This window comes from Callorhinchus milii, unplaced genomic scaffold (genome assembly GCF_018977255.1).
Source record: "Callorhinchus milii isolate IMCB2004 unplaced genomic scaffold, IMCB_Cmil_1.0 Scaffold3, whole genome shotgun sequence".
NCBI lineage: Eukaryota > Metazoa > Chordata > Chondrichthyes > Chimaeriformes > Callorhinchidae > Callorhinchus > Callorhinchus milii.
This window is the reverse complement of record NW_024704744.1, coordinates 90,356,815-90,558,719: the sequence shown is the minus strand read 5'-3', so window position 1 is coordinate 90,558,719 and position 201,905 is coordinate 90,356,815. Positions and strand designations below refer to the sequence as shown.

The 201,905-nt window shown below is 44.1% G+C and overlaps 2 protein-coding genes and 2 non-coding genes across 4 annotated transcripts; 1 reads left to right on the top strand and 3 right to left on the bottom strand.

The window, feature by feature from the left end:
* Window positions 1-54,832: 54,832 nt before the first annotated feature.
* zdhhc14 (zinc finger DHHC-type palmitoyltransferase 14) lies at window positions 54,833-109,788 on the top strand. Its single transcript, XM_042333159.1, has 9 exons — window positions 54,833-54,891; window positions 75,262-75,422; window positions 86,722-86,883; window positions 89,463-89,600; window positions 91,040-91,088; window positions 92,604-92,706; window positions 94,227-94,336; window positions 95,793-95,895; window positions 108,546-109,788. The coding sequence occupies exons 1-9, from the start codon at window positions 54,833-54,835 to the stop codon at window positions 108,945-108,947; spliced, it is 1,287 nt and encodes a 428-aa protein (XP_042189093.1). The 3' UTR covers window positions 108,948-109,788.
* An 8,966-nt stretch (window positions 109,789-118,754) lies between these two features.
* Window positions 118,755-118,826, bottom strand: trnae-uuc. The gene has a single exon. It is a non-coding gene; the product is annotated as a tRNA-Glu (tRNA).
* Window positions 118,827-123,459: 4,633 nt separating this feature from the next.
* Window positions 123,460-166,576, bottom strand: parp1 (poly (ADP-ribose) polymerase 1). Its single transcript, XM_042333206.1, has 23 exons — window positions 166,437-166,576; window positions 162,436-162,598; window positions 161,343-161,458; window positions 158,592-158,806; window positions 147,107-147,200; window positions 144,926-145,042; window positions 143,494-143,670; window positions 143,231-143,363; window positions 140,975-141,115; window positions 139,663-139,914; window positions 137,807-137,875; window positions 137,292-137,424; window positions 136,101-136,296; window positions 134,669-134,797; window positions 134,352-134,435; window positions 131,450-131,572; window positions 129,701-129,829; window positions 128,826-128,924; window positions 128,369-128,521; window positions 127,414-127,541; window positions 126,548-126,609; window positions 125,462-125,576; window positions 123,460-124,148 (listed from the first exon to the last, which is right to left on the bottom strand). The coding sequence occupies exons 1-23, from the start codon at window positions 166,548-166,550 to the stop codon at window positions 124,067-124,069; spliced, it is 3,024 nt and encodes a 1,007-aa protein (XP_042189140.1). The 5' UTR covers window positions 166,551-166,576; the 3' UTR covers window positions 123,460-124,066.
* trnat-cgu lies at window positions 138,235-138,308 on the bottom strand. The gene has a single exon. It is a non-coding gene; the product is annotated as a tRNA-Thr (tRNA).
* Window positions 166,577-201,905: the final 35,329 nt, after the last annotated feature.

The following is a 201,905-nucleotide window of genomic DNA, read 5'->3' as shown; positions in this document are numbered from 1 at the left end:
ATAATCCTTGCATGTTATATAGTGCTTTTCACGTTCTAGGTGTCTCAAAGTGCTTCACAGAATAATAATAATCCTTGCATTTGATATAGCGCTTTTCACGTCGGGAGGACGTCCAAAGTGCTTCACAGAATATACTGTAAAGTGAATTGACTGCATATTTGTGGGCGAAACGCGGCAGCAATTGCGCACAGCAATGTTCCACAAACAGTCACAGATAATTCAAAAGCACAAAGGATTTCTGACTGGTAGCTGAGTTTCAAATGTGGGTTCCAAACGTGGCAGAATAGTGTTCTACCAGTGCACCGGTGCTGATTTCCGTGTGGGTGTTCATTTTTATTTTGCTAATTTTCTCTGCTTTTCTCCTGAAAGCATTATCTCTTGCTGTTATTGTATGGATCCATTGGCAGCTCCCCAGTTTCTTGGCCAGATAATCAGCTACTCTCACCAGATATCCAACCCATATACTTCTTTTTAGCAGGGGCTGATGGATAGATCATGAATACAAGCAAAGTGATACTAAGGACAATGGTTGTACCAGCTATTGCTTACTAGTAATAATAATCCTTACATTTGATATAGCGCCTTATATATATGTCTTCAAGATGTCCCAAAGCGCTTCACAGAGTATACTGTAAAGTGAATTAACTGTATATTTTATGGGCGTAAAGCAGCATCCAATTGCGCACAGCAGTGCCCTGCAATCAGTCATAGATTGAGATGAGATCAGTAACATAACACCTACTAGAAATCAAACCTGCAAACTTTTTGGAAGAAAAAAATGTTTATAGTTGTTCATTTACTCAACAAATTGTTTGATGTAATATAATGTATTGTACTAAATCAATGAAGGAACCAATTATCTAGGTTTGGAAAGACACCTTGATAGTTTTGTTACAGTTGTCTAGTAACACAATGAGTTTGTTTACTAACTTTGTTTACTTGCATATTGTGTTGTTGAGTGCCGCAATTTTCCATACTGTGAATCTCTAATCTCAGCCTGAAAAGAGCTAATCAAAGGCACCTTGCCTTTGGGAGGAGGAACAACAACAACAACCACAAAATTACCTTTGTATAGCGCCTGTGGTGGATGAATACTCATCCCAGGCTACTAATAGATTTCCACTTGAACAAGAATAGGTGAGAGAAAATCTGAATCCTCAAGTTTGGTATAATTTGTATTAGTGGTTAAAAGCACTCACCTTGAAAGCAACCTTGGGTTTGATTCCCGGGCAGGGTGAAACATTGGGCAAGTTAACTTACTCCACAATCCTCTGTTTACCTAGCAGTAAGTAGTAACCCGGTTGTTAGTCGATTGGTGAATCGCTAATAATCCCTTCAAAAAGATAAATGAATAAAACAATAATAATTTGTTCACTTAATCCATGACTGTTTGCTGCCTTTTGCCCAGAAAATATAGTCAATTCACTTTAATTTAATTGTGTCCTCTCCCGCACCAATCTCCGTGACCCCATCTCCCCCACTCTCGCCCGACTCCATTGGCTCCCTATCCTTCCGAGGAACCAGTTCAAGATCCTGTCCTCACCTACAAAGCCCACCATGACCTCGCCTCACTCTACCTCTGGGACCTCCTAACCCTCTACAAACCCACCCGTTCCCTCCGCTCAGTCGGCTCTGGCCCTCCACGTCCCCCGACCCACCTGCCCCACCATTGGCGGGAGAGCCTTCAGCCACTCTGCCCCCAACCTCTGGAATTCCATCCCCCAGTCACTCCGCCTCGCCCCCTCCTTAGCCTCCTTCAAGTCCCGCCTCAAGACTCTCCTCTTCGACCATGCCATCGGCCACCCCCCTTCCCCTCCCCTCCCTTCTCCCCCCCTTCTGACTCCGGCTCGGGTCTGAAATGCTGTACACTGTCCAGTGCCTTAGGACATCCTCCCGACGTAAAAGGCGCTATACAAATTTAATCTTGTTGTTGTTTAAAGTATATTCTGTGAAGCGCGTTGAGACGTCTCAAAGACGTGATAACAACCGGGTTCCTATTTACTGCTAGGTAAACAGAGACGTGTGGAGTAAGGAAACTTGCCGAACTTATCGCTCTGCCCGGGAATCAAACCCAATTCTCTCGCTTGCGAGGCGAGCGCTCTAACCACTAAACTACAAGACTCCACTTAGAGTGTACAGAATCAAAAACGTTATCGACTGGTCCCAGTCTTTTTTTAAAAAAATATATAAATAGTACTTCACCATTCCATCTCAGGCTTGAATTTTCTGACACAATCTGCCTCCCCCTCCGCCCTGGGTTTTCTATTTAATATAGTCACTACTCTCCCACAAGGTAATACCTTTGCCCACAAAATATACAGTAACTTCAGCCCCCAGCTCAGGTGTAAACGTTAGACTGTCCAGTGCCTTGGGACTTCCTCCTGATGTGAAAGATGCTATATAAATGCAATTTGTTGTTGTTGTTGAACAATATCTGTATTGTATTTGTTGAACAAAGTCTTGTGCATATTAGTGCATTAAAAGCATTAAAATGTTATGACCGAGGTGAAGTAAAACGAGCAGGCAGCATTTCATTTATGGTTACTTGAAACTTACACAGTTAATTGAGAAATTGGATTTGTTCTATGCATATTGATGTTGCCATTTGTTTGTATACTTCTTGTAGCTGCTGTTATAACACATGGGAAAAGTTCAAGATGTAAATGGATGATGAGTTCTTGCCAATTGAATGTTGCAGAGCAAGTGTTTGTGTGCGCGTGTGTGTTGTGTGCGCGTGTGTGTTTGTGTGTATGTATGTGGATGCGGGGTGGGGAGTGTGGACAAAGAAGTTGTAAAAGTGATTTTAAAAATGTTTTTATTTGCTGAAATAAGTTTCCAAGTAGGTGAAGTTGTGACATCAACCCACTGCACCATCTGTCGACCCTTATGAAAAAATATCTAGAAAGGTATCATGATTTAGTACATATCGCGGCATCTTCCTGACCAGTGTCAGTTTTATGCTTGAGATGAAATTGCATCTATTTTGTGAAGCATTTTAATCAGTTATCCCCAAATCCCCAACCTTTCATACTGTTTACTTTTTGAACATATTGTTGTTTGGTAAATTGTTGGGTGATTTCTTTTTATTGGTTGTACAGTTGATAAACAGTTGTAAACTAGTCAAAAAGTATTGTATCTATTTAAATTTAATGATAAACCTGGCCCTGGAAAAGTAAATAGTTTTAACTATGCACGGCTCATACTGAGGTTTATTTGTTCTGAGATCATGTCCAGGGCAGCATTATATATAATAATAATATTCCTTGCATTTGCTGTAGCGCCGTATCACATCGTTGAGACGTCTCAAAGCGCTTCACAGAACATATTGTAAAGTGAAATGACTGTACATTGTGTGGGCGAAACGCGCCAGCCAATTGCGAACAGCAGTGTCCCCCAAACAGTTGTGGATTGAGTGACCAAATTATTATTATTTTTAGTTTTTTTTAAGGAATTATTCCCCCCAGAAAAGCGATCTGCCAATCGACTAACAACCGCGTTCCTACTACTGCTCGGTAAACAGAGGCGTGTGGAGTAAGGAAAGTTGCCCAATGTTTTACCCTGCCTGGGAATCGAACCCAGGTCCTCTCGCTTGCGAGGCGAGTGCTCTAACTACTAAGCTACAGAATTCCATATTTGTATGGAAGTTCTGACATCTATGCAAATGATAGAGCTGTTCAGGGATTCAAGTAGCTGGGTCCCTTTAAGTCTATTATTGAAGCAGTTTTAGGCAAATGACTTGTTTGATTTCTTACTACATGGGCCATTGCTTCAATCATTTTAAATAGTAAATATGGTTGATTACTTTATAGCGAATTGAGAGCCCTTACCCGTCCTTTGTCAGCAATAAAAGGTTAGATTAACAGGACTAATTACCAGGGTTATTGTATCTCAAAAATCAGATCCATCTGTTATCGCTAAGAGCATTCAGTTCTGCAAGGTCGATGAATCACCCGGTTGATCATACATTGAAGATTCACAAAGATAACATTAGTTGACTCGACCATGTCAATTGTGCAATAAATCCACTGACACCAAATCCTTTATTTTTACATTTTTTGTGAAGTGCTTTCTTTTATTCCTTTTATTCTTCGTGGTTCATGGACCATGGACTTCCCCGAGCTGCACTTGAAGCTGCTTGACAGCAACTCAATGATAACTCTCTCTCTAATTGATTCCTGTCATGACGTGAAGATTCATGCCTCATTTTATTTCCTCTCCCAGCAGAGAAGGGGTTTCAAGCCTCCACCAGCCCCATTGCACTGACAATATATGTTGGTATTCCAATTGATCGTTTTGTAAATCCACTAATTTACTGATGTTTCTTTGGATAAAGGTTTTGTTATGTTTCCCTCATCTCCTTTTGGCCTTTCCATTACAGATCGTTCAAATTGATGTGTGATCTGCTCTCATCCATGTCAATGTTGCTGTTCAGCCACCTGCTCACAGGCACACAACAGTGACCTGGGATGATTTTCCCATTACTCTCCTCCCTCAAGTTCCAGACTTCAGCATAGCACTTCACTAAGATATAGCCGAGCCAAGTTCGAGCACAAGACATGGAGAGAATTGTGAGCAGGCATCTGAGTGCCAGTACTCTATTGTACAGTGAATTGGTGGTTTCAAAAAAAAGAAACTCCCTCACTTGTAAAGTTGGGAAAATGTTTCCTTCCTCCACGCACCTCTGTTTACCTAACAGTAAGTAGCAACCCGATTGTTAGTCAATTGGTGGATTGTTTGCTTTTTAAGGGGTACTAACCCTTAAAAAAAATGTGGTCACTCAATCCACAGCTGTTTGTGGGACACTACTGTGTGCAATTGGCTGCCTTGTTTCACCCATAAAATATACAGTCAATTTACTTTAACACTATATCTTGTGAAGCGCTTTGAAACGTCTCAACGATGTGATAAGGCGGTATATCAAATGCAAGGATTATTATTAGAGTTCACTGCATAGACTAAAATTTCTACCTCAGACCTTCTTGAAAGGATATAATAATATCATTATAATATTATAACAGCACCTTATCATGTCTTCTATAAGATTGCAACGTGGCAGCCAATTGAGCATAGCAGTGTATCACAAACAGTCATGGATTAAGTGACCAAATTGTTATTATTTTTAAAAAATGTTTGAAAGGATTATTGCTCCCAGAAAAGCAATCCGCCAATTGACTAATAACCAGGTTCATACTTACTGCTAGGTAAACAGTGGCGTGTGGGGTAAGGAAACTTACCCAACATTTCAGCCTGTCTGGGAATCGAACCCAGGTCCTCTAGTTTGTGAGGTGAGTGCTTTAACCACTAAGCTACAGCTACTGGTTAGAGCACTCTGTCCAAGGCTGCACATTTAGTGACCTTGGGTGGGATACGTAAGCATTTTCACAGGTACTGCTGTTGTTCTTACAAAATGTGAGACAGAAATAAATGCTGTTGGAATTTGTTTATAGCAACTAATTTAGATGGAGTGCTCTTTGCAGCAACTGAATGTTTAAATTATTCTGGTTATGTGGACCAATGACGAAATGACAAAGCGTGGTTGTGAATGGGGTTACAAAGCAATAGAATTTGCAACGGAAATGATTGAATAATTTGCATTACTCCATATCTCCAATGAGTCCCCTGAGTAGAATTAACAGAGGGAAGAATTTTATGACTTTTATGATTTTGAACATTATTTTTTGACAGTACGCCTGCTCCTTTTTTATGTGATTTTGAGACGAGGTATAGGAAGGAGACCTTGTCAAGATAGACTGTTTTATTTTGAACAGAGAAAAAAATTTCCATATGGATTTCCAGGAGGCTAAAAAAAATCTAAATGTATCCTTTAACATTGAAACCAATGGCAGCCTATATTTTAATTAACACTTAGATTGCCATATGATAAGTTTAAGCACAACTGCAAGTATAACATTGTAATGGCAAAACTGGTAATAAATCTTTCAAAAAATAAATACTAATAATAATTTGGTAAATCAAATTATTACAATTAAAATGACTGTTTGTGGGACACTTCTGTGTACGATTGTCTGCTGCGTTTCTCCCACAAAACATAGTCAATTCACTTTACAGTATATTCTGTGAAGCGCTTTGAGACGTCTTGAAAACGTAATAAACCAGCAACAATTACATTTGTATAGCGTCTTTCACGTCGGGACGACAGACAGGGATTTGGAACCAAAGCAGGGGTAGGGATAAGGAGAATTGGAGAGCAGGGAGGGTAGAGGTAGGAGGGTGGCTGAAAGTACAGTCAAAGGTGAGGGCTTTGAGATGTGCCTTGAAGAAGGCATGGGAGGGAGTGAGGTGAAGGGAATGTGGGATGGAGTTCCAAAGGGTAGGGTCAATGAGGCTGAAGATCCGATTGCCGATGGTGGGTGGGCTGGTTGGGGAACGTGGAGCAGGCCAGAGCCTGCTGAGCGGAAGGAGTGGTCAGGTTGATATGAGGTTAGCAGGTCACAGAGGTGGGAAGGAAGGCCGTGGAGGGCTTTGAAAGCAATGATGAGGATTTTGAACTCTATCCCCTGGGGGATGGGGAGCCAGTGGAGCCGGGTGAGGGTAGGGTGATAAGGTCACTGCAAGACATTACTCTACATGAAATATGCTACATAAATGCATGTTGATGATGTAGATATTATCAAACAAAACTGCTGGTGACACTGCATTTAGCTGCTTAGGTTATTCCAACTAGGTTATTTCCACTATGCTTTGTTTAGAGATGATGGTGTAATTCACAACAGGAAATTCCCCTGCAAGCATTTCCTGTGCTAGACAAAGAAAGATATAACTGTTAATTCTTCTGCTATTTTTAACTTCAATTAAATAATTATTTGTAAAGTATTGAGGCATTTCGAGGTTCTAAGGCGCTGGGGGAATTTTTTTAATATATATATAGCCAATACTTGTATCTCAAGATACTACATTTTGGATAGTTACTCCTNAAAAAAAGTCTTTTCAAAGGAAAATAATGCAGCCTCTAAGCAGAAGCTGAAACAAAGGTATAATTTTCAAAAGCAAGGCTGCAGTCCTGGTTTCAGAACAACTAGGTGTCAACCTGGCTCAGTGGTTGACACTCTCGCCTTTGAGTCAGAAGGATGCCCTATGTCAGGGTCCATCTGCCTTTTCAGGTGAACGTTAAAGTTTGCACTACTCAAAAAGAGAAGTGAGTTTCTCGACCTGGCCATCGAACCTCTGTAATGTCTGCAAAATGCTGAAAATGTCTGGGTGTGGATCCCTGACTGTCCAGCGCCTTGGGACATCCTCCTGACGTGAAAGGCGCTATACAAATGTAATTTGTTGTTGTTTTTCTGTATTTGTGTGTAAAGTAAAAGCTTGCTGCGTGGTAAAATGATAGATGATGAACTACACGCACACATTTTCTGAGCCCAAAGGAACAAGCTTCTGATTTGAGAGTTCAGTTGTCCATGTGGAATGCTCTGGACACATACATATTTGGAATTGATTTAGATTTATGTAGGCTTATTTTAAATTAAAGGATACCACACTTAAATCTAGATCCCCTTAAAGCAATTGTATCGCTTAACAGGTACTGCTGGCTGGTTTGAGAAGGCAAACATTCGCAGGGCAGATATTCTCTTTCAGTGAGCTCTCATATTTTTCATTTTACATGCAAATATTAGTGGAATTTGAACTGTGAATGTTAATGATGCAATGATAAGATTTTTTATGTGTGAGATTTTAGAACTCAACTGTCTTTTGGTAACTGCACTGTATAATGCAGTAAAACCTTAATTCCCCATTTATTAAATAAGGCTGGAAATGATCAAGTTGCCTAGCAACTTTGGACAGGTATGGAGGAGCAGTGGCTAATTTAATATCTAACTAAAATTGTTCAGTTGGCAAATCCTTTCAGTCCCAGGCATACTTGCTCCAAGGACGAATCATTGTATTTGGCAGTAGATGCTCAGTCAGTATATTTGTTTGCAGTATGTTTCAATCTACAAATTGTCAGTCAACTAAAATTAGATAACTTAGTAATTAATTCTGCTGTCGGAGAATTTTTTTTAGTAATCAAATTGGAGCCACAAATAGATGAAAGACTTCCCTTTAGAACAATGTTCATTCACCCCTATTGCTGTCGGTGAAAGGGCTTTGTGTGACTGGAGATTTATAGACACTTAATTAGTACAAAAGGTATATTGTGTAAAAAGTTTAGGCTCAAATGACAAATGATCATTTAATGTTACATGAGTATCTATATATTTGAGAGCTAGCATGGAGCACAATGTCTTGATGTAGGCTTGTGTGCATTCACTCAATTTCTAAACTTAAAATTGACCAGACTGCTGAACGTAGTTATTTGGCCAGTAAATTCCATGACTCTCATTTATACGTGGAATAATAATCATTGATAATAATTCTTATCATGTTGTTGAGATGTCTCAAAGCTCTTCACAGAATATACTGCAACAAAGTGAATTGACTAGATATTTTGTGGGCGAAACCCGACAGCCTTGCGCATAGCAGGATCCCACAAACAGTCTTGGGTTGAGTGACCAAATTATATTTTTAAGGGATTATTACCCTCGGAAACGTGAACCACCAATTGACTAACGTTCGGATTCTGATTTACTGCTAGGTAAACAGAAGTGTGTGGAATAAGGAAACTTTGTGTAAGGTTTCGCCCCGCTCAGGAATCAAACCCAGGTCCTCTTGCTTGCAAGGAGAGTGCTCTAACCAATATGCTACAGGACTTCATGGAACCTGATCTATCAAATGTTAAATATGACTCTAAAGTTCAGAGCAGCTGCTGAAGGAACAATAGGATGTCAGGGAACTAATTCTCAGTGCGTTTTATTTAATTGTACTTTCAGATTTTTATCTTGTGTGATAATGTTTGTGCAAATGACTACTTTGACTTTTAGTTCCATAATAATGAGTAATTTTTGTGTGTGGAGGTTTTAGAGATCTATTGTATCATTACGCAACTGCATTGCAGTTAAAAACTGCTGTGTCTTACTCTGGCCTAGGACTGTGTTATGTCTGCTTTTCCTGTAGTAATTGGTTCTGTTTTGTCATTGAAGTACTGTGTGCCAGTGCCAATCCAGCATTGTAAGTCTGCTTTGGGACGTCCTCCAACAGGAAAGGCACAATATAAATGTATTGTTTGGCTCTATCATTTCCTGATACTTTTGATCCTGACAAGTATCAAATATACTGCTGAGGTAGTGGACACTGAGATAGGGGATACGTTCAAGAATATTTACTTAATGCTATTACTGTTTATCTGAAAGAGGAGAGATGTTGTAAGCAGTGGTCAGGATAGATAATTAGAATTCTTTTAAAAGGTATTTGAAGAAATGGATAACACCAGTCCATTAGATGTAAAATAAGGACTTTGGATCAAGTTCCACAGGGAATTAATTTATTGGCACATTAGTTAATTAGATTAAAACAGCCTTAGCAGAAGCAAGCCAGTGGTAATGGTGAATGGGAAGAAGATCTGTCAGGGAGAGGGGAGTGAGCAGTGGTTTTGTATTTGGTCCACTAATCACACTATGCAAAACTATACATAATGTTCACATTGCCCAGCCTTAATCTTATGAGCCTCAACAAATGTTACCAAACATTTAACACAAAATTACATTTACACAGCGCCTTTCACATCGGGAGGACATCCCAAGGCGCTTGGACAGTCAGGGATTTGGACGCGAGCTGGGGGTTTAGGATCGGGGGGGTGGAGGGCAGGGAGGGTAGGAGGGTGGCCAAAGTCACGGTCAAAGAGCAGGTTCTTGAGACGTGCGTTGAAGAAGGCAAGGCAGAGAGTGAGACGAAAGCACTGTAGCATTGAGTTCCAAAGGGTTGGGGCAGAGAGGTTGAAGGCTCGACCACCGATGGTGGTGCGGGCTGGGCCGGGGACGTGGTTGATATAGCATTAGCAGGTCACAGAGGACAGAAGGAGCAAGGCCATGGAGGCTTTGAAGGCAAGCATTTTGAACTGTATCTTCTGAGGATGGGGAGCTAGTAGAGGGTGGCGTGGGTGTGGGTGATAGGTTCACAGAGCCTGGTGTGGGAGAGGACGTGAGCTGCAGAGTTCTGAATGATCTGCAGCTTGTGGAGGGAAGAGTTGGGAAGGCCGACAAGCAGGGAGTTGGCGTAGTCAAGCCTGGATGAGGGTTGTGTAATAAAATGACTGCATAAAATTCAGTTAACTACTAAACATTCTAAACATTAAATGGACAATGTACTAAATGATGATATAATATTCTTAATCATACTACACAGGACAATCATAAATTGTGAATCATATATATCACACTGTGAAGGTAAAACTTAGTGGTATATTGCATAAGTGTCCGTCTACATTATATATTAAATGAAGCTGATCGTTCATCTTATTTAATTCGACATTGAATGTTCTTTGATGGATTCTTTGAATTTCTTTTTGGTGGTGTCTAAAGGATGTGTCAGTCCATCATCGTACTTAAAAAGCTGGCCTTGGCCACTTGTTAGGAATGCTGTTCTGGTCGGACTTATGCTATCATGTATGCAGGAACATCAAAGCTGTTATATTTTGCAGGTGTAGCCTTGCTCTATATTGTCCACCTCTTTATTAGCTTGTTGCATTGAGCCTCTGTGCGAGTCTTGTAGTAACATAGCTGTGGCATCTTTCTACTTGGAAGCAATGAGTGATAACAACAACAACTTGCATTTATATAGTGCCCTCCCCGCCGGGCCACATCCCAGAGTGATAGTGGTCGCTGCTTGCTTGGTTTCAAGTTGGTTACCAAGGTACTTTCCATTTGTAATAGTTCTGTCATATTCAAGGTTATTGACATTTGTGAACCAGACAGATTTTACAGTGTAATCTCAAATAATAATATAATATTAATCCTTGGATTTGATGTAGGGTCTTATCCATTGTTGAGATACTGTGGATTGACTGTATATTTTGTGGGTAAATGCAGCAGCCAATTGCACAGAGCAGTGTCCCACAAACAGTCGTGGATTGAATGACCAAATTATATTTTTTTGGTATTATTACTAAATTGTATGTTAAAGTTTGTTATTAGGGATTGCTGATTGCTTACTTATTAGTTAAAAAATATTTGAAAACACAATGTGTAACTCCACCCTTTGTTTTAGTTCGATTTGTTTTAGAATGTCTTTTGAAGAATGGACTTTGATAAGCAAACACTGTACTCCAGGCCATTCACACCACAGGCTTTGGCTATGTTCCACACATAATGTAAGCTGAGTGATTCACTGGGTTACTAACAAACTAGTTCAGGTGTACATCGTATTAAATGCTCAATCCGCTTTGATCTTCAATGGTCTCAGAGACAATTAATAATAATAATAATCCTTGCATTTGATATAGCGCCTAATTGACTGCTATGTTTCACTCAAAAAATATTCAGTCAATTCACTTTACAGTATATTCCGTGAAGATCTTTGAGACATCTCAAAGACGTGATAAAGCACTATATCAAATGCAAGGATTATTATTATTATAAACAAATTACTATTTTTTTCTCGGGGGTTGTTGTGGAAGAAATTTGCTACTTTCTTCAAGTAATATCATGAGATCTTTAAGCACTAGCCTGCAAGTCCCTACATGAGAGGTAAACATCTTACCAGGGGTTAGAGTGTGAATAACTGTATCAAGCTGATACAACTACTTATTAAACTATTCCTCACAGCTCTGTTAACGCTTCCTGGTAGGAATTGGAGAACTGGAAGTAACTGTCTTTAAAAATTACATGAAATTCATAAAAAATTCTGAATTACCTACAATTAAAGGAATAATTGGGAAATGCTGTGAAATCAAATACTGCGTACCAAAACATTTTCCACTCCAAACAGTTAGATTTATTTAGCAATATTCACTGCAAAGAAACATCTTATACAGGCATTAAAACTATGCAAGAAATTGAGAAATTCAAAGGAGGTAAAGGCATATTTGTAGAGGAAAAACTTTGGAACCCTAAACTTCTACAAGAAACTCAACATTGTCTCCCTAAGTTACCCTTTCTGAGGATCTGACCATGAGCTCCTTCTCCACGAGGTATGCACTTTGGTCCTGGGTTCACCTACTGTCCCCTATCTTTTACTTTGTTTCTCCATCTCTTATTCTGCTCCCTCTTCAACTTGGATACTCGGTACAGAAAAGCTAGATAGGTTATAATTTTCTTTGCTCTGCTCCACTTGATACAACGACCATCTAAAAGACCACCCTATAGGTGATTTATTATGGATAACGGTTGGGAATTGTTCCAGGTTGCTGAATAGAGGTGGTTGCTTTAGCAAGTTTGACTGTATAATAATTGGTTGAACTTAAGCATTCATCCCCAGATAAGGTTATTAATTGGGATTTAAAAGATATTTGGCTGCAATATTGTCTGCTTGAATATTTCCATATCCCTTCAAAGTCTTCCCACCATATGAACCCAAGAACAAAACAGCAACTTCATTTGACCTTAACCCTTATAAAAAGTGCTTTTGAGGTATTTTGATGTGATATGGCACTATAAAAAGTTCTTCTTTTAAAGTGCAGGATTTGTTTTCTAGCTTCCTTCCTGATGTAATACTTGACAAATAAATAATTTGAATCCTTACGAAACTTCGCTGCATGGTCATAATGAATCACCGGAGATTCATGTCCAAACTCCTGACTGCGGACATGTGGAATGCGTGTTCTCAGGCGTTGCTGTACCATAGGACGACAGTGGATTCTTGTAATTGCCACTTTCAGTTTAGCAGCCAAAATGAATTTATCCTAAGCGAAACATCCAATCAAAAAAGAATACAAATAATTTGGTCACTCAATCCATGACTGTTTGTGGGATTCGCTGCCGCATTTTGCCCACAAAACATAGTCAGTTTACTTTACAATATATTCTGTGAAGCGCTTTGAGACGTCTCGAAGACATGATAAGGCGCTATATTAAATGTAAGGATTATTATTATTTAGATTTATCAATGCCAAGCTGAGCAAGCCACATGGTGCCCACACCTTCCTGCCTCACCAACATCATTGGTAGCATTGGTACATTTGCTAGGAGTCTTGCGGGAGGCTACATGTGGGCCCACGAAACATTTTGGTTTGCGGAATTTAAAAAAAAATTCAGGCCAGGTCAACAAACCAATAAATCCATACTCAGAGGCCACCCTTACATAACAGCCACTTTGGTCGAATCCCATGAGCGGTTGCTGAAAAGAGGTTTGACTGTATTAAGATTTTTGTAGCACAGAATTAACAATAAATACAAATAAATGAAACTACTTTGAAATCGGGGTTTCATTCCAGCCCTTTTATATCGGTTAGCTGGAGCAATGAAATGTGAAATAAATCTTAACCCAGTTCTGAGTGGGTGATTCTACAGCAAAACAAAACTGCCTAGATTTTGCCACTGATAAATCTGCTCAGACACACACAAGTTTCCAAACTAATTTGGGAAGTGGAAAACAGCACACTGATGCTTTAGTTGGTAGTTTTTTGGGAGTCAGCCGGGTGTTTGACACATGCGGAAACCCATCACCATGCTTAAGCGCTCTGAGATGGAGATGGAGATGGAGGGTGCAAGTTCTTATTGTTAAGAATATCCAAACCAAGCTGAGGTTTCCCTGCATCCCACCTACAGATGGAAATCCCAGAGATAGATTGTTGGAATGGAATGTGACTCTCTCTCTGGAGGGACACATCCTGTTTACCTAATTCCAGAGAGTAATAGGCGCAGGTTGGCAAGAGCCAAGGCTTGGGGAGCCCAGATTGTGCGTTGGGGTAACTGCTGTAGTCTAACCAGCTAAACCACATAGCTTGCCATTGATATTGCTGCTGGCAAGGTTTCCCGCTGCTTGTCCAGCTAGGACCACCCTACCCGTTAGGGCTTTGGTTTGCAGGGTTAACTGGAGCTGAGTGGGATGACTCCCTGCCCCCAGTGACTGGTCTGTCCTCCAGGTCCTGCTGATGAGCCGGGCCGGGCTGTGCTGACATCAGCACCTCATGACCCTGGAATACTGCAGACCGCCCAGTTCAGGAACCGGACCGTGACAGAGGCCTGGCTCGATGCTGACATTTCATTGTCAGGCACGTCACCTTGGGGCCAGTTCAGCTGAATTGAAATATCACAATTTACAAGGCTATAACTAAAGAATGTCTGGATGTGAATCCTTTATCCATGTACCCCCCTACCCCCACCCTCCATTTTGGTTAGGCTTGAAGCCAGTCTGCAGATTTCAAGGTTGTCGTTACTAGCAAGGTGTCTCAGTGCTGTTTTGCGAAGTTAAGTACCATCTTAACTCAGATTAGTCAAAACATAAATGGGTAGAAACTCAGCTTGGTTTAGATGTACTCCATTTGTGTAGCATTTTAGTATATCCCAAATTTGACTTTTTTTTAATTCACTCTTAACCTTTCAACCAGTTTTCTGTAAATCTTACGAACTTACAGAAAACCAGCTTCAAAGTTATGGCTTTGTTTAAGAGTTTGCCAAAATCTGGGCTCTTTGAAATGCTGGATAAATAGAGTGAATCTTGACGTAAAAATCTTTTAAATACCATCACAATTTTTGCTCCAATTTGAAAAAAATAATAATTTGGTCACTCAATAATAATAATAATAATCCTTGCATTTGATATAGCGCTTTTCATGTCTTCTAGACATCTCAAAGCGCTTCACAGAATATACTGTAAAGTGAATTGACTGTATATTTGTGGGCGAACGCGGCAGCCAATTGCGCACAGCAATGTCCCACAAACAGCCGTGGATTGAAAATGACCAATTTATTATTGTTTTTTATTATATTTTGTTTTATTATCATTTATTATAAACAATTTATTATAAACAATGCACACTGTTTGTGGGACACTACTGCGCCCAATTGGTTGCCTCTTTTCGCCCACACAATGTACGGCCAATTCATTTTACAGTACATTCTGTGAAGCGCTTCGAGACGTCTCAAAGATGTGATAAGGCGCTATAACAAATGCAAAGATTATTATTATTGATTGCAACATATTTTTACCATTAAAGGCTGGAGTAAATCATGATTGTCATAGACATGATCACTATATGTGGAGTCCTGTAGCTCAGTGGTTAGAGCACTCGCTTTGCAAGCGAGAGACCTGAGTTCAATTCCAGGCAGAGGGCGAAACCTTGGGCAAGTTTCCTTACTCCACACAGAGCCTAATAATAATCCCTCCAAAACCAAAAACAATAATAAATTGGTCATTTTCAATCTACGACTGTTTGTGGGACATTGCTGTGCGCAATTGGCTGCCGCGTTCGCCCACAAATATACAGTCAATTCACTTTACAGTGTGTTCTGTGAAGCGCTTTGGGATGTCCTTCCGACGTGAAAAGCGCTATATCAAATGCAAGGATTATTATTTTTATTGTTATATATTAAAAACAAATCCACTCTCCTTCCAGTCCTTCTGTAGTAGCGTAATTACACAAAATGTGAGAAAGACACAGCATATGAAGCAAAGTCTTCCATTCTATTTCTCTCAGTTCTGATGACTAAGTCACACATGAAACATTTACCCGTCTTTCAGATGGTGCTTGACCTGTTCCTGTGTCCACTTAAACCAGGATTCTCCTACATAATCATAGCTCTTTTTCGATCTTTAATTTCGAATTTGAACATTCATATTATCCTCCACCTCGCATCCAACGCAGCTGAAACCCTCAACCACCCCTTCGGCACCTCCGACTCCAATGGCCTCCTCTCTAATCTCCCCAGACAAAGTCCAATTGATTCAAATCTCCACTGCCCTACACTATACTGTATCAAACTCTGTTCCCCCATTGCCCCAATCCTTGCGAAGCTCCATTGTCACAAAACACATTGATTTTGAGATCCTCACACTCGCCTACAATTCACTTCATACCCCAGTACCTCCCTGACTCTCTAACCTGCTCACCCCCCCACTTTTCTACCTGTCCCTTCACTGGATGGCTTAGGCCTTCTGCACGTTCCTTGTCCCCTCTGATCCACCATCAGTGACCATGTCTTCAGCCACAACGCCACAAACCTCTGGAATTCCCGGCCTCAATCCTTCCGTCTTGCTTCCTGTTTGCCCATTCTTCAGATCGCAGACAATAACACCTATTAACTCCCAACTTTAGCTTTCTGTTTGCATCCTTGATTCCTGCAGCATTCATCTTTCAGTTTAGCTGTCTGTCTGTCAAACATCAAGCTCTGGATGAGCTGTTTCTTCCTTCGGCTGAATGTTCCCTCTGTCCCCTCTTTCAAGCCTACTCATTGCCTCACATAGTGCATGTAAAGCACTTTGGGTGTTATTGACATATATGTTAATCGCATCGAGGGAGACATTGTAGATGATGAAAAGGAGTGAATAGAAATCCCTGAGGTGCCCACAGGTGACCTACGGGAACATTAATGATAATAATTCTTGCATTTGATATAGCGCCTTTGTGGGAGAAATGCGGCAGCTAATTGAGCACAGCAGTGTCCCACAAACAGTCGTGGATTGAGTGACCAAATTATTATTATTTTTTCAGGAATTATTACCCCCGGAAAAGCGATTCGCCAATCGACTAACAACCGGTTTCCTACTTAGTGCTACGTAAACAGAGGGTGTAAGGAAACTTGTCCAACGTTTCGCTCTGCCCTGGAATCGAACCCAGGTCCTCTTGCTTGTGAGGCGAGTGCTCTTACCACTAAGCTACAGGACACCATATGAAGGAGGAGATGTGATGAAGACATGATTTACAATGGGACAAATTAAAATATTTGCACTATATTATAAATGTTTCCGAATCTGCATTTTTCCACGAATCAAAATTTCCGTTATTTAAACATATTTTTGCTTTAGTCTGTTGATCACTTGCTGATATATGAAATTATGGCCGAGATCATCAATCTTTAGATTTCATGTTAATTTTCAATAGAACATTCTTCCTCTGACCTTTGTAAAAGGAAACAGGATATTCAGTATAAAACAAAGTTGCTGATGCTATTTGTTATTACAGTTGGTGTAGCGATAGAATTTGGGAGAAATTATTATTTACATGAATAAAGGTACCCACTGCTCTGATCATAGAATTATACAGCACAGGTGATTCGGTCTATCGTGTCTGTGCCAGCTTTTTTAAAAGGGCTTCCAAATCAATCCCACTTCCCGCTCTCTCTCCATTGTCCTGCAAACTTGTCATCCCAAATAATTATCTGCTTCTTTCTTAAAGGTTGTTATCGAATTGACTTCCACCACCCTTTCAGGGACCCTGATGTTTGAGATCTACTATTTTTGGGTTCGGAGCAGGACACAATGTCCCGAAGATTCTTCTTCCCCAAGTGGTTGGGAGAAACAGTGACTTAATCAACTCAAAGTATTTGTTTTATTAGTTGATGGCGATGGATCTAAAGCAATCCAAATAAAATCAAAAATAAGAACAGAAAATTGGCAATAGGGCAGTAAAAAAACACTGCCTATTATAATAATAATAATTCTTGCATTTGATTTAATAGTAATGCTTGCCGTCGACCACTCTATCCTCATCCACCGTTTCTCCTCTCACCTCTGTCCTTGACTGGTTCAGATCGTACCTCTCACACCGCCTCCACTTCATCTCCACAAACGGCTTCTGCTCTAGCACCCACACAGTCTCGTGCGACGTTCCTCGGTTCTGTCCTCAGTTCCCTCCTCTTCAGTATCTACCTGCTCCCTCTTAGTGACATGGAGTCAATTTCCACATCTATGTGGATGACACCCAACTCTACCTCTTTGCCTCCACCCTTGATTCCAGGGCTACTGCTGTGCTGACAGAACATCTGTCGGACATCAAGTTCTGGATGAGAGCTAACTTTCTTCAGTTGAACGTCAAGACCAAGGCTCTCCTGATTAGCTCCAGTCAGCACCTCCTCACCTCAGGTGCTGACAGCATCACATCCATGGTTGCACACTCCACCTTGCTAAGCTGGTCCGGAACCTTGGGGTCTTGTTTGACCCTTAACTATCCTTTCTACCCCCTATCTGCGCCATGACCCGCTCAGCCTTCTCCCACCTCTGCAACGTTGCCCGGCTCCGACACTGTCTCACACCGCAGGCTTCTGAAACCCTCATACATGCTTTCATTATATCGAGGCTCGACTATGCAATCTCCTTGCTTGTTGGCCTCTCCAGCTCCTCCCTCCATAGGCTGCAGATCATCCAGAGCTCTGCAACCTGTGTCCTCTCCCACACTAGGCTCCACGACCCACCTTTCCCAACTCCACTGGCTTCCTATCACACAGAGGATACATTTGCTCACCTTCAAAGCCCTCCATGATCTTGCTCCCCCCTACCTCTGCAACCTGCTTCACATCCCCCACCTCACTCGCCCCACTATTGGCGGGCGGGCCTTCTGCCACTCTGCACCCACCCTCTGGAACTCCATCCCGCAGTCCCTCGCCACCTTCAAGACGCATCTCAAGACCCTCCTCTTCGACCGTGCTTTCGATCTCTCTGCTTCCCCCCTCTGCCCTCCACCCTCCCGACCCTGAACCCCAGCTTGGGTCCATAAGTTTGTCCAGCACTTCGGGACGTCCTCCCGACGTGAAAGGCACTTTACAAATGCAGTTTTAATGTTGTTGATAAAGCGCCTTATCACGTCTTTGCAACGTCTCAAAGCGCTTCACAGAATATACTGTAAAGTGAATTGACTATATTTTGTTAGGTGAAACACAGCAGCCAATTGCGTACAGCAGTGTCCCACAAATAGTCATGGATTGAGTGACGAAATTTGAAATAAAATTTTATATAGATTGTTATAGATCAATTCTTCAACAAAAACAACAGCAGAACAATGTAAATATTTTAATTGATGAAAAGAATTTCTTTCAAATTTAAATGGAGTCCTGTAGCTCAGTGGTTAGAGCACTCGCTTTGTAAGTGAGAGACCTGAGTTCAATTCCAGGCAGAGGGCGAAACCTTGGGCAAGTTTCCTTACTCCACACAGAGCCTAATAATAATCCCTCCAAAACCAAAAACAATAATAAATTGGTCATTTTCAATCTACGACTGTTTGTGGGACATTGCTGTGCGCAATTGGCTGCCGCGTTTGCCCACAAATATACAGTCAATTCACTTTACAGTGTGTTCTGTGAAGTGCTTTGGGACGTCCTCCCGACGTGAAAAGCGCTATATCAAATGCAAGGATTATTATTATTATTAAATGAATCTCTTGCGAGTAAGGCAAGTTTCCTTGCTCCACATCCCTTTGTTTACCAAGCATAAGTAGGACCCCGGTTGATAGTCAATTGGCAGATTGTTTCTCTGGGAGTAATAATCCCTTCAAATAAATAAATAAAAATAATAATTTGGTCACTCAATCCACGACTGTTTATGGAACACTGCTGTGTACAATTGGCTGGCATGTTTCACCCACAAAATATAGTCAATTCACTTTGCAGTTATATTCTGTGTTAAATTGAAGGTAGTTCAACCAGTGGGTGCTACTTTCGAGAGTATCCAGCACCGACTACCTTTGACAGGCCTTGGAGCAGCTTGCCTGAGTATGCTTTGTGTCGGAAACAGCTTGCAGCTTAGAAAGATCGGTGGAGTAAAATAGTAGCATTCATACTCTTGCAAAACAGCCTGAAGACAACGATCCAGAAATCCATTAGAAAGCTCTGTATTTCTAATTGAAAAATCTCAGTGGAGTCCTGTAGCTCAGTGATTAGAGCACTTGCCTCGCAAGTGAGAAGACCTGGATTCATTCAATTCCTCGTTAGGCAAACGTTAGACAAATTTCCTTTCTCCGCATGCCTCTGTTTACCTAGCAGCAAGTAGGAACCTGATTGTTAATCGATTTGTGGATCGCTCTCCGGGGTTTATAATTCCTTCAAATTTAAAAAAAAATTGGCCTCTCAATCCACGACTGTTTGTGGGACCCTGCTATGTGCAATTGACTGCTGGGTTTTTCCCACAAAATATACAGTCAATTCACTTTACAGTATATCTTGTGAAGTGCTTTGAGACATCTCAAAGAGGTGATGAGGTGCCGCAAACCTACTTTTTGACAACTTTCAATGTGTATAAATAAATTGTGCAGGTCAGCCCATGTGGGCAAACCAGTGTCACTCACAATGCTGAGACACATTCAGCCATTCACATCCTCAGTGTGACGTAAATCTTAATCTTAATGTGGAAGTTGGCTTTCTGTATCTGTATTTGTGGAGTCCTGTAGCTCAGTGGTTAGAGCACTCGCTTTGCAAGTGAGAGACCTGAGTTCAATTCCAGGCAGAGGGCGAAACCTTGGGCAAGTTTCCTTACTCCACACAGAGCCTAATAATAATCCCTCCAAAACCAACAACAATAATAAATTGGTCATTTTCAACCCACGACTGTTTGTGGGACATTGCTGTGCGCAATTGGTTGCCGCGTTCGCCCACAAATATACAGTCAATTCACTTTACAGTGTGTTCTGTGAAGCGCTTTGGGACGTCCTCCCGACGTGAAAAGCGCTATATCAAATGCAAAGATTATTATTATTATTACAACAAATGCAAGGATTATTATTATTATTTTTCCAGTGGCTGCTGTATGTGAACTCAGTGCTCTTTCCTGCATATTTGATAAGGGCTAATTGGAATGGACAACTATCTCAACATTGTTTAAACACCTTTTGGCCCTTCAGAGAATCCAGGAAACCTTGAGGCTTGTTGCAGTTTAGTTTGGATATATCTGCCTTAAAACATCATGTCCAGAGTTCACGTCAATGGTAAATCTCAATAAATTCAAAATAGCACCTGGAAAATGCAAAAGTCTCAAAACACTTCACACATGATCGCTATCAAGTGAGTGACTGTCTATTTGTAGGCAATCTAGGGTCTATGCCAGGATCCATATTTCTGAGTCTGTACATTTTATTGACTTCAATTTTCTCATGTTCAGTGTCCCAGTAACCCAGAAGGTAACTAAGTGAAACGCAAGGGTGTATCTGGCTTTGGGAATAAACTGAGGCCAACGAGTCTGAACAGCTGAATAATGGAATTAAACTAAAGGATTGAAGCAATGTGTGTGGAAAGCATTAGATTAGTGAAGCAGTGTTTAGTAGGAGTCGGTTACAATCTGAGTCTTGGAATATATAAGGTTTATATATTCTTAAGAACATAAGATTCTTTACAAGATTTAAGAATGTTGGCATAGAAGTGGTCTATTTGGACCATCCAAACAATTTTGTTATATTATGGCAGATTCTTTAATCCCATTTCCCTGCCTTTCTTAATTTCCCTTAATGATTTTATTGCCTATTGATCTATTTTAATAATCCCAATTGATTGTGCACTTACAGCAGATGGGGCATGGCATTCCACATTCTTAACATTCACTGTTCACACAGAGTGGTGTCTATGAATAATACCTTCATAAATAAAAAATAATAATGTGGTCACTCAATCCACGACTGTCTGTGGGACACCGCTGTGCGCAATTGGCTGCTGCATTTCATCCACAAAATATACAGTCAATCCACTTTAATGTATTCTTTGAAGCGCTTCGAGACATTTCAACCATGTGATACGGCGCTATATCAAATGCAAGGATTATTATTATTAAAACTATAGAGATCTATGACATCACAGGAGGTCATTCAATCCATTGTGTTACTGTGTGTGGACCTTTTGTGTGGAGAGATGTGTGCCTTTATATTTTCCTATTCAGTTACAAAATAAAATTTTCTGAGACTGCTGTGTATGAATCCCATCCATCACAGGTATAGCTAGATGTCACATCTAAAACTCTCTCAAAATAACACATTGCATTCACACTTTCAATATAAACTGGTGCTCAGATATTTTGACTGAATAAGAAAATGGGAATCTTTAGGAGAACCATTTGCAATGTCAGAGGAGACAGGTTGTGCAGCCCCTTAAGGATTTCACAACACTGAATAGCTCCACAAAATATACAGTTAATTCACTTTACAGTATATTCTGTGAAGCGCTTTGAGACGTCTAGAAGGCATGATAAAGCACTTTATCAAATGCAAGGATTATAATTATAACACATGTGCAAGCCATTATGCAAAAATGCCTTGGCTGTGCGAGATGAATACAATAAAGAATTGCAGCTTTTTTGATTGTGATGTGAGATTTATATTGAGGTTTACTGTGAAGCCCATTTGAATAGACTCAGCTCTGGGAAGTCCTGGGCAGCTGGTGCTGTTGATTTACTATGCTTATTGCAGCAGCATTGCTGGCAACACAAAAACTGTTTTAAAATGGCAAGCTGGAACTTTTTATTTTCTGATACAGAATGCCTCCAATATGCCTCCACATCACAAGCCTGTTGGACACGGGGTGAGCAGCGAACACAAAACTATTCACGTCCCCCGCCTCGTTCACCCCACTATTGGTGGGCCACTCTGCCCCCACCCTCTGGAACTCTGAAGTCCATCCCACAGTCCCTTCGCCTCGCCCCCTCCCTTGCATCCTTCGAGACCCATCTCAAGACCCTCCTCTTCGACTGTGCTTTCGACCCTGCTTCCACCCCACCCGCCCTCCACACTGCCTGATCCCGACCCCCAGCTTGGGTCCGAAAATATGTGTGTCCAGCGCCTTGGAACGTCCTCCCGACATGAAATGCGCTATACACGTTTAATTTTGTTGTTGTTGTATCAGGAAGGGCTATTGAGGCCAGGATGCTCGACATATTATTAAAAAAATGATGAGAGGAACGTAGAGTGAGTGTTCTGGAAGGATACTGCAACTTAGTGGTTACTGTTGCTCAGTGGAGCCCTGTAGCTTAGAGTTTAGAGCACGCACCTCACAAACAAGAGGACCTGGGTTCAATTCCCGGGCAGGGAACGATGGGCAAGTTTCCTTACTCCACACACCTCTGTTTACCTACAATACCAAATTACATTTGTATAGTGCCTTACACGTTGGAAGGATGTCCCAAGGTGCTGGGACTTACCTGGCAGAAAGTAGGAACCTGGTTATTAGTTGATTGGCGGATCACTTTTCCAGGAGTAATAATCCCTCCAAAATAGATAAATAAATAATTGGGTCACTCGATCCACGACTGTTTGTAGGACACTGCTATGCGCAATTGGCTGCTGCTTTTCGCCCACAAAATATACAGTCAATTCACTTCACAATGTACTCTGTGAAGATCTTTGAGACATGTCAAGGCACTATATCAAATGCAACAACAGCAGCAACAAATTACATTTGTAATACAAGGATTATTATTATAAAGAAAAGATCAAATGAGCTTGTAGGGCCTTCTTTATCTGACCCAACTTGTGATAGAGTGACTTGTGATAGTCGTGGATCGAGTGACCCAATTATTTATTTATCTATTTTGGAGGGATTATTACTCCTGGAAAAGTGATCCTCCAATCAACTAATAACCAGGTTCCTACTTTCTGCCAGGTAAGTCCCAGCACCTTGGGACATCCTTCCAACGTGTAAGGCACTATACAAATGTAATTTGGTATTGTAGGTAAACAGAGGTGTGTGGAGTAAGGAAACGTTTGGATGAAAAACATCCTTTGGCCTATCTGATTATTTCAAAATATCCACTCTACTTTCTCCCAATTACAGCATTCAGCTGTCCTTAAATGTGTCTAGTCCTGGCCTCAACAACTTGAAATGTTGCATGTAGCTTCCTGTTTTGTTGTTAAACTTGTCTTAATTGCTGCTAGTTCAATTTACACAATTTTCTGTGGTCAATTTAGTTTTTCCACTGGCAACAGCTTGGCAATGTGATAAATGCAAGTTTCCCTTGGCAAGTGCAGACATTTTATTGTAAAGTCATCATCCCATGTTTCCCGGAATCGATGACAGAGAACTCATATATGTGACACATATTGTGTGATGACATCTTGCATCTTCTGTTGCAAGATTATATAATTAAATAATCATAATAATCTTTGCATTTGATAAAATGCATGACAGAATGTGCAAGGAAATTCTCTAAGGCAAATATAGAGAACTACTTCAACATGTTAGGTATTTCCACTTTTGTGACCCTCTTGAGCACGAATCTGATTCAGATAACTAGTGTTTCCCAATTGTTGCTTCACCATCTCATAGAACATTGCAGCATTACCACAACTTAGCATTAAGTAATCAAATCAAATTGTGGATTTATGTCACTTCCAGCAGTTTTTTTTTAGTTAAAATCAAAAACACAGAAGAGCAAACTGCTTGTTATAAAAACTCACACAAGCGGGAGGACCAGAGTTTGATTCCCGGGCAGCGCGTAACATTGGACAAGTTTCCTTACTCCACACGCCTCTGTTTACCTAGAAGTAGGTAGGGACCTGGTTGTTAGTCGATTGATGGATCGCTTTTCTGGGGGTAATATTTCCTTGAAAAAAATAATAATAATAATTTGATCACTCAATCCATGACAGTTTGTGGGACACTGTAATTGGCTGCCATGTTTTGCCAACAAAATATTCAATTCACTTTACAGTATATCCTGAAGCCCTTTGAGACGTCTCAAAGACATGATAAGGTGCTATATCAAATGCAAGGATTATTATTATTATTAACAACATTCTTGAGGACATTCTTTCTCCAAGGGAGACTCGTAAAGCAGCAATGCATGTTGCCATGAGGGTAGACCATGACACTAGTAAGGGAGGCACTAACCAGGGATTTTCACAGGCACTCAGATCATCCTCTCTCATCATTTAATAGTTGCCTACTGTACAGTTTTAGGTATGGGAGCAGCCTAAAAAACATTGCCTCTGAAAAACACAAGCAAAAGGTTGTTTCTGTTGAGATTTATTATGTAAAGTGTTATTGTGAATAACATAACAACATGTAGGAGCAGGAGTAGGCCATTCAGCCCTTCGAGCCTGCCCCGCCATTCAATCATGGCTGATCTTCTAATCTAACTCCAGCTAATAACCTAACCCTGCCTTATTCCCATATCCCTTAATCCCTTTTGCAATAAGAAATCTATCTATCTCAGTCTTGAATATGTTCAAGGACTGAGCGTCAACAGCCCTTTGGGGTAGTGAGTTCCATACATTCACCACCATTTGAGTGAAGAAGTTCTTCCTCAACTCAGTGTAAAAGGGCTGCCTCTGATTTTAAGGTTGTGACCCCTGGTTTTAGTTTCTCCAACCAGGAAAAACAATCTCCCACTATCTACTCTATCATGCGCTTTGATGATATTATATTGTTGGCAGACTTGTAGTAGAAAAATAACCTTTCAAAGTATAAAATAACCTTTCAAAGTATAATATAGTATTTGTTTAAAATAAACAACGAGAAATACTCCTGTTCACTCAAATCCCCCATGATTGTTATTTTGTAGATACATTGGATTGAAAAGTCTGCTACTTTACAAACCCACTCAAAAACAGTCTGTCCCCATTTCCCAAGCAACACATGGTACAGTGACAAAATACATTAATCTCACTGTATCTGTCACTTGCATTGACCCAAACAAGAAGGAAGGAGGATCAGATTCATAAGGGGATAATCTCTAAATTGTATAAATATAAAATTAGCACTCCCAGAAAGATAGATAAAATTATATCAGTAATAATACTTGAATTTGATAGAGTGCCTTATCATGTTTTCAAGCCGTCTCAAAGCGCTTCACAGAATATACTGTAAAGTGAATTCACCGTATATATTTTTTGTGCGCGAGAATATTTATCTATATTAATAAAGACGAAATGTCTGTGTCTGTCCGCCAAGAACACAATAACTGATTGACGTAGAGAAATGGTTTTTACCTCATTGGAAAAAAGGTCTTGCAAGGAAACAACAACAACAACAACAAGATTACATTTGTACAGTGCTTTTCACGTTGGGAGGACAAAAGTCTCATGGGCATATTTCTTGGGGGGTATCTCCTATATTATAAAATAATACACTATAAAGTATTATAATATAATATAAAATATAAATAATATAAAGTTTAATAATGTAATATAAAGTATAATAATATAATAATAAGCATAATAAAGGTGAAGTGTCTGTATGTGTGTCAGTGTATCTGACAATCACACAATAACCGATTGACGTAGAGACATGACATATCTTATCGGAAAGGTTTGCATCTGCAGTGTCATGGGCATATTCTTTTGTGGGGTATCTCCTATTGTTGATGAGCTACATTAAAAAATTATTGAATTAAACCCCGAGATATTAGGTGTGCATTGTATTCTGCAACTACGTAGCGACAGAGGAAAGCATACACTGTTCAGAAAGATACATCTATATTCAGCAACGAGTGTATGGCACTTTTTTCTGGTTGTCATGGGAGCTAGGGTCCTCCCATGTGGGACAGACAGAGAGGGACTGAGAGAGAGACTGAGTTAGTGAGAGAGACAGACAGAGAGAGAGAGAGACTGATAGCGAGAGAGACTGAGAGAGAGTGAGACAGAGACTGAGAGAAAATATATTAAAGGAGTCCTCCCACTGAGTTCTCCCAAAAGGAGTCCTCCCACAGGAGTCCTCCCAACTGAGTATAGATAAAGGTGAAATGTCTGTGTATCAATCTACATTCCATATTGGATCCTTTGGTTGCAAGTGAAGCTGCATCCGGTACAGCTAGTATTTTATAATTAAAGGATGTAGTTTCTTTACGTAACTTTTTTGTATCAACCTGCTTTAATGGTGATTTGATTTGTTGCAATTTAGTATCATAAGATCACAGAGGTTCAAATAAAGAAGGGTTTTTACTTGATTTAAACCTTCCAGAGTACCAAACTTACCCGCTTCCTGTTACAACATCAAGCTGTTTCTTAAATGACTCCTTGTTTCTGCCATGTTTCCTTATAACTTGCTCCAGTTATCTGTAGTTCAGTGTTTAGAGTAAGCGAGAGGACCTGGGTTTGATTCTGGGCAGGGCAAAACATTGGCCAAGTTTTCTTATTCCACACGCTCTGTTTACTGAGCGGTAAGTAGGAACCCAGTTGTTAGTTAATTGGCGAATCACTTTTCCGGAGGTAATAATTCGCTTAAAAAAAAAGGTTGTCACTCAATCCACGACTGTTTGTGGGACACTGCTGAGTGGGATTAGCTGCTGCATTTTGCTCACAACATATCCAGACAATTCACTTTCCAGTATATTCTGTGAAGCGTTTGAGATGTCTGCAAGATGTGATAAGGCACTATATCAAATGCAAGGATTATTATTATTATCAATTATTTTCCGTGTTAAGACAAAAAACCTGGTGTCTCTCCTGAACCTGTGACCTCTTGTCCTCTGCTGAGGCACAGCTGAAACTATTGTTCTGCATCTACTTTCTCAATCCCACTGAGCACGCAACATCATGTGCTCTATATGAAAGAGTGAGAGTAGCTTCAACCCACCCCAAGTGGATCAAGTTTGTATCGTTTGGTAATCTCATGCAAAACGACCACAAGAATGGGTCTTGTGGGGAATGGGGATTCTGGTGAAGTGTGCAGGTTATGATGCATTTTAAATCAAGGAGCGAATTTTATTGTGCACTTGTGATCATATGACTTGGGAAAAAAAGTAATGCTGTCCGTTAGCACCAGGGACCAAGAAATATTTCATTTCTCTACCCTAATGTGCTCAGATTATTTATCCATGGTTATTTATTCATCATGACTGATAGGTTGGGCCGAACCCAACACCATTCTGACATCTTCTGAAGCCAGGCATTGAGCTTTCATTTGGATTGCAGTCTTAACAGGATTTTGGAGTTTTTGTCCACTAAAAGAGGTAACAATGATAATAATCCTTGTATGCGATATATTGCCTTATATCTGCGAGACGTCTCAAAGCGCTTCACAGACTTTACTGTAAAATGAATTGACTACATATATTTTATGGGCAAAATGCGGCAGCCAATTACGCACAGCAGTGTCCCACAAACAGTCGTGGATTGAGTGACCATATTTGTTATTTATTTATTTTGAAGGGATTATTACCCCTGGAAAAGCGATCTGCCAATTGACTAACAACCAGGTTCCTACTTACTGCTAGGTAAGCAGAGGCGTGTGTGTGGAGTAAGGACACTTGCCTAACGCTTCACCTTGCTCGGGAATCAAACCCAGGTCCTCTTGCTTGTAAGACGAGCGCTCTAACCACTAAGCTACAGGTATCCTGCTAACCTGCATCAGAAAGCTGAAATATTTAAGATGGAAGACCAACACCATATAGGCAGCTTCGCTGTTGATAACGGCCTTGGGGACATACTTCTTCTCCACTCCATGTGATGGAGATCACATGCATTGCTAATTTGACCCCAGTGACTTCCACCTTTGCAGTGGTACTGATTTGAAGGAAGAAGGAAGCACAGTGCTATTGACAGATTTCTCGTGAGCAAATGGTTTCTCCAGAATCAGTATTCCTGAATTAAACCAGGCCAAGAGTTCAGCAAATGTGATTTGGCAGCACATCTAGCTCAGTGCTGTGCATCCATTAGTGAAATGTACTCAACCAACTGAAATCAAAAAAACAATATTCCATTTACCTGACCGCTTAGACAGACAAAGTAGTCTGAAATAAATAAATTGGTTGCATATTAGCACTGGTCACATATGAATACAAATCGGTCATATATTAAAATAGAGTATGTAAAATTCATTTGGTTGCAGTTCTGCCAAAAATATATATAATATGGCATTTCAGTGCATGATTTGTCAGTGTAAAAGTATAAGTATGTTATAGCTGACACGTTATGTGCAATCTCACTGGAGCAATCAGATGTTGAATAGTGTGAAAAATTCTGTCTGAATCGCAATTTATTACAGGTTATCAACAATTCAGGAATGCACTGTACGTAAATGGATTTATTGTGCGTGTCTAAAGGAGACAATCTCAATAAAAATGCTCATTTTAAAACTAGAATTGCTTACAGAAACCAATAGAAAATTCTGTAATGTAATGGATGGGGTGGTGCCATTAAATGTCAAAGAGAATGCAAATTAAACTTTAGGCAGTGGTTAGTGGGTTGGGGAGTAATCAGGTCGGAGAGGTAGGGAGGTGCTCGGGCATGAAGGGATTGAGAGCTGTTTTTTCAGGCAGGGCAGCAGTCGCGGTGCTACAGCCTCAGCAATCCTGGAATGGGAAAGTCAGCCAGAAACCCCTTCTACAAAGTAAATAGTGGATGTTGGATAAAGACCATTGCTCAAATACATCAATTGTAACAGTGTAGTAGCAAACATTGAACAACTCCCAATTGTTCCATCCACAAGCTGCAGATCACCCAGAACTCTGGAGCTTGTGTCCTCTCCCGCATCAGGCTCTGTGACCCCATCACCACCACCCTTGCACGGCTCCACTGGCTCCCCATCCCTCAGAGGATAGAGTTCAAAATCGTCGTCCTCACCTACAAAGCCTCCATGGCCTTGCTCCTTCCTACCTATGTGACCTACTAATCCCATATCAACCTGTCCGCCCCCTCCACTCAGCAGGCTCCGGCCTGCTTCATATCCCCCGCCCGGCCCGCCCCACCATCGACGGTTGGACCTTCACCTCTCTGCCCCTGCCCTTTGGAACTCCATCCCACAATCCCTTCACCTCACTCCCTCCCTTCCTCCTTCAAGGCACATCTCAAGACCCGCTTCTTCGACCATACCTTTGGTCACCCTCCTACCCCTACTCTCTCTGCCCCCAGCTGTCCTGATCCCAATTCCCTGCTCGGGTCTAAATCCCTGACTCTCCAGCACCTTGGGACGTTCTTCTGCCGTGACCCTAATCGTCACCTAGCCTGTTAACACTTGCTGCCAAGTCTTACATAAGAAGATAAGATACGAGAGGCCAGGAAACCCTAACCCATTTGAAGGCATGACTGAGTCTTAACACGTTCAGGAAGGGAGGAGAGCAGAAAAGAAAATTGTAGGAGAAAAAGTAGCAATTAAATTTTTTAAAATAAAGTAACATTTACAAATGAAATGGCACCTGAAGATCTTCCTTTAAGCACTCTGAGACGCCATCCGGCGTGAAGGGCGCTATATAAATGCAGGTTGTTGTTATTTATACATCATTCTATATAAAGTGTTTTAAGTCAAAGTTTCTCAGATTTCAATTCAGGACATCTGATCATACTTTGCTAATTTGTTATGCAGATCCCAACAATAACACAAATCTTCTCTGAAAGAAGCTCATTTTGAGTTTTTGCAGCTTGAGTTTAATTCTAAAATAATAGCTCATATAAATAAAGTAATACTTTAAAACTCTACCACCTCTCAGTAAGTTCTAAAAAATAAATTTTGTTTTTAAAAAAATTCATTGCTCTAACGCACTGATTGTAATTGTCACCTCTAAATAGTAATCCCAAAGCTTTTAAACTGTAAAATCTATAGGTGTCTTTAAAATTGATCTTCCTGTCCAGCTGTGTGAATATTCATAAAAGCTGCAGGGCATCAATGTGTTTAATAAATTGAGTGACTTGTACTTGACATCTGTCTTTACATTGATCAGGAGAGTCCTAATAGAGTCCATAGCTTAGTTGTTAGAGTACTCGCCTCGCAAGCAAGAGGACATGGGTTCGATTTCCAGGCGGAGTGAAACAATGGGCAAGTTTCCTTACTCCCACTGCTCTATTTACCTAGCAGTAAGTAGGAACCTGGTTTTTAGTTGATTGGCAGATTGCTTTTCCGGGGGTAATAATCCCTTTTAAAAAATAATTTGGTCACTCAATCCAGGACTGTGCATGATTGGCTGCCGCATTTCGCCCACNAAAAAAAGTCACTACACTTTACAGTATATTCTGTGAAGCGCTTTGAGATGCCTCGAAAACATGATAAGGCGCTGTATCAATGCAAGGATTATTATTATTTTTGTGGTTGAAGCATATTAACATAAACCAGGAGAGCTTCTAGTCAGAGTACACAAAAATGAAGTTATACAAAAAGCAATGTAATTTATGCTTCAACTGACTGTAGTGAGAAGTGGTGAAGTGGGCTGACTGTTTATTTATATTCGTTAGGTGCAGGTACTCATGTTATTATCTCTCAAAAGCCCAGCCTCTTATCTCACTTGATCATTAAGTCTAACCTTACTGATATACCCCAAATACTATATATATATATTATATATTTGTAATATTATAATGCCACTTCTTTGTGGAATTGTAATTCATATGAATAAAAGATCTGGAAGAAAAATAATTGCGGCAATCACTGAATATGGAATTATGAAGGGGGGAAGCAAGACCGAGGGCTTTGAAGGTGAGAATGAGGGTTTTGTACTTGATTCTCTGCGGGATGGGGAGCCAGTGAAGTCAGGGAAGAACGGGGGTAATTGGATAGTGGAGCCTTGTGCAGGAGAGGACATGAGCTGCAGAGTTCTAAATAATCTGCAGCTTGTAGAGGGAAAAGTTGGGGAGTCCAGTGAGCAGGCAGTTGGTGCGAAGGCAGAACGTGATGAAAGCTTGGATCAAGGTCTCGACCGACTGCGGTGAGAGGCAGTGGCAGAGATGAGCAATGTTGCGGAGGTGGGGAAAAGCGGAATGGGTCAGGGCACGAAAGAACGATAGGTGGTTAAAACAACTGTGAGTTATTAACTAAAACTCCAGCAATATGAACAAAATAGTGCATATTACCAGTGCTCCTGCTTAGTCTATTTATATGTGAAGACATGATTCTTATGGGGGAAGGGGCAGTTTTCATAAACATGAAATTGGTATAGTGTTGAATGAGATGCATTTGTCATTATACCCAACTATAAATAATAATAATATTAGCGCCTTGAGACGTCTCAAAGAACTTCATAGAATATACGGTAAAGTGAGTTAACTGTGTATATTTTGTAGGTGAAATGCGGCAGCTAACTGTTCGTAGCAGTGTCCCACAAACAGTTGTGGATCGAGTGACCACTTTTTTTTTTACTTTGAAGGATTATTACCTCCAGAACACAATCCGCCAATCGACTAACAACCGGGTTTCTACTTAATGCTTTAGTGGAACATGATACAGTGACAATTCTGGAAGCATGAGATTAAATGGATCGAAGGGCTTTATTCATCAAGTCTCCCTTGTGGTCCGATGGGCATTAAAAAGATTACATTCAATGAATTTTATTCCAACGCTCTATGCAGTGCCTGCACTGTGGTTTGACACACAGATTTTTGAACAAAATTGCATTGAACTGCCTGCAGAATGCTAGTGCCAAGCACTTCCTTAATTTCATACTGTATTGTGCTGAGTGATCAGGATTTTCTTGTCAATTGCTGACTATTGTTGCTGACTCCAGTTTCTGCCATCTTTATGGAAGTCTTCAGGCGTGTACAGTATTGTTCATTTGACTGTTGTTTGCAGAAAACTGTCAATCTATGGTTTCTTAATGAGCTTGAAAATCGCAGTCTTGTGTTTTACAGACTACATTGTATTACATTTTCATCCTCAAAATACAGTCACTACACTTTACAGTATGTGCTGTGAAGTGCTTTTGAAATGTATCGACGACGTGATAAGGTGCTGCATCAAATGCAAGGATTATTATTATTATTTTAAAGCTGAAAACCTTTTGAGCAGACGGCAAGGCTGCACTTTGTCACATTATCAAGCTCTGCTAACTTACTTGCTAGCTAGCATTGAGTAAAAGACAGTGGAGAGACTTACTTATTTTAGTTTACATTAAAAATTTCAATCTAATAGCCCAAACATCCACACTCTGTTTACAGATAAATAATAAGTAATAACCCTTGTATTTGATTAGTTCCTTATCACATCTTCGAGACGTATCAAAGCGCTTCACAGAATATGCTGTAAGGTCAATTGACTGTATATTTTGTGGGCGAAACGTGGCACTATTTGCACACAGCAGCGTCCCACACACAGTGGTGGGTTGAGTGACCAATTTTTTTTGATATATTACCACCAGAAAAGCGATCCTCCAATCGACTAACAATGGGGTTCCTACTTACTGCTAGGTAAACAGAGGCATGTGGAGTAAGGAAACTTATCTAGGTTTTGCCCTTGTAACAGCCTTATAACAGGGTTGGCTTGCAATTGAAGTGGGCCTTGAGTCTTTCTAATTATCCATATCTTATGTTGTCAAAAACAAGGGTAGGCCCTTAGAAAACAGAGGATAGCAAAGTGGGCAATGGCATTATATCTGTTTGCTGTTAACTTCACTTAAGAGTTAGACCAAGTCTCATCAAAGGCATTTGACCTGGTTGACTGCCAGTTCCTGGGTGCATTGCACCAGGTGAACACAGATACAGTGTATTAAAACAGCACATGAATTAACTTTCAGTAGGCATTACCAATTGGATTTGGCAGGAACTCAGTAAATGTGGAGTCCTGTAGCTCAGTGGTTAGACACTCGCCTTGCAAGCGAGACACCTGGGTTCAGTTCCCAGCAAGGTGAAACCTTGGGCAAGTTTCCTTACTCCACACGCCTGATAATAATCCCTCTGAAACAAAACAATAACAAATTGGTCATTTTCAACCCATGTCTGTTTGTGGGACACTGCTGTGCGCAATTGGCTGCCGCGTTTTGCCCACAAATATACGGTCAATTCACTTTACAGCATATTCTGTGAAGCTCTTTGAGACGTCTAGAAGACGTGAAAAGCACTGTATCAAATGCAAGGATTATTATTATACTATATTATAACTCCCTTTGGAAAATTCATTCTGTGGCTGTAACCTCTGCTCCTCCAACAGGACTTCCCTCGTGCTTAACTACAATAACAATAATAAGAATCCTTGTATTTATATAGCGCCTTATTACGTCTTCTCAAATATACAGAATATACTGTAAAGTGAATTGACTATATGTTTTTGTGGATGAAACGTGGCAATCAATTGCGCACAGCAACGTCCCACAAACAGTCATGGATTGAGTGACCAAATGATTATTATTTTTTGAAGGGATTATTACCCCCGGAAATGCGATCCACTAATCAACTAACACCCGGGTTTCTACTTACTGCTCGGTAAAAAAAATGTGTGGAGTAAGGAAACTTGTCTAATGTTTCACCTTGCCCGGGAATCCAACCCAGGTCCGGGAATCCAACCCAGGTCCCCTTGCTTGCGAGGCGAGTGCCCTAAGCATTAAACTACAGGATTCCATTTATTATAGTAAATGTCACGTGTTGTTGACTCTCTTGACTATTTGCAGGTCTACTGCAGGGGGAGCAATTCTGGTAAAAATGCTTTAGTTATATGTATGTGCACAATTATTCCTGCACAGCATGACTGTGATTTGGTGGCTAGAGGTAAATGTTTATTCTGCAGTTTGTTACAGCCATTTTTTCACAGGACAAGCCACATTCTGCCCACAATCTGTTGCTGGAAGTGTGGATGTAATGTAAAAGCAGTGAAACTTCAAAATGCAAGACTCCAGGACCACAATATCAAGTGCAAAAGAGAGGACTTGTATTTTATAGCATCTTGTGTATCAGCCCGCCTGTCACCTCTGAGTTACAAGGTTGTGGGTTCAAACCCCCACATTGGGACTTGGAACTTGTATAGTCTTAAGATGACATTCCATTCAGTCCTGGGGGAGCGCTGCATTGTTGGAGGTGCAGTACTTCAAATGAGATGTTAAACCGAGGACCCATTTGCCTGTTTAGGTGGACGTCAAAGACCCAACGGCACTGTTAAAAAAGAGAAGGGAGTTTCTCCCTCCCAGTGTCGTGGCCAACAAAGTGTCCCCCAAACAAATTTGGTCGTCCATTACATGACTGTTTGTAGGACATTGCTGTTTCCCAAATTGGCTGCCCCATTCACCCAAAAAACACATAGTCATTGCACTTTACAGAATATTCTGTGAATTGCTTTGGGATGTCCTTCTGACGTGAAAGGTACCATAAATGTACTCCTTCCTCTCCTGCCACTCCCTTTACAAGCCCTCCAATCGGATTTCCGAGCTACCCTGGTCAAGGTGCAGATGGCATTCTGTCCATCTGTGACCAGGGCTCCCTCTGTCTCCTCATCCTCCTCGACCTCTCTACTGCCTTTGACCTATCTCTCATCTATGTTTCACACCGACTCCACTTTGTCTCCACAAACGTTTTCTCCTCCAACCCCACACAGTCTCGTGCGGTGTTCCTCAGGGCTCTTTCCTTTGTCCACTCTTCTTCAACCTGTACACGCTCCTCCTTGGTGACATCATCCGCAGACATGGAGTCAACATCCACATGGAAACGGTTGACACCCAACTCTATCTCTCCGCTTCCACCCTCGACTGTCAGACATCAAGTCCTGGATGGGAGCTAACTTTCTTCAGTTGAATGTCAGCAAGACTGAGGCTCTCCTGATTCACTGGCACCAGCGCCTCCACACTTCAGGCGCTGGAAGCATCAGCATCCAAGGATGCACACGCCACCTTACCAAGTCAGGAACCTAGGCATCCTGTTCAACTCTTAACTGTCCTTTCTCCCCCACATCCATTCCATGACCCCCTCTACCTTCCCCCATCTCCACAAGATTGCCCGACTCCGCCACTGCCTCACCCTTCACACCGCCGAGAAACCCTCATACATGCCTCCTTACATCCAGGCTCAACTATGCCAACTCCCTGCTTACCAGCAGTCCCAGTTCTTCCTTCCACGAGCTGCAGATCATCCAGAACTCTGCAGCTCATGTCCTCTCCCACAGCAGACCCCATCACCCCCACTCTTACCCAGCTCCACTGGCTTCCCATCCGTCAGAGAATCGAGTTCAAAATCCTCGTCCTCACTTTCAAAGCCCACGATTGCCTTGCCCCCTCCTACCTCGCCGACCTGTTAACCCCTTATCAACCTGTTCCTTCCCTCCGCTCAGCAGGCTCCGGCCTGCTCCATGTACCCTGACTGACTTGCCCCTCCATTGGCGATCAGGGCTTGAGCCTCTGCCCCCACCCACTGGAACTCCATCCCACATACCCTTCGCCTCGCTCCCTACTTTGCCTCCTTCAAGGCACACCTCAAGACCATCCTCTTCAATTGTGCCTTCGTACCCTCTCTGCCCTCCACCCTCCCTGATCCCAACCCTTCCCCAGCTTCCTGCTTGAGTCCTAATCCCTGGCTGTGCAGTGCCTTGGGATGTCTTCCCGATGTGAAAGGCGCTTTACAACTGTAATTTTGTATTGTATTTTGTATTGTATTATTATTATTTATGATGTTGAATTATCTCAAAGTGTTTCACAGGTAATTACTGTCTAGAGTTGTGACTGTTTCTTGTAGACAAACAGTGCAGTCATTTACACCAATAAGTTCCCGAGAGTCATGAGATGTTTAATGTCCACCTGAACAGGCAAATTAATGTAGCTTAGTGGTTAGACCACTCGCCTCACAAGTGAGAGAACCAAGGTTTGATTCCCAGGCAGGGCAAAACGTTGGGCAAGTTCCCTTACTCCACACGCCTCTGTTTACTTAGCAGTAAGTAGGAACACGGTTGCTAGCCAATTGGCGAATTGCTTTTCTGGAGATAATAACTCCTTCAAAACATATATATATTAATAATAATTTGGTCACTCAATCCATGACTGTTTGTGGAACACTGCCGTGTGCAATTGGCTGCTGAATTTCGCCCACAAGATATACAGTCAATTCACTTTGCAGTATATTCTGTGAAGCGCTTTGAGACATTTAGAAGACATGATGAGGCGCTATACCAAATCCAAGTATTATTATTATTATTACTCAAGCTGAAATGAGCCAACGAGGAGAATTTGGCCACATACATGGTTAGAGGACAGAGAGCAAAGGTTTGGGATGAAAGAGAGTCTCACAGATTGGGAAAGATATAGTGAGTAGTGTTTAACGGGTCTGCTTTCAAGTCACTTCTATTTACAATAAATGATAAATGATAAATGATCTGGACTTAGAATTAAGGGAACAATATTGAAATTTGCTGGACATTAAATTGAAGGGCTTGCACATCAGAAGCAGCAAAACTATTTAGTGATTGCTATATAGAATCTCCTTGGTTGGATTCTTCCTTTCTCCCCCTCCACCCCCCCATCCAACCCCCCCCCCCCCCCCCCCCCCCCCCACCACCATACTTAATTTAAGCCATTGGGGAAGAATTTTGCCTATATCCCTTGAAATAACCAACATTCATCACGTTTTTATATAACTTCATACCAGACTTTTGTTATAAATATTTTGACAGTCCTTTACTTCAACTCTAACAATGTTCCTTATGTGTTTACTACATACACATTCCAACTGAGGGTAATAGAAGAATTTTTTTCAAACTTTTCAAACAATTTGTATCATATACCATAATTGTTTAACAGAATATGAATTGTTATTGATTAATTGCCTGCTACAAGAATAACTAACGGTTTCATTTCACTCAATGTGGATAACGGAGACTTGTTACAAGAAACAAAATCTAGTTTATTGATTTCAAGTGTTTTGGGGAGAAACTCCATCTATGACTAGATTTACTCTATGTAGCATTTTAGAGCATTCAGACTTTGGCAAATTTGTAAATACAACCCTAATTTTGAAGCCAGTGTACTGGAAAGGTCATCCACTGCCTCTCCTCTTACCTCAACCTTCACGGCTCTGTCCTTGACTGGTTCAAATCGAACCTCTCTCACCGCCTCCACAAACGGCTTCTCCTCTAGCCCCTGGACCGTCTCGTGTAGCATTCCTCAGTGCTCTGTCCTTTGTCGACTCCTCTTTAATATCTATATGCTCCCTCTTGGTGACATCATCCGCAGACATGGGGTCAACTTCCACATGTATGAGGACGTCACCCAACTCTACCTCTCTGCTTCCACCCTTGACTCCAGGACCACTGCTGTCTTGACAGAATGTCTGTCAGACATCAAGTCTTGGATGAGAGCTAATTTCCTTCAGTTGAACGTCAACAAGACCGAGGCTCTCCTTATTGGCTCCAGTCAGCGCCTCCTCACCTCAGGCGCTGACAGCATCACCATCCATGGATGCACACTCCACCTTACTAAGCTGCTCCGGAACCTTGGGATCTTGTTTGACCCTCAGCTATCCTTTCTACCCCATATCTGCGCCATGACCCACTCAGCCTTCCCCCAACTCCACAACATCGCCCGGCTCCGCCATCTCATACCTCAGGCCACCGAAACCCTCATACGTGATTTCATGACATCAAGGCTTGATTATGCAAACTCCTTGCTCGTTGGCCACCCCAACTCCTCCCTCCATAGGCTGCAGATCATCAGAACTCTGCTGCCCGTGACCCTATCACCCCCATCCTCGCCCAATTCCACTGGCTTCCCATCACATAGAGGATACAGTTCAAGATCATGGTCCTCACCTCCGAAGCTCTCCATGGTCTTGCTCCTCCCTACCTCTGCGACCTCCTAACCCCCTACCATCCTGATTGCTCCCTCTGCTCAGCGGGCTCCAGCCTGCTCCATGCAGACCTCGCTTGCCCCACTATTGGTGGGCAGGCATTCTGCCACTCTGTGCCCACCCTCTGGAACTCCATCCCACAGTCTCTCTGCCTTGCCCCCTCCCTTGCCTCCTTCAAGACCCATCTCAAGACTCTCCTCTTCAATCATGCTTTAGATCTCCCTGATTTCCCTCCCCTGCCCTCCACCCTCCCCGACCCCCACCTTAGGTCCGAAACTCTGGCTGTCCAGCACCTTGGGACGTCCTCCCGACATGAAAGGGGCTTTACAAATGTAATTTTGTTGTTGTTGTTTTAGGAACTACAGAAAAACAAACTTCAAAATTAATAATCCTTGCACTTGATATAGTGCCTTATCACGTCTTTGTGACGTTTTAAAGTGTTTCACAGAATACACTTGTCAAGAGAATTTTTGTGGGCGAAACATGGCAGCCAATTGCGCACAGCAGTGTTCCACAAACATCGAGTGATCAAATCATTTTTTTATTTTTGACTTCAACAATTTATCAAATTCTGCACACTGCTATTTTATAAAAACAGAGTAAATCTAGACCCAGGTAGAATCTCTCCCACTTGGTTCTTGTGAGCATTCAGTTGAATTTATTAGTGTCTTTCCAGGAACCACGAGTCTTGACTTTATACTGGAACACAAGGCTTTTACTACACTTTAACATGATCCTTTATGCAAGGAATGCCCTTTAATACTATCTTTAAGATCGGGACGCCAAATAATTTGCCACAGGCACCAGCTTGTGACCATTCTGAAACACTGCAATGAATGTTCTTGTAAAACTTATGATCGTTGTTTTGTGTTTGTTTTTTTCCGCTGCCCTACAAAGGTTATTGTTAGCATTATCACAGCAATAAGCATGCTTTAGGACACACTTGCTTCAAGCATCAAATGTCCGACTTATTCGCACAGCATCATTCCATTCCTATGCTTTCCACTGCCTTCGCTTCCCACAAAGATGTTTTTAAGATAAGGTACCGGAGTAGATCACTCAGCCTGTTCCAATGACTCCTGTGCTGTGGGCTTCTTAGTGATTGATCGTTTTCTTAGCCTTTGGCTGAGCTGCAACTTAATATCATTGCCCTACACTTTCATCATATCCCTTGATACCACTTCCTATCAAATATTATAAAATAATAATCCTTGAATTTGATATATCATGTCTTCGAGACGTTTCAAAGTGCTTCACAGAATATACTGTAAAGTGAATTGACTGTATTTTGTGGGTGAAATGCGGCAGCCAATTGAGCGCAGCGGTGCTCACACAAACAATTGTAACCAAATTATTGACCTTATTATTTTTTTACCCCAGAAAAGCGATCCACCAATCGACTAACAACTGGGTTCCTACTCACTGCTCGGTAAACAGAGGCGTGTGGAGTAAAGTAACTCCACATGCCTCTGTTCATCTATCTCCCTTTCAAATATTTCAATTGATTTTATTTATTTACAAGGTTTATAGGATTAAAAGATCATCAAGTTTCATCTTTTGTTTCTTCAGCCTGCCTTTTAGATTCTGCCTCTCTCTAATCATTCCAGATTTTGTCACTCATTCCCTCATTAGACACCGCACCCACCAGTGTCTCTCCCACCTGGTCTCTGCGTCTCCCTAGCAGCAAAGGTTTTTCACTAGAACTGAGAAGGTTAATCTGATAGAGGTCTTAAAGATTACGGACGGTTATAATAGAGTAAAAAGTAAAGGATTATTTCTATTAATTGGTGAGTCAGTAATGAGAGGGCAGAGATTTAGCATAATTATAGTAAGAATTAAGGAGGTTAGAAAAAAATGTCTTTACAGGGAGCAGCTGAAATGTGGAATTCTCTGCCACAAACTTCATCCATAACTCGTTTTAAAATTGAATTAATAAATAATAATAATCCTTGCATTTGATATCGAGCTTTAGCACGACTTCTAGACATCTCAAACTGCTTCACAGAATATACTGTAAAGTGAATTGACTGTATATATTGTGGGCAAATTGGATATATACTTGAAGAGGAGGAATATTCAAGGTTATGGGGGGGAGTGAGCAAGAGAGTGGGATTAGACAGGAGAATAACTGCAGGGCCGATTGCTGGGCTGAATAGGTTGTTTTCTATCCTGTAACATTCTGTGATGAACAGAAGGTGTTGAAGGGGAAAGGGGGTTAGTCTTGTCAGCATTGGTGAATGGAATTTCAAGACAAGTTGCAGTATGTGCTAAAAAGATTGCTGTGTTATATTAATTTCCCCTTAGAGCTCAAACCAATCTGTGCTATGGACTGGACAGGATGCCATTTAGTTTTAGGTTCGATTGCACCATTAGTTGTGCAGGAACCTAGAAGTCACTGGGAGCAGACTTTCTGGTTACAAAATTCATTGCTTAAGTCCTTACCCAAAATAACTCTAGCAATCACTTTCCTTTTAATTACTGAGATAGCAATTCAATTGTTGGGTTCTCCTCTTAAGCTGCCTGGCAGCTACGCAGAGCTGTAGGATCAGCAACTGCTGTCATACGAGAAATTGTGTTCGTCCATGTCTGTGTGGGGACTGATTGCTGAAATGTAAGCAGTGAACTTCAAATTTGAACTCTGGAACTACAAAGAATTTAAAGTTTACCTTTGTTTTTCATGCACTGGAAGTTTATTTGTGGAATCCTGTAGCTTTGTGGTTAGAGCACTCGCCTCGCAAGCGAGAGGACCTGGGTTTGATTCCCGGGCAGGGTGAAACTTAGGCAAGTTTCCTTACATCCCACGCCTCTGTTTACATTGCAATAAGTAGGAACCCAGTTGTTAGTCGATTGGCAGATTGCTTTTCCGGGGGTAATAATCCCTTAAAAAAGATTTGGTCACTCAATCCACAACTGTTTGTGGGACACTGCTTTGCACAATTGGCTGTTTTTCACCCACAAAATATACAGTCAATTCACTTGACAGTATATTGTGTGAAGCGCTTTGAGACGACTCAAAGACTTGATAAGGTGCTATATCAAATGCAAGGATTATTAAGGATTATTGTAATTTGATGTTTACCTTTGGTTTTGTTCTATATAAATAGTGGTATTTATACAAACTTCATTTATAACTCTGATGTTCTTTAACATTGGTAAGCTAATCAGCGTTTACATACTCTCTCTTTCGCTTCCAAACTATCCTGATCAGGTTTCTGTGTTGCAATCATGAGTTCTGTGGCACACACCAGCTCGCTTCCTGTCGCTCACCATTACATTTGTATGGTGCCTTTCACATTGGGAGGACGTCCCAAGGAGCTGGACAGTCAGTATTTCAGACCCGAGCTGCATGTCGGGATCAGGAAGGGGGAGAGCGGGGGGAAAGGAGAGTGAAGGCACGGTTGAAGAGGAGGGTCTTCAAGGAGGCAAGGGAGGGGGCGAAGCCGAGGGACTGCGGGATGGAGTTCCAGAGGGTGGGGGCAGAGTGGTAGAAGGCCCGCCCGCCAATGGTGGGGCGGGCGATGTGAAGCAGGCTGGAGCCCGCTGAGCTGAGGGAGCAGGCAGGTTGATAGGGGGTTAGGAGGTTGCTGAGGTAGGGGGGAGGAAGGCCATAGAGGGCTTTGAAGGTGAGGACCAGGATCTTGAACTGTAACTTCTGTGTAATGGGAAGCCAGTGGATTTGGGGTGGTGATAGGGTCGCGGAGCCTAGTGTAGGAGAGGACTTCGTCTGGAGTATTCACAAGGCACGAGGCTGTATGTATAGCGACTGCTCCCCTATTACCTCTGCTAGTGACCAGCTCCATATATTATTCCCGGTTACAATAATCATTAACCATATCGGGGGCCCCCTCACACTTCAGGGCTCTAAACCATGGCTTAGTTGAGTTATTGGATATTCTGGCCCTGCTGAGTAGTTCTAAATTTGATTAAGATCTGGTCAAAGGATCAACTTAATAACTTCCCTAGGCTTCCGTTAACCAGGTGAAGTGTAGGAGTTGCCTGGAGTGGAGCTGCAACACAAACAAACTTTCACAGTCCTGCCACCATAATGTTTTTGTTTGCTCAGCCCCGGGTGTCTGATACACACGGAAACCCATCACCATGCTCAACAGTCTCCAAACCAAGCTGAGAATTCCCTGCATCCCACCTACACATGGAAATCCCAGAGGTAGATTGTTGGAATGGAATGTGCCCCCTCTCCCTGGAGGGACGCATCCTGTTTACCTAATTCCATAGTATATTAGGTGCAGGTTGGCAAGAGTTATGGCTTGGGTACACCAGAGCAATGTTCTTTCCAGTTCTAAACATTCCTAGGATTGTGTACAACTAAGAACTGACAAATCTTATCCAGTGAAGGCAGGTGAGTTCAAATCACACCCCCCAAGCTACAAATAAACTTCCAATAAACTGGAATAGGAATCCAACTCTCATCTGTGAGAACTACTGGACTGTCTGAAGAGGATATCAGTGTGCGTTGGGATAAATGCTGCAGTCTATTCAGCTAAAACCGCAAAGCTTGCCATTGATATTGCTGTCCGTCAAGCTTTCCTGATGCTTGTCCAGCTGAGACCATCCTACATGTTAGGGCTTTGGCTGTAGGATTAACAGGAGCTGAGTAGGATGATTTCCTGTCCCCAGTGACTGGTCTGCCCTTCCAGGTCCTGCAGATGAGCCAGGCTGGTCTGTCCTGTCATTAGCAGTGCCCTGGAATACTGCGGACCCACCTGGCTCAGGAACCGCACTGGAGACCATCACAGAGGGCTGGCTCGATTCCGACATTCCAGTTCAGCTCCAAGGAGACCCCATTTACCTCCCCCACAGAACAATTGTCCTTAGTTGGTCATTCAACATCCAACAAGCATGGGTTTGAGCCTCACTAGGTACCAGGAACTCCCTGCGAGCTTCTCGATGGGCAACACAGCGCAGCATGAACTGCTTGAGTAGAGCGTACAGAGTACAGCAGCTGGCAATGCACGGACTGCATTGCCAGCTGCTGTACTGCAGATGCAGAAAATGTGTTATTTCATATCAAAAATATTCGGTACTTGTACCTCCCCAATTCATATGAATCTGATTTATTTAACATTTTCTCCTTTGCCCTCTCTGGTAAGTGGTAACATTGTTCGGATGGCAGTTCCATAGATGCTGACAGTACTTTGGTACCTTTCCCAAGCAGCTCATAGCTGAAACTAATCAGTGAATGGTGACAAGCTGTATGACTTTGGAGTACATTACAGTGATGTAATCTGCGGGTGCATGTACAATGGTCAACAAATGACATTTACACAGAGCCTTTCACGTCGGGAGGATATCCCAAGGCGCTGGACTGCCAGGGATTTGGACCCAAGCTGGGGGTTGGGATCAGGAGGGGTGGAGGGCAGGGAAGGTGGAGGTAGGAGGGTGGCCAAAGATGCGGTTGAAGAGAAGGGTCTTGAGATGTGCCTTGAAGGAGGCAAGGGAGGGAACGAGGTGGAAGGATGTGGGGTGGAGTTCCAGAGTATGGGGGCAGAGAGGCTAGAGGCCCGACTGCTGATAATGGGGAGGGACGGGGTGGGGACATAGAACAGGCCGGAGCTTGCTGAGCAGAGGGAGTGGGCAGATTGATATGGCCATTAAGTTAAACTCCATAATCTGCGTCAATTCTTTTTAAGCACTTTATTATAACAAAATCTTATACAATCTCTCTTACAATTTGCGAATCCTAATACCTTGTAAGAAATTTCTGACAAGCAAATATTCTAACTGAAAGGGGACCCTGAGGATTAATTCTCCCAACAAGCACTGTACATCTACAGCAGAGAGCTGATTATCTGCACTAATTGAACCTGGCTCCATTGTTGATAAGTAAACTGTGGTCATCATCACACAGGTTGCAAAACAGCTACATTGCTAACAACAAAAAACGTCTTCAGTCAGGAGTTGTTGATGCTGTATCAGCACGCTGTGCTCTTCCTCCCCACCCTCCACTATCATTTTCTCACTCTCTGACTCGTCTACAAAACAACAGTGACAACATTTCACAGTAAAAAAATTGTGATGGGCTTTGAGATGTCTTCCAGGGTGAAAAGTGCAATATTAAACAAAAGGATTATTGTTTATTAGATCTCTTCCGAAGAATCTTCCTGCTTGTGCAAGTGGGCTTTAGAGCAGCCTGTTATAATGTGTGTGCAATGAAGTCCAGCCGTTTAGAATCCATTCTGTATAGAATATGAGGAGGGAATGGCAAGACGGAGGGATTGAGGGAGAGATTTCCACAGTTTCGGGGCACAGTGGCTGAAGGCCCAGCCACCAATGGAGGGCACGAGAGGCAAACAGGAGGCCAGAGCCAGCCGAGTGGAGGCAGCAGGTGGTGAAGTGGGGGGTAAGCAGGTTGGAGAGGTAGGAGGTGACAGGGCATGAAGGGATTTGAAAACAAGTGAGGATCTTGAAATCAAAAGTCGATGGGTTTTATCATAGTGAGGCACCTTGATTACATGAGCATTTTGCTTTAAGATGATAGTTTTATTAGAATTATCCAATATCTTTTACTGTACATGAATGAATGAACCACTTTTATATGTTGCTACCTACTGCTGTTTGATTCAGCTCTGCATTGTACCCTTGACCCTCTTTTGGCCTAAGGCTTATTTTGGGTCAACTGTATAGATTTACTAATGCATTTTTTCATTCCTTTGTTTCACACGTTGTTTTCATGATGTTGTATGTTCTGATCTCACTGGAGGTTGAGCAAACAGTTCAAGTGGTTGCGATGTCATGAAGTTGATGACATGTAATAACACTGCGCTGTGCCGTGGAGGAGCATGTTGGCATGAACAGGAAGGATATATTGGCTCTGGAGGGTGTGTAGCGCAGATTCACAGAATTATACCAGGACTTAAAGGGTTAAATTACGAGGACAGGTTTTATAAACTTGGTCTCTATTCCCTTGACCTTAGAAGGTTCGGGGTGATTTGGTTGAGGGTTTTAAAATAAGAAAGGGATTTGATAGGGTAGCTACAGAAAAACTATTTCCTTTGGTGGGGAATACAGAACAAGGGGCATCATCTTAAAATTAGAGCCAGACCAGGGGCAGTTTTTCACCCAAAGGCTAGTGGAAATCTGGAACTCTCCCCCCAAAAGGCTGTAGATGCTGGATCCATTCAAATGTGGATAGATATTTGTTAGGTCAGGGTATCAAGGGATATGGGGCAAGGGTGGATAATTGGAGTTGAAGTACAGATCAGCCATGATCTTATAGAATTGCGGAACAGGCTCGAGGAGCTGAATGGCCTCCTCCTGTTTCTATGTTTCTATGTTTTTAACAGGTTGTTTTCAGGAGCAATTTGATTTTTCTGAGCCATATTAGGTCTACCACCCCCGAGCTATTGCTAGGGTTCAAAAGCTTGTTGCAGCTCTTAACAGGTTGTTTACTCATCTATATCTGGGTTTTGATAAATTCATGTTGATGGTACTTTGTGCACATTGCCTAGCCTTCCATGCCATGCTTAAACATCCACACAGTCTCCAGTGTTTTCCACATATGGCTACTGAAATTTGAAACCTCTATTATATAATAATGTAGAGTCCTGTAGCTCAGTGGTTAGAGCACTCGCTTTGCAAGTGAGAGACCTGAGTTCAATTCCAGGCAGAGGGCGAAACCTTGGGCAAGTTTCCTTACTCCACACACCTAATAATAATCCCTCCAAAACAAAACAATAATAAATTGGTCATTTTCAATCTACGACTGTTTGTGGGACATTGCTGTGCGCAATTGGCTGCCACGTTCGCCCACAAATATACAGTCAATTCACTTTACAGTGTGTTCTGTGAAGCGCTTTGGGACGTCCTCCCGACGTGAAAAGCGCTATATCAAATGCAAGGATTATTATTATTATTATTATTATTATTATTATAATGTAAGAATTTTCTGGCAAAAGAAGACAAAGATCCATGTGGTCCATATTTTTTGGGGGGGATTATTACCCCCAGAAAGAGATCTACAATTGACTAACAACTGGGTTCCTACTTACTGCTAGGTAAACAGAGGCGTGTATTATTGTTTTGTTTTAGAGGGATTATTATCACGCATGTGGAGTAAGAAAACTTGCCCAATGTTTTGCCCTGCCGGGAATCAAACCTACGTCCTCTCGTTTGTGAGGCAGGTGCTCTAACCACTAAGCTGCAGGACTCCATTAAGCTTCCTCTTAAATATATTGACTTTTTTTGCTTCAACCACAGCTTCTTCAACCGAAATTGATCTGTGCACTTTTAATGACAATCTATTGCTGCACATTTTAAATTGCTTGGAGGTTCACTGTGCAGAATCTCATATGCTATACTTATATAATGTGTCTGAAACTGATATTTCCCTTAATTAACTTCTTTTAGCAAAACCTTATTTTGCCGGTCATGCAAGGACAAATTTCAGTTTTCAATTTAAAATTGCTCCAATAACTGTCATCTTAATAACATACTATGATAATATCCATCACAATACTTAAACTGACATTCCAGTGTTTAATATGAGTTACATTTTAATATCCTCTTTCATTGAAACCACAGAGCAGTTCAAACAAACAACATTTTATTTCATTCCGTCAGATTTGATTACTTATCCAGTTCATCACCTTGACCAACGGTGTGTGCTTTTAGTTGAATTAAGATTGTCCTGATGGTAGTATTTCCATGATATACCATCATATTAGTACTATAGTTGCCCTTCTCCCACCATGCGGAGGCTTTGGCTACAATTTTTCAATCTTCGTTGGGCACAGGGGTGGTGCCAGAGGACTGGAGAGTGGTCAATGTGACTCCCCTGTACAAAAAGGCACAGAAGGACAAACCTGGGAACTACAGGCCAGTCAGCCTAACATCAGTAGTGGGGAAACTCCTGGAGACTATAATCCGGGACAGAATAAATCTTCACTTTGAAGAATATGGGTTAATTAGGGACAGCCAACATGGATTTGTTAAAGGCAAATCTTGTCTAACAAATCTAATAGAATTTTTCGATGAGGTAACTGAGAGGGTGGATAAAGGTAGTGCAGTTGATGTAGTTTATATGGACTTTCAAAAGGCATTTGACAAAGTGCCACATGAAAGACTTGTAAGAAAGATAGAAGCCCATGGTATAAAAGGGACAGTGGCAGTATGGATCCAGAACTGGCTGGGAGACAGAAAGCAGAGAGTTGTGGTGAACGGCTGCTTTTCTGACTGGAGGGAAGTGTACAGTGGTGTCCCCAGGGATCGGTATTAGGACCACTGCTCTTCTTAATATACATAAATGATCTGGACTTGGGTATAGCAAGTACCATTTCCAAGTTTGCGGATGACACAAAGTTAGGTCGGGTAGTAAACAGTGAGAAGGATAGCAGCCAACTGCAGGAAGACATAGAGAGAATGGTAAAATGGGCGACACATGGCAGATGAGTTTCAATGTGGAGAAATGTGAGGTAATGCATTTTGGAAGAAAGAATGAGGGGAGGAAATATAGGCCGGTAATACAGTCTTATGGGGGGCAAAAGAACAGAGAGACCTGGGGGTGCAGGTGGCAGGACAGGTAGATAAAGCTGTAAAAAGGGCATATGGGATACTAGGCTTTATAAATAGGGGCATAGAGTACAAGAGTCAGGAGGTTATGATTAACCTCTATAAAACACTGGTTAGGCCTCAGTTAGAATACTGCGCCCAGTTCTGGTCACCACACTATAGGAAGGATGTTAAGGCATTGGAAACGGTGCAGAGGAGATTTACGAGGATGGTACCAGGAATGAGGGACCTTGATTATGAGGAAAGGCTCGAGAGGTGAGGATTATTCTCATTGGAGCAGAGAAGGTTACGAGGAGACCTAATAGAGGTCTTCAAATCATGAGGGGATTTGATAGGTTAGAAAGGGAAAAACTATTTCCACTGGTGGGTGTGTCGGTGACCCGAGGCGGATTCGATAACTACTTTTAAAAATACGGTGGACAGGTATTTGAGGAGGATTATGGGGAAAAGGCTGGGGAGTGGGATTGACATTAATTGCTCTATTCAAAGAGCCGGCACAGACTCGATGGCTGAATGGCCTCTTTTTGTGCTGTACACAAAAAGATGATTCTATGATTCTTTGTGATGACCCATTATCTGCACTATTTCCTTATCCACACTGCAATCATTTGACAAGACCTTTATGTCTGCTCCTCTACTGTCATCGACTCATTATTTTCAATAAAAACGTTTCAGCCAACAACATGAATGAAAACTGGCTTTGAGTTCTCCATGCAAGTAACTGACTAGGTATAGATGCCTATGTAATGGAAAGCATTTTAAATGAGCTAAATATTTACTGGCTGACTTACGCCGAGCAGCACATGTCCAAACCATTGCTTGAACCATTAACCAATGCATTAAAAACATTCAAAACTGCTGGAGCTCCTGCTTTGAACCCCAGCAAATATGGGGCATAGCGTACTGTACTTTGTGTCATCTTGAATGGAATCATAATAATAATAATCCTTGCATTTGATATAGCGCCTTATCACACCATCGAGACGTCTCAAAGCACTTCATGGAATATACTGTAATGTGAATTGACTGTATATTATGCGAAACGCAGCAGCCAATTGCGCACAGCAGTTTTGTGTCCCACAAACAGTCATTTGTTTGTTTGTTTGTTTGTTTGTTTGGGCTAAGTGCCTATGTCTGGGATCTCACTAGGCGGCACTACTCCAGGGGGCCTTGCTTCCCAGGAGGGCTTTGATGAGGGTTCATCATACTTTCAATGACGTTCTTCCACATGGAGCCTTCGAGAGAACAGCGAGCGAGAAGCTAGTGGGTGGCAATCCTCTCGTAAAACAGTTGCTGCAGGGAGCACAATAGATTGTGCCAGATTAGTGTAACCGTAAGTACTTTTGTACTTGGCTACTTTGGCCAAGGAAGATTAGCAGAATCCCAGATACCCATCGATGCAAAGTGACAGTAGGGATGCAAGAGAGTTGGTGTGACTGCAGCACACTGTCAATGTAAGGCCAGTGCATTGGAATTCATTGAACTAAAAGCTGCAAAGATTAGCCTTTGACAGGGTGAATGATTCCGAGTGGAATGTCCTTCACTTGCTGCATGTAAGTGAGCTTTACACTTGTCTTATTTCATAACACACTGAATTTGCTAAAGAACCTTGACCCTGCAGCCCCAATACTTCTGCATTTGCCCTCAAAATACAAAGACACTATGCTTTACAGTATACACTCAATTCACTTTACAGTATTCTGTGAAGCGCTGAGCTGCAGGACTACACATCATCGACTTTGGTTTGACATTGCAGATCTGTTCTAATCAATGTGCCTGCTTAACTAATCAAAATCTGTACAGTTGATACAGTTTCACGTTAGGTCAAAACACTTCACAGGATTTTAGGATGACAGTGACAGTGAATTGATGCCCACAAGATATCCAGTCAATTTATAGTATATTCCGTGAAGGGCTTTGTGACGTCTCAAAGATATGATAAGGCACTATATCAAATGCAATTATTATTATTATTATAACTGAACATGGCAGCCAATTTGCGCACAATAATGTCGCACAAACAGCCATTATGCAATTTTATCTGAGAAATTGTTGGCCAGGACAGCGGGAGAGAGAAACACCCTTCTCTTCTGAACAACAACAACAATCAGGTGACAAATGATGTCGTAATCACTGTAACTTTCTTAAGAAGCAATTTTGCGTATTCTAAAGGCGTATTCGTTCAAAATGTAGCTTTGCTGTAACCACACGCCAAAATGTGCAGCTCCAGCATTTGCACTTATTTGCGCAGACGACTGTGATTGTAAAATAGGACATCTGACCAATCTATAGCACCTGTGCATATTGTTTTATAAATATTTCCAAACACTTATAGCTACCTACAGAGCCAAATCCACTTTCTCTACAGCTTGTAAGCCTCACCATTGTTTCAGTGCAATTCACAAAACATACACCATTGGTCCATAGTTGCTTTGTGTGTGTGGTTCTGTACTATACACCAGACTCGAAATGTTACCTTAGTTATCGCAGCCCACAAATGTTTGTGACCCTCCCACATTTTTCACACGGCCTCCATAAGTTATAATGGAGGCCTGTAGTTCAGTCAGTGGTTAGAGCACTCGTCTCGCAAGTTAGAAGACCTGGATTTGATTCCCAGGCAGGACCAAACATTAGTCAAGTTTACTTACTCCACACGCCTCCGGTTGCGGCCTTCCCAACTCTTCCCTTCACAAGCTGCAGATCATCCAAAACTCTGCAGCTCGTGTACTCCCACACCAGGCTCCGTGATCCCATCACTCCCACCCTCGCCTGACTCCACTGGCACCCCATTCCCCAGAGGATCGAATTCAAGATCCTCGTCCTCACTTTCAAGGCCATCCATGGCCTTCCCCCTCCTACCTCTCTGACCTGCTGAATTCCTACAAACCTGCCCGCTCCCTCCGTTCAGCGGGCTCCAGCCTGCTCCATGTCTCCCGCCCGACCTGCCCTACCATCGGTGGCCGGGCTTTCAGCCTCTGTGCCCCCACACTCTGGAACTCCATCCCATAGTCCCTTCACCTCACTCCCTCTCTTGCCTCCTTCAAGGCCGGTCTCAAGACCCTCCTCTTCGATCGTGCCTTCAGTCATCCTCCCACCTCTCTGCCTTCCCACACCCCTACCCCACCCGTGATAAGGTGTAATATCAAACGCAGGGATTATTATTATATGGCTTTGGATTATTTTCTTTAGCAATAAGTTTATTTAAGCCATTTTAAAGTGATTTCTGACAAATCTGCTCAGAATAATCGAAGGTTTAACAAAGAGATATAGAAAGAAACTTTTCACTGGAGATCTGACAAGTCCCACAAATTTTGTAATTTTGTTCACAATTGCATCATGTTTATTTGGGAATTGAGAGTAAAGTCGGCAATGTTTTGGTTTGCTAAACAACGAGCAATCAATTTTTTTAATCGACCTGGTTGAAGAGGTCGAAATATTAAATATTTTCAAAGTTAATAGTTTTCTGGTGATTGAATTGAACAAAGAAAATATTTAATATTTCTACTCTTGCCACCAAATCAATTGAAAAACGTTTGTACTTTGGTTAGTAAATAGAATCTTTGCCAACTGTATTTTCAGTTTGCAAAAGTAAACTTTAGGCACTTTCAAAACAAAGACAAGTTGGGCCGGAATGGTCTGTTTCTCCGCTGTACATTACGTGATTCTATGTGAAAAAAATCCTCACAGATCGCAAAAAGCTGTGAAAATCTCTTGTTCTTTAAAGTTTTGTTTTTGTCTGGATTGATTGCAAATAGGATTGTTGGAAAAGCTTTCAACTCCGTCCTTCAGACTAGGGAGTTTCTCTCTCCTGGTGGCCTGGCCAACAGTCCCCAAATAAAATTGCTCATTCATTTCATGGCTGCTTGTGGGAGATTGCTGTGTGTAATTGGGATGCCAGTCATTTTCCTACAAAATACAGTACAAATCCTGTGAAGCGCTTTGATACATCCTTCCGACGTGAAAGATGCTATATTAACGCAAGGATTATTGCTTTTAACATACTCCAGTTATCTAGGCAATCTTATCTTTATGAAATCAGTTTTTGTTTTAGTAGTTGCTGTACATTCTCTTGCACTTGTTGGTAAAATAACTCATCAGCTGTGTCGTTTGTAGTAGTTTGCAGTGGCGATTTTACATATACTGTTTGAGGTGCCGGGAATTAACAGATCTGTAAATTGAAGCTAGTTAAATATGGGTCAGTATGGGTAGAGGTATGTAACAACAAGGGGCAGAAAACTCTAGTGGGAGTAGTTTATAGACCCCCCAACAGCAGTCACAGTATCTCTGAAGGTATAAATCAGGAAATTAGCTGAGCATGTAGTAAAGGAAAAACATTAATTGTGGGTGATTTTAATCTGCACATACATTGGGACAACCAAATTGGGAAAAGTATGATAGAGGAAGAGTTTATAGAATGTATTAGGGATAATTATCTAGATCAGTATGCTGAGGAGCTGACCAGGGAACAGGCCATATTAGACCTTGTTTTGTGTACTGAAGCAGAGCTGATCAGCAAACTGGAAATTAAGGCTCCTCTAGGGCAAAGTGATCATAATATGATGGAATTTAGCATTAAGTTAGAGAGAGAAGTAGTTAAGTCCGAAGCAAAGGTATTAAATTTAAGTAGAGCCAATTTTGCTGGTATGACAGAGGATTTAGCCAAAATAAACTGGGAAATTAGACTTAAGGATTTGACAGTAGACCAACAATGGCAGATGTTTAAGGAGATAGTGCAAAATTCCCAGCGAGCACGTATTCCTTTGAGGAATAAGAATGCCACGGGAAAGGTGGCCCAACCGTGGCTAACTAGAGCAGTTAGGGAAAGTATAAAGTTAAAGGAAGAAGCATTTGACAAAGTGCCACACAAAAGGCTATTGTACAAGGTCAAGGCCCACGGGATTAATGGGAACATATTAGCGTGGATTGAAGAATGGCTAACGGGTAGAAAACAGAGAGTAGGGATAAACGGGTCATTCTCGAATTGGCAGATGTGACTAGTGGAGTGCCACAAGGATCAGTGCTTGGGCCTCAGCTATTTACAATTTACATCAATGATCTGGACGAGGACATTGAATGTAACGTATCTAAATTTGTGGATGACACTAAACTTGGTGGGAGAGTAAGCTCTGAGGATGATGCATAAAGATTGCAATTGGATATAGATAGGCGAGGGGAGTGGGCGAGTAGGTGGCAGATGGAATTTAATGTGGGGAAGTGTGAAGTTATTCACCTAGGTAGAAAACATAGAAAAACTGATTATTTTCTAGAGGGGGAGAGATTAGATAGTGTTAGTGTTCAGAGGGATTTGGGTGTCCTTGTACACCAATCTCAAAAAGTTAGTTTGCAGGTGCAGCAGCAACTAAGAAGGCGAACGGCATGTTAGCGTTCATTGCAAAAGGTTTAGAGTACAAGAGTAAGGAAGTCTTTCTGCAACTGTATAGGGCCTCGGTGAGACCACACCTAGAGTATTGTGTGCAGTTTTGGTCTTCTTATTTAAAAAAGGACATACTTGCCCTCGAGGAGGTGCAGCGTAGATTCACTCGGTTAGTTCCTGGGATGAGGGGACTGACCTATGAGTCATAGCTGACTGAATAAACTAGGGCTATATTCTAGAGTACAGAAGAATTAGGGGAGATCTTATTGAAACATATAAGATTCTTAAAGGGTTGGATAAAGTAGACACTGAGGGACTGTTTCCCCGGTAGGAGAATCTATAACCAGGGGTCACAGTAAAATTAAGGGTCAGCCTTTTAAAACATAGTTGAGGAAACATTTCTTCACTCAGAGGGTAGTGAATTTATGGAATTCACTACCCCAGAAGGCTGTAGATGCTCAGTTCTTGAACATTTTCTAGGCTGAGACTGATAGATTTTTTTNAAAAAATAGAGGGACTAGGGGATATGGGGATAGGGCGAATAACTAGAGTTAGCTCAGAAGATCAGCTATGATCTTATCGAATGGCGGGGCAGGCTCGAGAGGCCGAATGGCCTACTCCTGCTCCTAATTCTTATGTTCTTATGTTCTTAAACAAACAGAATAATGTTGTACAGATTATGCAAACTTCTCTTGTACCATTTTCTTTGCTTTTTGTAAATTGTGCATAATAACAACAACAAATGACACTCGTATAGCACCCTTCATGTCGAAAAGACGTCCCAGGGCGCTGGACAATCAGGGGTTTTGGACACGAGCTGGGAGTTGGGGTAAGCAGGGGTGGAGGGCAGTGGGGGAGGGGGTGGGAGGGTATTCGAAGGCTCGATCGAAGAGGAACGTCTTCAGACGGGACTTGAAGGAGGCAAGAGAGGGGGTGAGGCAGAGGAATTGCGGGATAGAGTTTCAGATATGGGAGCTGAGATGTTGAATGCCCAACCACCAATGGTGGGGTGGGAAGTGAGGGGGACCTGAAGCAGGCTGGTGTCCGCCGAGCGGAGGGAGCGGAGAATTGATATAAGGTTATGGGATCAGAGAGGTAGGGGGGAGCAAGGCCATGGAGGGCCTTGAAGGTAAGAAGAAGGGCTTTGTACTTGATTCTCTGAGAAATGGGGAGCCAGCGAAACCGGGCAAGTTCGGGGTTGATAGGCTCCTGGAGCCTGGTATGGGAGAAGCTAGAAGTTGCAGAGTTCTGAATAATCTGCAGCTTGTGGCGTGAAGTGTTGGGAAGTGAGCAGGCAGTTGGTGTAGTCAAGCCGGAATGTGATGAAAGCGTGGATCAGGGTCTCGATGGCCCGCGGTGAGAGGTAGTGGCGAAGGAGGGCAATGTTGCGGAGGTGTGGAAAGGTGGAACGGGTCAAGGCACGAATGTGGAATTTGAAGGATAGCTGAGGGTCAAAAAGGTTTCGGATTGGCTCGGTGAGGTGAAGAGTGCAGCCATGGATGGTGATAGTGTCAGCGGCTGAGGTGAGGAGGTGCTGCCCGGAGCTAAGCAGGAGGGCCTCTGTGTTGCCAACATTGAGTTGGAGAATATTAGCTCTCAACCAGAACTTGATGTCAGACAGACAATTAGCGAGGACATCAACGGTCCTGGAGTTGAGGGAGGAGACTACGAGATAGAGTTGGGTATCATCCACATACATGTGGAAATCGACCATATGCCTGTGGTTGACATCATTGAGCGGTAGCATGTATAGATTGAAGAGGAAGGGACCAAGGACAGAGCCCTGAGGGACGCAGTACATGATGGTGCGGGGGCTGGAGGATAAGCCGTTGGTGGCCACGAAGTGCAGACGGAGGGAAAGGTAGGATTGGAACCAGGAGTGGACAGAACCATTGATGGGGAGGTGAGAGGAGAGATGGTGGAGAAGAATAAAATGATCAACAGTATCAAAATAAATAGTGGAGTCCTGTAGTTTAATGGTTAGAGTGCTTGCCTCTGTTTACGAGGCAGTAAGTAGGAAGCCGGTTATTAGTCAATTGGCCACTTAATCCATGGCTGTTTGTGGGTCACTGCTGTGCGCAATTGGCTGCTGTGTTTCGCCCACAAGATATACAGTCAATTCACTTTACAGTATATTCTGTGAAGGGCTTTGAGACGTCTCGAGAACGTGATAAGGCGCGATATCAAATGCAAGGATTATTATTATTATTTTTCAAATGTGTCCATCTGGTCCAGTTGATAGCACGTTTGCCTCTTGAGTCAGAAAGTTATGAGTTGTGACCATGTTGGGGCTTTTGAGCTCATCATCTCAGCTGACACTTCAACAACAACAACAACAACACAAAATTACATTTGTATAGCGTCTTTCACGTCGGGAGGACGTCCAAAGGCACTGGACAGTCAGAGTTGAAATGGGTCTTGAAGGTGGCAAGGGAGGGGGTGAGGCAGAGGAACTGCGGGATGGAGTTCCAGCAGGTAGGGGCCGAGTGGCAGAAGGACCGACCGTCAATAGTGGGTCAAGCAAAGTGGGGAACATGAAGCAGGCCGGAACCTGCTGAGCGGAGGGCGCAAGCAGGATGGTAGGAGGTTCAATGCATTGTATGCTTTCCTATGGATGAGATGTTGGACCGAGGTCTGTTTGCCTGATCAGGTGGACGTTAAAGATCCCATGACACTGGTTACAACAACAACTCGCATGTATATAGCGCAACCCCTCACCCAGGGTAGCATCCCAGAGCGCTTGACAGTGGCGAAGCACGATGCCGAGCCGGGGGGAGGGGAAAGTGACTGTAGGCACGGTCGAAGAGGAAGGTCTTCAGGTGCGACCTGAAGATGAGGAAGGAAGGGGCAAGGCAGAGGGATAGAGTAAGAATGTTCCAGAGTTTCAGGACATTGTGGCTAAAGGTGCGGCCACCTATGTTGGAACGGAGGGCACGAGCCAGTCGAGTGGAAGCAGTGGGTAGTGGTTAGAGAGGTAGGGAGGTGCCAGTGCAGGAAAGAGAGGGGAGTTTCTCCTGGTGTCCTGGCCAACAATCCGCCAGATAAAATTAGTTGTTCACTTCGTGTTTGTGTGACGTTGCCTTGTGCAAATTGGCTGCTATGTTTGCTTACAAATTCACAGTCGTTACAGTGTTTTACAGTAAATCCTGTGAAGAGCTTTTAGATGTTTCGATGATAAGGTGCTATTTTAAGTACAATGCAATCTTCAACATGAATACACAATATTTAGAAAATTGCAAGGTCATCAGTAGGATTTATATGGATGGATTCTTCTTTGGAATAGGAAAGGGTTCTATCATACCATCGCTAACACCATCGTTGTTAAAATAAAGATTTATTCTTGGAGGTACTTTCTTTTCACGTGGGAATTTTAATGGGAGCATTACATTCCTGATCGTGGTCTCAGGCAATTTTCCAGCACTGGAATGTTTCAACTAAACACAGCCCTTCACATTCACATTGATGAAATCGCATTGCTGTTCCCTTCAAGCATTCCATATTGAGTATGTGAAGCAAATTGAGTGAAGGGCCAGGATTAACTAAGAAAATTATTTGCTTCAATTGAAAGCTAATCAGACTACTGTACACCAAACATGAACAGATTAAATTGCTTAAATCAAAGAGCTGTGTCAATGATAAAAATTCTTGCATTCAATATAGCTCCTTGTCTCTTCACAGCACCACTGTTTGTGGGACACTGCTGTGCGCAATTGGGTGCCGCGTTTTGCCCACAAAATACAGTCAAAATCCACTGTACAGTATATTCTGTGAAGCGCTTTGAAACCTCTCGAAAATGTGATAAGGCGCTATATGAAATGCAAGGATTATTATTATTGTAAATTTCCTTACTCCACACGCCTCTGTTTACCTAGTAAGTAGGAACCCAGTTCTTAGTCAATTGGAGGATCGCTGTTCCCAGAGGTAATAATCCCTTAAAAAAAACAAATTAAAAAAATGATAATATGGTCACTCAACGCACGACCGTTTGTGGGACACTGCTGTGCACAATTGGCTGCCACGGTTCGCCCATTTACAGTTACTTTACAGTATATTTTGTGAAGCGCTTTGAGACACCTCGAAGACGTGATAAGACACCATATCAAATGCAACATTATGTTATATATATATATATCTTGTAAAGAATTTAAATCAAGCTTTAAAGTAAGTATTGTTTCTTTCAGTTTGCTATGGGAAAAGTAAGTTTTCAGTTTCACAGGTTTATCACACCACTTGCTAACATCAGTGGTGTTTTTGTTCAATGTTTGTAATAGGAAATCCTATGACAAACTTAAAAAGAAAGATTACTAGGATTTGGTGATTGGTGGATGACGGATCCCACAGACTCTCGAATTTCTTTACTTTCAATTGAAGACAGCTTTGTATTTTAAGCTTCAGAAATGGAAATTGGAAATGAGCACATAAACACTGTGAATCTGATCCCAAAACTCCACCGCCCGTGTACAACAGCAACAACAACAAAATTACATTTATAGAGGGCCTTTCATGTCGGGAGGACTTCCCAAAGCGCTGAATAGTCAGGTGTCAGGGCCCGCGCATGGGGGAGAGGTGGTGGAGGGGTGAGGGAAGGCAGAGAGGTGGGAGGGAGACCAAAGGCACGATGGTCTTGAGACCGACCTTGAAGGAGGCAAGGGAGGAAGCGAGGAGAAGGGACCGTGGGATGGAGTTCCAGAGTGTGGGGGCAGAGAGGCTGAAAGCCCGGCCACCGACGGTAGGGCGGGTCGGGCTGGAGACATGGAGCAGACCGAAGCCCGCGGAACGCAGGGAGCGGGCAGGTTGGTAGGGAGTCAGCAGGTCAGAGAGTTAGGAAGGGGCAAGTCCATGGATGGCCTTGAAAGTGAGGACGAGCTTGATCTTCTGGGGGAATGGGGAGCCAGTGGAGTCGGGCGAGGGTGGGAGTGATGGGGTCACGGAGCCTGGTGCGCGAGAGTACGCAAGCTTCCGAGTTATGGATGATCTGCAGCTTGTGAAGGGAAGAGTTGGGAAGGCTGATGAGGAGGGAGTTTCCATAATCGAGCCTTGATGTGACAAATGCGTGGATGAGGGTTTCGGCAGCCTGAGGGGGGAGGCAGTGGCGGAGTCTGGCAATGTTGCGGAGGTGGTGGTAGGCAGTGCTGGTCATGGCGCAGATGTGGGGGAGAAAGGACATTTCAGGGTCAAACAAAATACCCAGGTTCCTGACTGGCTTAGTGAGGTTGAATGTGCAGCCATGGATGTTGATGCTGCCAGCGCCCAAGGTGCGGAGGCGCTGGCACGAGCCAATCAGGAGGGCCTCGGTCTTGCTGATTTTGAGTTGAAGAAAGTTGTCCCTCGTCCAGGACTTGATGTCGGAAAGGCAGTCGGTCAGGACTCCAGTAGTCCTGGAGTTGAGGGTGGAGGCAGAGAGATACAGTTAGATGTCATCCGCATACATGTGGCAGTTGAGCGGATTTCCTCGATTTTGGATTCGAGTAAGACCAGCGTTTTCATGTAGTGAGAGTCAGAGGAAAGAATCTGCGAGGCGTGGAGTGGAGGGCGGAGGAGCCGGTTGGTGGTGGAGAACAGGAGGCTGGCGTTGCCCTTCGCCTCCAGGATTAACCTGGAATAGAAGAATGATTTGTATACTCACCTGTACTAAACTCTGTACCCCCACCCCACCAGTCCTAGCCAGGCTCCACTGGCTCCCTATAGCCGAACAGATTGATTTCAAGATCCTCACACTAGTTTTCAAATCTCTTCATGCCCTGGCACCTCCCTTACTCTACGACTTGCTTACTCCCCAACCTTCTGATGTCCCTCTTGGTGACAACATCCCCAGACGTCCACATGTCAACGTCCACATGTATGCAGATGACACCCAACTCTATCTCTCTGCCTCCACCCTTGACTCCAGGACCACTGCTGCCCTGAGAAGAATGTCTATCAGACATCAAGTCCTGGATGAGAGCTAACTACTTCAGTTGAACGTCAAGACCAAGGCTCTCCTGATTGGCTCCCGTCAGCGCCTCCTCACCTCAGGCGCTGTATAAATCTGACGTAACTGTGTTTCCACAGTGCTGTAAGATGTTCCCATTATAAACCAGTAGGCGACATAGTTGGAATGTTTATCTCCCTCAAGCTTTTGGTAACATAATAAAAAAAAGTACAGATAATAAATTTAATTTTCCGTACAGCATCCTTTGAGGTCAGCACTTTAAAAAAAATTAGGAGTTCGAAATAAATAAAAATTCAGTACTTCAAATAAATCCAAATGATTTATACTGTGGATCACAGCTGGAAAGAAGTCTTCCAAAGCACTTCGTCCACCAAGTTTAAAAGTTTGGCTTCTTCAATCAACATCTGTAGTATTTCTGCTGTAGCTCACTATGTGGTCATTTGGTGGATCTAAATATCTTGTCAGATTGTCCAGCAATGTGGTGACCAGCTGAACCACGGGGTTGCTCCACAGGGAGCTTTCTATTGGGCCTGTAAATCATAATAATAATAATAATCCTTGCATTTGATATAGCGCTTTCCCGTCTTCTCAAAGCGCTTCACAGAATATGCTGTAAAGTGAATTGACCGTATATTTGTGGGCGAAACACAGCAGCCAATTGCGCACAGCAGTGTCCCACAAACAGTCGTGGATTGAAAATGGCCAATTTTATTATTTTGTTTGAGGGGATGGAGTTTAGCCCATGTAGAAGCTGTGACCTTACGACACATGAGAGCTCTTTATTCTGGGAATGCAGACAAGTAGGATCCGAGCCCTGCTCTCTTCTGGGCTATAATAATAATAATAATAATCCTTGCATTTGATATAGAGCCTTATCACGTCTTCAAGGCGTCTCAAAGCACTTCACAGAATATATTGTAAAGTGACTTAACTGTATGTTTTGTGGGCGAAACGCGGCAGCCAATTTCACACAGCAGTGTCCCACAAACAGTCACGGGTTGAATGACCAAATTATTACCCCCGGAGAAGCGATCCGCCAATCGATGAACCGTGTTCCTGCTTATTGCTAGGTAAACAGAGGTGTGTGGAGTAAGGAAACTTGCCCAACGTTTCGCCCTGCCTGGGAATCAAACCCAGGTCCTCTCACTTGTGAGGCGAGTGCTCTAACCACTGAGCTACACAGGGTTGTTGTAGAGAGACCTGTGATTTAATGGCTGAACAGATTGCTAACTGAGTGAGGTCTGATTTCTAAGAGGGTTTACCCAAATAACACATTGAACCCCAGGTGCCTGCAGCCCGGCAGATCTGCTAGAGGAAGTGAATCGTGTCTGTCTCTCATGGGCTGCTGGAGGCCGCTGAAGTTTTCCTGTGTCGATAAACCCCTTGATTCATAAACCAAATCTGCCTGTGTGTGCTCAGTATATGCCTGGTGGGCATGTGCATTACAATGGCCGGCTCCGCTCTGGCCTCCCATTTGTCCCTTGTCCCCTCCGTTCCACCATCGGTGGCTGTGCCCCGAAACTCTGGAACTCTCTCCCTCAATCCCTCTGTCTTGCCCCCTCCCTCCCCACCTTCTAAACCCACCTAAAGACCTTTTTGATTGTGCTTACAGTCACCTCCCACCTCCCTCTCCCCCTGGCTCGGGGTCAGACTCTGTCACTGTCAAGCGTTCCGGGATGCTACCCAGTGTGATGTGCGCTGTATAAATGAAAGTTGTTGTTATCAACACTGGTACAATTCCAGCATACATGGAGAAGCAATCTAGGGTGGATTATACGAATGTTTGGTTTTAAAAATACTGCAGTTAATTTAATTTTAATTTGTAATTTATAAAATAATTTAACTTGCATTCTTATACTACCTCTGCCCTGTCTCTGTCTTTCACCTCTACTAACACATGTCCCACGCAAACAGGAAGAAGTTCTGCACTGCTTGCAGCACTTTCTGTATCCTGTTCCACCACCAAACTGCTGTGTTTACCCAAAGGTTATTAAATGTATTACAAGAAAAAGACCTATAGCAACAACAAAGGACAATGGCAAAACAAGAGACTGGGAGGAATACAGAAAGCAACAAAAGGAGACTGAGAAAATACAAAGGACAAAAAGGGAATATGGAAAGTAACTTATAGAGACAAACAGAAAACTGACACTCATTCACATAGAAAGTAAGGTTATGCTCATCGCCAACAGCTCACTCAATAACAACAACAAGATTTCATTTATAGAGCACCTTTCACGTCGGGAGGACATCCCAAGACGCTGGACATTTGAGTTGGGACCTGAGCAGGGGGGAAATGGTCAGGGTGAGGGGAGGGATGGGAGGGAGCGAGGAGGGGGTAGAGAGTCGAGAGGGGAGCTGAAGGCACGGTCGAAGAGAAAGGTCTTGAGATCGGCCTTGATGGAGGAAAGGGAGAAAGCGGCGAAGGCACTGGGGGATAGAGTTCCAGAGACTCGGGGCTGAGAGGCTGAAGGCCCGGCCACCGATGGTAGGGCGGTTGGGGCGGGGGATGCGGAGCAGACCAGAGCCAGAGGAACGGACCTTTCATCTCCCGCAATCCCTCCTACAAACCTTTCATCTCCCGCAATCCCTCCTCCCTGTTGCTTGTCCTGTGGTCAGCCACTTTTCTAGTACCACATAATATGGCTTCCCACAATCATACCTGTCATGGAAACATAATAATAGTCCTTGAATTTCCCACAGCGCCTTAGCACTTTGTTGAACTGACTCAAAAAGCTTTGCAGGATACACTGCAAAGTGCAGTAATTCTGTAATTTGTGGGTGAACACGGCAGCCAATTTGCTGCCTCACCCCTCAACCTTCTAAAATCACTAGAGCATGGGTTCACTTTCAACATGGGTACCCCATAGACCCGCAGTGTGGAAGCTTAGTATGCTTTGTCACGGACTGGTAGAGACTGTTCCTACACGGACCAAAGTGTCAGCTAATCTGTGTCAGCACAGTCCTGCAATGAGATGAATAACTAGTATGTGCCGAGAGATAAAGTGCACTAATAGTTACTTGGTGCACTAACTGTAAATGATGGATTCTGCTTTATTTTTACATTCAGTGGCAACTTTCCAGAATGTCTTAACTCATTATGTCATGTCATTCTGTGTGATGTGGAGTCCTGTAGCGTGGTGGTTAGAGCCCTCGCCTCGCAAGTGAGAGGACTTGAGTTTGATTCCTGGGCAGGGCAAAACCTTTGGCAAGTTTCCACATGATTCTGTTTACCTAGCAGTAAGTAGGAACTCGGTTGTTAGTCAATTGGTGAGGATAATAAATCCATTCAATTTTATATTAAAAAAATAATTTGGTCACTGAATCCACGACTGTTTGTGGGACACTGCTGTGTGCAATTGGCTGCCGGGTCTCGCCCACAAAATGCACAGTCACTACAGTCACTTTACAGTATATCCTGTGAAGCGTTTTTAGACATCTCAAAGACTTGTTAAGGCACTATATCAAATGCAGGATTATTATTAGTCTCAGCATTCTGCTGCCTTTCGGTTGATTAAGTGGATCAAGACAAACTGGCGTGCTGAGAATGATGAACCAAGCAACATTGAAGATATTAGGATATGATTGGATGTCATAAAAATCAACAGAGAGGAGGTACTAAAAAGGCAGTTGGTGCTCAACATAAATAATTCACCTGGTCCGGATGGGATGCATCCTACATTACTGAGGGAAGCAAGGGTGGAAATAGCAGAGGCTCTGGCCACAATCTTTCAATCCTCTTTGGACACTGGAGTAGTGTCAGAGGACTGGAAGGTTGCAAATGTTACTCCGCTGTACAAAAAGGGGCAGAAGAAAAACCTGAGAACTGCAGGCCAGTCAGCCTAACATCAGTAGTAGGGAAACTTCTGGAGACTATAATCCGAGACAATATAAATTCTCACTTAGAAAAATATGGTATAATAAAGGACAGTCAACACGGATTTATTAAAGGCAGATCGTGTCTGACAAACCTAATAGATGTTTTTGATGAAGTGACTGAGAGGATGGATGAAGGTAGAGCAGTAGATGTAGTTTATCTAGATTTTCAAAAGGCATTTGACAAAGTGACACCTAAGAGACTTATGAACAAAATAGAAGCCCACGGTATTAAAGGGACTGTGGCAGATTGGACCCAGGACTGTCTGGGAGACAGAAAGCAGAGAGTGGTAGTAAACGGTTGCTTTTCTGACTGGAGGGAGGTGTGTAGTGGTGTCCCTCAGGGGTCGGTATTGGGACCACTGCTCTTTCTGATCTATATTAATGATTTGGACCTGGATATAGGAGCACAATTTCCAAATTTGCAGATGATACTAAGCTAGGAAAAGTAGTTAATGGTCAGGAGGATAGCACCAGACACCGAGAGGACTTAGATAAATTGGTAAAATGGGCAGAAACGCGGCAGATGAGATTTAATGTGGAGAAATGGGAAGTGTTGCATTTTGGTAGGATGAATGAGGAGAGGCAGTATAAACTGATGGTACAGTCCTAAAGGGGGCAAATGAACAGAGAGACCTGGGGGTCCACATAAGCAAATCTCTGAAGGTGGCAGGACAGGTAGATAAAGCTGTTAAAAAAGCATACGGGATACCAGGTTTTATAGATAGGGGAATAGAATTCAAAAGTCAGGAGGTTACTTTGAATATTTATAAAATGCTGGTTAGGCCTCAGTTGGAGACTGCGTTCAGTTCTGGGCACCGCATTTTAGGAAAGATGTTAGGGTATTGGAGAGGTTGCAAAGGAGATTTACCAGGATGGTACCAGGAATGAAGGACCTTAGTTATGAGAAGAGGTTAACGAAACTAGGATTATTCTCCCTAGAGCAGAAAAGATTAAGAGGGGATTTAATAGAGGTTTTCAAGATCATGAGAGGATTTGATAGGTTGAACCTGGAAAAATGTATTCGTCACATTCATGACAGTGTGTCACTTAAACAGATTCTTTAAGCTTCAATAAACCTTCCATGCCAAATGGTTTAAGTTAGTGCCATTACGAAACCAGCAAACAACGAGTCACTGAATGTTCTATAAAATATCTTGACAAAAACCTTTCAATGTTTTGAAGGTATCCATTACAATTCATGAAAAGAGGCAGATGTGTTGTACAAAACACGCGGGCTCCAAAATGTTTATTTTGAATTGAGAAATCATCTTTGATTTCAATTGATTCATCTGCTGAAATTTTCAGTAAGGACCAGTTGATGCATATGATTGAACTGTTATTGACCAAAGTTTAGAGCACATCTAATTCAACTCTGCATGTTTGTTTACAATTATGAATACTGTATTCTGTATTGGATATTTCCTACTGCTTTTATGTTTTAAGTCTTCATCTCACCTTCTTGCTTAGTCCTTTATGGCTATCTATTTTATTGATAGACTTATAGTCCAATATCTGAGAATACCATTGGGGACAATGGGTATAGTGCGCTGGGAGGTGGCTGCTTGGTGTATGACATCATGTGTGAAGTTTGGATGGAGTGATGTTACTCTATATTTGTGTTATAATAATAATAATAATCCTTGCATTTGATATAGCGCTTTTCACGTCTTTTCGATGCTTCACAGAATAGACTGTAAAGTGAATCGACTGTATATTTGTGGGTGAGACGTGGCAGCCAATTGCGCACAGCAGTGTCCCACAGACAGTCATGGATTGAAGTGACCAATTTATTATTGTTTTTTGTTTTGGAGGGATTATTATTAGGCATGTGGAGTAAGGAAACGTGCCCAAAGTTTCGCCCTCTGCCTGGAATTCAACCCAGGTGTCAGTGCTCTAACCACTGAGCTACAGGACTCCATATGTTATAATTGAATTCCACAAATTTGACTCCCTTATCCTAAACCCCCTGTCTAATTAACATTGATGATACCGTTCCTCCTGTTTCTTGCTGATTTACTGAATGTTAATTATACTGCAGTGTAAGGAAAACTTTAAGGCATATTTCAAATTTCACCCCAACATTACTGAAAGACCAGGGTGAATTTGCTTTCTTTAATGAATGAACACGGTCAGAAATACTTTAACCAAAGCTTCTTTAAACACTTCCTGGTTTCCCATCTCAGATCCCAAAAAAATCTGCCATTGCTTCCAATGAAAGAGACCAGCTTGGCTTAAACTTCAGTGCAGAATTGGGGGAGAGATGCCTTGTTTTAGAGGCCATCCTTCAGATTCAAACCCAGGTCCCATATGCCTGTTCTGGTGGACATTAAAGAATTAGAGAATTCAAAAAGAATTGGGAGTTCTCCCAGCATCCTGGCCACAAGTCCTCCTAAATAAATTGATCATTCACCTTGTGACTGGGATGTTACTGTACCCATATTTGCCTACAGAATACAACAACTTGGGTTTATATAGTGTACGGTGTCTCTGAGCACTTAAGTACTCCACTTAATAGTAATTACTGTAAAGTGCTTTGCGAAGTTGTAGGTCCTATATCAGAAGCAAGGATTATTATTTGTATTATAAAATTTGTTTCCAAGCATAACAGCATTGGGACCTTGGTCCTGACAAGTCTGTCACTGAAGCTTTAATGGCTGATTGATTCTGACATTTCACAGTGTTTGCAATTTCTTGGCCTGGCCTGGGGTGTTTGAGCAATGTGCTGAATGGGCATCTTGTGTCCTCCTTGTATAATCTAGTAGATGCCAGGGATGAGTGACTTTAGTTTTGTGGAGAGACTAGAGAAGCTGGGATTGTTCTCCTTAGGGGAGATTTGATAGTAATATTCAAAATTATGAGGGGTTTTGATAGAGTAGATAGGGAGAAACTGTTTCCACTGGCGGGTGGGTTGGTAACCAGGGGACATAGATTTAAGATAATTGCCGAAAGAACCAGAAGGGAGACGAGGAGACATTTTTTCATACAGTTGTTACTGTCTGGAATGCACTGTCTGAAAGGAAGATGGGAACAGATTCAATGACAACTTTCAAAAGGGAATTAGATAGGGACTCGAAAAGGAAAAATTTGCAAGGCTATGGGGAAAGAGCAGGGGAGTGGGACTGATTGGGCAGCTCTTCCAAAGGGCCGGCACAGCCACAATGGGCCGAAGGCCTCCTTCTGTGCTGTTACATTCTATGATTCTATGATAACTTGGATGGTGCTTAATCTTTTCATTAAATATTTGCATTGTTCATTTGACAACATTTTGAAGATTGTGATTATTATCATAATTGTGGTAAACAAACTAGCATAATAATATTAGTCCTTGCATTTTAATCTTTAATTCTTTTATGTTAGAGGCTGTCTCAAAGCGCTTCACAGATTTATTATAAAGTGTAGTGAATGCGTATTTTGTAGACAAATATAGCAGCCAATTAATGCACAGCAATCCATATACAGCCATAAGGTAAATTACCAATTTTATCCTACAAATTCTTGGCTAAAATACTTAGAGAAACTCCCTAATAATAATAATTGTTGCATTTGATATAGCGCCTTATCACATCTAGACGTCTCAAAACAATTCACAGAATATAACGTAAAGTGAATTGACTGTATATTTTGTAGACAAAACGCGGCAGCCAATTGCACACAGCAGTGTCTCACAAACAGTTGTAGATTAAGTGACCAAATTATATTTCTTTTATTTTAAGGGATTATTATCCCTGGAAAAGCTAACTGCCAATCGACTAATAACCGGCTCCCTACTTACTACTGGGTAAACAGGAATGTGGAGTAAGGAAACTTGCCCAACATTTTGCCCTGCCCAGGAACTGAACCCAGTTCCTCTTGCTTGCGAGGCAAGTGCTTTAAGCACGAAGCAATAACTCTTCTGACATGACTTAAAGCCCAAGACTGCACGGATTGATCAGTTGAGTGTGCAATGGCAATGTTGTTGTCACGTTGAAGAACATGGCTAATTTAAGCATTTTTCAAAGCACCTAAATGGCCAAACACACCACAAAACCTCATCAGCCTTATCCAGTCTGAGACACTGCTTTAAATACTGTAATTAGATATGCCAGCGGAGCTATTTGTTACAGGGGGATGAATTTATTAAGGGAAAGTGGTATCTTGCTGTGAACCAGTGGTCCTGCAGTTAATAATTGGCAGTTATTTGACTATTTAAGGATGTTCAATCTTTATTCAGAATTAAAAGTGTTTACCTTAAAATTGTTACTGTGAGATATAGATCTTTAACAACTCAGATAGAAACACCCTGCACATGACTGACAGCAACTCTAACTTTAGCAGAGCTGAACATCAGTGACTTTACTGTATTTGTACAGAATTATATCAATGGATTCAATGGTGTATCATTATTTTAAAAAACCTCCCTATTTCTATTTAATATCGGAATTTGTACAACAACAAGTTCCGCCTTTCACGTTGGGAGGACATCCCAAGTTGCTGGACAGTCAGAGATTTGTACTGTATATAAACTAAGAATCTAGAAGTCAGTGAGTGGTATTTTTTTTATCAAATTACATATTCAAATTCGATGATACAGTAGAGTCCAATATCTGCACTAATTTAAATCAAACCCATTGTGGATACGGAAACCGTGCAATAAAGAACTCATTATCGATTTCCATACTTATCACCTTGTCAACTGATTTTCCCCAATTGTAGGAAATAGTTTTTGCTTCATCAGCTCTAAGTTGATTCTAGATTTAAAAACAGTAAGCTCCCTAGTACATGGTTATACATGCAGAGAAATTATCACTACAAATTGTAAACTTTTAATATATTGGCTCCAATTTGATCTAAAGGTTGAAGACAATTTTGGCTGAAGCACTCCTAGCCCAAAAGAGACCAGCAAACTCAGCACGGACTTGTATTCAAACCAACGAGTCTTGGTCTATAAGCTGCAACTCATAGAATCATAGAATATTACAGCACAAAAGGAGGCCATTCGGTTCATCATGCCTGTGCCGGCTCTTTGGAAGAGCTACCCAATCAGTCCCACTCCCCCACTCTTTCCCCACATCCTTGGAAATGTTTTCCTTGTCAAGTCCCTATTGTTTTCACCTCCCTTCAGGCAGTCATTCCAGACCGTAACAACCCTACCCGCTACACCATTGGAGCTGCCCCACACTTGCAGGATTCACCAGTTACAATTTTTTTTGTGAATTTTACAATTAGACCCACTGTCCCGTTAATTGCAATGTATCTCTTGCTCATAAATTCAATCAGATCTGTGCATTCAGTGTTTTACAGCATTCTAACTGATGAACATCTTTTGGGCCGGATGGTTGTTTCAGTAACTGATAATGTTGTTGGAAAATAATTGCTTGTTTAATTGGCATTAGGTCCTCATTTCCTAATCTAATTTAAAGTTGCTCAACAAAGTCAGTATAATACAATAAATCCTCATAGAGATTGGATTAAGATGCTTTAAAAGCCACTTACGTAATGTTCACCAGTTTCTGCCTCTGTCAATGATTTAGTATTTAACAAAGCATAAAATATGTCTATTCTATGCTTTAACATAGAAGAAGAACAACAAATGAGGACGTCCCAAGGCGCTGGACAGTCACGGCCTTGGACCTGAGCAGGGGGAGCGATCGGGAGGGGTGGAGGGTAGGGGTAGGAGGGTGACCAAAGGTGTTATCGAAGAGGAGGGTCTTGAGACGTGGCTTGAAGGAGGCAAGGGAGGGAGCGAGGCGAAGTGACTGTGCGATGGAATTCCAAAGGGTGGGGCAGAGAGGCTGAAGGCTCGATCACTGATGGTGGGGTGGGTCAGGCGGGGGACGTGGAGAAGGGGACATAGAGGACACTCAGTGTTTGGACGGGTGACTGGGAAGCGTGTTAGAGGCCAAGACTCTGGACTTACAGAAGCAGCTTGATGGTCTATAGAGAAGAAGATAGAGTAGATATTCTGGAAGAATGAGATCAAATCTTCAAAAATCAGCTGTAATTTACTGTAAAGCACTATGAGATGTTTTGGTCTATAATAAGATGCCATAATTATGCAAGTTTTTCATTCTCGTTTGCTTTCTTGCCTTTATCTGTACTTCCCTTGCAAATACAAACTTACAGAGCGAGAATCCAGACTGATTTCGTCACATTTGGGATTTTCCCTCCAGTCTCAAGCAGATTGTGTAGAAGGAGGGAACAACAACAACAACAAGATTCCATTTATAAAGCGCCTTTCACGTCAGGAGGACGTCCCAAGGCGCTGCACAGTTGGGTCATGACCCGAGCAGGGGGGAAATGGTCAGGGTGAGGGGAGGGAAGGGAGGGAGCGAGGAGGGGGGAAATGGTCAGGGTGAAGGGAGGGAAGGGAGGGAGCGAGGAGGGGAAGAGAGTCGAGAGGGGAGCTGAAGGCTCGGTCAAAGAGAAAGGTTTTGAGACCGGCCTTGAAGGAGGAGAGGGAGGAAGCGGCGAAGGCACTGGGGGATGGAGTTCCAGAGCCTGGGGGCTGAGAGGCTGAAGGCCCGACCACCGATGGTAGGGCGGTTGGGGCGGGGGACGTGGAGCAGGCCGGAGCCAGAGGAACGGAGGGTACGGGCAGGTAGGTAGGGGGATAGTAGGTCGGAGAGGTAGGAGGGAGCAAGGCCGTGAATGGCCTTGTAGGTGAGGATGAGGATCTTGAAATCAATCCTCTGGGGGATGGGGAGCCAGTGGAGGGGAGCGAGGGTGGGAGTGATGTGGTCGCAGTGTCTGGTGCGGGACAGTACACGAGCTGCAGAGTTCTGAATGACCTGCAGTGTGGAGGGAGGTGGCGGGAAGGCCGGCGAGGAGAGAGTTCCCATAGTCCAGCCTTGAGGTGACAAAGGCGTGGACCAGAGTTTCAGCCGCGTGAGGGGTGAGGTAATGCCGTAGTCTGGCGATATTCCGGAGGTGATGGAAGGCGGTGCCAGTTGTGGTGCGGATGTGAGGGAGAAAGGACAGCTCAGGGTCGAACAAAACGCCGAGGTTCCTGACTGGCTTTGAGAGGTGGAGAGTGCAGCCTTGGATGCTGATGGTGTCAGCGCCTGAGGTGCGGAGGCGCTGACGTGAGCCAATCAGGAGGGCCTCGGTTTTTCGCACGTTGAGCTGAAGAAAGTTGTCTCTCGTCCAGGACTCGATGTCGGACAGGCAGCTGTCAGGACATCGGTGGTCGTGGAGTTGAGAGTAGAGGAGGAAAGGTAGAGTTGGGTGTCATCCGCATACATGTGGAAGTTAACTCCATGTCTGCGGATGATGTCACCGAGGGGGAGCATATAGAGGGTGAAGAGGAGGGGACCGAGGACAGAGCCCTGAGGGACACCACATGAGACAGTACGGGGGGTGGAGGAGAAGCCATTCGTCGAGACGAAATGAAGACGGTGAGAAAGGTACGACCTGAACCATTCAAGGACAGTGCCTTGAAGGTTGAGGTGGGAGGACAAGCGGTGGAGTAGGATAGGATAGCGTGGAAGGAACTATATAACAATAATAATCCTTACATTTGATACAGTGCCTTGTCACGTCTTCAAGACGTCTCAAAGCACTTCACAGAATATACTGAAAGTGAATTGACTATATATTTTGTGGGTGAAATGCAGCAGCCAATTATGTACAGCAGCGTCCCACAAACAGTGACCAACTGATTATTATTATATTTATTTTGAAGGCATTATTATCCTTGCAAAAGTGATCTTCCAATCAACTAACAACTGGGTTCCTACTTACTGCTATTTAAACAGAGGCGTGTGAAGTAAGGAAACTTGCCTAACGTTTCGCCCTGCCCGGGAATTGAACCCAGGTCCTCTTGCTTGCAAGGCGAGTGCTCTAACCACTAAACTACAGGACTCCACAAATGTCGTTTGCTACCTGGTGCTGTCCTGACAGATTGCCTAGTTACAAATCTTGTTGGGATTTTCACAAATCAGACACCAATGTCTTATTAATTGCAATGTTTTGCAATCAGATTCACAAGGGAACAGCCCGGAGTGCACCCTTCATATCCCAGGTACGCTCCGATCTTTCTGAATCTCATTGTCAGGGGTAGAATGGTGGGAGGTGAGGTCAGAGCCTGATAGTCCCCATCCTGCAGCTCCAAACCCCATTATCCACCTCAGTCTTGAAAATGTGAATGGATCCAGGATCCACAGCCTTCTGGGGGAGGGAGTTCCAGATTTGAGTGAAAAACTGCCTCCTGATTTCTTGTTGCCCAACTGCAGGCAGAACACCATCCCCAAACGAGTAAGAATACATTTGGGGCCATAACCCCCCCCCCACCACCTCCCCCCACAGGAAATGTGTTATTAACAGGAGTTATAATAATATGGAAATAATCAGATATTTTTTTAAAAAAGCAATTAGTTTCACACTCTCTCCATGAGGTTATTTTGTGGCCTCGGTTTTGTCTCTGCTGAATTGTGTTTGTGCAGTTTACAGTTCTTAATTCATCGCAATGATGGACCAGCAGGTGCAATGAGCCACTGTAGACGTATCTGACATAGAGTTTTGTTTCCTCTCCTCTCCTCTCTCGTGCTCCGTTCACCGTGACCTACCATCATCTTGCAAGCTTTGACCCATCCTTCTTAATTGCCGCTCTGTCAAAGTTTTTACCTGAAGGTAGCAATTTAAAATAAAAAAACAAAATGCAGACAGCCAGCTGAGAGGTCAAAACTGCAAATGGGGAGAGAGATGTTGCTTTGTGTTTGGTTGGTGAACGTTATGCTAAGAAGAATGTCTCAGGCCTTTTCTGCTCACATTAGGTTTTAAGCTTCAGAATGCCATCATTGGATGCTGTTCACTAACGTTATGATGAGAATAGCAAAGCCTTGAGATAGGGTTTGTCTTGTGCTCATTCGGGTGTCTGACACATGCGGAAACCCATCACGGTGCTTAAGAGTCTCCAAACCAAGCTGAGGTTTCCATGCATCCCACCTGCACGTGGAAATCCCAGAGATACGTTGTTGGAATGGAATGCGCACTCTCTCCTGTTTACCTAATTCCGGAAAGTATTAGGCGCAGGTTGGCAAGAGCCAAGGCTTGGGGACCCCAGAGTGTGTGTTGGGTTAACTGCTGGAGGCTAACCAGCTAAAACCACATAGCTTACCATTGATATCGTTGTCTGGCAAGCTTTCCTGCTGCTTGTCAAGCTAAGACCACCCTACCCGTTAGTGGTTTGACTTGCAGGGTTAACAGGAACTGAGTGGGATGATAATGCGACAGCATTACTCAATTGTCACAATTCTTTGTCTGATTTCACTTTTCAATGATCAATGCCCTTCTCAGTTGCCCTGAATATCGGATGAGTTTGTGCTCAGCTTTTTCTGTAAGTGCAGTTTGTGTATGCATCGTTGCTATTCTGTGTAGGCATGAAACATCACTGCACCTATTTGGGGTCTAGTAGCTCAGTGCACCGAGAGGACCTGGGTTCGAGTCTCGGGCAGGGCAAAACCTTGGCAAGTTTCCTTACAACAGACCCCTCTGTTTACCTAGTAGTAAGTAGGAACCCAGTTGTTAGTCGATTGGTGGATTAATTTTCTGGGGTTAATGATCCCTTCAAAAAAATATACATTAATAAATAAAATAAATAATAATGATTTGCTCACTCAATCCACGACTGTTTGTGGGACACTGTTGTGCCCAATTGTCTGGTGCGTTTTGACCACAAAATATACAATCAATAACAACAACTTGGATTTATATAGCGCCCGGACGGCGTCTCAGAGCGCTTTACAGTAACGGATCCCGGGACCGAGCCGGGGGAGGGGGAGGAAGGTGACCAAAGGCGCGATCGAAAAGAAAGGTCTTCAGCAGAGACCTGAAATGGGAAGGGAGGAAGCGAGACAAAGGGAGTGAGGAAGGCAGTTCCAGAGCCTCGGGGGATTGTGGCTGAAGACACGGCCGCTGAGGGTGGAGCGGAGGACTCGGCGGACGAGGAGGAGGCCAGACTCGGAGGAACCTTACACTTTACACTACAGTATATTCTGTGACGGATTTTCGGTCTCGGATGTGATAAGGCACTATATCAAATTCAAGCTTGCACCAAGACACTAGGACAAGAGGTTTTGAATTTCAAAGGGCAAGCCCTTTTGTTTGTAGTTAATAAATGTACTATATATACTCTACTCTAAGTTCTGTATCGAATAACAAGGATATATCAGGTGAAAAAAGCCCTTCAGCACATTTGACCTCATTCTTCCAACCAGAATACTTTACATATTGTTTTCTAATTATAGCATCAAGAAATGTGTTCATTGTCCTGGTCTCAATCACCTTTCCTTGGAACTAGTTCTGGGTTGGTTCTCCTGTGTAAAGAAACGCATCCTGCTATTTGTCCTAAGCTTCCACGACACAACCACTACTGTGCTGCTGCCTTGGGGTGTATGAAACAAAGTAACACATTGTTTTTAAGCTTATTATATACATGAATGCTTCATTCACATGTACCTCTGCTACCCAATACCTGACCATCTATTTTAAATATCCTTATTGATTTCACCTCCTCAGCTTTCTGGGGCAGAGTGTTCTACATCTTCACTACCCTCTGTGTGAAGACATTTTTCTTGACCTCAGTTCTATCTATCTTAGTTCTGATTTTAAAGCTATGCCCCCTTACAGGACTTGTGGAGCTTAGTGGTTAGAGCACTCGCCTCAAGAGCGAGAGGACCTGGGTTTGATTCCCGGGCAGGGCGAAACGTTCAGCATGTTTCCTTATTTCACACTCCTCTGTTTACCTCGCACTAAGTAGGAACCCAGCCATTAGCTGTTTTGGCAGATCGCTTTTCCGGGGTTAATAATCCCTTCAAAAAAATGATAATAGTAATTTGGTCACTCAGTCCACAACTGTTTGTGGGACACTGCTGTGCGCCATTGGCTACAGGGTTTCATTCGCAAAATATACATTCAATTCACTTCAATTCACTGTGAAGCGCTTTGAAACCTTGGCTGCAGTACGCTGATTTGAGACAGTAGCACAAGATCTACTCTATTCATTTTCAAATCCTGCACAAAGGGCCTCATTAAAGTAATTTTAAAAAAAGCATTGTAAAATATTGTGCGCTCATCACTTTTTGCCTTGTTATGTTTGTATCTCCACCAGCTTGGCTTTAATTGATAGCTCTCCACCTATATCAATATTGATCTTTTGCTCAATAACGCTTTCTACAATGGATAAAGCTGTCATGTAATCATGGTTGAATTGATACCCAGAAATGATATTTGTTTGCCTTTGGAGCCTGAGATCATTGCAGCCTGAAATTCCTGAAGGAATGCCCATCATTCAGTGTAAATGTACATAGCAATGGATTGCATTTTACAGATGCTATACGGTTTACAAGGTGAAGGTTGATCGATTTGCCAATCTGGGGCCAGTGGTAGTGACACCTTAATCCTTGCATTTTTTTTGTTAATCCTTGAATTTGATATAACCCTGTATCATGTCTGTGAGACGTCTCAAAGCGCTTCACAGAATATACTATAAAGTATACTGAATTGACTATATATCTTGTGGGAGAAATGTGGAGCCAATTACGCACAGCAGTGCCTTACAGTTGTGGATCGAGTGAACAAGTTATTATTATTATATTCCTTTTTGAAGGGATTATTACCCCCAGAAAACCTATCTGCGAATTGACTTAACAACTGGATTCCTACTTACTGCTAGATAAACAGAGGTGTGCGGAGTAAGGAAACTTGTCCAACATTTCACCCTGCCTGGGAATCAAACACAGGTCTCTTGCTTACAAGGCGAGTGCCCTAACCACTAGCTACAGGACACTACTTTGTGTGATTACACTTTGCAGTGGATTTTGTGAAATGCCTCAGCCGTGTGATTGTGTTAGGATTCATGTAACAAAACTTCCCACTGACCTGATATACGGGGTAGTAATTGTTCCCATCATTGCTCTTTAGTGATGAAACCTTAGGCAAGTTTCCTTACTCCACACACCACTGTTTACCTAGCAGTAAGTAGAAACTCAGTTGTCAGTCGATTGGCTGATCACTTTTCCAGGGTAATAGTCCTATCAAAATAAATATATAAATAATAATAATTTGGTCACTCAACCCACAACTGTTTGTGGGCCACTGTTGTGCGCAGTTTGCTGCCGTTTTTCACCCACAAAACACAGGCACTACACCATACAGTATCTTCTGTGAAGCTTTGAGACGTCTCGACGATATGATAAGGCGCTATATCAAATGAAAGGATTATTATTTATTATTTTATTATTTAGTGGAATGTAAACTCTTCTGTAGCAACATTCTGACAGCTCTCTGGTGGCATCCAATATTTGAATCAATGCATTTCGCTGAGTCCTTTGCCATAAAGAGGAGATTTTGATCGCTGCCCCTTAAAATGTACACTGTGTCGTGTGCCTCCACTGGAATCAGTTTTAATTTATTTTGTTTTTTTTGTATTTATTTTTTTAACAGCTGTCCGTACCTAGCAGTAAACATCACACCCGCGATCCCAGTGATAGCAGCGATTTTGTTCTTTTTTGTGATGGGGACGTTGCTACGTACAAGCTTCAGTGATCCAGGAGTTCTGCCTCGTGCCACGCAAGATGAAGCAACAGACCTGGAAAGACAGATAGGTAACAGCGAAGATCTGTCTCTCTGTCTTTCCCCTCTCCCATTTCCTCTCATCCTTTTCAACCAAAGTTTATCCTTTTGCTGTTTGAGTGTTCTGTTAGAAGCACCTGATGAACCCCAGAGTTTGTTGACCCACGGTATGTTACACCGATTGGTATGCGTTTCTGGCTGTTAAGTTCCATATTTAAGATTCACTACAAGTCACATTGCACGCTGATATAATCCATACTTTGAAAATATTCCATGCTAAACGGCAGCTCACCTGCCCCACCCTCCCTCTTCTCCCTAAAAAAACATTGGGTTGAAATAGCAGCAGCAACATGGATTCCTGTAGCTCAATGGTTAGAGCGCTCGCCTCGCAAGCAAAAGGACCTGGGTTTGATTCTCAGGTAGGACGAAAGATTACTCCACACGCACGCCTCTGTTTATCTAGCAGTAAGTAGGAACCTGGTTGTTCATCAATTGGCAGATTACTTTTCTGAGGGTAATAATTCCTTCAAAATAAATATAATAATAATAATTTGGTCACTCAATTCACGACTGTTTGTGGGACACTGCTGTGCGCAATTGGCTGCCATGTTTCACCCACAAAAAATACAGTCAATTCACTTGACTGTATGTTCTGTGAAGCGTTTTGGGTCATCTCAACGATGTGATAAGGCGCTATATCAAATGCAAGGATTTGATATAGCGCCTTATCACATCTTCAACTTAACATTGACTATATTTTGTGGGTGAAACGTAGCCAATTGAGCACAAGAGTGTCTGACAAACAGTTGTGGATTGAAGTGATGAATTTTTAAATTTTTTAATTATTTTTTTGAAGGGATTACTACCACTGGAAAAGCGACCCGCCAATCGACTAACAACCGGTTCCTACTTACTGGTAGATAAACAGAGTTGTGTGGAGTAAGGAAGCCTTGCTCAGTGTTTCGCTCTGCTGGGAATCGAATCCAGGTCTCTTGCTTGCAGGGAGGTGCTCTAGCCACTGAGCTACAGGACTCCACAAAATGCGTTACCTTGGGACGCTGAGAACAATTTGCATTTATTTATAACATCTACCTTATGATCAATCAGAACCTTACACTTCTGTACATATTGCCTGGTGCAATTTGCTGCATTTTGCTTACACAAAAATACACGTTTACAGTATATTGCTGTGAAGTGCTTTGAGACATCTCCTCAAGGTGAAAGCTGCTATAGCGAATATTATTATTATGTTGTCTACATTAGGAAGAGCATACACTTTGCCTACAAAAAGTCACTGTAACTGAGAGGAATTACTATAAAGCACCTTGAAGTGCTTCAATGTTATAGCTACTCCTTCTTTCTCTCTTACACAATTCTTGTGCACCCACCATGGTTTTAATTGAAGCTGATTGAACAAACATTTTCCTGTCAAGTACAATATCTAGTGTGTCGAATTTCTTTAGGTTTTTGTTAGCACGAGAAGCTTCAATGACAACTCTTCTTTAGGTGAAGACAAAGAGATGATATTCACAGATGTGATGCTGAATGCTGTGTAAAATTCTATCAACGTTTGAGGAAACAAGTGCTCATGTGGCCTGCCTTGCTCTAACAGATACTGCAATGTTGTCAGTTTTGGTTTCATAGTTTTCATTTCAAGATCTTTACACTGCTCTGCCCCCCCAGCTCGGTGTCAGACTCCGCCAATATCAAGTGATCCGGGACTCTACCCTGTGTGAAGGGCACTATATAAATGCAAGGTGTTGTTTTTTGCATTGCTAGTGTGTTTGCTACAGAGTTGAGTCAATTCAAGATTCAATAAGGAAGAAAGCTGACTTTTCCAGCTTACCATTTGATTCTGAAAGATACCTTGACAGCTCTGAGACACTACCCCAAGTGGAGGGCGCTATATAAGTGCAAGTTGTTGTTGCTGAGAGAGCCTCCAACTATAATAATAATAATCCTTGCATTTGATATAGTGCTTTATCACGTCTTTGATACATCTCAAAGTGCTTCACAGAATATACTGTGAAGTGAATTGAATGTATATTTTGTGGGCAAAACATGGCAGCAGTGTCCCACAAACAGTCGTAGATTAAATGGCTGAATTATTGTTATTTTTTATTTATTTGCCATGGAACTGCATCCCAGCAAATAATTGGACACTTTTTAAAAAATATATATTTAATACAGAATTATTTAATAATTGATGTTCATTCTTGCCAGCAAATCTGCCAGTTCTGAATGTGGGCTAGAAAGATAAGAAATAAAACTTCTGGAAGTGATATTCCACTGAGTTCCTTTCAAATCAGCATGAAAACTGCAAAAATGGTTTGAAGAGCTTCTCTCTGTTATGGGCACAATTTTCTCCTCCGCAGCACTTTGCATGTGTTTTATTTTTAGCTCCTTCACATTCTATGTTATTCTACATTGGCCAGCATTCATATTGGAATGCACAGGGTTTGGCCTTTGTAAAGGGCTCGCAAAAAGAATTTGTCTGGGATCTGATCTGATGGACATTTGTGGATTTCCCAGCATGGAAGGTAGGAATATGATATACAGTCAACTGCTAAACCCGATGTTTCACAAACTTAAACATTGACCCTGTTAAGTAATACAACGGGAGCAAAATGTAACAATGCAACAAATGTAGATTTGAAGCTTGTTATAATATGCTACGTGATAATTCGGTTTGCTTTTACAGTTGCTGATTCTAAAAACGGCCATCATAATACTAATAATCCTTACATTTGATATAGTGCTTTTCACGTCTTCTCGACGTCTCAAAGTGCTTCACAAAATAAACTGTTAAGTGAATTGACCGTATATTTGTGGGCAAAACGTGGCAGCCAATTGAGCACAGCAATGTCCCACAAACAGTCGTAGATTGAAAATGACCAATTTATTATTGTTTTGTTTTGGAGGGATTATTATTAGGCTCTGTGTGGAGTAAGGAAACTTGCCCAAGGTTTCGCCCTCTGCCTGGAATTGAACCGAGGTGGCTCGCTTGCAAGGCGAGTGCTTTAACCACAGAGCTACAGGACTCCACTCCTATCCCTGAAGAAACGCTCCCTGAATCCAGCACTGCTCTCAAACTACCGCGCTATCTCCAACTTCCCTTTCCTCTCCAAGGTCCTGGAACTAGTCATTGCTTCCCAGCTTCGCTCCTTCCTCTCCCGCCACTCCCTTCACAAACCCCTCCCCCCCACAGCTTTGGTCAAAGTGACAAATGACATTTTGTCCATCTGCGACCAGGGCTCCCTCTGCCTCCTTGTCCTCCTTGACCTCGCTGCTGCCTTCGACACCATTGATCACTCTATCCTCCTCCCTCCCTCTCCTCTCACCTCAACCTTCATAGTTCTGTCCTTGACTGATTCAGATCGTACTCTAACACGGTCTCCACTTCATCTCCACAAACGGCTTCTCCTCAAGCCCCTACACCGTCTCATGTGACGTTCCTCAGGGCTCTGTCCTTGGTCCCCTCCACTTCAATATCTATTTACTCCCTATTGGTGACATCATCCGCAGACATGGGGTCAATTTCCACATGTATGCAGATGAATCATAGAATCGTACAGCACAAAAAGAGGCCATTTGGCCCATCGAGTTTGTGCCGGCTGTTTGAATAGACCAATTAATGTCAATCCCACTCCCCAGCCCTTTCCCCATAACCTGCAAACCCGTCCTCCTCAAATACCCGTCCACCGCATTTTTACAAGTAGTTATCGAATCGGCCTCGACCACCCTTTCAGGCAATGCGTTCCAGATTCAAACAACTTGCTGCGTGAAAAAATTTTCCTCCACCCTTGACTCTAGGACCACTGCTGTCCTGACAGAATGTCTGTCAGACATCAAGTCTACAATTGAATGTCAACAAGACCGAGGCTCTCCAGATTGGCTCCAGTCAGCGCCTCCACACCTCAGGTGCTGACAGCATCATCATCCATGTTTGCATACTCCATCACACTAAGCCAGTCTGGAACCTTCATGTTTTGTTTAACCCTCAACTATCCTTTCTACCTCACATCCATACCATGTCCTGCTCTGCCTTCCCCTACCTCCGCAACATTGCCTGGCTCTGCCACTGTCTCACACCGCAGGCCACCGAGACCCTCATACACGCATTCAGTACATCCAGGCTCGACTACGCAAACTCCCTGCTTGATGGCCTCCCCAACCCACAATTGGCACATGGGCCTTCTGCCACTCTGCCCCCACTCTCTGGGACTCCATCTCACAGTCCCCACCCCTCACCCCCTCCCTTGCCTCCTTCAAGATCCATCTCAAGACCCTCCCCTTCGATCTTGCCTTTGGTTGGTTACCCTCCTTCCCCCCCCTTTCCCTCCACTCTACCCCAATCCCGACCCCCAGCTCGGGTCCGAGACACTGATTGTCCAGAGCCTTGGGACGTCCTCCCAACGTAAAAGGCGCTATACAAACGTGGTCGTTGTTATTTGTTGTTATCAACCTTTATTTGCCTAAAAAATCCAAAGTGTGCATTGTGGCAGTGACATTGGCAATGACTTAATGTCCTGGAAATTGCGACGACTGGCATTTTGAAGCATTGATGGAACAGTCGTCTTCCAGTGCATATGTGAAAAGGAATGCAGACACTGACCACCAGCATTGGCCCATTATAGTAAAAACAGAAGTTGCAGGGAGGAAAGTGAGTCAACTCTCTCCATAGATGCTGTCTGACCTGCTGAGTGTTCCAGGCAACTTCTGTTTTAATTTCAGATTTCCGGAGTCTGCAGTATTTTGTCTTTGGCCCATTATAGTGATGGTTAGGATCTTATTATGGGATAATGTTGTGCGCAAATTGGTTGTTGCGTTTCGCCCACAAAATACACAGTCAATTTACTTTACAGTATATTCTGTGAAGAACTTTGAGTCGTCTCGAAGACGTGATTAGGCGCTGTAACAAATGCAAGGATTATTATTATTAAACCCAATGATTCTTCCTATACCCCAAGTATTAATTTGAAATATTATTTCCAAACTGCATGGCTTGTTGATGCACAGCAGGGAGTGTGAAATTGAAACAAATTTGTCTTTTTCAGAAATGTTCATGATAATGTCCTGATAATCTATTTTGTGCAGTGATAATCTGTTTCGCACAGCAGTGTCCCACAAACAGTCATGGATTGAGTGACCAAATTCTTATTAATATTTTTAGTCTAGCTTTGGGTTGCTTCCAAAATTGAGACTGCAGAATCCTCTATTTAGGAAAATAGTGAAGGAGGACATTTTCTAGGAAATGGTGATTTATTCAACATAGTTTTGTAAGAGAAATCTGTGCCTAAGTAAGCTTTTAGCGATTTATTTTTTCAGAGAGAATTATATGAATCAAATGTGCTATGAACAAGAAAGTAAATCAAACTTGGCTACCTTTCTCTCATATTTCTCTGTTAGAAATACATCTCACCTTGGTGTGGTTATGCCTTAAGCAGAAGGAGACAAAATAAGAATAAGCAGGAAGGGAGTAAGGCACAGAGATGTGATTCAAAACAGAGAAAGAATGCCAAAGAATACAACAAAATGACTGTCCTGCATTTAATGTATAGGATTGGGTGTGGATAACAGCAGTACTTTAAAGAAAATAAATGCTACATCTGCTACCTTAAAAAGGTGGGATATATATATGTGTTGGCCTGTCTGGAAATACTGCTATCCTGAATGGCAATATAAACCAACTGCTAGAAGACAAGCAGCCATCAGTTGTGCCCAGTTCCTGAGTAGGTCAGACTGCCAGTTTAAGCCTGTGATATATTTATTTGCTCACTGATCTGTGTGCGATTTTCACAGCCACCAGGCTTGCTATGAGTAAAGTTGTGAACCATGAATTAAAGTTAATTTAACAATTGCTTTAAGATTTCTCTGGTAACAGCAGCATTGACTACGTAACATATTTCAGAGCCACCTCTCAGTGTTCTAAACCACTGTGCCATTATGCCTCCAAGATAAAAGATTGTTTGATAAATCTGACAATACCGTACTACAGAAACTATGCTATTTCTGGACTTGCTCTCAGGTCCCCACGCCACTTCACTAATGTAGTCTTTTTTGCATTTTCTGACATCAGAACATCATGAGTTATGGTTTGCATAAGTCACATGGAACTGACAAAGCAATGGATTGTGGCTTTTCAATACAACAGTCAACTAAATTCAACTTTAGGCTATTTTGGGTCTCCTCATTTTTTAAAAAAAGGCAATAACAATAATAATCTTTGTATTTTATATAGCACCTTATCACATCTTCGAGACATCTCAAAGCACTTTACATGATATATTGTAAAGTGTATATTTTGTGGGCGAACTGTGGCAGCCAATTGCGTACAGCAGTGTCCCACAAACAGTCATGAATTGAGAGACCAAATTAGTATCTTTTTTTTTTGAAGACATTATTATCCCCAGAAAAGCAATCTACCAATTGATTAATAACTGGGTTTCTACTTACTGCTGGGTAAACAGAGGCGTGTGGAGTAAGAAAACTTGCTCAACGTTTCGCCCTCCCGGGAATCAAACCCAGGTCCTCTCACTTGTGAGGCAAGTATTCTAAGCACTAAGCTACAGGACTATGACTGGGTATGATTGATTAACCAATTGAACACTGGAGTATAACCCTGGAGTGATAGATTCTAAATTTTTTCCTCTTTGAGGTCTTTCTCTTCTCTGATTTTCTCTTGTCTAATCCTAAGTCACTGAGTGGACTGATCAGACAGCCTCCAGTTCATCATTCGCTTAGGGCTATCTCTTTATGTTTGAGTCCAGACAGTGAGTTTAAAGGGTTACTTGGGCTAGAACGTTGCTTGAATCCTGCCTTATTTATGACAAATTAATAATGTTGTGAATTCTTCAAAAAGATTTGCATTAGTTGTAGATGTAATTGTACAAACCTGAAGGTGAGAAATTCTGTACTTTTAAAAGTGATGAATTGGCCTCTATTCTTATAGTTATGTTTTATCAGGATATATGATGTATTTATACTGTAAAAAATTAAGTTAGTACAGTTTTAAAATAATAAAGCTGTTTGAACAAAAATAATCTGGTCGCTCAATCCACGACTGTTTGTGGACACTGCTGTGCCCAATTTGGCTGCTGTGTTTCACCCACAAAATATACAGTCAATTTACTTTACAGTATATTCTGTGAAGCGCTTTGAGACATCTCAAAGATGTGATGAGGTGCTATATCAAATGCAGGGACTGTTTTATTATTATTTTTAATAAATATTGAAATATTAAAGTGATGAAAGTGTTAGCAGAGATTGTGCAATAATAACAGCACATGAATAGTAGCATCTGCTTGTATAACTCAAGGTGAGGAGTTCCAGAGGCAGAGACATAGTGGCTGAAGTTATAGTGAGACAGAAGGACTGAGGAGTGAGCAAAATCGAATGAGTGGACAGTACAGAATTAACTGTCACAGCTCGCCCAGAAAATATACAGTCAATTCACTTTACAGTATATTCTGTGAAGCGCTTTGAGACTTCTCGAAGACTTGATAAAATGCTATATTAAATGCAAGGATTATTATTTTTTACTATTATTGGAGGGGAGAATACGACTGGAAGAGATGAATAGAAAATGATCTATTGTTCAACTTTGTAAGTGCTTAGAATTTCCAGTCAATCATAGAAACAAATCTAGTTCCATATTAATTATTACAGTAATCGTTTTGGGCGAGTGCCTATATGCTCATTACTATAAGGCGTGTCCATGTAGTGGAGCAAAAAGTTTCCCACTCTTACCACTGAGGTATTATTGCATTGCATAAAATCGTTTATTACAGTTTAAATGTTTTGCAGCAAAAAAAGATTATGCAGGTTTGAGGAGAAACAGTTTGATGTTGCAGTGCATGTCCTGGAGAGTGATTGCAAGTACATTCCTCAACCACAACTCTCGACACAGCAAGTTCCTGGCCTTCCTTATACTGTTGGACTAGATACTATAAACTAATTGCAGTGTGTGACCTGCGGCTTGACTCTCCTCTAGTTAATGAAATAATGTATGATAATAATCCTTGCATGTGATATAGCGCCTAATCACGTCTTCAAAACATCTCAAAGCGCTTCACAGAATATACTGTTAAGTGAATTGACTGTATATTTTGTTTTTATTTGTTATTTTTGCTGAGTTGTACAATCTGCTATTTTTGTGGTGCATAGATGCTTCATACAGGGTTCAAGGTCACTTGCTCAGATTTTACTTAGTCAGAGTGGTACAGTAAATGGAGCTGAAAGTAATCTTTCAATTCTTAATTGCACATGAAAGATTTTATTCTCTAGCATATTGACACATTTTCATATTAGCATTATTGATCATTTCCTTATATTACATGACATCATGTAACACCTTCTCATCTAATTCAGTATTGGACGTTATTATCCTGCTGTAACTCATGTCTCTAGTGTACACGTGTGCTTATAATGCCTGTCTCTCCTGTGGACCATGGTTTCCAGAGAGCGATACACATCCAGCATACAGGAAGCACTGGAAGTGATTTCAGGAGGGACTTGATGACCTGCAACAGGAACCTACAAATGGTGCCCATTTTTCTTTCACTCCTGCTGCAACACTGTGTCTAATTTTATAGCCCCAGGGTCGTCCTGGATAATAAATAATAATAATAATCCTTGCATTTGGTGTAGCGCCTTATCAGGTCTTCGAGACGCCTCAACGCGCTTCACAGTATTCACTGTAAAGTGAATTGACTATTGTGTGGGTGAATCCCATCAGCCAATTGCCCACAGCAGTGCCCCACAAACAGTTGTGGATTGCGTGACCAATTTTTTTTGAAGGGATTATTACTCCCGGGAAAGCGATCTGCCAATCCACTAACAACAGGGTTCGTACATACTGTTCGGTAAACTGAAAAGTGTGGAGTCTTTGAAACCCAAGCGAGAGGACTCTGTTTACCTAGCAGTAAATAAACCCGGTTGTTAATCGATTTGCGGATCACTTTTCTGCGGGTAATAATCCCTTCAAAAAAAAATTAGTAATAACAATTTAGTCACTCAATCGACCACTGTTTGTGGGACACTGCTGTGTGCAATTGGCTGCTGTGTTTCGCCCACAAAATATACAGTCAATTCACTTTACAGTGTATTCTGTGAAGCGCTTTGAGATGTCTCGAGGACGTGATAAGCCGCTATATCAAATGTAAGGATTATTATTATTATTATTACATAGAACTATACCTAGAGTTGGATAAGAACAAAAAATGTAGATGTTATTAGAAGCAAATCAGCTTATTTTTGTGTTTTTTCTACCAATTTTTTAAAATCAACTCATGGAAATTATGTAGTCACTTTCCCAGCTCTTTCACGTTTATGCACCTAAGTAAATCCCTAACATTATTCACACCAGCTAAATTCAGACCACTAGATTACTATGTGCAGTCTTGGTCTCATTTTCAAAAAAATCATTCTACGGTTGGATAGGATTCAATTCAATACCAATTTAAATTTATATTGTACCTTGCACATCAGGAGGACAGCCCAAGGCATGCAACAAATAAGGTAAACAAAAATAATCCTTGCACCTTTCACATTGAGGAGATCTCAAAACACTTCACAGACTTGATTGTGGGTTTTGCAGGTGAGCAAAGTTGCTAATTTAGCATCAGCCACAATGTGACCCAATTTTATCTGGGGATTGTTGGCCAGACCAGGAGAAACTTCCTTCTCTGTACAAAGCATACACAGCTATGATGAAGGCCTGGTATTATATTACTCATCGGTTTATTTTTATGGAAGAGTTCTTTGTTATCTCATCCAGACCTGTTCAGTAAATCTCATAAAAGAATCTCAATATAAATTGAGGTTGGTCAAATTATCAAACAATAGAAAATAATTCTTCAATCATCGTTGCATTTTTAGTATAGTGCTTTAACACGTCATTGAAATTGCTCAAAGCCCTTCACAGGATTTACTGCGAAGTACAGTGGCTGTGAAGGAGAACGTGACAGCCAATTTATGCACAACAATGCCCCACAAACATGAGGGCTTAAAGGGTTAAATTAGGTTGCATCAACTTGGCCTGTATTCCCTTGAGTTTCTCTACTCCTCCTCCTACCCCTTCCTCCTTCTACCCTTCTCCCTTTTACCCCTCCTCCTTCTACCCCTCCCTTCTAATCCTTCTTCCCCTCCTCCTCCTTCTACCCCTTCCTCTTCTACCCCTTCTCCTTCTTCTTTACTCCTTCTACCCCCTCTTCCTTCTTCCCCTCCCACTTCTACCCTTCCCCCTCCCCTTCTACCCCTCCTAGTAGAGTTCATTTATTCTAATTGTTTCAGGAAGGACAGGACTGGTTGTTTTAAGCACGTCATCTTGTGCCTGGTAGTTGCTTTTTTGGAATAATAATAATAATCCTTGTATTTGATATAGCGCCTTATCACGTCTTGGAGACATCTCAAAGAGTTTCACAGAATATACTGAATTGACTATATTTTGTGGGTGAAACGTCAGTAAAGCTTCGGTTTCTTGCTCTCAAGCCACTCAGTAAATTAGGTTTCAATTCTGAATTTAGGGCTTTTGCAAAATACAATGTATTGTTTAAATGAGCTACTCTAGATGCTTATTCAGATTTTTTACATGGGAGTAAAGGCTGCTGCATCTTGACATCACTGTTTTTAAACTCAGGCCTGCAGCAACTTAAATTTAAACTGCAGTCACACCTTCAGATATGATTACACACATCCAATCTAATCCTGCCTTGAATCATGCCAAAAATATAGTATTAGTGTTGTGATGTACTTCTCTAGCCACGCTCCACTGGCCTCCTCTCGCTGAACGGATCCATTTCACGATCCTCACACTCGTTTTCAAATCCCTTCATGCCCTGACACCTCCCAACCTCTTCGACCTGCTTCCCCGCCCAACCCTCCGCTCCGGCCTCCTACTTGTTCCTTGTGCCCTCTGTTCCAAACTCTGGAACACTCTTCTTTTATCCCTCCATCTTGCCCCTTCCTTCCCCATCTTTAGGTCGCGCCTGAAGACCTTCCTCTTCCACCCTGTCTACGGTCGCCATCCCCTGGCTTAGTGTCATGCTCCACCACTGTCAAGTGCTCTGGGACGCTATCCTGCGCGAGGGACACTGTGTAAATGCGAGTTGTTGTTGTGATAGTACAAATTATGCACGGACAAAATTCTTGGCATTTACTTTCAAAGAAGGATTTGACCTTCGCAGACTTTAAAAGGATTATTTTGGTTTAAAATGGTATGCTTTTTGATAGGATTTTTTATATAATATAATGTACACGCAGAGCTTTGCAAAGAGCAAGTTATGTTGTTCCTCCAGGTGTCTAAGAAACGACTGTGGTTCTCTTTTCTAGATGTCACCAATGGCTCAGGTTCAGCCGGTGGTTACCGATCTCCCCCCAGAACAAAAGAGGTGACAATCAATGGGCAAATGGTTAAGCTGAAATACTGCTTCACCTGTAAGATCTTCCGGCCGCCCCGTGCCTCTCACTGTAGCCTTTGTGATAATTGTGTCGGTGAGTAAAACAACAACAACTTACATTTATAGAGCGCTCTTCACGTGGGGTAGGATCCCGGAGCGCTTGCAGTAACTCTCTTGCGAGGCATTTCAAAGTCTTTTGTAACAGAAAAAATATACTTTTCTTTTTGACTTCGAATGATTTATTTTCAACTCGACTCAGCATTAATGATATTGAGATTTAAAACAAAGGTTATTGTGAGCAAACTTACAATTTCTAATTTAAAAAACTGAGATGGAGTTTGTACACATACTACAGGGTCATTTATTTTATTGTGTGTCGGATTTGGCTCAGTTGCTATTCAGCACTCTTGCTTTTGGGTCAGAAGATCATGGGTTGAAGCCCCACATTGGAATTTGATCTTAATCTCTAGCACAGTAAGCGGGGGAGAGTGGGGGGGGAGGAAGAGATGTGCTGGATTGTCAGAGATTTTCTCTTTTCGTGAGAGGTCGAGTTCCTGTCTGTGTCTGGTAAAAGTTGACTAATTGAGGCCAAGAGAGTAGAAAATTGTATACCTTGTTGTTGTCTATAAATATATGTGCATTGAGGGAGGGCAGGTGGAGGTGTTCCTATGCAGCTACAGGAACTGACGAGAGTGGGTAATAGCCAGGGAGCAGAGGAATGTGCCTCACGTCAGAGCTATGGAAGTCTGGTTACTGTGGTATGAGGGATGATTGAGCTCAATGTTGTCAGGCTGGCCCTCGATTACATAATGAATTTCAATAGAGGACATTTCTATGTGTAGACATGCAGTCTTGATATCACAGAAAAAATGATGCAATTTTCTACTTAGAAATCCCCCCCACCACCACCCACACTAAAAACAGATGGATATCTCAATAACAAATAATAAATTACACAGACTCAGTGCCTTTCATGTCAGGAGGACAACATGAGGCGCTGGACATTCAGGGATTTGGATCCAAGCAGGGGATTAGGATCAGGAGGGCTGGAGGGTGGGGAGGGCAGGGATAGGGGGGTGGCCGAATGCACTGTCTCAGGATCTTTCACTGGGCTGGACACGGGTACTGACTGTATCCAGACAAAGATGCATAAGAACATAAGAATTTGCTGGCAAAAGAAGACCAAGGTCCATCTAGTTCGCCTTCCACCATCCTGGCAGTCGCATGACGTTTTGTGCCCCAAAGCACACATCATGGAAAATTAACATATTCCCCCCCAAAAATGATGGGACACATCTTAATTTACAATACAATACAATGTTTTGTATTGAATTTAGAGCTAAGGTCTATTGAACTGGGGAACATGTTTGATGGACTTAATCTCCTCCTTTGCTTACGGGGTAATATTTGTGGTGTTTTGAAGCATTCCTTGTGTTAATTAATGAACATTTGAATGGCTACCGGCAGGTGGAGCAGACCCTCTCTAGGTTCATGCTCCCGACATATCAGGCAAACTGTTAACATCACAAATGCTATCCCTACGTACCTAAAACCAGACTCCCACTATCCAGCCCACCTGAGCCGACAAGACGGTTAGACAAGGTACCTGTCAAACATCAAACCTAGGTGAGTTTTCACTTTCTACAGCTCGATGTTGACAGTGCCCACCATGGCCGCTGACCACATCAATGTGCATGAGAGCTCACTCACTCCACCCCAAGGAGCCAGTATGGAACCTCAATGTCTTGTGTGACCTTCAGCTGCCCTTCAAACTGTACATCCAGCTCTCACTCATCCACTATTGGTGGCTGACTGTTCAGCCATTCTGCATCGACGCCTTGCCCCCTCCCTCCTCCTTCAAAAACCTCTCTCTTCAACCATGCTTTCAGCCCCTTTCCCCTTACTCCCCAGCTATGCCTAATCTCCCTTATTTCAATGCAATTTTGGTTCATTTCTAATCTCAAGTTTATTAAGAGTTGCATTTTTTCGTTGCTAAATATATAACATTTAGATGATCCTCCACAATCAGTTGTGTGAAGCATCTTCCTGACGTGAAAGGCATGATAGAAGTGTAACTTGTTGTTGTTGAAACCATATTGATAATGGATGTGAATACCCTAATCCAGTGAATGAATCATTACAACTACTGAAAGATAATTAATCCACCGTTATATGTACAATACTCCCCAGAAGCAGTTTTCGCATACATTTTAATTTTTATCATTGCATTCTTTTAAAGGAGAGATGTATGAAGTATTTCAATGCAACTTTGGTTCACTTCCAACCTCAAGTTTATTAGGAGCTGCATTTTTTCATTGCTAAATATATAACAATTAGACGATTCTAATGGAGCGGTTCTGTGTTCATAGGTTTTTTTTCTGAAATCCCATTTATAAAGCAAGATAAATTGAAAATGCTGACTTTATGTTTCAAGTCAACTAAACTTCTGTTTGTTTTTATTGATAGATTAAGATAGGAATCACAATTAGTTTTTGTCAATAATTTGGAGTAATCTTATGAGGGTCAAATATTGGAAGTAGGATAAGCAGACCAAAATTTTCCCAAGTTAAACATTAAAACTGATTTGAGCTTAATATAAGATCAACTGTGAAAGGATGATTCAATTCACAAACTATAACTATAATTTTCTCTGATATTTTCTTCCTCCTTTAGAACGATTTGATCACCACTGCCCCTGGGTAGGCAACTGCGTGGGAAAAAGGAACTACAGATATTTTTACATGTTTATTTTATCACTGTCATTTCTGACAGTCTTCATCTTCGCTTTCGTCATCACACATGTCATTCTCCGTAAGTACTGTTTTAGGTTGGAATATTTGCTGTATAAATACGGCATGACTTTTACAGTAGCTCATCTCTCCTCATTTGGATCTGGAGTCCTGTAGCTCAGTGGTTAGAGCATTCGCCTCGAAAGCGAGAGGGTTCATTACTCGGGCAGGGTGAAACGTTAGGCAAGTTTCCTTACTCCACACGCCTTTGTTTACTTAGCAGTAAGTAGGAACCTAGTTGTTAGTCAATTGGTGAATCGTTTTTCCGGGGGGTAATAATTGCTTAAAAAAAAGTAGTTTGGTCACTCAATCCACGACTGTTTGTGGGACACTGCTGTGATCTATTGGCTGCCGCGTTTCGCCCACAAAATATACAGTCGATTTATTTTACAGTATGACTATCTGTGGTTGCTGTAGAAGCTGTTGTTTTCTATCGTCTTATTTACAAGCATCATGAACATGACCTTTCTCCAAGCAACATCTTGATTCTAGAGTAATAGATGTTTAAAGGGAAACAAAATCATGCTCAACATAGGTGCAGCAACAGTTTACATTTTTTTTAAATGAGCAAGTTCCTCATGCAAAACAATATTCTTCAACTGACTATGATTGAGTGTATAATAGTGTATTTGACATCAAGATCCTCACACTCGTGTTCAAATCCATTCACTCTCTGGCACCTCCCTACCTCTCCCACCTCCTCATTCCCCAATCCACCACCCGGAGCCCACGCTCGACTGGCACCGGCCTCCTGCTCGCCCCTCGCACCGTCTGCCTCAACATCGTAGTTTGCGCTTTCAGCCACTACCCGCTGAAACTCTGGAACACTCTCCTTCAATCCCTCTGCCTCGCCCCCTCCCTCTCCTCTTTCAAATCCCGCCTGAAAACTTTCCTCTTCGACCGTGCTTACAGTCGCCTTCCCTCTCCCCCCTGGCTTGGAGTCAGACTTCACTACTGTTAAGCGCTCTGAGCTGCTACCCTGCGTGGAGGGCGCTATATAAGTGCAAGTTGTTGTATCTTACCTCTCTCTGCACTGATCTACTGCAATCCACCTTTTAAGTACAAACAGGCCAAACGACTTTAAATTAGCCTCCAGTGGAAGCATAAGAAGGTATTGGACCTGGCACAGTGTGGAGGAGAGTCATTGCCTATTATTTTCAGTAAGAGGACAGCGGTGGTTGTGTCAATATGCTAGTAATATCAGTACACATCTTAGAATTAGTAGCACCATGTGAAGAGGTGTTGAGTGAAATTTTGGAAGTCTAAAAGACAAATGAGCGAAGACATGGGAAGGTCAGTGAGTGTTAAAACAGGGGCTAGTGGAGGCCACTTCATTGGGAAATCTGTTGTTAGTCTTCACCTCTTGCTGATTTTAGTCATGTTTACAATTTAACCAAACTAATGAGATTCATCACCTTGCATTTTAATTAATTGATTTTGTTTTTGGATGTTTTTATCCAGGTTCACAAATGACAGGATTCTTAAATGCACTAAAAGACAGTCCTGCAAGATATCCTTTATTGTTCTGTGTGAAAAAAATCCTCCCAAGAAGGAAGAGAAATTGCATTCTTTAGTGCTGGTGTCATGTCTATTTCTAGTGTGAAACTATCAAACCTGGTAAAACATTGAATGCTCACCTTAGCATTCTATGTACTGATGAGCATTCATTTCAAAATGACCCAAGTATTGCATTTATTCTTAAGTAATGTACAACATTAGAGTTGTTATTTATGTTATGTTATCGGTCCAGCTGCAGATCTGGCTGGAACTTATCAAATCTTACTGCTCCGCCGTCGCCTCAGCTAAATTGTCGTTCTACTCCAAGACAATCTTGGAGGTTAAGGACAACCCCAGGCTCCTCTTCTCCATCACCAACTGGCTCCTTCCCACCCTCTCACTGCTCACCCATCCTCACCTCAAATGCCAACTGCGAGGCGATGCTGGACTTCTAGCGATGCTAGACAGTTTACGATCTAAATAATTGTAACAAATTTATCACCAATTATATCATTTGTTTATTTTCTGTGCAAACATTACTATTTTTTGAAGCAACCATTAGGCTCAGACAATATGCTCTGTTTTGTTTTGCTCAGCCGGTTGTCTGACACGGGCAGAAACCCATCACGGTGCTTAAGAGCATCCAAACCAAGCTGAGGTTTCCATGCATCTCACCTACATATGGAAATCCCAGAGAGAAATTGTTGGAATGGAATGCGCACTCTCTCTCTGGAGGGACACATCCTGTTTACCTAATTCTGGAAAGTATTAGGTGCAGGTTGGCAAGAGCTAAGGCTTGGGGATCCCAGAGTTGGGGTAACTGCTGGAGTCTAACCAGCTAAAACCACATAGCTTGCCATTGATATTGCTGTCTGGCAAGCTTTCCCAGCTAGGTCCACCCTACCCTTTAGGGATTTGGCTTGTAGAGTTAACATGAGCTGAGATGGATGACTCCATGCTACCAGTGACTGGTATTATCTAGTTGCTGACTGCTAGGAACTGTGTGAAAACAGCCCATGGTGATGCATGCTTAGATTGCCCTCTCTCCCGAGGAGAGATTTTACTAAGAGTCTCTCAATAACAAACAACCACTCCTACATTCAATCAAACAAACAAACTATTCGTAGCAGTTTGTATAACCTGGAGTGATTTTAAGAGTTATAGCCTCAGAATTCACAAAACAGTTGCAGCAATCAGGTTAGTAATTAGGAACCCGGTTGTCAGTCGATTGGCGGATCACTTTTCCGGTGGTAATAATCCCTTCTAAACCAAAATAAATTGTAAAAAAATAATAATAATTTGGTCGCTCAATCCACGGCTGTTTGTGGGAAACTGCTGTGTGCAATTGGCTTCCGCGTTTCGCCCACAAAACATAGTCAATTCACTTTACAGTGTATTCCCTGAAGCACTTTGACATGTTTCAATGATGTAATAAGGCGCTATATCAAATGCAAGAATTATTATTATTATTAATACAGTTTGTTTTTCTTTTCAATCCTATCTAATTGTTCCTTGACTTCATTATTACTGTGCTAGAAGCTGTAGTTTGCTTTTTCTCTGTCTGGTCAATCCTTGGTCTGTCAGGGTTTCACACATACCTGATCAGCTCAAATCAGACCACAAACGAAGATGTAAGTATTTTGGATCATTTTAGACAGAACTTGCATTACATTTACAGTAATTATTTATCATTTCCTAAGAGTTGGGTTAGGACATGTCTCAAGCAGTTTGCTTCATTTAGACCGAACATTCGTAACCGTTTCATCTGAATATTTAGTTTAAACGGTCAAACCATGATTCCTCTTGTTTAAATCTCTTCCTGATGATGTTCAACTAAAAAGAATGGACTTGTAGTTGTCAGGAAGTGTATAGTAGTAAACCTGCCACAGTGATATTGTCATCAATTGCAACACAGTGATAGCAAGGTGCAGGACCTTCCTTCAAAAGCTGGGGTAAAGAGATGGTAATGAAGAGCTCGGTGGGTAAATGTATTATCAATTATTTGAGAGGCAATCATTTGAGAGGTCTGAGCTAACTCTTCAACCAGGGCCTTGTTGGTGTGCTATAACTGGCATGCGTGGGAGAGAGAAAAGGCAATAAGCCAGAATTGCCATTTCTGATCCCTGTCTGCCTGGCTAGAATGTACATGAGTTGCACTCAGGACTGAATTTAGGACATGTATTTAGTTTGGGACTGAAAGAATTGCTCTTTAATGAAGCCACCACAGGCACGATGGGCTGAACGGCCTTTTTCTGTGCTTTAAATTTCTACGGTGCTATCTATGGTTGGGTGCTCAGGCAAGTTTGGGTTTAGCTGAAATGTCCTGAATCAGGTGCTCAACAACATTCACTATCTCAGCTCGAGCAAATAAGAACAATAACTGGGATGAGGTATCTGGTCTGGGATTGCTATTCCAGCATTAGTTACTGCCGTTTGAGTGAAGTCACAGGGGCAAAAAGAATAAAAAGAAGGCACTGGTCATCCATTCAGGGCAAAGAGGCCCACAACGATTTTACAACAATAAAAACACCTCATTGCCTAGTGCTTGGCATTTGCTTTCTTTCAGCCTAACTACTGCGTTGATTCTTAGTTTTCTATGGAGGTGCAGGTGTAATAGATTACAACAGTAACTTCCAAAGCTACCATTTTGTTGTTGGGTAATTTACATTTTTGAATGAAAGACACTCGGGCTCCATCTCACACTGATTGCTAAAAATAGCGACCATTTTGCTATGTCTTTTATTTTAGAAAATGTTTTCATGTGTTAGGGATCCAACCCTTTTGGTTGCCGAGGGACAGATGCCCTATTTGCGAAACGTCTGTGGGCCACATAAGCAATATTTTTGTGTTTCTTTTCCAGAAACATAACATTTACGGGTTATGGAGTGAGCGGGTGGGCCAGGTGGGGGGTGGGGGGTGGGGGCTGGATGAAATGGGCCCGTGGGCCGCCAGTTGGACCACCCTGTGTGTCTCTATAGTAGGCAGCAGAATTAGCAGTCATTTTTAAACAAGGATTTTCACAACTTTATTTAAAATTGGAATGCCAGGGGATTTTATCTTGAAATATTTGAACCGGTTTCCGATGATTTGCTGAAGGGTTGGTTACAGTTGTAATGACACAGAGTTACGATGTTTAATTTTGCCCTTGCAGATTAAAGGATCCTGGTCAAGCAAAAGAGGCAAAGACAATTACAATCCATACAGCTATGGGAATATCTTCACTAATTGCTGTGCTGCTCTGTGTGGGCCATTGCCACCGAGGTGAGAAACAGTGTGCTGGAGGATAAAACAATGTTTAGGATTCTCGGACACTATTTGTGTTGTCTTCTAATCAAACCAGAAATAGATAGCTCCCTCGAGCTTGGTTAATATTTATAGAGTATTTGGATTTATGTTCATCAATTATTTTATTCATAAAGTAACCATAAAGTAACACCAGTAAAAGTTACCAGGGTAGTTTTTCCTGGTCCTAGCACCCACTTAGGCGAGTCATTTTTACTTTGTAAAATTTTAGATCCTACATTAGGCTGTACGTTATTTGTTTTGTTAGATATTTCTTTCCAGCATTTATCTGTTGCGAAAAGGCTCAAATCTGTCTTCTCCTGGGTCAACAAACAGGCTTTTAGTAAATCAATACCGCAAAAGTAATATCTAACAGCAAAAAACTTAGAGCCTGATGTGGAGTCCTGTAGCTCAGTGGTTAGGGCACTCAACAATACAGCAACTTTCATTTATATAGTGTCCTTCACGGGGGTAGCGTCCTGGAGTGCTTCGCAAGCAAGAGGACCTGGGTTCAATTCCCAGACAGGGCAAAATGTTAAGGCGCTATATCGATTGCAAGGAGTATTATTATTATATTATAACGTTTAACAAACTAAAACTTGGCCAGCTCAGATTGAAACATCTGAGAGGCCCGAGGACCTGGCCATTTACTATAGAGGGATTTGTTGCCACCTGGTGGTTCATGCCAGCATTACTTTTAAGTTGTTATTTTACATGAACAGTGCAATTATAAGGGTAAGTTGTTCTTGTCACCAGCACCCACTAGTTTTAATTATAATTCTTTGCAACTCTTCAAAAAAAAAGAAAACTTCTCGTTAAAATCTTAGACCCTTAGTGTCTTTGATAGTAGTATTCCAATGCCCTCCTCACTGGTCTCCCCAGCTCCACCATACACAAAATTCAACTAATTCAGAACTCCGCCACCCGATTCTCACCCGCACAAAACTCGTACCCCCATCACATCAGTCTTTGCCAGACTCCACTAGCTTCCAATTACTTAATGGATTGATTTCAAGGTCCTCTCACTTGTTTTCAAATCCCTTCATGCCCTCACACCTCCCTAGCTGTCCAATTTGCTTACCTCCCACTCTACCACTCGCTGCCTCCGCTTAGCTGCCTCCGGCCTCCTGTTTGTCCCTCGTCCCCTCCGCTCCACCATCGGTGGCCGTGCCTTCAGCCACTACGCCCCAAAACTCTGGAACTCTCTCCCTCAATCCTTCCACCTTGCCCCCTCCCTCCACACCTTCAAGTCCCACCTGAAGGCCTTTTTTGATCGTGCTTACGGTCACCTCCCCCCCTCCCTCTCCCCCTGGCTCGGGGACAAACTCTGCTACTGTCAAGTGCTCCGGGAACCTACCCTGCGTGAAGAGCGCTATATAAATGCAAGTTGTTGTAGTAGAACTAATTCATGTTTGTGTTTCTCTTTTAACAATAGTTTAGTTGACCGAAGAGGAGTTCTACAGCCAGACTTGCCACAATCAGTTGCACCATCAAATGGAATCACCACATATGGGGCCACCCATTCCCAGAGCAACATGGTAGGCTCCATACCGTAGTGTTGCTCACCAAGACTTTGTCATTGTTTATTCCCATCACCCTTCCTCCATCTGTTCCACTACTGCATCTAACCCACTCCCAACTTCATGAGTCTTAAGTAATAACACCAGCGGAGTCACTTCTGATTCAAGAGCTTTCCTGAACCTGATTGTGTCATGGAAATATGTTGCATGCAGCTTGCCTGAAAACCTGACAACTCAAGGAAAAAGAACCACAAAAGTGACTGTATTTGTTGGAGAGAGAAAAGCAATGAGGCCTCACAGCAGACGCTCTAGGGATGCAAATGCTTTAGCTTTCAGGCTTGTTCAATCGTGAAGTCAGCTCTGAGTGCAAGAGAGAATACTTGAAGCATAGAGGAGGGGGTTAAGATGAAATGTCGGGCAGCTTTCACAAAGGGAATTTTTTTTCTATCTAAAGTGACTCCTGAAGCACATTTTATATGATCTCCAAGTTGTGTCATTAGATGCATGTTATTCACAGCTGAAAGCTGTGTTGTTCACAGATACATGATTCTGTTCATTGTTCCAAGCACATCTATTTGACCTTCTTGTCAGTCCTATTGCTAAGGCTACCTCCCACTTTTGTCTGTGAGATGTATTCCAGAAATATCAACTTATCATTTGGGTATTGACTATCCCTGTATATCAGGGGCACCAGTGGCCGGATATGGGTTCAAATCTAGACGCCTTGTTTTATTTCAACCAAAAGGCTTCAAAGCTGTTGTCGTAATTTAGTTTGGTTTGTGGATTTAATTTACCTAACACAACCGCAAGCAAAAGTTCATCACAAATATATTCTCGATTCTGAACTAAATGCTCATTGCTTGAGGAAGCAATTAATGTTAAGGTTCAATATTGCAAATTATTTTGTAGCTTGCAGTATGAATTAAGTTTTTTACTTGTAATATGAATTTGTGTATGATACTCATTCCCTGCCCTATGTGTTCGCTATTGCCAACTATTAAGGATATTTTTAAAAAAATGATATTCGTCTCAATTCTTATCTTCCCACAACCCCCCCCCAATGAAAAGCTGGTTCCAGAAATCTGGATGAAAGCCAGTTCCAGATATTCTGACGAAAAGCCAATGATTCCTCACCAAAAGCCGGTTCAGGAAATCATCACCAAAATCAATTCACACATTGTCGGAACCAGGTTTTCATGAGGATTTCTAAAATTGGCATTGCAGAGATACATGTTTAAAGGTATGCACCTTCTAAAAATAAATAAGTAAACAAACAAACAAACAGACAAACACAAACAAATCAATCAATCAATCTCAAATTCACTTGGTTGGGGATAGGTGTTAAATCCCCACCCCCTACCATTTTTCTTTTGTTGTTTTTACTGAAAAACAGTTGGGGGATTATTTTGATAATTTAAAAAAAAGGCTTTAGTGATCCCTACCAATCATGTCTTACCATAGTACCGTGTTTAGGTTTGTACCTTGCAATGTTTCATCCACGACTTTGCTGTATGAAAGCTTCACTTGTGGGTCGTGTTCAAGTTAAAGATCAGGTTAATCCAATTCAACTGTTTCAGCTACAGCAGTATTCACAGCCAAGACCTCGAATTAATAACCTTGATTCACATTTGAACTCTAGGGAACTATGTTTGTATGAAGCCAAATGACTGAATGAGCAACTTGCAGGGTTCAATTCCTCAGCCTCATAGATGGAAGAAAATCCACCTCCACAGTGAGGGTCCTTTCTCTGATGTAGAAAAATATTCATATTATTGCCTCACTCGTTGAGCTCAATCAGAGGAAGGTAGAAGAAAGTGGACATATTAAAAGGGATATTTTATAAAAAAATATATTTTGAATTTTATTATTTTTAAATCAGAATTTTTTTTAACATATATGAAGATGTTAATATCAACTTAAATGTGCAGGAAAATACCAGCATGTAGGAAATCAGTGCCAATTGTGGAGTCCTTTAGCTCAGTGGTTAGAGCACTAGCTTTGCAAGCGAGAGACCTGAGTTCAATTCCAGGCAGAGGGCGAAACCTTGGGCAAGTTTCCTTACTCCACACAGAGCCTAATAATAATCCCTCCAAAACCAAAAACAATACTAAATTGGTCATTTTCAATCTACGACTGTTTGTGGGACATTGCTGTGTGCAATTGGCTGCCGCGATCGCCCACAAATATACAGTCAATTCACTTTACAGTGTGTTCTGTGAAGCGCTTTGGGACGTCCTCCCGACGTGAAAAGCGCTATATCAAATGCAAGGATTATTATTATTATAATACTGACCTGCTTCTTGCACTTTATTCTCGATCAGCCATCAATCTGACTGCTCCAAATGCCATCGCAGAAAGTAGTCTTTGTTCTTTCAATACCAATAACTGTCTGTATTTCAGCAAACAGTAAACTGAAAAGCAAACTGGTAAATGTAAATAACAAGTTTGCAACTGAAAAACTTTTGGACAGAGTCAGCAGTGCCATAGCCAGAGTAACACAAACTACTTCATGTCCCCTACCAACACCTGAATGTGCCTCAGTAACTGATTAAACCTCACTGTTCAATGTTTACCAAGTATTATGATGAAAATCTGCGGCATAAATGATCAATTGACTTAGTTTTTTTCTAATATCGTTTCTCATTTGTCACTCATGCTTTGGTGATGGTTCGATGTAGAGAGTAATTATTACACCCAATAAATATTAAGTACTTTGGTTTCAACTAGCAGTATTAATGTTTCTGTAGTTGGGTCTATTTGTGCTTTAAGTTAATGTCAATTATAGTTAGTGAAAACGTGTATTACAAAACATGTCAAAGTTGGGACAGATTACATTTGGCTTCTACGTAGGACAGATTGGGTCAGTCATACAAGTATAACTTAGCACATGTTTGTCGTACAGATTGGGAGCTGTATAATGGCTCTGCCTATTTGAGATGCAAAGCAAATGAATAGCAATACTTTCATTCAGTGAATCAACTCGCCCTGGAATTAATACAATACAATACAAATTTACATTTACATAGCGCCTTTCACTTTGGAGGGATTACTATTGAAACGTGCAATCAGAAATGCATTAGGTTTAGTTGAGCTTTCTACTTTTGTCTTGTGCTGCCATTAAGAACTTTTTTTAAGATAGATGAAGTCTTATTTCATGCTTGAACTGGTATCATTTAGACAGCTGGATAGAGTTACAAATACATGGTGACTTCAGCGTACTGTTCTTTACTGTAGTCGAGTTCTGTAGCTCAGTGGTTAGAGTACTTGCCCGGCAAGCGAGAGGACCTGGGCTCGATTCCCGGACAGAGTAAAACATTGGGTAAGTTATCTTGCTCCAACCACTAAGAGAGAGGACTCCACTTGTTTATGTATTGACAGTGTTTTCTCACTCATTCTGCAGGAGGCTTGAATACCAGACCTGTTAAATTTGAAGATTGTGGCAGGCAGCAAAAGGGAGACACAGAGATATGAGGAGGCAGTGTCAAAACAGCATGCACTCAGACTTCCCTCACCCAGGTGTAGGGGATGATAGGCTGCCCTCATGTCACAATCCTAGTCTAGAGGTGGTAGGGACAACTCATGGTCCTCAGTATGTTGTGCGTTCACCATAAACTGCAGAGTACATTCTTGGGACAATGGCTGTGGTTTCAGTTCCTGTTTAATGAATCTTGTCACGCACCCATATGGACCCCAGTCTTCATGGTTCAATAACACTCGTATAATAATAATAATCACCGCATTTCATATAGAGCCATGTATTCAAGATGTCTCAGCCCTTCACAAGACGGAAGCTATGCTCCTTGGTTCCCTTTAATATCTTCAAGTCAAGTCTGGCATCAGGTTCGAACACCAATTGTCCTTCCTCTCCCACATCCAGTCCCTCACCAGCCCCACTTTCTTCCACCTCCGACGCATCGCCCATCTCCGCAAATACCTCTCTCCGAAAGCCGCTGAAAGTCTGGTCCATGTCACATCTCAGCTAGACTACTCTAACGTCCTCCTCGCCGGTCTTCCATCCACCACCATCCATAAAATCCTCATCCAAAACTTTGCCACCCGCATTCTCACCCGCACGAAACTCCGCTCCCTGATTACCCCATTCCTTGCCAGACTGCACTGGCTGCCTACCCCAGAGAGGATCGATTTCAAGATCCACACCCTTGTATTCAAATCCCTCCATTCCTTTGCACCCCCCCCGGCCACCCTCTGACCTCCTCACTCCTCCACTAGTCCTCCGCTCCACCCTCGGTGGCTGTACCTTCAGCCAATATGCCCCCAGGCTCTGGAATTCCCTTCCTCACTCCCTTCGCCTAGCTCCCTCTCTTCCTACTTTCAGATCCCTTCTGAAGACCTTTTGTTTCGACCGCGCCTTTGGTCACCTTCCCCTCCCCTCCCCCTGGCTCAGCCGCGGGATTCCTTACTGTGAAACGCTCTAAGATGCCGTCCGGGTGGGGGGGGCGCTATACAAATCCAAGTTGTTGTTGTTGTTGTGCTTACAGCCACCTCCCCCCTCCCCCTGGCTCAGAGTCAGGCTCCGCCACTCCTCTGAGACACTACCCGTTCGGTGATGGGGAACCAGTGGAGCCTGGCCAGAATTGGTGAGATATGGGTACGGAGTTTGGTCTGGGTTAGTATGCGGTGTCAAGAGTTTTGAATGAGCTGGATCTTGAGAATGGTGGAGCTGAGGTGCTATATAAGTTGTTTTTGTTGTAAACACTGTCAAGTGAATTGACTGCATATTTTGTGGGAGAAAGTCATGCAAGCAAATGTCATTGACAAAATCTTTGGGGTTTGGAAACTGGGTTTCTACTGCTTAGATCAAACAGAGGGGACATTGCTGTACATTTCCACAGGATCACTGAAACCTGCAATCAAGTCAGAATCTCAGTTACTCAAATTAAATACATGTGAAACGTCTTAACTCTGTAAGCCAATAAAATCGTGTGTTTTTCATATTTAGAATATATGGGTCATGTGTACAATCCCTATCATGTGTGCTATGATTTATTTTTCCTACCAACCAATCAACCAACCATCTACACACTATACCTTGCCTGTCTCTTCTGAATACATTATGTAGAGAGCGTTGGCGGAAATGGAAATGGGAGGACCTTAGTCTGGATGGGGCAGGGAAACGGGCATCATGTTGACACGAGTCACTGACCCACATTTGGTGGCACCGTGTGGCTAGTGTTGGCACCGTGTGGCTAGTGTGGACACTGTGTGGTTAGTGTGGACACTGTGTGGTTAGTGTGGACACTGTGTGGCTAGTCTGGGCACTGTGTAGCTATAGCACCGTGTGGCTAGTGTGGACACTGTGTGGCTTGTGTGGGCACTGGGTGGCTATGACATTGTATGGCTATGACACTGTGTGGCTAGTATGGGCACTTTGTAGTTAGTGTGGGCACTGTGTGGCTAGTGTGGGCACTGTAGCTATGGCACTGTGTGGTTAGTGGGCACTCTGTGGCTAGTGTAGGCACTGTGTGGGTTGAATAGGCACTGTGTAACTAGTGTGGACACTGTGTAGCTTTGCACTGTGTGGCTAGTGGGCACTGTGTGGCTAGTGTGGGCACTGTGTGACTGTGACACTGTGTGGTTAGTGTAGGCACTGTGTGGTTAATGTGGGCACTTTGTAGCTAGTGTGGGGACTGTGCAGCACTATGTGGCTAGTGTGGGCACTGTGTGGCACTGTGTGGCTAGTGTGTGCACTTTGTAGCTTGTGTGAGCACTGTTTGGCTAGTGTGGGCACTCTGGCTATTGTAGGCACTGTGTGGCTAGCGTGAACACTGTGAGGCTAGTGTGGGCATTGTGTGGCTAGTGTAGCACTGTGTGGCAACGGTACTGTGAGCCTAGTGTATGTATTGTGTGTCTATGGCATTTTGTGGCTAGTGTGGGCACTGTGCGTCTAGTGTGGGCGCTGTGTGGCTAGTGTGGGCACTATGTGAATAATGTGGGCACTTTGTAGCTAGTGTGGGGACTCTATGGCACTATGTGTGTAGTTTGGGCACTTTGTAGCCAGTGTGAATGCCGTGGACACTGTGGAAATGGCACTGTGTGGCTAGTGTGGACACTGTGTGGCTAATGTAGGCACTGTGTAGCTAGTGTGGGGACTGTGCGGTTAGTGTGGGTACTGTAACTATGGTACTGTGTGGCTAGTGTGGGCATGTATGGTTAGCGTGAGTGCTGTGTGGCTTTGGCACTGTGTGGCTCATTTCGGCACTGTGTGACTTAATGTAGCCACTGTGTGGCTAGTGTGGGTATCCTGTGGCTAGTATGGGCACTGTGTGGCTAGTGTGGGCACTTTGTAGCTAGTGTAGGCACCGTGTGGCACTATGTGTGTAGTTTGGGCACTTTGTAGCCAGTGTGAATGCCGTGTGGCTAGTGTGGGCACACTGTGGCTAGCGTGGGCAGTGTGCGGCGAATGTGGGCACTGTGGTTATAACAGTGTGTGGCGAGTGTGGACCCTGTGTGGCTAGTGGCACTGTGTGGGCCCTGTGTGACTAGTGTGGGCCCTGTGTGCCTAATGTGAGCACTCTGTAGCTAGTGTGAGCACTGTGTGGCACTGTGTAGCTAGTGTTGGCACTGTGGCTAATATAGGCACTGTGTGGCTAGTATGGGCACTTTGTAGGTAGTATGGGCACTCTGTGGCTTGTGTGCGCATTGTGTGGCTCGTGTGGGCGCTGTGTGGCTTTGGCACTGTGAGGCTAGTGTGGGCATTGTTTATCTATGCCATTGTGTGGCTAGTGTGGGTACTGTGTAGTTAGTGTGGGCATATCTATGGCATTATGTGGCTAGTGTGGGGACTTTGTGGCTAGTGTGGGCACTGTGTGGCAATGGGACTGTGGCATACTGTAAAGTGATTTGACTGTATATTTTGTGGATGAAATGTGGCAGCCAATTGCGCACAACAGTGTCCCACAATCATTCATGCACTAAGTGACCAAATTATTATTATTATTAGGATAATATCTAGAAACAATTTACCGGCAGAGTATGCAGAAAGGTAGGAAGTAAGGCGGGAAATAGGGGAGAGGGCGGGAGATAGCTGACAACATGGTAGAAATAGAGTCTTTGGAAGGATTTTTGAAGGCGGAGAGGAAAGGTGTGAGAGGGAGGGATTTTTGGAGGCAATTCCAGAAAGTGGGTTGAAAGCTCAGCTACCAATGGAGCGGTGGAGGATCAGGGACAGTCAGCGAATCCCAGGTTGCAGAGCAGAGGGAGAGTGGAGCTTCAGGAGATTGCATTGGTAATGGGGAACAAGGAAGTGGAGACTGCTGAGTCAGATCAAAGACTTTGAAGCCAATCCACAAGAGAAGCAGGAATTGTGGTTCATGTTGGAACTTATGACAACAACAATTTGTATTTATGTAGCGGACCTCACCTCTGATGGCATCTCAGAGCGTCTCATAGGAAGGGATAGGATTGAGCTCCAGGAAAAAAGAAATATGAGGATTAAAAAGCAGGAGCAAATCATAATCTTGTCATGATTACACCTGGTGCCATTGTGCTGATTCGGATAGGAATAGTGAGATTAGGAAGATAAATGGTTCGCCCACAAAATATACAGTCAATTCACTTTATGGTATATTCTGTGTCAAACAATGAAATGTTAAAAAGAAGAGCAGAGAGACCTGGGTTCACAAATCTTTTAAAGTGGGAGGCTAAATTGTCAAAACCGTTTGAAGAAAAGCTAATGGAATCCTAGGTTTTATAAATAGAAGCACAGAATACAAAAGCAAAGAGGTAATGTGAACACTACAAATCACTGGATACGTCGCAGCTGGAGTATTGTGTCTAATTCTTGGTGCCCCACTTTTTGAAGGATGTCAAGGCCATAGAGAGTGTACAGAGCAGATTCATTACTTATGAAACATAGAGAAACTAGAACTGTTCTCACAAAATGAGTCACTAACTATCATAATAATAATCCTTGTATTTGAAATAGGGCTTTATCATGTCTTCGAAACGTCTCAAAGGGCTTCACAGAGTATACTGTAAAGTGAATTGCCTGTATGTTTTGTGGGCGAAACGCAGCAGCCAATCGTGCACAACAGTGTCCCACAAACAGTCGTGGATTGAGTGACCAAATTATTTTTTTTATGAAGGGGTTATTACCCCCCGGGAATGCGATCCGCCAATTGACTGGCAATCCTTTCCTTTTTTTTTGCCACTTCTTGGCAGCGAGGCAAGAGTGACATTAACAAAAGATCACCCACCCCATCTTTTTAGCTACAAACCATAGATAGCTTGTGGTGAGAATCATAGAACACTGAACTCATCCTATCCCTAAAACCAACCACCTGCTCCCTTGACCCCATCCCCACTCCACTCCTTATCTCCCAGCTCCACTTTCTTGCCCCACATATCACTGACATCATAAACCTGTCCCTCTCCTCTGGCTCTGTCCCCATTCCATTAAAAACTGCCATCATCACGCCCACCCTGAAAAAACCCTCCCTTGATGCGTCGCAGCTATCAAGCTACCGGCCCATCTCCAACCTCCCCTTTCTCTCCAAGGTCTTGGAAAGAGTTGTCGCCTCCCAACTGCGCTCTTTCCTCTCCACCCATTCTCTTTTCGAACCCCTTCAGTCAGGTTTCCGTGCTGCTCATAGCACAGAAACTGCCCTGGTCAAGGTCACCAATGATATCCTGACCATCTGTGACCAGGGCTCCCTCTGTCTCCTCGTCCTCCTCGACCTATCGGCAGCATTCGATACGGTCGACCACGCTATCCTACTCCACCGCTTGTCCTCCCACCTCAACCTTCAAGGCACTGTCCTTGAATGGTTTAGCTCTTACCTTTCCCACCGTCTTCACTTCGTCTCAACGAATGGCTTCTCCTCCACCCCCCGTACTGTCTCATGTGGTGTCCCTCAGGGCTCTGTCCTCGGTCCCCTCCTCTTCACCCTCTATATGCTCCCCCTCGGATGACACCCAACTCTACCTTTCCTCCTCTACTCTCAACTCCACGACCACCGATGTCCTGACAGCTGCCTGTCCGACATCGAGTCCTGGACGAGAGACAACTTTCTTCAGCTCAACGTGCGAAAAACCGAGGCCCTCCTGATTGGCTCACGTCAGCGCCTCCGCACCTCAGGCGCTGACACCATCAGCATCCAAGGCTGCACTCTCCACCTCTCAAAGCCAGTCAGGAACCTCGGCGTTTTGTTCGACCCTGAGCTGTCCTTTCTCCCTCACATCCGCACCACAACTGGCACCGCCTTCCATCACCTCCGGAATATCGCCAGACTACGGCACTACCTCACCCCTCACGCTGCTGAAACCCTGGTTCACGCCTTTGTCACCTCAAGGCTGGACTATGGGAACTCTCTCCTCGCCGGCCTTCCCGCCACCTCCCTCCACAAGCTGCAGGTCATTCAGAACTCTGCAGCTCGTGTACTGTCCCGCACCAGGCTCGCGACCACATCACTCCCACCCTCGCTCGCCTCCACTGGCTCCCCATCCCCCAGAGGATTGATTTCAAGATCCTCATCCTCACCTACAAGGCCATTCACGGCCTTGCTCCCTCCTACCTCTCCAACCTACTATCCCCCTACCTACCTGCCCGTACCCTCCGTTCCTCTGGCTCCGGTCTGCTCCACGTCCCCCGCCCCAACCGCCCTACTATTGGTGGTCGGGCCTTCAGCCTCTCAGCCCCAGGCTCTGGAACTCCATCCCCCAGTGCCTTCGCCGCTTCCTCCCTTTCCTCCTTCAAGGCCGGTCTCAAAACCTTTCTCTTTGACCGTGCCTTCAGCTCCCCTCTCGACTCTCTTCCTCCTCCTCGCTCCCTCCCTTCCCTCCCCTCACCCTGACCATTTCCCCCCTCCTCTCTCCCTCCCTTCCCTCCCCTCACCCTGACCATTTCCCCCCTGCTCGGGTCATGACCCAACTGTGCAGCGCCTTGGGACGTCCTCCTGACGTGAAAGGCGCTCTATAAATAGAATCTTGTTGTTGTTGTTGTTGTTGTAGAATCTTTCAATACAGTTGGTGCTATTTGGCCAATTGTGCCTGTGCCAGCTCTCTGTGAGCTCCCTGCTTAATCCCAGCTCCTGTACTTTTCCCACGACCTTTTGTATTTTTGTTTTCAAAACTTTGTCTAATTCCCTTTTAAAAGCTATTTGTGCTTCAATCATCTTTTTTGGTAACATGTCCCAATAACACACTGTTCAAAAAATAATCCTAACTTCTCCTGTTTTTTCTTTGATGATCACCTTAACATAACATAATATAACATAACATAGGTCATGGCAGGAGTAGGCCATTCGGCCCTTCGAGCCTGCCCCGCCATTCAATCGTGGCTGATCTTCTAATCTAACTTTAGCTAATAACCTAACCCTGCCTTATCCCCATGTCCCTTAATCACTTTTGCAATAAGAAATCTATCTATCTCAGTCTTGAATATGTTCAAGGACTGAGCGTCAACAGCCCCTTTTAGGTAGTGAGTTCCATACATTCACCACCATTCTAGTGAAGACGTTCGTCCTCAACTCAGTGTAAAAGGGCTGCCTCTGAATGTAAGGTTGTGACCCCTGGTTTTAGTTTTTCCAACCAGGAAAAACAATCTCCCACTATCTACTCTATCATGCGCTTTGATGATCTTATAGGTTTCTATAAGATCCACTCTAATTCTTCTATATTCTAGAGAATATAGACCCAAATTGGTCAACCTATCCTCGTAACTCATCCCCTTCATCCCTGGCACTAACCTAGTAAATCTACGCTGCAAATACATCCTTCCTTAAATAAGGAGACCAAAACTGGACACAGTATTCCAGGTGTGGTCTCACCAGGGCCCTATACAGTTGCAGCAAGACTTCCCTCCTCTTATACTCTAATCCTTTCATAATGAATGCTAACATACCGTTCGCCTTCCTAATTGCTGCTGCACCTGCAGACTGACTTTCTGTGATTGGTGTACAATACTTGCCTCAGATTTAACTATATCCCTCTCTAACTTAATGCAGAATTCAATCATATTGTGATCACTTTGCCCTACAGGATTCTTAATACCTACACTGCCGACTAGCCCTGTTCCGTTACACAAAACAAGGTCTAGGATGGCCTGTCCCCTAGTTGGTTCCTCGGCTGCTCTAGAAAGTTCTCTCTCATACACTCAACGAACTCTTCTTCTGACCTACTTTTTCCGATTTGGTTTTCTCAATCTATGTGGAGATTGAAATCACCCACTATTATCGCTTTACCTTTCCTACAGGCTCCACTGATTTCTTGATTGATACCCTGTGCTATATTGTGATCGTGTTTGGGGGTCTATAAACCACTCCCATTAATATTTTCTGCCCTTTATTGTTTTTTATTTCCACCCAAAGTGTCTCGACCTCCTGGTCATTGGATTTCAGATCCTTCCTCTCCACTGCTTTTATTTCATCCCTAATTAACAGGGCTATCCCCCCACCTCGTTTCCCACAGTGCCTATCTTTCCTGTAAACTGAAAACCCTGGAATATTTAACTCCCACCCTAGATCTCCTTGTAACCATGTTTCAGTGATGGCTATTAGATCGTACCCATATGTGTCTATCTGTGCTTTTAATTCATCAGTTTTATTCTGAATGCTTCGCGCATTCAGATGTAACATTTTTAATTTCCTACCATTTCCTCTACTCTCTGATTCCTTATCTACTTTGCCAAGCTTCTTACCCCTAGTTAACATAATCCTATTATCTGGCATGCTATTCTGCACTGTCATCTTTACTTTTTCTAATGCTAACTTATGGTTTCTCTTACCTATATATTCCCCCCACTTTACTAGTTTAAATTCCTATTTATTTCCCTGTTAATTCGTCTAGCTAGGACATTTGTCCTAGCACAATTTAAATGCAGCCCTTTTCTCTGAAAGAGCTCACTTTTCCCCCAATACTCGTGGCAATGGCCCATAAAAAGAAACCCCTGAGTTCTGCACCACTCTTTTAGCCATGCGTTCAAGTCCTTAAATTTTTGTTCCTGTACTAATTGTCGTATGGTACAGGCAGTAGTCCCGATATTACCACCTTCGATGATCTCGACTTCTATTTGGACCCCAGCTCTTCGAATTCCCTTCTCATGTCATCTTGGCCGACTCTACCGATGTCATTGGTACCAATGTGAAGTACCACCAATGGATCCTTGCCCTCATATTTTAAATTATCTTCTAGCCCTGCCGAGACATCCTTCAGGGTTGTGACGAAGCGTTGTGAACCCGAAACATTGACTCACTTTCCTCTCTCCATAGATGTTGCCTGACCTGCTGACTGTTCCCAACCATTTCTGTTTTTGTTTCAGATATCCAGCATCTGCAGTATTTTGCGTTTTGTTTATTATGATTACTGTACAGAACGGCACAATGAGGGACAACAGTACAATGAGTACAATGAGGGAAACAATGGAATCAATCCAAACTTAGAATATGGTGCAGCACCTGCTCTTGCTTCTACATCACAACTCTGCTTGCTGCTTAGCTTCTCATTTTAAAACGAAAGCAGAAGAGAGCGTGGATACAGTGAAGTGGTTTGTAGGAGTGTAACCACGCAACATTGGAAACATGAAACACCCTTGCTAACATCCTTCTCTCTTTTTTTCTCTCTCTCTCCTTTTTTCTCTCGCCACATTGCCTCCTGTACCCTTCTCCTATTTGTCCTGTTCTGTACATCTCTTCTCTTCAATTCGGCTTCAGTGTGATCAAGACCAATGCATTCAGAGCACGAAATTCGTTTTGCAGGCAGCGGCCACACCACTGTTACAGAGCGAGCCAAGTCTGACCAGCGAGGAGCCCACTCTGCCGGGGAAAATGACAATATCTCCTGCCTGTACCACATTGGGTCTCGGGCAACCAACGCCTCCATCATCCACACTAAACCTCACTGCAGATCCTGTAGTAATGGATGCCATGCCGTTAAAAGATGGTCGCGAAGGTCATCACTTTCTTACACCAGACGAGGCTCCTTCACCCCCGGGAATGCTCACCCCAGGTACCCCTATCTCACACAGCCACACGATGCACATCTTGAATGCGGTCGCCCAGGATTCGATGCACGAAGATTCAGTCCGTGGTCTTGTCAAACTCAGCTCAGTTTGAATCCTTCCTGTTGTGCTCCATTCCCATCTCCCACCAGTTCCAGTTGTTTAATGGGATGGGATTGCCAAACCCCTTATCAGGACGCGTCATTACAAAACTGCCACATGGAATAAAAACATAACCTCTTGCCTGGAACCAAGACGTATGTGCCATTAGAATAATCGTGTAACGGAGCCATTTTTATTTTGGAGTTCATTTTAGACTATGACCCTGCAATGCAAATGTCGTGGGAGCAAACGTGTTTAATGTGTGGAGCCATTGACTTGACGTTTTTGTTAGAAACTGCACTCAGTCTTATGTCTATTTTTCAATGATGGGGCCAATTGTGACACACTATAGGGAACAGACAAGACTTGGGGACACTTATGTTGGAATTAAATGTCCAATCCAGTATTATGCTGCCCCTTAACATAAGGCCAAACTAGAACTCTAGACTGAATTATTACATTGGGAGTTTTTCTGAGACTGTAATCCAGAACTCTGTTGAATGACTGCAGATATGATTTTGCATACCACTTAATAAAGAGGGATTGTGTCTTGCTGTACAAATGCTACCTACTTTTCATCCCTCTGCAAACAGTCTGGTAGCACTGTATAAAATGAAGGCAAAAAAAATACAGAGAACTGAAAGAAAGCAACATGTTATCCTTCACAGTATTTTTTTTAATTGGCCAATAGGATCTGGAATATTGAGGGCTACTGTATTGTCTCTTATCATATCATTTATTCTTTTTATGCAGTGTTTAATAGAGTATTGTGTTGTGATATGTCACCGTTCCAAACTGGTGATATTTACTTCCTGTGGACATTAATAAATTGATTAAGCCTTTTATTCTTTAAATTCACATACCTCGTCACTTGTGTACAGTACAATTCTCACACCTAATGAGAAAGCTCTCCAGTTATGTAAAGGGCCCTGTTCCAACATTACCTGGATCCTAATACTAATGAGCCCACATGTGCTTTTCTTTCTCTGACCTACAGTTGTGTTTATATCTTAAATGGGTTTGTGCATACATCACAAACACCCGTAAAATTATGGACAACAAAAGAAGTATCCTAAGAAAATTCAGATACATTTTGATCCTAACATAAATATGTGCTGGTGAAAAGGTTTAGATATTTAGTGCCTTCAACTCTGGAACTCTCTCCCTCAATACCTCCACATTGCCACCCTCCCTCCTCATTTCAAATCCCGCTTAAAGATCTTTATTTTTGATCATGTCACCTCCCCGCTCCATCTCCCCCTGGCTCGGTGTCAGACTCAGTCACTGTCAAGCGCTCCGGATGCTACTCAGGTTGTGAAATGCAAGTTGTTGTTGTTAGTGCCAACTTTATTCTGTATGCGTATGAAATAGAACGTTCATATCATGATACCACTTTATTTTTCTGTCAAAAGGCAATGAACAAGTACGTTCAATAGTGTCCCACATACAGTCGTAGATTGAATGACCACATTTTTGAGTGGGAGGGATTATTGCTCCTGGAAAGCAATCTGCCAATCGACTAACAACTGGGTTCCTGCTTACTGCTAGATAAACAGAGGCGTCTGGAGTAAGGAAACTTGCCTAAGGTTTCGCCCTGCCAGGGATTGAATCCGGGTCCCCTCGCTTGCGAGGCAAGAAAGCTAACTACTACACTACGGGACTCCTTAATTGTCTCTATCTTGTAAACGTATGAAGATACCTATTCATACTTTGTATGAACAAACACTGGTATCTTTGCGAGCGTGTACAGTGCTCCAATGAGGACAAGAGAAGAGAGGGTCACAGCTTCGTCACAGAATAAAATGAAACCTTAGAATAATAAGATTCCACACCAATACTGTATTATCATAGTGGAGTCCTGTAGCTCATTGGTTAGAGCACTCGTTTTGCAAGCGAGAGACCTGGGTTTGATTCCCGGCACGTTTCCTTATTCCACATGCCTGATAATAATCCGTCAAAAAAAATAATAAATTGGCCATTTCAATCCACGACTGTTTGTGGGAAACTGCTGTGCGCAATTGGCTGCCGCATTTCCCCCAAAAATATACAATCAATTCACTTTACAGTCTATTCTGTGAAGCGCTTTGAGACGTCTAGTAAACTTGAAAAGCGCTATATCAAATGTAAGGATTATTATTATTATAGTCCTGTAGCTTAGTGATTAGAGCACTCGCCTCATAAGCGAGAGGATCTGCGTTGGATTCCCAGGCAGGGTGAAACATTGGGCAAGTTTCCTTATTCCACACGCCTCTGTTTACCTTGCAGTAAGTAGGAACCCGGTTGTTAGTTGATTGGCAGATCGCTTTTCTGGGAGTACTAATACCTCCAAAATTATAAATGTGGTCACTCAATACGTGGCTGTTTGTGGCACACTACTGTGTGCAATTGGCTGCAGCATTTCACCAACAAAGTATACAGTCAATTCATTCTGTGAAGCGCTGAGACGTTTCAAAGATGTGATTAAGATGTTATAATCAAATGCAAGCGTTATTATTATTAATAATATGATGGTTTATTTCACTCATAAGAAAGATCATAGAGTAAAATGTACAACTAATCTTTGAATTATACAACACAGAAAGAGCCCATTTGACCCATTATATAGTTGCTGGGAACATGGAGCAGGTCAGGCAGCATCCATGGAGAGAAGAGAATGAATTAACTTTTCAGGTCTATGACTTTTCGTCAGAACACCTGAAACGTTAACTCATTTTCCTTTCTTCATGGATGCTGCCTGACCTCCTTTGTGTTCCCAGCGCCTTCTGTGTTCACAACAGATTTCCAGCATCTGCAGTACTTTGCCTTTTGGCCCATTGTACAGGCGTGTGGGTTCTCTGAAAGAGCTCTCTCTTCACAGCGACCCACTGTCTTGCCCTTTAGTTATAGTCTTTGATATTTTTTAAACTATTTGTTTCATTCCTTTTAAAAGCTATCATGAATTATTTTCAACTATCATTTTCGGTAAGGCATTCCACGTCCTATAACCTTGTGTAACGTGTGAAATAATGTCTCCTTTGTCTTTTTGTAATTCAATTTTAATTAGATCTTAAATTTATTCATCAAGCAGTGGAAAAGTCTCGCCCTTTTCACCTTATTCCAAACCTCTCATAATTTTGTACACCTCCATCACCCCCCTCTCACACAGTCCCAGTTTCTCTATTCTCTGCTGATTAGTAGCTCTGCAGTCTAGTTTTTGCCCTGCCCGCAGCACAGACACAGCACTTATCAAAGTCAAAAACAACCTTCTCTCTATCTGTGACCAGGGCTCCATCTGCCTCCTCGTCCTCCTGGATCTCTGCCTCATTCGACACTGTTGACCAGGCCATCCTCCTCCGAGGGAGACCTCATCCATCACAGTGCACATGCATGGTTCGAGTCCTACTCCTCCTGCCCTCGCCTGGTCACCTGCGGTGTACCCCAGGGCTCCATCCTTGGCCCTCTTTTTTTCTTTATCTATATGTTCCCAATGGGCGATGTCATCCGCAGACACGGGGCAAACTTCCACATCCATATCTACTTTGCCGCCTCCAGTACCAACTCCAGGTCCACCGAGGTTCTATCAGCTTGTCTGGTAGACATCAGGGCCTGGATGAGTGCAAACTTCCTGCAGCTGAATGTGGACAAGACGGAAGCCATACTCCTTGGCTCCCATCAATGTCTTCACTCCTGTGGATCTGAACTCCTCAACCTCTCTGGCCTCTCCCTCAGACTCACCGAACCAGTGCGCAATCTAGGCGGCTGATTCAACCCCCAGCTGTCTTTCCTCACCCACATCTGATCTCTGACCAGGACCGCTTTCTTCTACCTCCGCCACATTGCCCACCTCAGACAGTACCTTACCCCAAATGCAGCCGAAAATCTTGTGCATGAGTTTGTCACCTCCCAGCCTGGATTACTCAAACAAGGGTTTCGGCTGCATTTGGGGGGGTGGTACTCCCAAATGTAACCTAACCAGTAATTTGTACAGCATTAATACCAGTTCCTTGCTTTTGTATTCTATGCCCCTATAGTATAAAATCCAGAACATCATTAGTGTTTTTTATAGCCTCGTCAATTTCTAATGAGAACAACGGGGACCGTTCTCACCAGAACAGAAACAAACAAAAACAACCAGCAACGTTGAGGGACACTGAGGGTGAGATTGGGAACTGATGAACATCAAGGCTGCAGAGATGTGGGTTGGGGGTTGGGATCAGGAGTGATGGAGGGCAGGGAGGGCTCGGGTAGGAGGGTGGCCGAAGGTGCGGTCGAAGAGGAGGGTCTTGAGACGTTCCTTGAAGGAGGCAAGGGAGGGAGTGAGGCAAAGGGACTGTGGGATGGAGTGCCAAAGGGTGGGAGCAGAGAGGCCCATCAGCCGATGATGCGGCGGGCTGGGCAGGGGACATGGATCAGGCCGGAGCCTGCTGAGCGGAGGCAGCGGATAGATTGATAATATCAACCAGTAACTGCAAAGAAATTGAAGATGAGGTATTAAGGCAATTAAGATAGGTATAATAAAGTAGTAATTATGGGGGACCTCAATATTCCAAAAGTAAACTGGGGGAGGATAAAGATTTGTCCACAAAACTGGGATATTGATAGATGTAATTCATCCAACAAGCAAAGAGACAGTACTGATTCTGGTTGTGGTAAATAAATCAAATAAGTTAAGCGATTGAGACACGGTGATGACAATATAATTAGATTCTATGTCAAAGTAGCAAACAAAGAGACAAAAATAAAGGTATAAAAGGACTGGAGGTAAATTTTGCAGTTGTCAGGTGAGAACTAACTCAAATAAACTGGGAGATAAGTTTGAAAAGTAAAGAGTAGATCAATAATGGGAAGTTTTCAAATACAAAATGAAGAGTGCAGATGATACTACCTAATAAATAATAATAATTATTGCATTTGATATAGCGCTTTATCACGTCTTCAAGATGTCTCAAAGCCCTTCACAGAATATACTGTAAAGTGTAGTGAATGTATATTTTGTGGGTACCCAATTACTCACAGTAGTGTCCTACAAATAGTCGTGGATTGAGTGACCAAATTATTATTCTTATATATTTTTTTGAAGGAATTATTATCCCTGGAAAATCGATCCGCCAATCGCCTAACAACTGGGTTCCTACTTACTGCTAGGTAAACAGGCGATTGGAGTAAGGAAACTTGCCCAACGTTTCGCCCTGCCCGGGAATCGGTCCTCTCACTTGCAAGGCTAGTGCTCTAACCACTTCGCTACAGGACTCCACAAAGGGTTCGGGTTCAAAATCAGAATACAGAGACAAAGTGGATAAAGTCTAGAAAATTCAACGCAGAACTGAAACAGAAAGCAAGAGAGGGTGCGAAATAAGACTCAAGCACCATAAAAGGTTTTTGCTCACAAAATATAGTCAATCAACTTTACAGTATATTCTGTGAAGTGCTTTGAAATATCTCGAAGACGTGATAAAGTGCTATATCAAATGCAAGGATTATTATTATTAAACAAAAAACACAAGATAATCAGGGAAAGGTAGGGTAAAAGGAGTGTGGAGGAAAAGCTGTATATACATAAGCGCTTTGCACTTGTGTTTATTAGCGGAGATTGATGGGTTGTGCAGGGAGATAGATGTAAAGGAAGAGCCAGAAGGCTGGCAATGAGGAAACGGTAGACAAAAGGTTGTTGGAATTTAAAATGGATGAGTCACCAGGACCAGATGGGTTTCCTTCCCAGAGTGCTGAAGGTGGCTAAAGATCAAATAGTGGAACTGTGAAACTTGTCAGGAAAAGAGTGGTACAAATGCATAAATCGCTGGGAGTGAGATGTCAGGTTGGACCAGTTATTGTGTTCCATTCTCTCCCCCCGCCAACCCTGCCCCATATAAGTACACCAACAAAGAGATGGAGAAAGTTTAGCATAGATTCTCTCTATGATTTTGGAGCTAGGGCACAGGGAAATGAAATCTGAAACAGTTTCTTACCATTATGTATTTTACCACTCTTATTTGTATTCGTATTTGGCACACAAAATACAATCAATTCACTTTACAGTATATTCCGTAAAGCGCTTTGACATGTCTCGAAGATGTGATAATATATATATATCAAATGCAAGGTTTGTTATTATTATCTGTATCTCTGCTGCCTCTCTCCCTCGGGTTAGCTGAGATCTTAATCGGATTCCTTGGGAGTCGACTGTGAATTCCACCAAGTGCCTTTGGGATTATTATTTCTGCTCTGTTTATGCAACATCCTTGAGTTACCACTGACCTGATGTTTTCCTGGAATAAAGTGTTTCACCCAGTATTGGCTGAAGGCAAATACAGGCTGGACCAGACTTTGTTAGCAGCCAATTTGTCCACAGCAAAGTCCCAGAAATGGCCAATTAATAACAATAATAATCGTTGCATTTGATATATCGCCTTATCACGTCTTCGAGACCTCTCAAAGCCTTTCACAGAATTTGTTGTAAAGTAAATTGACTACATTTGTGGGCGAAGTGCGGCAGCCAATTACGCACAATAAGTGTCCCACAAAGAGTCGTGATCAAACTATTATTATTTTATTATTACATTTGTATAGCACCTCAGAGGCGTGTGGAGTAAGGAAACTTGCCCAACGTTTTGTCCTACCCGGGAATCGAACTCAGCTTGCAAGGCACGTGCTCTAACCACTGAGTTACAGGACCCAACCAAATGGTATGAGGGAGTGGAGGGAAATGGCATTAGAGTGGGCCTGGACACAATAGATATTTTTTTTCAGAGAACCCAGCACAGGCACGATGGACCAAATAGCCTCATTCTGTGCAGTAAAATTCTATGAGAACTGCAGAGGCTGAAGAATTCATTGGGTTTATTTAAAAAGGGAGATCATAGAATCATAGAATTACACAGCACAGAAGGAGGCCATTCGGCCCCTTGTGTCAGTGCCGGCTCTTTGAAAAGAGCTGCCCAAATCAATCCCACTCCCCCGCGCTCTCACTACAGCCCTGCAAACTTGTCCTCCCCAAATAATTATCTACTTCTCCCTTAAATCTTGTTATTGAATCGGCTTCCACCCTACTTTCAGGCAATGCATTCCAGATCCGAACAACTTACTGTGTAAAAAAAATTCTCCTCACCTTCCCCCCGTTTCTTTTAACATCTATTTTAAATCAGTGCCTCAGGTTACCGACCCACCCGCCAGTGGAAATAGTTTCTCCGTTAACCCTATCGAATCCCCTCATAATTTTCAAAACTTCTATTAAGTCTCCTCTTAACCTTCTCTGCTCCAAGGAGAATAATCCCAGCTTCTCCAGCCTCTCCTGATAACTGAAGTCCCTCATTCCTGGTGCCATCCTGGTAAATCTGCTTTGCACCCTCTCCAATGCCTTGACATCCTTCCTAAAGTGTGGGGCCCAGAACTGAACACAGTCTCTAACTGAGGACTAACCAGTGTTTTATAAAGGTTCGTCATAACTTCCTGACATTTGTATTCTATGCCCGTTTATAAAGCCTAGTATCCCGTAAGCTTTTTAACAGCTTTGTCTCCCTGTCCTGTCATCTTCAAAGATTTACTTATATGACCCTCAGGTCTTTCTGTTCCTTCACCCCCTTTAAATATACAAATATACAGTCAATTCACTTTACAGCGTGTTCTGTGAAGCGCTTTGGGACGTCCTCCCGACGTGAAAAGCGCTATATCAAATGCAAGGATTATTATTATCATTATTAAGATTGTACCATCAGCTTATATTGCCTCTCCTCATTCTTTCTCCCAAAATACATCACTTCACATTTCTCCATATTAAACTTCATCTGCCACATGTCTGCCCATTTTACCAGTCTGTCTGCTGTCTGCTACTATCCTCCTCACTGTTTATTACTTTTCCCAGTGTGGTATTGCCTGCAAACTTAGAAATTGTACTCACGATACCCAAATCAGGTCATTTATATAATCAAAAATAGCAGTGATCCCAATACTGATCCCTGGGGGACACCACTGCACACTTCCCTCCAATCAGAAAAACAACCGTTCACCACCACTCTCTGCTTTCTGTCTCCCAGCCAGTTCTATATCCAGGCTGCCACTGTCCCTTTAATACCGTGGGCTTCTATTTTGCTTACAAGTCTCTTATATGGCAATTTATGTAGAGTAACATTTGCAATCCTCCAGTCCTCTGGCACCACCCAAGTGACCAAGGAGGATTGAAAGATTGTGGCCAAAGCCTCCGTTATTTCCACCCTTACTTCCTTTATTAATCTAGGATGCATCCCATCCGGACCGGATGACTTTTCTACCTTGAGCACCAACAATCTTTTTAGTACCTCCTTTCGGTTTATTGTTATCCAATTTCTCTACCCTCTCCTCCAATTCCATGGCATTGGCTGCATCTTCTTCTTTTGTGAAGATAGATGCAAAGTACTCATTCAGTATGTCAGCCTTGCCCTCTGCCTCCACAAGAAGATTTTTTCTTTGGTCCCTAATTGCCCCCACCCTACCTTTGACTAACCTTTTATTCTTTATATGCTTAAAAAGTACCTTAGGGTTCCCTTTTATGTTACCCGCTAATCTTTTCTCATATAATCTCTTTGCCCCTCTTATTTCCTTTTTCAGTTCTCCTCTGTATTTTCTATATTCTATTTGATTATCTTCTGTATTTTGGATCTGACATTTATCATAAGCCTCCTTTTTCTCTTTTATTTTAATCCCAATTTCCTTATTCATCCAGGGAGGTGTGGTTGCCCTACCTTTCCCCTTTGTGGGAATGAATGTATTTGTTCTGTCCCCAATCTATCTCTTCCTTGAAGGCTTCCCATTGCTCGTTAGCTGTTTTAGCTGCCAATCTTTCTTTTGAGTCCACCTTGGCTAGGTCCCTTTTCAACTCATTGAAATTAGCCCTCTTCCACTTGAATATCTTCACCTTTGATTGTTCTTTGTCCCTTTCTATACGTACTCTAAACTTAATGATGTTGTCCAGATGCTGAAAGCTGAAAGCTACTGAAACCTGCTCCACTTGCCCCACTTCATTCCCCAGAACTAGATCCAGCACTGCTTCCTTCCTCATTGGGCTGGAAACATACTGATCCAGAAAGTTATCCTGCAGCCATTTTAGGAATCCTTCCCCCTCCTTGCCCTTTACACTATTATTTTGCCAGTCTATGTTAGGATAATTTAAGTTCCCCATTATCACTACTCTATTGGTTTTGCATCTATCTGAAATCTACTTGCAGATTTGCTCGTCTATCTCCTTTCCACTATTTGGTGGTCTATAGTATACATCTGACAGAGTAAAAACTTCTTTTCTGCTCTTTAACTTTAATCAAATAGATTCTGTTTTTGGACTCTCTAGCACATCATCCCTTTCTAGGGCCGTAAACGTGTCTTTAATCAATATTGCCACCCCCTCCTCTTTGTTTCCCTTCCCTATCCCTCCTGAATAAATTATAGTCAGGAATATTCTGCTCCTATTCCTGACCTTGTTTGAGCCAGTTATTGCCACTATTTCATAACTCCATGTGGTAACTTGAGCCTGTAGCTCACCAATCTGATTTGTCACACTCCATGCACTTATGCACATGCATTCCAAGACTGACTTGAGTCTGCTCTGCACTTCTCCCCCGTCTAATCCCTCCTTTTTCTGGATAATAATAATCCTTGCATTTGATATAGCGCTTTTCACGTCTTCCTAACGTCTCAAAGCGCTTCACAGAATAGACTGTAAAGTGGATTGACTGTATATTTGTGGGAGAAATGCAGCAGCCAATTGCGCACAGCAGAGTCCCACAAACAGTCGTGGATTGAAGTGACTAATTTTGTTTTTTTTTCTTGAGGGATTATTATCAGGCGTGTGGAGTAAGGAAACTTGCCCAAGGTTTCACCCTGCCGGGAATCGAACCCAGGTCTCTCGCTTGAAACGCGAGTGCTCTAACCACTGAGCTACAGGACTCCAGGATTACTCCTTATTACATTGCTATTTGTCTGTCCCAGCCCTCTGTGTAACTTGTTTGTCCTCTCTAATTCTACATCCTTCCGATTCCCATTCTCCCCTCGAAATTAGTTTGACCCTTCCCTGCAGCACTAGTTAACCTCCCTGCGAGGACATTGGTCCCCGTCCTCTTCAAGTGTAACCCATCCACATTGTACAGGTGCCATCTGCCCCAGAACTGGTCCAATGATCCAGGAACCTGAAGCCCTCTGTTCTGCACCACTCAGTTCCCTCCTCACGCTGCTGGGCTCTCTACTCAATTCAAGTTAGTTGAATAGATACTTGAGAAGTAAGAGCATTAAGGGCTATGGAGAAAACAACAACAACAAATTACATTTGTAACAAGCTTTTCACACCCCAATGTGCTGAACAATCAGGGATTTGGACCCGAGCATGGGGTTGGGATCAGGAGGATAGGGGTAGGAGGGTGGCCAAAAGCGCGGTCAAAGAGGAAGTTTTTGAGACGTTCCTTGAAAGAGGCAAGGGAGGGAGTGAGGCAAAAATACTAATATGTCGGCTTTATATAACATTATTATTATTATTACTATTATTATCAGCCTCTCAATTTCATACCTTGATTGTGATGTGCATTGCTGGAGTGGGGTAAATGGGTCTGACCAGCTCAGTAAATAAATGCCACGTTTAGAAGAAGCCAATGCCAATGGAAAAGCGTAATTGTGTTCAAACATGTAAATGATTCAATAAAGCTAATGGGATCCTGGGTTCTGTAACGAGGGACATAGCATATAAATCCAAAGAGCTGTATTGGTTTGATCACAGTTAGAACAACGTGTCCCATTTGAGTCACCCCACTTTAGAAAGGACATAAGAGCCATAGAGAAGATGCAGAGGAGATTTACACACATGATACTCAGGAAGAGTGGTTTGACCTATGGTCACACTGCTGAAAGTGGCCGATTTGCATTAGAAGAGAGCAGGTTGATAGACCTTATAATTTTAAATTATAAGAGGTTTTGACAAGAGTTGATAGAGAGAAATTATTTCCAGTCAAGTAATCATTAGCTAGAGAGAATAATAACAATCATTGCATTTGGTATAGCGCCTTTCACGTCTTTGTGACGTCTCAAAGCTCTTCACAGGATATACTGTAAAGTGAGTGGACTGTATATTTTGTGGGCGAAATGCAGCAGCTAATTGCCCACATCTGATGGGTTGTTATCCAAAACATCCTTTTCTTTTCCAATGGTGTCACATGATCGAACATCCACCTGAAGAACAGGCACACAGGACCTTAATTAAGTATCTTGTGCGAAAGACACCACATCCAATACCATCAGCCAGGATTGTGAACTGAACTCAATGTGGGGGCTTGACCTCACAACCTTCTGAGCCAGAGGGAAGTGCATTATCATTTAAGTCATCAGTACATTGGGACACCCTCCCTCCCAACATGAAAGATGCTATAATAAACGTCAATTTATATTGTATTGTTAACTGAGACCCAAAGGAGTCATTTAACTGATTTTGCAGTGTAAAAAAATGTTTTACTCTTATTTCTCAGTAAACCTTTTTGACCAGTTTCTAACACTTGGAGGGAGGGAAGGCACTGGTAGTGACCAAGAGTGGAATTCACAGAGGATTGTCCCTTCTTTGGATAGGAGTACTGAGAACAGTTGTACTGTTAATATGTAATAATTCTTGTATTTGATATAGCACCTTATCACACCATTGAAACGTCTCAAAGCCCTTCACAGAATATACTGTAAAGTGGATTGACTGTAAAAGGCTATTGCACAAGGTCAAGGCCCACAGGATTAATGGGAACATATTAGCATGGATTGAAGAATGGCTAACGGGTAGAAAACAGAGAGTAGGGATAAACAGGTTATTCTCGAATTGGCAGATGTGACTAGTGGAGTGCCACAAGGATAAGTGCTTGGGCCTCAGCTATTCACAATTTACATCAATGATCTGGACGAGGACATTGAATGTAACGTATCTAAATTCGCGGATGACACTAAACTTGGTGGGAGAGTAAGCTCTGAGGATGATGCAAAAAGATTGCAATTGGATATAGATAGGCGAGGGGAGTGGGCGAGTAGGTGGCAGATGGAATTTAATGTGGGGAAGTGTGAAGTTATTCACCTAGGTAGAAAACATAGAAAAACTGATTATTTTCTAGAGGGGAAGAGATTAGATAGTGTTAGTGTTCAGAGGGATTTGGGTGTCCTTGTACACCAGTCTCAAAAAGTTAGTTTGCAGGTGCAGCAGCAACTAAGCAGGAGAACGGCATGTTAGCGTTCATTGCAAAAGGTTGAGTACAAGAGTAAGGAAGTCTTGCTGCAACTGTATAGGGCCTCGGTGAGACCACACCTAGAGTATTGTGTGCAGTTTTGGTCTCCTTATTTAAAAAAGGACATACTTGCCCTCGAGGAGGTGCAGCGTAGATTCACTCGGTTAGTTCCTGGGATTAAACTAGGGCTATATTCTTTGGAGTACAGAAGAATTAGGGGAGATCTTATTGAAACATATAAGATTCTTAAAGGGTTGGATAAAGTAGACACTGAGGGTCTGTTTCCCCCAGTAGGAGAATCTATAACCAGGTAATTAGGTCTGAAGATCAGCTATGATCTTTCTAAAAAATTTCTAAAAATTTTAATCTTTCTAAAAAATTTATTTATTTTGAAGGGATTATTAACCCTGGAAAGTGATCAACCAACCAATTCTTACTAGGTAAACAGAAGCATGTGGAGTAAGAAAACTTGCCCAACATTTTGCTCTGAATTAAAACCCAGGTCCTCTCGTTTGTGGAGCAAGTGCTCTAACCACCAAGCTACAGGACTTACTGTTTCTATTATTGCGCCTATGAAGATCAGCTGAAGGTCAGCTAGACCAAGGATTGACCATGGAACTCTTCTTCTGGTTTGTATGGCTTAATGATGATGACAACTTTACATAGCACCCTTCACATAGGATAGTTTCTCAGAGCACTGTGTAATTGCAGGTTTGGGCATCAAGTGAAGGTGGTGGGTGGGTGGGGTGGTGATCATGGGCTAAGTTAACGTAGAGTTAAGGCTTAAGGAGTGAGCATGTGTGTGTGTTTGTGTGAATGCGCAAGAGGAAGGGAGGGAGACAAGTACAACTCCTTTATGGCAAGCGGAAAATATCCCCTCCGCAAAGGTCCATGAAATTAAAAAGGTTTAAATAATCAGTGAGGTTGTGTCTGCAGCCCAGGGAATACTTAATGGTTTCATCAGGATATGGGAGATGGCAACCTTAGTGTGTGAAAAGACTATTACACCTCCCAGATGCAGTCAGGATCCCCAGGTCAAGGGGTGAGTTCTATCTTCAGGCTGCCCAGTGGGACACCATTAGTAATCCAGTAGTATCTCTTCCCCACAGCATCCTGAGGTACTGGAATGACCTTTGTGAAAGTTAATGATGTAAAACAATCCCTTCCTGACCTCTCTCTCCCTCTGCCTTCCTCAATTTGCCTCGAGAAAACTCCAATGCACACTGACATTTACACAGCGTCTTTCACTTTGGGAGGACATCCCAAGGCGCTGGACAGTCAGGGATTTGGACCCGATCAAGGGTTGGGATCAGGAGGGGTGGGTGGCAGGCAGGGTGAGGGTAGGAGGGTGGCCGAAGGCGCGGTTGAAGAAGAGGGTCTTGAGGCGGGCCTTGTAGGAGGCAAAGGAGGGAGCGAGGCAAAGGGACTGTGGGATGAAGTTCCAAAGGGTGAGGGCAGAGAAGATGAAAGCCCAACCGCTGATGGTGGGGCAGACCGGGCCAGGGACAGGCCAGAGCCTGCTGAACGTAGGGAACGGGACAGGTTGTTATGGGGTTAGCAGGTCATGGAGATAGGAAGGAGCAAGGCCGTGGAGCACAAAGATTTTGAACTCTATCCTCTGGGGGATGGGGAGCCAATGAAGCCGGGTGGGGGTGGGGATGATGGGGTCACGGAGCCTGGTGCAGGAGAGGACACGAGCTGCAGAGTTCTGAATGATCTGCAGCTTGTGGAGGGAAGAGTTGGGAAGGCCGACAAGCAGGGAGTTGGCGAGGTTGAGCCTATATGTGATGAACATGTGGATGAGGGTTTTGGCGGCCTGAGGGGTGAGACAGTGGGCAACTGGGCGATGTTGCGGAGGTGGAGGAAGGCAGAGCGGGATGTGGCACAGATATGGGATAGGGTCATCAGGGTTCTTAAAACAACGTCCAGAGGGTATCAAAGGAAAAATATGAAAATATATAAAAGTTAAAAGACAGTCTTTAGCATTGCTCAGCATTCATTTTACAAGTGTTTACAACTTATAGTTTAGTTTGGACATGTGCAAAAGCAGCCACTTCCTCCCCTTCCCCCAACACACAAGCACTCAACCAACACAGGATACGCAGAAATCCCCCCCACCCATGCACAAGTTCCCCCTCCCCCCCACACACACAAGTTCTCCCCCACCCACCCCCCCCCATACACACATGCTCCTGCCCACCACCCCCTCACTCACACATGTTCCCCCCCCCACCCCCAAGTTTTCCTCCACCCCACACACAGGCTTCTCCCCACTCATCTTTGACACATAAATATTTGAGCATTTGCAGTCAAGAAAAGGAGCGATTGTGCAGGCACGACTGTGTCCTAGGTTTTATTGTTCATATAAAAACGTAAAACAAAACATTGGTAATTCAACTACGGGCGGGCGGGCAGGGGGGCGCAAGGTTGGGGGGAGGGTGCAGAAGTGGGGGCGAAGAGGAAGCAGGTATGTGCAACTCACAGCACCTAAAACAGTGGTCCAAGGTACAGCAGGGTTTGTGGGGACTCTGTAACAGCAATCCAGTCCACTTAGGAAAAAAACAAAACAAAAACCATCTTCACAGTAGATGTTCAACTGTAGATGTATGTTTTCCTCACAAGCAAGTAAGCAGCAGTAAGTTAACAAACAATTTAACATTTAGCTTTACCCCATTTTATTTTAAACACACCCTCCTGCCTCCCGTCACTCCTGTTACGCCCCCTCCCCCCAAATAAATCTATTTCCAGATTGTTTTCGGTGAAATGTGACTTCAATTCAAAGTAAAACGAAAAATAAGATAAACTTCAGTAAATGCGTCAGTAAATTGTGTCAGTTTGAGCGACCCTCCCCTCCCACACTGTCAAACCAAGGCAATGCCACTGCCTGGTGCCTGGGCTGTGCCCTGTTAGCCAGTCTGGGGCTGGCAAAGTGTGTCAGGGTGTGCATTCACCACAGAGAGGTCCTGTAATTGAAGTTGAGTTTCAGCAGGTACTTCATGTTGATCTGAGCCACATCGTACACAATGTATCTGAGAAGAGATTGGATAAGGAGGGGATAACATGACAGAAACTGTATAAACCACAAACAAGATGGACAAAATCCCAGCTAGGAATGCTCCACACACTGGCACTTGGGTCCGAAGGTTTCAGAGTCTCACTAATAATAATAATAATAATTCTTGCATTTGATATAGCGCTTTTCACGTCAGGAAGATGTCCCAAAGCGCTTCACAGAACACACTGTAAAGTGAATTGACTATATTTGTGGGTGAACGCGGCAGCCAATTGCGCACAGCAATGTCCCACAAACAGTCGTAGATTGAAAATGACCAATTTATTATTGTTCTTTTTTGGAGGGATTATTATTAGGCTCTGTGTGGAGTAAGGAAACTTGCCCAAGGTTTCGCCCTCTGCCTGGAATTGAACTCAGGTCTCTCACTTGCAAAGCGACTTGCTCTAATCACTGAGCTACAGGACTCCACAAATGAACCAGTAAGGACAGGTCCCATATCAACCATTATCACCAACTGTGCCTTGGGTTTATTATTCAACTACCTGCCTCTAAAATGGGTTTCGATCTGTATTTGTGGGCCAACCCAACATCCATTTTGCACACAGCGATGTCTACAAACAGCCACATGGTGAATGTCCAATCTATCTGAAGGATCCAGTATCTTAGTGGTATCCTGTGGTTTAGTGGTTAGAGAACTGGATCTGGGTTCAATTCCTGGGCAGTGCGAAACTTTGGGCAAGTTTCCATTACTCCATACGCCTGTTTACCTAGCAATGTGTAGGAACTAGGACGTTAGTCGATTGGTGGATTGCTTTTCCGGGGTAAATAATACCTTCAAAATTTAAAATAAATAAAAATAAAAAAATTGGTCACTTAATCCAGTCTGTATTCAATTGGCTGCTGTGTTTCCTCCACAACATAGTCAATTTCACTTTACAATATATTGTGTGAAGCGCTTTGAGAAGTCTGGAAGATGCGATAAGGTACAATATCAAATGTAAGGATTATTATTATTAGTGTTGCTTGATTAACGTCACCTATACATCTCAGTTTACCATCTCCTCTGAAGGGTGGCACCTCTGACAATGCAGCATTTGTCCAGTAATGACCAGACTGGATCATCAGTCTGGATTGAGATCAGATACGAGAGTGTTGCTCACTGAGCCAGCTGAGTCTATGGACCGCAGAGGATATTTTTTGTCAGTGTTTAATGTACAACTTGATCTGCAATTGGAACAGCAACGACATACTCCCTCCCTCCTCCTAGCGCCACATCTGGACCAGGATTCTGACCCGGATCCCTGTGCTCCCAGGTTAGTAAAAGGATACTCATTGTACAGTAAGCTGGAGTCAGTGGCTGGCGTCTGGACTCCTTTCCCCAGCGGCACCTCAATTCCATCCAGCTTGATAGAGGCGTTGGGATCGGGAGCCGTCTTACCCACACCTGCAAAGACCAGAGATCTCAATGACCAACAAACAACTACAGCAAATTACATTTACAGTCAGTGCCTTTCATGTTGGAAGGACGTGCTAAGGTGCTGGACGGTCAGGGATTTAGACCCGAGCAGGGGGTTGGGATAAGGAGGGGTGAAGGGTAAGGGTAGGAGTGTGGCCAAAGGTGCGGTCAAAGAGGAAGGTCTTGAGATGTTCCTTGAAGGGGGCAAGGGAGGGAGCGAGGCGAAGGGGCTTTGACATTAGCTTTTACATTACATTGACTTTAACATTGACTATTGTTGAGCAATTACTGCTGTTGCAGGAAAATACAAGAGCCCACAAACTGGTATCAAATGATTCTTTAACAGGGGATGATGGACCAGAACACAATGACCTTTGCTCTTTTCTAAAAGTGTTGTTGGTTTTCTCAGATTTCCATGAAGACAGATAGATGGGACCACAGCCAAAAGATCTCTTACAAAAAAGATTCCATCTCTAACAATGCAGCATTGAAGTTGGGAGATGGGTAAAAGAAAGAGAAAGAGATAGGGGGAAGAGGTGGGGAAGGCAGTGGGGGAAATAATAATAATAATCCTTGCATTTGATCTAGCTACTTATCACATCTTCGAGACATCTCAAAGCGCTTCACAGAATATTCCGTAAAGTGAATTGACTGTATATTCTGTGGGCAAAATGCAGCAGCCAATTGCGCACAACAGTGTCCCACAAACAGTCGTAGATTTGAGTGACCAAATTATCTGTTTTTTTTTAAAAAAGGGTTTACCCGGACACAACTGGGTTCCTACTAACTGCTAGAACCCTAAGTGGTGTGTGGAATAAGAAAACTTGTCCAACATTTCACCTTGCCTGGGTATCGCTCAGGTCTTCTCGATTGTGAGGCAAGTGCTCTAACCACTAAGCTACACAGATGGGGAAAAGGGGATGAGAGTATCACAGACACCAAACTAATGAAGGTCTCACCTTTCACACTGTGTTTCCCCTTAGGGAGTTTAGTGATGTGATTGGCTCGCTTTAACTCATACCTGGGGAAGAAAGCAAAACATTAATAACAACAAGATTACATTTGTATAACGCCTTTACAAAGCTGCGAGAAAAGGCTTCCTTTCTCCCACAAGGTTCTTAAAAATAAAATAAAAATAAAGTCCTATGTACCAAATTGGCATTTGCAGTATTTTTCTTCCCCCTAAACCAAATCCTGAGGACATCAGATGCTTTGATACCTCACCCAAGTAAACAACAACCAGAAATTACATTTATACAGCGCCTTTCAAGTCGGGAAGATGTCGCAAGGCGCTGGACAGTCATGGATTTGGACCCAGGCTAGGGGTTGGGATCAGGAGGGCAGGGTGGGTGGGGGGCTGGGGGAAGGAGGATGACCGAAGGTGCGGTAAAGATAGTGAACTGAGCTGGTTTGTGAGGGAAGAGAGAAAAACAGAGAGATTATAATTAAACCAAATCCTGTCCTGAATTGACATCCACCTTTTAGCAAGCGAAGGGAATGGGGGGAGGAGGGTGACACAAGATAATGATCAGGAGTAGAGAGAAAATTCTTCCTCCGAGATCTTTCTAACACAGGGTCGCTGAAAGCAACTCCGTATAGACCCTGGGGTAAACTGTGTCGTCGGCCTCACAATGGGGCCTTTCCCCACTCAGCCGTCAGAAGAGGGAACTTGGGAGTCGTTACTCTTCAAACAAATACAATTAATAATTGTATAATGCTGTTCTTCTGGGGAAGACTCTTAAAAACACAAAAAAATGCAAACTATTTACAAAGGCATCGATCATCACAGTATTATTTCTCCCTTCTCCCCCCACCCGCTACTCACATGTTCCCGAGAGCCACCTCAGCCAAGAGGATGAGACCCACGGGGTCAGCCTGGGAGGTGTGACAGTAGTTTGCACTTTTGGAAACCATGTCAGCAAAATAGACACCTTTTCCGAACATGTAGCCAGTCTGCAGGATGAGAGAGAGAGAAAAGCTGTTACAGAACACTCTTCCCTCTATTACCATCGCTCCCATGTCAACCATTACCACCAAGTGGCTTTTACATTAACAGGAGGAAGTAATTCAGCTTGTTTCGCCCATTCTCACACTTTATTAGCTTTCCATTTCCCTCCTCTCAGCAGGCTCCAGCTTGCTTCACATCCCCCGCCCGGCACGTCTCAAACCTTCCTCTTCGATCATGCCTTCGGCCACCCTCCTACCCCTATCCTCCCATTGGGCAGGTTTCCTTACTGCACACGCCTGTTTATCTAGCAGTAGGTAGGAACCCAGTTGTTAGTCGATTGGTGGATCACTTACCCGGGGAGTAATAATCCCTTAAAAATAAAAATAGTTTGATCACGACTGTTTGTGGGACACTGTTGTGTGTAATTAACTACCAAGTTTCGCCCGCAAAACATACAGTCAATTCACTTTACAGCAAATTCTGTGAAAGGCTTTGAGACGTCTCGAAGACGTGATTAGGCGCTATATCAAATGCAAGGATTATTATTATTTATTATTATATATTTTTTCAATCATTTTGTCCAGTTCCCTATTAAAAGCTCCCTCAAGATTCGGCTTCAATTTGATCTTGGTAGGTAATTTAACTTTTAAAAAAAATTTCTCCTAAAAGTTCTCCCTTTAGTTACTTTTATCTTAAATTAGTTACCAACCCACCAACCCCATCAGTTGAGACATACAGCAACAACAACTAGCATTTATACAGCGGCCTTCACGCAGGGTAGCGTCCCAGAGCGCTTGACCCACTCCTGAACCCTGATCTGCCCATCACTCACCACTGGAGCCTCGGGCGGTGCGATGCGCAGACCCTGTGACAAGATGCCAGCATAGTTGGTGGCTCGGGAGCCGTGCCAGAGGAGTTGGCGATTGTGGAAGTCGCTGAAGGGTTTGAATCGCTGCCCCTCCCCGTCCCGCCGCACCTTGAAAATCTGAGGAGAGGAAAGAAAGCATCCCGAGTTTACATCACATCTCCACTTCAAAGTAAATCATCACAGAGAAAGCTTTGATCTGTTATGATTGGAAGAAACTAATGTTCCACAAAGGCATTCAGTGAAGGAGATGGATGAAAGGTATATTTATACAGCACCTTTTATGCAGGGATCCATGGGGTCGCAGAAGAGAGAGAGGAGTGTAAGTGGACTGAAAAGAGACGTTGGTCAATGTTTTTTAAGGAGGGTATTGAAGGCAGGGAGAGGAGAGGAACCAAACGGCAATTTCTGGCAAAGTTCTCACCTCCACCACCTCCAGGTCATACTGGTTGTGAGTCGCAGCATGTGTGTTCTTGACGTACTCCATAATGATTTTTGCTTCATCCGTGGTTTTGTCCAGAACCTGAGGTGAGGTTTCAAAAAGATCCCACAAAAGGGTGTCTATAACTAAAACAATTGATAAGATTCTTCATCAAGTGTGTCGTTTGCCAGCATTTACTCTGTGTAAAGAAGTTTTCTTTTTCTAACCTCCCCTTGATTATTTTCATCATTACTGTTCATCAATGACTCGTTGTCTCCAGCGCTGTGGTAATAATCCATTAGTATTTACCCTTTGTAAACTCTCACACCCCTCATCAGCTGTCCAGCGCTCCAGGAAGCTACCCTACGTGAAGGCTGCTATAATATATGAAAGTTGTTGTTCAATTCTCCCTTGAAAGTGCTGACTCATCTGCCTCTCAATTCTGTGAATTACCCACTCAGCCCTCTCTCTCTCTCTCTATAAAGCAATGAAATTAAGACCTACAAAGATCCTCAGACATGTTTTCAAATCCCTTCATGCCCTGGCATCTCCCTACCTCTCCAACCCATTTCCCGCTGCCACCGCTCAACTGGTTCCAGCCTCCTGCATGACCCTTGTGCCCTCCGTTCCACCATTACGCTCTGAAACTCAGTCACTCTCTCCCTGAATCCTTCCACCTGGCCCCTTCCTTCCCCACCTTCAGATTGCGCCTGAAGACCTTCCTCTTCAACCGTGCTTCAGTCACCTCCCCCCGGCTCAGTGTTATGCTCTCCACTGTCAAGTGCTCTGGGATGATACCCTGTGTGCGGGGCACTAGATAACTGAAAGTTGTTGTTGTTAAAATGTAAACTGACTACTTTGGGGGGTTTACAATTTACCTCAATGTTGGTGTGAAGCTTCTCATAATTGATATCAATGGGATCTTTTCCCTCGTCTTCCTTCCCACCTTTCAGTAGGCTGTAGGCAACTTCAATGTCCAGGAGATTGTCCAACATCTGAACCTTGGCCTGGGGAAGTGCAAATGGAGGGAATTAAGGAAGAAAACACAATTAGATTGAGGATGTAGAATTGTAGACTATTTTTCTGCACAGAAGATGCAATGATATACAGTGAAACCTAGTTGTAGCACAGCATCTAAAACACCCAGAGGGAGAAAATCAAAAGATGGCTTTGCAGTCCTTGCCAGGCTCCACTGGCTCCCAATTACTGAACAGATCGATTTCAAGATCCTCTCACTCATTTTCAAATCCCTTCTGTCCTCGCACCTCCCTACCTCTCCGACCTGCTTACCCCCCACTGCCCCAAACTCAGCTGGCTCCGGCCTTTTTGTCCCTTGTTCCCTCCGCTCCACCATCTGTGGCCGTGCCTTCAGCCACTACGACCCGAAACGCTGGAATTCTCTCTCAATCCCTCCGCCTTGGACTCTCCAGCCCCACTTTCAAATCCCGCTGAAAGACCTTCCTTTTTCAGCACCTTGGGGCGTTCTCCCGACATGAAACGCGCTTTACAAATGTAATTTTGTTGTTTTTGATCGTGCTTACAGAACCTCTCCCCTCCCTCTGCCCCTGGCTCAGTCTCAGACTCTGCCACTGTAAAGCGCTCTGGGACACTACCCTGTGTGAACTTCTTCTTGTTGGGTCAGAAGGTTGTGGGTTCAGTGCCCATAATGGAACTTGAACTCATACTCCAGGCTGATGCTGCAGTGCTGCAATCTTTCATCTTTTCTCTCTCACTCGCAGTCTTTTTCTCGCTGTTGTTTTCTCTCATGCTTTCACATTCTCTCTCTCTCTTTATACCCTTGCCAAAAATTCTCCAGGACCCTACCCCGCATGAAGGACGCTACATAAATGCAAGTTGTTGTTGTTTGCAGCCCATGGATGGGAAGGCTTCCCAAACCAGGGAATTTAATCTGATTGCAGCTGATGAGGTGAAAGGCTCTTCTGAACGTCAGCTGTGAGGGTCCTGCGTGAGATGAGTTTGTGGCCACTTAACCCCCTTCCCAGTTGGCTATCACAACATGAAAATAAAGCCCTCTCTCTATTCAGGACCAAATTGGAAATGGCCTTCAAGAGAGACGCCATCGGATGGTTGGATTGGGGAATGTTACCTGAGATCAGGAGATAAGAGGCCGCTACAACTTACAATTTCAGTTTCTAAAGGGGCTGTAGATCATGACAGGCTATTTCAACTTGTCCAGAATACACAGCCTGCGATTAAAGGGGAGTAAATTCAAAACAAAACACTACTTCAGTGAGCAAATAGTAAATCTGTGGAACAGGCTCCCTAAGGAGACAGTTGAAGCAGGAAGTATTGATTCTTTCAAACACAGATTAGATAGTTTTCTTTTAGGAAATTACATTATGGGGTATAGTACATAAGTAGTTTGGGACATAGGTGCATGCGACCGGCAGGAAGGTGGAAGACAAACTAGATGGATCTCTTGGTCTTTCTTTCGTCTATCATTTCTTATGTACAATATCTCATCACAGAAACCGCTCAATGCCAACACTGTTGCTAAGAAATGGATAGAAACTAGGACCTCAACCGCTCCCTCCCTCCCTCCCTTCCTTCCTCCCTCCCTCCCACCCAAATATTCTCCTAAACCTAGTACAGGTCCCCTTGGTCACCTGAATATAGTCTTCATTGTTTAAGAGGGCTGGTTTCTTCATTCCAAAGTCATGGGGTATGAGTGTGTAGAACCTGTTGGACAGATCCAGGATCTGAGACTCGGAACCACTGCTTGAGACAACCTGAGAACAAACAGAACATCTGAACAAACTGCTTGTGCTCAACACAAAATTTTCTCTTTAGAGGCTGTAGCTTGGCTCAGTGGGTCACGCGCTTTCTTGCCTCCAACTTAGAAGGTTCCTGGTCAGAACTTTGAACTCAGTATAAGCTAACCTCCCATGCAGTCACGATTTTCTTGAGTAAGGAGCCTCCACTGCATTGTTGGACGTGTCACCTTCTGTATAAACACAGAAGTGGCTGGGAACACGCAGCAGCAGGTCAGGCAGCGTCCATGGAGAGAGGAAAATGAGTTAACATTTCAGGTCAATGACCTTTCATCAGAACCTTTTTTAAGAAATGTTCCATCTAGGTCTTGGACGTTTAAAGATCCCGTGATTCTATTAGAAAAGAGGAAGGAGGTTCTCCCCGTGTTTTGAGCCAGCAATCCTCCAGATAAAACCGGTCGGATGGTCAGCTTGTGGTTACTCGTGCTGCACTTGCTTAGAAAAACAGTCACCATGTGTTGTTAATCACCATGAAGCTTTGTTGAACTGTTTATAATAATAACAAGAACCTGGATTTATATAGCGCCCTCCACGCTGGACGGCGTCTCAGAGCGCTTCACAGTAACGGATCCTGGGGCCGAGCCAGGGGGAGGGGGAGGAAGGTGACCAAAGGCGCGGTCGAAAAGCAAGGTCTTCAGCAGAGACCTGAAAATAGGAAGAGGTGAAGAGAGTGAGGAAGGGAGTTCCAGAGCCTCGGGGCGTAATGGTGAAGGCATAGCTGCCGAGGGTGGAGGAGGACTCAGTGGACAAGGAGGAGGCCAGACCCGGTGGAACGAAGGCAACGGGAACTGATTTGAGAGAGGTCAGCGAGGTAGGGGGGTGCAGAGGAGTGGAGGGACTTGAAGACAAGGGTGAGGATCTTGAAGTCGATTCCCTCTGGGATAGGCAGCCAGTGCAGTCTGACAAGGACTGGGGTAATCGGGGAGCGGAGTTTGGTACGGGTGAGAATGCGGGCGACAGAGTTTTGTATGACAGAGTTTTGTTTTCCATGATTGAATGGCGGGGCAGGCTCGAAGGGCCGAATGGCATACTCCTGCTCCTACATGTTATGTTATGAACTGGATTTTATGAATGGTAATGGAGGGAAGGCCGGTGAGGAGGGCGTTAGAGTAGTCCAGCCAGGCAGGCTGACAGAACATCAGGGGACTGGGGGTCGCAAAGAAGGGTGGAAAAATAAAGTTGGGTGTCGTCCGCGTACATGTGGAAATGTACCCCATGTCTGCGGATGACATCCCCAAGAGGGAGCTTGTAGATCAGAAAGAGGAGGGGGCCAGGAATGGATCTTTGGGGTACCCCGAATCTAACCCAGTGCGAGCGGGAGGAGAAGCAGATGTACTGCTGGCGTTTTATGAGGTAGGACTCGAACCAGACGAGTGCGGTCCCACTGAGGTGGATGACGGAGGAAAGATGGAGGAGGATGGCGTGATCGACTGGGTCGAACGCGGCGGAGAGGTCCAGGAGGACAAGGAGGCAGAGGGAGCCCTGGTCACAGATAGAGAAGATGTCGTCTGTGACTTTCACAAACGCAGTCTCTGTACTGTGGACAGGACGGAAACCGGACTGGAGGGGTTCGAAGAGGGAGTGGGAGAAGAGGTGTGCACAAAGTTGATTTGCAACAATGCATTCTGGGACTTTTGCGAGGAAGGAAAGGTTAGAAATGGGGCAGTAGTGGCTGGGGTTTGAGGGATCTAGGGAAGGTTTTTTGAGGAGAGGGTGATGACAGCAGTTTTGAGGGGGGCAGGGACTGATCTGGAGGAGAGGGACCGGTTGATGACATCAGCCAGTAGTGAGCAGAGGAGGGAGAACTGGGTGACCAGCAAGTTGGTGGAGAAGGGGTCAAGGCAGCAGGTGGTGGGTTTCATGGAGGTGATGGTGGGTGAGAGGGAGGAGGGAGAGATGGGGAGGAAGGAATGTAGGATGGGGGTGGTAGTAGGAGCAGATGATGGGGAGGGTGAGGGGGACAGAGAGAGGGTGGTGATGGGTGACAAGCGGCACGTGGATGAGGCTGCCTGGCGGATGTTATGTATTTTAGATGAAAAGAAGTCCATGACCTCCTCACACTTGGCATTTGATATGAAGATTGAGGAGGCCTGAGGGGGGGCACGGAGGAGGTAGTGGGTGGTAGGGATAAAAGGATTTTAGGGTTGTGTTTAACCTCCAAGATGATGTTGGAGTAGAAGGCTGTTTTTGCGCGTGCCAAAGAACGACGGTAGCTGTGGAGATGCTTGAGCCACAGTTGGCGGTGAACTGTCAGGCCAGTTTTCCTCCATCTGCGCTCGAGCAGCCGGGTTTGGGTTTTTAGGCAGTGGAAATGCCAAATTAATAATAATTTGGTCACTCAATCACACTGCTCTGTGCAATTGGCTGTTCCGTTTCACCCACAAACTGTACACTCAATTCACTTTACAGTATATTCTATGAAGAGCTTTGACACGTCTCAAAGACGTGATAAATAAAACGCTATATCAAATGCAAGGATTATTATTATACACATCAAAAAGTATTGCTTTGCACAGAAAATAATTATCACCTGAAACAGGTTACCAGGTATTGTAGTTGAGGCTAAGATGCTGGACTGATTAATTTATGATGTCACAAGGCGTAGGGGAGATTGAGGGTGAGTATTTTGAAAGGTGGAGATCAGATGGGCCGAACCTTAGTTAAGATTGCCCATTTCTGGCCCCTGCCTCCATACCCCACGTGGAAGGGACAGGGGTTCCTCTGGACTCTGGCCTACCTGCTGCACTTCATTGAGGATGGAGTATGCACTCTGGATCTGTCTCTTGCTCAGTTTCCCCAGCGGCATCTTCTGTAAATCGATCTGTTGGTGAAGGATTGTGAGTGAGTGACCAACATCTAATAAACCAACAGCAGGAAACAACTAAGATATAGTGCCCCCAGCTCCCCCCGTCAGCGGTCCTACCCTCTCCCCTTCCCCAGGCTTCCAACCCCCCTATCCACCCAGCCTCCCTCCTTAACTCCACCCCTCACAGCCTAGCCACCCATCCCCCAAAACCTCCCCTGCCCCACACCGTCTCCTCTGGCTCACTATACCTCAAACTCCACCATGGCTTTCTTCATGCTCTCCACATCAAAGATCATCTTGATGAGATCCTGAACGGCACGGTCCAGCTTGGATTTGGTGCCTGAGCTGGCGGTCAACTTCCGCACAGCCTCCTCATCCTGGACATTGCGGGGAGCAAGAGAGAGAGCGACAGAGAGAGAGAGAGCAGCAGAAATTAATGCTAAAGTAGCTATTCCCACAAGAGAAAATTGTAATGTGTGGCGAGTGCTTCCCTGACAATGTACCAAGTGTTTCACCCCGGGACTCACTCCCCCCCAGTTCCTGGGACAAGCAGTTTTAACAATAAATGTAAACTTGGGAATCCTGTAGTTCAGTGGTTAGAGCACTCGCCTCGCAAGCGAGAGGACTTGGGTTCGATTCCCGGACAGGGCGAAATGTTGGGCAAGTTTCCTTACTCCACACACCTCTGTTTATCTAGCAGTAAGTAGGAACCCAGTTGTTAGTCAATTGGCAGATCGCTTTTCTGAGAGGTAATAATCCCTTCAAAAAAATTTTAAAAAAAATTTAGTCCCACAATCCACGACTCTTTGTGGGACACTGCTGTGCGCAATTGGCTGCTGCGTTTCATCCACAAAATATACAGTCAATTCACTTTACAGTATATTCTGTGAAGCGCTTTGAGATGTCTTGAATACGTAATGAGGTGCTATATCAAATGCAAGGATTATTATTATTTTATTATATTATTAAACTTGTGACTGTTTCTTAATTAACCCCACCGTTGCTATATAGAACTGTTTAAGCACACTACTCCCACATTCCGATTCCATCCAGTCACGTCTCCTGGTTAGGTGGTAGTAAAGGAATCCCAGGAAATTGACGAGTTTATATGGTCAGTTTGCTGGTGTGGGGCTACGATCACAGTTGTAACTCCACATGAGAAGTTTTACCTCTTGGGGAAATACTATCCTCTGGGGGTGGGGCAGGGGAAGGTAAGTGAGGTCTCCTTGGAGCTGAATTATACTATAATTTAAAGAATATTCTGTGAAGCGCTTTGAGATGTCTAAAGACATGAAAAGGGATATATCAAATGCAAGTATTATTATTATGCCTGGCAATGGAATGTTGGAATCGAGCCAGCCCTCTGCGACAGTCTCTAGTCTGGTTCCTGAGCCGGGCGGGTCCGCAGTATTCCAGGGCACTGCGGATGTCAGCACAGCACAGCCCGGCTCATCGGCAGGACCTGGAGGACAGACTAGTCACTGGGGGTACGGAGTCATCCCAGTCATCCTGTTAACCCTTCAAGCCAAAGCCCTAATGGGTAGGGTGGTCCTAGCTGGACAAGCAGCGGGAAAGTTTACCAGACAGCAATATCAATGACAAGCTATGCGGTTTTAGCTGGTTAGTCTCCAGCAGTTACCCCAACACACTCTCTGGGGGAAATGCCTGTTTGCTCCTCACCTGCCCATAGTCGATCTCCAGGGGGTAGAACTTGTTGGGGAACTTATTGAAGGTCTTGGAATGCCAGGCGTTGCCCGTCTTCTCCTCGTATAGCGCCAAGAAGTGCTCCACCGCCTCCTCCTTAGACGACATCTTCTCCAGCTTGTTGCCCCCAATGGTGGTACCCACCCGGCCCCAGGCACGGAAAACCCAGTACCTGCAGCGACGGCAGAGGGTCAGAATAGCCTCAGCCAGAATGTATGTTTGAATTGAATGTATATTTTGTGGGCGAAATGCGGTAGCCAATTGCACACAGCAGTGTCCCATAAACAATCGTGGAATGAGTGACCAAATTATTATTATTTTTCTTGAAGGGATTATTACCCCAGGAAAAGCGATCCGCCAATCGACTAACAACCGAGTTCCTACTTACTGCTCGGTAAACAGAGGCGTGTGGGGTAAGGAAACTTGCCCAACGTTTTGCCCGGCCCAGGAATCGAACCCAGGTCCTCTCGCTTGCGAGTGCTCTAACCACTGACCTACAGGACTCCACAGAATACAAAAGACAACTTTTATATACATGTAACAGAGAAAGATTTATATAGCACAGCCCAGCCTGGCTCATTGGCAGGACCTGGAAGTGCAGACCAGTCACTGGGGGCGGGGAGTCATCCCACTCAGCTCCTGTTAACTCTGCAAGCCAAAGCCTAATGGGTAGGGTGGTCCTCGCTAGACAAGCAGCGGGAAAGCTTGCTACAAAGTGCTCTCAATGGAAGTTTTGTGGTTTTAGCTGGTTAGACTCCAGCAGTGACCCCAACACACACTCTGGGGCCCCCAAGCCTTGGCTCTTGCCAACCTGCGCCTAATGCTTTCCGGAATTAGGTAAACAGGCTGTGTCCCTCCAGGGAGAGAGTGCGCATTCCATTCCAACAATCTATCTCCAGGATTTCCATGTGTTGGTGGGATGCATGGAAACCTCAGCTTGGTTTGGATATTCTTAAGCACGGTGATGGGTTTCTGCCTGTGTCAGTCAGACACCCGGCTGAGCAAAAAGAAAACACACACATACACTGGGGCAACAGACATATACACATCAGACACATACACACAGGTGAGACATGGACATGCGCACACAACACACACAGAAGCAAGCGACAGCACACACACACACACACAGGCAGGCAAACTCGGTCAGTGACAGACGCACCGCACCTTCTCTTGTTGTCATCCTCCAAGAGCTGCAGTTTGTAATAGGAGTTAGTGCCGCGGGAGATGTCCACCAGCCCCAGTGTGGCGCTGAGCATCTTACCGTTCTGCTCGAAGACGTGAGTTGAATCCTCCAGCCCTGAAACCAGCAAGGGGAGGTGTGGAACCAATTAGCCTTTCGACAGTCCATGTACCCATTTCCTCACTTTTCTACACCAACTATGGAGCATCTATGGAAAGAGGAAAGTGGGTTAACGTTTCAGGTCAATGACCTTTTGTCAGACCCGAAACATTAACCCACTTTCCTCTCTCCATAGCTGCTGCCTGACCTGCTGAGTGTTCCCAGACATTTCTGGTTTTATTTCACCCCTTTATCCTCCTTGGTTCTAGTGATGAGAACCCACAGCTACCAGGCCTTTCACCACAGCACTTATGAATTGAACAGCCACTGAGATCCATTCACCTACAGATAAGAGTGAGCTGTAACCCGGTGTGTGTGCGAGGAGCTGAGTTGTGCTTACCCGAGTCAGGATCCACAGCAGCTCCACCTTTCACCGTCAGCTTCATTTTCTTCTCCGATTTGCTGGATCCTGTGACACATTAGACGCACAATGGGTACAATCTTTCAGGGTTCAGCACAAAGAACAGGGTGTGTATGTTGGGGGTGGGGGGGCTGGTGGTGCGAGCGAGCCTGACTGAGGAAAGCTGCTGGAAAACGTAAAGTGTAGTGACTGTATATTTTGTGGGCGAAACACAAGAGCCAATTGCGCACAGCAGTATCCCACAAACAGTCGTGGATTGAGTGACCAAATTATTATTAGTAGTAGTATTATTTTTTTGAAGGGATCATTACCCACGGAAAAGCGATCCGTCAATCGACTAACAACCGGGTTCCTACTTACTGCTGGGTAAACAGAGCCATGCGGAGTAAGGAAACTTGCCCAACGTTTCGCCCTGCCCGGGAATCGAATCCAGGCCCTCTCGCTCACGAGGCGAGTGCTCTAACCACTGAACTACAGGACTCCATTCCCGCTTTCACTCAATTCCTCTCCTTCAACTTAACTCAGTCAGTCGTACTCTCACCTCTTTTAGAGGTCAGTCACAGATAGTGGGGTGCAAGCCCCATGTCAAGCCTTTGAGCTCCACGATCTCAACTGACACTTTGATGCAGTACTGGAGGTAGAGCTGCATTGTGGAGATGCCATCCTTTAGATAAGACATTAAAGGTTTGTCAGCTGGGCTCAGTTGGTAGCATTCTCGCTTCTTAGTCAAAAAGCTATGTGTTCAAACTTCACATTGGGAATTTCAACTCAGAGTGTAAGCTGACTTTCGAACTCAGTGATGGGGGTGCGTTGCGTTGTTGGGAGGTGCTGTGGTTCAGATAAGACTTTTAAACCCAAGATGCTGTCTGCTTGTTCAGGTGGATGTTAAAAGATCCCACGGGTCTATTCAAAAAGAGAAGGGAATTTCTCCTGGTGTCTGGCCAACAATCCCCCAAATAATAATACTTGATGGCTGCTTGGGGGATATTGCTGTGTGCACATTGGATGTCGTGTTCACCTTCAAATACACAGTCACTCCACTTTACAGTAAATACCGTGAAGCACTTTGGGATGTCCTCCTGACATGAAAGGTGCTATACCAAATACAAAGATTATTATTAATAACATAACAATAAACCAAAGTCCTGTAAAATTCCCATGGGAGTATTGACAAAGAGAAGAGTCGCCTGGCCAACAATCCTCCAGTAAGAATTGGGCATTCACTTTGCTTGTGGAACATTGCTGTGCTATTTGAACATAGATCCTTCCTACCTCAGTGACCTGCTAACACTATATCAACCTGTCCACTCCCTCCACTCAGCAGGCTCTGGTCTGCTCTACGTCCCCCGCCCGGCCTACCCCACCATCACCGGTCTGACCATCAACCTCTCTCCCCCCACTTTTTGGAACTCCATTCCACAGTCCCTTCATCTCGCTCCCTCCATCCTTCAAGGCCCATTTCAAGATCCTTCTATTCAGATCCTCCTTTTTTTCCCCTTTCTGAGCCAAGCCCCAGCTTGGGTCCAAATCTCTGACTGTTCAGTGCCATGGGATGTCCTCCCGACGTGAGAGGCGCTGTGTAAATGTCATTGGCAAGTTTCCTTACTCCACACGCCTAATAATAATCCCTCCAACACAAAACAATAATAAACTGGTCATTTTCAATCTACCAATCTACCAATTCACTTTACAGTATATTCTGTGAAGTGATTTGAGACGTCTCGGAGGTGTGACAAGGTGCGATATTAAATGCAAGGATTGTTATTATATTATGATGAGTATTTATGAGCTCAGACCTGCTATCTCCCTCCCCTCCGACTACCAAGCGCCATTACCTTCCTCGTGCTTGACCTTGGCGCTAGAGCTCTTCCCTGTGGTAGCTCTGCTGGGCTTCTCCTGGGCGCGTGGCTGAGGGTTGCTGGGCTGGGCCTTCACCTCTGCCCCCCAGGGCGAGATCCCGTGTGTCAACAGCAGCTCCTGGAGGGGAGCCTTCCCCGATTTCAGGTCCTCCAGAATGTCACACAACACAACCTGTACTCCCGCCTCCTTCAGCTCCTCCATCTTCTTGCTCATCTTCTCCACCTCCCCTGCGACCAAGGACAAAGAACCAGACGGGGAGATTAATATTAGTATCAGACCTTAACCACAGCTCCCATCTTCGCTCAGCCTTGCCTCCCCCCACTCCCCCACCTTCTATAACTATTAACACATCCTCTGGGTCTCTCAGACATCTTTTCTTTCTATGATCTCATATTGTAATATATTAAGTAATATATTATAAGTAATCTATATTACTTTTCCGGGGTTAATAATTCCTTCAAAAAATAAAAATAATAATAAATTGGTCATTTCAATCCACGACTGTTTGTGGGACACTGCTGTGCGCAATTGACTGCCGCGATTCGCTCACAAATATACAGTCAATTCACTTTACACTATATTCTGTGAAGAGCTTTGAGATGTCTCGAAGACTTGATAAGCCGCTATATCAAATACAAGGATTATTATTATTATTATTGCTGTCAGTTGTCCTGAACCATCAACACCTCTGATCTCATCATCTCCTGTTCCTCCACCTCATTTGTTCGATTGTCTTTTTTTCCCCGTCCCCTTCTCTGTTTGTCCTTATAATCTGCTCCCTTCCAACATCCCCCAGTTCTGACGAAAGATCATCGACCTGAAATGTTAACTCAATTCCCTGATGCAGCCTGACCTGCTGCGTGTTCCCAGCTACTTCTGTGTTTATATTAGGGAAATGAAATACGCCAGGTTAATGGGAAACCACCAGAACAGATCCCCTCACACAGATCCGCACAACGTACACATCCACCCAATCATAACTATTCACACAGCAGAAACAATCAGGTAATTAAAAGGGAATTAGATAAGCACACATAGGGTAAGGCATTAATGTGTACACAGGGAAAGAGCAAGGGAATTGGGATCAGTCTTGAATAGTCTTGATTAGAAGTCCAGCGCCTTGGGACATCCTCCCAACGTGGAGGCGCTGTACAAATGTCATTTTGTTGTTGTGGGTCTAGATGGCTTTACTGGAGGAGCAAACAATGACACAGATACAGTGGGTGGAATAGTGTTGTAGAATTGTGGATCTCTCTCTCTCTCTCTCTCTCTTGGTCATTTCCTTACTCTTTGAGCTGATGCACAGCGTTGCCTTGTTGACTGTCGTGGTGGTCTTTCCTCCGAGTTCCTCCACCAGCGTCTTGGCCTCATCCTTGTTCTTGGACATTTTGCCCACGAGCAGGACCTTCATGTCTGTCAGAGGCTTGTCTATGTTACCAAAGTGGGAGGTGGGGGGAGGGGTGGGTGCGAGGCAGGTGGAAAAGAAAAAGGCAGCATTAAATTCAGATACAACCTCCACTCCCGCCATCACTGTCCGCTCCCTCTTCTCAGCAGGCTCCGGCCTGCTCCACGTCCCCCGCCCGGTCCACCCTACCATTGGCGATCAGACTTCAGCCTCTCTGCCGCCACCCTTTGGAACTCCATCCCACAGTCCCTTCGCCTCGCTCCCTCCCTTGCCTCCTTCAAGGCACATCTCGAGACCCTCCTCTTCGATGGTGCATTCGGCCACCCTCTTACCCCTACCCTCCCTGCCCTCCACTTCTCCTGATCCCAACCCCCTGCTTGGGTCCAAATCCCTGACTATCCAGCCCTTTGGGACGTCCTCTCAACGTGAAAGGCGTTGTGTAAATGTCATTTTATATTTTGTAATGTTTCAAACCAAAATATATCTTGTAACTCAACGATTAAATACAGGATGACCAATAAGTCGTGATATCTACCCTATTATCTAAAACAAAACAAAAAATATCTTCATTTCTTTAAGACTGATCAGACATTGTAATGGTATCACTATTTGGTCACCCTGTAATTGAAATTGGGAACGTCGTAACAGGATATGAGGTCAAGTCTTTGAAATATGAGCTCAAGCAGGAACTTACACTTAACAACATTTAGGCCTTAAATATATAGTGAAAGATAAAAATGAGCAATCTGGGAGTTTTTAATAACTCCCCCAGGCCTCAGTCAGGCCTGAAATTCCTAGGAATTCCCAATAGTCTCAATGTCAACAGCAAAATTACATTTGTATGGCTCTTTTCAGGTCGGGAGGATGTCCCATGTGGGTGGGGGGGAGGGGGGAGAACGTGTGTGTGTAGGGAAGAACTTGTGGGGAGGGGGAGAACTTGTGTGTGTGTGTGTGTAGGGAGGGGGTGAAGAACTTATAATAATAATCCTTGCATTTGATATAGCGCTTTTCACGTCGGGAGGACGTCCCAAAGCGCTTCACAGAACACACTGTAAAGTGAATTGACTGTATATTTGTGGGCGAACGCGGCAGCCAATTGCGCACAGCAATGTCCCACAAACAGTCGTAGATTGAAAATGACCAATTTATTATTGTTTTTGGTTTTGGAGGGATTTTTATTAGGTGTGTGGAGTAAGGAAACTTGCCCAAGGTTTCGCCCTGTGCCTGGAATTGAACTCAGGTCTCTCACTTGCAAAGCGAGTGCTCTAACCACTGAGCTACAGGACTGTACAGGACTGTGTGGGTGGGGGGGGAGAACTTGTGTACGTGGGGGGGAGGGGGAGAACTTGTGTGTATGTGGGGGTGTGGGAGGAGAACTTGTGTGTGTGTGTTTGTGTGCGCGAGGGAGACAATTTGTGTGCGAGTGTGTATGGAGGGGAATTCTGCATATCCTGTATGTGAGTGAGTCATTGTGTGTTGGGGGAAGTGGCTGCTTTTGCACGTATCCAAACTTGTGAAGTCCTGTAGCTCAGTGGTTAGAGCTCTCGCCTCGCAAACAAGGCTTGATTCCTGGGCAGAGCGAAACATTGGGCAAGTTTCCTTACTCCACACACCTAATAAAAATCCCTCCAAAACCAAAAACAATAATAAATTGGTCATTTTCAATAACCCGGTTGTTAGCTGATTGGTGGATCGCTTTCTGGGGGTAATAATCCCTTCAAAAAATAATAATAATTTGGTCGCGACCATTTGTGGGACACTGCTGCGCACAATTGGCTGTGTTTCACCCACAAAATATTCAATTCACTTTACAGTATATCCTGTGAAGCGCTTTGAGATGCCTCGAAGACCTGATAAGGCGCTATATCAAATGCAAGGATTATTATTCTTAACGACATATTATTGCTATTATTACTACATTGTTCCTGTTTCTGCACGTGGGGCCGGGGTGGCCTATGTCTCCCGAGGGGCGACTTGGCCTTGGCACAGGAAGAGGGCCTTGAAGGCGTGGTAGGAGCTATATCAATTGGAAGGATTATTTTTATTGATTATTTATTGATGAATACTGAGGCCTTGCTTTACTTAAGCATATTCAGGCAGCAAATTCCCTAACCACAAGCCCCCAGCCTGACGTTTACCTTTGAGCGTTGAAGAGGGGCTGATCTCAGTGAGGGTGGAACTCGGGGTGTCAGTAGGTTGAACGGATGGCCCAAGAATACGATCCTGCCTCTTAAACTTGAACTTCTTTAAGAAAGGTACCTCGTGGAAGGCCTGGGAGGGACAAGAGAAAAGAGGTCACATGTCTACAGAGGCTCTCCTTTGCCCACCTCCTCTCCCTCGCCCCCTCCCCCTCCCCCCGCATCCCCCTTCTTTTCTCCCCCTCCCCTGCCTGGGAGCTGACCTTGGGGATAACCCAGTCTTTGCGGTTCGGTGTATGGACGCTGAAGGTGCACTTGGTCCAGGCAGTGATGTTGCCGGTGCAGTAGTAAGCGTCGCTCTTGAACACCAGCTGCCCCTTACACTCCTCGCAGGGCTGCAGGGCACCAAAGGCCATCCCGTCTGACACCCTGTCCAGGATCTAGGAACGAAACATACACTATAAACACTCGGGAAGAGAAGCCATAACTTTCCTCCCAGCTTACGCTCTCTGGCCCGGGCTTCCTCACCACACACTGTCACCGTTCTCGCCACCAATTTATTAGATCATGGTAGATGTTAATAATAATCCTAACATTTGATATAGTGCCTTATCACGTCTTCGAGACATCTTAAAGCGCTTAACAGCATATACTGTAAAGTGAACTGATTGTCTATTTTATGGGCAAAACACAGCAGCCAAATGCGCACAGCAGTGTCCCACAAACAATCATGGATTGAGTGACCAATTTATTATTATTATTTTCTTTGAAGGAATTATTAGCCCTGGAAAAGCGATCCCCCAATCGACTGACAACCGGGTTCCTAGTTATTGCTAGGTAAAAGAGGCTTGTGGTGTAAAGAAACTTGCCCAACATTTCAGCCTGCCAGGAATCGAACCCAGATCCTCTCACTTGGGAAGTGAGTGCTCTAACCACTAAGCTACAGGGCTCCACGGTATTAATTCTATTTCCTGTCTTTTCTCTGTAATCGATTATTTACTTGTGGCTTTTACACAGTTTCTACACACGGTCAAGGTAGGAGCTACAAACTGCGTCCTGGCCAAACAGGGGCTTTTTGTTCCCCCCAGTTGATTGACTTTTAAGATCCTCATCCTGACCAAATTCCTTCATTGGTTTGCCTCCCGTTACCTCTGTAACACGTTTCAGCCTGACTCACCTCCCGCCCCTCCCACTGTCCTGCTGCTCACTCATGTCCTCCCTCCATTTTGCAATCAAGGCTGAGAACATCAGCAACTTCACACCCGCTTGAATCCTTTCCATAAATCTCACCTTGAGCCAACCCTCCCACCAGTAGGCCCATCCCCCCACCCAGTAGGCTCATGCTCGTCCCTCCCACAGGTTTGGAACTCCACCTCACAGTCCCTTCACTTCACTCCCTCCCTCGTCTCCTTCAAGGCACGTCTCAAGACCCTCCTCTTCGGCTGCGCCTTCTGCCCTCTCTTACCCCTACCCTCCCTGCCCTCCACTCCTCCTGATCCCAATCACCAGCTCGGGCCCAAATCCCTGACTGGCCAGGGCCTTGAGACGTCCTGCCGATGTGAAAGGTGCTGTATAAATGAAATTTATTATTATTGTTGTTTGTGGTGGTGATTCTTGTCCAGTCAGACTTTAGGAGTGCACTGACCTTCCCCACCCCCTCCATATTGGCGAGCGAGCAAGCAAACAAGGACTCACCGCAGACTCTCCCGACGGAACCTCCTGTTTGTTTGAGATCAGAAGCTCTTTCATGTCGTTGGTGGAGCACGATTTCTTCAGCTCGTCCTTTATGTTCCAGATCAACTGTGTCTGTTCCTGCAGAGTACACACATCAGAGCACAGCCGGTAACAGGAAACAACAACAACAAGCAGAGCACCGCAACTCATCATCTCATGTGCTTACCCTCTCAAGACCCTCCTCTTCGACTGTATCTTTGGCCACCCTTTTACCCCTACTCTCCCTGCCCCCCAGCCTTCCTGATCCCAACCCCCTGCTCGGGTCCAAATCCCTGACTGTCCAGCACCTCGGGATGTCCTCCCAACATGAAAGGCGCTGCACACGTGTAATTTGCTATTGCTGTTGTTAATAGTTGCACCCAAGTCCTTGCCAGGCTCCACTGGTTCCCAATTACCAAACTGACCAATTTCAAGATCTGATTTGCTTGCCTCCCACTCCACCTCCTGTTTGACCCTCATTGGCCATGCCTTCAGCCACTATGGTCCGAAACTCTGGAATTCTCTCCCTCAATCCCTCCGTCTTGCCCTCTCCCTCCCCACCTTCAAATCCTGCCTAAATACCTTCCTTTTTGAATGTGCTGGCGGGCCCCTCCCTGTCCCCCTGGCTCAGAGTCAGACTCTGTCACTCTGGGATGCTACCCCATAAAAATTGTTGTAACAAGCAGAGTACAGCTCCCATACACACAAGTAAAGGTAGTGTGAGAGTAGCCGCTTTACTGAAGAGAAAAAACAATCAGAGCTTAGCCTGTTGCTTGTGAACAACAACAACTTGCATTTATATAGCACCCTTCACACAGGGTAGTGTCCCAGAGCGATTGACAGTGGAAAAGCACAATGCCAAGCCAGGGGGAGGAGACCGTAGGCACGGTCGAAGAAGAAGGTCTTCAGGCACCACCTTTATTGATTGGCCTTTATCTCAAAAGGGCTGGAAGATAAAGAAGAGGAAATGATGCTTCAGCTATATCGAGCCTTGGTCAGATCCCATTGTGGAGTCCTGTAGCTCAGTGGTTAGAGCACTCGCTTTGCAAGTGAGAGACCTGAGTTCAATACCAGGCAGAGGGCGAAACCTTGGGCAAGTTTCCTTACTCCGCACGCCTAATAATAATCCCTCCAAAAAAACAGAACAATAATAAATTGGTCATTTTCAATCTACGAGAGTTTGTGGGACACTGCTGTGCGCTTTTCACCCACAAATATAGTCAATTCACTTTACAGTCTATTCTGTAAAGCTCTTTGGGAGGTCTAGAAGACGTGAAAAGCGCTATATCAAATGCAAGGATTATTATCATTATTATTGTTGTGTTCAGTTTTGGGCACCGCACCTCAGTAAGGATATATTGGCAGATTCACTAGAATCATACCAGGCCTTAAAGGGTTAAATTACGAGGAAACGTTGCATAAACTTGGCCTCTATTCCCTTGAGTTTAGAAGGTTGAGGTGTGATCTGATTGAGGTTTTTAAAATAATAAAGGAATTCGATAGGGTAGCTACAGAGAAACTATTTCCTCTGGTGGGGAATCCAGAACAAGGGGCATTATCTTAAAATTAGAGCCAGGCCATTAGGAGTGAAATCAGGAGGCAATTTTTCACCCAAAGGGGAGTGGAAATCTGGAACTCTCTCGCCCAAAAGGCTGTGGATGCTGAATCTATTCACATCTTCAAGACTGAGGTGGATAAATATTTTTTAGGTCAGGGAATCGGGATATGGGGCAAGAGCCAGTGATCAGCCACAATCTTATAGAATGTCGGAACAGGCTTGAGGGGCTGAATGGCCTACTGTGTTTCCGTGATCTGAAAATGGGGAAGAAAGGAGGGATAAAGGAAGAGTGTTCCAGAGTTTTGGGGCATAGTGGCTAAAAGTGTGGCCACCGATGGTGGAACGGAGGGCACGAGGGACATCCAGGAGGCCGGAGCCAGTTGAGCAGAGACAGTGAGTTGGGTTGGGGAGTAAGCAGGTCGGAGGGGTAGGGAGGTACCAGGGCATGAAGAGGCATGGTTGCAGACAGACATATCATAAGACAGATCATAAGTTGAAGATAGAGGTGTAAACAGTAGGACAAATGCTCTCATGTTAATCACAAGCCCTGAAGAATCGCCCCCCTTCTTTCCCATCTCTCCATGTGAAAACATCCTGACATGAACCTTCAGCGCCTTGTCCTCCCGCGACATCTTTTCTTCCTTCTTCTTTTTCTTCTTCGTGCCCAACTCTCCGTCCACCTCGTCCCCTTTCCTCTTCCTTTGGGAATAAATGACAAAGTAAGCCGTCATCGCCTCACGACATTCCCCCCAAATGGGGTCATCACAATACATTGAGGTTGCACTTAAAAGGAGTCGTGTATTTCCAACCCCAGCTCCTTCCAATAGCTTAGACAGTTTGTTTCTCCCATTGATGTGGCCAATGATCCTCCAGATTAAACAGACTCACCCAATGGTCGTTTGTGGGACCTTGCCATGCCCAAAATAGTTTCTCTACAAACAACAATCACTCCACTTGTCAGTAATTACCTACAAAGCACTTGAGTGGGATAGCAATACGAACTTCTGCTTATTTATACAGGGTCTCTTTGATAAAGGCAGCAGGGCTAGATCAACCTGTCTGCTTCCTCTGCTCAGCGGGCTCCGCCTACTCTACCTCCCCCGCTCGACCCACCCCACTATCGGCGGGTGGGCCTTCAGCTTCTCTGCTCCCACCCTTTGGAACTCCATCCCACAATCTCTTCGCCTTGCCTCCTTCAAAGCATGTCTCAAAAACCTCCTCTTCAACCGCATTCGGCCTCCCTCCTACCCTTACCTTCCCTGCCCTCCATTCCTCCTGATCCCAACTCCCAGCTCGGGTCCAAATCCCTGACTGTCCAGTGCCTTGGGACATCCTCCTGACACGAAAAGCACTGTGTAAATATAATTTGTTGTTGTTCACTGAGCAGGGAAATGAGAGTTAAAGACAGTGACTGAAGGCAGGAGTCCAGAAGATCAGTGTTTAGGTTACTGAAGGCAGGGTGCGAGGCAGTGGCTTTAGAAGAAGTGTTTTGATGTGATTAAGGCCCAATAAAAATCGAAGGTCCTTCTCCCTGAAAACCCAAGAGGTGCGAATATGCCCTTGGGTCAGTAATTACAGTTCAAGAGGGAACGGGTGACAGAGGAAGAAACCTCATTAGGCGCAGCCAGAGAGACTGTGTCCTAGGGGGTGTCATTAGCACTCCCCAGACACCTACAGTTGGAGATGTTCATTATACACCATTCCCAGCACTCCGCAGGCATCCAAGCCAAAGGACATCCATACAAACAGGCAGTCCGATTGGAGAGACGGAGAATGTTTCTCCCCGCCCTGTAGAGAAGTGTTTATAGGTTAGTGTTATCTGCATGGAATGATAAAAAAAATTGTGAAGCGTTTTGAGATGTCTCGACAACGTGATGAAGTGCTGAATCAAATGCAAGGATTATCATTATTAAATCTGTTAACAGTGGGTACACCTCTTTCTGAGTAAACCATACTCCTGGGTAATTCCACTACTGAGTCAAACTCTGCCTCCTGGATTACTGTGGCGTCCTGTAGATAGTGGTTAGAGCACTCGCCTCACAAGCGAGAGAACCTGGTTTAGATTCCCGGGCAGGGTGAAACGTTGGGCAAATTTCCTTACTCCACACGCCTCGGTTTACCTAACAGTAAGTAGGAACCCAGTTGTTAGTTGGTTGGCGGATCGCTTTTCCGGGGGTTATAGTCCCTCCAAAAAGTAATAATATTTGGTCGCTCAATCCACGACAGTTTGTGGGACACTGCAGTGCGCAATTGGCTGCTGCGTTTTGCCCATGTAATACACAGTCAATTCACTTTACAGTATATTCTACGAAGTACTTTGAGACATCTCAAAGACATGATAAATCAAATGTAAGCATTATTATTATAGAATGAGCGACCAACATAACCACTCGTGAAGGACATGTGGTGAAACTCGTTGGAACTCCGCAACTGGAGCCCCCTCAACACGAGGTTGAGACCACACTGCAGGTGAGGCACTGATAAAATAATATGTTTTTTTTCAGGAGGAAGGTTGTTTTTCTGGCTTGAGTAAGAAGTAACTTTTTTAAAAACAACCTATATTGCCTTATTTCATCTCAAAACGTTTCTTATGTAAGTGTGGTGACATTTTGTATGCAAATGTGACAGAGATGCTGCAAGGTCCCACAAACAGCTACCAGATGAAATTGATTTTGTGGCTCTGGATCAGAAATTTGTGGAGTCCTGTAGCTCAGTGGTTAGAGCACTTGCCTCGCAAGTGAGAGGACCTGGGTTCGATTCCCAGCTAGGGCAAAACGTTAGGCAAGTTTCCTTACTCCATACGTTTATCTAGCAGTAAGTAGGAACCCGGTTGTTAGTCGATTGGCGGATTGCTTTTCCGGGGGTAATAATGCCTTCAAAATATATAAATATTATAATAATGTGGTCATTCAATCCATGACTGTTTTGTGGGATACTGCTGTGCGCACTTGACTGCCACGTTTCGCCCACAAAATATACAGTCAATTCACTTTACAGTATATTCTGTGAAGCTCCTTGAGACGTGATAATAATCCTTGCATTTGACATAGTGCCTTATCATGTCTTTGAGACGTCTCAAAGAGCTTCACAGAATATACTGTAAAGTGAATTGACTGTATATTTGTGGGCGAAATGCAGCAGCCAATTGCGCACAGCAGTATCCCACAAACAGTCGTGGATTGATTTGTTATTGTTTTTTTTCTTGAGGGATTATTATCAGGTGTGTGGTGTAAGGAAACTTGACTAAGGTTTCACCCTGCCGGGAATCGAACCCAGGTCTCTCGCTCGTGAGGCGAGTTCTCTAACCATTGAGCTACAGGTCTCCACGAGGTAGATGGTGAGGTGCTATATCAAATACAAGGATTATTTTAGGTTAATGCTCCACTCTGAACTCACAGTCTAACCCAACTGCAGGCTGTGCTGCAATGCTGACTAGCTGCAGGGCTGCAATGATGTCGTACAGATGAGATGTTAAAACCACTGTCCCAAATACCAGCTCTAGTGGATGTTAAAAGTTCCCTCAACACAAATGAAACATGAGAAGCTAGTGTTCCCCTGTATCCTGGCCAACAATTCTCCAGATACCAATTGGTCTATATCATAGCAATTGATTCCCATCCCCTTGCTGTGGATAAACAGCAGATGTCTTTGCCTACGAAAACAGTCACGACACCTGACAGGAGTAATTGTGAAGTGCTTTGAGCTGTTTAGCTCTGGGATCCACAGGGAAGCTTACTGAGATCAGCAGTAACGAGTTATAATAATAATTCTTGTAATTGATATAGCACCTTATCACGTCTTTGAGACGCCTCAAAGTGCTTCACAGAGTATACTGTAAAGTGAATTTCTATCTTTCTATCAGCTTGTCTGGCAGACATTGGGGCCTCAACCTCTCTGGGCTCTCGCCTTGGACTCACCGAACCAGTGTGCAATCTATGCATCTGTTTCGAACTCCATCCTCCCACATCCGGTCCCTGACTAGGACCGCTTTCTTCCACCTCCGCCACATTGCCTGCCTCTGACCATACCTTACCCAAAATGCACCTGAAAACCTCCTAGAATCATAAAATCATAGAATCGTACAGCACCAAAATGGCCATTCGGCCCATCGAGTTTGTGCCGGCTGTTTGAATAGAGCAATTAATGTCAATCCCACTCCCCAGCCTTTTCTCCATAACCTGCAAACCCGTCCTCCTCAAATACCCGTCCACCGGTTTTTAAAAGTAGTTATTGAATCGGCCTCGACCACCCTTTCAGGCAATGCGTTCCAGATTCGAACAACTCGCTGCGTGAAAAAATTTCTTCTCACCTCCTCTCTGCTTCGTTTAGAGACTATTTTAAATCTGTGACCTCGAGTCACCGACACACCCACCAGTGGAAACAGTTTTTCGCTTTCTAACCTATTAAATCCCCTCATGATTTTGAAGACCTCTATTAGGTCTCCTCGTAACCTTCTCTGCTCCAATGAGAATAATCCTCACCTCTCGAGCCTTTCCTCATAATCAAGGTCCCTCATTCCTGGTACCATCCTCGTAAATCTCCTCTGCACCGTTTCCAATGCCCTAACATCCTTCCTATAGGGTGGTGACCAGAACTGGGCACAGTATTCTAACTGAGGCCTAACCAGTGTTTTATAGAGGTTAATCATAACCTCCTGACTCTTGTACTCTATGCCCCTATTTATAAAGCCTAGTATCCCATATGCCCTTTTCACAGCTTTATCTACCTGTCCTGCCACCTGCACCCCCAGGTCTCTCTGTTCTTTTACCCCCCCCTTAAGATTGTATTACCGGCCTATATTTCCTCCCCTCATTCTTTCTTCCAAAATGCATTACCTCACATTTCTCCACATTGAAACTCATCTGCCATGTGTCGCCCATTTTACCATTCTCTCTATGTCTTCCTGCAGTTGGCTGCTATCCTTCTCACTGTTTACTACCCGACCTAACTTTGTGTCATCCGCAAACTTGGAAATGGTACTTGCTATACCCAAGTCCAGATCATTTATGTATATTAAGAAGAGCAGTGGTCCTAATACCGATCCCTGGGGGACACCACTGTACACTTCCCTCCAGTCAGAAAAGCAGCCGTTCACCACAACTCTCTGCTTTCTGTCTCCCAGCCAGTTCTGGATCCATACTGCCACTGTCCCTTTTATACCATGGGCTTCTATCTTTCTTACAAGTCTTTCATGTGGCACTTTGTCAAATGCCTTTTGAAAGTCCATATAAACTACATCAACTGCACTACCTTTATCCACCCTCTCCGTTACCTCATCGAAAAATTCTATTAGATTTGTTAGACAAGATTTGCCTTTAACAAATCCATGTTGGCTGTCCCTAATTAACCCATATTCTTCTAAGTGAAGATTTATTCTGTCCCGGATTATAGTCTCCAGGAGTTTCCCCACTACTGATGTTAGGCTGACTGGCCTGTAGTTCCCAGGTTTATCCTTCTGTCCCTTTTTATACAGGGGAGTCACATTGACCACTCTCCAGTCCTCTGGCACCACTCCTGTGCCCAACGAAGATTGAAAAATTGTAGCCAAAGCCTCCGCTATTTGTACCCGTGCCTCCCATAGTAACCTTGGCTGCATCCCGTCTGGACCAGGCGACTTATCTATCTTTGGCGCAGTCAACCTAGTACTTCCTCTGTTTATATTTATCCTATCCATTTCCTCTACCCTCTCCTCCGATACTGTGGCATTTGGTGCATCCACTTCTTTTGTGAAGACAGATGCAAAGTACTCATTCAGTACGTCAGCCATGCCCTCTGCCTCCACAATAAATTACCACCTTGGTCCTTAATTGGCCCCACCCTACCTTTGAATAACCTTTTTTTATTCGTATGTTTGTAAAATATTTTAGAATTCCCTTTAATGTTACCCACTAACCTTTATTCGTATAATCTTTTTGCCCCTCTTATTTCCTTTTTCAAACTTCTTCTGCACTTCCTATATTCTAATTGGTTGTCTTATGTATGCGTTTGTCACCTCCCGCTTGGATTACTCCAATGCACTCCTCGCCTGTCTCCCCAGTTGCACTAATCAAAAGACCCAGCTCATTCAGAACTCTGCCACCCGCATAATGATCAGGACCAAATTCCATACACACATTTCACCCGCTCTGGCCAGGTTCCACGGCTCCCCATCACCGAATGAATCAACTTCAAGATCCTCACACTCGTGTTCAAATCTCTTCACTCCCTGGCTCCCCACTACCTCTCTGGGCTCCTCACTCCCCAATCCACCACTCGGTGCCTCCGCTCAACTAGCACCTGCCTCCTGGTCATCGCTCGCATGCACCGCCCGCCCCACCATTGGAGGTTACGCTTTCAGCCACTACGCCCCAGAACACTGGAACATTCTCCCTCAATCCCTCCGCCTTGCCCCCTCTCCCCTTTTTCAAGTACCGTCCAAAGACCTTCCTCTTTGACCGTGCTTCCGGCCATCTCCCCTCCTCCATCTCCCCCCCGGCTCGGAGTCAGGCTCCGCCAATGATAAGCGCTCTGAGAACCTACCCTGCGTGGAGGGCGCTATATAAGTGCAAGTTTTTGTTGTTGAATTGACTGTATATTTTGTGGGCAAAACGCAGCAGCCAATTGCGCACAGCAGTGTCCCACAAACAGTTGTGGATTCAGTGACCAAATTCTTCTTATTTTTTGGAAGGGATTATTAGATAACATAACATGTAGGAGCAGGAGTAGGCTATTCGGCCCTTCGAGCCTGCCCCGCCATTCAATCATGGCTGATCTTCTAATCTAACTCCAGCTAATAACCTAACCCTGCCTTATCCCCATATCCCTTAATCCCTTTTGCAATAAGAAATATATCTATCTCAGTCTTGAATATGTTCAAGGACTGAGCGTCAACAGCCCTTTGGGGTAGTGAGTTCCATACATTCACCACCATTTGAGTGAAGAAGTTCGTCCTCATCTCAGTGTAAAAGGGCTGCCTCTGATTTTAAGGTTGTGACCCCTGGTTTTAGTTTCTCCAACCAGGAAAAACAATCTCCCACTATCTACTCTGTCGCGCCCTTTGATGATCTTATAGGTTTCTATAAGATCCCCTCTAATTCTTCTATATTCTAGAGAATATAGGCCCAAATTGGTCAACCTATCCTCATCCCCTTCATCCCTGGCACTAACCTAGTAAATCTACGCTGCACCCCCTCCGAGACAAGTACATCCTTCCTTAAATAAGGAGACCAAAAGCTGCACACAGTATTCCAGGTGTGGTCTCACCAGGGCCCTGTACAGTTGCAGCAAGACTTCCCTCCTCTTATACTCTAATCCTTTCATAATGAATGCTAACATACCGTTCGCCTTCCTAATTGCTGCTGCACCTGCAGACTAACTTTCTGTGATTGGTGTACAAGGACACCCAAGTCCCTCTGGACGCTAACACATTCCAATCTCGCACCTTCTAACAAATAACCCGCTCTACTGTTTTTTCTCCCTAGGTGGATGACTTCGCACTTCCCTACATTATACTTCATCTGCCACCTACCTGCCCAATCACCTAACCTATCTATGTCGCGCTGCATTTTTTTAATGTCATCCTCTGTGTTGGCACTTCCTCCTAGTTTTGTGTCATCTGCGAATTTAGATATATTGACTTCGATGTCCTCATCTTGATCGTTGATGTAGATGGTAAATAGCTGAGGCCCAAGGACTGATCCTTGTGGCACTCCACTAGTTACATCCCGCCAATCCGAAAAGGACCCGTTTATCCCTAGTCTTTGTTTCCTACCCGTTAACCATTTCCCAATCCACATTAATATGCTCCCAATTCCATGGGCCCCTATCTTTTGGACTCACCTTTTATGCGGCACCTTAACAAATGCCTTCTGGAAGTCCAAATAGACCACATCCACTGATTCACCCTTATCTAGTTTACTCAAAAAATTCTATGAGATTTGTCAAACATGACTTCCCTTTTGTAAAGCCATGTTGACTTGGCCTAATTATATTGTGCTCCCCTAAATATCGCACTACCACATCCTTAATCAATGATTCTAAATTTTTTCCTATCACTGATGTGAGACTAACTGGCCTATAGTTCCTCATCTTTTCCTTTCCACCTTTTTTAAATAGTGATGTGACATTTGCGATCTTCCAATCCATGGGGACTATTCCAGAATGCAAGGAATTTTGGAAGATCAGACACAAGACCTCCACTATCTCATAAGCTCCTCTTTTAAAACCCTGGGATGCAAGCCATCCGGACCAGGGGATTTGTCACTTTTTAGTGCTAACAGTTTCCCGAGCACCAATTCTCTACTAATGAAAATTTCCCTAAATTGCTCCCTGTCCTTACCCCTTTGGTGCATCTCTATGGTTGGCAGACTTGTTGTGTCCTCTAGGGTAAAGACAGATGCAAAGTACCCATTTAAGGTCCTTATCCTCCAATAATAATCACTCCAAAAAAACAAAGCAATAATAAATTGGTCATTTTCAATCCATGACTGTTTGCTGTGGCTGCCGCGTTCGCCCACAAATATACAGCCAATTCACTTCACAGTATATTCTGTGAAGCGCTTTGGGACATCTAGAAGATGTGAAAAGCGCCATATCAAATGCAAGGATTATTATTATTACAACTTCTCCTGTCTCTTTGGATGTCCCAAAGCGCTTCACAGAACACACTGCAAAGTGAATTGAATGTATATTTGTGGGTGAACGCAGCAGCCAATTGCGCACAGCAATGTCCCACAAACAGTCATGGATTGAAAATGACCAATTTATTATTGTTTTGTTTTTTGGAGGGATTATTATTAGGTGTGTGGAGTAAGGAAACTTGCCCAAGGTTTCGCCCGGCCTGGAATTGAACTCAGGTCTCTCGCTTGCAAAGCGAGTCCTCTAACCACTGAGCTACAGGACTCTGACTGAAGAGGACCTACACTTACCCTCACTAGCCTATTTCTCTTAATGTATTTGTAAAAACTTTTACAATCTGACTTAATGTTCCTAGCGAGCTTACCCTCAAACTCCTTTTTCTCGCTCTTATTGAGTTTTTTAGTTTTATTTGGTGGTTTCTAAAACTCTCCCAATCTTCAGTTTTACCGCTTTTCTTGGCAGTTTTATAAGCCTTTTCTTTTAATTTGATGCTTTCCCTAACTGCTCTAGTTAGCCCCGGATGACTTGCTTTCCCTGTGGTACTCTTATTCCGCAAGGGAATATGTGAGCGCTGAGAATTATGCACTACATCCTTAAATATTTGCCACTGTCTACATTTTTACCTCTTAATCTTATTCTCCAGTCTATTTTACCTAAATCTTTCCTCATACCTATAAAATTAGTCTTATTCAGAATACTGACCTCAGATTTAACTATATCCCTCTCTAACTTAATGCAGAATTCAATCATATTGTGATCACTCTGCCCTACAGGATTCTTAATACCTACACTGCCGACTAGCCCTGTTCCGTTACACAAAACAAGGTCTAGGATGGCCTGTCCCCTAGTTGGTTCCTCGGCTGCTCAAGAAAGTTCTCTCTCATACACTCAATGAACTCTTCTTCTGACCTACTTTTGCTGATTTGGTTTTCCCAATCTATGTGGAGATTGAAATCACCCACTATTATCGCTTTACCTTTCCTACAGGCTCCACTGATTTCCTGATTAATACCTTGTGCTATATTGTGATCACTGTTTTGGGGTCTATAAACCACTCCCATTAATATTTTCTGCCCCTTAATATTTTTTATTTCCACCCATATTGTCTCGACCTCCTGGTCATCGGATTTCAGATCCTTCCTCTCCACTGCTTTTATTTCATCCCTAATTAACAGGGCTACCCCCCACACCTCCCCCCCCCCCCCCACCTCGTTTCCCACAGTGCCTATCTTTCCTGTAAACTAAGAACCCTGGAATATTTAACTCCCACCCTAGATCTCCTTGTAACCATGTTTCAGTGATGGCTATTAGATCGTACCCATATGTGTCTATCTGTGCTTTTAATTCATCAGTTTTATTCTGAATGCTTCGCGCATTCAGATGTAACATTTTTAATTTCCTCTACTCTGATTCCTTAACCCTAACCCTAATTACCCCTGGAAAAGTGATCCATCAATTGACTAACAACTTACTGCTAGGTAAACAGAGGTGTGTTGTAAAGAAATTTGCCCAACGTTTTGCCTTGCCTGGGAATCAAACCTCTCGTTTGTGAGGTGTGAGCTCTAACCACTAAGCTACGGGACTCCACGGCGACGTTGGGCCTGAGTTTGGGGAGTGGACTGAAGAGTGAGAGAGCAGCAACATTGATCTGAAAGTCAGGGTCTCTGAAGCTGAATGTTTGTTGAATGTTCTTCACTTGCAGTTCAGGTGTCAAGTGGTTCTCGAGGACAGAGAGCAAGACGATAACTTCAGGAATCTCTCCCCCCTCCCCCCCACCGGCCCCTATTGTGGAACTGAATTCTCACTGTGCCCGTCGATCCCCCACCAACCCTCCTACTCCCGTCCTGGCAGAATGGCTGACCTACCACCAAAAAAGATGGGCCAACAGCAGGACAACTGGGCACTGTGTGGGCCCCACCTGATCTGAACCTGCCCTACACAACAGCAGAGGTGAGCGTGGCTGCTCTCTCCACTCTGGGCAACGCCCTGGTTTGTGCCAGTGTGCTGGGCACAGGCAGCTCTGCACCGTCACCAATTACTTCCTGGTTTCCTTGGTGGTGGCGGACATCGGTGTGGGGGCTGTGGCCATCCCGTGCGGTGCTGACCAGCCTGGGAGTTCCCCGATACCGCCTGCACCTCTGCCACCTCATGCTCTCCGTCCTCATTGTGTTGACCCAGAGCTCCATCTTCAGCATGGCTGCTGTGGCAGCCGACCGCTATGTGGCCATCTTCCTCCCGCTGAGTTACAACGCCCTGATGACCCCCAGGAATGCCGGGCTGACCATCCTGGCTGCCTGGGCCTTGTCCTTCCTCATCGGGCTGGTGCCCCTCATGGGCTGGCACCTGCCGCCCCCTCCTCATGGCTACTGCTTCTTCATTTCAGTGGTGGACATGAGATACATGGTCATCTTCAATTTCTTCCTGTGTGTCCTGGCCCCGCTGGTGGGGGTCTTCGCCGTCTATGCCAAGATCTTCACGGAGGTACGTCGACAGGTGCGGAGGGCAGTGGGTCAGGGCGGGTGTGAAGTGGGAAAAGAAACCAAGACAACTGCCTCGCTTTTCCTGGTCCTCTTCCTCTTCGCTCTGTGCTGGCTCCCGCTGCACCTGTTCAACTGTGTTCTCCTGCTGTGTCCGGCCTGCCCCGTTCCTGGCCCTGCCCTCCAGACTGCCATCATCCTGTCCCACGCCAACTCCGCCATCAACCCCATCCTCTACGCCTACAAGATGAAGTCCTTCCGCCGTGCCTTCAAGGCCCTCTTCCTGTGCAGAGGCCAAGTCGCTCCTCGGGAGACATAGGCCACCCCGGCCCCACATGCAAAAACAGTTAACAATGTAGTAATAGCAGCAATAATACTGGTAATTAATGACGTTGATAATAATAATCCTTGCATTTATATAGCACATTATCATGTCTTCGTGGCGTCTCTAATAATAATAATCCTTGCATTTGATATAATAATAATAATAATAATAATCCTTGCATTTGATATAGCGCTTTTCACGTCGGGAGGACGTCCCAAAGCGCTTCACAGAATATACTGTAAAGTGAATTGACTGTATATTTGTGGGCGAACGCGGCAGCCAATTGCGCACAGCAATGTCCCACAAACAGTCGTAGATTGAAAATGATCAATTTATTATTGTTTTTGGTTTTGGAGGGATTATTATTAGGTGTGTGGAGTAAGGAAACTTGCCCAAGGTTTCGGCCTGCTTGGAATTGAACTCAGGTCTCTCGCTTGCAAAGCGAGTGCTCTAACCATGAGCTACAGGACTCAAAGCGCTTTGAGCTCAAAACAACAACAAATTACACTTGTATAGCCCTCTTCATGGCAGAAAGAAGTCCCAGGGCACTGGGTTCCTACACACTGCTCTGTAAACAGAGGCGTCTAGAGTAAGGAAACTAACCCAACGTTTTGCTCTGCCCGGGAATCAAACCCAAGTGTAGTGCCTGTGTATTTGATTCTAGCTACGTACCCTTCGACCTTCACCCCAGGAAGCTGTTGCTTCAGTTCATCCCTGTCCTCGCCAGCCAGTGTCTGGAAGCCCATGAGCTGGGTAGCGCTGTAGACGGGCAGGAAGCCCAGCTCGGCCCGTTTGGCCACAAAGCAGTCTGTGTGGTACCAGCGATCAATCATGCCCAGCTGCGGCTTCTCTACATCAATCATCTTCTTGGAAATCCGCACTGTGTCCTGTGGGGGGAGCAGGAGCCACGTGGAAAGTTTATAAAATAATAATAATAATCTTTGCATTTGATATAGGCCCTTATCACATCTTCTAGACGTCTCAAAAAATATATTGTAAAGTGAATTGAAACACATGAAACCGACAACCTGCTCCCTCGACCCCATCCCTACCCCTCTCCTTACCTCCCAGCTCCACCTCCGTGCTCCTCTACTCACTGATATCATAAACCTCTCCCTGTCCTCTGGTACTGTTCCCACCCCATTAAAAACGGCCGTCATCACTCCTTTCCTTAAAAAACTCTCCCTGGACCCTTCTCAAATCCCAAACTAATATCCTATCTCCAACCTCCCTTTTCTCTCCAAGGTCCTGGAATGAGTTGTTGCTTCCCAGCTCCGCTCCTTCCTCTCCCGCCACTTCCTTCTCGAAACCCTCCAATTGGGTTTCTGTGCCGCCCACAGCACAGAAACAGTCCTGGTCAAAGTGACAAATGACACTCTGTCCACCTGCGACCAGGGCTCCCTCTGCCTCCACGTCCTCATTGACCTCTCTGCTGCCTTCGACACCGTCAACCATTCTGTCCTCATCCACCCTTTCCTCTCACCTCAACTTTCACGGTTCTGTCCTTGACTGGTTCAGATCGTACCTCTCACACCGCCTCCACTTCATCTCCACAAACAGCTTCTCCTCTAGCCCTGCACTGTCCCCTCCTCTTCAACATCTATATGCTCCCACTTGGTGACATCATCCACACAAATGGGGTCAACTTCCGCATGTACGATGATAACACTCAACTCTACCTTTCTGCCTGAAGGCTGAAGGCCCACCCTCAAATGGTGGGGCGGACAAGGCGGGGGATGAGCGGAGAGAGCAAACAATAGGGGTAGGAGGTTGGTAGGGGGTTAGGTCACAGAGGTAGGAAAGAGCAAGGCCGTAGAGGGCTTTGAGAGTGAGGACTAGGATCTTGAACTGTATCCTCTGTATGATGGGAAGCCAGTGGAGTTGGGCGAGGGTGGGGGTTGATAGGGTCATGGAGCCTGGTGTGGGAAAGGACTTGGGCTGCAGAGTTCTGGATGATCTGCAGCCTGTGGAGGGAGGAGGTGGGGAGGCCGACAAGCAGATCGTTGGCGTAGTTGAGCCTAGACATGATAAACGGGTGGATGTGGGCCTCGGCGCCCTACGGTGTGAGACAGTGGCAGAGATGGGCAATGTTGCGGAGGTGGGGGAAGGAGGAGTGGGTCATGGCACGGATGTGGGGGATGAAGTACAGTTGAGGGTCAAACAGGACCCTGAGGTTCCATATTCGCTCTATGAGGTGTAGTTGCAACCATGAAGGGTGATGCTGTCAGCCCCTGAGATGTGGAGGCGCTGACAGGAGCGAAGCAGGAGGGCCTCGATCTTGTTGTCATTCAACTAGAGGAAGTTGGCACTCATCCAGGACTTGATGTTGGACAGGCAGTCTGTGAAGACAACAGTGGTCCTGGAGTCGAGGGTTGAGGTGGCGAGGTAGAGTTGGGTATCATCCGCATACGTGTGGAAGTTGACCCCATGTCTGCGGATGATGTCACCAAGAGGGAGTCTGTAAAATGCTGTGCCCAATTTGGCTGCTTTTCACCCACAAAATATACAGTCAATTCACTCTACAGTATATTCTGCAAAGTGCTTTGAGACGTCTCAATGACATAATAAAAGCTATATCAAATGCAAGGTTAATTATAACTGAGCCAGGTGGGCACCAACTTCAGCCACAGATTTACAATGGAGTAGGGTACAGCGGGTTAAGTTCAAGTCGAGCTTGGCAGAGGGGCAAAGGGAGTGTGGGATTAAGGTCTATGATGTTAAAGCTTTCTGTTCATTGTGAGAGAGGAAGGGGTGGGAAGTGCAGTGGTGCTGCAAGCAAATAGAAGAGTTAACACAATTCGTAAAACAATTACTCCAAATTTTGTGCAGTTCAACCACAAAATATCCAGTTGATTCTGTGAAGCGCTTTGAGATGTTTGAAGACACATAAGGCGCTATATCAAATGCAAGGATTATTATTATAACTCGTTACTACTGACGTCAGTAAACTTACCTGTGGATCCCAGAGTTATAATAATAATAAATAATCCTTGCATTTTATGTAGTTCTTTTCACATCTTCGAGATATCTCAAAGCGCTTGACAGAATATACTGTAAAGTGAATTGACTATATTTTTTTTTGTAGCAAAATGTAGGCAGCGAATTGCGCACAGCAGTGTCCCACAAATTTTTTGAAGTGACCAATTTTTTTTTGTAAAGTGAATTGACTGTATATTTTTTGTAGGCAAAATGTAGGCAGCAAATTGCGCACAGCAGTGTCCCACAAATTTTTTGAAGTGACCAATTTTTTTTTGTTGAGGGATTATTATCAGGCGTGTAGAATAGGGAAACTTGCCCAAGGTTTCACCCTGCCGGGAATCGAACCCAGGTCTCTCGCTTGCTCTTAACCACTGAGTTAACAGGACTCCATAAACATGACACCGCATCACACCCCCCACTCGCCCCCTCATCCCAGACATTTACCTTGTCTATCTTCTTACTACAGCCTTTGCACGTGCTGCGGTTGGACTTGGCGTATTCCACCGAAAAGTCGCTCAGTGTCTGGCCTTTCCCATCTCCACCCTGCGCTCCACCTTTCCCTGTCAGATGAGCCAGCAGGTAACTCATTCAGTCACAAAACAAGTACAGATGCACATTGGCAAAATGTTCTTCTAAGGCATTCATAACATGGCAGATTAAATGGAAGCAGTGAGGGAGGGAGTGGGGGGAGGGAGGGGCAGAGGGAACACACAGACACGAAGGTTGTAGTAATGTCAATGGCATTATTAGGTATACAACATGCATGCACAACAGCAATTTGACATTGGGTATTTTTTGCTGCTGGAAATTGAGACAAAGCAAGACCCGGGGGGGGGGGGGGGGGAGGGGGAGGGAATTGGGAAGGCATATTAATGGACACCTAGAAGTGTTTCTTTACATGGAAGGGTAATCAAGTTTGGATGGGTTAGAACTTTGACAAACTGTGAGGATAACTGGCAACAGGTTGGTCATATCAACCTGTCCACTCCTTCCACTCAGCAGGCTCCGGCCTGCTCCACATCCCCCACCCACCCCCCCGCCCTCAGCGCTCGGGCCTTCAGCCTCTTTGCCCCCACTCTCTGGAACTCTTTGCTCCCTCCCTTGCCTCGTCTCAAGGCCCTCCTTTTTGACTGCGCCTTCAGCATTCGGCCACCCTCTACCCTTACCCTCCCTGCCGCCCACCCCACCTGGTCCCAACCCCCTGCTTGGTTCCAAATCCCTGACTATCCAGTGCTTTAGGACATCCTCCCAACGTAAAAGGCGCTGTGTAAATGTCATTTTGTATTGTATTATTATTATCTGAGACCAAGAAATCATTATGACTGGGTTATTTATCCGACTTATAGATTAAACTGTTGCAAAGAAATCAAAGTGTTTTTAGTAGCAAAATGAATGGGCCTTAGGTACATGAAATGTCTTAAGAAGCTTATGACGTATAACAAGATGACTTACTTATGCAAATATATACGTGTACCTTCTAAAACAATAATTACAAAATGAAGTTGTGTTTTATGTACACAAGCAAACAACTGAATACCTCCTGGAGCTCCTCCAGTTTCAATGGACTTCCTAATCTTCTCCTGGTCCTCCCATCGCAGGTCAGTCAGCCCATCAATGTCTCCCTGCACCACTACCCGGGCCTTCTTCCAGAAACAAGCGTAATGGTGCCAATGGGGGATCTTCCCGTCAAACATCGGTGACTGCAACCAACAAAACCTTCTGTGAAATGGGCTCAGTTGCCAGAGATGAATACATTCATTGATTGAACAAAGTTCCTCCCCACCTCTTCTCGCCCAGATAGGAACAGCAGCAGCATAGATTAACTTTAACCTCTCTCCAGATGTAAGATGCACAAATAATAATAGCTTCTCCCCAGATGTGACACACATCAACCTGTAGCTCAATGGTTAGAGTACTCGACTCGCAAGCGAGCTAGGTTCGATTCCAGGGCAGGGTGAAACATTGGGCAAGTTTCCTTACTCCACACACTCCTGTTTACCTAGTAGTCAGTAGGAACCCGGTTGTTAGTCGATTGTCGGATCACTTTTCCGGGGATCCCTTCAAAAAATTCTAAAATTAACATGGTCACTTAATCCATGACTGTTTGTGGGACGCTGCTGCGCGCAACTGGCTGCCGAGTTTCACCCACAAAATATACGGTCAATTCACTTTACAGTATATTCTGTGAAGTCAATTATTGTGATAAGGCACTATATCAAATGCAAGGATTATATATATTATATATTGTAACATACTGGGGGGGGTTAGATAGATGCCTTCAGCATATACTGTTAGGTGAATTGACTGTATATTTTGGTGGCAAAACTAGGCAGACAACATTCTGATTTTTTTCCCCCCCAAAAAATGAATGAATGAATTTGGGGATGGATGGATTGTGCAATCTGTGCCTGACTGGTGGTTGGGGTGTGAGGGTTTGTGCTGCTCAGCAATAACAACTAAACAAGAAGACAACGTGCTGCCCGGGGGTGGGGCACATCTCCTTCTCTCTCCAGCAAAATATCTATGATTAAAGCTACTCAGAGCAGCCTGTCTCCAGGCCTCACACATACAGGGAGACACACACACACAGACAGACAGAGAGAGACTCACACACACAGACAGGGAGAGACACACACACAGACAGGGAGAGACACACACACACACACACACAGACAGACAGAGAGAGACTCACACACACAGACAGGGAGAGACACACACACACACACACAGACAGGGAGAGACACACACACACACAGACAGACAGAGAGAGACTCATACACACAGACAGGGAGAGACACACACACACAGACAGGGAGAGAGAGACACACACACACAGACAGGGAGAGAGAGACACACACACACACAGACAGGGAGAGACACACACACAGACAGGGAGACACACACACACACAGACAGACACACAGGGAAAGAGACACATACACACACAAGACAGGCAAACAGGGAGAGAGAGAGATAGACACACACACACAGACAGACAGACAGACAGACAGACACACACACAGACAGACACACACACACACAGACAGGCACACAGGGAGAGAGAGAGAGAGAGAGACACACACACACAGGCACACAGGGAGAGAGACACACACACACAGACAGACTGTGTCTCTGTGTGTGTGTGTCTGTGTGCGTGTCTGTCTGTGTGTGTGTGTCTCTGTGTCCATGTGCGTGTCTCTGTGTCTGTGTGTCTCTCTGTCTGTGTGTGTGTCTGTGTCTCTGCGTTTGTGTGTGTCAGTGTGTGTGTGTGTCTGTCTGTGTGTGTATGTGTGTCTGTGTCTCTGTTTGTGTGTGTGTCTGTGTCTCTGTTTGTGTGTGTGTGTCTGTGTGTGTATGTGTGTCTGTGTGTGTATGTGTGTCTGTGTGTGTATGTGTTTGTGTGTCTGTGTGTGTCTCTGTGTCTGTGTCTCTGTGTCTGTGGTGTGTGTCTGTGTGTCTATCTGTGTGTGTCTGTGTGTGTCTGTGTGTGTCTGTGTGTGTCTGTGTCTCTGTTTGTGTGTGTGTGTGTGTGTGTATATGTGTTTGTGTGTCTCTCTGTGTCTGTGTGTGTGTATCTGTGTGTGTGTCTGGCTGTGTGCGTCTGTGTGTGTGTGTCTCTTGTGTCTGTGGTGTGTGTCTGTGTGTGTGTGTGTCTCTGTGTCTGTGGTGTGTCTATGTGTCTGTGTCTCTGTGTGTGTGTGTGTGTATCTGTGTGTGTGTGTGTGTGTGTCTGTGTGTCTGTGTGTGTCTGTGTCTGTGAGGGTGTGTGTGTCAAGTGTGTGTGTGTGTGTGTGTCTGTGTGTGTGTCTGTGGATATGTATATCTGTGTGTGAGGGTGTGTGTCTGTGTGTGGGTGTGTGTGTGAGGGTGTGTGTGTCTGTGTGTCGGTGTGTCTGTGTGTGGGTGTGTCTGTGTGAGGGTGTGTCTGTGTGAGGGTGTGTCTGTGTGAGGGTGTGTGTCTGTGTGGGTGTGTGTGTGAGGGTGTGTGTCTATGTGGGGGTGTGTGTGAGGGTGTGGGTCTATGTGGGGGTGTGTGGGGGGGTGTGTCTGTGGGTGTGTGTGAGGGTGTGTGTGAGGGTGTGTGTGAGGGTGTGTGTCTGTGTGTGAGGGTGTGTGGGAGGGTGAGGGTGTGTGTGAGGGTGTGTGAGGGTGTGTGTCTGCGTGGGTGTGTGGGAGGGTGAGAGTGAGGGTGTGTGTGAGGATGTGTGTGAGGGTGAGTGAGGGTCTGTGTGAGGGTGTGTAGGAGGGTGAGGGTGTGTGTGAGGGTGTGTGTGAGGGTGTGTGTGAGGGTGAGGGTCTGTGTGAGGGTCTGTGTGAGGGTCTGTGTGGGAGGGTGAGGCTGTGTGTGAGGGTGTGTGTGAGGGTGTGTGGGAGGGTGAGGCTGTGTGTGAGGGTGTGTGAGGGTGAGGGTGTGTGTGTCTGTGTGAGGGTCTGTGAGTGTGTCTGTGTGAGGGTCTGTGTGAGGGTCTGTGTCTGTGTGAGGGTGTGTGTGAGGGTGAGGGTGTGTGTGTCTGTGTGAGGGTGTGTGTGAGGGTGTGTGGGAGGGTGAGGGTGTGTGTGAGGGTGTGTGTGAGGGTGTGTGTGAGGGTGTGTGGGAGGGTGAGGGTGTGTGAGGGTGTGTGTGAGGGTGTGTGTGAGGGTGTGTGTGAGGGTGTGTGTGAGGGTGTGTGTGAGGGAGGGTGAGGGTGTGTGTGAGGGTGTGTGGGAGGGTGAGGGTGTGTGTGAGGGTGTGTGGGAGGGTGTGTGTGAGGGTGTGTGGGAGGGGGAGGGTGTGTGGGAGGGTGAGGGTGTGTGAGGGTGTGTGTGAGGGTGTGTGTGAGGGTGTGTGGGAGGGTGTGTGGGAGGGTGAGGGTGTGTGTGAGGGTGTGTGTGAGGGTGTGTGTGAGGGTGAGGGTGTGTGTGAGGGTGAGGGTGTGTGTGTCTGTGTGAGGGTGTGTGTGAGGGTGTGTGTGAGGGTGAAGGTGTGTGTGAGGGTGTGTGTGAGGGTGTGTGTCTGTGTGAGGGTGTGTGTGAGGGTGTGTGTGAGGGTGAGGGTGTGTGTCTGTGTGAGGGTGTGTGTCTGTGTGAGGGTGTGTGTGAGGGTGTGTGTCTGTGTGAGGGTGTGTGTGAGGGTCTGTGTGAGGGTGTGTGTGAGGGTGTGTGTGAGGGTGTGTGTGAGGGTGAGGGTGTGTGTGAGGGTGTGTGGGAGGGTGAGGGTGTGTGTGAGGGTGTGTGTGAGGGTGAGGGTGTGTGTGAGGGTGTGTGTCTGTGTGAGGGTGTGTGTGAGGGTGTGTGTGAGGGTGTGTGTGAGGGTGTGTGTGAGGGTGAGGGTGTGTGTGAGGGTGTGTGTGAGGGTGTGTGTGAGGGTATGTGGGAGGGTGAAGGTGTGTGTGAGGGTATGTGTCTGTGTGAGGGTGTGTGTGAGGGTGTGTGTGAGGGTGTGTGTGAGGGTGTGTGTGAGGGTGAAGGTGTGTGTGAGGGTGTGTGTGAGGGTGTGTGTCTGTGTGAGGGTGTGTGTCTGTGTGAGGGTGTGTGTGAGGGTGTGTGGCGGTGACCCACCTGCACCATGATTGCGAGCCTCAGAGCCTCTTTGCTGATGTTCTCCCCACATTTCTTACACGAGGCCCGACCGCTCTTGGCGTACTCCGCCTTATACAGCTTCTCCTCAGCCATCGCGCCCGTCTGTGAGCGTCAGCCTCCGGGGGGGCGGGGACAGGCCGGGGGGGGGGGGGGGGGGCGGGGACAGGCCGGGGGGGGGGGGGGCGGGGACAGGCCGGGGGGGGGGGGGGGGGGGGGACAGGCCGGGGGGGGCGGGGACAGGCCGGGGGGGGGGGGACAGGCCCGGGGGGAGGGGACAGGCCCGGGGGAGGGGACAGGCCGGGGTCACGGGGCGGGGACAGGCCCGGGGGGAGGGACAGGCCGGGGTCACGGGGCGGGACAGGCCGGGGGGGGGCGGGGACAGGCCGGGGTCACGGGGGGGAGAGGGAGGGAGTGAGAGAGGAAATAGAGAGAGAGAATGGGACAGAGAGGGAGGGGAGGAGAGAGGAAATAGAGAGAGAGTGGGACTGAGAGAGAGAGGGGAGAGAGGAAATAGAGAGAGAGTGGGACTGAGAGAGAGAGGGGAGAGAGGAAATAGAGAGAGAGAGAGGGAGGGAGAGAGGAAGGGGAGGAGAGAGGAAATAGAGAGACTGTGACAGAGTGTGTGGGGGAGGGGGCGAGAGAGGAAAGGGGGAGAGAGTGGGGGTGAGAGAGCGAAAGGAAATCGAGAGAGAGGAGGGGGTTGAGAGAGAGAGGAATAATAATATTTCTTGCCTTTTGATACAGCACCTTATCACGTCTCTGAGACGTCTCAAAGCGCTTCACACAATACACTGTACAAAAGCGCTGTACAAATGTAATGTTGTAGTGACTGGATATTTTGTGGGTAAAATGTGGCAGCCAATTGCACACAGCAGCGTCCCGCAAACAGTCATGGGTTGAGTGACCAAATTATTATTTANTTTTTGATTTTGATGAGATTATTACCACACATCTGTGCCATGATTCTCTCTGCCTTCTCCCACCTCTGCAACATCGCCCGGCTCTGCCACTGTCACTCCGCCGGCCTCCAAACCCTCATGTGCTTTCATTACATTGAGGCTTGACTATTCAAACTCCCTGCTTGTCGGCCTCTCCAGCTCCTCCCTCCCCCCGGCCACCGATCATACAGAACTCTGCAGCCCGTGTCCTCTCCCGCACCAGGTTCCGTGACCCTATCACCCACATCCTCACCCGACTCCACTGGCTCCTCACACAGATCCTGGTCCTCATCTTCAAAGCCCTCCATGGCCTTGCTCCCTCCTACCTCTGCGATCTCCTAACCCCCTACCATCCTGCTCATTCCCTCCGCTCAGCAGCCTCCGGCCTGCTTCACATCCTCCGCCTCACCCGCCCTATCATTGGCGGGCGGGCCTTCTGCCACTCTGCCCCCCACCCTCTGGAACTCTATCCCGCAGTCCCTGTGCCTTGACCCATCCCAAGATTCTCTTCTTCGACCATGCTTTGATCACTCCGCTTCCCCCCCTCCACCTGCTCTTCACCCTCCCCAATCCCAACCCCCAGCTCAGGTATTAAACACTGACTGTCCAGTGCTTTGGGAAGTCCTCCCGATATGAAAAGCGCTGCACAAATGTAATGTTGTTGTTGCTGCTGATGATGTTAAATGCTCCAACTAATACCCTACAGGACTCCACATATAAAATGCTAAATGGGATTGAGAAGGTAAACTTACAGAACAATAACCTCAGGTAGACCAAAGCTGCAGGACAAGAGAGCACAAGTTTAGGATGTGGGAAAAGGCAATGATCTTTGCACAGAAGGTGAGGAATATCTGGAGCAGGACATCAGGAAAGGTGGTTGGGGCAATGATACTGGGAATCATTTAAGGAACAATCTGATGCAGTAATGGGAACAATAATGGTCATGGTACCATAGAACCAGAGAAATGTATGGCACTTAAGAAAGCTATATCAAATGCAAGGATTATTATTATTATTATTATTATTATTATTTGGCCCATTGTGTCTTCCCTGGCTCCTTTGAGTGCAATTCTTTCAGTCCCATTTTCCTGTCCTTTCCCCATACCCTTATAGTTTACTCCTTTTTATGTATCACGTCAACAAAATAAACAATCAATTCACTTTACAGTATATTCTGTGAGGCGCTTTGAGACGTCTCCAAGATGTGAAAAGTGCTATATCAAATGCAAGGATTATTATTATTAAATTGGCGCCTTCTAGACCTCTAGAGTCCTATAATTTAGTGGTTACTTCTCACTTCACAAGTGAGGGGACCTGGGTTCGATTCCCAGGCAGGGTGGAATGTTGGGCAAGTTTCCTTACTCCACACGTCTCTGTTTACCTATCAGTAAGTAGGAACCCGGTTATTAGTCGATTGGTGGATCGCGTTTCCAGGGGTAATAATTCCTTCCAAAAAAAAGAATAAATTGGTCACCTCAATCCATGACTGTTTGTGGGACACTGCTGTGTGCAATTGGCTGCCATGTTTTGCCCACAAAATATACAATCAATTCACTTTACAGTATATTCTGTGAAGTGCTTTGAGACGATTTGAAGATGTGCTAAACCACTATATCAAATGCAAGGATTATTTTTATTACTCTAGTAGAAAAGGCATTGTGGAAAAATGAGATTAAACAGTTTGATGCTGAGATGGAAGAATGGCAAGATGAGTGTTCTGATGTGACAAAGGGCTTTCTTCATCCAAGATTTTGTGAAATGAGCCGAAGGGTTTCTTCATCCGAATCTGGGAAGACACCATCAGTGAGAGAATATTCTGAACTTGTGGAGTCTAACACATGATATTCTGTGTTTGTAATGGGATTCCCCGATTGGATGTTATGTCGAGGAGTTCACTAGCAAAAGACCAAGCAAATTGCACTGAGGATCCTGCAAGCTTCTTGCTAGCCAGCAGGTGATGATATTGAACAGGCTCCAATCTACTGTACTGCCTGTTAGCCTGTATGTAAAAAGTGTTCAGAAGTGTGGTCAGGTAGGACCAAAGTGACAATTGTTGCTTGAGATCACAATAGAGGCTTGGATTAAGAATATATTTTGGCACGTTTTATCTCATCCTTCCAGAAAATCCATTCTGCTGCCTTCCCATTACAGAGTGAGTGACACGTAGTAATAATAATAATCCTTGCATTTGATATAGTCTTGTCTTGTCTTTGAGATGTCTCAAAGCTCTTCACAGAATATACTGTTAAGTGACTGTGTATTTTGTGGGTGAAATCCGGAAGCCAATTGTGTACAGCAGTGTCCCACAAACAGTCATGGAATGAGTGACCAAATTATTATTTTTTTTGAAGGGATTATTATCCAGGAAAGCGATCCACCAATCGACTAACAACTGGATTCCTACTTTACTGCTGGGTAAACAGAGGCGTGCGGAGTAAGGAAACCTGCCTAAGGTTTCGCCCCTTGTATTCGTAATAATCTTGAATTGGTAAAGTGGCTTTCACATCAGGCTCATCTGTCTTAAAGGGGCATTTGACTATGTTTTCCCTAACCCCTCCCCGCACAAGAATATTTTCACTTGTCAAGTTGAAACGTTTGTTGGCAGAACAGCACTTGTAAATATCACAAGTGCTTTTTTTGGTCAGCCGGGTATCTGACACATAGGAACGTAGGAACAGGACTAGGTAATTCAGCCCTTCGAGCCTGTTCTGCCATTTAATTAGATCATGGCTGATCTGTACCTCAACTAATCCTTTCAATTCCAATTTCCCGCTTTCTCCCCATATCAAACATCTCCCCATATCAAAACCTACCAAACATCTGTTACCCTCACTCTTGAAGGTGTGGATGAATCCAGCATCCATGACCTTTTGGGGCAGAGAATTCCAGATTTCTATCACCTTTTGAGTGAAAAAATGCTTCCTGATTTCACTCTTAAATGGCCTGGTTCTAATTTTAAGATTATGCCCCTTGTTTTGGACTCCCCCACCAGAGGAAATAGCTTCTCTGTATCTACCCTATCAAATCCCTTTATCATCTTAAATACCTCAATCAAATCACCCCTCAACCTTCTAAACTCAAGGGAATACAATCCAAGTTTACGCAGACTTTCCTTGTAACTTAATCCTTAGGCCTGGTAACATTCTGGTGAATCTGCGCTGCACTTCCTTCAGGGCTAATATATCTTTCGTGAGGTGTGGTGCCCAAAACTGAACGCAGTCTCCAGATGGGGTCTGACTAACGCTCTATAGAGCTGAAGCATCATTTCTTTGTATTGCAGGCCCCTTGTATGCCAAGCCAACATTCCATTCACCATTTTGATTATTTTTTGCATTTGGGAACTAGTTTTTAGTGATTTGTGGATATGGATACCCAAAAGCTTTTGCTATTGGTTTTAGCAACTCTTGCAAGTTTTTTTCATACTCCTTTTTGCTCCTCATATTACTTTCTTTGTATCCCTTTATTGCCTTTTGTAGTTCTCCGAGTCCTCAGCATTCCCACTTATTCTTGCATTTGAGAAAGCCTTTCCTTTTAGCTCAATACAGTATCTAATCTCTTTTGTCCGTCATGGTTGCTTAACTACACAATTGGGCTTTTGCATTTTAGGGGTATGTACTTGTTCTGTATTGTATCAAATACTTTTTTGAATACTTCCTATTGTTCGTCTGCAGGTTTACCCACGAACAGTTCAGCCCAGTTTACTGTGGTCAGTATATTTCTCATTCCATCGAAGTTTGTCTTACTTAAATGTAAAACCTTGGTTTGGGACTCTCCCTTCTCCCTCTCAAATCTAATGTCAAATTCAATCATATTCTGATCACTATTTGCAAGATGTTCCCTTACTGTCAGATTGTTAACTAGTTCTGGCTCATTACTCATCACCAAATCCAGTTTGGCTTGTTCACTTGTTGGTTCTGAAACATATTGTTCCAAAAAACTGTCCTGAATACACTCTAGAAATTCATTGCCTTTACTGTCTGAGGTGTCCTGTTTCTCCCAATCTATGTGAAAATAAAAATCTCCCATTATAACCACATTGCTTTTGCTACACGCTTCCCCGATCTCCGCTATTTATACATCACAACTCTCTGGAGGTCTGTAGACTACTCCCAACAGAGTCTTACCTCCTTTGCTGTTACTTAATTCTACCCACAGTGTTTCCACTACCTGATCACCCTTACTGAAATCTTTCCTTTCCACTGCTGTAATAGTATCTTTTATCAATATTGCCTGCTCCTCCTCCTTTCCCACTGTCCTTGTCTTTTCTCAAGATCTTATAGCCTGGAATATTCAGCTCCCAGTCCTGCCCAGCTTGTAACCAGGTCTCTGTAATGACTACTACATCCTACCCTTTAAGCTGAATTTATGCTTCTAACTCACTTGTTTTATTTCTTATGCTACATGTATTTATATACATAACTCTTATTTGAATAACTGTCCCCAAAATGCCTATATGCCCTGACGATATTCTTCTCACACTTTTTGATTTGTTACACCTTTTGTGATAACATCCTATTACCTTTTTTTCTTTTGTGTAGTATTAATGTTTCCTTTATCACTATTTGTATTCTGACCGTTGCTCTCATCCTCTCCTTGCCTTATGTTCTGGTTTGTAGCTTTGGTCCTGTTTTTTAATTTAACCCCTAGCTCTTGATACTCCCTTAGCAGGACTCCTTCTTGCTCTTCTCTGGTCATTGGTTCCTGCATGGATAACGACAACTGGTTATTTTCCCTCCCTTTCCAAGTTCCTTTCCAGCTGCTTTGAAATATCCCTTACCCTGGCACCTGGAACCGGGAAGACAACACACCCGCCTGGACTCTCGATCTCGACTGCAGAGGATCCCCTTGATCCCCTTAATTATTTCATCTCCTATCACTACAACATTTCTATTCTGTTCATCCCCCGCTTGCACTTCCTGCTTCTCTATGGTGCTTTGGTTTGAATTCAGGCTTCCTTCTCCACAGACTTCCCCCTCATCCAATGTAGCAAGTACATTGCACCTGTTGGACAGGACCAGTGTCTCCTTCTCTGCCTCTACTAAGTAAATGCTATCCTGCTGGCCTTCAATCTCACAATCCTCTTCCTGTACCTCTCTATGTGGCGTGGTTATGTTCTGAACTAAAGTGTCCAAATATTCCTCCCCCTCCCTTATACTTCGAAGTGTCTCTAACGTGCATTCCAGGTTAAAAACCCTGAGCTGGAGTGACTCAAGACACATGCACTTCTCACAGATGTGACCATCAGGAAGAAATCTTACTGTCCACAAATTCCCACATACTGCAGCTTTGACACACTACCTGTGTTGCCATTATCCCTTTCTAGCTACTACTCCACTTAATGTTTAGGATTATTTATATATATATATGATATATATTTAAATTTACGAGGTTTAACTTTTGCCTTTTATTTGTTTTTAGTTATTTCCCCCTTAATCTATTTTACTGTTAACAATTTCAGGGTAAGTAGGTAAACAAGTAATTTTACACCTTTTGTCCCTTGCTCACACTCCTTAATACTTAATACCTACTTCCTCAGGAATTTTACCATTGGTCTAGGCGCTCCTGTGTCTAGACTAACCGAAATTCCCCTCTTCTACACCTGACTTCACTCTCCCGCAGGCCCCCAAAAGGCTCCCGCGCTGAGCCCTCTTGCTGGTTCTGTTTCTCCTTTATCAGGATATCAGAACAAGTTTTCACCTGCACCTCTTTCCCCCTCTGCACTGAATTCCCATTCTCACCAAATTCCTTAACAGAATTCTCACTCCCTTCCCCTCTTTCAGTTCCCTCCTCATGCTGTTCGGCTCTGTGCTCAAGACATACAGACACATGTGGAAACCCATCACCGTGGTTAAGAGCTGCAACTCCCAGTCCACTGATGTCACTCGGGGAGAGGAATCAGGACAGAGCGGAAGTGGAGCCTGGGCCTAGCAATCAGCATAAACGGAGCGGCTGAGGTAAGCTACTGTCAGAGCGACAAAAAAAGGAAAAGTGACGTTGGTGTGACGTCATTTTCAACAGCAGAACCATTGACAAACATCGACAAATTGTCAGAAACTACAACACTGATGACAAATTGAAACAAAAATAAAAAACAAAATTGAAAACACTTTGTGAGAGGATGATGTGGCAAGTGAAATGCGAGGACTGTGACATGTGGGAGTTAATGGGGGGCGCCCTGAGCCCGGGCAACTTCACCTGCAGCAAGTGTCTGCAACTCAGGAACCTCCAGCTCAGGGTAGCTCCATCAGGGACAGTGAGAGGTTCCTGGACAGTATGATGGAGGAAACCATCACTCCCCTGAGGCTCGGGAGATGCTTGCATCTGGTTAATGGTCAGGGACAGGATAGTTTTATCAATCCCGCAGACAATGGGACCCCTAAGAGAGGGGTGATGAAGCCTTGGGCTTCAAAGTTATACAATGGATGTGAGGATTTGATGGACCAGACACTTCAGGAGGTGGTCACCCCACAGCCACCGAGGGTTCAGACGAAAAATGACTGGATGATTATCTGGCATAGTAGGAAGAGGGGACGGGCAGGGCAGAATGCCCCCAATTGTGTAGCACTCTCAAACCGGTACTCTGTACTGAACATTGAGAGTGTTGATATCTCCAGGGAGGACAGTAAAGGGGATACAACAGTGAGAGGTATAGACAGATGTTTCTGTAACAGAAGACGGGAGTCAATGATGGTATGTTGCCTCCCTGGTGCAACAGTCTTAGACATCACAGAAAGGGTGGATAAAATTCTTCAGGAGGAAGAGGAACAACCAGAAGTGGTGATCCAGGTTGGGATCCATGATATTGGTTAAAAAAAGGGCTGAGACTACAGGGTCAATATCGAAAGTTTGGGGAATACACGAAAGAATCGAACATCCAAGGTGGTGATCTCTGGATTACTCCCTATGCCTCGGGCAAATAAGTACCATCATGGCAGGTTCAAGCATATGAATGCTTGGCTGGAGAAATGGTCCAGAAAAGAGGGCTTCAGGTTTCTGGATCATTGGGACCAGTTCTGGGGCAGGTGGACCTGTATCATATGGATGGGTTACACCTAAACAGGGCTGGGGCGAGGGTCCTTGCAGACTGGCTAACTAATGCTGTTGGGGAGGGTTTAAATTAATGCTGAGGGGGGAAGGGAATGCAAAAAACAAAGAGCTAGAAAATGGAGAAATAAAACGGGAGGGGGAAGTGCAGAACAGGTCAAGTCGGTCTTGGAGTACATGTGCATAAATCACGGAGTTTAGCAAACAAGATTGGTGAGCTGCAGGCTCAAGTGGTCATAGGGGGATACGATGTAGTAGCAGTAACAGAGACTTGGCTCAAACAAGGACAGGAATGGGAGCTGAATATTCCTAGCTATAATATATTCAGGAGGGATAGGGAAGGAAAAAAAGGAGGGGGTGTGGCAATGTTAATCAAGGATATGGTTATAGCCGTGGAAAGGGTTGAGGTGCTGGAAGGCCCCAAAACGGAATCTATCTGGTTAGAGTTAAGGAACAAAAAAGGAGCTGTTACGCTGGTGGGAGTATACTATAGACCACCAAACAGTGGGAAGGAAATAGATGAGCAGATCTGCAAGCAGTTCTCAGACAGATGCAAGGCCAATAGAGCCGTAATAATGGGGGACTTTAATTATCCCAACATAGACTGGCAAAACATCAGCGCAAAGGGCAAGGAGGGGGAAAGATTCCTGAAATGCATACAGGAAAACTTTCTTGATCAGTACGTTTCCAGCCCAACGAGGAAGGAAGCAGTGCTAGATCTAGTTCTGGGGAATGAAGGAGGGCAAGTGGAGCAGGTTTCAGTGGGAGAGCACCTGGGCAATAGTGATCGTAACATCATTAGATTCAGAGTAAATATGGAAAGAGACAAGGAACCATCTAAGGTGAAGATATTCAACTGGAAGAGGGTTGTTGAGTTGAAAAGGGACCTAGCCAAGGTGGACTGGAAAGAAAGATTGGCAGGTAAAACAACTAAAGTCTTCAAGGATGAGATAGATTGGGGACAGAATAAATACATTCCCATAAAAGGGAAAAGTAGGGTATCTAAACCTCCCTGGATGACAAAGGTAATTGTATCTAGAATGAAGTAGAAAAAGGAGGCGTATGACAAATGTCAAACCCAAGATACAGAAGACAACCAAATCGAATATAGGAAGTGCAGAAGAGGTTTGAAAAAGGAAATAAGAGGGGCAAAAAGGTTATATGAAAAAAGGTTAGTGGGTAACATTAAAGGGAATTCTAAAATATTTTACAAACATACGAATAAAAAAAGGTTAGTCAAAGGTAGGGTGGGGCCAATTAAAGATCAAGGGGGTGATGCCGCAGTGATGCCAAATGCCGCAGTATCGGAGGAGAGAGTAGAGGAAATGGATAGGATAAGTATAAACAGAGAGGAAGTACTGAAAAGGTTGACTGGGCTGAAGGTAGATAAGTCGCCTAGTCAGGGGGGTGCTATGAGAGGCACAGGTACAAATGGCGGAAGCTTTAGCTACAATTTTTCAATCTTCGTTGGACACAGGAGTGGTGCCAGAGGACTGGAGAGTGGTCAATGTGACTCCCCTGTACAAAAAGGCACAGAAGGACAAACCTGGGAACTACAGGCCAGTCAGCCTAACATCAGTAGTGGGGAAACTCCTGGAGACTATAATCCGGGACAGAATAAATTTTCACCTCAAAGATTATGGGTTAATTAGGGACAGCCAACATGGATTTGTTAAAGGCAAATCTTGTCTAACAAATCTAATAGAATTTTTCGATGAGGTAATGTAGAGGGTGGATAAAGGTAGTGCAGTTGATGTAGTTTATATGGACTTTCAAAAGGCATTTGACAAAGTGCCACATAATAATCCTTGCATTTGATATAGCGCTTTTCACGTTGGGAGGACGTCCCAAAGCGCTTCACAGAACACACTGTAAAGTGAATTGACTGTATATTTGTGGGCGAACGCGGCAGCCAATTGCGCACAGCAATGTCCCACAAACAGTCGTGGATTGAAAATGACCAATTTATTATTGTTTTGTTTCGGAGGGATTATTATTAGGCTCTGTGTGGAGTAAGGAAACTTGCCCAAGGTTTCGCCCTCTGCCTGGAGTTGAACTTAGGTCTCTCACTTGCAAAGCGAGTGCTCTAACCACTGAGCTACAGGACTCCTACAATGAAAGACTTGTAAGAAAGATAGAAGCCCATGGTATAACAGGGACAGTGGCAGTATGGATCCAGAACTGGCTGGGAGACAGAAAGCAGAGAGTTGTGGTGAACGGCTGCTTTTCCGACTGGAGCGAAGTGTACAGTGGTGTCCCCCAGGGATTGGTATTAGGACCACTGCTCTTCTTAATATACATAAATGATCTGGACTTGGGTATAGCAAGTACCATTTCCAAGTTTGCGGATGACACAAAGTTAGGTCGGGTAGTAAACAGTGAGAAGGATAGCAGCCAACTGCAGGAAGACATAGAGAGAATGGTAAAATGGGCGACACATGGCAGATGAGTTTCAATGTGGAGAAATGTGAGGTAATGCATTTTGGTAGAAAGAATGAGGGGAGGAAATATAGGCCGGTAATACAGTCTTATGGGGGGCAAAAGAACAGAGAGACCTGGGGGTGCAGGTGGCAGGACAGGTAGATAAAGCTGTAAAAAGGGCATATGGGATACTAGGCTTTATAAATAGGGGCATAGAGCACAAGAGTCAGGAGGTTATGATTAACCTCTATAAAACACTGGTTAGGCCTCAGTTAGAATACTGCGCCCAGTTCTGGGCACCACACTATAGGAAGGATGTTAAGGCATTGGAAACGGTGCAGAGGAGATTTACGAGGATGGTACCAGGAATGAGGGACCTTGATTATGAGGAAAGGCTCGAGAGGTGAGGATTATTCTCATTGGAGCAGAAAAGATTACGAGGAGACCTAATAGAGGTCTTCAAAATCATGAGGGGATTTAATAGGTTAGAAAGCGAAAAACTGTTTCCACTGGTGGGTGTGTCGGTGACTCGAGGTCACAGATTCAAAATAGTCTCTTAAAGAAGCAAAGGGAGGTGAGAAGACATTTTTTCACGCAGCGAGTTGTTGGAATCTGTAACGCATTGCCTCAAAGGATGGTGGAGGCCGATTCGATAACTATTTGTGGAGTCCTGTAGCTCAGTGGTTAGAGCACTCGCTTTGCAAGTGAGAGACCTGAGTTCAATTCCAGGCAGAGGGCGAAACCTTGGGCAAGTTTCCTTACTCCACACAGAGCCTAATAATAATCCCTCCAAAAAACAAAAACAATAATAAATTGGTCATTTTCAATCTACGACTGTTTGTGGGACATTGCTGTGCGCAATTGGCTGCCGCGTTCGTCCACAAATATACAGTCAATTCACTTTACAGTGTGTTCTGTGAAGCGCTTTGGGACGTCCTCCTGACGTGAAAAGCGCTATATCAAATGCAAGGATTATTATTATTATTATTATTATAACTACTTTTAAAAACGCGTGGACGGGTATTTGAGGAGGACTGGTTTGCAGGGTTATGGGGAAAGGGCTGGGGAGTGGGACTGACATCAATTGCTCTATTTGAAGACCCGGCACAAACTCGATGGGCCAAATGGCCTCTTTTTGTGCTGTACGATTCTATGATTCTATGATGTCCTGTCAGCTTGTTTGATGGACGTCAAGGCCTGGATGAGCGCAAGTTTCCTGCAGCTGAATGTCGGCAAGACGGAAGCCATTCTCTTTGGCTCCCATCAACGAATTCTCTCCTGTGAGTCTGAACTCCTCAACCTCCCCAGGCTCTCCCTCAGACTCTCCAAACCCGTGCACAACTTAGGCATCAGGTTTGATCCCCAGCTTTCCTTTCTAGCACACATCCGTTGCCTGACCGCTTTTATCCACCTCCGTCACATTGCCCGCCTCCGTCCGTATCTCACACCCACAGCAGCTGAAACTCTCGTCCATGCCACTGTAATTTCCATGCATCCCACCTACATATGGAAATCCCAGAGATAGATTGTTGGAATAGAATGCTACGAATTTCTTGCCAGCCACCAGGTGACAGTATTGAACAAGCTTCACGTGTCCAATTTAGCCATGAGACAAGAAAAGGTCCTCAGAAGAGTGGGCATTGAGAGGGAAGTGATGGCACAGATCGCACCAACCACTTTGGTCCAATGTAAATCATCCTGCCAGAAAAAACATCCTACTGTCTTCCTATTACAACATCAAACTGCTTCTTAATTGATCGCTCAATCCATGACTGTTTGTGGGACACTGCTGTGCGTAATTCGCTGCTGCGTTTTGCCCACAAAATATACAGTCAATTCAAGTTACAGTATATTCTGTGAGGCGCTTTGAGACACCTCGAAGACGTGATAAGGCGCTATATCAAATGCAAAGATTATATTATTGTTTATAATTGAAGATTTGCCCTGGTCTCAACGTTTACACTGTTTATTCAACTAATTGCCATCTGTGGAGAGAGGGAGGAGGGGAGAGGATAAAAGTGGGGAGTGTTTGATGAGCTGAAGATTCTTTTGTCATTCAATGTTCATATTAAACAGTGTCTTGTGCCGCTTAAATCTGCAAGCCATTTTTAGATGTTGACATAGCTCAGATGGGAGCACTCTTACTGCTGGGTCTGAAAACTCTGGAACTCTCTCCCTCAATCCCTCCACCTTGCCCCCTCCCTCCCCACCTTCAAATCCCACCTAAAGACTTTTATTTTTGATCATGCTTACGGTCACCTCCCCCTTCCCTCTCCCCCTGCCTTGGTGTCAGACTCCTCACTGTCAAGTGCTCCGGGAAGTTATCTTGCGGGAAGGACACTATATTGTTGTTGTTGGGTCTGTGCTCATACTGGAACTTGAGCTTGTACTCTAGGCTGACGCTGCAGTGCTGTGCAATCATTTTCATCTTTTCTCTCTCACTTTCTATCTTTCTCTGTTGCTTTATCTCATGCTCACACATTCTCTCTCTCTCTCGCGCTCTCTCTCACTTTCTGTGTCTTTATTCTAACCCTATTCCCTTGCCAAAGATTCTCACTGAAAAGATACAATGCTTTAATAATTTACTTTGATTTGTGAAGATTAAATTCAAGCTGAAGATAGAATTAATTAATGTTTCTTGTGGTTGCCACGGTGACAGAAGTGAGCGAGCTGAGTTTAGCACTGAACAAGAAAAAAAACAAATTCATCAGTATGAATACTGTTTTATATTTCAAGAGCTGGATGTAAAAATATTCCAAATATGATCTCATCATTTCAGAACTACAATATATAAAGCCTTAGTGTAACACACTTTCAATTTACCTTTCTCAATTTATTGGAGTCCTGTAACTTAGTGGTTAGAGCACTCTTCTGTCAGTGAAAGGATCTTGGTTTGATTCCCAGGCAGGGCAAAACATTAGGTAAGTTTCCTTATTTAGCACACATTTGTTTACCTTGCAATAAGTAGGAACCCGGTTGTTGGTCGCTTTTCCAGGGATAATAATCGCTTAAAAAAAAAACTTAATAATTTAGTCACTCAATTCGCGTCTGTTTGTGGGACACTGCTGTGCCCAATTGGCTGCCGCGTTTCCCACAAAATATACAGTCAATTCACTTTCAATGTATTCTGTGAAGCGCTTTGAGACATCTCAAAGACATAATAAGATGCTATATCGAATACAAAGATTATTATTAGTCCAGGCTGATTCACGCCATGTCCAGGGTAACGCTACATTATCAGAACGGCTGCTTTTCAGATGAGACAATAAACTAAGAGCAATAATCTGGCTAAACTGACACCAAACTGAGCTCATCTAGAACCATAGAAACCATAAAACTTTACAGTACAGAAGGTCATTTGACCCAACTAACTGTTCCAGCCTTTCAAAAGAGTTGTCCATTCAGTTCCATTCAATTGCCTTTTCCCCCCATACCCCTGAAAATTATTGCTCTTTAGATATCTGTCTAGTTCTTTCTTGAGAAAGCAAATATAGATCCTATTTTGTTGACCTCAACATCCAGCAGGCGTTCACATCCCAACAACTCTCCTAAAATTCCTCATGACCTCCCTCTTTGTTCCTTGCTAACTATCTCAAATTGATTCATTCTCTCTAGTTAGCAAGATCCTGGTCCTCACCTTCAAAGCCCTCCATGGCCTTGCTCCCCCCTTACCTCTGCAACCTCCGAATCTCCTACCAAGCTGCCTGCTCACTCTGCTCAGCGGCCTGCTCCATGTCTCCCACCTCTCCCGCCCCACCATTGTTGGGCAAGCCTTCAGCCACTCTGCCCCCACCTTCTGGAACTCCATCCCACAGTCCCACTTCCTCACCCCATGTCTTGCCTCCTTCAAGATTCGTCTCAAGACCCTCCTCTTTGACCGTACTTTGGTCACCCAACTTCCCCCCCTGCGTTTCACCTTCCCCAATCCCGACCCCCAGCACGGGTCTGAAACACAGATTGTCCAGCGCTGTGGGGCTTACTCCTGATGTGAAAGGCGCTATACAAATGTAATTTGTTGTTGCTGTACTTACTGATTCACTTGCCTGTGGAAATATTTTCTCTGTCAAAACCTCTTATCATTTTAGAACTTGTCTCAGATCTCTCAACCTGCTCTGTTCCAATGCAAATCGGCCACTTTCAGCAGTGTGACCATAGGTCAAACCATTCTTCCTGAGTAACATCTGTGTAAATCTCCTCTGCATCTTCTCTATGGCTCTTATGTCCTTTTTAAAGTGGGGTGACTCAAATGGGACACATTGTTCTAACTGTGATCAAACTAATGACTTATACAGCTCTTTGGATTTATATGCTATGTCCCTATTTACAGAACCCAGGATCCCATTAGCTTTATTGACACATTTACATGCTTGAACACAATTACGTTTTTCCATTAGCATTGGCTTCTTCTAAACGTGGCATTTATTTACTGAGCTGGTCAGACCCATTTACCCCACTCCAGCAATGCAGATCACAATCAAGGTATGAAATTGAGAGGATGATAATAAGAATAATAGTAAAAAATTTATATGCAGCTGGCTTCCTGCGTGGAATCCTGCAGCTCAGTGGTTAGAGCACTCGCCTTGCAAACAAGAGGACCTGGGTTCGATTCCAGGGCCGGGCGAAACCTTAAGCAAGTGTACTTACTCTACACGCCTCTGTTTACCTAGCAATAAGTAGGAACCAGATTGTTTGTCGAATGGCAGATTGCTTTTCTGGAGGTAATAATCCCTTCAAAAAAATAATAATAAATAAATAAATAATTTGGTCACTCAATCCACGACTGTTTGTGGGACAGTGCTGTGCACAATTGGCTACAACATTTTGCCTACAAAATATACAATCAATTCACTTTAGAGTATATTCTTTGAAGCGCTTTGAGACGTCTCGAAGATGTAATAAGGCGCTATATCAAATGCAAGAATTACTATTGCTATTATTTTTTGTAGCACCTATGCAACAGATTGTTTGCAGGATGTAATTAAGTTTCATTTTTATGGAGTTCCAGGCTTTATTCCAATTGTGAATTTTGGCACAACAAACTCTTCAAATGCTGGAATCACTTTTGCTTTGTCAGCTTGGCTCAGCTGTTAGTATTTTTGCCTCAGGCTTGGAATGCTGTGCATTCAATCCCTCTGTCAGGGGCATTGAGCAATCTGTCAATCGATTAACAACTGGGTTCCTACGTACTGCTAGGTAAACTACAACAACATCAAATTACACTTTGCATAGCGCCTTTCACATTGGAAAGATTTCCCAGGGCACTTGGACCTGAGCTGGGGTCAGGAGATGTGGAGGACAAGGGTGATGGGTGTATGAGGGTGGCCGAAGGCATGGTCGAAGAGGAAGGTTTTTAAATGGGATTTGAAGGAGGCAAGAGAGGGGGTGAGGCAGAGGGATTGTGGGATAGCGTTCCAGAGCGTGGGGGCAGAGATGTTGAATGCCTGACCACCAATGGTGGGCCGGGAAGTGCGAGGGACCTGGAGCAGGCCGGTGCTGGTGAGAAGCATTGCATTGTCAAAGGAACATCCTTCAGATAAAATAGTAAACTGAGAGACTTGGCTACCTGTTCTCGCTAACTCTCCTTCTCTCTCTCCCCACCGTGGCTGAGTCAGTAACAGCTTGCAGGTTTGAGGTTACAGATATGACTCCTGCTGAATGCAAAGTCAGTCACAGCAATGGGTTGGGGCTATCACTGCAGTGAGCACCCTACAGATCTTGTGTACATGGGGTGAGAAAAATAAGATGGAGTTCTGCTTCCTCATCTCTACCCAGAGGTGGCCACCTTCTTCCCCTGGAAGGTGATATGTGTGCATATCAGGTGAGGACAGGAGTCCTGTAGCTTAGAGGTTAGAGGACTTGCCTCACAAGCGAGAGGACCTGGGTTTAATTCCTGGGCAGTGCGAAACGTTGGGCAAGTTTCCTTACTCCACATGCCTCTGTTTACCTAGCAGTGAGTAGGAATCTGGTTGCTAGTCAATTGGCAGATCGGTTTTCCGGGAGTAATAATCCCTTCAAAATAATAAAAAAAATTTGGTCACTCAATTTTGTGGGACACTTCTGTGTGCAATTGGTTGGCGCATTTCGCCCACAAAATATGCGGTCGATTCACTTTACAATATGTTCTGTGAAGCGCTTTGAGATGACTCAAAGACGTAATAAGGGGCTTTATTAAATGCAAGGATTATTATTCTATAGAGTACAAAGAGGACATACCCTCCAGGAGGGGAGGGGCTGGAGCAAGTAGGAAAGAAAATGAGAGAAAATAAGATTTGAAGTAAATTAGGGCTTCATGTTTTCCTGTAAAAATACATCTTCCCCAATCATTGAAATTTGGTACTTTAAACAACTCAATATCAGTGACTATAGCAACCTGCACAGCTCATAAAAAATCTTGTGCGTTAAGTGTCCCTCTGGGTCCATTGAAGCCGTTTTCTTTTCACAACACCCAACCCCCACCACCACACACTCTCCCAAAACAAGAGTTCTGTAGCTCAGTGGTTAGAGCACTCGCTTTGTAAGTGAGAGACCTGAGTTCAATTCCAGGCAGGTTAGGGCGAAACCTTGGGCAAGTTTCCTTACTCCACACAGAGCCTAATAATAATCCTCCAAAACCAAAAACAATAATAAATTGGTCATTTTTCAATCCACGACTGTTTGTGGGACACTGCTGTGCGCAATTGGCTGCTGCGTTCGCCTACAAATATACAGTCAATTCACTTTACAGTGTGTTCTGTGAAGCGCTTTGGGACGTCTAGAAAACGTGAAAAGGATTAATATTATTATTATTAAGATGATCTCAAGCATGAATGGCTGTGTGCAAACTGCTTAACTTTGGGGGAGGTGTGGAGAGATACACATACAATTCGAATTATAAGATCTACAAGGTTCTTCAGCCCATTTGATCTCATCCTTCCAGAATACTCCACCCTAACGCCTTCCCATCACAGCATTAAGTTGATTGTTTTAAATGAGTTCAGAGAAAGGCTTCAACCACGTGGGATTCATTTGGATAGCTCTTTTGAAAGAGCCAGCACAGACAAGATGGGCCCAATGGCCTCCCTCTGTGCTGTATAATTCTATGATTCTATAACCTGCTCCAGTTGTTAATTACACTTTAGATAAAGAGCTACTTTCTGAAGTTGCCCTTTGGAACACAAACCTAGGTCTTCTTGTTTTACTGTCACAGTGCTCCTGAAAATATTGTTCCTGCTCTACTCCTCTGCTCAGCGCTGTGCTTGGCTAACTCAAGATTGCTGGATTCCCTTCAGGACATCCATCGACTCGACACCATTATCAGTGTCTGAACCTTTAGATTCTATGCCCTAACCTTTGGACCGCTCTCCCTGTAATGATGGAGGGGGTGCAGTCCTCTGCAGTCCTGTAGTTTAGTGGTAAGTGGAGTCCTGTAGCTCAGTGGTTGAGCACTCGCTTTGCAAGCTAGAGACCTGAGTTCAATTCCAGGCAGAGGGCGAAACCTTGGGCAAGTTTCCTTACTCCACACAGAGCCTAATAATAATCCCTCCAAAACCAAAAAAAAAAAACAATAATAAATTGGTCATTTTCAATCCACGACTGTTTGTGGGACATTGCTGTGCGCAATTGGCTGCCGCGTTCGCCCACAAATATACAGTCAATTCACTTTACAGTGTGTTCTGTGAAGCGCTTTGGGACGTCCTCCCGACGTGAAAAGCGCTATATCAAATGCAAGGATTATTATTATTATTATTATAAGAGCATTTGCCTCACAAGCGAGAGATCTGGGTTCGATTCCTGGGCAAGGCAAAATATTGGGTAAATTTCTTTACTCCACACTCTTCTGTTTACCTAGCAGTTAAGTAGGAACCTGGTTGGCAGATCGGTTTCTGGGGATAATAATCTCTTCAGGACACTACCCCACGTGAAGGGCGTTATACAAGTTGTTGTTGCTTGTGGCTGTTTGTGCGACCTTGCTGTGTGCAAACTGGCTGCCAGTTTACTTAGGCAAGTTTCCTTACTCCACACACCTCTGTTTACCTAGCAGTAAGTAGGAATCCAGTGGTTAGTCGATTGATGGATCGCTTTTCCGGGAGTAATAATCCTTTCAAAAAAAAAAAAATCCAAATAATAAAAATAATAATGTGGTCACTCAATCCACAACTGTAGTAACCTGCTGCGCACAATTGGCCACAGCATTTTCCCCACAGAATACAGTCACTACACTTTACAGTATATTCTGTGAAGTGCTTTGAGATGTCTCGATGACATGATAAGGCGCTATATCAAATGCAAGGATTATTATTATTATTACAACTAATCAGTCAATAACCTCAACAACACCCTTGGCACATTGTGAGACGTCTCGGGGACTATATCAAATGTGAGCATTATTTATTATTCAGCATAATTAAAGTTCCAATCATTAGCATTGATGGCAGACAGACGAAACAACCAAATTGCACATCAAAATTCTACAAATAGTCATGAAATAAACATCCAATTTATTCAGAGTATTCTGGGTGCCAGAAGAAACTCCTTTCTCTTTCCTATGACATGACAGGAACTTTAACAAGAAAATGAGAAGTTAATTGAATATCTCATTCAATACGGATGGCATCACCGACAATGCCTTGCTCTTCCAGTATCCTGATGGCTCGAGTCCAAAGACCTTCTTACCACAGATGCATCTGAAACACTTGTCCATGCATTCGTCACCTCCTGACCCGTCTTCTCAAATGCCCTCCTCACTAGTCTCCCCAGCTCCACCATACACAAGGTCCAGCTGATCCAAAACTCCGCCATCCACATACTCACCCCTACTAAACTCCGTACCCCCATCACACCAGTTCTAGCCAGGCTCTACTGGCTCCCTATCACTGAATGGATCAATATCAAGATTGTCACACCTGTTTTCAAATCCCTTCATGCCCTGGCACCTCCCTACCTCTCCGACCTGCTTGCCCCACAACCCCCAAACCCTGTTCGACTGGCTCTGGCCTCCTGCATGTCCCCCGTACCCTCCACTCCACCATCAGTGGCCACGGTTTCAGCCACTATGCTCAAAAACTCTAGAAGACACTTCCTCTATCCTTCCGCCTTGCGCCTTCCTTCCCTATCTTTAGGTCTCGCATGAAGACCTTCCTCTTCAATTGTGCCTAAGGTCACCACTCACTTCCCCCGGGGTCGGCGTCGTGCTCTGCCACTGTCCAGGGCTCTGGGACACTACCCTGCGTGAGGGTCGCTATATAAATGCAAATTGTTGTTGTTGTTCTGACCCATTTAGCCAGGCTGACATTTTACACATAAGTTGAAGAATTTCTCCCTCTCACCAACGGGGGAAGAAACCGAAGACCCCAAGACCCTGGGATAAAGTCAATAGAAAATTGAAACTATCTATACAGAGATAAACTTTCAAGATTTCCTCTGCAGGGCTTGAAACTTTTATTTACAAGACTTTGGAGTTTTATTCCCCACATTAGTATAGAATCCCTCGGAATTAATGTAATAACCAATAATAGATGTGATGTGACACCAACTGATTTATTTCTTTAATATTACTCCTCACCATGTGTTTTCAATTCGTTTGCGTCCAATATAAAATCTCAGTAATTGCCACAGCACAAGGCCCAAAACTACAATAATCTCAACACAAGCTGGAGTTTAGAATCATTGAATCACATAATCATAGATATTTATGGCGCTTCAGTTTCTTCATAAAAAAAACTAAATCTTTCAGATTGGATGGGTTGTAATTAATAATAAATAACCCCTGCATTTGAGACACCATACATAATAAAAGTACTTACATTTGATATAGTGCCTTATCACGTCTTTGAGACGTCTCGAAGAGCTTCTCAGAATATACTGTAAAATGAATTCACTGTATATTTTGTGGGTGAAACCCGGCAGCTAATTATGCACAACAGTGTCCCACAACAGTCATGGATGGAGTGACCACATTATTACTTATTTATTTTTTTGAAGAGATTATTACCCCCGAAAAAGCAATCTGCCAATTGACCAACAATCAGGTTCCTACTTACAGCTAGGTAAACAGAGGTGTGTGGAGTAAGGAACTTGCCCAACGTTTCGCTCTGCCCGGGAATCAAACCCAGGTCCTCTCGCTTGTGAGGAGAGTGCTCTAACCACTGAGCTACAGGACACCAGTGCTTTGAGACCTATAACATCTCAAAGCACTTCACAGGTTATTGCAGTCAAGTACAGTGATTGCACTATTTGTATTATTAGTATTTTTTTGAAGGGATTATTACCCCCAGTAAAAGCGATCCGCCAATCAACTTACAACTGGGTTCCTACTTACAGCTAGGTAAACAGAGGTGTGTGGAGTAAGGAAACTTGCCCAACGTTTCGCCCTGCCGGGAATCAAACCCAGGTCCTCTCACTTGCGAGACGAGTGCACTAACCACTGAACTACAGGACTCCATAAATGGGGATGGGGGAAAACAACAGCCAAAATATTCCTGCAACGTTGTTTGATGTTGATTTGGGCTCAAGCTGTGGCACCCCCATCCTGTCAGTCAAAGGGCATCAGTAATTGTAGGACTGTGCAATATTCCATTATAGTGCCATCACCCAGCCACTCAAGTACTAGGCATGTCCTAATTACAATGTCATCTGACATGTAAATTATAATATTTGCTTCCCCCTCCACTCCCGATAAACGTTTGTCTTTTGCTCGCGGTTTGTTCCTAGGTGCTTCTTCTGTGTTCCTGTGACGCTATTTTACTTTAATTTGCTTCCGGAGCAGGCTCTGGTCGTGAGAAAGGAAGAACTTGGATTTTTATAGTGTTTCATATTCTGAAAAGATGCTTTGCTATAATTATTAAGTGTGAACTTAACTGTTTTTCACAGATAAACACACAAGTATTTGCACACAGCAAGGCTCCCACACACAGCCTAATAATAATAATACTCCTTGCCTATGATACATCTTTGAGAATTCTCAAAGCGCTTCACAAAATATACTGTAAAGTGCATTGACTGTATATTTTGTGGGCGAAACACAGAAGCCAATTGCGCACAGCAGTGTCCCACAAACAGTCTGGATTGAGTGACCCAATTTTTTTAATTAATTAATTTTTTGAAGGATTATTACTCCTGGAAAAGCAAACAGTCGTGGAGTGAAAATGACCAATTTATTATTGTTTTGTTTTGGAGCGATTTTTATCAGGCGTGTGGAGTAAGGAAAGTTGCCCAAGGTTTCGCCCTGTGCCTGGAATTGAACTCAGGTCTCTCACTTGCAAAGCGAGTGCTCTAACCACTGAGCTACAGGACTCCACGATATCCTGTGAAGCGTTTTGAGACTGGCATGAAAGGCGCTATACCAAATGTAATGTTTATTATTATTATTACATTTATATAAATACCTCTTTCACATCGGAAGGGCAACTCACTGCGCTTGACACTTCTGGCTTGGTATCCAAGCTGGAGGTGGGAATCGAAGAGGGTGGAGATGGGAAACATACTGGAAAATGTGGTCAAGATGAGGGACGCTATATAATGCAAGTTGTTGTTGCCAGGTTCCTGTAGGAAGTGATGTTTGTAGCGACCAGACAGCCCTGTGACCATTTTTATGGCATGCCTGGGTATAGCACAGATCTGATTTAATAGCCCCAATACTACCATGCGTTTATGAGATTCGTCTGTATATGGATTCCTGTAGCTTAGTCATTAGAGCACTAGCCTCGCAAGTAAGAGGACCTGGATTCACTTCCCGGGCAGGGTGAAACATTGGGCAAGTTTCCTTACTCCACACACCTCTGTTTACCTAGCAGTATTAAGGAACCCCATTGCTAGTCAATTGGCGGATCGCTTTTCCAGGAGTAATAATCCTTCAAAAAATTAATTAATTAAAAAAATTGGGTCACTCAATCCAGACTGTTTGTTGGACACTGCTATGCGCAATTGACTGCCGAGTTTCGCCCACAAATACACGGTCAATTCAATTCACGTCGAGAAGACGTGAAAAGCGCTATATCAAATGCAAGGCTTATTATTATACAGTAAAGTGGAGTGACTGCGTGTTTGTGGGCCAATTTGCACACAGCAATGTCCTGCAAACAGCAATGGAGTGAGTGATCAATTTCATGGAGAGTATTTTTTGGCCAGGACACCAGGAAAACCTCTTTTCCCTCCTCACCAGAAGAGCCCGAAGCAAGTTATTACAAGGTTGGATCTTTTTTCTTCCTTTATTAGTATTTTTATAGTTGGAATTTATGACCATGGATTAGCAACTCTGTGTGTGTCCACAGTCATTAAATGTAAATTATATTGTATTCCTTATGTGTCCCAGATGAAGGACCAGTCGTTTATCGTGCCCTCTAAATTAAAAACATGGATTTCTGTTAATGGATAGCTACTGTCATTGAGAGATACGCATTTCCACAGCACAATATAGCCCTTCAAATGCGTTAGATGTAATAGTGAGATTTAATTGCCCAAATAAACATGATTTTTGTTGTACTTTAATGTTGACTATAAGGAGTAATGGTTCCCTAAATTAAGCAGCATGTGTGGACAGATTTAGCAAATAACTGCTGGGACTGGATGCGGACGTACAAAATTGTTGTACTTCAAGAATATTAATTCAGGGATTAGAAATCTCTGTGCAATTTTAGCTGATTGATGCAGTGCACCAACTTGGCTCAATTTGTAGCGCACATTCGCATCAGGGGTAGAAGTTGAGGGTCTAAGGCACACATCGGGAATCAAGCTGAGATCCTTGTCAGACACCTCAATATATGTGATCAGTGGCCCTGTCCTTCAGAGGAGGCATCAAACTAAGTGTGTCTGCTCTTCAGGTGGATGTTAAAGAGCCTGCACATTTTGAATAAAAGAGAAGAAAGCTTCTCCCTGAGTCCTGGTAAAATATAGTCACTACACTTGACTGCAATTCCCTGTGAAGTTCTTTAAACATTTTGATGATGTTACAGGTGGTATCAAATGCAAGGATGATTACTGTAAAATGCTTTAAGATATTTCAAGATTTTGCCCCTGAAGCAGAGCTGGAGAATCTTGGCTATAGTCTTAGATTCACAACTCACAGACTCATTGTCTCATTGTCTGATCCATCGCTATGTATTCTCTTCATCTTTTTATTGAGCATTTATCAAAGTAATGGGTCTCAGTGATGGGGGCAACTCAAGCAATGCAAGGAGTCAGTCCTTCAGGAATAATATGTCATAGACACAGGTTAGAGCTCTTTCTTGTGTGCGCCCCCCCCCCACCCTCCCAGCAATAAGGTTTAATCCTATCTTCAGAAGAGCACACATACTGCTCCAATGTGCGATTTCCATTTCCTACAGCAGCTTTTACTGTGGCTTCTCTTCCTGAAGCTGCTAATGAGATGTTAATCCACGTTGAATTCTTCATGAGTTGGACTCACACACATACACGCTCAGTGCCTGGCCCTTCTGTCATTGTGTGTGTTTTCTCCTCTCTGTGCATAATATCCATGGGCTCATTTGCATCTCGGAAAGCCTTTGGCCCATTTGCTATGATAAATATTATGTGCACCGCAGGTCACCGGAGCGCTTGACAGTGATGGAGTCTGACCCCGAGCCAGGGGGAGAGGAGGGGGGAGGTGACTGTAAGCACGATCAAAAAGGAAGATCTTTAGGCTGGATTTGAAGGTGGGGAGGGAGGGGCAAGGCGGAGGGATTGAGGGAGGGAGTTCCAGAGTTTTGTGGTGTAGTGACTGAAGGCATGGCTGCTGATGGTGAAGCGGAGGGGACGATGGACAAACAGGAGACCGGAGCCAGCCAAATGGAGGGAGCAGGTGGTGGAATGCAGGGGAAGAAAATTGGATAGGTAGGGAGGTGCGAGGGCATGAAGAGATTTGAAATCCAGTGAGAGGATCTTGAAGTCGATCTGTTCGGTAATTGGGAGGCAGTGGACCCTGGGAGCATGGAGTTTTGTGAGTGTGAGAATCCAATGTAATTTAGAGAGGCTGAGAGAGGCCACAGTAGTAGGTCAGACGGAAATCACATGAGGTTGGGCAAATGGCAATAGTCATTCCTGTGCCTGACAACAGTCTCTCGCTGACAATGGATTCGCTACCCGGTCTGTCAATAGTCACTGATGGATGGGACTGGCAAAAATGAGTAGCAAGCCATCTGTCCACTGAAGTTAGTCAGTCCCGGGCCACTGGCCAGCTCGGTAAACACGCAAGTGTAAAGGCTTTAGTTTCTAGATTGGGAGTCAGAACATCAGGCATCTCAATGATCTGAGATTGAGCCAAGTGACTGAGGGAGGCTGTTCTCGGATTAACAGGAAAATCAGATGCAGTACCAAATCAACTGAGAGACAGAATTGCACAAATTAACTAACTTTTGGTGAAAAGAGAGAAAGAGAGAAAGAGAAGGTTAATGAAAATTTACAATTTTTTTTGATGATGGTCCATGTTTGAATGGAATTACCTAGGCTTCTTACCAATATGCAAACATTAGATAATAACTTTATTCTGTTGTTTCTAAACACCCAGAATTCACAGAATGTTTACAAACCGGGAAGCCATTCAATCCATTGCATTCAATGCTTGTACTAGCTTCCCCAAATTGATCTATCCAATTCCCTGCTTCAATTATTACCACAGGAAAAGCGATCCGCCAATTGACCAACAAACGGGTTCCTACTTACTGCTAGGTAAACAGAGGCTCATGGAGTAAGAAAACTTGCCTAATGTTTGTCCCTGCCCGGGAATCAAACCCAGGATCTCTCGCTTGAGAGGTGAGTGCTCTAACCACTAAGTTACAGCATTCCAGAATAAATGAGTAAATTCCATGGGTTTAGTTGGTTCAATTCCACGAGGATCCTCAGTGTGTACTTTCATACCTTGGCTTCCATCAACTTACTCTTGTCTTGTTTTATCAGATGGGGGTCGGGGTGGGGGTTGGGAAGAGAGTTTACCCTTTAGAACCACCAAACAGAAACTCTGCTTCTGTGAGTGTGCTTTGACTGGATTTGGAAAACATTAAACGTGGAGCACGTTTTCTGAATGTGTAAGATTCCCATCTAAACAAATAAATAATACTAAATAAACCATTGAAATGTTTCATGATCCTAGCCTTACAACCACTGTATAAAGTTTATGAACATGCATAATTATGACAAATGCTTAAATCCAGAATTGGTGAGATGTTGGTATGGAGTTTGGTCCGGGTAAGTATAAGTATAAGCAGAGCGGGAACCTTTGCTGTTTTTTCTCTCCCTAATCCTGGGACCAATTTAACCTCCTCGCACAACCCCCTCCCATCTGAGAACAGCAAGCTCAGCATGGACCGGGATTCAAACCAGCAATCCCGATGTATAGACTGTAACTCTGTTCAATACATCCTCAGGACAACTCTCCTCTCTTTCTCAATAACATCGTGGGATCTGTAATGTCCAACGGAACAGGCAGATGGGACCTTGGTTTATTGTCTCACCCACAGAATAACGCCTCCCACTGAGTGCCAACCTAGGCTGTGGATTTAAAGCCTTGACATGATTTCAGAATAATATTATGTATATTATGTAAGGAATAATGAAACAAATTTCATCAAGTGAATGCTACACCTCAACAATGAATCACCCTGGTTAATATTTGTGATATTAAATATTATATTTCCCCCTTCTCGACGTTGTGCTCCGCCACTGTCAAGCGCTCTGGCACGCTACCCCGAGTGAGGAGTGCTATATTAATGCATTTGTTGTGAACATAATGCTTTCTTGGGAGTCCCGTAGCTTAGTGGTTAGAGCACTCGCCTTGCAAGCAAGGGGACCTGGGTTTGATTCCCGGACAGGGCGAAATGTTGGGCAAGTTTCCTTATTCCACACGACTCTGTTTACCTAGCAATAAGTAGGAACCCGGTTGTATTCTGTGAAGCACTTTGAGACATCTCAAAGACGTGATAAGTCGCGATATCAAATGCAAGGATTATTATTAGTATTTCCTGGCACAAGCAAGCTGATGTATATCTGACTGCTCAACAAACACTTCAGTTACAGGTCTGCAGAGTACTCACACAGTGGCATGTGGGTTTAAAATGCTCGATTTACAAACATTTCAACATTGTCTAGAATGCCTATTCTAGAATGGTTGCTTCAATTCTAACCAATTCAATGCAAACATTGAATGAAATTGGCACAACGTTTGACACATTTTAACTTTCGTCTGTCAACTATTATGGAATTGCAAAGATGTGTGTGAGAGGCAGAGAAAGAGAAAGTTGGAGAGAAAGAGAGAAGAGGTGTAGAGTCAAAGAAAGAGAGAGAGAAATTATAATTCAATTTGCCAATTGATACGATCCCAAGATCACAAGAGCAGTTGGGATAACGAAAACCTTTCGGTCCATTTGATCTCCTACTTCCACAGTATCCAACTTACCATCTTCCCATTACAATATCCATCTGTTTCTAAAAAATATTAAGCATTCTAGCCGTAATGGCCCTACTTGATAATATGAAGTCCTGTAGCTCAGTGGTTAGAGAACTCGCCTTGCAAGCGAGAGGACCTGGGTTTGATTCCCGGACAGTGCGAAATGTTCGGCAAGTTTCCTTACTCCACACACCTCTGTTTATCTAGTATTTCATGAGTGTGAGGTTAACAGTAAAAGAGAGCATAAATCATTAAACTTCATGGTAATTATTGTTAAGTGCAGTGCCTGCTTTTTGAAGGCAAAAGCAGTAGCCATTTTGTGCACTGTAAAGCATCACACAGCTATGAGTTGAATGAACAGTTAGTGGTCTGTAGGAATGTTGGCCGGGACAGTAGGGGAAACTCCCTTCTCTTTTCCAACCTAATCATGGGATCTTTTGTCCACAAAAGGAACAGGAAGAGTGGATTTTGGTTCCACAATCCTCTCATTCGTTTCCAAACCCTTCATCCCTTCCCTCCCGACCCTCCCCCAAAGACACGTCAGACAACATCCTTTTCAACTTGTTAATGAGGGTTTTGGTATGTTCACTGACTGGCTCACAGTCACTTCTCTGTTTGCTGCTAAGAGACCTAGAGATAAAGGACACAATCTGCTTTTGTCGCAGGCTAACAGCAGTGTTGGGTTCCTTGCTGTGAACACAGGAGACTTTGTTTTTGTCAAAAGAATCAGCAGTTTTATCATTCTTTGGGATATTTCAATGTCCATCTCAAAATCAACATATTTTAAACTGTGTGTTCTTTTCATGTAGCCACCATTGAGCTCCAACAGTCACCCCAGCACTGCAGAGCACTGTTGGAGGTGCTGCACTTTGACGAAATGTAAAACAACAACAAGTTGTACTTATACAGCGCCCTTCACATGGGGTAGTATCCCGGACCGCTTGACAGTGGCGGAGTCTGACACCAAGCCAGGGGGAGAGGGAGGGAGGAGGTGACAGTAAGCACGATCAAAAAGGAAGCCTTTGGCAGGATTTGAAAGTGGGGAGAGAGGGGGCAAGGCAGAGGGATTTGAGGGAGAGAGTTCTAGAGTTTTGGGGATTAGTGGCTGAAGGCATGATCCTCGTTGCAATGCAATTCTCATTTTCTTTAAAAAAAATAATAATTTGGTCACTCAATCCACGACTGTTTGTGGGACACTGCTGTGAGCAATGGCTGCTGTGTTGCACCCACAAAATAAATAGTCAAGTCACTTTACAGTAGATTCTGTGAGGCACTTGTGAGACGTCTCGAAGATGTGATAAGGAACTATATCAAATGCAAGGATTATTATTTGTTCTTGTAAATGGCTCTTGATGTATCTGGCCCACGGTCATGCTTTCAGCCATTGTGCCCCATCCTCTTCCCTCTCTCTCTTGTCTTTTATAGCTAGGGATTTTTTTGCCCATAAAATACACAGTTACTACACTTTACAGTTTATGCTGTGATGTGTTTTGAGACGTCCACTCGCTTTGCAAGTGAGAGACCTGAGTTCAATTCCAGGCAGAAGGCAAAACCTTGGGCAAGTTTCCTTACTCCACACAGAGCCTAATAATAATCCCTCCAAAACAAAGCAATAATAAATTGGTCATTTCAATCTACGACTGTTTGTGGGACATTGCTGTGCGCAATTGGCTGCCGCGTTCGCCCACAAATATACAGTCAATTCACTTTACAGTGTGTTCTGTGAAGCGCTTTGGGATGTCCTCCCGACGTGAAAAGCGCTATATCAAATGCAAGGATTATTATATCAAATGCAAGGATTATTATTATTTTTCATAGAGTACCTTTGATGTCAGGAGAAAATCCCTGTAGCTCAGTGGTTAGAGCACTCAGCTCGCAAGCAAGAGACCTGGGTTCAATTCCCGGCAGGGCGAAACCTTGGGCAAGTTTCCTTACTCCACACGCCTGATAATAATCCTTCAAGAAATATCAGGACCATGTGATCTGAATCAGTTGTCTATATTTGCTCGGCAAAAAGACAGCCCGATCAATATACAAAGTGGAATGTTTATCTGCACTGAATTAATCAACAAGATTCTGGAGTTACCAATTAAGTTTGTGTAAGGGGGATGCATGGAAATCTCAGCTTGGTTTGGATATTGCGAGGCATGGTGATGGGTTTCCGTGTGTATCAGTTAACCAAAGAAAAAAGCACTGGCAACATTTTTCTATCTTTCTTTTCAAAAATCCTGGCATCTAATTTCCCGGATAAATCCACTACAGTTCAAGAATTTTTAAAAAATTTGTAACTATAATTATAAAGTTATATTGATAATTATAAAATTAGTAACGATAATACAATTAAATTGTGCTCTGCTTAAATAATTGTATTTAAATATTTATTATTTATCAAATATGCTTTATTTAGGGGAGCACAATATAATTAGGCCAAGTCAACATGACATTACAAAAGGGAAGTCATGTTTGACAAATCTTATAGAGTTTTTTGAGGACATTTCCAGTAAACTAGATAAGGGTGAATCAGTGAATGTGGTCTATTTGGACTTCCAGAAGGCATTCGATAAGGTGCCGCATAAAAGGTTAGTCCAAAAGATATGGGCCCATGGAATTGGGGGGAGCATATTAACGTGGATTGGGGAATGGTTAACGGGTAGGAAACAAAAAGTAGGGATAAACAGGTCCTTTTCGGATTGGCGGGATGTGACTAGTGGAGTGCCACAAGGATCAGTCCTTGGGCCTCAGCTATTTACCATCTACATCAACGATCAAGAGGACATCGAAGTCAATATATCTAAATTCGCAGATGACACAAAACTAGGAGTCAACACAGAGGAGACGATATTGAAAAAAATGCAGCGAGACATAGATAGGTTAGGTGATTGGGCAGGAAGGTGGCAGATGAAGTATAATGTAGGGAAGTGCGAAGTCATCCACCTAGGGAGAAAAAACAGTAGAGCGGGTTATTTTTTAGAAGGGGAGAGATTGGAATGTGTTAGCGTCCAGAGGGACTTGGGTGTCCTTGTACACCAATCACAGAAAGTTAGTCTGCAGGTGCAGCAGCAATTAGGAAGGCGAACGGTATGTTAGCATTCATTATGAAAGGATTAGAGTATAAGAGTAGGGAAGTCTTGCTGCAACTGTACAGGGCCCTGGTGAGACCACACCTGGAATACTGTGTGCAGCTTTTGGTCTCCTTATTTAAGGAAGGATGTATTTGCAGCGTAGATTTACTAGGTTAGTACCAGGGATGAAGGGGATGAGTTACGAGGATAGGTTGACCAATTTGGGCCTATATTCTCTAGAATATAGAAGAATTAGAGTGGATCTTATAGAAACCTATAAGATCATCAAAGCGCATGATAGAGTAGATAGTGGGAGATTGTTTTTCCTGGTTGGAGAAACTAAAACTAGGGGTCACAACCTTAAAATCAGAGGCAGCCCTTTCGCACTGAGTTGAGGAAGAACTTCTTCACTCAAATGGTGGTGAATGTATGGAACTCACTACCCCAAAGGGCTGTTGACGCTCAGTCCTTGAACATATTCAAGACTGAGATAGATAGATTTCTTATTGCAAAAGTGATTAAGGGATATGGGGATAAGACAGGGTTAGGTTATTAGCTGGAGTTAGATTAGAAGATCAGCCATGATTGAATGGCGGGGCAGGCTCGAAGGACCGAATGGCCTACTCCTGCTCCTACATGTTATGTTATGCTTTTCCAGGATTAATAATCCCCTCAAAACAAAAATCAATTAAAAAAAAAAATAATTTGGTAACTCAATCCACGACTGCTGTTGAATGACCCATTTCACTCATAAAATATAGTCAATTCACTTTACAGTATATTCTGTGAAGCACAGGTGTGTATATCCCCCCACTCCCCCCAACCCCCCAAAACCAATGTTTTATAATGTCCTCGTAATGTGTCAAAGAGCTTCACAGGATTTTACTGTGAAGTGTATTTGTAGACAAATTGTATCCTGGATGCAAGTTGGCATCTTCCAAAGAGAGGAACTAACCATTTTAAAGGATTAGTTTACCCAGTTTAATGTCCCTTTACAACAACAACAACTTGCGTTTATATAGCGCCCTCCACACCAGGCAGTGTCTCAGAGCATTTAACAATGGCGGAGCCCGAGGCCGAGCCAGGGGGAAGGCGAAGGTAGGCACGGTCAAAGAGGAAGGTCTTCAGGTGCGATCTGAAGATGGGGAAGGAGGGGACAAGGTGAAGGGATTGAGGGAGGGAGTCGCAAAGCTTTGGGGTGTAGTGGCTGAAGGCACAGCCGCCAATGCTGGAGCGGAGGATTCGGGGGACGCGGAGGAGGCCGGACCCAATAGAGCGGAGGCAGCGGGTACTGCTGAAGGGAGAGAGGAGGTTAGAGAGATGGTGGGGGGCAAGAAATGGAGGGATTTAAACACTAGAGTGAGGATCTTGAAGTCGATCCACTCTGTGACAGGGAGCCAGTGGAGCTTGGGAAGGACTGGAGTAATCGGGTGCGGAGTTTGGTAGGTGAGAATGCAGTCGGTGGAGTTTTGAATAAGCTGAATTTTGTGAATAGTGGAGGAGAGGAGACCGGTGAGGAGGGCATTACAGTAGTCCAGCTGAGTGGTGACAAAGGCACGGACGAGGGTTTCGGCAGCTTTTGGGGTGAGGTATTGTCGGAAACGGGCAATGTGGTTGAGGTGGAAGAAAGTGGTGCTGGTCAGGATCTGGATGTGGGGGAGGAAGGATAACTGGGGATCGAACCTGACGCCTAAGTTGCGCACGGGATCGGAGAATCTTAAGGATGTTCAGGTAGGTTGAGGAGACCTATCCTTAAAACTCTTCAAACCCGTGGGACAGAAGATGTTGGCAGTTGCCAAAAAGTATGGCTTCCATCTTGTTGACGTTTAACTGCAGGAAATTTGCGCTGATCCAGCTCTTGATGTTCGAAAGACAAGCTGACAGAACATCAGGGAACTGGGGGTCACAGCTGGAGGTGGAAAAGTAGAGTTGAGTGTCATCCGCATTTATGTGGATGTTAACCCCATGTCTACGGATGACATCACTGAGAGGGAGAATAAAATAATAATAATAATAATCCTTGCATTTGATATAGCGCTTTTCACGTCGGGAGGACGTCCCAAAGCGCTTCACAGAACACACTGTAAAGTGAATTGACTGTATATTTGTGGGCGAACGCAGCAGCCAATTGCGCACAGCAGTGTCCCACAAACAGTCGTAGATTGAAAATGACCAATTTATTATTGTTTTTGGTTTTGGAGGGATTATTATTAGGTGTGTGGAGTAAGGAAACTTGCCCAAGGTTTCACCCTCTGCCTGGAATTGAACTCAGGTCTCTCGTTTGCAAAGCGAGTGCTCTAACCACTGAGCTACAGGACTCCACTGACTCCACTCCAATATAGATGAGTAAGAGAAGGAGGCCAAGGATGGATCCTTGGGGTACCCCAGAGGTGACCAGGTGGAAGAGAGAAGAAAAGCCATTTGCAGAAATGCAGTGCTGGCTGTTTGTAACATCGGACTCAAACCAAGTGAGTGCGGTCCCATTGGATAATGGAGGACAGGCGGTGGAGGAGGATGGCATGATTCACTGTGTCGAGCGAGGCGGAGAGGTCAATGAGGACGAGGAGACAGAGGGAGCTCTGGTCACAGATAGAGAGGATATCGTTTGTGACTTTCACAGTACTGTCTCTATACTATGGGCAGGGCGGAGACCGGACTGGAGGGGTTCGAGTAGGGTGTGGAGGGAAAGGTGCGCACAAAGTTGGTTGGCAACAATGTGTTCCAAAGCTTTGGCAAGGAAGAGCAGGTTTGAGATAGGGCGGTAGGGACCGAGGTTAGAGGGATCGAGGGTAGGTTTTTTAAGGAGGAGGTTGATAACATGGTTTTGGGGGGAGTGGGACTGATCCTGAGGAGAGAGACTGGTTAATAGTGTCTGTCTGAGGTGGGCAGAGGAGGGGGAGCTGAGTGACCAGCAGTTGGGTGGGAGGGGGTTCGAGGTAGCAGGTGGTGGGTTTAATTGTGGTGATGGTGGATGAGAGGGAGGAAGGAGAGATCGGGGCAAATTAATGTAGAATGGGGGCTGTGGTAGTAGCTGAGGGAGGGGTAGTGATGAGGATGGAAGGGGATGGTGGTAGGCGACACAGGGCAGATGTTGTCAATTTTAGAGGCAAGGAAGTCGATTTGGCATTAGATGTGATGATTGAGGGTGCTTGAGGGGACGCATGGAGGAGGTGGTGGGAGGTGGAGATGGAATTTTGGAGTATTGTTGGCCTCCTCAACAACAATAACAAAATTACATTTATAGATCGCCTTTCACTTCGGGAGGACATCCCAAGGCGCTGCACAGTCAGGGACTAGGACCCGAGCATGGGGGAGGGGTGATGTAGGGGTGAGGAAAGGCAGAATGGTGGAGGGCGACTGAAGGCATGATCGAAGAGGAGCGTCTTGAGACCGGCCTTGAAGGAGGCAAGGGAGGAAGTAAGGCAAAAGGACTGTGGGATGGAGTTCCAGAGTGTGGGGGTAGAGAGGCTGAAAGCCCGGTTACCGATAGTAGGGCAGGTTGGGAGAGAGACATAGAGCAGACCAGGTCCCACTGAACGGCGGGAGCGGGCAGGTTGGTAGGGAGTCAGTAGGTCAGAGAGGTAGGAGGGGGCAAGTCCATGGATGGCCTTGAAAGTGAGGACGAGGATCTTGAATTCGATCCTCTGGGGGATGGGGAGCCAGTGGAGTCGGGCGAGGGTGGGAGTGATGGGGTCACGGAGCCTGGTGCGCGAGAGTACACGAGCTGCAGAGTTTTGGATGATCTGCAGCTTGTGAAGGGAAGAGTTGGGCCGATGAGGAGGGAGTTTCCATAATTGAGCCTTGATGTGACGAATTCGTGGGTGAGGGTTTCGGCAGCCTGAGGGGTGAGGCAGTGGCGGGTCTGGCAATGTTGTGGAGGTGGTGGTAAGCAGTCCAGTCATGGTGTGGATGTGGGGGAGAAAGGACAGTTTAGGATCAAACAAGACCCAGGTTCCTGACTGGCTTAGTGAGGTTGAGTGTGCAGCCGTGGAGGCTGATGCTGCCAGAGCCTGAGATGGGGAGGCGCTGGCACGAGCCAATCAGGAGGGCCTCGGTCTTGCTGATGTTCAGTTGGTGAAAGTTGTCCCTCGTCCAGGACTTGATGTCGGACGCCAGTAGTTCTAGAGTTGAGGGTGGAGGCAGAGAGGTAGAGTTGGGTGTCATCCTCATACATGTGGAAATTTACCCCATGTCTGCGAATGATGTCTCCAGTATGATGTCTGAATAGTGCGCAGTTTTGGCTTGCGACAGGGAGCAGCAGTAGGTGTGAAGATGCTCGAGCCACAGCTGGCGGTGAACCATGAGGCTGGTTTTCTGCCACCTGCACTCAAGCAGCCGGGTTTGGGATTTTAGGGAGCGGAGATGGCTGTTGTACCGGGGGAGCGGGTGGGTTTGGAGACGGTCCTGGATTTCAGGGGGATGAGGGAGTTGAAGGTGGAGGAGAGGCAACCCTGGAGCAGCTTGATGGCTGCTTCAGGGTTGCTGCGATGAGAAGGCCAGAGGGATAGGAGATCTGAGGAGGAGAGGGCCTTTTTGAGGATCTCAGGGGAATCCTTTTCCATGGGTGGAAAAGTATGGTTGAGGGCTTGATGGAGGAGAGAGGGATGCAAGAGAAGGAGGTGAGGAAGTGGTCCGAGATGGCCTTGTCCCTGATGCACAGATCGGTAATGTCAAGGCCATGTGTGATGACGAGGTCGAGGGGGTGGCCACAGTTGTGGGTCGGTGAGCTGATGTGGAGGGTGAGGTTTAGGGAGGAGAGGAGGGCAGTGAAATCTGAGGATGTGATGCACTGGGAGTTTAGGTGGAGGCTGAAGTCACCAATTATGAGCAGAGGAACAGGGTGGAGAGGAGAGTGGAGCTATTGGAGAAGAAGAAGCCAGGGGGTTTTGGGGCGTGGTAAACCAGGAGAATTTTGAGAGAGAGAGTAGGAATGGTAGAGGGTGAGGCGTTCAAGTGAGGAGAAGCAGCCGGAGGAATAAGGGGATATAACGAGAGAAGCTCGTTGCCACGTCGTATAGGGCGGAGGGGGTGGGGGGGGGGGGGGGGGTGGGAGTGGAGTGTGGTGGTAGGTGTAGCCAGGAAGGGAGGCTTCAACTAGGGGGATGGAGTCACTGGGGGAGAGCCAGGTTTCCGTAAGCCCAAGAATATCCATGTGCTCATCCAGGATGAGTTAATGGTTAGTGAGGGCTTTATTGGAGAGGGAGCAGACATTTTGTAGAGAAATGCTGATGGGTTTGCTGGTGAAGAGGAGGAGAGTGGCATGGAGAGGAATTGGGGTCATGGGGGAGAGATGATTGTGGAGTTTGAGAAGGGGGGAAAGTTGGAGAGGGTATGGATGAGGGGAGGGAAATGGGTGTTTATCTTTTGGAGGCGATTGGTGTGGAGAGAGTGAGCGACGGAACTGTTGGGGTGGCTGCTCTGGGACAACCAACGCCAGGAACCACGATGGGCGGAGCAGATTTATAGTGGAGTCCTGTTGATTAGTGGTTAGAGTACTTGCTTCGCAAACGAGACGACCTGGGTTTGATTCCCGGGCAGGGTGAAACGTTGGGCAAGTTTCCTTACTCTACACACCTCTGTTTGCCTAGTAGTAAGTAGGAAGCCGTTGTTAGTCGATTGATGGATAACT

What these genes read in the sequence shown, in the direction of transcription:
- zdhhc14 (XM_042333159.1), top strand. Translation starts at nt 54,833, where the DNA reads ATGGTGCGGGGGCTGGAGGATAAGCCGTTGGTGGCCACGAAGTGCAGA. An exon ending in CCTTTGTGATAATTGTGTCG is followed by an intron (nt 86,884 to 89,462) that starts GTGAGTAAAACA and finishes TTCCTCCTTTAG; the next exon opens with AACGATTTGATCACCACTGC. An exon ending in CTAAAAGACAGTCCTGCAAG is followed by an intron (nt 91,089 to 92,603) that starts ATATCCTTTATT and finishes CTTCATTATTAC; the next exon opens with TGTGCTAGAAGCTGTAGTTT.
- parp1 (XM_042333206.1), bottom strand. Translation starts at nt 166,550, where the DNA reads ATGGCTGAGGAGAAGCTGTATAAGGCGGAGTACGCCAAGAGCGGTCGG. An exon ending in GAGGATGACAACAAGAGAAG is followed by an intron (nt 136,297 to 137,291) that starts GTGCGGTGCGTC and finishes CCGTCGCTGCAG; the next exon opens with GTACTGGGTTTTCCGTGCCT. An exon ending in ACAATGAAGACTATATTCAG is followed by an intron (nt 129,830 to 131,449) that starts GTGACCAAGGGG and finishes GCACTTCCCCAG; the next exon opens with GCCAAGGTTCAGATGTTGGA.